General features: G+C 46.5%; 8 protein-coding genes and 2 pseudogenes across 29 annotated transcripts; 5 read left to right on the top strand and 5 right to left on the bottom strand.

The window, feature by feature from the left end:
- Window positions 1-43,563: 43,563 nt before the first annotated feature.
- Window positions 43,564-47,603, bottom strand: TNFSF14 (TNF superfamily member 14). 2 transcript variants are annotated; one of them, XM_004320519.4, is made up of 4 exons: window positions 47,288-47,603; window positions 45,784-45,820; window positions 45,497-45,538; window positions 43,564-44,891 (listed from the first exon to the last, which is right to left on the bottom strand). In XM_004320519.4, exons 1-4 carry the CDS (start codon window positions 47,504-47,506, stop codon window positions 44,464-44,466), a joined length of 726 nt encoding a protein of 241 aa, XP_004320567.1. In that variant the 5' UTR covers window positions 47,507-47,603; the 3' UTR covers window positions 43,564-44,463. The 2 variants fall into 2 exon arrangements, with proteins under 2 accessions (XP_004320567.1, XP_033710426.1); XM_033854535.2 differs by lacking the exon at window positions 45,497-45,538.
- Window positions 47,604-51,893: 4,290 nt separating this feature from the next.
- Window positions 51,894-53,409, top strand: LOC117311786 (C-terminal-binding protein 2-like; annotated as a pseudogene).
- Window positions 53,410-57,343: 3,934 nt separating this feature from the next.
- C3 (complement C3) lies at window positions 57,344-92,217 on the bottom strand. The gene is made up of 41 exons (XM_033854534.2): window positions 92,096-92,217; window positions 91,400-91,592; window positions 90,413-90,575; window positions 90,245-90,315; window positions 88,135-88,229; window positions 87,949-88,031; window positions 87,753-87,843; window positions 87,554-87,656; window positions 87,304-87,430; window positions 87,037-87,152; window positions 86,790-86,936; window positions 85,919-86,128; window positions 85,600-85,806; window positions 84,153-84,311; window positions 83,661-83,790; window positions 83,312-83,383; window positions 82,933-83,130; window positions 80,989-81,100; window positions 80,636-80,721; window positions 74,726-74,868; window positions 74,421-74,633; window positions 72,974-73,040; window positions 72,791-72,877; window positions 71,866-72,069; window positions 71,281-71,356; window positions 70,862-71,021; window positions 69,753-69,851; window positions 67,011-67,167; window positions 65,373-65,536; window positions 64,197-64,355; window positions 63,989-64,048; window positions 63,775-63,865; window positions 63,602-63,653; window positions 61,335-61,422; window positions 61,130-61,216; window positions 59,117-59,222; window positions 58,623-58,712; window positions 58,373-58,456; window positions 57,848-57,931; window positions 57,624-57,759; window positions 57,344-57,535 (listed from the first exon to the last, which is right to left on the bottom strand). Exons 1-41 carry the CDS (start codon window positions 92,164-92,166, stop codon window positions 57,394-57,396), a joined length of 4,983 nt encoding a protein of 1,660 aa, XP_033710425.1. The 5' UTR covers window positions 92,167-92,217; the 3' UTR covers window positions 57,344-57,393.
- Window positions 92,218-98,294: 6,077 nt separating this feature from the next.
- On the bottom strand, window positions 98,295-104,888 carry GPR108 (G protein-coupled receptor 108). 4 transcript variants are annotated; one of them, XM_033854532.2, is made up of 18 exons: window positions 104,730-104,888; window positions 103,904-104,023; window positions 103,045-103,095; window positions 102,733-102,815; window positions 101,785-101,909; window positions 101,607-101,668; window positions 101,452-101,520; window positions 101,251-101,355; window positions 100,907-101,040; window positions 100,723-100,798; window positions 100,155-100,228; window positions 99,950-100,067; window positions 99,733-99,863; window positions 99,604-99,647; window positions 99,303-99,352; window positions 99,038-99,121; window positions 98,802-98,935; window positions 98,295-98,617 (listed from the first exon to the last, which is right to left on the bottom strand). In XM_033854532.2, the coding sequence occupies exons 1-18, from the start codon at window positions 104,847-104,849 to the stop codon at window positions 98,545-98,547; spliced, it is 1,653 nt and encodes a 550-aa protein (XP_033710423.1). In that variant the 5' UTR covers window positions 104,850-104,888; the 3' UTR covers window positions 98,295-98,544. The 4 variants fall into 4 exon arrangements, 2 of the variants coding, with proteins under 2 accessions (XP_033710423.1, XP_033710424.1); XM_033854533.2 differs by having other exon boundaries at window positions 98,808-98,935; XR_012331112.1 differs by lacking the exon at window positions 99,604-99,647.
- Window positions 104,889-106,935: 2,047 nt separating this feature from the next.
- Window positions 106,936-115,559, top strand: TRIP10 (thyroid hormone receptor interactor 10). Of its 6 annotated transcripts, XM_073803340.1 has the most exons (17): window positions 106,984-107,069; window positions 107,220-107,280; window positions 108,242-108,357; window positions 108,442-108,498; window positions 108,615-108,787; window positions 109,364-109,511; window positions 109,588-109,650; window positions 109,854-109,958; window positions 110,045-110,173; window positions 110,786-110,932; window positions 111,052-111,246; window positions 112,294-112,461; window positions 112,725-112,834; window positions 114,344-114,476; window positions 114,692-114,834; window positions 114,914-115,035; window positions 115,146-115,559. In XM_073803340.1, the coding sequence occupies exons 5-17, from the start codon at window positions 108,774-108,776 to the stop codon at window positions 115,292-115,294; spliced, it is 1,626 nt and encodes a 541-aa protein (XP_073659441.1). In that variant the 5' UTR covers window positions 106,984-107,069; window positions 107,220-107,280; window positions 108,242-108,357; window positions 108,442-108,498; window positions 108,615-108,773; the 3' UTR covers window positions 115,295-115,559. The 6 variants fall into 6 exon arrangements, with proteins under 6 accessions (XP_033710420.1, XP_033710421.1, XP_073659441.1 ...); XM_073803338.1 differs by lacking the exon at window positions 108,615-108,787 and having other exon boundaries at window positions 107,031-107,069; window positions 107,230-107,280; XM_033854529.2 differs by lacking the exons at window positions 107,220-107,280; window positions 108,615-108,787 and having other exon boundaries at window positions 106,936-107,069.
- Window positions 115,560-116,199: 640 nt separating this feature from the next.
- On the bottom strand, window positions 116,200-126,579 carry SH2D3A (SH2 domain containing 3A). Of its 8 annotated transcripts, none has more exons than XM_033854527.2 (12): window positions 126,447-126,579; window positions 125,217-125,464; window positions 123,394-123,530; window positions 121,424-121,773; window positions 120,978-121,054; window positions 118,999-119,471; window positions 118,750-118,865; window positions 118,419-118,593; window positions 118,219-118,330; window positions 117,500-117,685; window positions 116,791-116,932; window positions 116,377-116,620 (listed from the first exon to the last, which is right to left on the bottom strand). In XM_033854527.2, the coding sequence occupies exons 3-12, from the start codon at window positions 123,460-123,462 to the stop codon at window positions 116,515-116,517; spliced, it is 1,806 nt and encodes a 601-aa protein (XP_033710418.1). In that variant the 5' UTR covers window positions 123,463-123,530; window positions 125,217-125,464; window positions 126,447-126,579; the 3' UTR covers window positions 116,377-116,514. The 8 variants fall into 8 exon arrangements, with proteins under 8 accessions (XP_033710413.1, XP_033710414.1, XP_033710415.1 ...); XM_033854526.2 differs by having other exon boundaries at window positions 116,430-116,675; XM_033854522.2 differs by lacking the exon at window positions 116,791-116,932 and having other exon boundaries at window positions 116,200-116,620.
- A 2,573-nt stretch (window positions 126,580-129,152) lies between these two features.
- VAV1 (vav guanine nucleotide exchange factor 1) lies at window positions 129,153-180,162 on the top strand. Of its 3 annotated transcripts, none has more exons than XM_033854520.2 (27): window positions 129,153-129,429; window positions 155,799-155,915; window positions 156,420-156,478; window positions 156,598-156,666; window positions 156,909-157,017; window positions 157,109-157,204; window positions 158,384-158,452; window positions 158,636-158,739; window positions 159,353-159,452; window positions 160,197-160,292; window positions 160,511-160,579; window positions 160,836-160,922; window positions 161,014-161,099; window positions 161,517-161,649; window positions 161,945-162,054; window positions 162,869-162,970; window positions 163,200-163,297; window positions 163,391-163,413; window positions 163,590-163,635; window positions 166,135-166,271; window positions 166,584-166,649; window positions 168,894-168,925; window positions 172,882-172,998; window positions 174,475-174,562; window positions 176,497-176,611; window positions 177,935-178,083; window positions 179,855-180,162. In XM_033854520.2, exons 1-27 carry the CDS (start codon window positions 129,226-129,228, stop codon window positions 179,906-179,908), a joined length of 2,535 nt encoding a protein of 844 aa, XP_033710411.1. In that variant the 5' UTR covers window positions 129,153-129,225; the 3' UTR covers window positions 179,909-180,162. The 3 variants fall into 3 exon arrangements, with proteins under 3 accessions (XP_033710411.1, XP_033710412.1, XP_033710410.1); XM_033854521.2 differs by having other exon boundaries at window positions 129,155-129,429; window positions 161,517-161,610; window positions 177,932-178,083; XM_033854519.2 differs by having other exon boundaries at window positions 129,156-129,429; window positions 177,932-178,083.
- An 18,803-nt stretch (window positions 180,163-198,965) lies between these two features.
- ADGRE1 (adhesion G protein-coupled receptor E1) lies at window positions 198,966-249,176 on the top strand. Of its 4 annotated transcripts, none has more exons than XM_033854517.2 (22): window positions 198,966-199,020; window positions 202,414-202,476; window positions 209,622-209,768; window positions 213,144-213,299; window positions 213,423-213,542; window positions 215,193-215,339; window positions 217,441-217,590; window positions 218,487-218,627; window positions 218,713-218,859; window positions 219,570-219,658; window positions 220,930-221,013; window positions 224,291-224,468; window positions 225,113-225,232; window positions 227,209-227,408; window positions 227,868-228,038; window positions 231,073-231,267; window positions 233,448-233,683; window positions 236,774-236,840; window positions 239,143-239,234; window positions 242,839-243,007; window positions 243,114-243,218; window positions 245,980-249,176. In XM_033854517.2, exons 1-22 carry the CDS (start codon window positions 198,990-198,992, stop codon window positions 245,983-245,985), a joined length of 2,814 nt encoding a protein of 937 aa, XP_033710408.1. In that variant the 5' UTR covers window positions 198,966-198,989; the 3' UTR covers window positions 245,986-249,176. The 4 variants fall into 4 exon arrangements, 3 of the variants coding, with proteins under 3 accessions (XP_033710408.1, XP_073659438.1, XP_033710409.1); XM_073803337.1 differs by lacking the exon at window positions 198,966-199,020 and adding an exon at window positions 201,853-201,928; XM_033854518.2 differs by lacking the exons at window positions 198,966-199,020; window positions 202,414-202,476 and adding an exon at window positions 202,504-202,708.
- A 2,377-nt stretch (window positions 249,177-251,553) lies between these two features.
- LOC117311902 (methyl-CpG-binding domain protein 3-like 2B) lies at window positions 251,554-254,895 on the bottom strand. The gene is made up of 2 exons (XM_033855113.1): window positions 254,851-254,895; window positions 251,554-252,138 (listed from the first exon to the last, which is right to left on the bottom strand). The coding sequence occupies exons 1-2, from the start codon at window positions 254,893-254,895 to the stop codon at window positions 251,554-251,556; spliced, it is 630 nt and encodes a 209-aa protein (XP_033711004.1).
- Window positions 254,896-268,858: 13,963 nt separating this feature from the next.
- Window positions 268,859-281,895, top strand: LOC101334688 (uncharacterized; annotated as a pseudogene).
- The last annotated feature ends 1,072 nt before the right edge of the window (window positions 281,896-282,967 follow it).

The raw sequence follows: 282,967 nt of genomic DNA, 5'->3' as shown, positions 1-282,967 counted from the left end.
CAAAGTTAGCTAGAGGTCAAAAGGAATTCAGTAGAATTTGATTTAGGAAGTTTTGTCAAAAAATATCAAAAGGGTCTCGAACAGTCAGATAGGGTCATAGGTCACTGTGAAACAATAGTTATTCACTTAGCCAGGGTAACAATAAAAGATTTCAAAGGCCAGGACATGAAAGCAACCTAAGTGTCCACAGACAGATGAATGGACAAAGAAGATGTGGCACATATGTACAATGGAATATTTCTCAGCCATAAAAAGAAATGAAATTGAGTTATTTGTAGTGAGGTGGATGGACCTAGAGACTGTCATACAGAGTGAAGTAAGTCAGAAAGAGGAAAATACCATATGCTAACACATATATATGGAATCTGAAAAAAAAAAAAAAAGGTTCTGAAGAGCCTAGGGGCAGGACAGAAATAAAGACCCAGATGTAGAGAATGGACTTGAGGACACAGGGAGGGGGAAAGGTAAGCTGGGACGAAGTGAGAGAGAGGCATGGACATATATACACTACCAAACGTAAAATAGATAGCTAGTGGGAAGCAGCCGCATAGCACAGGGAGATCAGCTAGGTGCTTTGTGTCCAACTAGAGGGGTGGGATAGGGAGCGTGGGAGGGAGACGCAAGAGGGAAGCGATATGGGAATATATGTATATGTATAGCTGATTCACTTTGTTATACAGCAGAAACTAACACACCATTGTAAAGAAATTATACTCCAACAAAGATGTTAAAAAAATGTATTGAACAAAAGTTGATTGCTTACTATAAAAGGTTAAGTGATAAAAGTATGATATAAAAGCATGCGTATATAGTATTATCTCAATATATGTTATATATATATATATATGCAAAGAAAAGTATGTAGGAAAAAGCAAAAATATTAATAGTTATGCTTATTTTTGAGTGGTGGAATTATGAGTGATATTATTTTCTTTAAATTCCCGTATTTTTCAATCTTCATTTGAGCTTGTGACTTTTACAATTCAAAAATAAATTTTCCTTAAAAAAAAGATTTCAAAGGCAAATACAGAACTGATCACTTAAAGGGTAAAGAAACTTAAAATCTGTTATGAAAGGCAGTTCAACTTCTTAAGAAAACTTGTCCTCTTAACAGAGAGAAAAGCCAAATTCAAGTTTTGCACCAACTTACTTTTAAAACGCATTTACTCAATTAAATTTATTCTAAACTTAGTCAATCCTGACTATCCACAAAACTCTTTTCTCAGGGTCACTTTCCACAAATCTTTCATCACTTTCTGTATCCATCACTTTAGTTTCCCATCCAGAAACAGCCAGCTCTAAGTCAGTCCTACTCCCTCTTCCGTTAATAAAATGCAATTCCATTCCTCATACCTTCTTTACTGAAAACACATATCCTACTTTCCTTCAGTAACCATGAACTGTCCTTTATATCATCATTCTGTAGATTGGAGAACATAAATCCAAATAATAATTTCTTGAAAAATGGGATTTCTTCTAGAAAATATCTCAGTGTGGCACCAAACATATTTATTAACAGTTCTAAACTTTTCCTTTCTCTGTAAAAGGAAGCCAGTATTCGGTACTTAACGTTTCACTACCTTATTTTATTCGGAAATGACCTATTCAATAAACTTCCATTATTTAACTTAATTTAGCACAACTCTAACTTTTAAGTTGTCAAATATCTGGAGGGATTATTCCTAAGTAGACAATCCAAAAAAGTAATTATTCCTAAAAATTTACCCAAAGCTCGTATCTCGTTTGCATTTCCTTAAAATTTCTTCACGTTGAGTTATTTTCCTTGCTGACAAATTTATAACAGATGCAACAAGATTTTATTTAGCTTATGTTAAACTGAGGCACAATGAAAGTATACTTAAAAGTTGATGACTCTAAAGACATGTCTATATTAATTAGATCAACAAACAAGCATTAATACCAGGTCTTAATTGAATACTGAATATGTTCCAGTTCATGTGAACCTGAAATTCATTTAGCTTAATTTCTCTTGTATTTAGAATTGTTCGATTTGTAAGTGCTTACTTTTCTTTAAGGCAATTAAATAGAGCTCATTTACAAATTAACCTCAGCAGTATTATCCAAAGACAAAGACACATACTGAGACACACATCTACCCAGACAGACACAACGAGAGATCTAGCTTCATTTTCTAAACTTAGTCATGAATCAGATATCACAATATAAAACTCACTAGTTAAGAAATAACAGTTGGAATAAGGGAAATTTTAAAAGACTTCTTCCCATTGTTTTTTTCTTCTCAGTCTCAGTAAATTAGAGATGGTCCAGATAAGATAACATATGCCTGACAGCCACGGTCTCAAGGCACAGGGAGAGAAAAGCAAGTTCTCCTAGAAGGACTTGTTCCTCAGGGTCAGAATTCTGGAAAAAAAAAAAAGTATTGTAACAAGCTACACGTGCCACTACTGAAGCCAGTGTACCTGGAGCCCGTGTTCCGCAACAAGAGAAGCCACCGCAAAGAGAAGCCCAATCACCGCAATGAACAGTATCTCCCGCTCACGGCAACTAGAGAAAAGCCCACGCACAGCAACAAAGAACCAATGCAGCCAAAAATAAATTTAAAAAAAGAAAGAAAGAAAACAGAACAGAAAAACAAGCTAGCTTTCTCTAACTGCACGTGCAAAAAGAACCGTTTTTGCAATTTCAAAAAAAGTTTTATCTTAACCAATTTTCTCCAGAGTCTAAAGAATATTGTGGCCACACTGTCAAAAATCATCTTTATTTTTCTGTAGTCATAGTTTCACAGCTAAAATTTAGACCAGATAGTGCTCAAATTGGCCCTGATAACAGGGGCAGACTGGCTGATAAAATGTTGTCCCAGCAGGGATTGTCCCTCCAGGGATGTGAGATCTTAGTTTGATCAGAAAAATCTGAAGGAGTAAGGGAACTTGCAGGAGTGGGGGAAGCTTCATTTCCCCCGAGAGTTGGGAGAAGTTAGACGGGGATCATTCAGAATGTCAGGAAAGTTTTCCTCAGTCCATTTTCCCATCCTATGGCAGTAAAGATCTAATTTGAAGAGACCCATTTTCAGGCTATTTTTCCATTCCTCAACTTAAATAAAGGCCAGGCAATATTACAGGAGGACCTAAGCTTTCCTTTTCTCAGCTCGTCTGGCTTAGCCGTGCTCCTAGAAATGAAGTCCGGTGTCCCGGAAACGTTACTAGGAGGTACCGGAAGGACATTCAGAGCATCCTCTGCATTTCCTTCGAATCCTGTGTTTGATGGGATTTTCGACGTTCTCTACTCTCCCGTCAATCCCTGACCAGACGTCTCTGGTTGACCTGGTCCCTCGTGAGAGGGGTCCCCGATAGGGGATGTTTGCATTCCCAGGGCTCTCCTTGAAGGGGAGCACCGTGGTCTGCTTGAAAGTGGCCCACCCAATAGGCTGTCCATTGCAGTGTATGGACTGCCAAGGCCTGGAGTGAAGGGGGAACTCCCGGAGGATTTGGAGTTGGCCGCAACGGCTGCTTCTCATTGCGGTGGCTTCTCTTGTCGGAGAACGGGCTCTAGGCACGCAGGCTTCAGTAGCTGCAGCGCGTGGGCTCAGTAGATGTGGCTCGCGGGCTCTAGAGCACGGGCTCAGTAGTTGTGGTGCATGGGCTTATTTGCTCCGCGGCATGTGGGATCTTCCTGGACCAGGGCTTGAACCCGTGTCCCCTGCATTGGCAGGCGGATTCTTAAACGCTGTGCCACCAGGGAAGTCCCATGGGTGCAGATTCTTTTCAGTCCTTAATACTACAGTACTGAAGTGAGATGGGTACCAGTCTGGGCATTTACACCCAGCCTCCTGTTTGCACTTTGAGATGGAAATAACAACAGAAACAGCGTAAATAGCCAGGCTTTGTCCCCTGAGGACACTTTAAGATAACAGTCAGGGCAGGAACAGAGAGGGGCTAAACCCTGCTTGAGGAAAAGATCAAGAGGTCACATGTGTCCCATCCTTGGGGCAAGGGAGACACTGCACCTGTGCAGAAAGACTCCTTAGGGGGTCAATAAAAAGGAGGGGGCACCACCCCATGATAGGTGATGCCAAGGCCCCCCATAGCCCTCTGGGCTGGAATCCATCTTGGAAAAAAAGTTGTGCACGCGTGTTGGGGAGGGTCCTAGGGCAGGTCAGGTGTGGAAAAAGAAACCAGATAGTTGGCCAGAGGTAAACAGAGACCCGGAAGAACTGCCCTATATAAATGATGGACCAGCCTCTTTACTGCACTTCTCCTCATTAGGGAGGACGCCCACACCCTTTTCTCTACAGGTGTGTATCTCTGCCTTGCTTCTGTCTTAACTAAAACTGTCTCTCTGTGTGCTCTCCCACTTGTGCTGTGCTGTGCCTCTAATAATAAACTTTGCACCTGTTTTTACAGTTTTTGCCTCCTTGAAACATTCTTGCTTCGAAATGGAGGCAAGAGCCAGGGAAAGTTTGCTTCTAGCTGCTAGCCCAGCAAGTGGCTAGGATTCCTGGTTTTCATCCAGGCTACCCAGGTTCAATTCCTAGGCAGGGAACTAAGATCTCGCTTCAAGCCACCGCTCACTGCTCCCTGTCTGGAATGAGTACAACATGGTCAGAAAGAGGTTGGTTGAATCTGCGGAGGTGGAATCTCGGTCATGGAGGAACCACCTGTAGTGAAGGCTGACTATAAGTTATATTCAGATTTTTGAATGGGTGGAGGGTCAGCGCCACTAACCTCCAGGTTGTTCCAAGGTCAACTGTATAGTAATTTCCTCAAAGAATAAGACACTGCTGACATGGTTTAGCTGAGCAATGAGCTCATCAGTCCTCTTTTTTTTCAATTTTTGCCACCATCAGTGTGAAGCTTTATTTTTAATTGAGCTATATTTTATAAATTAATACAATAAAATTCATTTTAATTGTACAGCATAATGAGTTCTATCAAATGTGTAAGGTCATATAACACCACCAAGATCACGTTCTAGAACATTTCTGTCGTCTAATCCATCCCTAGGCAACCGCTGATCCACCTTCTGCCCCCCGTAGTCTTGCCTGTCCTAGAATTTTGCATAAGTGGAATCACGCAGTACATAATCTTTCATGCTTGACACAGTGTTCTTAGCATAATGTTTCTGATTTGTCCATCATGTTATGTGTTCAGTATTCTGTGTCTTTATTGCTAGTATTCCAAAGTGTCCACGTGCCTCCCTTTTTGTGTGCGTTCATCAGCTGATGGGCATTTGTGTTGTTTCCAGTTTGGGGCTATTATGAATAATGATGCTATGAGCATGGTGTATAGGTCTTTATTTGTACATTTGTTATCATTTCTCTTGGGCAAATTCCTAGGAGTGGGATTGCAGGTCATATGGTAGGGGTATGTTTAACTTTGTAAGAAACTACCAACTGTTTCCCCAAGTGTCCATCCCATATTTCTTCTTTTCCTTTTTTTTTTTTTTTTTTTTTGCGGTACGCGGGCCTCTCACTGTTGTGGCCTCTCCCGTTGCGGAGCACAGGCTCCGGACGCGCAGGCTCAGCGGCCATAGCTCACGGGCCCAGCCGCTCCGCAGCATGTGGGATCTTCCCGGACCGGGTCACGAACCCGTGTCCCCTGCATCGGCAGGCGGACTCTCAACCACTGCGCCACCAGGGAAGCCCCTGTCCATCCCATATTTCAAGCAATCTTATCAATAGTGTATGAGAGTTCCAGTTCTTCCACATCCTCAGCGATCCTTGGTATGGTTTGTAACGTTAGTTTTAGTCATTCTTGTGGTAATTTATTGTATTGTAATTTGTAATTCCCTGATGACTAGCGATATTGAACGTCTTTTCATGTGTTCATTTACCATCTGTATATCTCTTTTTGGGACATATCTATCCAATTTTTGGACAGTTTTTTTCACTGAGGTTTTTGTCATCTAATTACTGAGTTGTAAGAATTTGTAAAATATATTCTAGGTACAAATCCATCTCTAGATGCATGACATAAAAATACATAAATATTTTCTCCCTCTCTATGATTGAGTTTTCATTTTCTAATTGTGTATTTAGAAGAGCAAACAATTTTAATTTTTGTGAAGTCCATTATATCACTCTTTTATGGTTCATGTTTTTAGTGTCCTGGTTAAGAAGTCTTTTTTTTTTTTTTTTTGGCCACACCATACAGCTTGTGGGATCTCAGTTCCCTGACCAGGGATTGAACCTGGGACTCGACAGTGAAAGTGCAGGAGTCCTAACCACTGGACCACCAGGGAATTCCCGTGGTTAAGAAGTCTTTACTTAATCCCTCTTTGTTTATCTCTTCTCAGGGATCATTGTCCTGTGACACCTGTTGTTCAATGTCTTAAAATAATCTTTTCATATATTTTGGATAGTGTTTTAGTTGTTTAAGGCAAGAGGGTAAATCGGATCCCTGTTACTCTATCATGGCCAGAAAGTTCCAACTTTTAGCCATCTAAACTAATCACACTCAGAAACAGAGAGTAGAATGGAAGTTGCCAGGGGCTGAGAGGTGGGGGAAATGAAAAGATATTGGTCAAATGAAACAAACATCCGGTTATGAGTAAGTGGTGGGGATCTCATGTACAGCGTGATGACAGTTGTTAACAAGACTGTGATTATATACTTGCAAGTTGCTCACTGAGTAGACCTTAAATATTCTTCACCACACAGACAAACATTGTAATTTTTTAGGTGATAGATGTGTTAACTAACCTTATTGCAATATATATGTGTATCAAATCGTCACCTTGTCCACCTTAAGCTTCTGCAGTGTTATATGCCAATTATATAAGATCATCAGCACCTCAGAAGATCCCTCATAACCCCTTCCCATTGCTTCCAAATCTTGGACAACTCACATGGACGCACAAATATAATTGCATGTCAGCTCTGTACTGATCTGTGAACGAGAAGCCACAGCTGTATCAAAATGTGTGGAATCTCAGTCTGCCAGAAGCCACAGCTACTGCTGAAGATTTGGAAAGTCTTGAGCTGTAAACTGTCATTTAGAAGAGAAAAGGGGGTTACCCTGTGGCGTTGCAGACAAACCAAGGAAAGAACACGACAGGGGAACAAGTAACGTCAGCCACGGTGAATTAGAATACCACTGGCCCAATCTGATGGTGAGACGCATAACCCTCTTCTTTTTTTCTCTTTTGGTCGCACTGTGCGGCTTGTGGGATCTTAGTTGCCCCACCAGGGATTGAACCCGGGCCCTTGGCAGTGAAACCATGGAATTCCCCACAACCATCCGTATATTGCTCATTATGATTCATCATTCTTCACCTTGTCTACCTCCTTCAAGAGTCTCTTAAATTGATGGTGACTATAATAGATTGAATTATGTCCCTTTAAAAGATATGTTCAAGTCCTAACTCCTGGTACTTGTGAATATGACTTTATTTGGAAATAGAGTCCTTGTAGATATAATAAAAATGTAAGATAAGGTCATTAGAATGGGCTCTCAATCCAACCAGGATGTTATTCTTATAAGAAAAGAAGAGAGGGCTTCCCTGGTGGCGCAGTGGTTGAGAGTCCCGCCTGCCGATGCTGGGGACACGGGTTCGTGCCCCGGTCCGGGAAGATCCCACATGCCGCGGAGCGGCTGGGCCTGTGAGCCATGGCTGCTGAGCCCGCGCGTCCGGAGCCTGTGCTCCGCAACGGGAGAGGCCACAACAGTGAGAGGCCCGCGTACCGCAAAAAAAAAAAAAAAGAAAAAAGAAAAGAAGAGAAACAGATTGTGATTCATAATAAAAATATATGTAATTTGGTTTTCATCCCTGTTCCTGGCACAAAACTCCTAAAATCCCTTGGAATTTCCTAAGTGAGGCGTGCGACATAGGTGTCTTTAGTTATTAATGAGGTGACTTTTGGAAAGCACCAAGTGAAGGGGGCGTGTTGCCAGGGAATCCAACTATGTAATCAGAATGTTGGAACTTTCAATCCCACCCCCTGATCTTTGGGAAGGAGAGAGGGACTGGAGGTTGCATCAGTCACCAATGGCCAGTGATTTAATCAATCTTGCTTATTTATTTATTTGGCTGTGTCGCGTCTCAGTCGTGGCATGTGGGATCTTTTGTTGCAGCACGTGGACTCTGTTGCGGTGCGTGGGCTTCTCTCTAGTTGTGGTGCGCAGGCTCTAGAGCACGCGGACTCAGTAGCTGCAGTGCGTGGGCTTAGTTGCCCTGCGGCATGTTGGATCTTAGTTCCCCGACCAGGGATAGAACCCATGTCCCCTGCGTTGAAAGGCAGATTCTTAACCACTGGACCATCAGGGAAGTCCCTAGTCAATCATGCTTGGTTAACGCAGCCCCCATAAAACCCCAAAGGCTGGAGTTCAAAGAGCTTCTGGGTTGGTGAACACGTGGAGATTTGGGGAGAGTGGTGTGCAGGGAGAGGGCTCCATGCTCTTTCCCCATACCTTGCCCTGTGCTTCCCTTCCTTCTGGCTCTTCCTGTTTATATCCCTTTATAATAAACCGATAATCTGGTAAGTAAAATATTCTTCCAAGTTCTGTGAGCCACTCTAGCAAATTAATCAAAAGCAAGGAGGAGGCTGTCGGAATGTCTGATCTATAGCCATGCAGTCAGCAGCACAAATGACAACCTGGACTTAAGACTGGCATCTGAAGTTGGGAGTGGGGTTCTTGTGGGCTGAGCCCTTAACCTGTGGGGTCTGACCCTATCTCTGGGTAGAGAGTGTCAGAATTGAGTTGAATTGTAGGACAGCCAGCTGGTGTCCGAGAATCTCTTGGTGTGGGGAAAACCCACACATCCGGCACCAGAAATGTCGTTGAGTGTGATAGTAGTGTGAGAGTACAGGGGGAGCACAGGAGGAAGGCTGAGTTTTCCCCAAATACACACACACACACACACACACACACACACACACACACGTAAAGAAGGCCAGAGATTGGAGTGATGCAGCTACAAGTGAAAGAATGCCAACCATGACCACCAGAAGCTAGAAGAAACTAGAAAACAACCTGTTCTACAGTCTTTACAGAGAACACGGCCCTGCTAACATGTTGATCTTGGACTTCTGGACTATAGAACTGTGAGAGGACAAATCTCTGTTGTTTTAAGCCACTGAGTTTGTGGTACTTTGTTACAACAGCCCCGGGAAACAATACAGTAACCAACGGTTGCAAAGGCATATTTACAGCCCAGTCAGTATGCAGCTATAATCGTATGAATTTCCGTAACAACAGGGTGGGTACAATGACATAATTAGTCTTTCCACAATCAATAAAATTGCATGGTACAAGTCTCAAAAGTTTCAAGAAACAGAGGTATCGTTAATATGTTACTCTGTTGATATAATTTCACGACCCGTCATTGCATCTTCATTGTCACATACCCCTTGGTTTTTCTGAGTGAACACTGAGCCTTCCCTTCTTGCCCCCCAAAATGTAAATTTCAATCCCTTTCAAATGTAATAGTCTTTTGAAGTTGACTTGTGAATATAAGGCTCTCCCCTCCCTGTGGGCCCCAAAGGAAATATGAAAAATAATTTTGAGGCGGAATATCGAGCCTCTAGCTTTCGGAATTAAAATACTGAGGTATGGGGTTCCCTCCTTTCTTCCTGTCGCTCTTTTATATTTTTTAACATTTATTTTATTGAAGTATAGTTGATTTATAATGTTGTGTTCCTGTGGCTCTTCTAAATGGCAACTTCTGGTTTCAAAGTTTGGAGCCTGTGGTCTTTTTCTTCCCCCCATCAGAGCAGCTAGAAAATCTGGACAATGTATATAAAAAGAATCTGTTTGGATACATTGGGAGAACTAGCAAGACTGGGAAGAGTTGCAGAATCGGGATGCGGCACGAGGTCCAGAGGTCTGCAGCTGCTTTTCACACAGGGGTCGATCCATAAGTTCTGCCAGGGATGACTCAGAGGTGGAGAAAGCAAGCCGGGCTTTCAACATTCTTATGAAGCTGGAGGGACGAAAAATGGAGCTGAGGTCCACCGAGGAGAAGGGGGCCTGGGGAACACCCGAGGCATTTGGTAGAATGAGCAAAACCCAGAAATAGACTAGTTCTCACAGAGTTTAACGCAGATCATCTCAATCCCAGGGGGAATTAAAGAGATCTGGAAGGGCGAGGGGCCCCAGCTTAGCTGCCTAAACAAAGGAGAATAGGATGCTCTCTGGAAATGGATGATTTCATCTCCCAGGACCTCACATTGCCTCTAATTTTTTATATGGGATCTCTGGCATTCAACCAGTTACAAGAAGGCAAGATGGTGCTTGAAAAGCACGAGCCATTCGGCAGTTCAGATGACCTGGAGGGAGCTGAGCTGCCAGGTGTCCAAGGAGCCCATTACGATGAGTTAAAATGAAAGTCACAGTTAAGGCTCTAATGACTGACTGTGATATGAGAAAGAAGCAGAAAGTACTGACCTTCCCCTGTTCTACGTTCCCCAGGAATGGCATGCTGGTGGAGAGTCAGCTGGAAGAGCACGGATGTGGGGGTCGTCTCACAACTATGGGAACCCTGAACAAGAGGTCTGTGCCTTTTATGGACCCAAGGTCTGCGGGAGGGAAAGAGGAAGAGACAGAAGTAGAAAAGTACAATTACTGAACCAGAGTAGAGACGTGTCTTCAAGATTTCCCCTGTCCCTTGATACATGGATGACTATGCTTATATCAGGAACCATTATCAGACGTCTTTACAAGGAATGTACCCGGGCTAGGAATGCAACCACGCAAAAGAGCACGTAGCAAGCACGGTGTGAGAAGGGCAACCTCAACCCCAATACTTTTGCTCAGCTTACGTTTCTCTGAAATCTGTCCACACTGGCGTGGGGAGCTATGATTCCTTCTTTTGCACGCTCTGTAGGTGTAGATTCCTTCATGTTCTTGATGTTTCCGTTTCCTTCCAAATTTCGTGTAAACCAAAAATAACCGAACCACTGCAGCTTGACTAAGACGCGTGCCCCCGCCCTGAATAGCTAGTGTTGACTTAAAAAGTATGGGCAACCTAAAAGTTGAGAGTGATGTTTTATTTGGAGGGAGGTTTTAGGACTTCAAGCCCAGGAGGCAGCATCTCAAGGAACCCTGGAGAACTGCTCCAAGGAGACGAGGGGAAGCGAGGGGGGAGTCAAGTTATATATAAGTTTTGCAACAAAGGGCAGGTAGTCTGAATGTCAAAAGATTATTGTTAATTAAAAGAAAACCGGATATTTCTAGTTAAGGAGTTTAGCGATTTTCTATGTATAGGAAGATGCAACAGGGCTCGCTGAAATCATTCCTCTGATATGCACCTCAGCTATCTGGGGCCAGCATCCCATGTCTCCACACCCTGAGTTTCCCCAGGGCTCGACATAGGGAGTGGCTGCAGTCTGATGGCTGCTAGCTGGCAGGTATTCTTTCCTTCCTGAGTTCCCTCAGGGTTCACCAGCTCACTTTAGGCTGTGGCCGCAATCTCTGATGACTGTGACGTCCTTTGTTCACTGGTATGGCAGGAAATATTCCATTCCTCAGATCCTCCTCTTGGTCAGGAATTCAACCAATATTTGGGAGACATTTCATGACTAACTTTTGTCCCATGGAGCTGGGAGGCTCTTCCCAGATCAGGCAGAAATTCTTGTGGCTATGCCGCTCCAGGGGCTAATTTCTGTTGATAATGAAAGATTCTCTGGGTCCTCTGTCTTTCTAGTCTATTATGATCCTGGAGATATTTTCCCCTATTGCTTCTTCCCATACCTAGAGTTGATCTTGGGTGGCCTCAGTCCTGCAGCAGCTTGAAGCAGGGTTTCAGTTCCCGGCCAGTGACTGAGGTGGGGTCTCGGCGGTGAGAGCACCAAATCCTAGCCACTGACCGCTGGTCAGTGACAAGACCCTGGCTCTTCAGCTTTGCAGAAAAAGAATTCCCCCAAAGACGAAAAATAGTGAAACAGTTAAAGTGTTTATTAGGAGGAAAAAAGAGTGCAGTATGTGTGGCTAGACACGTGGGCAGGCTCAGAGAGAGAGTCGCACCCTCGTGGTAGCTTGAATCACTTTTATGGGGCATTTCTTCCGGGTATCCTTTGGCCAATCACTTTGATTTGCCCGGTTCAGAGTCCGTATTTGGTATATCTCAGGATCCTCCCGTGTGTGCGTGTGCACCCCTTAGCCAATATAGATTCTAACGAAGAGGTAGAGGTAGAGGTAGTTGGCATCACTTACTATGGGGTGGCGCCCCCTCCCTTTTTGACCTCCAAGGAGCTTTTCTGTGTATGTGTAGTCATGGAGGTGCCCTGACTGTGAGAATGAGAGATAAGTGGTCTCTTATCTTCTATCTGGGCAGGGCCCAGCCTCCTCCCTCGATTGTCCTACTATTTTCTTTTCTTTTTTTTAATATTTATTTTTTAATATATATATTTTAATATTCATTTATTTGGCTGTGTCGGGTCTTTTTTGTGGTGCACGGGCTCAGTAGTTGCAGCGCGTGGGCTCAGTCACCCCACGGCATGTGGGATCTCAGTTCCCCAACCAGTGATCGAACCCGCGTCCCCTGCATTGGAAGGCAGATTCTTAACCACTGGACCACCAGGGAAGTCCCTGGCCTGCTATTTTCATCTTGGAGTATCAGTCCACAGAGAACAAACTCTAACTTTTTGCCCCAGGGGCCCATCTATCTCCTGCCTTAAATCCCCCTGAGAGACGTGAACCTCAAGAAATCTTTATTGGGAAGATGAAGGGCGAAGGTCTGTCTTCTGTAGCTCTTTCAGGCTGGCAAGGGGCTCTACCTAGTTGGGGTCACGAAGCTCTCGCCCTGTCTCATAAAGGGGCCCCAGGGTGACTTCTGTTGTTATTTCAGCAGGATCTGCTGTGGGGAGTGGCTAGAGTCCCTGCATCCCCATTGTCCTGTCATGCCCTAGAGAAAACAAACTAAATAATTCGATTAGAGAAGCGGGGACTAGAGATTAGTAAAAGACTATTAGAATCAGAGATTCAAGCAAGGATAGGAATCTGGTTATACAAGGTCGGCATATCTTTGTTAATCTCAGGCTTAAAATTTAGTACATTTGTCTGTTTCTAAAATGGAAGGTCTGAACCTGTTGGTCCCAGGCCTCCTAGTTGGACTGAAGGGTCTTAGTGGTTTGCAATAGATTTGCAATAGCATGGAAGACAACAGAACGCTAGGCGAAATGTAACATAAATCAGTATGGCTGAAATGAGGAAGGTTATAAGAAAATGGAAACCTCCCATCAGAAAGGTTTAAATACCTTGGGGGATCCAGGAGAACAAGTTAGAAAACCAGTTTTCAATTTTCCCACCCAAATTGAATAGTGAGGATTGGTGGTTAATTGTCTGCTGAAGCCAAGTGGCTTGCTGTAGACTTTTCTCAATGCCTGTCTCTACCTGCGAAGAGGTGTGAATGTACACGCCCAACAAGAAGTGTTGGCAGCTGCACGTACTCCTTCTTGTCCTGCCAACAGATAATCCAGGGCCAGTCGGTTGTCAAGTACCACCTTGGCCAGCGAATTGAGAGACTTCTGTAAATTTTTTATTTTAAAATTTTAAAAAATTTATTTATTTTTGGTTGCGTTGGGTCTTCGTTGTTGCGCGGGGGCTTTCTCTAGTTGCAGCGAACGGGGGCTACTCTTGGTTGTGGTGCACGGGCTTATCATTGCGGTGGCTTGTCTCGTTGCAGAGCACCTGCTCTAGGTGTGTAGGCTTCAGTAGTTGTGACTCGCGGGCTTTAGCAGTTGTGGCTCGTGGACTCTAGAATGCAGGTTCAGTCGTTGTGGCACACGGGCTTAGTTGCTCTGTGGCATGTGGGATCTTCCTGGACCAGGGATTGAACCCGTGTCCCCTGCACTGGCAGGTGGATTCTTAACCACTGTGCCACCAGGGAAGTCCCAAGACTTCTGTAAATTAGTGAGAGAGTTAGCGGTACTGTTAGCTATGGCAGTAAGAGTATGAGACAAGTTTCTAAGGACATGTTGGTGGCCAGCTACTCCCCACCATGGTTACAAGGTGTACCTAAAGAAATAGGTGTCTCCATCTGAGATGCCACCAGGTAAATCTTGAGTTAATTGAGCAAACAGTTTTAATGAACTAGCCCAGTGCTTGGATTCGTTTAAGAAGTGGATCGAGAAAGGAGTAATCAAGATTCCCAGCATACACTGTGTGGGCGTGGAGTTATCAGCATAGGCAATTAGTGGCCCACGGTTTCTTATCTACCTGGCAAACGAAAATGTATCCTGGTGGGGTACAGTAGACTAGCAGGCTTAAGGTTTTAAGGCCCAGCCATTCAATTCTATTGTTATGAAAATGTTCTCCAACCATATGCCCAACACTTTCCATCCACGTCCGTCCTGATACTTGTTCCTTTAATGTGGATCCTTCTTCCTTTGGGTAGCGAATTAGAGTTCGAGCACAGATAGCTAACTGGAATTCTGGCTTAGGAGGGTCCATTATAAAGCGCTGGGGTGCTTTATGCCAATTCTTCATCCTCCCAGTTTGACTTCATATTCTCCTTTTGTTGCTAAGGGGAGGGTTAAGCAAGAGACGTTAGAATTTTCTTCGGTAGGAACATGAACAATTCTGACTTTGTACATTACAGTTCTGAGCCTTGGGTCTCTGGTAGAAGACCATTTTCCATTAGGAACTTGGCTAAAATTCTTTCTGGGATGGACAAGGGGGTCGCTCTGGTCCGTGATGGACTTAGCTCGGGGTAAAAAAATCCAGCGTTCTGTCAACGGAGAGAAGGAAGCAAGAGTTTGTGCAATGCAAACCCGAGAGTTGTCTGTCCATCCTGTGGAGGCATAGAAAAGCTAAGGCAACTAGTAGCTTCATAGGAACACCAGTCAGGGTTATCTTTAAATCACCCAGCGTGGGCAGAGAAGTTCAGTGAATTCTGAAAGCAAGGGTGAGGAAGACAATAGTTATCAGAGCATATCAATTATTCTGCAAGGGGATTGGACTGCCGGAAGGGAAAAAGGAAGATAGGGACTCTGGATACTTAGCCTGGGGTCTAAGAAATCTTTTGTCCTTTTTGAATAAGAGCTTCCGCGAGTGGCTCACTCATCCCCCTGGAATTTTCAGGCTGTCCTGGGTCCTCTGAATCCTGTGGAGACTCGGAGGATGGGGTGGATTCACAGGGATGGTTGGAATGCGGATCTTCAGGTTCCTGTAACGTATCCGTGGAGACAAGTTTAATCCTGGACAGATGAACCCAGCTGGTGACCCCCTGGAGTTTAACTGCCGTAGGAATGCTCAGCAGGACTTGCATTTTGGGAGTCGTTGGTCACCAGGGGACTCATTTTTCCAGGTCTTTAAAAGTACCCAGTCTCCAGGGTTTACAACAGGGTGTCCGTGATTGTCATCTGGAAAGGGCTGTACTCTGTTACCGTGCTCTTGGGTAGCCTTCTGGACTTGGTCTAGGTTTATAATGTATCTAAGATGAGCCCGGGTTTCCGGGTTAGTTAGCACGTCCAGAGGAAGGAATAGCCTTCGTATGTCATTTCGAAAGGGCTTAACCTAGGGGTTGTTTTAGGCGTTGCTCTGACCCGTAAGAGGGCTACTTACAGAGTTTGCCCAAGGTTTTCTTTAGAGTATGATTAGCCTGTTCTACTTTTCCTGAGGACTGAGGTCTTCAGGATGAACGGAGGTGGTATTTACTTCCTAAATCCTGCGAAAGCGGTAGCGTGACCTTTGCTACAAATGAAGGTCCACTGTCACCCTGAAGGTGACGGAGCAACCCGAATCTAGGAATAATTTCCTTGAGGAGAGGTTTAGCCACTTTGCTTGCCTTCTCTGTTCTACGAAGGAAGGCCTCTATCCATCCAGTAAAAGTATCTATAACGACCAAGTAAGTACTGGAAGCCCTGGAAAGAGGGCATCGGAGTGAAATCTATTTGCCAGTCCTCTCCTGGGTAAGTTCCCCATCGCTGGACTAACGAGGGGGGGGGATGCTTGAGGCTGTCCCCTGGATTATGTACGGCACAAAGGGCACAGGCTCGAGTAACCCTTTTAATTGTCTCCAGGAGCCCTTTCCCTGTAAAAAGTCAGAAAACAGTTGTAGACATTGCATCTCTCCCCAGATGGAGGGAATCACGTAGCCCTTTAATAATTTTCCATTGGTCAGAGAGGTATGAGCCATTTCTGATCTATGTGTCACCCGGCTTCCGTTCTCTTAGTTCCCCCTCCGTCTCATGCCCAGCTCTCCTCGGAAGCTGAGTACATTCAAAGGGGTAAGGGATGGGATTAATGCCATTTCAGTTATGGGCATCAGGGCTGCTCTCCTTGCTTCCTGATCTGCCCTGTTGTTTCCTTGGGAAATTTGATAAGTTCCCTTTTGGTGCCCACGGCAGTGAAGGACTGCTGCCTGTTTTGGTTTTTGAACCACTTCTGTGAGATGTGAACTCCCAGCCCCATATTTTTTGGGGGAATTTCTTGCATTTAGAAGTCCTCTCTCTTTCTAGATAGCTGCGTGGGCATGTAGAACAAGGGAGGCGTATTTTGAGTCGTTGCATATATTTACCATCTTTCCTTCCCCTAGGGTTAAGGGTTGGGTTAGAGCTATCAGTTCAACCTTTTGGGCTGAGGTGTTAGGTGGCCAAGGTGTTGCTCCTGTGATGCTAGGAGCAGTCGTGATAGCATACCCTACCCTCCTGACTCCATCTTTAATGAAGCTAATGTCATCAGTAAACCACTCTTCCTCAGGGTTTTCTATGGCCTGGTCGGTCAGGTCAGACCTACAGGCATAGACGTGGTCAAGGGTTTTGAGGCAAGAATGTGAGCTCTGGGTTTTTGGTGGGCGTTAATGTAGCGGGGTTAAGAGTGTGACAGGTTTTGAGGGTTAGCTCTGGGAAGTCGAGGAACAAAGCCTGGACCTTAATGAGGCAGCCTCTAGTTAGCCAATGATGGCCTTTTAACTCTAGAATTCCCTGCACTTGATGAGGGGTCTGGACTTCCAGTGGCTGTCCAAAGGTGAGCTTGTTAGCTTCTTCTACTAATAATGCGGTGGCAATTACAGCCTAGAGACAGCCAGGCCAGCCTCGGGCCATAGAGTCTAGCTGCTTGGAAAAGTAGCCTATGGGCTGAGGAACGTCTCCTAGCTCATGTATAAGGGCCCCCAGTGATGTCCCCTGCTTTTCAGCCATGTACAAATGAATGGGTTTTTCAAACTGTGGAGACCCAGAGCAGGGGCTCTGGTGAGGGCTTGCCTGACGTCATGAAAAGCCTTTTTCTGTTCCAAAATCATGGTTCTGTGTCTGGGTCTTTACTGGCTTCATGTAGGGGCTTAGCCATTAGCCTGAATCCTGGAATCCAAATTCTTCAAAATCCTGCCATGCCCGAAAAGGTATGTTTCTTCATCTTTGGAGGGTCTAGGCCTAATATAGCTTGCTTTCTATCTGGAGATAACGCTCTACTTCTGGGGTTTATAATATATCCCAGATATTCAACTTGTTGCTTTGAGATTTGTGCCTTTGTCTGAGAGACCTGTAACCCAGGGCTCCAAGAAAATTAAGGACTTCAACAGTACTTTTTTTTTTTTGCGGTACGCAGGCCTCTCACTGTTGTGGCCTCTCCCGTTGCGGAGCACAGGCTCCGGACGCGCAGGCTCAGCGGCCATGGCTCACAGGCCCAGCCGCTCTGCAGCATGTGGGATCTTCCCGGACCGGGGCACGAACCCGCGTCCCTTGCATCGGCAGGCGGACTCTCAACCACTGCGCCACCAGGGAAGCCCTTCAACAGTATTTTGATCTGAGGCCTCCATGGTGGGACTACATATTAAAATATCATCTACGTACTGTAGGATGGCACCTTCTTTTAGGTGTATTTCCCTTAGTTCTCTTCCTAGGGCCTGGATGAACAAGTGTGGTCTTCCCCGAAACCCCTGAGGCAATACCGTCCAGGTATATTGTTGAATTTGGCCTGAGGCGGGGTTAAGTCCACCCGAAGGCAAACAGATATTGTGATGAGGAATAAACTGGGATGCAAAAAAAGGCATCATTGAGATCGAATACAGTAAACCATTTGGCGTCCTCAGGGATTAGGTCTAATATAGTATAAGGATTGGCCACGAGGGGATGTACAGGGAGCACTGCGTCTATTACGGCTCTAAGGTCTTGTACCATCCTGTATGCCCCATTTGGCTTACCAGCTGGTAGAACAGGAGTATTGCATGGAGACTGGCAGGGCGCCAAGAGGCCATGCCTTAAACATTTATCTCCGAGGGGTTGTAAACCCTTCTTCACTTCCAGCTTTATGGGATATTGTCTGTTAGGGTAGGCAGCTTCTGGCCTAAGGCTAATTCTTACAGATTGGGCTTTCATGGCCCTTCCAGGGATTCCTTCATCCCATACTGAAGGGTCCACTGCCTGTAGAATATGGCTGGGAAGAGGACCTCACTCTTCTGGCTGGTCCGTCTTAGTCAGAGTCAAGATAAGGGGCTGCTCGGGGCCTCCTAGCCGTAATATGGCCCCGAGGGAGTTCAGGAGGTCTCTCCCCAGTAGTGGGGCGGGACACTCAGGTACAACTAAAAAGCCAGGCGAGATCAACCGTCGCTCAAATTGGCAAGTGAGAGGCCCAGGAAAGCAATGGGTGCGAGGCTTTCCAGCAACACAGATCACAGTACAGCTTCCGGAGGAAAGAGGTCCAGCGTGAGAAATGAAGACAGAGTGAGTGGTTCCCGCATCAATGTAAAAATCGATCTTCTTACCTGCCAAGTCAAGGTCTACCCGGGGCTCCTCAGTGGACATAGACATCTCGCTGGGGGGAGCCGCCAGAATCCCCGGGCCGCCTCAGTCGTCCAGCATGGCCGTCGCGGGAGCAGGCGTCCCCCATTCGCCTTCGGGACCGAGGGCAGTCCCTCTCCCAATGACCTGTTTGTCTGCAGGCTGGGCGTGGCCCGGGAGGCCTTTTCTGGCAGTCTAGGGCCCAGTGGCCAGTTGACTTGCATGTGTAGCATTCCGCCTTGTTGGTCTTACCTCCAGATGGAGAGTTCGACTTTCTTAGCCCCCTTGGGCTGTCCTGAGGTCTCAAGGTATGGCTGACAGCAACGGCTATCAGTTTTTTTGTTTTTGTTTTTTTTCGGTACGCGGGCCTCTCACTGTTGTGGCCTCTCCCGTAGCGGAGCACTGGCTCCGGACGCGCAGGCTCAGCGGCCATGGCTCACGGGCCCAGCCGCTCCGCGGCACGTGGGATCCTCCCAGACCGGGGCACGAACCTGCGTCCCCTGCATCGGCAGGTGGACTCTCAACCACTGCGCCACCAGGGAAGCCCACGGCTATCAGTTTTGCATGAGCCCTTGCCTGTCTTTTCTCATGTTGGGTTATTTCTTCTTCCTCAGCTGATCTCGATTATTAAATACTCCAAAGGCCACATCTAGGAGTTGGGGCATGGGGGTTTGTGGGCCAAATTGTAATTTGGGGGTTTTCTGCTTACTCTCAGGGGTGAGCTGGCTGATGGAGTGCTGTCCCAGCAGATAATGACCTTCGGAAGTGGAGAGACCTATGTTGGTATACTTTCTAAAATCCTCCACAAGCTGCCCGTGAAAGAGGGCTGGGTTTTCTTTTTCTTCTTGGGTCACTCCTTTAACCTTTCCATAGTTAACTGACTTTTTGATACACTTTCTCATCCCTTCTAATACACATTGAATCATGTGCTTCCTGGCTTCTGTTCCTGCCTGGGAATTATAATTCCAAGAGGGTTCCTGATTTGGGACTGCATCTCCACCCGTAGCAAAATGTTTGGGTTGGTCTCTGGCCAGCTGGTCAGCATGCCCCCGGGCTGCTGTCCAGATTCTCTGTTTTTCCTCAGGGTTACAGCAGGTAGATAGAACTACTTGGACATCCTTCCAAGTTAAATCATAGATCAGAGTTAGGGCATGAAACACTTCAACAAACTTACTAGGGTCTTCAGAAAATCTGCCCAGTTTCTGTCTGCATTGGGTTAAGTTGGTTAAAGAGAAGGGCAACCCTAAGAGGACATAATTTCCCTTATCCTGGGTGATAGGAATCTCCACTGAGAGTTACCTCAGAGGGACTAGCCTCTCTTTCTTGGAGTAATGGAGGGTACGGAGGGACATAGGGAGGCAGAGTTTGGGGTCGGTCACAGGGACCAGAAGTGGGTGGCTCTGGAGATGTAGTGATACTGGCAGAAATTGGAGGAACTGGGTTTCCCTGCTGACAGATGGGAGAGCTGAGAAGGGGATCATCTAAAATGTCGGAAGAGTCTTCTTGTTCCCCAAGTTTTTTTTTGTTTTTTTTTTTGCGATACGCGGGCCTCTCACTGCTGTGGCCTCTCCCGCCGCGGAGCACAGGCTCCGGACACGCAGGCCCAGCGGCCATGGCTCACGGGCCCAGCCGCTCCGCGGCATGTGGGATCCTCCCGGATCGGGGCACGAACCCGCGTCCCCTGCATCGGCAGGCGGACTCTCAACCACTGCGCCACCAGGGAAGCCCGGTTCCCCAAGTTTTGAATTACAAGGGCCGTATAGGGCGTGATTTTCGTAAGGGACCATGAAAGCCTGAATATAGGGAACCTCACTCCACTTTCCCATCCTGCGGCAATAAAGGTCCAATTGCAGAATGGCATTGTAATTTAGAGACACGTTTTCCGGCCATTTTTCTCCATTCCCCAACTTATACAAAGGCCAGGCACCGCTACAGTAAAACTTGAGTTCTTTCTTCCTTAGCCCTTCTATTTAAAAAAAATGTCCAAAAAAAAATAATAAATAAATAAAAAATAAAAAAAATAAAAATAATTAAAAAAATGTCCAGTTCTTAAGGATAAACTCCAGAGGTGTCTCTTCTGGCTTGGAGGGGGACCCTCCCATGTTAAGTAACCCGTAACCGAGAATGAGGGAGCTCTCCTAGAATGGAAGCCAGTGTCCCAGAAACATTTACCAGGAGGCTTTAACTTGAAGGGGTTCAGGGCGTCCCCCAAATTCCCTTCAAACCTGATGGGGTTTCAAGCATCCTCTACTCTCCCATCGATTTCTGACCAGAGGCCTTTGGCTTTCCTTGGAAACTTGCGCAAGGTGTCTCCCCCAACACGGCCAGCGGACGACATTTGAACCAGTGCAGACCAGTTGCCAGGACTTTCCTTAGGAGGGACCACTTGTCTACAGAGCTTATGTCCTTTGATAAGTCTTCCTACGCTGGGGTGTATTCCTCACGACTGAGCACCTACAAAGTTCGTAATTTGAGCTTTTGAGTAGCGGCCAGCCTGATAGGCTGTTTGTAGCAGTGTGTGGGCTGCCAAGGTCAGGAGTGAAGGGGGTCCGATAGACATAAAGACAAATCCTTGGAGGAACTGGAGTCGGGCGCTATGGAAGATGGCATGGGGTTCAAGGCTCAAGGGCTGGGAGGCGGAGAAATTCGCAAAGTAAATCTCTGGGCATCGAGTGAGCTGGGAGACTAGACAACAGAAGAACCCCAAATCCTTTGCCCTATCTGTCTCACAGCTAAGATAGAATTAGGAATCATCTGATGATTTTGTCTGAAACAGGCAGCACCGGGTTTGGCAGTGGCGGGGATGCGGTTTAGGAATGATGTCCAGGAGATCCTTCCCTAAGGTGGGAAGGAAAGGCGTCGTGGAGGGTTCCATGTGGGGCAGTGAGAGAGCGAGCAAGAGCGAGAGACCCCCTGGGCTCCTGCACAGTCGGAAATCATGTTTTCACCATGTCGCAAAGGACGGCGTCAGCTGTCACCCAAACGTTATTTGAATATTCGTGGCCTGGGGAATTCCCCCTGCCACCCTCAGTGTTGTTGGCAGGAGCCATAATGCTGTGAGCAGACAGAGCTTATGCCCTGTGGGTCCTGAAAAGAAAGCAAAGCGAGAGAAAGCAAGCAAGAGGGAAAGTCAGGGACCTCAAGCTGCAGCTGGGTGAAGCCCGCGGTTTATCTCGACTTCCCGAATTCCTGGGTTTTGGCACCAAATATGATCTCGGTGGCCTTGGTCTTGCAGCAGCTTGAAGCAGGGTTTCAGCTCCCGGCCAGTGATTGAAGTGAGGTCTCGGCGGTGAGAGCACCAAATCCTAGCCACTGACCACTGGTCAGTGACAAGACCCTGGCTCTTCAGCTTTGCAGAAAAAGAATTCCCGCAAAGACGGAAAGTAGGAAAACAGGTAAGGTGTTTATTAGGAAGAAAAAAAGAGTACAGGACATGTGGATAGACACACGGGGCAGGCTCAGAGAGAGAGAGTTGTGCCCTCGTGGCAGTTTGAATCACTTATATGAGGTATTTCTTCCAGGTTTCCTTTGGCCAATCATTCTGACTTGCCTGGTTCAGAGTCCGTGTTTGGTGTATCTCAGGGTCCTCCCATGTGTGTGCATGCATCTCTGAGCCAAGATGGATTCTAACGAAGAGGCCTATGGGTAGTTAGCATAACTTACTATGGGGTGGCGCCCCCTCCCTTTTTGACCTCCAAGGAGCTTTCCTGTGCATGTTCAGTCATGGAGGGCTCCTGACTTCGAGAAAGAAATATGTGGTCTCTTATCTTCTAACTGGGCAGGGCCCAGCCTCCTCCCTCAATAGTCCTGCTGTGTTTGTCTTGGAGTATTGGTCTACAGAGAATGAAATCCAACTGTTTGCCCCAGGGACCCATCTATCTCCTGCCTCAGAATCACACTATTACAGTTATTCGATGGAGTCATAAATGTGATCTATTTTCTCCAGATGTTTAACCATCAATTTTGTTGGAGGCCTGGTTACACATTGAGTACTATAAGAGACAAAATCTTATAAAATAGAAGGGATATAAGTAATGTCACTAGTAATATTGATAAAGTCATAGTGCAGCAGGAAGACACAAATCATAAACAATTTGGAAACAAAGAACAAATTAAAACGATGATTAGCACTTCCCCGGTGGTGCAGTGGTTAAGAATCTGCCGGCCAGGGCTTCCCTGGTGGTGTAGTGGTTGGGAGTCCACCTGCCAGTGCAGGGGATGCAGGTTTGAGCCCTGGTCCAGGAAGATCCCACATGCCATGGGGCACCTGGGCCTGTGCACCACAACTACTGAGCTCGCATGCCACAAGTACTGGAGCCCATGCACCTAGAGCCCGTGCTCTGCAACAAGAGAAGCCACCACAATGAAAAGCCCGTGCACTGCACTGAAGAGTAGCCCCCTGCTCACTGCAATTAGAGAAAGCCCACACGCAGCAATGGAGACCCAAAGCAGCTAAAAATAAATAAATAAACAAACAAACAAATAAATTTATTAAAAAAAAAGAATCCACCTGCCAATACAGGGGACACGGGTTCAATCCCTGGTCCGGAAAGATCCCACATGCCGCAGAGCAACTAAGCCCGTGCGCCACAACTACTGAGCCTGTGCTCTAGAGCCCGCGAGCCACCACTCCTGGAGCCTTCACACCTAGAGCCTATGCTCCGCAACAAGATAAGCCACCGCAATGAGAAGCCTGTGCGCTGTAACGAAGAGTAGCCCCCGCTTACTGCAACTAGAGGAAGCCTGCGTGTAGCAAACAAGACACAATGCAGCCAAAAATAAATACATACATTTATAAAAAATAAATAAAACGTGATTAGTATAACTGCCACCGAGTCCAAGCTTGGTCTGCTCACTGAATGACAGGCCAATAAATTGGGAGGCCAGGTGTTGAGGCAAAGAATAGCAACTTTATTCAGAAACCCAGGTGTCCAAGAAGATGGCGGACTAGTGCCCTAGAGTACCATCTTATGGGCGTCTGGATGCTAATGTCCTTTATAGAACAGAGAAGGAGAAGAGGTGAGGAAGTAAAGTAAAAAGGCCATAAGTCTTGCAAAAATATCTCCTGGTTTGGCCAGCCTCAGAGAGGGGATGCGTTAATTTCTTTAAAAAGGCACTTTGGTTTAACATTCAGGCTGGTGGCAGTGCTCCCCGAGGGAGGCCATTATGTATTCTTATAGCTATAGACAGCATCCTTTTAGTGATCATAGTAACAAAAGAAACGGGAAGCAAAGGTTAAAGTAAAAGAAACAGATCCAACATAGAGTCAGATTTTGAGCTTCCCTGTTACATAACTAGTTGTAATCCAGTTGCAATAAACCCTAAAGTCTACAGGACAGCCAGCTGGAAAAGCCAAATTCTAGCAGGTTCAGGTAGAGATAAATGCTTCATCTTCGTTTACAAAGGGATGCTTTATCAACTTGTTGTAGGTCATAGCATGAGATAAGGTTGTTTTTTGGAAAACAAAGATTAAGGCTAGTATATTTCCCAAAGTCGTTATAAATCATATTCATCAGTTCATTGAGTCCCATGTAATTAATTCCTGTTGATCTGGATGAAGTCATCAGTTTCCACTAGAATTTTGTCATTTATTACCCAGTTCAGTAGTATTATCTGAAGGCTATCAGAAATTTATATTTGTTAAAAAAAAGTTATTTTTATGAGTCTTCTTGAAAATCTTCATTTTTTAAAAGCATCAGTGTAAGATAATGATTGTCTATAAAAGACAAAACTTAAAATAGCATGGTTAAAGATTCGGGTACAATGCAATTAGCAGGAAACTTGGATACTTCTGTGACATATAACATTTTAGGATAATAACTAGAATTATGACTGATAAGATTATATCAAAACATATCAGATGTTAAGGATTCCATATCAATTTTGGAATATCTATATTAATGACATTTATCCATACACTATAATTTAAAACTCATCTCCAATCACTTGACAATATTTCTGAAGTAATTTAACATACCAAATAAACTTAATTAGTTTAACATTCCTCTCTGAGATGTCTCAGAGATGTTCCTTCATAGCATCTCAGAGTCAGCTGGAGGCTAAAGGAGCTGTAATTAGATTTTGATATTTGGGAAGTTTGTTAAAAATATCAAAGCTTTAAAACACAGCAGGATTATAGGTCATTGTGAAACGATACTTATTCATTTAACCAAAGTCACAAAACGATGAAAAGAAAACAACAAATACAGATCACTTGAGGGCACAGAAACTCACAGTCTGTTATCAAAAAGGAGTACTCTAACAGAGAGAGAAATTGCAGTCTTGTATTAGCTTACTTAACAAAATCCATTTACTTAGTTAACTTCGATCTAAATTGAGTTAATCCTGACCATGCATAAAACATTTTTCTCAGGGTTCCTTTCCACAGCCTTTCATCATTTTTTGTATCCAGATCAGCCTGTCCCTTATTTATTCATCCAAGTAAAACCAACCAGCTCTAAGACATACTGTCTTTCTTTTTCCTCAATAAAATGTAATTTCATTCCTCTTACCTTCTTTATTGAAAACACACTGTACACTGAGATGCTTATTATTTCTATTAGCTTTAATTACATGTTTAAATTAGAATTCTCAACTCTTAAAAATCTTAATTTCTAGTGAAAACTAAGAAGTAAGCAATTATGAACTGTCTTTTTTTTTTTTTTTTCGGTACGCGAGCCTCTCACTGTTGTGGCCTCTCCCGTCGCGGAGCACAGGCTCCGGACGCGCAGGCTCAGCGGCCATGGCTCACGGGCCCAGCCACTCCGCGGCATGTGGGATCCTCCTGGACCGGGGCACGAACTCGTGTTCCCCGCATCGGCAGGCGGACTCTCAACCACTGCGCCACCAGGGAAGCCCTATGAACTGTCTTTTACATCAGCATTCTGTAAATTGATGAACATAAATATCAGTGATTATTTCTAAAAACATTTGTTTTCTTACAGAGAACATCTCAGTGTGGCACCAAACATTTTCATTAATAGTCCTAAATGCCTTTAGTTTCTCTATTTAGTAATTGATATCTCAGTATCTTTTTTTTGAAATTATCTATCTATTTAATAAGCTTCCATCACTTCAATTAGCACAACTCTAGAACTTTAAGTTACCAAATATCTGGAAAGATCATTATAAGTAGACATTTCTAAAATATATTTTTAAAGAGTTTACCCAAAAGCTCTTATCTCATTTACATTTAAAGTCTCATCATATCAAGTTATTTTCCTTGTAACAAATATTATAAGGTCTTATTTGACTTCTATTAAACCTAGGTATGATACAGTACTAGACTTGATGACTCTAAAGACATGTCCATATTAATTAGATCAACAAACTTTAATACCAGGTATCAACTAAATATTTAATATTTCCCAGTTCATGTGAACCTGAAAGTCATTTTGGCTGGTTTCTTTTATATTTAATTTGTAAGTGCTTACTTTTAAACTAAATAGACCTCTTTATAAATTTAACTTTGATAATACTTTCCAGAGGCAGAGATGTCTCATATGTATAATGTATAGACAGACATATAATATAAATGGGCAAAACTAGAGGTCTCACGGCTTCACTTAAAAAAACTTAGTCATGAATCAGGTATTACAACATGAACTCACTAGTTTACAAAAGCAGTTGGAATACATTAAAGTTGCTTGCTCAGATGACTAAAGCTTTACTATTTGTAAAGTTTTGCTGAAGGAGCATTCCCAGCGGTTGGAATTTTAAAACTGTCACTTTGTCTCTTTCTTTTTTCTTCGTTTCAGGTCTTGCCTGATATAGCTAATTAGGCTCAGTCCCAGGTCCTTGTGGCCTATATTTACATTTCTGGTTTGTAGAGATTTGCAAGAGAAAGACAGTTGCCTTCAGTTCCCCAAAGAACACATCTGTCACCTGAAGGATACTAAAAGATTGATTTGTCCAACTATATATCAGTGAGAAGATTTCTAACTAAACTGAAATTTATGAGTTCTATGTCCTAGAACTTTAGAGTTTAATTTATCATGACTTCAAAAGCTTGTATAAGGCATTAGCAAAGATCTTCATTCTGAGTTTGCAAGTTCAACCCAGAGCAAAACAACTATTTTTATTTTTATTAGCTCTTGAATGTTAGTTTCCAGTTTTTATTTATTTGTATGGCTCAGGTAACCCTATTGGTTTTCTTTATATGTTCAATTAATATTTCCTGAGGCACTGATTTATATGCCATGCAGGGGAAGCATTCCCCAGTGAAACATGCCTACCCCACAATATAATTAAACAGAAGAGATGTAACCACCTTATATAAAGCCCATTTAAATAGACCAATTTTATACACTTTCATCTCAATTCTGTCAACTTTTATACGTTTTAACTTTGGTTTTCATTAGGATCTAGGTGGGCTCAGAGAGAGAGTTGAGCCCTCGTGGTAGTTTGAATCACTTATGTGAAGCATTTCTTCCAGGCTTCCTTTGGCCAATCCTCTTGCTTTGCCTGGTTCTGAGTCTGAATTTGGTTTATCTCAGGGTCCTCCCATGTGTGTGTGCACATCTCTTAGCCAAGATGGATTCTACCGAAGAGGCCTATGGGTAGGTTGACATCACCTACTATGGGGTGACGCCCCCTCCCTTTTTGACCTTCAAGGAGCCTTTCTGTGCATGTGTAGTCGGAGAGGTCTCCTTGACTTTGGGAATGAGGAATATGTGGTCTTTTCTCTCTTATCTGGGCAGGGCTCAGCCTCCTCTCTCCTGCTATTGTGGAGTATCTGTCCATAGGGGAGAAACTTTTCAGCCTGGGGCCCATCTATCTCCTGTCTCACTTTTATCTATTTTTATATAAAAGACTCTGGGATCCCCAGAGGGGCATTGAGCCAGGGAACTCAGACCCTTTGGTCTAAGTCTTGCTCCAAATAATTGCTGGTCAGGTATCTCAGAGTAAATTTTTTTCTAGCTCCTTAGATATATTTTTCAAAACTGGGGTAAATGGAACAGAATTGTTTGGTTTTTAATGCCGGGGACCAGTAGGGGTCCCTTTTGGCCCATTTAACCTAAGGTAGTGTAGTAATATCGAAATTTGTGTTTTAATCACATAAATGTCCATTTTATTGATCCCATTTTAAATAATCATCTAAAGATTTCTTTATTCATTTGAGATAATTCCTTTAAAATTGTTTACCTTGTTGGAAATAGTATCTAGACTTTCCTTACAGGATTTTTCCTGTTAACATTAATTATTCTACTGCTTTTATTAGCATCTGAAAGACACATTGAGGGGAAGCCAAGACCGCAAATGAAGCTTCCCAAGCCAGGTTTTCTTTGTTTTAAACTAAAGAAGTTTTTAGGTTAATCTTTAGATATATTTCTTTCCACCTTTAATTTGATTTTTGTTTTTATAGGTACCAATAAAACAGCTGTTTATAATGAGAGTGCTCTAGATTTACCAATTCGTTAGTTTCTCCAATTTTAAAACGATCCATCATTTGGCCATGAATAAAATATCTATATTATAGTAACTCAGAGGTATTTTTATTTTTATTTTTTTGCGGTACGCGGGCCTCTCACTGTTGTGGCCTCTCCCGCTGCGGAGCACAGGCTCCGGACGCGCAGGCTCAGCGGCCATGGCTCACGGGCCCAGCCGCTCCGCGGCATGTGGGATCTTCCCGGACCGGGGCACGAACCCGTGTCCCCTGCATCGGCAGGCGGACTCTCAACCGCTGCGCCGCCAGGGAAGCCCAGTAATTCAAACCAATAAGATGCAAGAGGCTTCTCCATAAGAGAGTGGGGGAGGATGTCACCTAGGTAAAACCCGGAGAGTTTAGTCTCAAATATAGCATGGCAGAGGTCAAGTTCTCAAAACACGTACATACACCCTTTACACACAGATAAAGTCCTAGGGAAGATCAGGTAGAACATCTACATCTCAAAGACACAGGAAGAGAAATGCATGTGCCCCCTAGAAGGCCTTTGTTTAAAGTCAGAAATCTGAAAAGATATTTTTACCGAGCCAGATTTTTAAACTTAATTTAACTTAACTGCATACTCAATAAAAGAGCCCCCTCATTTTTAGGGCAAGATTTCCTTTGATTTCCAATTAAGTAAGTACTTTTGTGGCTGGGGTATTATTGGAGGCTGGCAATCTATTGTTCCTTTTTCTTTTGTTTTCAAAGCTTTATTTCCCATGCCGAGGTCAGTTTGTCGAAATAAAATTGTTAGTGAGGATCGTGAGGTGGGCCAATGTGCTACGTGAGAGCTTAACTCCTTTAAGTTTTGCCCCAGAGTTGTTTCAGCCCCCTCTAACGTGTCTTGGGTTCTCCCAGTGGCCCAGAAGACTACCACGTGTGCTCAGGTTGAGGCATGGCCAGTTCTTATTCACATCCCTGCTTGAGCAGCTGGTTAATTAAGTGAGTGGGTTTCCCTGTAGGGACAGCTGCACGGCACGAGGTCTTGCCTTCACCACTCCTGCAAGTTTCTCAGTCACCTGAGAAGGCCATTGCCGGCCAGGAGGAGAGTCCCTTCTTTGGAGCTCAGAAGTTCTCATACGATTTCATTTCTTTATTTCGACAAACTCTTTTTTCTTTTTTAACATCTTTGTTGGAGTATAATTTCTTTACAATGGTGTGTTAGTTTCTGCTTTATAACAAAGTGAATCAGTTATACATATACATATGTTCCCATATCTCTTCCCTCTTACATCTCCCTCCCTTCCACCCTCCCTAACCCACCCCTCTAGGTGGCCACAAAGCACTGAGCTGATCTCCCTGTGCTATGTGGCTGCTTCCCACTGGCTATCTCTTTTACATTTGGTAGTGTGTATATGTCCATGCCACTCTCTCACTTTGTCACAGCTTACCCTTCCCCCTCCCCACATCCTCAAGTCCATTCTCTAGTAGGTCTGTGTCTTTATTCCCATCTTACCCCTAAGTTCTTCATGACCTTTTTTTTTTCTCTTAGATTCCATATGACAAACTCTTTTAAGGTAGCCAATTCAAGGAAAAATTATAGGCTGGTCTTCCCCCTAATAACTCAGTCCCACCTTAGTGTTTAACTGAGAAAAGTCTTCCTGAGGCAGGAGATAGATGGGCCCCAGGCTGAACAGTTTCTCCCCTGTGGACAGAAACTCCATAATAGCAGAAACTCCATAAAAGCAGGATGATGGAGGAGGCTGGGCCCTGCCCATATAAGAGACAAGATATCACATATTCCTCATTCTCAAAGTCAAGGAGACCTCCCTGATTACACATGTGCAGAAAGGCTCCCTGAAGATTAAAAAGGAAGGGGGAGCCATCCCATAGTAAGTGATGTCTACTACCCGTAGGTCTCTTTGTTAAAATCCATATTGGCTAAGAGATGTGTGCTCACACAGGGGAGCACCCTGAGATATTCCAAATATGGACTCTGAACCAGGCAAATCGAAATGATTGGCCAAGGGAACCCAGAAGAAATGTCGAATAAAAGTGATTCAAACTCCCACGAGGGTGCGACTCTCTCTCTCTGAGCCCACCCATGTGTCTATCCACACATCTTGTACTCTTTTTCCTCCTAATAAACACTTTACTTGCTTCACTACTTTCCGTCTCTATGTGGAAATTCATTCCTACACAGCTGATGGGCCAGGGCCTTGTCACTGGCCACTTGTCCCTGGTGGTCTAGTTAGGTTTATAATTGTTATATCTTCTTGCTGCATTGAAACTCTACCAATATATAATATCCTTCTTTGTGCCTTGTAATTTTTTAAAATTTAAAGTCTATTTTGTCTGACAATTATATAGCCTCCTAGTTCTCCTCTGGTACTATTTAGATGAAATGTCTTTTTCCATCCTTTTACTTTCAACCTCTGTGTGTCTTTGTAGCTAAAGTGAGTCTTCTGTGGACAGATGAACCATGTTTTTTGTATCCAATATCCCAACCTCTGCCTTTTCAGAAAGTTTAATTCATTTACTTTTAAAGCAATTACAGTAAGTCCCCTACATTTGAATGAGTTCCGAGAGCCTGTTCTTAAGTCCAATTTGTTCATAAGTCCAACAAACTTAGCCTAGGTACCCAACTCACAAAATCGGCTATAGAGTACTGTACTGTAATAGGTTTATAATACTTTTGACACAAATAATACATAACAAACAAACACAAAAAATAAGGAAAACATTTTTAATCTTACAGTACAGTACCTTGAAAAGTACAGTAGCACAGTACAATAGCTGGCAGAGAGGGACTGGTGAACATCAGGTGAACAGGCAAGAAGAGTTACTGGCTGGAGGAGAGACAGGAGGTGGGACATGGTAGAGCTGAAGGATCGTCAGCAGTAGGAGACGGAGGGCAAGCTGCAATTTCGCTCACGCCTGACGATGACGGAATGCACGTTCGCGTCTTCTAAAGTTTGCAACTTGAAGGTTCTCATGTAGGGGACTTACTGTATCGATATGGAAGGACTTCCTTCTGCAGTTTGGCTATTTTCTGTATATGTTTTGTTCCTCATTTCCTCCATTACTGCCTTTTTTTGGTATTTAATGGACTTTTTGTAGTGTACCATTTTGGTTGCCCTTCTTTTTCCTCTTTCATTTCTCTTCAAAAATTATTCTCTTAGTCGTTGTCTTGGGGATTACAACCCAACCCCTTAGCAACCTTATGACAACTTAGTTTTAATAATACTAACATATTTTCAATAGTATACAAACACTTTGCTCCTATACATCCCTGTCCCTCCCCCCTTTTTTTGTTAATATGGAAAGATGTATATTATTATTAAGTGAAAGCAATATACAAAATTACATTTTTGTATAAAATATATATATATACACCTGTATATATTTTAAAACATAATGGATGCTAATACACCCAAACGGTAACAGTGGATAGATACCTCTGAGTGATTTTTACCATTTTTTTCTTATTCTGGATTTCCTTTTCTAAATTTTCGACAATGAACCTGCCTTTCTTTTGTGAAAAATATAGTAATATATCTTATAAGTTTTACATTATTTTATACTGTTATTAAAGTATAATAAATAAAAACTGTAATAAAAGAAAGGGCGATTTTACTGGCTGTCCCTGTCCCTCTTTCCAACCTTATCTCTCGTCTCAATTCTTGATGACTCCCAATAAACATGGGCTCAGCATTGCTACTATTCATTTCAGTATTTGCAAGTATTTACTAGCTTCAGAGAACCGTACTAGGTAAAGCGACGTAAAGATGAACACTTACGTTCCCCAGTTTGTTTGCGCGCACACCAGAATTTGAGGTGCGTGGAAACAGGGAGTTCTTTACCTCCCTCTTTCATTTATTTTTTTCTCTTTTAATTCATCCATTCATTCCTAGCTTGGGGTCGTTTATTTACTTGACATACGCATGCGCACTCCTGGGGGATTCCCCTCTTTGTCCGTCGGCCCCACCTCCTGAAGCCAACCATCTGCCGGGTCCAGCAGCTTGCCCTTGATTGGTGGCCACGGACAGGGCCTCACCGTCCATCAACGTTGGCAGGAAAGTGGCCGCGGGGCAAAAGAATATACTGTGATCATGGATTGGAAGACAATATTGTGAAAACATTAATTCTACATCAACATCTATTGATCTATAGATTCAGTGCAATCCCAATCAATATCTTAGTAGAGTGTGTGTGTGTGTGTGTGTGTGTGTGTGTGTGTGTGTGTGCGCGTGTGCGTGTGTGTTGGTGGGAATACAGAATGGTGGAGCCCCTATGGAAAACAGTATGGAAACTCCTCAGATAGAACTACCTTACCGTCTAGCAATCCTACTTCTGGATATAAACTCAAAATAGTTGGAGTCAGGATCTCAAAGAGATACCTGCACTTTTATGTTCATTGAAGTGTTATTTACAATAGCAAAGGTATAGAAACAACCTAAGTGATCACCAGTGAATAAATGGACAAAGGAAATATGATATATACATACAATAGAATATTTTTCAGCCTTAAGAAAGAAGGAAATTCTGCCATTTGCTACAACATGGATGAACTTGGATGTCCTCACGGTACTTGAAATAAGCCAGACACAAAAGGATACTGTATGATTCCACTCATATGAGGGACTTGCAGCAAACTTACAGAGAAAGGATATAGAATGGTGGGTGCCAGGGGCTCGAGGAGGGGGAATGGGGACTTACTGTTTAACAGGTACAGAGTTTCAGTTATGGAAGATGAATAAGTCCTAAGATCTACTATACAGCATAATGCATATAGTTAAAAATACTGTATTGTACGCTTCAAAAATTTTGAAGTGGGCAGATCTTATGTTAAATGTTCTTATCACAAAAAAATAGAAAAGAAGCTTTTAGAGGTGATGTTTAAGTTTATAGCATTGTTGATGGTGATGGTTTTAAGGGTGTTTATCTTCAAGCTCATAGAGATATGTACATTAAATATGTACAGCTTTTTTGTATGTCAGTCATGTCTCAATTAAAAAGTAAATGTAAGTTGTTTATGTTTTTTTAAAACTTTTAATTTTATATTGGAATATAGTTGATTAACAATGTTGTGTTAGTTTCTGGTGTACAGCAAAATGATTCAGTTATACATATATGTGCATCTATTCTTTTTCAAATTCCTTTCTGAATTAGGTTGTTACAGAATACTGAGCAGAGTTCCCTGTGCTATACAGTAGGTCCTTGTTGGTTATTCATTTTAAGTATAGCAGTGAGTACATGTCAATCCCAAACTCCCAGTCTATCCCTCCCTCCCACCCTCCCCCTGGTAACCATAAGTTCCTTCTCCAAGTCTGTGAGTCTGTTTCTGTTTTGTAAATAAATTCATTTGTATCACTTTTTTTCAGATTCTGCATATAAGCGATATCATATGATATTTGTCTTTCTCTGTCTGACTTACTTCACTCAGTATGACAATCTCTAGGTCCATCCATGTTGCTGCAGATGGCATTATTTCATTCTTTTGAATGGCTGAGTGATATTCCATTGTATATGTACCCCATCTTCTTTATCCATTCTTCTGTTGATGGACATTTGTTTAATTTTCAACGACTTTTTAAAAAGTTTAAACAACTTTTTAAAAAAGTGAATTTACAATCCTTGGTTACTCTCTGCTTCTCTGTGATACTTGAGTTGGCTGTTGTTCCTTTTGATTAGTAATTTTCATTTTTTAAATAGTATAAGAAGATTTTTTTATCCTAAAATGTTTTTGGATATCAAAAACATTTGATAAAGACATCAAACAGATGTCTTTATGTGAGATGATGCACATAAAAAGAAAAAAAGTTTACCAAAAATCTCACTTTAACCGCTGTATGGAGAATGGCCTGTAGGGGGTGAAAGTGGATACAGGCAGACCATCTCGGAGGCTTTTGGAGATGAAAAAGACTGAATAACGCTAGATTTGGATAGATTACATTTATAAATGAAAGTATCTGAAGAAGCTAACACAACATTGTAAATCAACTGTACTCCAATACAAGATTATTTAAAAATTAAAAAAAATAAAACGTCTAAGGAAATGTCCAAAATAGGAATAGGACGTGTAATTTCTGAACTGAGTGTAAGAAAAAATTGGAATGAGAAAAATCCCAAGCAAGGCAAGGAAGGAGAGAAAAAAAAAATATCTGAAAGCACGTAATAAATCCAGACATATTAGTAATTGCAATTCATGTAGATGGTCTAAGTCAGCACTAGTCCATACAGTGGCCACAAGCCATATATCACAACGGAACGTTTGAAATGTGGGTGGTCTGAATTGAGGTGTGCTGTTAGTGTGAAATGTACCCCAGAACTTGGAGACCTGGAATTAAAAAAAGGTAAGATATTACTAACTTTATATTGATTCCTTTTGAGGCAATAATATTTTGGTTATGTTGTTAAAATAAAACATATTATTAAAGTGAATTTCACCATTTTGTTCACCTTTTGACTGTGACTGCTAGAAAAATTTAAATGACAGAGATGGCTCACATTACATTGCTGTTGGACAGCATCAGTACGATACTCGAAGTAAAAGACAAATATTGTCAGACTGGATAAGAAAACTTAAAATCCAGTAACATGTCGTTTGCATTTAAACTTAAAAGGTATAATAAGTTGCCAGTTAAAGGATGTAAAGAGCCAGAAAGAAAGTTGATTTAACCCTGTAATTATTGGACAACATAGACTTTAATGTAGGAAGCCTTACTAGATATAACTAGCTCTCTGTCATGAAAATATAACAATTCTAAGCGTGTATGTGCTTAGTAACATAGTCTCACAATAAATAAAGCGAGGATCGACGGAACTCCTCAAACATGTGGATGATACGAACTGAGATGTGCTATTGACGTAAAAATGCTCTGCAGAATTTGAAGACCTGAAGTGGGGGTGGGGGAAGGATCTAAATGACGTTACATTAGGTAACTACACCACTAAAGTGGGAGATTTTTAAAGCATCTCTCTTAGCAATCCATAGCTCAAGCAGACAAAAAATAAGGATATACCAGACAAGGCGAAAACTAATTCGAAAAGACACATGCACCCCTATGTTCATAGCAGCACTATTTACAGTAGCCAAGACATGGAAGCAACCTAAGTGTCCATCAGCAGAGGAATGGATAAAGAAGATGTGGTACCTATATACAATGGAAAGTTACTCAGCCATAAAAAAGAATGAAATTATCCCATTTGCAGCAACATGGATGGACCTAGAGATTATCATACTAAGGGAAAAGTCAGACAAAGACAAATATCACTTATATGTGGAATCTAAAAAAATGATACAAATGAACTTATTTACAGAAGAGAAATAGACTTACAGACATAGAAAACATAGTTACCAAAGGGGAAAGGGGAGGGAGGGATAAATTAGGAGTTTGGGATTAACAGATACACACCACTATACATAAAATAGATAAACAACAAGGTCCTACTGTATAGCACAGGGAACTATATTCAATATCTTGCAATAACTTATAATGGAAAAGAATCTGAAAAAGAATATATATATATATATATATACACATACATGTATGTATGTATGTATAACTGAATCACTGCTGTATACCTGAAACATTGTAAATAAACTGTACTTCAATTTTTAAAAAGTAAGGACATAGATTTGAACAATACACGAACAACCTTGATCTCGTGGCCACATGTATGAAACATGCACAGAGCCCCCGAAAAATACACAACAAATATTTGGGGAGCTGGTTGGAATGTAAAATGGTGCAGCCACGATAGAAAAACAGTATGGTGATTCCTCAAAAAATTAAAAAGGCCAAGATTTAGTTTTTTTGAAAAGAAGAAAAACGATAAACTTCTGGTGACATTGATCAAGGAAAAACAAAGAAAAAGTGAAAATTAGAAATATTATCGGGACTTCCCTGGTGGTCCAGGGGGTAAGACTCCGTGCTCCCAGTGCAGGGGGCCCCGGGTTCGATCCCTGGTTGGGGAACTAGATCCCGCATGCATGCCGCAACTAAGATGTCCGCATGCCGCAATTAAAAATCCTGCGTGCTGCAGCTAACACCTGGCACAGCCAAAACAAACACATAAATAAATAGTTTGAAAAGTTGGGGAAAGTAAAAAACATAATATTAAAAAAAAGAAGTATTATTGATAAGAAAGGGGACATAATTACAGAGGCTGCAGAGGTTGAAGAAACATTAAAAAGACATGGAGAATGATTTTATTCACCAATATGGCATCTATTCACCCATGATTGGGAAAATGTAGATAAAATACCCACATTTCTAGAAAAATATAACTTCAAGAACTCGGAATCAAGGAAAAACACAAAGTCTAAAGAGCTTAAAACTCATTAAAGAAATTGAAGAATAACTTTAAAATCTTGCCATACACACACTCACACACAAACCTTCCCCACAAATAAGGCACCAGATCCAGATGTTTTTACACGAGAGTTCGACTACATATCTGTGTAGCTAATAATGCTAACAGCACACAAACTAGTTCAGAATACAGACACACACACACACACACACACACACACACACACACACACACACACACACACACACACACACACAGAGTTTCTTTTATGAGGCCAGAATTGCCTTAATACCAAACCCTGACAAGGATAGTATGAGTCAGAAAAACCACAGACTATCTCCCTTCTAAACACAGATGCAAAAATCCTCTATAAAATACCACTCAATTGACTCCAGTAATGTATTAAAAAGATATCATGACCAAATTGGATTTATTCCAGGAATAAAAGTTTGGATTAATGTTAGAACACTGATGAACATAATTCACCACATTGTCAGTCTAAAGGGGAAAAACCATGTGATACTTTAAGAGAGGTAGAGAAAACATTTAATAAAATTCGACATTTATTCATGATTTAAAAAATCTCTTAGCAAATTAGGAATAGAGGGGACCTTCCTTAGTCTGATAAAGGCCACCTAAAAAACCCTACAGCAGATTCATCATTAATGATAAACCGTGAAAAGCATTCACTTAAAGATCAGAATCTAGACAAGGACGTCCATTTTAGGGACTTTTTTTTCAGTGTTATTGTGATGACTGCAAACGTCTATTACATTGTAGATACCGGCAACAAATGTTAGAAAATATCATTTAAAAAAGAGATGACGTTGATTACAGCAGCAAAAATGTAAAGCACCTAGAAATAAACCTAAAAATGGTACAAAATATTTATGGAGAATGTTATGAATCATTATTCAGAAACATTAAAGAAGACCTAAATAAAAGGAGAGTTATACCATGTTTGTTAACTGGATGAGTCAGCGTTATAAAGATATCTGTACTCTCCAGTTTGATCTACAGATTCGAGGCAGTTCCAGTAAAAATCTCAACTGGGTTTTCCATGGAACTTGACAGAGTAAAGGACCATACATAACCAAGATAATCCTGAAGATGTAGAATAAGAAGGGCTTTGTCCTCCCAGATAGCAGGACTTATTGTATTCATTATATTAGTGGAAGCAGTGTTGGTACAGTATTGGTACTAGTCTTGGTACAAGCACATCGGCCAAAGGAGTAGACTTTATCATCTGCCTGGCTTCCTTTTGGGACATAAAAGATGCTCTCAGAGGACTTTCTTGCTATCAGGACAATGTACCCGTGATAACCTATTGCTTCCTCTAAGCTATATATAAATCTGGCATATATATTAGCCCTGTTTTTTTTTTTGGTTTTTTTTGCCTTAGTTCCACAGATTTTACTCTAAGATTGGGGTACATCCTACAATGGATGCCTACATGATATGAATTAGTGGGGTGTTTTTTTGCCAAAATAGGCTGTTACTAAGGTTAGAGTTTGATTTAGAATCTATGTGTGTATCCATTCATTCAACATCCATTTATTCATTCTTTGTTTGTACATCCATCGGTCCATCCATCCAATCCACCCACCCATCTATCCACCGCCCATCCACACATCTATCCACCCACCCATCCATCCACCCATCCATCCATCCATCCATCCATTCATCCATCCACCCACCCACCCATACTTTCACTCATTTACCCATTCATTCATCCATCCCCTTACTTATCTATCCACCCATCGAAACACCCATCTATTTATCCATCTATTTGTCTCCCTGTCTGTCTGCCTGCCTATCTATCTGTATGGTTATAGAAAAGGGCTTGCACAGTCTATTAGTTACCTACTGATGCATAACAAGTCACCCCAAACTTAGTGGTGTAAAACAACAAGTGTTTAATTTGCTCATAATTCTGTGAGTTGGCCCGGCAGGGCTTGGGGAGGATGTTAGTTTCAGCTCTATGGATTGGGGCAGCTTATCTGAGGCTGGTGGAACTATACGGATTGCCTCTCACATCATTTCATCCTCCAGGGCTCTCCGTCCACCCATCCTCTCTCACCGGATAGCTGTACTTCTTCACATGGCCCCTCGGGGCTCTGAGAAGACAAACGTTGGAAGCTACTTGGCCTCCTGAGGACCAGAGTCTAGAATTCCTGGGATTTCCATAACATTCTGTTGGTCAAGGTCAGTCACAGTCAGTTTATTCAACCGCAATCATCTGAGAACCTATTGTGTTCCGGTTATGAGATGGAAAAAACAAGACACATTCCCTGACCGCAAGGAGCTTGTCTTATGCTTCCTGCACTTTCTGTAGAGACTCAAAATGCGCTCACACGTGAAGCAGGTCTGAGGTCTCCATCCTTTGTGGGTGACTCTTCTCCCTGCCCATAACAGGTAGACTTTTTCTAGACCCCCTCAATCAGAATGGACTACTTTTCCAAGCTTCAGGTTCTGGGCAGGGGCCCCAGTTCCCTTTCCTTGGTGTCCTATAGATCTGAGCCACATCGCTGACCCTAAGGGTTACCACATCCCCATTTCTTTGTCCCCGAGAGTCTACTTTTGGGACCAATCCCCACCCCCACCCTGATCCATTGACCAACAGCCTCTCCCCCCCGCCCCATTGTCACTCTGGCTTTAATTTCTCTCTTCCAAAAGCATCTAGGGATGTTTCTTTCTTCAAGTTCATCTATATGTTGTAGTATTTTATTATACTTTATTCAGCATGTCTATGAGTTTGTAGTAGGAGCAGGGTCTGTCTGTGTCAGCTGAGGCCGCTCTCAAAAGATTGTGTTTCCGCAAAACAGGCTCTGCAAGGGAGATTTGCATGGTGGAGGTTAGTTGCCAAGTGCTGTCAGGTTCAGCGTGTGTGAGGGTGTGAGCGCAGCAGGACGCGGCAGAGGGAAGTGCTGGGCTCTGACAGCAGGGGCTTCAGTGGGTCTCATGGGGAGCTCTGAAGCCAGGGTGGCTCTTCAGAATTATCCCTACGTATCCCCCCCCAATTCTGGCCAAACCCTAAACCTCTCCATTACTTTATGCTTTTGGAGATCAATGCCAGGCGGAGATTCTTAGATTATTCCTGCTTTCCACCATCTCTTTTTTGAAGAAATGAACATACAAAGCCAACTTCTGCCCAAATGGGGAAAGGGATGGGAGAAATGAATAATGATAATGTCAACAACGATGGCCAATGTTTACTGAGCACCTAGTATGTGCCAGGAACTGCTCTATTAAGCACTTGGCATATCTTAACTATGCCTAGGTAGTGGGGTGGGGCAGGAGGGTGGTTAGGGTGATATATTAGTTCACTGGAGCTGCCATAACAAAGGAGCACAGACTGAGTGACTTAAACAACAGAAATTTGTTTTCTCACAATTCTGGAGGCTGGAAATCCAAGATCAAAGGGTTGCAGGGTTGGTTCCTTCGGAAGCCTCTCTCCTTGGTTTGTATAGATGGCCACCTTCTCCCTGTGTCCTCACATGGTCTTCCCTCTGTGTGCATCTGTGTCCTAATCTCTTCTTATAAGGACGCCAGTCATACTGGATTAGGGCCCACTTGAATCACCTTAATTTTCTCTCTTAAGGTGCTATCTCCAAGTATAGTCACATTTTGAGATACTGGGTGTTAGAGCTTCAACATATGAATTCTGGGGAAGACACAGTTCAACAGCCATGACAGGGCAGGAAGTTCCTGTGCTCTGCTTTTTGGAAAAAAACAACCTTGGAAACATGGAAGGTTCCCCCAGAGAAGTTCTAGGGGGACTGAAAACTAGAAGAGGCTTGAGTACTGCTCTCTGTTGCAGAGAGGCTGCAGGTCCCCAAAAAGGAAATGACTCAGTGGTGTCTCTGGGCAGCTGAAGCCACAGAAAGCCTCAAAGAGTTTCCTGTACCTAAACCTGGCTTAAAAGTCAGCTTCACGAACAAGCTTCAGGAGTAGCAGAGAAAGTACCACTTCTGATAGGTCACAAGGAGGAAAATAGAGGGTAGGCGGATCAGAAGAGACGGGGCACCAGTGTGCATGTGTAGCTAGAGAATTAGACAGATCCCTCCCTCATCCTTAATGCCTTGGCATTTCCTAAGCTCCCTGGAATTTCGGCAGTCTTGGAACAGGAGCATGTGGGGAGCTATGGTTCCCAACTGACTAATATCAAGGTCTCAGCATGCCAGTGCAAAAGGATCTTTGCATAAATTAAGTTGCGTTATGAATAAAAGGAAGCTGAATTATTTTTCACTCCTTGTGAGCTGAGATTCATGTTTGCTACACACATGTCTTAGTTTGGGCTCCCAAAGAGGCAGAGCCTGAGAAAAGGGCTTGGGGACAAATCTTTCCTCCAGAAGGAATGCGGCCCCCTGATACCTTGATCTGAGTCCCATGAGACTCAATTCTGACTTCTGACTTCCAGAACTGTAAGATAACAAATTAGTATTGTATTAAGCACCAATAGGAAACTAATACAACTAGGAACTCTCATTTCTCTTGAAACTCATGGTCCTCTAGGCTGTCATATATTTTCCCACCTTTGATAGAAAAATGACTTAACCTCTCTGCGCTTAGATCTCCCCATCATAAAATGGGTATTATAACAGTACCCGCCCCCACCATTGAGAATTCAATGAGTTACTGCGAGTTAATGCACTTGGCACAGTGCCTGTCATGCAGTGGGTACATGAGAAGTATGACCTGTAATTAAAGGTCATTATTATTTTAAGAAAAACAATCATGCAAACATGATGAAGAAAGGCAACTGACATTCAGCCTTCAAGTGGGAAACCGCAGGGAGGGGTGGAGACCGTTGTGAGCTGGTGAGCTCTTGCCCTGTCCAAAGGGGACAATCGCTACCCAGCCTGAGTTGTAATAACCTCCAACTTGCCATGAAATCTGGATTTGTCCACGTGGAAAGTTTTGTAATGTTTAAACACTGGCTATGAATTCCCATTTGAAAAACACTCTCAGTGACTTAGACGTAGTCTATGGATGTAAGGTCACCTTATGTAATAACTGAAAAGAACCCGACATTTAAATGCGCACGTGGTTACAACTATGCTCACAAAAAAAAATCTGCTAAGGACTAAAGAGGCCAAGGATGGATCCCGAAATCACCCAGCTGGGAAATGGCAGAGCAGAGATCTAAACCCAGGTGGTCTGGCTCTGGCGTGAGACCCATTCTGTTTCTCCGAGATGATGCATCTCAGTGTTTGTATGCAGTGAGATGTAGTGGGGAAGGGCATCGTGTCATCATAGGAAATTAAGAAACAATGTAATCACCATTATTTTGCCTTCTATTACCTCTGGATCCTGGCAAGAGATGGACAGAAGCAGGAGAGTTTCCTGCCCCTGGGCTGGGAAGGAGTCTGAGGATAGCAGACTTTGGGTCTTGAGAGAGTTGGTGGGGCGGGAGGGTGAAATCTGAAAAGACACCAGAGGTGAAAGCGGAAATCAAGTAGATAGACTCTAAGAAGCTGTAAAGTAGGTCACTGGCTTGGGCTGGGGCCTTGCTGCTCCTGCACTTTATCTGAAATCAAGGCCCCTCCCAGGAATGATCTTCAGAGGCTAAACTTAGAGGTTCCATCCCCAGGCAGACGCTGGTGGCTGCTGGTGGCTTCGATAAGTTCCCCACGCCTTGGTCTCCTCATTAAAGCCACAGAAACAGAAAGACCATGATGAGAGCAAAGGAAACTCCAGCATGGGTGGGGTCTGGGCATCTGGGGCTGTCTCATCTCCCACCAGCCCAACACAGGCAGAGAGGCACGAAGCTGTGTGCCTTTGGTGCAGGCAGAGTGGGGGACGCATCCCTGCCTCAGTCTCTGCATCTGGAACATGGGGGCGACAACAGCTCCTGCCCAGGGATCTAGATAAAGGTGTGACTTGCACGAGATGCCTGGCGTAGGCGACGTGCCTGACAAATGCTCTCCTTAACGTTTGTAAATCACTTAGGGCACTCACACACGTATGACTCTCTTACTGTGTACCAGGCACCATACCAAATGGCTTTTTCCTCATCAGATTTAATCTTTACAATAAACCTAGGAGGTAAGGACTCTTGTTACCTAAGAGGTACTGAGAAGTGATGGGATTTGCTCCAGGTCACGCTGCCAGGAAGTGGTAGAGTAGACTTGGAACCCAGGACCATCTGATCACCAAGCCCCCTTCACCCCTGTACCAGGCAACGATGTCAACAACAATGTCAACAATAACAAGAATGATTCATTCGCCTCTGAGGTCTGAGTCTTCATCCTAGGCTCCAGGGAAGTCTTACTTCCTGGGTCCATGCTCATTTGCATAAACCATTTGATTTGTATGCATATCATTATCTGCCCCGCCCCACACTCTTTCATGCCCCCAGTTACTCCAAGCTTCCGACTGGCTGGGTAGACTGCCAATCTGTGCTGGAGGTCTGCAGTTAGGGTACTTGGAAGTGTGTAGCCTCTACTTTCTCAGGAATTGTAGATTTGAGGCTAAGGCAGACCTGGGCATCAGGTCTCTGGTTTCCCTGCTAAGCTTCCTGCATGGAGTTGAGCCAGCTGGGTTCGTATTTCTCAGCTGTAAAAGTGACCTTTGTGGGTCATTCCATCTATCCCTATGCCTTCATGAGCCGTCCTTCCCCTAAGAACTAGACAGATCCAGGTGCAAAGTTCACCATTTATTTCCAAGACCAGTGGTCAAGGGGACCAGGGCTACAGACTAAGTCTGGTCCTCACCTCAGTATGTATATGTCTTGGCTAGGAGGAACTTGAGGCTGTGTGTGTGCCATTGTGATGCTCTGTGTGTGATGGGTGTGACTGTGAGACAGCATGTGGAAGTCTGATGTGAGAAGCGTTGTATCCTGTGTGTCACACGTGGTGTGACTGTATGGCTTGTGTGGGTGACTGAGGCTCTGATGATGACTTGTGTGTGACTGTGTCCTATGTGGTTGTAATGCAGTGTTTGTGATTGAGGGCTTGTGATGCTATGACTTGTGTGAGGTTGTATGAGAATCTGATGCTTTGTGTGTATGTGTCTGTGGTTGTGAAGGAGTGACTGATCTTGTGGGGCTGTGATTCTCTGTGATGCTGTAGCTGTGATGGTAGCTTCTTTCTTTTCTCCCTTTCTTTCTTTCTTCCTTTCCTTTTTCCTTCCTTCCTTCCTTCCTTCCTTCCTTCCTTCCTTCCTTTCTTTCTTTCTTTCTTTCTTTCTTTCTTTCTTTCTTTCTTTCTTTCCTCCCTCCCTCCCTCCCTCCCTCCCTCCTTCTCTTCCTCCCTCCTTCCGTCCCTTCCTTCTCTCACTCTCTCTTTCTTTGTGTTTTTTTCTGCAAACATTTTCCAAGTGGCTCTGTGCCAGGCTCTGGCTTGGGTGCTGAAACAGTTTTGCTGTCCTGATGGAATGTGAGCTCTTAGCAGAGCTGGGATACAGCCAACTGGTTGATGATTTATATGGGAGACAGAGACCAGCCACAGTGGGAATATTTACACCATGGAAATCGACAGATACTACAAAGCCTCTCCCCTCCCAGAAAACCTGGTTGTCAAACATCTACCAGCACATCCCTATGCCTGCATCTCTGAGTGTAACTTCATGGCCAGGCTGTGGTGTGGCCACAAGCCCGTAGGTGGGACTTGGGTAGGTGACTAAGACCATGGGTGGGGCTGGGCGGGGCTCTCCACTGGTGGGTGAGTCCTGGTGATAAATCTGCCCTCCCCCACTCTGCCCACACTTGTGAGAATGGAGAGGGTGATAAGACGTTTCCTGTTCTCAGTCAACTCCCCGGACCCCCAAGTCCCACTTAGTTCTGAATCAGAAGTATAAATACCCACCCCTCACCCCTTTTTCCTGAATATCAGGCAGATCAGCTTTACCCCTGCTTGGGGCTAACAGACCCCCAAGTCTCCAGGTCTGTGTCTTCAGTGTTGTCCATGGCAGGGTCTGCAGTCTCCTCTGGTTCTTCAGAGGTGCCTGCTGGGTCTTTCACCTTGTGGGATAACTGGGTTCTTGGTCCCGGTGGTCCCCAATTAGCTCTCCACCTGTCGAGTTTGGGGTTCTTCTGGGCACACTCCAAAATCTCTGCTTGTTGGTTTTCCTGTCTCCCGAGGCACCCTCTGAGGTCTCTGTCTGTCGGACTCCGTTCAGTCTACCCTGGCTCCTTCCTTCACACCATGAACGCCCCGAAGTAGGACCGCGTACCATCGCGGACTCGCACCAGGCTCTCATCAGGCACGCGCACCACCACCTCCTCTCCGGCATCCAGGTGGACCACTCCGCCCAGGAAGCTGCTGTCCCACCAGACCCGGGGGCTGCCTGCTCGCCCACAGGGTGACCGCCGGCTGACCAGCAGCTCCAGCTCCTCGGGGTAGCGGGCCGTGCGCTTGTAGAGGCCGTGGGTGATGGGCAGGCCGCCGGTCAGCCTCTGGGGGCAGCCCACGCCGCCCAGCTGCACCTTGGAGTAGATGTAATAGTAGCCGGCCTGGGCGATGACCAGGGCACCGTCCCGGTAGGTGAGGCCCCTCAGGAAGGCCAGGCCCAGTTTCGTCTCCCACAGCAGCGGGCCCCCACTGCCTGTCAGGCTGGAGTTGGCCCCTGCGGAGGGAGACAGAGGGGGAGCTGGTAGGCACGGGTCCCACGCTTGCTGTGTGACCCCAGGCCAGTCGCCACCCCTCTCTGAGTGCCACCCCCTCTGTGCTAGACTGTTCCCACTTTATCCTCACTTTACAGGTGGGGAAACGGAGGCCCAGGAGGTGACAAAATAACGTGCTTATCACACATCTTAACTCGTTTCATCCCCTTCTTGCAGGCGGGGAAACTGAGGCACAGAGCCATTGATTTGCCCAAACTGTCAGAAGTTGTAAGTGGCAGAACACATCCTGGCCCAGTAGGCTTATAACCTCTGAGTTCTTCAGTCTCCCTCTCTGTAAAATGGAGCTCTGAATAGTATCGGCTAAGGATTTAATGAATTAATAGGTGGAAAGGACGTCACGGTGCGTGCCACAGAGTGAGCACTGGTACGAGGGTTTATTCAATAAATAAAATTAGGAAATTCACAGACCTAGGCAGTGCCTGTGCTCTGGGCAGCTCTGTGAATAATTAATGAATGAAGGAATACGCTGCCATGTTGGGGTGTCTGTCTGGTCTCCCCAGGACACGCTGAACCCCTAGCCCCTGCCAGGACTTGGGGGCCCCCTCACCTGTGAGGTGTGCTGTCGGGTTGGCCCGCTGGGGCCTCCGATCTGGGGAGAGAGGGTTAGAAGTCAGAGGGGTAAGGGGCAGCCTCCAGAGGGGTCATTCAGTCCGCCTCCTGGTGTCAACCCCACCCTTTCCGGAATGACCCAAACTTCTGCTTCTCCAGCTTGGGGGACGGGCATCTGTGGGGCTTAGGCCAGTTGTGCAAATCACCTTGGGCAATGGGCTGAAGGGGTGGGGGCAGCGTGGGAACCATTCCATCCCTTCTCCTGGGACCAGGACCCTGACTCACCTTGCACCAGCTGATCCCAGGATCCTGCACCTCTGTCCTAAAAGTGCAGAGCAGCCCATGGTGAGGATCTGCGGGGCCCACGCCCTGGCATCACTCAGACCCGTGGCCGAGAGACACATGCAGACCACGGGCACAGACATCACCCTCAGACATATCCAAGGCCACGTGCACACCCCACCTCACACCCCGCCGCCCAGCGGGCTCTTAACCATCCAGTTCCTCAGTTTTCCCCTCTGTAAATGGACACGTGAAAAGTGCCTGCTTCAGATTCAGCGAATTCTCATGTGAAAAGCATATTATAGTGCCCGGCAGAGAGCAGGTACTATAAGGGTTTAGTAAAAAAGTGCTGTCAAAGACACATGGCCACCTGGATGGCTGGACACTTGGACATAAATGCTAACGTGTGGATATGGACACATGGGCACAGACCTGGACACTTGTGTGACACACTGACAAGTCACACGTGGATGCCGGTACGTGGGTTGCATGGTTTATGGAGCCACGTGGGTCTGGGCACACGGAGATGCAGAAACAAAGACACATGATGTCAACACATGGGCTGTAGACAGGTGAGCACATGGCCGTGCAGGACAGCAGCACAGTTCCCGCCATGAGGAGAAAGGACCTGGAAGCAAAAAGGCTGAGACCACATGGGCGTGGCTTGGGACACACAGACCCACAGGTGTGGCAGACAGACCGACGGAGACATCCAAGGCCAATGGGAAATGGATGCAGAGAGAGATTTTCACAGACTCGGACGCAGTGGATTAGTGACAGTCCCAAAAATGGTGATCTGGTTACGGCTGATGACAGCTAGCCATGTCAGGGACTTCCCCTGTGGTCCAGTGGTTAAGACTCTGTGCTTCCAGTGCGGGGTGTGCGGGTTCCATCCCTGGTCTTGGAACTAAGATCCCGCGTGCTGCGCGGCACGGCCAAAAAATTAAAAATAAAAATAAAAGTGGCTAAATGGAAGAGTCCGATAAATATTAAAAAATAATAATAACTAGCCATGTCAGAATGTCGATTTCAGGGGTTACAGACAACACAACTGTGTTATAAACGTTAAACTTCTTAAAGGCTTAGATTTTGTTAGTTCCCACCACTAGAAGAAATGATAATTATGTGATACCAGAGAGGCATTAGCTAACACTACAATAGCAACCCTATTGCAATATCTATGTAACAAATTAATATGTTGTACACTTAAACTTACACAATGTCCTATGTCAATTATAACTCAATTAAAAAAAAAATGTCAGTTCCCATCGGTTCAATGCTTGCTGTGGGCCAGCTGGGCACCACACACACAATGTCATATTTTATTCCCTAGGAAGATGCTTATTATCACGCCCATTTTACAGATGAGGAAACTGAGGTTCCAAGAGGTGAATTAACTTGCCTTGGGCTGCTCTCAGTCTGTCCTCCATTCTGCACATACACACACACACAGATGCTCAGTGACACTGGCTTCGAGCCCCCCCACCCCCACCCCAGCACCACTTACCTGCAGGGGAGCGGCCATCACCTCCAGGCGCCAGTGTAGCTGCAGCAGGAACCAGCCCTGGACAGCCACTCCGGTCGTCAACAGCAGCAGCAGGAGGCCCAGGCCCAGCCGGGCTGCACTGCAGGGCTGTCTCCTGCGTCTGTGCCCCAGCCTTGTGAAAGGGATGTCCGTCTGTCCATCCACCATGAACACCGAGGGCCTCACCACTGTCTCCTCCATGCCTGAGCGGATGAGGCCCCAAGACGCCCGGGGCTGGGCTGGCACGGCGGGTCCTGCGGGCTGGGAGGAAACCACGATTGCCCAACACTCCTGGGCTTTTCACGCTGCTGACAGGCGCCTGTGGGTCCCGGGCTGCCCCTCCCCCTTCCCCACTCATCCTCCTCTTCTTCCTGTCCCCCCACCCCTGGCCCGGCCCCATCTCTCTCTCACTCAGAGTCTCTCCAGAAGCATCTGAAGATGTGACTCAGGTGGGGATGGGAGAGGGAAAGCCCCAGTTTTCCCTTCTGGCCGTGTCATTCACATGGTTGTCAAATACTGACTGAGCACCTCCTGTGTGCCAGGCACTGTTCTAGGTTTGGGGGCACAGCCATGAACAAGGGAGACAAAAGTCCTTGGTCTTATGGAGCTCCTATTCTAGCGGGCTGAGAAAAACTAATAAGAAACCCCCAAAAGAAAACACTATTTAGTGTTTGAGATGGTGATAAGAGCAGTGGAAAATACGAGTGGTTTGTGTGTGTGCGCATGTGTGGGTGTGTATATGCGTGTGTGTGCATGTGTGTCTGTGTGTATGCATGTGTGTGCTGTGTGTGCACGCATGCATGCGTGTTCATGCATGGATGTGCAGGTGCAGGTGCATGCTTGAGTGTGCTTGCATGTCTGCATGAACACGTGTGTGCATGCATGCAGGTTTTAATTGAAATTCACAGTCAGAGGGTAGAGCCACTGTCTACTCAGCTAACTAAACTCAAGGCCTGGGAGTCGTCCTGGACCCCTGCTTCCGTCCTGTCACGACATCCTACCCTCAGCAGGCCCTGTTGATTCAACCTCTAAACCAGATCTCAAATGCGCCCACCTGTTTCCATTTCCACTGCGACCACCCTAAGTGCTATGAACTGGATGTTTACGTGCCCTCCAAATTGGTGTTGGTACCCTAACCCCCAATGGGATGGTATTTGGAGGTGGAACCTTTAGGAGGTGCTAGGGCATGAGGGTGGAGCCCTCCTGAATGGGATTAGTGTCCTTATAAGATGAGATATAAGATACATGCTCTCTTTCCCTCTCTGCCATGTGAGGATACAGAGAGGAGGAGGCCAGATACAAGCCACGAAGAGGGCCAGGAGAAGGGCTCTCACTGGAACTCAACCACTTAGGCACCCTGATCTCAGACTTCCATCCTCTAGAACTGTGAGAAGTAAATATCTGTTGTTTAAGCCACTCACTCTAGGGTATCTTGTTATAGCAGCCCGGATGCACTAAGACACTCAATTCTTCTGGGTGTATACCTAGGGTTGGAACTGCTGGCATCATGTCTTGCTTGGACACTTGCAGTAGCTTCCCAAATGGATGTACTACTCTACCTCTTGCCACCTTATAATTCATTCTCTACCCTGGAGCTGGCATGGCCTCGCTTATTTACTTCGTTATTTATTTGAGGTAAATTCACACCACAGAAAACAAACCATTTTAAAGCAAGCAACTCAGTGTCATTTAGTACATTTACAATGTTGTGCAACACTACCTACTTCCAAAGCATTTCCAAAGTAAACCTTATAACCATGAAGCAGTCGCTCCCCAACTCTCCCACCCACAGACCCTGGCAACCACGAGTCTGCTGTCCTGCTCTATGGATCTACCTGTGTTGAACATTTCAAAAAAAATGGAAATATACACTACGTGGTCTTCTGCGTCTGGCTTCTTTCACAGAGGATGTTTTCAAGGTTCATCCACATCGTAGCGAGTGTCAGTGCTTCACTCCTCTTTAAGGCTGAGTAATATTCCAGTGTACGACGAACCACATTTTGCTTATCCATTACCCCGTTAATGGACATTTAAGTCATTTCCCCCTTTTGGTTATTCTGAAAAGTGTTGCTACAAGCGTGTGTGTGCATGTATTTGTCTGGGTTCCAGCTCTCTATTCTTTTGGGTGTGTACCTAGGATTGGAACTGCTGGCATCAGCTTTTAAACACGTAAGTCAGGTCTCACCTCTTCCATGTTTAAAATCTTCCAATGACCTTCCATTGAGCTTGTGGGAGTTGGCAAATTATGGCTCATGGGCTGAATCAGGCCAGGCTCATGTTTCTGTACAGCCACGGGAGCTGCTCTTGGGGGCTGACACTTCAGTGGGTGGTAGGGTCTCAGATGGGGCATCCTCCTCCGGCCCCTCTTCCCCATTTTGCTTCCAGTGCCGGCCTCCTTGGCCAGCAGCCAACGCTCACCCCTGTCCACCCTCTGTAGCTGGTCACACTGGCTGCCACCTACAGGTTGGCCTGTCCTCTGTCATCAACTGCTGGGTGTTGAGTGGACGAATCTCATTCCGGGAGTTGGTGACTCAGCATGTTGTCTCCACTCTGGCCAGCTAATCCACATGAGACAGCTGGAATTTGGGAGAGAGAGGTTGCCTGGGATCTGGTTGTCACCGGAGCAGAGAGAAACTGGCCTCAGTGGTCATCCCACACCCTCTCCACTCACCTGGATCTCCAAGTCTTGGGCCCATCATTCTTCATCCAGAGAATGTTTCCAGTAGCAGAGCACAAATCACATCCTCCACCCTGGGTGGCCCATCCCAAGCTAATGGAGCCTATGGCAGGCTGGAATCTTCCTCTCATTTTATAAGTACCTTTAGAATATCCTCTATTTTATCTCTCGGTCCTGAAAGGCTAAAATATTTACTATACAGCCCTTTATAGAAGAAGGGCTGTTTGCTGACGTAAGAATAGACATTAAGAGGAACTCCCTGGCAGCCCAGTGGTTAGGACCCTGCGCTTTCACTGCCGAGGGCACGGGCTCAGTCCCTGGTCAGGGAACTAAGATTCTGCAAGCCAAGTGGTGGGGCAAAAGAAAAATTGTAAGCCAACTATACTTCAATAAAATAATTTAAAAAAAGAGAATAGACACTGAGCGGTCTTCATTATCTTGAAGCCCTTGCACCCGGGCATCTGGGGCTTTTTGTACTTGCTGTTCCCTCTGCATGGAGCAGTCTTTTCCAGATCCCCCATGACTGGCTCCTCCTTGTCATCTATGTCCTGACTCAAGAACCCCCTCCTCACAGAAGCCTTCCCTGACCACCCATATTAGGCAGGGTTAGTCAGATAAATAGAACCAATAATGTACCTCTGTATCTAATATCTATCATCTATCTATCAATCAAGAGAGAGATTGATTGATTGATTGTAAGGACTTGGTTCATGTGATTTTGTAGCTTGGTAAATCCGAAATCCGTAGGACAAGCCAGCAGACTGGAGATTCAGTTAAGAGTTGATGCTGTGGTCTTGAGTCTGACGGCAAGAATCTGCACACTGCCAGCTGGAATTCTTTCCTCCTCAGGAAACCCACTTTTTCTCCTCAGCCCTTCAATTGATTGGAAGAGGCCCACCCACATTATCAAGGGTAATCTGCTTTAAGTTAATTTAATTCATTAATTTATTTGGCCACACCACACTGCATGTGGGATCTTAGTTCCCCAGCCAGGCATCAAACCCGTGCCCCTGCAATGGAAGCGCAGGGTCTCCACTGCTGGACTGCCGGGGAAGTCCCATGGGTAATCTGCTTTTAAAGTCAACTGGCCATAGGTGTGAATCACATCTTTAAAAATACCTATAGGGGAGAGTTAGCTGCTGGAAGTCCCGTCCAACCCCAGAGCCCCTCCTGTCCATAAATAAGGAAAGCTGGCATCTCCTGCCCCCTGAGAAGAAACTCCAGGAGAAGCAGAATCTTCCTGCTTTGGGTTTCATCACCTGAAACGTTTTAAATCAATGAAGTTGGAATCTCTTAAAAGGATGGGGGCTTCCCTCGTGGCGCAGGGGTTAAGAATCCTTCTGCCAATGCAGGGGACACGGGTTTGAGCCCTGGTCTGGGAAGGTCCAGCATGCCACAGAGCAACTAAGCCTGTGCACCACAACTATTGAGCCCGCGTGCCACAACTACTGAGCCCGTGTGCCTAGAGCCGGTGCTCCACAAGAGAAGCCACCGCAATGAGAAGCCCGCGCACCACAACGAAGAGCAGCCCCCGCTCGCTGCAGCTAGAGAAAGCCTGCGCGAAGCAACGAAGACCCAATGCAGCCAAAAATAAACAAATAAAATAAATTAATTTAAAAAAAGAAAAGAAAAGAAAAGACGGACAGCCCATGACGTGAACTACAGAGTTTGTGGACAAATTTATATTGGGTGCTTAGTGGCGTAATGCCCGCAGACTCCTGAGAGGGTCCCAAAGTTCTTAGAGGACCACTTGGGCTTTTGAATGAGAGAGGTGCAAAGTTCGATAAATAATGGCCCTTGTACGGTCCAGTGGTTAGGACTCCACACTTCCACTGCAGGAGGCACAGGTTCGCTCCCTGGTCGGGAACGAAGATCCAGAATGGTGCGTGCCCCGCGACCAAAAAAAAAAGAATGGCCCTTGTGGATATGCACAAAGTCAAGCGACAGCGATTGGACAGAATCTGTGAAGGTATCCTCCCCTAGATCATGAACGGGCCTCTTGCACGCCCCCACCCCCCGGTGGCGCTGCTCCATGGGCGAGACCGCACGGTGGAGATGCCCATCCTGAAGGACCTGGCCACCGTGGCCTTCTGTGACGCACAGTCCACTCAGGAGATGCACGAGAAGGTTTTAAACGAGGCTGTCTGTGCCACGATGTACCACATCATCACCCTCACCGGGGAGGACCTGAAGGAGCTCGAGGCCCCGAGGGTGATGGTGCGGATAGGCAGCAGCTTCGACCACGTGGACGGCAAGGCTGCGGGCGAGCTCGGGATCGCCTCGTGCTAACATCCCATGGCGGCCGTGGAAGAGACAGACGACTCCACCATCTGCCACAACCTCCATCTGTCCCAGGGGAACCCACGGCTGTACCAGGCACTGCGGAACGCCCGTGGGTACAGAGCGTCGAGCTGATCCGGGAGGTTGCCTCAGGGGCAGCCTGCATCCGTGGGGAGATGCTGGGTCTCACGTGCTTCTGTCGCACGGGGCAGAATGTTTGGATTCAGCATCATATTTTATTTTATTTTTTTCCAGTTGTTCCAGCACTATTTATTGAAATGATATTCCTTTCCCCATTGAATAGCTCTAGTGTCTTTTTTTTTTTTAACATCTTTATTGGAGTATAATTGCTTGACAATGGTGTGTTAGTTTCTGCTTTATAACAAAGTGAATCAGTTATATACATACACATGTTCCCATATCTCTTCCCTCTTGCATCTCCCTCCCTCCCTCAGCATCATATTTTATGACCCCTACTTGCAGGATGGGATCGAGCCGTCCCTGGGTGTGCAGAGGATCTATACCCTACAGGACTTACTGTATCAGAGAGACTGCATCTCCTTGCACTGTAGTCTCAACGGATATAACCACCACCTCATCATTGATTTTACTATAAAGCGGATGAGACAAGGGGCATTCCTAGTGAATGCCACCCGCGGAGGACTGGTGGATGAGAAAGTCTTAGCCTGAGCCCTCAAGGAAGGCAGGATACGAGGGGGTGGCCTTCCAGGTGCACCAATCGGAGCCTTTCGGCTTTGCTCAGGGTCCCTTGACAGATGCACCACATCTCATTTGTACACCTCACAAGGCCTGGTATAGTGAGCAGAGACCAGCTAGACAATCACATGTGGCATGCCAGAAAGCTTAAGAAACTGTGTGAACTAGGAATTCTTGGTCATAACAGCACCCTGGTCCGTAATAGATCAGCGAGCAATTCATCCAGAGTTTGACGGTGTCACCTACAGATGCCCGCCAGGCATCATGGGCGTGGCTCCGGGAGGACTTCCTGCAGCCTTGGAAGGGATCATGCCCCGGGGCATCCTGGGGACCCACAACCTCCCCACGGTGGCACACCCTTCCCAAGCTCCCTCTCCCAACCAGCCCACGAAAACATGGGGACAGCCCAGAACACCCCAACAAGCAATAGCAGAGAGTGAGGAAAGGTAATCATTTGGATACAACTGGCACCAAGAGACAGTGAAAAATAGATGAACCAAGAGAAAAGGAATTTGACAGTCTTTTAAGCTGATTCTGGACATTTGCATCATGGTCGGTGTTAAAACCACAAAAGAGCTAGCGACAGGGGCAAACTGAAGATGTCATCTGCTTACAGAAGCACGGAAAAAGACTGGACGTGATTTAGTAACGACCAACTTCTGTTATCGTGAGTTAAGGTTTTCATCTGTGCATCCAATCACAAAGAGTAAATAGATCTTGGGACTTCCCTGGTGGTCCAGTGGTTAAGATTCCACACTCCCAATGCAGGGGGCCCAGGTTCGATCCCTGGGCAGGGAACTCGATCCCACATGCCGAAACTAAGACCTGGCACAGCCAAATACATTTTAAAAAATACTTGAAAAAATTACATTGCCAATTTCTTTAAAAAAAAAAAAAAGAATAAATAGATCTTTTTCCTTTATCCGTCTCTTGGGCACAGCAGGTCCTGAACCCCTTGCTCTAGAATGTTGCATCAAACATCTTAACATTGTAAATCAACTATACTTCAATTGAAAACAAAGAAAAAATTAAAAAAAAATTAAAAATCCAAAAACCGGGCTGCCGTGGTGGCTCAGTGGTCAAGAATCTTGCTATCAATGCAGGGGACATGGATTCCCCTGTCCCCCGCCCCCCCCCCACCCCGGGAAGATCCCACATGCCGCGGAGCAACTAAGCCCCTGCGCCACAACTACTGAGCCTGCTCTCTAGAGCCCGAGAACCACAACTACTGAGGTCCCTTCGCCTAGAGCCTGTGCTCCTCAACAAAGAGAAGCCGTCGCATTGAGCAGCCCACGCACCGCAACAAAGAGTAGCCCCCTCTCGCGGCAACTAGAGAAAGTCTACGCTCAGCAACAAAGACCCAACGTACCAAAAAAAAAAAAAAAAAAAGTTTAAAAATAAAAAAAAACCCAAAACCCAACAACAAAAAAAGAGTTCCAAACATCAAAATAAAAAATAGTAAGAGGAAATCACCATCCTGACTCTAGTTCCTTCAGTCCATGGGGGCTGACTACCTTTTTTGCTAATAGGAAGGTTAAACTACTACAAAATGGGGAGAAAACTGTGTTAGACAACCACAAGCATAGGATTAAAGACAGTACAGGCTTCTGTACAGAGAAGCCTCACCCATCTGAACTGCATACAGAGCGGGTATGTTGGTTGTGAGTTCAGTAATGCCCTCTGATGATGCAAAAAAAAAAAAAGTATTAAGTTTCACAAGCTCTTTATAATCAAAAATATTTTCTCAGTTTCATATCCTCAGCTATTTTATTGAGTGGCAAGTCTTGAACTGAAAGTGTTCAAGAAGAATAATGTTGCATTATATCTCAGGAAATATTTTATGGTAACTTGTCAGATTGTCTATGAACAAATGCACTTTTTTAGACATTGATAAAGTCTTCTTTTCTTCATGAGATATTTTATATAAGAATACTTCAGGTGTGTTATTAGATGTGACTGATTTTAACAAATTCTATTAGATTTATATCAGCTAGTTACATGTTGTATTCATAGCCTTTTGTGAATCACCGCCTTTTTGGTTAAAAGATGGCCTATTTTGAGCCTTTGGATAGGGACATTCCGGTTTTTTTTTCAAGTTTTAAAAAAAATAAATTTATTCATTTAACTTATTTTTGGCTGTGCTGGGTCTTCCTTGCTGTGCGTGGGCTTTCTCTAAGTTGCGGCGAGCAGGGTCTACTCTGTTGCAGTGCGCAGGCTTCTCATTGCGGTGGCTTCTCTTGTTGCGGAACACGGGCTCTAGGCACGTGGGCTTCAGTAGTTGTGGCTCGCGGGCTCTAGAGCGCAGGCTCAGTAGTTGTGGCGCACGGGCTTAGTTGCTCTGCGCGGCATGTGGGATCTTCCTGGACTGGGGCTCGAAACCATGTCCCCTGCTGTGGCAGGTGGATTCTTAACCACTGCGCCACCAGGGAAGTCCTGACATTCCTGTTTTGTGACTAAAAAACCTTCAAAACTGTCCCAAACAGAAAAATAATGGCTATCGGAAATATGTTTTATTTTAGTGTGTTACCATGACTGTATTTGTTTATTGTAAAGGTGGACATTTAGTGTTCAGTGCAGTTTTCAATAAAAAGTAAAAATATTTCAAAAAAAAAAAACCTTCTGAGAAACATTTAGCCTGATATTTGATCAAACAACTGGTCACCATAGCCTAACAAAATTGACACATAAACTGAACCATCCTTCAATCTAAGTGACTTCACTGGCTGGCCCCGTTGCAGGCAGGCTTCCCAGGTCACCCTGATCTCCTTTCCTTTTTGGATACCCTCACTGTCTGAAATCAACTCCATGCTGTCTTTAGAATGTAAGGTCCTGTCTGTGCTGTTCACAGCCTAGAAACATAGATGCTAAAAAAAAAAGTAAAAAACAAAAACATCCCACACATTAAAGAAACAAAGCAAGAAAAGAAACGAAAAATTGCACATAAAGGAGGGCGGGGGGCCTGGCAGATGTCAGCTGTGACACCTAGTGAGTAATGAGGATCTCTGTGTCTCCCCTTGACGGGGGTGTCCGGCAACTAGAGGTTGGAGGGAGTTGTGGTAGACTGTGAGTCAATTTCCCCAACATTCCTGAAGTTGGGAGGTGGGGTTTCCAGGACCCAGGGTCTTAGGGGAAGGGGGCTATGCAGGCGTGACTTCCAGGTTCAGGGGGGTTTTCCTTTGATGACCTTACCGAGTCGGAGCCTGGATTCCACCCTCAACAGTCCTCAAGGGACCACAGGTGGAGTTAGAAGAGGCACTTGGGGCCCCTTGACAGCCTCACTCAACTGTGGCTGCTGCCCCACCATGTGTTTCTGGTGAGGCTGTGACCACAACAGCCCCTGCACTCCTTCTTCAACCGCTGAGATACGAGTCACATCTCTGGCTTGGTCCCTCAGGGCTCCAGCTGGAAACATCACCCTGCCTGACCTTTACCGCCCCCTCCAGGCCCAGCCGCCTCACACAATCTTACCAGTCTGTTCAGGCCCATCTACAAAGTGGTGACCTGGAGGGTGGGGTGAGTCTAGACGATGCAAATGGGATGCGTGAGACGGGAAATGGAGTGAAAGTGAGCTGCAGATGAGAGCAAATGGGATGAAGACGAGAACAGGTGAGGATGGCAGGTAAGGATGCAGGTGAGCATGAAGGTGAGAAGGCAGAGGAGGACTGGAGAGTTCTGATGCTGGTGAAGTTCTGATGCTGGTGAAGTTCTGATAGGTAAAGACGTAGGGGAAGGTGCAAGTGAGAAGGCAGGTAAATACGCAGGTGAGGATGCAGATAAGGACGCTGGTAAGAATACAGGAAGACATCCAGAGAAGAATGTAGGTAAACATGCAGGTCCTCACACTGATGAAGATGCAGAGAAAATACAGGTGAAGATGCAAGTGGAAAGACAGGTGAGAGTATAGGTAAGCATGTTTGTAAAGATACAGGTAAGTTTACAGGTAAAGATGTAGGTGGGGGAAGCAGGTGAAGATGCAGAAAATACAGGCGAGTGTACAGGTTGAGTGTGCAGGTGAGAGAGCAGGTAAAGATTCAGATGAGATCCTGGTAAGAGTTCAGGTGACAGTGCAATAAAGAGGCAGGTAAGGAAGGTGGTGAGAACTCAGGTGAAGGAGCGGTGAGCTGCTGGTGAGGATGCAAATGAAAATTCAGGTACGGATGGAGCTGAGGTGCAGCTGAGATTCAGGGGAAGATGCAGGTGCAGGTGAGGTGCAAGTGAGGCAGGCACGTGCGCCGTAGGTGAGGAAGCCTGCGAACTTGCAGGTGAACTACAGGAAGTTCCTGTAGGATGGAGCTGAGCTGCAAGTGAGGCAGCGGGGGATCACAGCTGCCTCTCCCCCTCTCAAAGAGCTCCAGACTTTGGGAGACTTGTGAAATAGAACTGGAGCTTTATTTGGTGGACAATCGTGGTGGGATCAGTTGGGGCAGCCAAAGACCACCATGTTTTCGGTGAAGTTGGCCAGGTCCTGGCACAGTTTCTGGTTCTCCTCGTCTTGGCATTCATCCGCTTCAGGCCACAGCTCCACCCAGGTGTCCTTCCCGATGATGTAGCTGATGCTGGGGGAAGAGAGACAGGTCAGGAGGGGGAGGGGAAGGGCGGGGGGGGGGGGAGGCGGGCACGCGCAGGTGCAGGGCGGGCACTCACTTGGGTTTCTCTCCCCACAGGTCAGAGGAGATGCCCCACACGAGGTAGTGGGCCCCCTCCTTCAGTTTGAGGGCTTGTCTGCACTTGATGTGACTGATGAACCTACGCTCCTGTTTAACTTGCACCTCATCGGAGCCTGAAGGGGAGGGAGAGGGAAGCTGAGCTGGGGGGAGGGACGGACACGGGGGAGGAGGAGGCAGAAAGACAGCAGACGCAGGGCTAACCTGATTTGATGATCTGCTCGATGACCATGATGTAATCGTCAAAGTCATCCGACAGCTCCTTCCTGAGAAGTCTGGTCTTGTACACTGTGGGCGGGGGAAAGAAGACAGTGTGGGTCCTGGGCAGGGTTGTCTGTGGGGCGCCGTCACCCAGCTCCTCCCAATCCGATACGGGCAGGACCACAGCCAGGCAGGCTCAAGCCCCCTGCCCGCCCCCCACCGCAGTAACATACCCAGCCACACTCACAGCCATGCACACAATCACAGCCGTCCACAACGACAGTCACAGGCACAACGACAGCTGCTCCTGTCCACGGACAAACTCCTCTCTCACACACGCCCACATACCATCCCCCTCATGACCACGGTTCCCCGTGCAATCAGAGCCCCTCACAACACATCACACACACAACCACAGCCACACGTAGCAATGACCACACGCGCCGTCACACCTCCGCTCACACACAACCACGCATGCGCGCGCCGCCCGCGCACCCCCCCCCCCAGCCCCGCCCCCGCCAGACTCACCATAGTCCACGCCCGGCTCGCAGGCCTTGTCCAGCCGGTCCTCCAGGGTGACCTCGTCCTCCGTGTGCTGCATGAAGCAGTTCTCTGTGGGGTGGGTGGGTGGGTGGGCGGGGGACACGGTCTAAGTCCCGCTTCTCGTTCAGGGCCTACCACCCACGAGTATGCCCAGCCCTCCCGGGTCACCGCCCCCACCCCGTGGAATCAGGGGTCCAGTGGGCGTGGCCACCCCTCCTGGCGCCTGCGCACCCACCCTCAGCACAGCGGCATGTATCTTTGTGGCAGAGTTTGTCCAGCATCCCGTCCTCCTTCTCCGGGTGGTAGAACCGGGTGCAAACTTCATCTGTGGGCAGACGAGATGGCGAGGGCTAGGGCCTCCACCCCAGAGACCACAGCTGGGGGGTCTCAGTTTCCCAACTCCAGTCCATCAGACCTGCTGAGGCCAGGTCCCCAACCCTGGGACCCTCAGACCCCTAAGTCCCATATCCCCAGGACCACCAGACTCCTAACTCCTGGATTCCCGGGACCCGCCAGACTCCTAGCTCCTAGATTCTTGGGACCCCCAGACTCCTAGCTCCTGGATTCCCGGGACCCTCCCAGACTCTTAACTCCTAGATCCCTGGGAACCCCAGACTCCTAACCCCTGGATTCCCGGGACCCCCAGACTCTTAACTCCTGCATTCCTGGGACCCCTAGACTCCTAATTCCCAGATCCCTGGGACCCCAGGCCCTAGGACAGCTGCTCACCCAGGTTGTAATAAGAGTACACCTTGACTGCCCCAGGCTGTATGAGCCCCACGTTGAAGTACTGGTGAACTTTGAAGGATAGACAGTCCTCCAGGCTGTGTGAGACCTGGAAAGGAGGAGGAGGTTGGTCAAGGGGGTGACATGGGAGGAAGTCCAGCATGGGGTCTGGAGGTTGGAGCAGTGGTGGAGAAACTGAGGGCTCAAGGAAGGATATGGGTGGGCAAGATGGGGGGGAGCAGGAATCTTTGCCAAAAATTAATGAGCAGTTCATCAAATCCATTTCTTTTTCTCCACGGCGCATGGCTAGTTTACACGTCTCAGCATGTTTTGAGTTCCGTGCGGCCATGTGATTGAGTTCTGGCCAAGGATTGCTATCTATATCCTTAAACACATTCCATGGTTAACAAGACTGCAATAGACATTTGAAAGTTGCTAAAAGATTAGATCTTAAAAGTTCTTAACACACACATACACACACACACACACACACACACTTTATAACTATGTGAGGGGATGGATGTAACTAACCTTATTGTGGTAATTATTTCCCAATATATACACATATCAAATCATTACGTTGTACATCTTAAACCTACGCAGTGTTATATGTCAATTAAATCTCAATAAAGTTGCAATAAATAGAAAGGAAGAAAGAAAAAAGAAAGGGAAGAAGGGAGAGATGAAGGAAGGAAACAGATATACATATATATGTACATATACATAGGCATCATGTATATTTGGAGGAAAATGCTAACCATTAGTGAATTGGGGTAAAGGTTATATGGAACTTCTTCATTGTGCTGTGAAATTTGTCTGTAAGGTTGAAATTATATAAAAATTTTAAGGTAGAAAAATTAAAATACAAAAAAGAAAACCATTAAAAAACCCATCTCAAAAAAAAAAAGAAAGAAAGAAAAAACCCATCTCATGCACAACCCCGTTTTCTTCTAGAAAGGATGGATCCAGCAGAGGAGTCCAGAATCCCAGGGATTACAGAACCCCAAGATGGAAGGTACGTGGATCCCTGCGTGACCACATGGAGCAGAAGTCCCCTTCCTTACCTCCTGTACCAGCTGGACTTTACACAAGTGGGACATACAAGTCTCTTGTGTTGAGACCCCCATATTCTTAGGGGTTTTATTATAGTAGCTAGTGTTGCTTATGCTGACTAACATGGGGTGAGGGTACAGGGAGTTAGCAGGGAAGATATGCGGATACAAGAAGGGGAAGAAATAAGCAGGAAAGAGAAGGAATTATGTTCAAGATAAAGACAGCAAGAGAAGGCTAGATGGAGAGAAAATAAGAGAAGAGAGAAATGCTAGGGGGTGGGAGCAAGGGAAGTCCTTTTTCTCCACCGAGCACTTTTTGTTTTAAACCAAGGTGGTTTTTTTCAATGGTTATTCAAGACTCTGATGAGAAGAGGCTGGAGGGAGCAAGTGAAAAATGAGGTTGGAACATGAGTGGTCAGAAGGTGAGTTGCAGGCTTCCCTAGTGGCGCAGTGGTTAGGAATCCGCCTGCCAACGCAGAGGACACAGGTTTGATCCCTGGTCTGGGAAGATCTCACATGCCGCCGAGCAACTAAGCCCGTGTGCCACAACTGCTGAGCCTGCTCTCTAGAGCCCACGAGCCACAACTACTGAGCCCGTGCACCACAACCACTGAAGCCCGTGCGCCTAGAGCCCATGCTCCGCAACGAGAGAAGCCACCACGATGAGAAGCCCGCGCACCAAAACGAAGAGTAGCCCCTGCTCACCGCAACGAGAGAAAGCCCGCGTGCAGCAATGAAGACCCAACGCAGTCAAAAATAAATAAATAAGATAAATACATTTTTTAAAAAAAAAGGTGAGATGCTTCTAGAAGGTGGGTTGACCTTGTTTTACATGCCCTTTCCTCCCACACCAGCATCCCAGACCCTGTCTCCCCTAGGCTGGGGCTGGCCTGACCTGGAGACAAGGCCAATGGAGAAGCAAAGGCCAGCCAGGTAGGGGTCAAGATGCCAGTGGAAGCCTTACCTTGTCCAGGTAGATGATGAGGGTGTTCTTTGTGGAGTCTTTGTTCAGCTCATACTTAGAGATGTATCTGTCGACACCAGTGCTCAGCTGGGGAAGGGTGAGGCTTGTGAAAATCCCTCCTGCATCCCCTTCCCTCCCTCCAGCTCCTTCCAGACCCTGGGCTCCTTCCCATGGATCCCAGCCCCCGAGCCCAAGACCTTCATACCAGTTTGAGGTCGTCAATATCAGGAGAGAAGCCCGTCATCATGGATATATCCAGGATTGACATAGTGGCATCCTGGTGTCCCAGGTACCTGGATGGGGCAGGGGGAGAGGGGTTGGGCCCTAAGGTGGGGTCACTGCCTGAACAAGGGGGTCATATCAGGGACTGAGGCCTCTAGTTCCCACAGAGCAGCATAGAGTGAGGTTCGATTTTAGGAAACATTCCCCCAAGGGGAATACAGGAAATGTAGCATAATGACCAAGGTGATTAATTGCTCAGGTTCTGAAGCCCAACTGCCTGGGTACAAATCCCAGCTCTTTGTAACATTTGATGAGTTACTTAACCTCTCTCCCTGCCTTAGTTCTAGAGAATGAAGATATAAGAATATGGGCATGTTCTCACTTTGCATGATTCCGTTACCATGGTCTAGTTCAATAGCATCAGTCCCTCAGCACCATGGTTCAGATTTCAGTACCACGGTATATTCATCGTGAGTAATGACATAAAGGACAAATCTTGTTGCTAGCTCTTCACTCCACCAATCACTTCATAAATAACAGATGCACCTCACAACCAGTGACCAATCACATCCCTTCTTTCAGAGTCTGTTGGGTCACTGAGCATCCATTCTTCAGTTCACACACAGACAGCAAGGAGTGAGTTGTGTCACTCCTTTCTCTCACAGTGGAAAAAACCTGTGTGACATTTTACAAAAATGGATCATTGAAAGAGGGAATTGGCCAACAAAGATGAAAGCACAGCCATGAAATGAAGAGTGATAACACTGGAAGTAAACTTTGAGTAAAACATAAATGGAGTTAGAGAAAAAATAGAAGACCACGGAGAGGTTGACTCTGCTGCCATTTGCAAGACGAGCTACGTGGTCAGAGGAACTTAGTGAGGCAAACTGATCAACACAAGTGAGGAAAGTGGTTGTGACAAAAAGGATGTGGATGTCCCAGAGGAAGGGACGCCAGCAAAAACCATCATCACATTAAAGGGTCTCTTGGATATCTGATGACATTGAAAGCTCAAAGAATGAAATATTGGAAGTTGACCCAAACTTAGAAGAGAACGTGACAATTCACTATGGCACGAAAAGATGCTTGCTTTATCTCACAAGTTAGACAAAGAGAAAAAAGGAGACACTGTCCCAACCACAGTGCTTTGGAGAAGTATCTTACAAAGGGGGGAAAAAGGAACCCAACCAATTGTTGTCTCGGTGTTCTGATGTTTTAAATTACAGTGTACTCAACAAATACTCATCTTACTATACTTTCGTTTCTCCAGACCTTTAAAACTGGCAGTGTGAGAGTTTTTGATGTTGTGACTAAAATTTTTAAAGGTCATGGAAAACCATAATTCAAAAAGCGTCATGTACCAAAATGTTCATTGCAGCTCTATTTACAATAGCCAGGACATGGAAGCAACCTAAGTGTCCATCAACAGATGAATGGATAAAGAAGATGTGGCACATATATATAATGGAATATTACTCAGCCATAAAAAGAAACGAAATTGAGTTATTTCTAGTGAGGTGGATGGACCTAGAGTCTGTCATACAGAGTGAAGTAAGTCAGAAAGAGAAAAACAAATACCATATGCTAACACATATATATGGAATCTAAAAAAAAAAAAAGGTCATGAAGAACCTAGGGGCAAGACGGGAATAAAGACACAGACCTACTAGAGAATGGACTTGAGGATATGGGGAGGGGGAAGGGTAAGCTGGGACAGAGTGAGAGAGTGGAATGGACATATGTACACTACCAAACGTAAAATAGATAGCTAGTGGGAAGCAGCCGCATAGCACAGGGAGATCAGCTCGGTGCTTTGTGACCACCTGGAGGGGTGGGATAGGGAGGGTGGGAGGGAGGGAGACGCAAGAGGGAAGAGATATGGGGACATATGTTTACGTATAACTGATTCACTTTGTTAAAAAGCAGAAAGTACAGAAACTAACACACCACTGTAAAGCAATTATACTCCAATAAAGATGTTTAAAAAAAAATAAAATAAAGGTCATGGAACAGTTGTAATTTCATGGATGATTAAGATGACTTTGTACAGACTCAGCTTACATTGTCATTGCCAGTCTCACACTGTCATGCAAAGTGAGGACTGCTTGCTGTCTCCTTGTGGGTATTTAGCACAGGACTAGATGCACAATACACTCTCAGAAAGCATTAAGCATCACAGTTATTATTTGTGAGAAGTCTTGCTAGAGACAGAGGGATGGCCAAGATGAACCCCAGTGACCCATCTCTTACCTTGTACAGATGTCAAGGATCATGGAGCTTTTGGCATCCTGAGGCTTCTTGACTAGAAACACAGAAGACAGAAGGATGGCGTAGGGGGTTTCCTGGGTTCTGATCCAAGAGGGAGGGAGACATTAGCATGGGGGTGGTGGAAGGGTGACAGATAGGGTCTGGACTCCTTTTACCTCGTTGGGGGGCTGGATGTAAGGAAACCCGGAGGTCAAACTTCTTGCAGGTGACTTTGCTTTTGAGTTTGGCGTGGTACACGGTCACCACCTGGCGAGATGAGAGGGGAGACAAGGTGTCAGCCCACTTGACTTGGGAAGGAGAGGGTGCCTCTGGGGCAGAGGAACCTAGAGAAAGTGGTGGGCCAAGAAGGTGTGGGTTCCCGTTCCTTACCGACAAGGTACCCTGTCCTTTCCCTTGAGCTGTTAATGTGAAATCCTCATTTTCCTTGGTCTGTGGGGAGTGGGGAGAGAGAAGAGAGAGCATTGGGAACCAAGCCTTCCCCTGGCTGTGATGGGCATCTGCCCTCCCTCCCGCCTCCTAGCAAACTCTGACTGGCATGGAGGATGAAAGTGATGAGGGTTTGGCCAGGTGGCTATACCTCTTCTGAGCGCAGGAGGCTAGCAGATTCCCAGATGATACGATGTCTGATCTGAGAGCTGCGGCTGGGTAGTTGGATGGACACATCCAGGTTCAGCTCCTTGTGATCAGGGACATCCTTCTGGTACTGGGCCAAGGCTTGGAACACCATAAAAGTGGCCTGTTGCCCATGACAGAGAAAGAGGGTGAATCTAGAATCTACTGAAGGATGAAGAGACTCAGATCAGACTTGGGGCCCTGAGGCTGTGACCTAGAACCCACCAGAGAGGGTGAGAATACGACTGGGGGTTGCTGGATACCGAGGACATGTCCTAGAACTCTCTGAGTGAGAGAGGTTCAGACCAGAACTTGGAGACACTGGGAACATGTCTAGAACCCACCAGAAAGTATAAACATAACACTGAAAGTCTAGCCACACTGAGAAGGTGGTCTAGACCCATCCAGAGGAGAGAGTCTGAGACAAGAGTTTAGAGGCACTGAGAATGTGTCTAGAACCCACTCATGAAAAAAAGAATAAAATTGGAATCTGGGAACACTAAGCATCTGATCTAGAACCCAAAATTGGAATGTGACGCCGAGAATGTGATTGAGAGCCCACCAGAAAGAAAAAGGGTTAAACTGGAATCTGAGGTTGCTGGAGTTTGAGGTTACTGAACCCATGATCTAGAACCCATTAGAGACTAGAATAACTGAGAACCTGGTCTAAAACTCACAGTAAGATGCGGTAACACTGAGAGCTTGATGGAACTGAGAACATGGCCTAGAGCCCACCAGTGGGAGAGAAAGGCTTGGATAATGGCCTAGAATCATTAAGAACCTGGTCTAGAACCCACCAGTGAGACAGGATAAGATGGGAACGTGGTAGAAATGGGAACATGGTCTAGAACCTACAGGAGGAGAGAGAGGCTCACACCTGAACCTGGGCCCTGAGAACATGATCTAGACACCAGGATGGAAAAGGAGGCTCAGAACACAGCTTGAGGCATCCAGAATGTAGTCTAGAATCCATAGATGGGTTTGCAATTAAAAAAAAAGAAGATTTCTCAACTTCATTCCAATCATCCTGCCTCATGGGACAGAAGCACTGCCTCTCTTGGTCTCGGTGTCTTCTCCAGAAAGCTAATGGGAGGCCATAGGAGGTTGGGATGCAGGTGCCTGGGGGTGTGGGGCTACTTGCCTGCGTGGAGCCGTAACCACCTCCGTAGTATCTCTGCTCATTGAGCCAGCGCACAACAGGAGGCACAGAGTCAAAGTCTTTGAGCATCAGCAGAGCCAAGAGGGCGTAGGATGTGGCTTCCACGTTGTAGAGCTTCTGGCCAGGCTCCTCCCAGCGGTTCCTTTCTGCAGGGAGAACCCCCACCCCATAATGCTCACTGCTCTGTCTAGCCTGTAAATAGCTCAGAGAAAGCTCAGAAAAAGACTCATACTAGACCTGTTGGTGTTCAGGTGTCCTGGCCCACATTCAAGGTCCTCAATCTGCTGGCTCCTGCCTCATTCTCTTCCCTCATTAACCTTCACTTCTCCATTTGAATTCTGAACTGCAGCCCCACTGCAGGAGATTCCCTAAACTTGCCATGCTAATTCTTACCTCTGAGCCTTTGCATATTCTGTTCCCTTGACTTGGAGCACCTTTTCTCCATCTACTCCTGGTTGGTTCTTACCCACCCTATACAATTCAGCTTCAATGGCACCCCAAGATTGGGTGAGGCCCTTCTTCCTGCTGTCTCTCAAAGTATCCTGTGCTTCTCCCATCCCAGCACTATGATGCTCTACAGTAACCTATTAACTCATTTCTTTCTTCAACTGGAGTGTGAGGCCATAATGGCAGGAGCTGTGCTGTATTCACTGTGGTGTCCCAAGTGCCTAAGAAAGTAACAATGGCAGAGACTGTCACTAAGAACCATACCCTCCTCTTCCTGGGTACACAGTTGGACTACATCTCCCAGATGCCTTTGCAGGTAGGTATGGCCACATGACTGAGCTCTGGCCAATGGAATGTGCACGGCAATGATGGGGACCCTTCCATGTCTGGTCCACCTCCATTGCACAGTCTTCCTACTTCCCCTTCAGCTTGGATGGGATGTGTTCTGAGGCCCCAGAGTGGCAGAGCCTGGAAAAGATAGAGGCCTGGATCCCTGCATTACTGTACGGAGGAGAGCTGTTCACCAACAACAAACTTTTGTTGTGTTAAGCCACTTTAGTATATGTTACATTATGTTACTTGAGATATCTTATTATCAGTGAGTGCAAACATGATACAGTGTCATCACTGTGCTGAATTCCCTATGGCATTATCTTATCGGATCTTAATTACCCTTGAGATAATGATATTATTAACAATATTAAAGGCAACGATGCTATCAGTGATAGAGCTCTTACAGTATGCTAGACCCTTTTCTACTTGCATTATTCATTTAATCTTTACAACCACCCTATGACATAGGTATCATTTTAAGATGAGGAAGCTAAGGTCCAGAGAGGCTAAGCAACTTGTACAAGGTCAGACAGTGAGAAAGTGGCAGAGTGGGATTTCAATTTATATCTGTCTGATGTCAGAGCCCATGTTCTTAATGACACCTCACTGCCGTGTCATAGCAAGTGCTCAACACACAACATTCAACATTGTTGAATAAACTGTGCAATGAACCTTCTTGTGTGGCTTACATTGAGAACTTTTCACACCATAGTCATCCATCCCAGCTCAGCTTGGAGCTGTCCATCCCAGTGCAGCTTAAAGCCATGCATCCCAGCTCGAGAGGGCCACCCTCACACCCCAGCCATGCATCCCTCTTTACCCCTCCAGGCTGCCCCTCACCTGTGGCTGTGTTCAGAAATTTGTTGACGAGGGCATCGTCCAGCTTGCCCAACAGAGCCAGGGCGTAGCCAGCAATGGCCACAGTATATGGTCTTTGCAACTCTATGTAGTGGTCTTCAAGGAAGTCTCCTGCCTTAGTGATGCTGCCCCCCAGGCTCTATGAGAAAGAGGATTGGGTGCTCTGGTCAGGTGGGCGTTGCTGCCACAGAGAACTGGTAAGGATCACATAAGCATCACTTCTTGGGCACCAGGTGGTTTCTGTCCTTGGGACCTATCTGCCTTGCATCTGTCTATTTTCAAGGGTTTCCCATTGTGAGCTGCTTTGTTGCTGAGGACCTAGTCTGTGCTGGGGTGGGGGGGGGGCAGGGGAGTCTATATAACCTGTGTTGTGCTAGTAAATGTTTAAACAACATTGTTAACAACCAGCTCTCCAGTGGAGGCACGGGATTGGGGGGTGGGTGGGTGGAGGGGTTGCTACTGCCAATTACTGTGGTGTAAAAACTTCCACGATGGTCAATTTCAAGCTACTAATGTGATGTCCCTGAACATGCAGTGGGGAAGAGATGTCCCCAAAAGGCACTCGTGAGCTAGTATGAGGCAGATTCAGCACACCAAGGGAACACCTCTTATCCAATCATTATCATCATCACAGCTAGCTCTTACTATGTCCCAGTCATATATCCGCTCATTTAATCTCATAAAATCCTATGAGACAGGTATTATTTTCATCATTATCCTACTGCACAGATAAAAATACTGTGACCCAGAAAGATGGGGATTGGGAGAAGACATGATTTGAAGTGTTTGCTGATTTCCCTGGTGTCAATACTATCATGGCTGATTTCAACCTAGCAATGTGGCATCACTGAATGTAGATTTGGGAAGAGATGGGCAGTAACACAACATCATATAATGTTTCCACCATACAGATACAACAGACAAAAGTAACCTCAAGAGAATATGATAAAAGGTAGCAAAATATTTAGGAAGTGATACATTTTAAGTGTTTATTACCTGTGTTTTTAGTGTTTAATGTTTGCAGTTTAACTGTAAGTTGATATAATTTAATTTTTAACAATGATTGTCTTTAACAACCAGCTTGCAAAGTCCTGGAAATTTAACAACTGGCTTCCACAAGCTGGGCAGCATCCTGTTGATTTAAATGCCAGCAGTCTGGTTCCACAGCCTATGCCATACTTCATTGCTGTGTTGTAGAAGAAACAATCCTTTTGCCTGCCCAGCTATCCCTCCTACATCTGTCATTGACTGTTGTAAGAATACCTCCTCCCTTCCATTCACATGGCCACAGTGGAAGCAGCCATATTTGCCCACTAAGACCTACTTCCTGGCCTCAGCTGATTGGTCCAGGGGTGAATCCTGACCCAAGCTGAGCCAATCAGAATCCTTCACTGGGAATCTGAGCTCTAGCCTTGGTCTGACTATTTCGCCAAGGAAGATGGCCATGTTGTGCCAGTCAGGCTGGATGGCAGGGAAAAGTTGAATTATTGGGCGAGAAGGGAATGAAAGACATGTGAGAACATGAAGAACAAAGCATCCTGGCAGAGTCCCTGAGGCTATTTTCATTTTTTTTTTTTTGACTTCACAGGCATGTGGGATCTTAGTTCCCCAACCAGGGATCGGACCTTAACCACTGGACTACCAAGGAAGTCCCTACTTTCATCTTTGAATTCGATAAATTCTTAGATCCCTAAAATAAAATTCCCATCTATTTTTGTACAATCTAGGTCACATGTATGATAACTAGGACACATGTGTGACATCTAGGACAACTCAGAGAGTCCTAAAAAAAAGCAAAGATTATTATACCCATTTTACAGATGCACACACTGAGGCCCAGCAAGGGGAAGTGCCTGAGAGTCAGGATTTGAGGTCAGTTCTGTCTGACCCCACAGTTCTAGTGCTCTTTTCTGCTATAATTTCTCTCAAATCTTCAAGGTTGGAACCAGGAAGGCCTGGGTCCCTCTTGGGCATAAAAGGTAACAGCCCCCTCCCCTCCACCTCTTTTCTGGGGTTCTGAGGAGGGAGAAGCAGCTGGCTGAAGAGGAGGTCCTAGAGGTTCCCCACTAGGGCAACTAAAATTCAAACAACCCACTCTCAAAACCCCAGGGCAAAGCAGAGGGAGTGATTACAGATTCTCAGGAGCCTGTCTTTCTAAGCTTCTCTGCTTCAGAACCAAAACTAGAGGAAAAGGGGATAGCAATGAGCCAACATTTTTAATGCTTTTCCTTTTGGGGTCATGGACCCCTTTAAAAATCTCCTGAAAGATCCCTCAGACTAAGGTAATAATCTTGAGGATTCCGCCCCCACTCCCCTTTTAGCTCTGTGTCCTGAGTTTTCTTTAGGGAAGCAGCAAGGATACAGATGTAGGAGTGTTGTGGAAAGCAAGCTGAAGGGACTTTTGTTGAAAGTGGCTACAAGTCTCTGACAATGGTAAAGCGGGCAGAAAGGACCTGATCTTTGATTTCTCTGTGCCTCAGTTTTCTCTTCTGTAAACTGGGGATAATAAGAGTAGCCTACCTCTTGGGCTGTTACAAGGATTACAGGACTTAAACATGTCACACTCTTAGATGAGTTATCTTAGTTAGATACTCTTATGGCTGCTGTGGTGGTTGTTACCGCACTGGGAGGACTGGAAATGGCCCGAAAGCAACACCTCACCTTCCCAGGTGGATGTATCCTACGTGGGGGAGAGGAAGAAGGGAGAGAGCGGGGGACACTTACGTTGACCTGTGCCTCGCAAATGTCTCTAGCCTCCTGCAGCGCGATGAGAACAAACGCCGTGAGGGACACGTCTTTCTCCTCGGGATTCTTGAAGCCACCCTAGAGGAGAAGCAGGAAACAAGGATAGGGTCACCAGTGTGTTCCCACACGCCAACCAACCCCCCTGTAGGATCAGCCGGTTAAGGCAGCGCTGGGTCTCTTCCCAGTTTCTCCCCAGGAGGGTCAAGCTCTTTGGTATTCATTCATTCATTCTGCAAATGTTGCTGATGGTGTGGTTGAGATGTTGGATGAAAACCAGACTCCGGCCCCAGCCCTCATGGAACTCCCCATCTGGTAGGGGAGACAGATAGGAACCAACCAGCTCATCAACAAATATATAATTACAAACTGATGAGTGCTACACAGGAGAAGTGGATGTGGCATTGAGAAAGGACAGTGGGAGTGTGACTCAGTCACGGAAAAGTGTCCCTGAGGGATGATAGCTGGAACCACGATCTGAACAGTGAGTAGGAGTAAACTCTCAAAGAGGGCAGGGGTTAGCATGCCAGGCAGCAGGAACAGCATGTGCAAAGGCCCTGTGTCTGTATAGAGCAAGGCTCCCAGCAGTACAGGTGGAGTGTGGAAAGAAGGAGGTAAGGCTATGAGGCTGGAAGCCTGAAAGGTCAGGCTAAGGCATCAATTCTCCAACTTAAGCACACCTGGTGGGGGTGGTGGGGGGGAGGGTGTTAAAACTTAGATTCCTAGGCGTTGCCCCTAAATTTTCTGGTTCAGTGCATCTGGAGTCCAGCCTGAGAATTTCTGACATTTTGCATTTCTAACAAGTTTGCAGATAGTACTGATGCTGCTGGCCTGGGGAGCACACTTTTGGGACCACAGCTCTGAGTTCTGTGTTTAAGAGCGATGCAGAGCCAGGGGAATTTCGTTTTGCACCAGATCCTGTAGGTCTCTGGTTTTTGCAAGGGAGGAATGACACTTTCAGTTCCCTCATTTCCCTATTCCCACACACAGTGAATTGGGGCAGTGGGTGGATGACGGAATCTTCCTCCAGTCCATCCTGTGATGCTCAGGTGCCCTCCTCTCCCAGCCTGCTCCGAATCTCTGCCTCTTACAATCATTTCTTGGTGTATCACGGGCCCATCCTCCTGGAAGACTCCATCAGGCTTCTGCTTCTCTAGGATCAGCCATTTGACGGCCCCACAGAGGACCTGGGAGTCGATGGCGATGAGGTTGGAGGCCAGTGAGAAGACCTTGACCACGAAGGCTGTCAGCCTGGTGGGTGGGTACAGAGCATGAGCCAATTGTCTCTGGGATCCGGAGACTGGCATCCCAGACAACCAATGAGCAGAGAGAGGCAGGGCCTAGCCTGGTCGGCCCAGGTTCCCTTCCCAAACCTCAGGGCCCAGCGTTGCCTGCAGGTTACACAGCGGGCTGGTACCTTGACTCTGGGTGGCGACCCGCCTAGACCACCCCAGGCCCCGCTCAGGGAGGTGCAAGGCTGAGGATGAGCAAGCTGATCGTGTAGACTCACCAGGTGCTGGCTGGCCGGTTCAGGAAGGCGGCGTAAGCCGAGTTGGGTTGTCTGTAGGCCAGCTGCTGGGTGTACCCTGCAGGGAGGAGAGAAGTGTCACTAGAGGCTGCGTGGAGGGGGTGGCTGGGGTGGGTAGGCCAGGTAGGGGAGGGGCTTAGAAAGAGGATAAAGATTCTGTGAGGGGCGGGACAGGGGTCCAGAGAGGAAAGGTGGGGCTCTGGGCAGGGGGCGGGCGTATAGGAGGGAGGGGAGCTTAAAGCGGAGAGGGACTCAGGGTGGGAGGATCAGAGAGAAGAAGGGGAAGGAGTTCTCGGAGGAGAGGGGATTCAGAGAGAGGAGGGTTCTCAAAATGGGTTCTCAGGGGCAAGCGGGCCTCAGCGGGGGAGGGAGCTCCGAGAGGGGCTCAGAGAGGGGTGAGGGAGTGCTCTCAGAGGAGGCGCGGGGCCTCGAGATGGGCGGGGTCTCAGGAGTGGAGGGGGCTCAGAGGGGCAGGGTCCAGGGGTGGAGGGGTTTCATAGGAGCGGGTCTCAGAGAGGTGGGGTCTCAGGGCCGGAGGGGGCTCAGAGGGGCGGGTGGGGCGCACACCCTTCTTGATGAGCTCCAAGGACTCCTGCCGCTTCTCCAGGCCGAACTTCTCCCACTGTTCTGTGTTGTCCAGGTAGTGCACCGCGATGACCGTGGGCGTCATGCTGATCATGTTCTGCTCCCCACAGCCCGAGGGGGTTTGGATGAGGTGCTTCAGGCGCTCCCCGTTGATGGCGTCCTCTGTCAACTGGGCCACTGGGGTCCCTGCAGCCGGGCGTGAGGATGGCACTCAAGTCTGGGGCTGCCCCCAGCATTTCCAGGCTCTGACCAGCCAGGGCCCAAGGGGTCAGGGACAGCTGGGAGCATGTCAGTGATGGAAGTGACGCACGGCTGAGTGGCTAGAGGGGGCTCTGCATTTGTGGGCGGTGGGAGTGGGCTTCTGCTTCACAGGGGAACTCCGGTCCCTGGGTCCTCTGGTTACACCAGTGGTAAAATAATTCCAGGGACAACAACCATGAATACTTTTATCATGCTTAATGCTATTGGCTAGGCTCTGTTCTAACACCATACAGTATCTCATTTAATCCTCCCAACAACCCTTAGATATCCATACTATTATTCACCCCTATCACAGATGAGGAAACCAAGGGTCTCCTCCCAAAACCTTACAGCTCTCAAGTTGCAAGGTGCCTTTCCAGCTCCGTCTTGCCCCTTCCTGCCCCAGTTCTCCATCCGAGGCGATTAAATCCAGAACTTCTTCTCTTGAACTCTACTGCTTCTTTATCAGCAAAAGCTATTTGCTGAACTAAGTACTGCCTGGAGCCTTCTATAAAGCAGATTAAGGAGGGGTTCTAGCTGAAGAGGAGGCGGGAAACACAGTGGTTAAATACTCCTGGGATTAGATGGAACTGGGCTCCCTGCTTAGGAGTCATGGCCCCCCAACACCATTCTGGGTCCCCTGGGATTGGGGCCAAGGGCATCTCACCTTGCAGGAGGATCTTGGTCTCTGACTCCGTGCCTGGGACTTGGTCACTGAGATCGGCAGCTTTGATTTCCTCTCGCTGCACTCCCTCTGCCGGGTGAATGGGAGACACCGATGGCACCAGCCCCCTCCCACCCCACCCTGCATCACCACCCAGGCCTCACCCCCTCTGCCTCGCTGACTCACTTTGGCCCAGATGTTCTGGATCCAGTGTGCGGACGGCCACAGTTTTGTTGACTCTCATTCCTTCTGGCTGGACAGTGTTAGGGGTAGGGGGAGTCGTGTGAATAAAAGGGCAGACAGACAGTCAGCAGGGCACTGTTCTTGGGATTACTGTAGCATAAGGCATGATGGCCTCCACCTGACCTTAGCTGTATGACTGGAAGTCAGTTACTTAACTTGTCTGTGCCTCGCTTCCTTCCTTATAAGGAGGTAATATAAACATCTACCTCGGGCTTCCCTGGTGGTGCAGTGGTTGAGAGTCTGCCTGCCAATACAGGGGACACGGGTTCGTGCCCCGGTCCGGGAAGATCCCTCATGCCGCGGAGCGGCTGGGCCCATGAGCCATGGCCGCTGAGCCTGCGCGTCCGGAGCCTGTGCTCCGCAACGGGAGCGGCCACAACAGTGAGAGGCCCGCGTACCGCAAAAAACAAAAACAAAAACATCTACCTCATACCCACTGTTGTGCAAATTAATAATAAAATTATAAATTAATAAAGAAATAACAAGACCTTTAGAAATCTTCCTATGTGCCTAGAAGATTGCTTTCCTGGGGTTAATTCATGTAATCTTCACAACAACCCACTGGCGTGGGTACTGCTATTATCAATGCCATTTTAAAGATGGGGTAACTGGGATACAGACAGGTGAAGTAACTTGCCCAAGGTCACACAGTGAGTAGAACAGAATTTGGGCTTGAACCTGGTACTCTGCTCCAGAGTCTGTTTTTAAACCAAATGCCTCTCAATGGGCTAAATAAAATAAAAATCTAAAAATAAAACAAATAATATAAAAGTAAAACAAAAATTTTAAATAAATAAATAAGAATAAAGAAAAAGAAAAAATAAATGAAAGAATGTACATAAGTACTAACACAGTGGCTGACACATAAGTGCTCAATTAAAAGAGGGGCTATCTTAATTAGAATCAAAGGCCCAATGTGAGCCGTCATGTGTCTACAGATAAACATTTTTATTTTATTTATTTATTTATTTGGCTGCACCATGCGGCTTACGAGATCTTAGTTCCCTAACCAGGGATCGAACCCGGGGCCACAGCAGTGAAAGCGCTGAGTCCCAATCACTGGACTGCCAGGGAATTCCCACCAAGATTTTTAAAGTCAAAAGAAAACTCCTATGCTGAAAGGTGTTACAAAATGTCATATTTGATATTAAAATATATTTTAATGAAAAAAATATTATTGATCTTTGTTTGAGCTTTTGGGTGCACCCTAAAATTGTGTGCCCAAGGAGAATACCTCACTTGCCTCACCCTAATCCCGGCCCTGCTTCCAAACCTCCAGGACTCCTGAATTTCCTAAGGTTGGCCTGGGTCTCTAACCTGGGTTGACAGCACAGGGAGAACAGGAGCCTTTCCTGAAGGACGAGCGGCAGCAGGTACCCCAAGGACTCACCACGACCTTCAGGGTCTTCTTGACGCCATCACTGATGAAGTGGTTGTAGACAGCAGCCTTGACCTCCACCTCATGGAGGCCGACCTTCAGGGGCACAATGACATAAGGCACGGGCACCGAGGACTTGGGTGGGATGATCAGAGTCTGCTGGTGGCGCTTCTTGGCCGTTGCCAGGCTACAGAAGGCTGGATTGTAGAGCAATTCCACCCTCACCTGCCGGGGAGAGAGAGTATCAAGTCAGGGGAATGTACCACAGACCCTCTTCTCCAAGCCCCCATCATGCTTCCATTGCACCAGGGGCCCACCTTGAGCTCCTCCGCCTCCCGGTAGTTGTAGAGGACGGCTCGGATCTCCACCTGCTCATTGCGCACAACAGAGTAGGGTAGACGCAGGTCAATGAAGAAATCCTGCATCACCGTGACCTCATAGGGGTCAGCCACACAGATCCCTGCCCGGGTGGAAACAGAACATGAAGTGTCAGGGGTGGGGCAGGGGGTGGGCCAGGTGGACTGGATCCAAGTTCAGGTCCAACTTCTTGCCCCTACCAATGTCTCAGTGCTTACCTCTGACCACTGGAGCTGTCCCAAGGTCAGCCTGTCTTTGCAGAAGCCCATAGACGAACCATCATTAATGGTGATAACTTACAGATGGTGGTGGTGGCGGGGAGTTGCCATGATTTAATGGTTCCCATTTTCTCTGTAATTTTACTCATAGATAGATATGTAGGAGGGAAGAAGGCAAGCATAAATGAAGGGTCTATATGTACGATCTCCAAAATGGTAGCCCCAAGTGGTCACTGGGCACTTGAAATGTGGCTAGCTCGAGTGAGAACTGGATTCCTACTTTTATTTCCTTTTAATTAACTTAGATTTAAACTTAAAAAACCAATGCTCATTGTGAATGTAATAAAAACCACTGAATTGTACATTTTCAAATGGTGACTTTCATGTTATGTGAATTACATCTCAATTTTAAAAAGGATGCTTGATTCAGTGATTGGAAAACTTTTAAAGTTTTTAGTTTAAGTATGTTTAGAACAACTTGGATAGGCCAATCTACCTTTTCAACTGTAAATTTTATGGATCCCAAAATACAGATCAGAGTATTTTCAATGAAAAGCTAGCATCCTAATTTAGATGCACTGTCAGTATAAAATACATGGCAGATTTCAAAGGCTCAGTACAAACAAAAATAAAATACATGGGCCTTCCCTGGTGGCACAGCGGTTGAGGGTCTGCCTGCCGATGCAGGGGACACGGGTTCGTGCCCCGGTCCGGGAAGATCCCACATGCCGTGGAGCGGCTGGGCCCGTGAGCCATGGCCGCTGAGCCTGCGCGTCCGGAGCCTGTGCTCCGCAACGGGAGAGGTCACAACAGTGAGAGGCCCGCGTACCGCAAAAAAAAAAAACGAAAAAAAACTTGATTAATAAATTTGAGATATTAATCGGTTATTCTTAAATATTAATAGATTTGCTATTGTAACATGATTACTGTGGTAGTGGTTTTGCAAATTTTTACAAAATGTTGAAATAATAATATTTTGGATATATTTGGATTAAATAAAGTGTATTATTAAAATTGATTTAATCTACTCCTTTTTTGTGGGGCTACCAGAAAATTTTAGATGACATACACAGCTTGCATTATATTTCTAATGGACAGTGCTGATCTACATTGTAAAAATTAATGAAAGGACACCTCAACTAAAATTGGAGAAGGGAAGGCCTGTAGAGGGAGCTCTGATGCCCTACCACTGACTTCAGTTATCCCAAACAGGAAGATGTTATCCCAAACAGGAAGATGTCAACAGATCCCAACAGGAAGAAGCTTCAATTACAGACCCCAACTGGAAAAGATGTTTGCACTCCCAAACAGAAAGTGCAATTAACTTAACTACAGTAGGAGGAAGGAAGATTTTCTTCCTGCCCAGCAACAAGCCCAGCCAATGAAAACACTGCAGCTCAGCCAATGAGAAACTGTCTTACCTGAATTGTTACTTTCTTCCAATGAGGACATTTTTCTCTTGCTGATGACTTGTTTGCCCTACCCTTCATTCTATAAAAACCTTTAATTTTGTACAACTCCTCTGAGTATCTCTCCTTGCCAGATAAGATGCTGCCCAGCTCATGAATTGTTTAACAAACCCAATTAGATCTTCAAATTTACTCAGTTGAATTTTGTTAACAACTGAGCAAAACGATGCTCAAAAACAGTGGTTACTTGTGATACAACAGTTACCAGATTAAATGTAAGCAAAGTGTTGATGCAAGTGAAATTTGTGAAAACATTATCACATTAATCATAATGTTACACCAAGAAATCTATTAAGATTGGAGGGAATTCCCTGGCGGTCCAGTGGTTAGGACTCCCTGCTCTCACTGCTGAGGGCCAATCCCTGACTGGACCAGGGTTCAATCCCTGGTTGGGGAACTAAGATTCCATAAGCCACGCACCACCGCCAAAAAAGAAAAAAAAAAGATCTGATAATTTTCCGTATTCTTCAATGGCAGAAAAAATAATAATCAGAGGCTTGAACAAAATCCTTATTTCCCAATCGACAGTCATTTACTCATCACCCTCGGGGGGTCTGCTAGAGTCACTGGTTTAATTTACCATTTCTTACTTACTATTCACATTTTTAAACTCAAATTTAATTTACTACAGTGCATGAGAACCCAGGTTCTTGTGCTATAAACAGGTTACCTCAAGGAAAACAAAATGATTTTGTTAAATACTAGTTGGCTTGTGTTGCCCGCAGAAAGCTAGACCACTCTCTCTTCGTTTAAAAAAGGAGTTAAACAAGAAGTAGAGACAAGGTAAACATCCTTGCACTAGACTTAGCTTTTCTCCTTGAATGAGACGGAAGGAAGAATGGAAAGAGAACCAAAAAAGGAATGACTTATGATACACATTTCCTGTCACTTCAAGGCAGTGAAACAATTATTCTGTGTGATACTGTGACAGTGGCTACAAGTCATGATGTATTTATCCAAACCCATAGAATGTACAACACCAAGAGTGAATCCTAATGTCAACTATGGACTTCAGTTCATAATAATGTATCAGTATTGGCCCATCCACTATAACAAACGTACCACACTAATGCAAGATGTTAACAATAGGGGAATCTGGGGGAGAGAGGGGTACGTGGCACCTCTCTATACTTTTTGCTCAATTGTTTCTGAAAACCTAATACATTTTTAAAAAATCTCTTTGTTAAAAAGAAATGAGGGACTTCGCTGGTGGTCCAGTGGTTAAGAATCCGCCCTCCAATGCAGGGGACGTGAGTTCAATCCCTGGTCTGGGAACTAAGATCCCCCATGCCACAGGGCAACTAAGCCCGTGACCCACAACTACTGAGCATGCAAGCCACAACTAGAGAGCCCACGTGCTCTGGAGCCAGTACAACACAACTAGAGAGAAGCCCTCACGCCAAAACGAAGAGCCCGCGCTGCAACTAAGACCCCACGCAGCCAAAAAGTAAATAAATAAATAAATATTTTTTTAAAAAGACATGGCTACGCCAGAAACTAACACAACACTGTAAATCAACTATACTTCAATTAAAAAAGAGAAAGAAAGAAAGAAATGACTTCTGATGCCTGCTTTGTGTCATTTAAGAGAGCGTCTATGCATCTCCGAAAGGCATTTACCCTTTGATCCCTAAAGTACGTTCGACTCCAATAATAAAAATAATAGCTCACACTCATTGAACATTTACAATGTGTCAGGTACTATTATCACTATTATAAAATCCCAACACTTTGAATAGGTACTATTTCTATTGTGCCTATTTTACGGATGAGCACAGAGAGGCTGGGTAACTTGACGAAGGCCACACAGCTGCCCCGAGGAGGACCTGCGATTTGGACACAGGCACTTGGGCTTGGGAAGCTCCTTGCTTTTAACCTTACTGACTCTTTAATTCCTAACAGCTCACAAGTCTAAAAATTTCAAGTTCTATTGGTTATCATGCTTCAGTCTTTATTCTGAAGTTTGGATTCCTGAAAGTTTCATTCACTTGTGATCCTGGGCAAGTCACCTTCTTTCCCTGGCTTCAGTGTTCTCAGTTGTAGGAGAATCATAGTACCAACCTTATAGGGTAGTTGTGAGCATTAAATGAGGTAATATGTAGAGGGTTAATGATGTTGAAAAGACATCACAGGCAAGATCTAAAAACCACAGGGATTCTGCCCCCCCCCCCCTCCGGGGACATTTGGTAATATCTGGGGACATTTTGGATGTCACAACCAGGGAGATGGGTTGCTACTGGAATCTAGCAGGTAGAAGCCATGAAGATACCCAACATCTTACATTGCACAGGACAGTCCCCTGCCACAAAGAATGACCCAGCCCAGAATGACATCAGTGATGAGATTGAGAAATGCTGGTGCAGGGAAGAACTCTTCCAACATTCATGTCCATACAAATCTCCTGGGGATCAGGAGATGTTTCCAGTGATAAAATGCACATTCTGACTGAGCAGGTTAGGAGTGACTAAGATTCTGAATGTCTAACAAACTCCCTGGTAAACCTACTTTACCAGATTGCAGCTGGCCCAGGGAATAGGCTTTGAGGGGCAAGGATCTAACTGTGGTTTTCAACTTTTTTTTTTTTTCAAGCTGCAGGAACTTTTTTTTAGGTAAAGGGAACCTCACACACAATCTCGATATATGGAAATGTACAACAGGCAAATATGAAGATGCTCTGATTTGAAACAGGGATGGGGGCCCCAAACTAGAACAGTGCTGAGTGGCTTTGGAGTCTCAGGCAGAAGGAAAACTATGTGCTCTGTGCATATGATTTCATCTGCCATCATCACTTGTTCAAGAGAAATTAGCAGAAAATTGCAATACCTTGCATTAGTAGCAAGATAGACAAAGAAGCAGATTTTGAAAATCTTGAAGCCAGGAAAGTAAAATGACAATAAAGTAAAATTTATGATAAATTACAACCAAACAAACTTATACTAGAGTATATTAAGTTCTGAGTTTGCTATAAATAAAATACACTTAATGTTGTGAGTTTTAATACACCTAGTTTTAAAATGTTTTAGTGTTTTCAATAGTTTTTCAACCTCTTTAATGCTCTGGAAAAAATTAACCTTTAGAATATACATAAAACATGCACATGGGACACATCTTTCCTTTTACCTCAAACCCCATTATGGCTGGTTTATATTTAAAATCTGGATATTTTGTACAACATGTTTTTTTTGCATTCATTTTGATTTTTTTCCAAAAAACCTATTGCATGAAAATATGATTTATCTTGATGACTGAGTGTTTTGGCACCCACTTAATTTTGCATTCAAAGTCAGTGCCTCACTCTCCTTGTGAGACCTGCTGTAAGTCATCCGTATTTGGCTAGGGTGTGTCAGGGTCTCACACCCAGCCCTTGGTGGCGGTGGGGCGGGAGGGCAGGGGGTGTACACATACACCTTTTTTTGTCGTGTTTCACAATCTAACCACCAATGTTTCAATCACTCATTTCATCCCGCTTCCTCTTTTAGTTTTTCTTTGTTGACCTGTTTTTTTTTTTTTTTTTTGCGGTACACGGGCCTCTCACTGTTGCAGCCTCTCCCGCTGCGGAGCACAGGCTCCGGACGGCATGTGGGATCTTCCCGGACCGGGGCACGAACCCACGTTCCCTGCATCGGCAGGCGGACTCTCAACCACTGCGCCACCAGGGAAGCCCTATTTTTTCTTCACTGCTTTACCCAGTATCATGGCAACATCACCCCTGCAAAGTTTTTGTTGCTATAAATCATTCTGTATGATACTATGATGGTGAATACATGTCATTATACATTTGTCCAAACCCATAGAACGTACGAAACCAAGAGTGAACCCTGACCTCAGCTAAGAACTTGCAGTGATCATGACGTATCCATGCATCCTTCGATTGTTACAAATGCACCATGCTGGTGGGGGATGTTGATGGTGAGGGAGACTGTGTCTGTGGTGGGGAAAGGGGTATATGGGAAATCTCTGCACCATCCTCTCAATTTTGCTCTGAACCAAAACTGCACTAAAACTAAAATCTATTTACAAAAAGCACCATGTCACTCACATTCTACACTCTATTGCCTCTCCAGGAACCAGAGGAAAGTGTCAGCCACCAGGAAACAAAGGATCTGTCAGGATTGAATGAGAAAATGCCCGGGGCGGTCTGGGGTCCCGGCCTCCTGAGGACCAGACCACCATCCTCTCTCACCTTTCTTGTCTGACAAGCTCACAGCTAGAATCTCCCAAGTGGTGATGGAGTCTTTCAAAAACACGTTCATGAGCTTCGTGGAGATTCTGGATGGGGGAGGGGAGGCATTAGAAGATACCTAGCATGGTGGAGGGGGAGAGGTGGTAGGGAGGGGCCCCAAGGGACAGGGTTGGAGTGGGGCTGGCAGGTGGGCACGTGTAGGTAGCCCCAACTCTTCTAGGCTAGGTTGTGTGATTCCACAATGATTCCAGAAAAGAGGGGGCATTGAGGTGCGTGCAGACTCAATGTCCAGTCTGGGGTGATGATAGGGGCTGGCCTGGGGGTGGGTGGAAGTGGGAGCATCCCAGCCTTACCCATTTTTGTCTGCGACTTTAAGGTCCTCAACAATGGTCCACAGCCAGCTCTCTGGGAACTGGCTTCGGGAAATGATGTCCTCCTCCGGGATTATTTCATCATCCAGGTCACCTGCGGGGGGTGGGAGTTAAAACAGACCCACTTTCCCCACTGTCCCCTTTTAGATATTTATCTCTATAATACCCTGGAGGGATTCCTCGCAGCGACACACCCAGGGTCACGTGATCACTTCCGGGGACCCTAGGCACATTTGCCTCTGGGGGTTCCTTTCTCCATAAAAAAAATTAAAAATCATATTTTACAATTCTGTTGGTAGAAAGGTGAAAATAAGCCAGGCTGAACTGCATTGATTTTTTTTCCTGTCTTTGATTTCCAAGGGAATGAAAACATTTGCATGAATCAGCCTCTAAAAGCATCATTGGCCCCCAAGCACCGTGCCTGCTGTGTCTGATGGTTACGTCCATCCTGAAAGCAACGGGGTGAGCTGAGAGATTTCCCCAGACTTGGTGGAGATTGTTGAAGAGATGGTGGCCTTTAAATGCCAGCTTGACCCCATCTGCACGTAAACGAAGCCGGGCTGGAATAGAGTTCAACCCTGGCTGGGCTTTCCTCAAAAAACGCTGAACAGATTTTAATTTGGTTCTGGGTCTGCCTAACGACAAAGTAGGTGGAATTCCAGAGATGCCCAAATCCACCCATCAAAGTGCCCTTGGGGTACTAACTTTTAATCAACCCTCTGTCTCACCCCAATTGGCTACAGAAATGACACAATGCTGGAAAAAAAACACAAAACATCCGTGTGCGTAAATTATACCCCAGTAAATCAGAAGTTTTGTCCAAATTTCCTCTTTGCGAAAGAAAAGTCTTGGGTCACTGGAGCAGACAGCACCATGTCTAGTTATCGCAATTTGCAAAGAGACTGAAGGTAGAAGTCTTTGTTCATGCGTGTTGGGAATCTTGGTGTCTTTGGAGCGGGGGAGGGGTGGAGGAGTTGCTAGCTTTCCAGATAAAGGGATTTAGACCTACTTGACCACTTTGGCAATGGCGGCCACTGAGAGGTGTCTGCAAACATTCAGTTTTGACAAAGCGCATCCTGGCAGAAAAGTCCTTCTCTTAGTCGAGACATATTAAAAGATGTTTAAAAAAAGGAGGGATCAGTTCACACCGGGGTCCTCTGCCTCTCAGCAGACGGCAGTGGGGACTCTTGTTAGTTCTGTAAATACCACTTTGTGGTGGAGACCATTCTGGTTTTGCTTGAAATGGGCTTCTAAGAGAATTTTCTTTTGGCTTTGCTTAAGACTGACTTGGCCTGAGATATAAAGTTTCAAGTGTGTACATCCAGAACTGAATGAATGAATGAATGAACGAACATCGATTAGGCGTAAGTTAGGCACCTCTCTTTGGAAGGCAACATGAATTAGTTTTCTTTGGTGAAGGCAAGTCTAGAACCCATCTTAGTCTTCCCATTGGCAACTAGTGTGACAAGCCCTATCATCTAGAACGTGCCCTCAGACCACAGATGTCCTGGGCACTGCTAAGGTCAAACTTCAGAGTGACAGGGCCAGGGCCAGGATGACCCTCCCAGGCAGGAAGTTCCTTTGCCTCAGGATGAGCCTTCCAGGCAAGGGAAGAAGGACCTAGTCCCCCATTGGACTGGGTCCTTCTTCCCTCAGACCTGAATCACCTAGCTCCTCATCTGAAGGCTTCTTTTTTCCTCCAACAGGCGCCTCCTCTCTCCTCGGATAAGCACCTCCCTCCTTGGACAGGCACCTCCCCCCTTGGACAGGCACCTCCTCCCCCCTTGGACAGGCACCATCCCCCTTGGATAGGCACCTCCCCCCCCTTGGACAGGCACCTCCTCCCCCCTTGGACAGGCACCTCCCCCTTGGACAGTCACCTCCTCCTCCCTTGGACAGGGGCCTCCTCCCTGCCACCCGACTCACTCCTGGCCAGCTCCAGGGTCCCGTCGCGGCTGTGCTGCAGCCGCAGCTGGGCGATGTATTCACAGCAGTCCAGGAAGGCCTTCACGCATGCGTCGCCTTGCAGGATGAACTGGGCCCGGCGCTGGCACGGGAACTTCATGGGGTTGTCCCGCATGCCGTCCTCACAGCACTTGCGCAGCTCCTTGTTGTACTGACCGGCTGTGGGAGCACAGATCCCCCGCCCCGCGCGCCCTCAGCCTCGAAGCAGGAGGCACTCAGGACAGACCCCAGGGAGAACTTCCCCACGGCCAGGCCCTCCCCCTCCCTCTCCGTCTGGGATCCCGTAGGGGCTGGATCTCGGGTGGGAAGCGGTGGGCGAGCGCCGACGGAGGGCTCCCACCTTTATCCATCCTCTTTTCCATGAGCTGCACCGAGCGGCGTCGGCGGGGGGCTGGTTTCGGGCACTCAGGATCTATGGGCAGGTGGACCGGGAACCAGAAGGATTAGGCATCTACTGTGTGTCCTTGGTTTCCTCCCCACAGTGGCCCCCCGTGAGGTCGGGGTGTTATTGCTCCCATGTGACAGATGTAAAGACTGAGGTTCCGAAAGAAATAATACGCCAGATGGTGGCGGAGGCGGGACTTCAATACCCCCACCCCCATCCCAGAGCGCTGCCCTTAACCTGTTCTCAGTCTCTGGGAGGTGGAAGCCCTGCCCCTCCCTAGCCCTGCTGCTGGCTGCATCCTCACCTGTCCTCTGGTTGGTCTGTAGGCCTTTGCTGGTCTTGAGGGCCAGCCCTGCATCCGTGAAGACGCCGGCATAGTCACTTCCACTGCCTGGGGTACAGCCAATGTCTGCCTTCTCCACTACGTCCCAGATCTGCAGTGGGGAGTGGAGGCCGAGAGTGTGGCGAGATCGGGTCAGCCGTGCCTCCACCGATTGGCCAACACGTCCATCCAACCCCACCCCATCCATCCTCATCCTGGTCCCCAGGCTGGCCGGCCATGGTGGACCATCTGGAGTTAGACCTGGAGCTGTGTCCATCCCCGGGACCATCCCCAGCTTGGACCCTTGTCCATCCACATTCTCATCGTCAACTTGACTTCAACCCATCCCCGTATCTGCGTCCATTCGGACCTCTACACTTAACCCCCACTCAGACCCATTTGTTCCCCCCAGCACCATTCCCCGCCTCAACCCAACGCCGTCTCTAAACCAACCTCAGTGACGCGGGGGCATACCTTACTCTGCGTCAATTTGTTCTTCTTATTCAGCACAAACACGCCCTTGTCCACGGCCACCAGCCCCACTCGGGACCCCTGGTCAGCCTCGATCTTCAGGGTTATCTGTTGCCCAGGCCTATGGTGCTTCTCTTCCTTCCCGCCATTTTTCACCACCAGCTATGGTCAGGGGTGGGGTTGGGTGGGGGGACGTTTGGAGGGGAGGGAGGGAGAAGTCAGCCCTGCAAGGCCCTGGTCTCTGGAAGCCAAAGACAAAGGAGGTCCTGGGCTGGACTGAAAGGAGAGAGAGAGGAAGGGAGGCAGGCAGAACCGGCCTCAGGCAGAAAGTCAAGAAAAGAGAGAAAGCCAGCAGCAAGAGAGATACTGAGTACAAGCTTCCAGTTACAAAATAAATGAGTCTTGGGGATGAAAGTCAATAACCACGTAGTATCTCTGTATGGTGACACACGGTCACTCACTAGACTCATCGTGGTGAACACTTTGAAACGTAGAGAAATATCGAATCACTATGTTGTAGACCAGGAACTAACATAGTGATGTAGGTCAATGGTACTTCACGACAAACAAACAGACTCAGAAAAAGAGATCGGATTTGTGGTTACCAGAGGTAAGGGGAGGGGGAATTGAATTACAACTTCCAGTTGTAAGATGAATAAGTACCAGGGGTGTAATGTACAAGATGCAAATATATAATTAACGCTGCTGTACGTTATATATGAAAGTCATTAGAGGAAACCCTGAGTTCTCAGCACAAGGGAAAAGATTATTTTTTCTATTTCTTTAATTCTGTACCTCTGTGAGATGATGGATGTTCACTCAACGTACTGTGATCATTTCACGATGTACGTAAGTCAATTCATTATGCTCTACACTTTAAAGTTAGTGCTGTGTGTCAATTACATCTCAATAAAACTGGAAGAAAAAAAGGATACTGAGACTGAAACATAAAGGGAAGAAAAGAAGAAGAGAGAGGCAGGAACCCTGCAAATGGAGGAGAGGAACAGATTCAGAAGGTTGGAGAGAGGTCTTCCCTGGTGGCGCAGTGGTTGAGAATCCGCTTGCCAATGCAGGGGACACTGGTTCGAACCCTGGTCCGGGAAGATCCCACATGCCGCGGAGCAACTAAGCCCATGTGCCACAACTACTGAGCCCATGTGCCACAACTACTGAAGCCCACGCGCCTAAAGCCCATGCTCTGCAACAAGAGAAGCCACTGCAATGAGAAGCCCGCGCACCGCAGCGAAGAGTAGCCCCCGCTTGCAACTAGAGAAAAGCCCGAGTGCAGCAACGAAGACCCAACACAGCCAAAATAAATAAATAAATAAAATAAATTTTCAAATTTTAAAAAGGAGTTGGAGAGAGACAGAGCCAGAGGGCCCAAGATGGGGAGAGTGACAGCCAGGTGGAGAGTCCCCAGATGGGCACAGAGAGATGCCACAAAGCTTACCGTGCCCACACATGAGTCCTTGACATCCACCCACACGGAGTCGGCCACCACCTCCCACTGGTTGTTGCTGGTGATCAGCGTGTAATAGGCCACCAGGCGGAAGGAAGGGATGAAGTCCGGTGTGATGGTCATGGGCAACACCACCAGGTCCTGGCCGGGCTCTCGCACCTGCCGCCCCACCTTCAACAGCTTCCCCTTGTTCATGACCTGGGGAGAACAGGTCAGTATAAGTATCGGAAAGGTAAGAGGGAGGATGGCGGGGGCAGCCGGGATGGTGGAGGGCTCCCGGGGGTGCTGGGTGTTCTAGGAAGCCACAGACCAAGTAAGTGTAGTAGTGGATCTTGGCTTGGTGCCTGGGGTCCGTGCGCAGGTGGAAGTTGACATTGAGAGTCTCCCCAGGCCTGAGCTCCACTCGGGGCACAGAGAGGTGCAGGTAGTTGTTGGAGTTGCCCTGGGTGTTGTAGGGTAGGGCCTGCATGGTCCTAGTCGCCTGTCGCGCCTCTGGGATATTCTCCTTCCGCGTGCGTACCTGGGCGAGGAAAGATGGATGCATGCTGGCCCCCCAGAGATGTCCACACCCATATCCCTGGGACCAGGGAACATGGTATTTTATGTGGCAAGAGAGACTTTGCAGATGAGATTAGGTTAAGGATCTTGAGGAAATGGGGAAGAGATGGGATTATCCAGGTGGGCGCAATGCCATTGCAAGGGTCCTTATAAGACGTCTAGGCAGAAGGTAGGACCCTGCTGTGCAGATGAGAACCCTTCTATGCATGCAAACTACCATATATATGTAGGATGGATAAACACCAAGGTCCTACTGTATAGCACAGGGAACTAGATACAGTATCCTGTGATAAACCATAATGGAAAAGAATATGAAAAAGAAGGTATATACAAATATATATATATTCAGTCATATATATATATATAACTGAGTCACTTTGCCGTGCAGCAGAAATTAACACAACATTGTAAATCAACTATGCTTCAATAAAATAAAGTAAAAAAAGAGCCCTTCTATGTAAATGAAAACATCTCTCTGTGGATGGTACATCCCTTTAGGCAAATGAAAGGACCCCCCCTGTATGCCCAGGACAGGATCCCTTTGTGCAAACGTCAGGACCCTGCTCTATAAAATCAAGCCCCCTGTCTCCTGGTGTGGGGTCGCGAGGCCGGCCTGGACTCACGGTGATGGTCAGGGGCTGCCGGTCGTTGCGTGTGTTGATGCTCAGCTTGGCCACACCGTCCTCCTGGGTCAAGGACTGCACGTTGGTGCCCTGGGTCACCACCGGGATGTGGCGGGCAGGGGAGCCGTCGGGGTTCGTCACGAACACCTGTGGGTGCAGGCCAGGTGGAGGGGGTTCAGGCAGACCTAGAGGCATGGTCAAGCTCAGGAGCGGTGGAGGGGGTTTGCAGCCCTGCCCTGGGTCTCACCATGAGGTCGAAGGGCATGGCGGGTTTGAAGAACTTGGGGGTCTTGGTGAAGTGAATCTGGTAGGGGGAGGTCACGATGGGGATCCCGGTACGCTCTGCCTCCACCATGTCGCTGCCTGAGGGGGGCCAATCGTGAGGGTGGGCTCCTGGGCCACTCCTCAGGACCAGGCCTCCCCCCTCAGATTGGACTCTGCCTTCATACTGGGCCTCCCATCTCAGACTGGACCGTACAGTGGTGCTGGGCCCCTGCCCTCAGCCTGGCCTCACCTGAGCGCAGGATGACGGTGACAGACACGTATAAGGACTTGCCCACCAGGGCGTCGGCTTGGGAGGGCTGTACCCCGTTCAGCAAGACCTGTCGTTGCAGTTTGGCCTCCCCAGTACCGTCAGTGATCTGGGGGAGACAGTGAAGGCTCAGCGGAGGCGGGGGTTGGGGTGGGGAGGGGGGCTCAGGTGCGGGAGGGGCGCTGATGGGGACAAGAGTGGAAGAGACGTAGAGGGGGCCTCTGTCAGGTACCGGAACACGGGTGAGGGAGTGGGCCAATGAAATCCTCCGGTCGTTGTCCTGGACTCCAAAGATGACGAAAGCCGTCCCGTCCACATTCTCCCCGTACAGGAACCTGTGAGGCGGGAGAGCCTCAGATTCTCCCCCCTCCAAACTCCTGTGGGCTGTGGCTGAGCCCCTCCCCCCAGCTGGTCCCTCCCCTATCCCTCACCTGGCAATGATGTTGACTTTCAGGCCGTTTGGGTCATCGATGTAGTAGAATTTCTCTTCAGGCTCCACTTGGACCTCAAAACTGGGCAGCACTGGGGGAACAGGTCGTGGTGGGTAGTGAGCCAGCACTGGGCCCAGAATTATGTGCTCCCCCCTCCTTCCCCACGCTCCCACCCGCGGCTCCCTGCTCCCCTTACCGTATTCCTTCACCTCAAACTCGGCAGAGAAGACCTGCTGCGGAGAATCTTCGTAGTGGGCTTTGATCTTCCACTGCCCCATGCTGTGGCGAAAGCAGGCTAGTGATCTGACCAGACCTAGCAGCCCCCCACTCCCTCTTCTGGGGTAGGGGAGCCCTGAACCCCCTCCTGGAGAGCGTGACATACTTGACCAGCTCTGGGATGTTCCAAGACAAGGGCAAGATGCCAAACTGGTTGTGAGAAGACAGGGAGTCCCGCTTGATGGGAATGCCATCGGGGGTCTGTGGGGAGACAGGGAGAGAAATGGCTCTTCAGAGACCAGGCTTAGCCCTTTGGCTCTCCCCTCCCTCTCTGTGTCTGGACACTGTGTCGTGTCTACAGGGGCAGTGGTTAAGAACATGCACCTGAGCCAGTCAGCCTGGGTTCAAATCCCCACTGTGCCACTTACAAGCTGTGTGACGTGGGCAAGTTACTTAACCTCTCTGTGCTCAGGGTGCACATCTAGAAAACGGAGATAATTATAGCTCCTATGTCACTGGTTTGGTATGGTGATCAGTGTCTCTCTGAAGACTAATAAAAACTAGCGTTTATCACCTACTTTTGTGCAGGACCCTGCACTAAGCGTTTGATTTGTATAAATCACACATAATTGCCCACATTTGCCTTTTTTGACCTAAAGCATAGCAATGTCGCATGGCTTGACCTAACACACATATCATTTCATTCGTTGCCAACAGTTAAACAACAAGAGGACATCACATAGGAATCTGGTGTTCCGGCTTCTCTTGGAAATTGGGGTAATTGTGGATAACGTGCTCCTGTCGGCACAAGGTGACATTTCATGGGAGCCGGGCAGCTCTGTGCCTTTAGAGGAGGTGTGTGTTGTGTTCTCTGTTCCCCGCGTATCCCACAGTCCCTAAAGCCAGCTCACAGCCTTCAGAACCTGGTCCCTGTTAGGTCTGTGTGATCTCAGTACATACTCACGAAGACCCCGTGAGGAGCACATACTCCATTCCTTCCCTTCCTTCTCTCTCCGTTCCTCCTACACTTGTTTTTCCCTGCCCATCGCTCCCCGCTTCTTTCTCCCCTCTCCTTCCCTCTCTCCCTTCTTCCAGTAAGTTTTTATTTACCCTACTACCTGGCAAGCATGGCGTCAACAGATAATTCCTTTCCGTTTGGAATTTAAGTTCAAAGGATGTTGGGAGAAGGTGCGATTAACAAATGAATAAATCCAATTTAGAAGATGCTAAAGGGAGATGGCCCGGAAGGAAAATAAGAGTGGAGGAAGGGAAGATGAGAGTGGAGTGCCTGTGTGTGTGTGGGGGGGGGGGGGTTGGGGGGGACGGATGAGAGAGGGGGTGTTGCAATTTTTTTTTTTTTTTTTGCGGTACGCGGGCCTCTCACTGCTGTGGCCTCTCCCGTTGCGGAGCACAGGCTCCGGATGCGCAGGCTCAGTGGCCGTGGCTCACGGGCCCAGCCGCTCCGCGGCATGTGGGATCTTCCCAGACCGGGACACGAACCCGCGTCCTCTGCATCGGCAGGCGGACTCTCAACCACTGCGCCACCAGGGAAGCCCTGGGTGTTGCAATTTTATGGGGCGCTCAGAGAGGTCTCACTGTAAAACTGGGACACTGGTGATATTTGAGCAAAGACTTGAAGGAGGTGATGGAGCAAGCTGTGTGGAAATTTGGAGGAAGAGGGTTTTTTGGGTAGAGGGAATAGCCTGTGCAAAGGTCCTGGGGCAGACTGTGCCTGGGCTGTTGGAGGAACAGTGAGGAGGCCGGTGTGGCTGGAGCAGAGTGAGCGAGGGGGAGACAGGGAGGAGGTGAGGGCTTGGAGGGGACGGGGTAGGTAGGGCCAGGCCTAGTGGGCAGCGGGGAGGACTTGGGCTTTTACCTCGAGGGAGGTGGGAGCCCTGGAGCGCCGCGGGCAGAGGAGGGGTGCTCACAAGCGCCCTCTGGCTGCACTAGCCGGAACAGACTACATAGAATTAGCGTCTGTCATTATCCCAATCTTCAGATGAGGAAAAGGAGACTTGGAAAGGTGAAGTGACCTGCCCAGAGTCAAACAGTGACCAGGGGTTTATCGGGACCCAGAATCCACGGGCGCAAGCATCTCTCTACGTAGTCTCCCTGGGCCCCCGCCCCCTCTCCCCATCTGTGTGCCTCTACATATTTCTTTGCCTTTAGGTCTCTGCTGCTGGGCCTTTGCCGGTGTCTTCTTTCTCTGTCTCTATCTCTTTGTCTCTCCCCGAGTCTCTGCCCCGGGTAGGTCTGGGGCCCCGGTTGGCTGGTACCTCAATGCTGACGATAACTGTCTGGCCCACGGGCAGCAGCTTGTGGTCAACGGTAAAGATCCGATAGAGGACTGAGACGAGGCGGGAGAGAAAGGGAGAGCTGGGTGAGGCCCTGCCCCTCCCCCCAGCCCTGCCCCCGGCCCTCTCCAGCCACCCCCAGACCCTTACCCGTGGAGCCTGGGGTGTAGATGGTCTTGTCCGTCTGGATGAAGAGGTACCCACTCTGAAGGCTTATCAGCACCACCTTCTCCACCAGGACGTTCCCGAAGGCCGCCTGGACAGTCACGAATTTGTGCCCCTTCTCTGATTTTAACTCCTTGCTGGCCGGGATCTGGGCATGAACAGGGGATTATTAGGCTCTAGGGCCCCTTGTCTTTGGCTGGATCCACACCTGCCCCTCTTCACAACAGAGCCTGCCCATCACTCCTGGTCTCCCTTGTTTGCCAAGGTTTGGGGGGAAAAAGGGTACTTGGAGAGAGGGCAAGGGCAAGAGAGGGGGTGGGAGTCAGAGGGAAGGATGGGAAGGGGGAATCAGACAGTGGGCTCAGAGGAGGGAGGGCTCAGAACGGGAAGGGGACTCCGAAAGAGGAGGAGACTCAGAGAGGGGAGGGGCTCTGAAGGGAGAGAGGGCTTAGAGGGGGAGGGGCTTGGAGAGGAGGGGCTCAGAAATGGGGGGGGGGCTCCGAGATGGTCCTGCTTGGAAGGGGGTGGAGTTGAGAGAGATAAGGGGGCTATGTATAGCACAGGGAACTCTGGTCAATATTATGTAACAACCTAAATGGGAAAAGAACTTGAAAAAGAATATATACAGGTATATGTATCACTGAATCACTTTGCTGTACACCTGAAATTATCACAGCATTGTTAATCAACTCTACCCCAATATAAAATAAATAAAAAGTTTAACAAAAAAGGTGGAGGCACCTCAGAGAAAGCACTGGAAGAAGCAGCGTGAGGGGCTCAGCAAAGGGAGGGACTCAAAAGGGGCGGAGATTCAGAGAGGGGAGGGGCTCAGAATGGGGAGGAGACTCAGACAGAAGGGGCCGGGCTCAGATAGAGTGGGTGGGGCTCAGAGAGGGAGGAGGGGCTCAGCAGCCGGAGCGCTCAAAGAGGGGGTGGGGTGTCAGCGGGGCTGGGCTCCCCGTGCGTGCCCACCTTTATGGTGACGGTGCCCAGGTAGCCATTGGCACTGTTCAGCTCGGTGTTTTCGCTGGACAGCACTTGTTTCTTGGACGGGAAGTCGTGGACAGTGACGGCGACTGGTATATTCCCTTCCCCTTCGTGGGCCTCCAGCACCACCGTCTCCTCGCTCTCCAGACGCAGGATGTTGGGGGTGATCATGGAATACCTGCCAGAGGGGAGCACAGGGCATGGAGCTGTCATGCCTGGAGCCCGAGATGCCAGCCCTATCCGGTTAGCGCTCTGCCCCAGCCCCTGTTCCCACAGGGGATCTGGTGACCGGCAGACAGCTCAGGGGCTTCAAATCCCATCAACTCCTGAACCTTCAAATCAAAACCACCAACTCTGGGAGCCCTGACCCCTAAATCTTTAAACACCCCAAGTCTGTAAACACCCAACCCTGGAACACCCTAAACTTCTCCCTAAACCTCTAGCACCCCAGACCTATAAATACAGCCAACTCCACCTCCTCATTCACATACACCCATACGAAATCCCTAAACCCTTAAATCCTGAAACTACAAACTCCCAGATCCTATGAAGTCCAAACTTCCCGTCCACAGAATCACCCAACACCGCGCATGCGCCCTAAACTTGCAGGGACCTGTACCCACAAATGCCCACTCCCATCTCAGAAGCAGCCTTGTTTGGGGTCGGGCTGTGACTACTCACATGGGGTCCCCCAGGGCCAGGGGGAGACTGGCCAGCAGCAGCAGCAGACTGGGACCCGAGGTAGGATGCATGGTGCCAGGACAGTGAAGGGACAGAGGGACGGAGGGACAGAGAGACAGAGGGGCAGGGGGAGGAGTGAGCAGAGCTTGCTGGAGGCTGCCTTTTATCTAGCTCCCGCCTTTCTCCCTCCTCAGCCCAGCCCTCCACTCCCCATGGGCTCCCCACTCCCTGGTACTGCCCCAGATTTCTCAATAGTATTTACTAAGTTTTTCAGTCTGTGGGGCAGCATGAACTTGGGGTAAGTAACCCGAGGGCATGTCCTCCTGCAATAGGAACACAACAGCCTCCTGCCCTGGGCTCCCTCAGGGTCAAGGCCAGCTGGTGAACAGGGATCTTTCCCTGTCACACCCACTTGGTAGTAGAGGAAAATTGAGGACAGAGGGGCCCCCCCACCCCAGATATGTGGGCCTGATCCTCAGTCCACTTTTGGCTGTGCATTTATTCACCAAACCCTCCCTGTGAGTCCATCTCTATGCTGGCAGCTGGAGTCCCACTTCTAGAATCTTCCATGCTGGGGTGGGAGTGGGGGACAGAGTCCAGCACCAAAGCTCGTAGCCCCATGGAGTGCCTTCCCCAGTGGAGAAGAACTCAGCTTCTTGGGGGGTCAGGGAAGGCTTCTTGGAGGAGGGGACATTTCAGCTGGGCTTTGAAGTATGTGTAGGAGCTCACCATCCAGGTAAGAATGTTTTCTAGGGCAAGGAGAGCCTGGAGCTCCCTTCACCTCCTCTCATCAAGAAACCTGAGTAGTGGAACTTCCCTGGCGGTCCAGTGGGTAAGACCCTGCACTTCCACTGCAGGGGTCACGGGTTCAAGCCCTGGTCGGGGAACTGAGATTCCCCCATGCCTCAAGCTGTGGCCAAAAAAAAAAAAAAAAAGAGGCCTGAGTGGCTGTGATGGTTTATAAAAGTCATAATTGAGGAAAGTCCCATGGCTAGCTTTTGTGTTACATCAGCAACCTCTTAGCATATTATTATTATTATTAAAAAATGTATTTAACTTTTTGCATACTCCTATGGTTCCGCATCTAAAAATAACCTTCCTCCTGCTCCTATCGCTAGCCGTCAGGGTCTCAGACATGACCAGGTAACCAAATCTTGTGTTTCTTTCCAGAGGTATCTTATGTGTTTACAAATGTTCACACGTTTTAAAAGCAAACATCAGCAAAGCTCTACACACTCTTTCTTCTGGTCTCCCTGGGTTACACCTTTTGCTGTTTCATAAACAATTTACCTTAGACATTGTTTAATATCAGTGCTCAGAGAGCTTCCTTGTTCTTACAGGCAACTGCCTAGTATTACATTGTGTGGAAGTAACCAGACTGGTGGACAGACAGACTTCCTATTGTTACAAAACCACACTCCCTCCAGGGAGTAATCTGGAGCTTGCATTATTTCCGGCTCTCACAATTATTAAGTGGTAAACTTTGGGCAACTTACTGATAACCACCTGAGCCTCAGTTTCCTCCTGTAAAGTAGGATTATAACAGCAGCAACTTCAAAGGGTTCTTACCGCAACGAGAAGAGATAATTCTGGATCAAAGCCTGCGTGCAACGGTAATCTTGCTAGATACCCCTAAATTCTCCTCCATAATTATATTGATTTGCATACTTGCCGGCCCTGCACAGAATCGCCAATTTCCTCATGGCCTCCCCTTGAGGGCATATTGGCAAAACTTTGTATTTTTGCCTCGGTGTCATTTTAATTTGATTTTAAGTTGGGCATCTGGCGGAAGGGGGGATGTGAAGTCAGGTGTCGGAGGGGGATGGTGTGTTGATGGGGGATCCAGACCCCTGGAGGGCTGTTTTCCAAAGCTTCCTTGAAGGGGTTAACGGGGACCTCACTCTGATTTCCTGTAAACCGTGCCATTTTCCTGGTCATGCCCCCGTGCGCCAAGTAGGGGGTGGCGTGGAGCAGTAGAACAAACCTGGCTTGTGTCTGCTTTGATTGCGACACCCTTTCTTTGGAAGAGGAGGCGGGTGAGGCAAACACCTGCTTACTTTCCAGATATGGGGTTCCACTTCTGAAACTGGGAAGGGGCCACCTGCTAGGATTCCCCCAAACCCCAATATTTATCTTCCTCCCCTTTCCCCCCACCAAAATACCCACCCAGTCTCCTGGTTTCATTATATCCTTAAAGCATTCAGGGTTGTGATTTAACAACCTTGAGAAGGAATTCCTGCTGGCCTCGGTCTCCCTGCAAGCCTGGCTGCTCCTACCCCAGAGCCTCTGTTAGTACATCTGAGCAATGGGACTGATGGTAGTTCCTGCTGTTTTGACAATTAAGGGAACACAGATGGCTTGGAGCCCTGGGCTTGGAGAGAAGGCTCATGGCCATGGTGGTGGAGGTCTGGGAAGGGTCCTGCCCATGACCTCCAAGAATTGACCAGAGGGATGGAGGTGAAAACGGACCAAGGTCTCCTGGAAGGGAAGGAAACCAGAGGAATTCTTCCAGGCTTTTTCCTGGGGAATGGACATTTGCACCCAGAAGTTTGGGAGGGGGATGGCGGGCAAGATAAGCCAGCAGGGGAGAGAGAGAAGGAGGGAGAGTGAGGCTGCTGGGCAGCTTCTAAGTGGGATATCTAGGAGACTCTTTTTTCTTTGGCTGTGCCACTCCGCTTGCGGGATCTTAGTTCCCCGACCAGGGATCAAACCCAGGCCCCCTGCCCTGGAAACGCGGAGTCCTAACCACTGGACCGCCAGGGAATTCCCTCTAGGAAACTCATACCGACAAACTATTTGTTATTTACCTGAAATTCAAATTTAACTGGGCATCCTGTATTTTGTCTGGCAACCCTAGCTGGGGTGCAAAGAGAGAATAAAGGGAAAAATGGGCATGATTTCTAGGTGGGGGGAGCCCAGGTACCCCCTTCCCCTCCCCTGCACCTGCCTCAGTGCCGTTATCTCCCGGATGTACCCCATCCCCACCCTTTCCCCATACAGGCGCCGCCACGCCAGGGAGCAGCAGAGACCCCCCCCCCCCCACGACCCCCGCCGGTTCCAGGATGGGTGCTATACTGCTTTCTCGGAATCTTCCTCCAGGACCCAGAGCCAGGCCCTGCTTCCAACCACCCCCGCCATCCAGCTCCCTGCCCCACCAGCAGCCTGGACTTCCCCTTCCCAACTCATTACTCATTAACTTGTGGTTAACCTTGACCTGATTAAACCCAACCACTTGCCCTCTGGCTCCTTCCCTCCACCACCTCACACAGCATAGCAGAGGCCTGGGCACCAGGGACCCTTTTTTTTTTTTGGGCTGCGCAGCAGGGCTTGTGGGATCTTAGTTCCCCGACCAGGGATCGAACCCAGGACACCGCAGTGAGAATGCAGAGTCCTATCCACTGGACCACCAGGGAATTCCGGGCCAGAGGTTTTGACTGCAGCTCTGCCTTCTCCCGGCCTCGATTCCTCATCTGTAAATTAGACATTCACAACCATGGAACCTCCCTCTGAGTCTTGGGGTGACAGCACGTGGCATCAGGCAAGCTGAGTCCAGTGCCCAGCACATGGCCAGCGCACAATGTACTTGAATTTTATTTTTACTAACACCTGCTCCTCTTCTCTCTTGTCTTATTTCGGTGACAGTCCCTCCGTGCCTCCAAGCCAGAGTTCTCCCCCCCACCCCCCGCTTCCTCCCTCTCCCTCATCCATCCCCTGTGAGCAGCCCTGTGACCCCTAGGCTGTCTCTCCCAACCCATCCTTTCTCTCCATCCCTAAGGCCCCAGCCTCCTTGCTGTAAACTCACCTCTTCCAGGTCATCTAGTCCACAGCAACTGGGCATTTATTTTCTAAAACACACCTTTGCATTGTTTCTATAAAATTACGATGCATGATACAGGAATATGCGCTAATGACTGTGAACATCTCAGCGACAGCATCTTAACGATTTTATGCATCTAACTTGTTTATTCCAGATGCCTTAGGTGCTATTACTATCCCCGTTTTACAGATAAAGAAACTAAGGGCTTTGGCCACTTGCCCAAGATCCTCTAGCTGGTAAGAACTGAGATTTGAACCCGGCAGCTGGGCTCCAGAGTTTGTGTTCCTAAACCGTATGAGTTTCTGACTGCTGCTATAACAGATGATCACAGCCCTGGTGGCTTAAAACAAGACATTTATTGGGCTTCCCTGGTGGCGCAGTGATTGAGAGTTCGCCTGCCGAGGCAGGGGACATGGGTTCGTGCCCTGGTCCACATGCCGCGGAGCGGCTGGGCCCGTGATCCATGGCCGCTGAGCCAAAAAAAACAAAACCAAACAAACAAACAAAAACACTGGAAAACAATACATTTATTATGCTGCAGTTCTGCAGGGCAGAAGTCTGAAACTGAGCTGTCAGTAGGGCTGATGTTTCTTCTGGAGGCTCTAGGGGAGAATCCGTTCCTGGGTTTTTCCAGCTTCTAGGGGCTAGTGGCTAGTGGCTAGTGGCCCCTTCTTCCATCTTCAAAGCACATCACACTAGCCTGTTTACAGCATCACATCTCATTCTCTGATCCTGACCCTCCCATCTCCCTCTTTTTTTTTTTTTTTTTTGCTGTACGCGGGCCTCTCACTGTTGTGGCCTCTCCCGTTGCGGAGCACAGGCTCTGTGGCATGTGGGATCTTCCCAGACTGGGGCACGAACCCGTGTCCCCTGCATCGGCAGACGGCCTCTCAACCACTGCGCCACCAGGGAAGCCCCCGCCTCCCTCTTAAAAGGACCCTTGTAATGACAACGCACCCACTCGAATAATCCAGAATCATCCCTCATTCTAAGATCCTTAATTGAATCACACCTGCCAAGTGCCTCTTGTCATGTAAGGGAACATAGTCACAAGCTCTGGGGATTAGGGCGGGGACAACTTGGGAGAGCCATTACTGCCCACCCCAGCATGCACGTGGTGTAAAACGCCATCCCTGTACTACCACGTCCCGCCCTGCTCTAAACTCTTCCTTGGCTCCCGTGGGCCCCAGAATCAAGTCCAAGTGTGTCTGCCTGCTTTTAGGCTTCTGCCAGCTGCTCTTGCCCTCCCACTGGCCAAGCCAGACCAGCAGTGGAGGTTGCAAGCTATTCTGGGCATTGCCTTGCTGCATAATTTCCTCAGTCTGCAATGCCTTCCCACTTCCTTCTTTGTCTGGCTGGGCTATATATTCATCTAGGCCCTAGTTAGACACATTTCCACTTGCAGGAAGCCTTGACCCCAGCCTGATTCCCTCCCCCTGGCCCATGCCTGTGGTCCCCACCAAGGAGTATTTTTCAGAGCTCCAAAATAGGTTCAGAGCATTCTAGTTAAAGAGTGAAGTGGGGCGGGGGAAGAAATGCATCGTGGTGGTCTGCCCACAGGTGTGCGTGCAGGTGTGTGACCAGGTGCATCTCTAATCTGAACTCCTCAAGGTTCAGAGAAATCCATGAAAGGTCAGCTGTGTTGCAGGGCACTGTGCTGAGCCAGACTCCCATTATCATGTGTGATGCTCAACTCTATGGGGTCTCCATTTTACATGCAAGGAAACAGAGAGGTTAAACCACTTAACAGTCACACAGCAAATGGGGGCAAGGTCAAGAGGCTTGGTGGCAGGGAGGCTAGGTGCAGAGGGGCAGCGCACGCAGCTCTGGAACCAGACTGCTGGTGTTTTTGAGTCCTGAGCCTTCTAACAACTTGTTTGCTGTGTTACCTTGGGCAAGTTACATAGGCTTTCTGTGCCTCATAAGCTTTTCAAGAGTTAAAGACCCTGGAAGCCTTAGAATAGAAGCCTTAGAATACAGCACTCAGCCTGAGCCACTTAGGAGTCACCCAATCACCATTTTTTTTCTCCCCTCCAGTCTTTGCACACGCTGTCCCCTCATCTGGGCCTGCGTCTTTCCCCACTCTCTCTGCTCACCTCTGATTCCCCAGGCTGGGTCAGGGCCCTGTGATGGAACCGTCTGGTGACACCTTGAGTGTTGGGCCCTGCCCACCCGCCCCTCCATGCCCGCACGGCCAAGCAGCCGATCACTGCTCTGTCTTCAGGACCCGGCACAGGGCCCGGCACGCAGTGGTCGCTCAATTAACATTTATTGAATGTGCAAAGCAATGGATACTGCAACCTCTCCCCGCCCCGTGCCCCCAAAGGATCTCTCAATTTCAAACCCCTGCATTAGCTCTCAACCCCCAGAAAGGCAAGAAACTGGAGTAGCAAAACAGATCGGTCATTATTGTACAGTTGCAAGTGGGGACAGGGTGCTCAACATCTGTGAGGGAGGGGGGCTGTCTGTCTTCTTCTGAATGGGCTCCAGGAACTCAGGTCCCAGGGAGCTGGATGCCTTGTGAGCACTGGCCCCCTCCTCCCCACACGCTCTTTGGGAGAAGCCGGAGCAGGGAATGTGTGAAGAGATGGGGATGAAGGGGGATGAAGGAGTGTCCGAGGCAGGGACATGATCACAACAGCTCTCGCCTGCTGGTCGTTTTGTTGACTTTGGACAGGCCTTCCCGGAACCCAGAATCGGTCATTCTGCAGGCAGACAGTTAGGGAGATAATCCGTGAGCCGAGGGGAGCCAGGCCCCGCCCATTCAGCCCACCACACCTACCCCAGAGCCTCTTGGTCCCGCCCCAGGCTCCACCCACCTGCCCCCACAGCCCCGCCCTCCAGGCCCCTTGCTGCCCAAGCCCCACCCACCCCAGCCCGAGGGCTCACACTTGCTTCATCTGCACATCCTCCTCGTCCTCCTCGTCCTCCTGGGGCAGCTGCAGGTACGGGTTATCCCTTGTGGGCTGGAACTTGTAGCCCGTGAGCACGAAGAAGGCGAGAGTGGAGCCCTCCACCAAGAGCTGGGGGCCAAGGGGGCAGAGTGGGAGTGTCAGGTACAGGCCCCCACCTCCACCTCCACTGTCTGGGCCACCCTCCGCCCCACCTGGGGCCTCAGTGCTCACCTGGTACAGCCACTGCCACTGGAAAGGCACGGCCACCCGCAGCAGGATGGCGATGATCCGTGTGAAGTAGATGTAGCAGATGACCTGCAGGGACACGGGTGGGCACAGGGCTGAGGGACCACTGGGGATGCCTGGGGAGGGGGGCCGGGGATTATGGGCAGAGGGCGGGGCTCCGGGGGACTGCAGATGGAGGGGTTAGGGTGGGTGTGCCAGTGGGCTGGTTGTTTCCCCTCCCAAACTTCCCGAGTGAGCACAGGGCTCCTACCATGACGTAGTAATGCCGGAAAAGCTTCAGCTTGGCCAGGTTCACTGCCACTGAGGGGTAGGCACAGAGAGTGGGGGTCAAGGGAAGGAGGCGGGGGGCAGGACGAAGGGGACAGGGTGGAGAAGGGCTGTGGACAGGAGGACATTGGGGTGAGTGTCTCAGGGGCAGAGCGTGGAGGGGGATGTCCCAGGATGGTGAGGGGGTGGAAAGGCAGGAAGAGGCAGTCAGAGGGGATGGAAGGGGCATCCAGGGGTCAGCAAGAGGGACCAGGAGCAGGCCGAGGGCCGAGGGCACAGCTCACCCTTCCCATCAGTGCCAGACGTGTCCTGGAGATGCCGGATGGACCTGGGAACGAGTGGGTGATGTGGGGGGCAGTCAGCACTGCCTCCACCCGTGCCTGCAGGGGAGGGGGTCGGGTGGGGGTCCTCACCAGACCACGGGGAAGAGGATGGCGCCGCAGCAGATGAGGTCCACCAGAAAGAGGATCTCCTTCCAGACGCCGTAGTCGCTGGTGCCCTCCTCACGGGACTCGATGACAATGTAGGCCACGTTGGCCAGGACCTGCGGGGCGGGGGTGGGGTGGGTGGGGTGGGTGGGCCCAGCCTGCACTCGTGTCCACCTGCCCACCCTGGGGCCTCCATGTGCACCTGCAGCGAGATCACGATCCCGAACACCTTCTTCTCCTTGTCGGACAGGATGTACTTGATGAAGGCCCAGCCGGAGCCGATCAAGGCGATGGTGATGAAGAGGAGGGCGCCCTTCAGCCTGGCGGAGGCGGGCAGGGGCTGTGGTGAGACTCGGGGGCCCGCCTCCCCTGCCCGCCGCCTGCCCCCGGCAGAGAAGGGCACTCACAGATGCGTGATGTAGTGCATGACAGCGAGGCCCTCGATGGGGTGGCCCTGGCTGTTGATGAAGTAGTAGTTGATCTGGAGGTGGATGGACGGATGGACAGTCAGACGGATGGACGGGGGGATGGAGATGGTGGTGGTTTGGGAACACCGACAGTCACTGTCGGATGGGTGGCCAGGAAGTGGACTGAACAGAAGGTCACGATCAGGATGGTGAGTGGACTGAGAAAGGGACAGTCACAGCCAGAACGGCGGCCGCACAGATGGCTGGACAGTCACAGCCTTGACAATGGAGGGAAGGTCACAGTCGGGTGGATGGACAGTTAGACAATCAGCCCGGTGGACACTCATAGCTGGACCCACAGACAGTCAGACTGAAAGGTGGGCGGTCACAGCTGGACAGGACTGGATGCACAGCCGGCCACGGTGATAAAATGGATGGACAAATGTATGGACAAATGGAACTCCCAAGCCCAGGGTCTGCAGAGATTTGAGGAGTGGCTTGTAGGGGCTTTTTCCTGGCCCCTGACACCCCAGCCCACCCCATCCTGCTCCCGGCCCAAGGCTCTCACACTGTGGAAGAGGAGAGAGACGCTCTTGGTGAAAGCCAGGGCTGCCATGAGCCAGTGGATCTTGAAGACGTTGTACCTGGCAGCGGGGTCGGGGACAGGAGAGAGTGGGAGGGCATCGGTCAGGGGTAGGAGTGGGAAGGTGTGATGAGGGGAGGTGGGGAACCCTCAGGGGCAAAGGCATTACGTGTTCTTGCAGAGGATGGACACCCAGAAGATGCCGGAGGCCAGGAAGCAGGCGGACATGACCATGTACAGCTTGAAGAGGGGGATTTCCGCCGCCGACAGGAAGCCCTCGGGGTTCTTCTCCCGGATCATTACCTGGGGAGGGGACAGCGGTGGGCAGGGGGATCGCGCGCTAGCTCCAGACTTGCGGGGCCCTGAGTGTGAGTCTGCGGCTCTCCCGCTCTCTCCCTGGCCGACTCCCTGTTTCTGAGCCTCAGTCTTCCCGTCTCCCAAATGGGCACGGAGTACCTGGCCTGCAGTGAGCGCTCCGCGAACCTGCTGCCCACCCTCCTCACCCCTGCTCACCGTGATGTCGAACGGCTGCTCCCGGCCCGGCACCGAGTTGTAGCAGTTGTGGAAGTTGAGGTTGTACTGGCCTTCCTCGGCCCTCGAGCCGATCACCACGTGGAACTGGGCGGTGGGGCAGACAGAGGGGAGAGGAGGCCTCAGCATGGGTGGTCCCCGCTCTGTGGAGGGGAGGGGCTGCAGGCACCCCCGGACACTCACACTGAAATTGTAGGAGTTGTTGAGATGGCCCAGGCCCAACACCAGGTCCTGGTCCTTTCCACCAATGCCCTGAGGGGACAGAGGACCTCCATGGAGCATCAGCTGGCCCCGCCTGGGGGCGGGGCTTCCTCCCTCCTGCCCTGGCTTCCCCATACCTGCTGGTCGGCTTGTGACCCTGTGGGTTTCAACTTGGCCTTGTTGGGTGCAGTAGTGGTCCCTGCCAGGGGCAAGCAGGTGACTTTAGAGATAGACAGACAGCAGAATGATGGGCGGGACGTGTGGAGCGGCCCTGCCCACCCGCCCCTCCATGCCTGCACGGCCACCCTGACTCACCGCCATCCACCTTGGGGTTGACCCTGTGCTCTGACTTCGGGAGCTCTGGTTCGGAGGGCGCTTCGGGGAGGAGCCCGGGAGAGATGAACAGCTTCTTCTGTTCCCCATACTTTCGTACCTGGACCCTGTGGGATGAGGCTGGGAGGCTGAAGGCTGGGGTCAGGCACACCTGCTCTGCTGAGGGACTCAAGGGCCCCTCGGGCCCTCTGGGGCTCAGCGTCGGGCTCCATCAGTGGTCCCCAAGTTGCAGCATTTGGCCACCACCCATCAAGATGGCTGCTGCATCCCTGAGCTGCCTGTACCGAGGACTAGTTGTCACTTCCTGTGACATTAAGTCACTCATTCTACTGAAGTACACACTATTTAAAAAGCAAATGCTGTACATACAGAGAGGCAACAGAGTATCTTTGGACCCTGGGTTCAAATCCCAGTTTTCAGCCTCAGTTTTTTCATCTTTAGAATGGGGATAACAACAGTCTGAGCAGTCAATGAGTTAACACCTGTAGAGATCCCAGGATGCTGCCTGGCGCACAGGGTGCATCCTACACGCACAAATGACTTGTATTAATTCTCACAACACTCCTCTGTGTTGGGTCTTCTGCCTTGAGACCCTAATACTGCCTGGGCACTCCTCCCCTCTCTCCCTCCCATAATCAGAAGGCTTGAAGGCAAAATTAAAAAGCGAGTGACAGGAATTCCCTGGTGGCCCAGTGGTTATGATTCGGTGCTTTCACTGCCGAGGGCCCGGGTTCAATCCCTGGTCTGGGAACCAAGATCCCACAAGCCACGTGGTGCGGCCAAAAAAAAAAAAAAGCGAGTGGCTTTCTCCAAAGGAGTCAAGGTTCTTTCTGGCTGGTTCTGATTCCACCTGATCAGCTCATGTGGGTAGCACAACCAGGGAAACCCCAATGACGGCTCTCTAGGGGAGCCGCCAGCCCTCCAACTCACTGCAGATCCTTGGTGTTGATGAGGAAGACAGCCAGAAGGTTGCTACTGTTTTTCCGGAGAGGACAGTCGTGAGGGTCCCGGCTCTGGAGAGTGGGCAGCAGGGAGCCTTCGTCACCCCCTCCCACTGGTCCAGCCTCACTCTGCCTTCCTCCCCATCCACCCGGGCAAGGGAGGGTCTCTCCCTGCTCCCCCCTCTGGGAAAGGACAGGGATCTTTGGGTTCCAGATGCTGACAGACCATCCTGCCCTTCCACCACCCCTGCCCCTCCACACTCCCCCCCTCCCCCCCTCCACCTCTGCCCCCTCCACTCACTGAATAGGAAGGAACACTGCCAGATCGAATACGGGTCAGACTGAACCCCACCTGGCAAGAAAAAGAGATGATGTGAGGGACACCAGCAGGGACCTCCAAGCCACCTCTATCAGTGGCAATAGTAACGTAACCTCGAATTTCCTCAAAGCCTACTAAGCGTGAGATTCCGTGTTCACTCACTTCACTGACTTTTCCCATCTGCCCCCAGCCCCCCAACCCTCTTCCTTTAACTCCTAACCATCCTTGCCCCTTGACTGGGATGTCACTTCCTCAGGGAGACCTTCGCTGGTCCTCGACCTACCCACCCTGTTTCCCCCCATTTAAAATGTTGATGTAAAAAATAAATTAAATAGAATGTTCATGGCTCCCTGCCTTGGGCTCTGGAAGCCAACACACTTGGATATACATCCAGGCTCTTGGACTCTGAGTAAGCCACATGCCCCTGAGTCTGTGTAAACACCTGTAAAATTGGCTTTACAGGTGTAATATTTTCACAGCATCCCTGAGAGGTGGCTATGACAGAACAGACTCATGGAAATAGATTTGCATGGTACCTGGTACCCAGCGGGCGTTCAATAAACACTAACTTCTCATTTCGACTGCAGGAACTGGGGCTGTCTTGTTCACTGGTAGGCTCCCCTCCCCCCAGCTCAGTGCCTGGCACGTACTGCATGAGAAATTATTATTCCCAAGTTACACATGAGGAAACAGGCTCAGAGAGATCAAGGGACTTGCCCAAGATCATATGGGTGAGAGGCAGAGCTAGGATGTGAATCCAGAATTGGGGCGGGGGGAGGGGGCGGAGCTCAGAAACTTGTGCACCTCTCCCTCCTCCAGCAAACTCCTCAAAGCCCCTCACCAATGGGGCTTTCTCATCTGTCTCCTGGAGGCCCAGCCGCAGGAGGCTCAGGTCCACCTCCAGAGAGCCGTTGGTGTAGAAGCCAAAGCTGTTCAGATGGATGTCTGCTCGCTTCTCCCCCTGCCAGAGACCAAGAAGGCAGAGGCACCTCAGACTTCCCACCAGCCCAGCCCCAGGGCTCTAGCATGAGGTTCCCCCAAGGGCTTCGGGCCCCTCTGGGTATCTCTATATTTAGGACAGGTCCAAATGGTGACGGGAGAGGTTGAGAGGGCCAGCTCTGGAGGCCATAACCTTAATCCCAGGCAGGGACAGGCTGGCTCCGGATCCTCTGGCCACTGTTCGGAGAGTCTAGGATTCGAAAGTCTGGGATACCTGGAAGTCTCCCTATTGGGTAAGCATCACCCGGAGAGCAGAGTTACGCATCTTGGGGTGCCTGGCCCTCACCTCCCGGAAAATGTTTAGATTCCAACTGAGCCCCCAAGATCCCAGTGAGTACCCAGAGGACCCTATTCTAGAACCCCCAGGGACTTCCCTGGGTGGCGTCAAGGGTCCCTAGCGTCCCCAAAGCAATCCCAAGAATTTAGAGGACTCAAAGTCCGCCGTCTCCGGAGATGAACCCCCCCCCCGGTGGGCGGGGCACGACTACAGCGCGGCGGGCCAGGCAACTCCAACAGGAGGACCGAGGGGGCTCCTCGGACGAGACCACTCCGGACCTGGAAGCGGGGGGCGCCGGACCGCTCCATCCGGACGAAACCACTCCAAGCCAGGGGCTTTTCCGGGCCGAAGCTGCGACCCACACCCCAGACCGCCGCGCGGCGGGACTCACCGTCAGCGTCAGCCGGTGGATGCGCCCAGAGCAACCGCCTAACAGCAGCAGCAGAAGTAGCCGCTTCCCCCACTCCGCGGGGCTCCCGCGGGCGAGCCCCCTCCTCTCGCTCACGGCCATCTCTGAAGCCAACGCCTCCCCCGACACCGCCTCTGACGCCCTCAAGCCCGCCAATCGCCGCACGGTGGGGGCCGACCCTTCAGCTTTTTTCAGCCCACTCAACCAATCAGTAATCGCCTCCTCTCGAGCCCGCACCCTGTACGACACCAAATGGACAGCCCGAGCCCCGAATGGAAGTGCTGATATCGCTTAACCCCGCCTCCACGCTCACCAATCACTAGAAAGATTGTCCCCGGATGTACTCTGATAAACAGTCCATCCAACCAATTGTGATGGATCTGATATCCGGCCCCTAAAGGGGAATTCCTCCATCCACTCTTAACTGACAGACCCGTTCAGAACTACATTACCCAGAAACAGCTCAAGGGGACGTTCAATAAACTACACTTCCCAGTATCCCTAAGGACGGACGTCCCCTTTCTTACCCCGGGGATGTGGCTCCCAGCCAAAGCTCAGGCTTTTGGTAAACACATGCATTTGCTAAAGCCTGTCCTGTTCTCCTAATCTTCCTGATCCACAGAGAGGCCAAAACCTGGCCCCAAGCTAAATCTTGACCCTACGATGACCCATGATCCCAGGCTGAGTCACCAGCCTTAGGTGGACCCTTCTGTCCTGGAGTGAGGCAACTGGAGGCCCATCCCCAGATCCCAGGCTGGTCTTGAGTCAGGCTGAATCCCGGCCCCAGCCTGAGCCCCCTACCTGCAGCTGAGCCCTGACCTCCGCCGAAACTTAGACTCCCCGACCCCCTACTACCCTCAGCCTATACTGAGCCTTAATCTCTGGCTGAGCTTCCACCTGGACTGACCTCAGATTAGGACTGACCTGTGGACCTTAGTTTGAGTCCCAGGCCTTCGACTGGGTGGCTGACCCCTCTGCTAAGCCTCCTATCCCAGTCAGACTCCATCCCAACTGTGGTGCCAACCTGGGATGAATCCCAGCTTCATTTAGAGGCTGAGACCCTACTCCCAGGCTGAGCCACTGAGTTCCAGACCCCAGGCTGAATTCCTGATTCGATCTGATCCTCTAACCTCCGGAGCACGTCTACTTTGTAATTTGAAGTTTTCTAACTCAGAAGCCACCAGCAGGTGGGGCCAGGTCCTCGCAGAGCCATCTGTCCCAGTGTGGGCTCCTGGAGCGATCCTCCTGGGCTCCTCGGTTTTGTGTACTGGGAGCCTGCGGGCTCAGAGCCTAACTTGTCCCCGGGGGCCCGGAGCCCCCAGCCCCAGCAGGGCGACTGTCACCTCTGTAGCCAAAGAGAAAGCACCAGAAGAGGGAGAGGATGAAGGAGGTTGCTACTAGGATCTCTCCCCTTTCATCCCAGTGCCTCAAAGGGATTAACAACGTGTGAACAGACTTTTATGACAGGGACGACAGACTTCCAAGCCCCAGGGTTCTAGGGGCGTCGGGGGTGGAGTCGGAATCCCAGGGTCGGTGCAGACAATTAAAACTGATTGTGCCTTAATGGATGCAACTGGAAAATGGGCAGGTGCAGGCTCGAACTGGACGGGAGCCGGGGAAAGGCCTGGGCCCGGCGCCCCAAGGACAGCTCGTCCTTAGTTTCCAGGCGCAGATTTGGGGAAGGAGGCAGGATGCGGTGGGGGCGCTAATGGACCAGGCCTTGGTGGAGGCGCGTCCTGGACAGGATCGAAGTCCTCCCATCCGCCCTGTGGCCGGAGGGACCAGACCATTAGTGGGACGAACGTAGACGTCTGGAGCCGGGCCGGCCCGCAAGAGCGAGGTGACCTCAGCTTCTCCCTGCGATGGGGTGGGGGAAGAACCTCTTGGGTTGGGGTTTTAGTGTCTTGGCCCTTTAATGAATGGTTGAAAGGAAAAAGGAAAGGAAAAACAATCCAGGGCGGGTTAGGTGTGGGGAGGACAAGAGGGTCCTAAGGGATTTGGAAAATGGGTGGGGGTCCTTTAAGGAGTCTGTCCAGTGGCTTCGGGCGGCAACGTTCCTTTAAGAGGGGGCGGGGCGTCTGTGGGGCCCCGCCTCCTGGGGTGTGCCTCACCTTTAGGGGGCTGCGCCGGAGCTCCGCGCGGGCGGGGGCGTGGCAGAGCCTATGGGGCGTGACAGAGCCTGGAGTGGGCGGGGCATTAACGGGGCGGGGCCGGGCTCAGCGCCCTGGCTGAGTCTCCCGGCGGCGGGCGGTGGGGACCGGGTGCGGCGGCGGCGGCGTTGGCATCGGCGGGAGCAGCATGGATTGGGGCACCGAACTGTGGGTGAGTCCGATCCGCCCGGCTCCAAGTTCCTCCCTTCCTGGGGTCCAGACCCCCGCTTTGCCCCTGCAGTACCCTAGAGGGGTCTCTGCGCTTTCCCTTCCACCGACCCCTTGGAATCCCCGCTTTCCGCCCTCATTCGGAGTTTCCTAGGGCGTTTCAGGACGCCCGGGAGCGGAGGGCGACCCTGCCGGAGCGGCGTAGGGAAACTGAGGTACGGGGTTTATAGTGAGGAGGGCAAAAGAAGTCCTGGGACCAGGCCGGAGCGGCCGGGAGAGGTCACCTATTTTGAGCGCCCTGACTGGGCCGGCGGCTTATCTTACGGCCCCTGGGCCCCTGCCCGCCCTCCGCCTGTCCGACTGGGGCGGGGGAGGGGACCCTCTGGCCACTATCAACCCCACGTGGGACCTGGAAGTACAGACCGCCCTCACGTTGCCTATAATCAACAACCAGGGGCTTGGGACCCTGTAGGGGGAAGGGGGCTGCGAGGTTCGGCCTCAGCCCCCTCCCCCAGCCCGCCCTAGGCACTGGGAGGGGCCGCCACCTGACCGCCTCGAACCTGTGCCCTGGAAGTCCCAGAAATTTTCCCCTTTCCTAGCCGGGACCTCTGACCCCTCCTCTTTCTGGGGACGGTGGCACTCCTCGGTTCCTGGGTGTCCCAGGGTAACTAGATCGCCCCCCACACCAATGCTGGGATTTCTTTTGGAGGCGCAGTGGAATCAGTGAGGGAAACTGAGTCACCCTTCGGGGCACCCGGGGAAGCATGGCAACCGGGGGAACCTGGTGCCCACCCTCTGGCCATTCAGAGGCCCCCCAGGCTGCAGGGAACCCTGCGCCTCTGGCCCTGACTCACGCCGGGCCGGCCGGATTTTCTGGAATCTGGGGGGGATTAGGGGAGCTGGGGCAGGGGGAGTGGCCGTGTCCCATTCCACACCTCTCTTGGACGTCGGGAGAGGGGACCCTGTAGTCCAGCTGGGGCCCCGCCCCTGTTCCCTGGCCCTTCCCGGGAAGGGGAGGGGGTTCCCGCGGGTTTCCTGCCTCCCCCCGCGCCGCTCAGGGGCGCGGCCGGGAAACCACGCCTTCTCGGAGCTTGGAGCCTGGAGGCTCCCCTGCCGCTTGGTCGGAGGCTGTGGGGTCCCAAGGTCTTGACCCCAGTCCTCCCAATGCCCCGCTAGGATCAGTTTGAGGTGCTCGAGCGGCACACGCAGTGGGGTCTGGACCTGTTGGACAGATACGTGAAGTTCGTGAAAGAGCGGACGGAGGTGGAGCAGGCTTATGCAAAGCAGCTGCGGTGAGACCCTAGGGTGGCCTCGCCCTGGGGTTAGGGGGAGCGGTTGGAGGGCTGGGGGCTCAGCCTTCCTGCCTCTCTCCGTAGGAGCCTGGTGAAAAAATATATGCCTAAAAGACCTGGCAAAGATGACCCAGAATCCAAGTAAGAATGAAGAGGGGATTGATGCAGGGCTAGATTTGGGAGGGCAGGGGGTAAGGGAGCCACTTCTTCTCCCTCAAGCTGGGCCACCCAAACAGACCCCTCACTTCTCACCCCAGTTCCACCTAGAGGTATGAGCTTGGATGCAGAAACCGTATTACCTGTGTTGGAATTCTAAATCCACTACTTTCCAGCCAAACTGCTTCCGCCAGTTGACTCAAGTTCTCCGCCTCTATTTTCCTCGCCTGTTAAATGGGAGAGGCTCCAACAGTTACTAAATGAATGACTCTGGGCAAGTGACTTAAGTTTTATGCCTCTGTTTTCCTCTCCTGTGAATTGGGGATGATGATGATGTCCTTGTAGGGGCTCATGTGAAGATTAAGATAACGTGTTTAAACAATGCCCAGACCATTTCACTTTATTCCAGGTCCCCAGGTCCAGAATCCAAAAAGCTCTAGAAATCAAAAGTTCTTTTGGTCACTTGTTTGGAGGCAACCTCCGACCTGAACTGACTTGATGTTTATTACGTTCATTGCGGTCTTGGTTTTTATCCCACTTAGCGTGGACATTAATATTTCTCCTTGCAAAAACATTTATAGTATTTGGTTACAGGATGCTGCCGCTGACACCACTAGGGTGATGCAAAAAGGTGGCGTAAGCATCATATCCCGTTTCTAAAACCCCCCAAATTCTGAGAATTGTGAGTCCTTTGTCCCCCCCAAGGGTTGGGGATGCAGACCAGAATACATCATTGCTTCTGGGGTGAATGTCTTGGGGCTCACATTTTCTCATACAGAGGTGGGTCCTGGGGCATGTGGCTCCTGGGGACCCTGACCCTCAGCCCCTGTCCCCCTCCACCGCATCCCAGGTTCAGCCAGCAACAGTCATTTGTGCAGATTCTCCAGGAGGTGAATGATTTTGCGGGCCAGCGGGAGCTGGTGGCCGAGAACCTCAGTGTCCACGTGTGTCTCGAGCTGGCCAAGTACTCACAGGAGATGAAACAGGAGAGAAAGATGGTGGGTGATCCCCTCTCTGGGATTTCCCAGGGGCCCCTGAAACCAGGGTGAGCCTTATCACCCCTTCTTTCCATAGCACTTCCAAGAAGGCCGTCGGGCCCAGCAGCAGCTGGAAAGTGGCTTCAAGCAGCTAGAGAATGTGAGTTTGTGGGTGTGGAGAAGCGTGGCTCTGGCCCCGAGCAGCTGGGTGAGGGTTGCCAATCCCCAGAGGTATCCTGTTTGGCCAGGACGCCACCTCTGCTGTGGGTTTCCAGCCCCGACCCCCATTTGCTGGGTGACTTCCCACCAGTCCGTGAAACTTTGGTTGGTGGCTCCTTCATTCTGGTTCTGTCCCCAACACAGAGTAAGCGTAAGTTTGAGCGGGACTGCCGGGAGGCTGAGAAGGCAGCTCAGACGGCCGAGCGGCTGGACCAGGATATCAATGCCACCAAGGCTGATGTGGAGAAGGTGCCTGTGGGGTCTGAGACACGCTTGGGGGTCAGGGTTGGGCAAGGCTGGAACTGGGCCATGACCCCCACCTCGATATTCCTCAGGCCAAGCAACAGGCCCACCTTCGGAGTCACATGGCAGAAGAAAGCAAAAATGAATATGCAGCCCAACTACAGCGCTTCAACCGAGACCAGGCTCACTTCTATTTTTCCCAGATGCCCCAGATCTTTAATGTAAGTGCTCCACACCCCCAGCCCCACCTTGCCCCTGAAACCTCAGAGTTAACCAACTCCTACACATTTGTCAAAACCCTGGCTGTAATGCCCTAATCTCTAAATTGAGAAGGAATTAGAAACAAATAGTCAAAGTGTGCTCCGCTTTTACTCAAGCTGTTCTTTCTGCCAGATTTGTCTTTCTTTCCTTTTGCAACTCCTGCTTATTCTTCCAAGCCCCAACTCTAACAACACCTCTGAAAGATCTCGAATTTCCCCTCTTCTGTTTCACCCTTGTACTCTGCTCTCTGTCCCAGCCCTGGGACTGGCAGTATTGGTGCTGGGTCTGCTTTTTCTTGAAATCCCTGGCTTCACCTCCTTTGAGAAGCCTTTCCTGACTCCCTAGGCAAGGGGAGGGGAGGTCCTCAAATTCTCCTCTGAAATCTCCCTGGCCTCCTGTTTCTTCCCTGACCACACTGAGCTGGAAGTCTCTGTGTTCGATTCTGTGTTTCCCTGCCAGACTGGGCTTGGGGCTGGGGCCAGTGTGGGTCTCCATCATGCTCGTGTAGTGAATCACTCTGCCACCGGCCCTTCCATCAGCACCCCTGAGACCCCACACCCCTGTCCCCGCAGAAGCTGCAGGACATGGACGAGCGGCGGGCCACCCACCTGGGGGCTGGGTACAGGCTCCTGTCCGAGGCTGAGCTGCAGGTGGTACCCATCATCGCCAAGTGTTTGGAGGGCATGAAGGTGGCCGCGGATGCTGTGGATGCCAAGAACGTGGGTGCCTGGTCCCAGTGGACCACAGGGGCGGGGGGGTGGGAGAGGGCAGGAGGAGAAGCCCAAAGGCTAGGCACCCAGTCTTTCCCCTGACTGCCCCTCACCATCCCCTCCCCCAGGACTCCCAGGTCCTAATCGAGCTGCACAAGTCAGGCTTTGCCCGCCCGGGCGACGTGGAATTTGAAGACTTCAGCCAGCCCATGAACCGCGTGCCCTCGGACAGCAGCCTGGGCACCCCCTCAGATGGACGGCCTGAGCTCCGAGGCCCCGGCCGCAGCCGAGCTAAGCGCTGGCCCTTCAGCAAGAGGAACAAGGTGGGGGCCGGGGCCCTTGGGGTGGAGGGGATGGGTGTGAGTGGAGACAGCAGGGGCCCCCACTGAGTCAGCCCCAGCCGCCGGAACGCTGAGTCCTGGGCAGGAATTTTTCTCTTGGCTGCTGGCCCGGGCTGGAGGGAAGGAAGGCGGCCGGGCAATTGGCCTGGGAGTCCCCTGAGGCTGGGGAGTGGGGGGCAAGGAGGGGGGCCTGTGGCGTCTGTCTGCTGCTTCTCAGGATGCTGGGAGAAGAACTGCTTTGGGTATTCAGGGCTGGGTGAGGGATTGGGACTCCAGCCCTAGGGACTCCCCCCTGGGTCTCTCCAATCCTCCGGTGCATCTCTGGGCGCCCCACCCTTAGGCTGGTTTTTCTCGGGATCTTTAGCTTTCAGTGTCAGGCACATACCTGGACACCCTTGGCTTCTTACACCTTTGACAATCCCCATGTCCCTAGTTTATACCTTTTGACTCCTGTTTTATACTTCGGATCCCTCTTGGTGTATACTTTGATACCCTTCTTCAGTTTATACGTACCGTCCCCCAGCTTAAACCCCAGCTGTAACCCTTTTGGTATTTCATGCCTTTGACCCTTCTCTCAGTTTGCCCTTGACGTCTATGGCCCCATATTTGTCTGAGACCTTGATTCCTGCATGCTTCTCCCTCCATCTTCTAGACTGTGAGCCCAGAAAGCTGGGGAGGGGGACAAGAAACATGGGCTTCCCTGTACCCCCAGTCTCCATTCTAGAAACTGGACATAGGATGCGAGGGAGGTGGAGGGTGGGGGAGGGGTCTGGCCTTCTGGCTCACAATCTAATTAATGCCCTCCTGCCACCTCCCAGATTTTTGTGTTGCTCTCTGCATGCATTTTCTGTGTGTGTGATTGTGCATCTTGAGTTGTGGTTTTCTTACTTTTTTTTTTCTTTTCTTTTCTCCATTTGGTTTTTTTCCCCTTTTTCTTTATTGCATCCATTGTCCTTCCGTTCATCCGTCCTTGTTCTCTACGTCCTCCTGCCCCTCCTGACCCGTGTCCTCCCTGGCCCCTGCTGGTAGCCGTGCCCTCCACCCCTCTCCCCCCTGGGGGGCCCCCTGCCCTCGGCATTACCTAACGGACCCCCGTCCCCCCGCTCCGGCCTCGACCCCTTGGCCATACTGAGTGAGATCAGTAAGTCAGTCAAACCGCGGCTAGCATCCTTCCGCAGCCTTCGAGGCAGCCGTGGGGTAAGTGAGGCCTCCGGGGGAGGAGGAGTGGGCGGCCCCAGCCTGCCCAGCGGCCGGGTGGCGGGACCCTGGGCTCGCTTCCTGCCGCCGGCTGGGCCCCCTCCTTCCACGGCCCCACCTGGACCTGCTTTGCTCTGTGCATGGCCTTGCCCCCCAAGAACCTTGGGTGGGGAGGAAGGTGGACTTGGTGTGTCTTAGTCATGTCTTAGACCCTGGAAGCTCAGACTCTGTGTTCCCGAGCTCAGCCTTCTTCCACCTTGCAGACAGTGGTGACCGAGGATTTCAGCCACTTGCCCCCGGAGCAGCAGAGAAAGCGGCTTCAGCAGCAGCTGGAAGAACGGAACCGTGAACTACAGAAGGAGATCGACCAGAGGTAAGGTGAGGGGGTGGGCAGGTAAGGAACAAGGTGAAATAATAAATGAATTACATTGAAATGATACTCGAAGATCTCCTCCCCGACAAATTCCAGGCCCTGGTGGGTTTCTAGGTGATTCCTACCACACTTAAAAGAAATGGTGACTTCCCATCTTACAGAAGTCATTCCAACAAACAGAAGAAGAGCGAAAGCTGCCAGCTCATTTAGGAGGCTGGTGGAATCTCAGTTCCAAAATTGGGTTAGCAAGAATTCAAGAAGGTAAAATTATGGACTTATTTAATTAACTTATGATCTTAGATTGCAAAATCCTCGCCAAGCAAGTCCAATGGCGTATTAAAAAAAAAAAAAAATCACGCGGTGGTGGTGATCGCTCAGCCACATGAATGAATTTAATGCCACTGAACCATACACTTAAAAACAGCTCAAATGGGAAATTTTATATTATGTATATTTTACTGCAGTTAAAAAAAAAAAAGACCACAAAAAAATCATGATCACTCGGGTGTTATCCCAGTAATGCAAAGATGGTTCAATATCAAAACATCTATCCGTCTCACTTACTTCATTAATTGGCTAAAAGAAAAAGAAGCATATGGTTATTCATTTAATAACTCAAAGCACTTAACGTATTAACGATAAAGAAACCTGCCAGATGAAAAAAAGAAAATCTTTACTCATTCTTTCCAAGCAACAAGATTCTCTTCCCAGTCCTCTTACATAATAAGAATGACGTTTGCCACTTGTGGACAGACAGCCAAATGATGTTTTGCCGTTTGCACAGAACTTCTTGTACAAAAGCGGCTTTTATTGGTGTAAAGTTCCATTCGAGAACTCTGTCATTCCTGAGTTTTTATCATGGGGGGATTATGGGTGCATGCTCTGGAGTCCAGGCGGACTGGCCTTGAATTCTAGTTGTTCCCAGTTTCCTCATCTGTCATGTGCATCAGGTACTAGGACTGGAAAGAAGTTGAACCCAGGTTTGACATAGTCCAGAGGACCATGCTTGTAACCATTTCATGGAGGAAGTAGGGACAGGGGACTAATGATAGTAATACTTAGCATTTAGAGAGTGTTGCTGTATGCCAGGCACCATTCTAAACCCCTTACGTGCATCATTAGAATTCCCGTTTTCCTGAGAGATTGTGAGTAGAGGTAGGACCCTGACTGTCCTGTTTAGTGCTATATCTCTAATGCCTAGGACAGGTTCCTGGTATGTAGTATGCACTCAATATATATCTGAATACATAAAGGCACTGTTCTCATCTTCACAACAACTCCCAGGAGATATATAGACATAGCTATATAGATCCCATTATTCTCTTTTTCAGACAAGCACACTGAGACACAGTTTCAGTAACTTAACCCAAACTCACATAACTAAGAAATGCCCACCCTGGGATTTGAACCCAAGCTATGAAGCACTGGCTGAGCTCCCTGAAGCAAAGCCCACATTTTTTGTTTGTTAAATCACATGGGATTCTTTCTCCTCCGTCTGTCTCACCCTAGGGAGGCCTTGAAGAAAATGAAGGATGTATATGAGAAGACACCGCAGATGGGGGACCCGGCCAGCTTGGAACCCCGGATCACAGAAACCCTGAACAACATCGAACGTCTGAAATTGGAAGTACAGAAGTATGAGGTCAGGGAAGACCCTGGGGAGGGGCGGGGCCGGCAGGCCTGGCTGAGTCACTTCTTGGGGGAGGGAGGGGGACAGGGAGGTATTGGGGGGGCTGCTTCAGCTGTTTCTCATCACTGCCTTGGGTGTGCATGGGTGATCTCAGGAAACCTCCAGGCCAGAGTGGGCTGACCCCAGAGCCTGGCCCTGGAGCTGACTGTGCGGTCCCCTCCTCTCAGGCTTGGCTGGCAGAAGCCGAGAGCCGGGTCCTAAGCAACCGGGGGGACACCCTGGGCCGGCACACTCGGCCTCCAGACCCCCCAGCCAGCGCCCCACCAGACAGCAGCAGCAACAGCAACAACGGATCACAGGATAAGGAGAGGTGAGCAGGGAGGCCGGTGTGGGTCTGTCCCCGGACCCCGGGTGAACCTGTCTTCACCTGCTTTGCCTTCTCCAACCAGCTCTGAAGAGCCCCCACCCGAGGAGGGTCAGGATGCTCCCATCTACACGGAGTTCGATGAAGATTTTGAGGAGGAGCCTGCATCCCCCATAGGTCACTGTGTGGCCATCTACCATTTTGAAGGTAAGGACAGCCTGGGTGGCGCATCGGTGGCTTTGGGGGCGGTCTTTGGGGCTGGGTTCTGTTGAGATCCGCCTCCAGCAGACCTGAGCCCACTGCCGCCCCCGTGACAGGGTCCAGCGAGGGCACCATCTCCATGGCCGAGGGCGAGGACCTCAGTCTCATGGAAGAAGATAAAGGCGACGGCTGGACCCGGGTCAGGCGGAAACAGGGAGGTGAGGGCTACGTGCCCACCTCCTACCTCCGTGTCACACTCAACTGAACCCTGCCAGAGGCGGGAAGAGGGGGGCTGTTGGCTGCTGCTTCTGGGCCACGGGGGGTGCCCCAGGACCTACGCACTTTATTTCTTCCCCCGTGGCTTCAGCTGAGACCTGTGTAACCTGCTGCCCCCAGCCCCACCCCCCAACTCCTCACTCCACATGGACCCGCTGTGCCTTCTACCATCGATGTACATACTCATGTTTCGAATCTTTTCTTCCTGCCGCTCGGCTGGGGCCGTTTTGTTTTATATAAAAAAATGATGGAAAGCTCCTGTAGTCTGTGCCTTATTAGGAGACTTGGATATCAAATACCACCCTCCTTAAGGGCCACACAGGGAACGAGGAAGGGGAAGCGAACTTGGGGACACCATAGACAAACCCTGCCCCTTCTTAGGAGTTGGGTGCTTGTCTCTGACTCTAGTAGGGAAGAGGGTGCCAGACATCACCCCTTTGGGGTTCACTGCAGGTCACCAAGGACAGGTAGCACCTGTTGAGCGCCTACTGTGTGCCAGGCATTCTTCACCTATGAACTCATTCAAACGTTGAGCTTTCATCCCCACCATAACCCCTAGAAAGTACACGGCCCCACTTTTACGTTGAAGGCCAGCACAGAGAAGTCAAGTGATCTAGTAGAAGTCACACAGCTTTTTTTTTTTTTTTTTTTTTTTTTTTTTTTCCGGTATGTGGGCCTCTCACTGTTGTGGCCTCTCCCGCTGTGGAGCACAGGCTCCAGATGTGCAGGCTCAACGGCCATGGCTCACGGGCCCTGCCGCTCCGCGGCATGTGGGATCCTCCCGGACTGGGGTACAAACCCGTGTCCCCTGCATCGGCAGGCGGACTCTCAACCACTGCGCCACCAGGGAAGCCCAGTCACACAGCTTTTAAAACATATTTGAACTCAGGCCTCTTACAGATCTGCAAGTTCTCTTTAACATTAAAAGCCACACGTTCACCCTTTGTGGGATATGCGAGGGGGCATGTGGGAGAGGGCGTCCAGAGCCTCCAGACATCTGGGTCTTCTAGTGTGGGGAGGAGGCTGCCCTCCGCCAGGATCAGTGTGCCTTTTTAGGGCACAGGGTGGGTTCTTGCAAACCAGGTCCCCTCCTGTGAGGCAGGGTGCAGGTCCCCACTGCATTTGGCTGTGTGAGGAAGCTTGGGCGGCTTCCTTGGTCTCCATGGAAGCCTTGGTATCCCAGCGTGAAGATGGGGGCGGTCAGTGCTCTCAATGGTCAGGCTCCAGGCGCTGCGACAGGACGGTGAGGACGCGCTGGAACTTCTCAAGACGTGTGGCCCACGGCGCCCCAGCTCCTTGGCTCCCCCAGAGCAGCCTCCTCAAGAAACCAGTGGTCAGGGCCTCTCTCAGCTCCGGGTGGGGCCGGAATCCTGGGGGCGGGGCCAGGTGGGGCTGGGGGCAGGGCCCAGGCAACCGCCTTGCCCCTCCCACAACTGCCTTGTTCCCTCGGGACTTTGACCCCGGAGGGACTCAGCCTGAGATTACCTGGACATCTGGGTAGGGTTAGCCGGGAGGGGGCTCCTGAGTCTGCAGCAGTGGGGGTGGGGTGGCTGAGGGGCTCGGTGGGTGTACCGGGGCAGTCTGTTCCTGGGGCGAGATCCTGGGGGACCCACTTGAGGGGTTGTGCCTGGAGATGGAGCCACGCCCGAGGGTGGGATTTGGGGTCCGGGCCGTCCTTCGCGACAAACTTGGGGGGGAGGAGGTTGGCCCATGTTGGAGGGACAGGGGGGCTAAGGTCACCAGTGAAGGCAGGGACGACCCAGGTCGGGGATCCTGGAGGCTGGTCTGCCCCAGGGCAGGAGACGGGTGTGGCTCTGAGCTCTGCGGGGGCGCCGTTCTATTCTACCAGGTTGAAGGTCTGAGTCATTTAGGAGGGAGCTGGGCATTCTTGGTGGCGGATCGAGATCCTCTAGGCGCAGGGCCTTGCCAGGTGGAAGAGTGGGAGTTGGGCCCTGTGGGCGTGGCTCTGGGGGGCTGGGCCGCCCTTTGGGGGCAGTGTTTCCGTCTACACTGCAGGTTGCGGCGCGTGTTAGGGTGAGAACCCCGTGGGGCCGGGCCGTCCCAGTTTGGGTGGGGCTCTGGGAGGCGTGGTGGGAGGCTCTAGTCCCTGGCCCGGTGGGTTTGGGGGCACCGAGTTGGAGCATGAGGGGTGTTCCGGGACCCTCTGGCAACCCGGCGCAGAGGAGGCGCTCACCTCGCAGGCGCCGAGCCGCCGCCTCGCGGAATCTGGGCGCGTCCCGGGCCAGCAGACGCGCCCGGTGCAGGGTGCGCAGCAGCCGCTCGCAGCTCTCGTCCAGGGGCCCGGGGAGTTCCTCGCCCTCCAGCAGGCGCACCGCGGGCGCCACGTGCGGCAACGCCACCTCCCCCGGGTCGCAGGGTCCTGTTGGGGGAAGGGTCTGGGCTGGGCTACGGGCAGAGGGCGGGTCCTAGGGTGAAGGGGTGCGACATACATTGGGCCGAGGCACCCTAGGACAAAGCAATGGTTGGGGTCTGGGTCAGAAACAGAGGCTTGAGCCTGGCCCAGAGCAGGACCGGGGAGTGGCCTAGGGCAGGGGCGGAGCCTGGGACAGAGTGAGGGCGGGGCCTAGGGATTAGTTCCCGACCGAGACTCGCACAGAGGGCGGGGGTTAGGGCGAGGAGGGCGGAGCCTTGCTTAAGGGGCGGAGCCTAGGACCGAAACAACGGGCGGAATGTAAGGCCAAGGTGGAGCCTAAGACAGAAGGAAGGGGCGGGGTTTGGCACGAGACCCAGAGGCCAGAGCCTAGCATAGAGCTGGATGTGAATCAGGGGCCGGGCCTAGGGCAGGGGGCGTGGCTTAGGAGAGAAGCAGGGGCGGGGACCTAAGACCCGGGCGGGGCTTAGGACCGGATTGGGATTCCGCTTAGTTACCACTCATCGAAAGATGCTACTCACCGGCGCCCTCATCCAGCGCCCGCATCAGTGGCTTCAGCTCCTGCTCGAAGGCCAGCGCAGCCTCGGTGTGGCTCCTTCGCAGCTGGCGCCACGTGCGTTCCAACCGCGACACCTGGAGGAAGAGAGCTGAGCCCGCCTCCTCTCCACTTTTTCCCATCACTTGCTCTCTGGCCTCCTCCCCATCCCCGCTTCCTACGCACCTGGGGCATGAGCAAGGCGCCCATGACCGCGGCCAGTCCGGGCAGGTCTCCCGCCGCCCCTGGCCGCAGCGCCAGGGCCAGCTCCACCAGGCCCCTCAGGGCGGCCGCGCGCTCCTCCAGCGGCCCTGCGCAGCCCAGCACTGCCAGCGCCCCCGCCAGTGCCAGCGTCTCGAGCCTGTGGAGGCGGAAGGCAAGGGTCTGGGGGCAGTGGGGAGGTTTGCAATGCGGGGGTGAGGAGGGACAGTCGGTGGCATTGCCCATGCCCCACCTCCCTAGGGGACCGTGAATGGGGAGATTTGGAGACCCTAGGGATTCCAGGTGGCTGGCTCACCTCTCCAGCAGTTCCAACCTCAAGCGATGCCCATGGGGAAGTGTGAGCAGTTCCAGACCAGAGGCGACCCCCATGGCGCCCCGCTGAGCCTTGGTCACTCCCAGGAGGCCAGTCGCCTGGCGATGGGGGGCCAGGGTAAGAGTAGAGAAGTCAAGGGAGCAGGGTGAGTATACAGATGTGAGGTGGGGTTGGCCCTTGTCCTGGCTTCAGCCCCTGCCTGGGGAGGAAAAACCTCTGTAGGTGACCCACCTGGCAATCCACCAATAGCAGGTGGAGAGCGGTGCTCCCAGGATGGTGCTCCAGGAACAGGCCATGGAGAGTATGCAGGACTTCAGTTTCCAGAGGCCGATTCTGGGAGCCCAGCAGGCAGAAGGGGTTGTCAGGTGGGCAGAAAGAGACCTCTGCCTGCGGTCTTGCAAAACATCCGTCCTCCTCCTCAGCCTCCCACCATGGTGCCTCTGGCTCTGGGCAGCTGTGGCCAGCAGGTGTTCCCTGGACCCTGGGCACTCGGGGCACCAGCTCACAGTACGTTGGGGGGCATCCAGAGGCATCAGGCAACATCAGTGAGGATGTTCGAGGTGGCTTGGTTGGTGCCTTGGCATGAAGCTGCCCATCAGAGGCCCTGAGGCTGTCAGCAATGGACCCCAGGGGAACGGGCACCTTTAGCAACACGGAGTCACTACCTGTCCGAGGCAGGGCAGATGCAGGCATAGTGGAAGCTCCTGGGTGTCATACAAGAGGGGGTGAAAGAGGTACACAGAGAAGATAGCTGGGAGGGGTCAGCGGCTTCATGGGCTACTAACCTCCTGGTTCATCCACTCATTCAGCCAATAACCAGGTATCCCAGCCTATCTTGGTGCGGCTTTGAAATTGAACAACTTCACCAACATCGATGCTACACACTTACCAATGGTTTGAAAATGAAATTTCTCTGACACGTATGTAGTTTTGCAATTTTTGAATACTACATTGCAAGTTTGAATTCTTTGTTTTTGCCCCTCTGATTGAAGATGGTAAGCCCTGACTGTATGAAATTAAAATGAAAAATGTCATTCAAAATTCACAAAGCTACATAAGCATCAAAGAAACTGAATTTATCAAAATTTCAAATGATGTCTTCTGTTAAGTTTGTGGCATATTTACTTCTGAGGTTATTGGAACTTAAAACTGCACCCAGACTTTTGGGAGACTCTGTATTTACTAAGCATTTAAGTCGACCCTGTTATAGGGGCTCAAAACCTCCCCACGGTTCCCAGCTCGCTCTGAATAAGGGCCAAAGTCCTCATATTAGTCCAAGAAGCCCTCACAGTTTGAGCCCAATCTCTCGTGACTTCCCCCTCACTCCCAGTGTTTCTGCTACACTCACCTCCTTTTGGTTCAGTGAACAGTTCAAACTCTTGTTCTGGCCCCAGGACCTTTGCAATGGCTGTTCCCTCTGCCTGGGTCATTCTCATCCAATTATCCACATCGTTCCCTCCTTCATCTCCTTCAAATCTTTCTCCATGGGACCTCTCCTAACTACTACTTAAAATTGTAATACTCATTACCATTCGCATACTCCTTACTGTGTCCTGCTTTTAATTTTTAACCCAAAGCATACGTAATTGACTCATTTTTGTTGTTCATGGCCCTTCTTCCTCTAGAAGGATGTTGGCTCCACTTGAGCAGGGATCTTTGTCTTTCTTGTTCATTGACATATCTCAGCACTTAGCAGAGTGTCTGGCACACAACGAGAGCTCATGTTGAATTGGGGGGGGGTGTGGACAGGGCAGTCAGGGTATAAGGAAGACTCCTCCTTTATGTAGGATGGTCAGGATCAGCTGCTTTGAAGAACTCACATTAGATGAGAAGGAGTCAGCCAGGTAAAGATTAGGGAATGGGCTCTCCAATGGTGAGAAGCAAATGCAAAGGCCCCGAGGCAGGAACAAATTTGGAAGGTTCCAGCAACTGAAAGGAAGACTATGTGGCCAGAGTGAGTACGGGATGTGAGAGGAATTATTAGAGAGGTCAGCCGTGGTTAGAGAACAGAGGGCTTCTTGGAATCATCATAAACCCACATTTTTAAGCACCTACAAAGTTCCTTAGTCCTGTGTTTTTTCGTCACCATGACAACATTGAGAGCATCACCATCTCTTTTTTCCAGGAGATTAAGTCACCTGCCAAAGTTCACTTGGGTAGTGAGTGGCAGAGCAATCTCTGAGCTATGTATTGTCCTGGAAGACCCTTACCTGAACCAGGGTGGTCTTCTGTTGGCTGCCCCATATGCTCCAAGCCTGCGGGCTGACTGTCACTCCGCTTCCTAGCCCTGGGGACAGAGATGGGGGAGATGTGTTGTCCTACTCTGCGCAGAGCAGCCCCCATCAACACCTGTAAAACCTTACATCCCATCATTCGGAACCAGTGGATCCCAACCAGGGTGCCTGATACCCCCAGGGGACACTTGGCCATGTCAGGAGACATTTTTGGTCGTCACAACTAGGGGAATGACGTACAGAGGATTCTACTGGCATCTAGTAGATAGAGGCCAGGGACGCTGCTGAACATCCTACAATGCACAGAACGGCCCCCCACAGCCAAGAATAATCTGGCCGCCAATGTCACTAGTGGACAGTGCCGAGGTGGAGGACCCTGGGGGGTGTTGGGTGTCGTCAGGGAGGTTGGGAGCCTGTGGTACCTGAGTGGCTCTGTCCAAGCCGGGCCGTCTGGGAGGGTGTCTTCACTAAAGCTGCGTCGAATAGGTCCTTGCCGCGTCACTGGCCTGGATGCCACAGCTCCCGTGGCCTGGGACAGTGTACGCTGGCCGGTCACATAGCTGCGAACCAGGGCAGGCAGGCTTGGGAAACGCTCATCCTCCAGCTGAAAGAGGGCTGTGGGCCGGCCTGGCCGGGGGCGCAGGGCCACACGGAACACCTCGAAGTGTAGGACTGAGCCCCGCCAACGGCAGGAGATCACAGGGTGGCCCCCACGGGACTTAGATGCACGAACTAAGAAGTCACCATCTTGCTGGAGGAGGGCCTCAGCCTTCTGGGGATGGAGGACAGGGGCAAGGGGTTTAGGCATAAGCCTGTATCAGTAGTTAATGATGACTCCCCACCCACTCAAAAAAACCCAGAGACTGGATACCATTGTGTCAGACCATTTCTTCTTTTTTCATAGGCATACCTCTGGACTACATTTCCCAGGCTCCCTTGCAGTTAGCTGTCATGTGACAAGATCTGGCCAATGGTATGAGGGCAGAAGGGCTGTGGGGAATGTCCCGACCTGACCAATAAAATTCTCCTGTACAATCCTACAGGTTCTGTCCTGTCAGTTGATGTCTCCAAAGCCCTAGGGGATGGCGAAGACACAGGATAGAAAGGGCTTGGGTCTGACTCATTTTGGAGCTCTGCATCCCCTCAGGTTGTGACATGAACTAGCCCTTAAATTTTTTTTTTCTAATATTTATTTAGGCTGCACCGCGTCTTAGTTGCGGCATGCGGGATCTTTAGCTGTGGTATGTGACTCTTAGTTGCAGCACGTGGACCCTTAGTTGCAGCATGCGTGTGGGATCTAGTTCCTCGACCAGGGGATCAGACCTGGGTCCCCTGCATTGGGAGTGTGGAGTCTTGCCCACTGGGAGTGCAGAGTCTTCCCTGGACCACCAGGGACCACCAGGGAAGTCACACCCTTAAATGTTGATCAAGTCTGGCTGGTGACATCTTGGGAATGTTTTTTACAGCCACTAGCCAGCACTGACTTATGCAACTTCCAACCCAAGGACATGCCCTGAGCTTGCTATGCAAATGTGGCTTCCAGAAAAGCCATTCACTGGGTCCTTCCAAACAGACTGTGGCCTTTAAATCAACCTTTAAAATAATGGTCAAGCAGTCTTATGCCAGCCATGGTGGCTGGTGTGAAAACAGGGGCTGAGGGCCACAACATTGCAGAGGGGAAAAGTGGAGCTGGTGATGGGGGCTGGGGACTGGACAGTATGCACAATGGGCACATGTATAGCCCTTGCTATTTGCCAGGCACTGTTTTAGTTGTAAAATGTATGAACTCACTTCATCCTTTACCAAGGTCAAGAGGTAGGTACTATTATGCCCATTTTACAGATGGGGAAACTGAGGCCCAGAGATATCGAATATCTTGCCCTAGTTCACACCCAATGTGAGTTGTAGGGATGGGACTTGAACCCAGGCTGTCTGGTGCTAAAGTGTGGTGTTTTAACCACTAAGCTACACTGCCTCTCATGATTTGATTGGATACCCCAGGTCCTGGAGCTCCTGAAGGTGACCCCTAAGTTGGAGATGAGGGTGAGGAACTTTGGATTGAGAGGGAGATGGGCCCCTGGCGGCCACGGGTGGCCTGGGATCCAGAGAGAGAAAGCAGAGCCAAGGGGTGGTTTGAGGGGTCATTAGGACCCTCTTCAATCCCCAACACCATCCTCAACACCTTCCCAAAGGAAGTGATAATTTAAATATAAGAAGTGACATGCCACACCAACGAAGCTTCAAGACAGTCCCCAGCCCTTGAGCCACTCTTTCCGATAGACCTTGACCCTAAGCCCCTCATCTGGGATCCAGGAGTACCCAGTAAGTCAAAGGTCAAAGGGGTGAGACTCCCCATCAGATGGTCCTGAGGTCCTGCAGGAGGCAGCGGTACCTGGCGGGACAGTGGGCCGTGGTACCAGGGTTGGCCAGCAAAGTCCTCTCCATCCTGTGGCACCTGCATGGAGCTCTCAGGGGTAGAGGCTGCAGGGGCTGTGCTTTGTACTTCCAAAAGGCCCCAGTCTTCCTCATCTGTAAAATGGGAATAGTTACTCCTGAATCCTGAGCATCCGGCTCAGCCCTTCCATGTTCCTCATGGTTCTGAAGACAGCAGCCCATATCTTATTGAACCTTAAAATGCAACTCTCTCTGTATATGCATATATAAAAATATATATTGTATTTTAATATAAAGTATATCCTTACATAAATTATATATAATATATTAAAATATTTAATGTATACTATATAATATTTTAATATAGAATATTTATATTTAAAATATATAAATATAATTATATATAAATATTTATATTTAAAATATATAAACATTTTTGTATAACTATTTATATATTTATACTTTAAGTTAAAGATGTTACCCATAGTCCGATTATATATCTTAATTATAAATTATATCTGAATTATATTTGAGATATATATATATATATATATCAGATTAAAATCTGGCTATGAGTAACTTTAATTTAGAATAGGCTGTGATTTCATGGAAAGAGTCATGCCTTCACTGGGATTCTTGCAAAGGGAAAAGACCTCTGCATTGCTTTCAAATGTAATGCAGTTTTTTAATGCAGATGACATACTGCTACGTTTTGGCGAAATTTAATTAACAAATTCACTCAAACCAACATTCATGGGGCACCCACTGTGTGCCAGATGCCCCTTCTCGGCACTAGAGACCTAGCAGTGAACAAAACAGACCAGAATTCCTGTCCTTAGGGATGTTCTAGTAGGGAAGACAGGGATTGGAAAAAGAAGTAACTAGATGAGGAAGTATAGGATAGATCCGAGAGACCTAAACAAGAAACTGAAACCAGGGATGGGGTATGAAGATTCAAGGGGTGGAGTTAAGATTTTTCCATAGGGTGGCCCGGGAAGGTCTCTGTTGGTGAACACTGGGAGGATTTTGAGGGAGCAAGCCAGGTGGTTCTTGGGGTGAAAGAAATTGTAGGCTGGGGAGAATTTAATTTACTAAAGTCCATAGCATCTCAGCCACCTATATGCATACTCAAAGATTCTTAGATTGTACAGAAATCTAACCCATAGGTGCCTTTCCAATGTAAGGCCACTTTTTCTTTTTTTTTTTTGCGGTACACGGGCCTCTCACTGTTGTGGCCTCTCCCGTTGCGGAGCACAGGCTCCGGATGCACAGGCTCAGCGGCCATGGCTCACGGGCCCAGCCGCTCCACGGCATGTGGAATCTTCCCAGACCGGGGCATGAACCCGCGTCCCCTGCATTGGCAGGCGGACTCGCAACCACTGCGCCACCAGGGAAGCCCCATGTAATGCCATTTTTAAGGACATGAAAGGGTCATATTTTTGTAGACTTGTCAGCAAATAAGCATTTGCAGATTTTCATATTTTGGAGCAGATCCATTTCCTTATTACTGCAGTCAAATTTAGGTCTCAGATGCTTTAGGACATGTTAATCATGGCGCAGGCCTCAGGCCCCGGTGTGTCTCAAGTGTCTGGTGGAAAAAACTGCCCTGGATGGGAGGGAAGCAAGCGGTTTGCTTTTTGCTTCCCCTGCCCCCAAGATCTTCTGGGCCTGGCGGGGTCTGCAGGGAAATAGCACCCGGATTCTTATGACCTGAGTCAGCTGGGCTGAGGGCCTGAAAGGGTCAGGAAGTTCCCAGACTGGCCCTAGGTGGCTTAAGGGGCGGGGGAGCTGAGCAGAGTGCTGTCTCCCGGTGCCACATACCTGAAAGCCAGGTGTGTCTCCTGGATGCCTGAGCACTTCCTGTTTGTCACCTGGGCCAGGCCCAGCCTTGGTCTTAAGAGTCCCCGGACTCCAGCTTCCTCTGTCTTAAGTGCCCCTTAGTGGGTGTGGTGGTGCGTTGCTGACAAGGCTCTGATTAGTTCAGGGGGAGCTCAGAGGGGGCACAGGTCAGCCACAGGCCAATTAAGTCATCCACCTGCCCTGCGTCCTTTGGAATAATTTCTGGATATCTGGGCAGAAGAGAGAGGAACAGGGCAGAGTCAGGAGAGGGGGTGGGTGAGAGGCAAGCTTGGCGAAAGGAGGAAGGGGATTATTCATGCTCTGTTGGCCACATACACATACACACATGTGCAGGAGGGCAGCCACCTGCACAGAGACACAGGGACACAGGTGGACGCGGAGCCTCAAACTTGAGCAAACATTGACTGGTTGAATGCTTACTGCGTGCCAGGCTCTGTTCTAGACCCTGGAGAAACAGTGATGAATGAGACCAAGGCCCTTCCGGTGGGCAAGACACAAAACAAATAAGCGCAGGATGAATGAAGAAGGTAATATCTAAGGGTGAACAATGAAGGTGATAAAACAGGGAAATGTCAAGGAGGCTGGCTGGGGCAGGCCACCTTAAACAGGTAGTCAGGAGGCTCTCTCCCACCAGGTGACGTAGGAGCTGAGACCTCAGTAGAGGGGAGACAGTGATGCAAAGATGTGGAGAAAGAGCAGTCCAGGTGGGGATACGGCAAGTGCAAAGGCCTGGAGCTTGCTTTTTACATCTTACATCATCAGGGAGGCTGGTGGGGCTGCATGCTGTGAGCCAGGAGTGAAGTGGAGAGCAGTAAGATAGGCAGAGACGATGCAGGAACTGGTGGACCTCGAATTTTCATCTCAGTGGGGTGGAAGGGCAGCTTCGGGACGGGACGGGTTTGAAGTGAGGGAGGGGCACGATCTGGTCTGTGGTTTAAAAACACCGTTCAGGCAAAAGTGGAAGCAGGGAGGCTTTCCGTGTTGCACAGAAAACACGCTTGGAGGAGGACGCCCAGGTACACGGACACGCGTGATACACAGCGTCCCAGTCAGGCGACCCCTTTTACGTTCGCGGACGCACGTGGACAGACACCCAGATCCTCCCTGAGAGCTGGTGGCCCTACCTGGAAAAGAGAACTCCCTGCCCCAGTAATCTCCCGGTCCTGGATCTGCCTGGGGCCCCTCACTCACCTGGGCCGGGACCCGCGGAGCTCCCAAGAACCTGGGGCCTGGCGGAAGCCTGAGGCTCTGCGGCTCCCGACCCCTCCCTCCCCGTCCCAGCCAAGTCCAGCCTTCACCCGCCACGCCCGAGGGGAACCGAGCCCCAACACCTGGTCCCCCCCATTTAAACCCCGCCCCTCCAGGCCCCGCCCCTTCTCCAACCGTAACCTCCGGGCTCTCACCCCGCCCCCTTGTTCTCGCCCCGCCCCCTTAGAAACTTTCTTTTCGCTAACCACGCCCCCTTCAGATAAAACCTTCTTCCCGTAGACCACGCCCCCTTGGGAAACTCCGTTCCTACTAGTGGACCCCGCCCCCTTAAATTTGCCCCCGCCCTTCTCGGGCTGACCACGCCCACTCATCTCCTCACTCCTCTTTTAGTTCCGCCCCTTAGAGCCAGGCCCCTCGATTCCGCTTAGGGCTTCCGGCTGGTCCTAAGCATCCCTGGCCCCTTGGGAAGGGGCAAGGCGGTGTCTCCTAAGCCCCTCAGTGTTCCGGGCAGGGGCGGGGCGGTCCCTACGGGCTCTCTCGCCTGGCAGGGAGTGGTGGCGGCTGTGACGTGACCGGGTGAGCTTCCTCCAGACCACCCCCCTCGGTTTCCGGGAAGGAACCCCATTGGGTGTCGGGTTTTGTGGAGAGAGATGCGGGAAAACACGACAGCCTCTCCTAGTAACAGAACGTTGGAGCTGATCTAGACTCTGGCAGGACTGGGGGGTAAACTTTCAGGTGGTTTCCTAAGTGGAGGGAAGGAGGGGAGGGGGGCTTCCATCCTGTCGCCCGGAGACAAGGGTGAAAAAGGTGGGGGAGGGAAGGATCTGGAACCAGACAGAGGACGCTCTGGCCAAATTTATTGAGAGCGCATAATAATAACAACAGAATTGAAAGCAGTAGCTGCAGCTAACATTCATTAAGCGCTTACTGTATGCCAGGACTGTTCTCTTTGCTTGCCCAGCTTCAACACATTGCATTTTTACGTAGACCTCTCAATGAGATGGGTACTGTTTTCATCACCCCATTTTCTAGATGCAGAAACTGAGGCATGGGACAGCTCAGCCCAAGTTTGCCCAAGTTTGACACGGCTTGTGATTGGTCAAGGTGGGATTCAAGCCCGGAGCCCTGGAGCGCTATCCTGTCTTCCTTCCTCTGATCTTTGCAGCCCCACCATCTCTGACCCCTACCGTAATTCTAAACGGTGAAGGTTACTGTCACTCACTTTACAGATGAGAAAATTGGCGCATAGAGAGCCACGGATGGTTGGGGAAGAAAGTTTTGGTGCCTGTAGGATCGTAAATCTGGGAATTTCCAGGCTGGGCTTCCCCATTTGCCAATGTGGAAGAGACTCCAGTCTCAGGACAGGCTGAGGGGTATCCCTTCCTTGACCCACCCCCCGCCTGGTTTTGATACAGTCAGAGGGTAGGGGGTATGTCCAGTGAAAGGAGTCTAGCGCCCCTTAGTGGTTACAATAATTAAAAAGGAAAATCCGGGGGGTGGCTCGGGTGGCGGGTGGGGTGGGTGGGTGCTTGTGAGACGGAGGGGGGAGACTACTCACAATCTAGTGGGGTGGAGGTGGGTAGAGAGACCTCGTCGAGCGCATGATTTCAGATAATGATAAGGGCTACAAAGACAGTAAATATTTGCTAAACCAATGAACGACACTATCAAAGTCCAAAGAAAGAGATGATGGTGGCCAGGGCCATGGAAATAAACGAACGGATTTGGGATAAATGTCAGAGGTAGAGCCATAGAGCTTTCAATTATTCATTCATTCTTCATTCAACAAATATTTATGGAGCATGTATATGTGCCAGGTGCTGGGGGGAGTGGTTCCAACACCAGACACAAATTTCTCAATACACAATAAAGAAATAAGTATAATAAAATAACAGGTGGGGAAGTGGGATAGGGTGTGATGGGGTGGGAAAAAAGGCTGTGATCTGAAATGGAGAGGTTTGGGAAAACTTCATGAGAAGATGATCTAGAGCTAAGATTTGCAGGAAGTGAGGGAGCTGGCTGTGAAATTGCCTAAGGCAGAGGACTAGCATGTGCAAAGGCCTTGTGGCAGGATGCTAGGGCAAACTTCTGGGGCTACCTAGTATGTTGGAAGAACACTGAGGAGGCCCGTTTGGCTGGAACAGCGCAAAGTGGGGGAGAGTGGGAGAAGTAGGGCAGGGAGGTGATGAGTGCTCATGCAGGCCCTTGTGGGCTGCAGGGATGACTTTTATCCCAGACGAGGGGGGCTGTGGGGGCATCCTGACTTGACTTAGGTGTTCATAGGTGCCCTCTGATGTGGGGAGTACAGATTGTGGGGGGGGTGAGGACAGGAGCCTGGCCATGGGGCAGAGGACACTGTGCTGCTGGTCCAGGCTGCCAAGGTTGGGGGCTGGATGAGGGTGGAGGCGGAGGAGGGAGGGGTGCGAACAGGGTGGATTTTGAGTATGTTTCCGAGGTTGTACGCTCTTGGGTTGGACACAGAGGAAGGCGGCAGGCCTCCTTGTTACCCTGAACCCACTCCCAGATGCCCCAGTGCTAGTTGGTGGGGGAAGGAGAGGCCAGGTCCTGCTTGAAAGGGGCTGGGCTGGGGCTGGGCTGCAGGTGCCCCCCCACACACACTCCCACGGCTCCCCCTCCGCCCCGTCTCAGGGCGACAGTTACAGGCAAAGAAGAGGAAGTGGTAGCTAGCTAGCGGAGGCAAGCGGGCGGGCGGCGAAGGAGGCCGCGAGGGTGCACAGGCCGGCCCGGGAAGCTAGCAGCCATGGAGCTGTGGCGCCAGTGCACCCACTGGCTGATCCAGTGCCGGGTGCTGCCGCCCAGCCACCGCGTGACCTGGGATGGGGCCCAGGTGTGCGAACTGGCGCAGGCCCTCCGGGATGGCGTCCTTCTGTGCCAGTTGCTCAACAACCTGCTGCCCCAAGCCATCAACCTGCGGGAGGTCAACCTGCGTCCCCAGATGTCCCAGGTGAGACGGCCACTGACGGACCTGCCCCAGGGTGGGTGGTGGGAGGCATCCCAGGCTGGTACCCAGGGGCTTGGTGCTCTGCACCTCTGGGCCAGCCGTGTAGAGAGGAGGATGCCCCCCCGCCGCGGGTTCTGGCAGAGGGTACGGGGGATGTGGGGGTTGTAACACTCGGGGATACAGGGGTGGCCCACCCAAGGTTAACGGGAATGGGCTCATAGGCTCACAGTTAACCCACATCTAGGCTGAGAACTGGCAAACTTGGGGTTAAAGCTCCCAAAGCCCCAGGCTGGCTCCAGTGTGGATCAAGCCCCAAAAAGGGATTCTGTGGGGGTCTTGAGGGGGGCTAGGAACCCCCTGGGTGGCCAATAGGGTGCCTGAGGTTTTCAACTCCTTTGACCCCCCCACCCCCCAAGATTCTGGCTATGGGGGAGGGGCCTCCTCCGATTCCTTCCCCCACATGTGTCTCCTCCTCCCAGGCGCTGGGCCCCTTCCTTCCCCTCACATCTTCCCCTTGGCTTCCTGCCTGGGCCTGGGGCAGCATGGGGCGGGTGGGGTGCTATGGGCCTGGGGCTCTGGTCTTCCTAACTCCATCCATCCCAGGGGGCACATTGAGGCAGGACCTGGTCCAGAACCCTGAGAGTGGGTCCTGGGGTTTTGGGAACCTAGAAATAGCTGCTTTTTCTCTGTAGGGATTTCTGCAAGGGCCCCGGGGTCCAGGCGGAGGAGGATTTGACTGTGACCGCCCCCAGCTCAGGAAATCTATTCAAATCCCTATTTGAATGCGGTGGGGTGGGGGAGGTAACTGGACTGGATTCTCTTTCAGTTGTACCTTCTCTGGTTCCCTCTGGCCTCCTGAGTTCTGGGTGGAAAGTGATGGCTGGTGGTTGGGGGTGCCCTGCCTGCCCTGCAGGCCTGACATTTGCTATCCAGCCCTCAGGCCCTACCCTGGGAGGAAAGGCTTGTCTGGACGCGCTGTGGGCTAGAGGGGGACCTCTCTGGGGACGGATGGTGGGCAGGCTGGGGCATTGCCTCCTCTCTGACCTGAGATGCCCTGTGCGGATGGGGGGAGGGGCAGTCAGTGATCAGGGAGTGGGCCTATGGGGGTCCCTGGGGGTGTTTCCTGAGGATAGGGCCACACGTGGAAGAGGCCCACCCTCCCCTAGCCCAGGCAGGCTTCCTGAAAGAATGGCGGTGGGGGAACCCTAGAGAGTCCCCTGCCACCCCCAGCCACCTGCTCTGGCCACAGGCCATCCCAAATTTACCTCCATTTCCTTGCCTCCTGGCTTCCACACAGAAGGAAGTAGCTGTCAGACCAGTCAGGGCCCAGACTTGCGAGCAGTCGAGATCCAGTGAGGCTTCAACAGCAGCTAACGGGAAAGTGGTTAGACTTAAGGATGAACTTCTATCCTTCCCTGCATCTTCCCTGTAGCTGGTTTTCTGATAAAAGGCAAGGGGTTGTGGCATTATTCTCTAGGAGGGCAGCTGCAGGGACTAATGTGTCCTGATTTTCTGTGCTGGGCAACACCGAGGACCCAGGCCTGGGTCTGGCCCTCAAGGTGCTCCCAGACTGGGAGAGACAGACATCCCCCAGCCCTGTGTTGTCAGGACCAGGGCAGAGGAAGAAATCTCTCGGCTGGGGGCCCTGGAGCAAAGGCAAGACATTGCCTGGGAGAGTTGGGCTTGATGCAAGAGGGGACATTTGTGCTGGGTTTTGAAGGGTGAGTAGGAGTTTTCTAATTGCTCTGGGTTCCGGTGCCTAGCTGTGTCAGGCCCTGCACTGGGCAGGGGTGTTCCTTGATCCTCCCCATCTGGGAGCTCTGTGCCATCCTGCCCTGTGCATTTTGTCTCCCTTTGAAGCTCAGCCCTGTGCCCCATTCACAGTGGGGCCATGAGCAGGAAGCTAAAAGGTGGTCACATTAAGTCGGAGGGAGGTATCACAAGAACAGCCTCTCTAAGTTTTCAAGTCCCTGTCCATCCACAGATTTAAGCCCGGGCCATGAACTACCAGTGGGATATGGAAGGGCAGAGAGAGAAAAGGGAGGGCTCCTGATGGGGGTGGAATGGGGTGGGGGACACACAATGGCATAAAGATGTGGGGGAATTAGGATGCTTCCTAGTTTCTCTCATTTCCTCCTCAGAGTTCCTCGGCTTTCGCTCCACTGTTCCCTGGGTAGAGAGTGGGAAGAGCATATTAATTAATTAATTCATTCATTCATTCGTTCATTCATCAACAATTATCATGTATGCTGGGCCTCTTCTTGGTGCTGAGACAGTGGGAAAAAGACACACACAAACCCTTGTTGTCGAAGAGCCCACATTCTAGTGGGAGGCACTGACAGTGGGCAAATAAGGAAACATATACATTGTCAGAGGTGGTACATGGCCTGGAGAAGGGGGCTTGGGAATGTGGGGTTGCACTTTTGCGTAGGAGGTCTGGGAGGCCTCACTGAGGAGGCAACATTTGAGCAAAGACCTGGGCAAAGTGAGGGAACGAGTCATGTGAGTCTGAGGAAACAACACTCCTGGCTGGAGGCACTGCCAGTGCAAAGGCTCTGAGGTGGGAGCAGGTCGGTTCCCACGTAGTTGTGCTGCAGGGCAGTGAGTGGGCTGGCTGGTGGGCATGATTCATGGGCGAGGTCAGATTGAAGCGAGTCTCCAAGCTGAGATCTGAGACCCAGAAAGACGATGACACCATCATAGGCGGCCACAGTGATGACCAGACACTCTGACTCTCTCTGGGAGCCCAAATTCCGGGTGGCAGAGATGAAACTTTAAAGCTGAGGAAGTGGAGAGGAAGAGACAAATGTGACAGTCATTGTGGGAAGGATCCACCAGGACGGGGGAGCTGATTAGACTCAGGATGGGAGGGGTCACTGGAGCCAAGATGATGAATCTTTTTTCAGTTCCCCCACTGTGTGACCTTGGGCATGTTACTTAACCTCTCTGTGCTTCGGTCCCCAGCCTGTAAATGCTGGTGCTGTTGGCAGAGGCAGGGAAGGGAGAGGGTAGGAGAGTTAGAATAGGAGGTGTGGGCTCGGGTGGGGGTTGATGGTGGTGGCTTGGAGGAGACAGACCTGGGAGCCAGTCCTGACAGCATCACTTGCTGGCTTCACCTCCCTGAGCCTCAGTTTCCCCATCTGTGAACTGTGGCTAAAAATGGCACCTTTTGGGGGGAAGACTGTTGTAGTATTTCAATACTTCTCAGCACTGTGTTGACACCTGATAAACCCTCTATAAAAAGTCTTTTTAGGGAAAATGAGGGATATAGGGAAGGTTGGCAGCATAGCGCAGCCTGGAGGAGTTTGGGTTAGGGCAGTGGTTCTCAACTGGGGTGGTTTCGCCCCCAGGGGATCCTTGGCTATGTCCTGGGACAGTTGGGGTTGTCACGTCTGGGAGCTGATACTGGCATCTAGTGGATAGAGCCTGGGGATCCTGCTCAACGTCCGACAATGTCGCACACAACAGAGAATTATCCGGCCCCAATGTCTACAGTGCTGAGGTTGGGACACCCTGTGCTGGGGGACAGACAGCCTGGTAGAATCTTTAAAATATTTGACTCTTTGGTTAAATAATAGATGTGTATCATTCAAAGATCAAAACACATAAAAAGGTGCACAGGGAAAAAAATGTAACCTCTAGCCATCTTCTTCAGATACCCAGGTGCTACCTTCCTCCATAAGTGACTCCTTTTTTCTTTGACTATATAGCCTTCTAGAATTTCCTTATGCAAATAAGAATGCAGGTTTTTATTAACTACCCTCGTCTCTTACTACAAAAGTTGGCACATACCACCCACTGCTTTATACCCTGCTTTTCTCACTTTAATCATCATCTTCAGAATCTTTCCAAATCAATACATAGAGATTGTTCTCATTCTTCTTTAAAAAATGACTGCATGATATTCTAGATTGTCCATTTACTCAACAAACCACTTATACTGGGCTAACTGTGTGCCAGGCATTCATCTAAACTGGGGGCTGGCAAACTACAATGGGAGGGCCAAATCTGAACCACAAGTGTGTTTTATAAATAAAGTTTTATTGGCATACAGCCACGTCCATTTGTTTATGTATTATCTATGGCTGATTTCCAGTTACAACTCTACAGTTGAGTAATTGATGAAGAGAGTGTCTGGCCTGTTGAGGTGAAGGTATTTACTATCCAGATGTTTGTAGAAAAAGTTTGCTGATCCCTGGTCGAAACACTTTCTATACACTGACTTGTTTAATCTCCATAACAATTTACGAGGTAGATATTATCATTATCCTCATATTGCACATGGGAAAACCGAGGCACAGAGAAGTTAAGTCACTTGCCTCAGGGCACCCAGCTTGAAAGTGACAGTCAGAAATTCAAACCCAGGCAGCCTGGTACCAGGATCCCTACTCTGTTTCTTTTTTGGCCACCCCGCAGGCATGTGGCCAGGGACAGTTTCTCTAAACTGTATTCCATTACACGGTTTGGGGATCACTTAATTTACCATCACCCCTATTGATGGGCACTTGGATTGCACCAGGCTTTTGTTCTGACAAACTAACTGTGATGAATAACCTTGTCCATGAACTGTTTTTTGGCTCCTCTACTGTGTGACCTTGGGCATGTTACTTAACCTCTCTGTGCTTCCGTTTCCTCATCTGTAAAATGGAGGTAATAAATACCCATCTGGAAGCATTGTTCTGAAGGATAAATGAGTTACTATCAAGAACCTAGAAAAGTATCTAGCTACATATAAATGTTATTATTGCAGCCAGATACATGAGCAAGTATATCCATGGGATAAATTCTCAGAAGGGTTTGCTGGCTCAAAGCGGGTGAGTCTGTGTTTTCAGTAGATCCTGCCAAATTGTTCTCTGTATGGGATTGTTCCCATATGCATTGTTCCAATTACATTACCTCTAGCAATGAGAATGCTGGTTTCTCCACTGCCTTGCCAACAGTTGTTAAGCTTTTGGAGTTTTGCCAACTTGGGTGATAAATGAAGCTCATTATGACTCAATATACATTTCTCTTATTCTGAGTGAGGTAGAGCCTCTGTTCTTATGTTTAAGAACTATTTATATTTTCTCTCTGCAAAATAATATTTGTTCATATCATTTGCCCATTATTTTTTTCCTTCTAGGACTGCTGGCATTTTTTTCTTATTGATTTTTAGGAACTCTTTATATATTGGGCTGCTTTGAATTTCAAGTCAGGTACTTACTAGCCTTGTGATCTTGGAGAAAAAAAATTACTTAACCTATTTCTGCCCAGGTTGTCTTATCTACAGAATGGGTGTGTGGACAGCACCTTTATCTCAGGGTTATGTGAGGGTTCAACATGATAAGGTAAGTTAAGTTCTTATAATGGTGATTGACGTACAATTAATGTATAGCAAGTGCTAAATTAATGGGAGTCATTCTTTTTTGCTAATTTGATTTCAGTGGATCTGAGCTTGCCTGTAGGATGTGGTATAGGTCCGGGTGCAAAATGTTAGCTGCTGTAATGAAATGCATTGCTTCAGTGAATTTAAAGAGTTTACTTCTAGCTTATATCACAATCCAGTTTGGGTCAACTGGGGGATTGAGAGGATAGCCCTTCTTTACAAAGTCCCTACAGGACTTGGGCTCTTTCCATCTCATGGCCCCATCCTCCCTGAAGCCCTTGGAGTTCTCTATTCAGCCAGAGGACAAGGAGGGAGTTATGAGGAGGGAAACCCTGAGAGGTTTTCATGGGGCCAGGCCCAGAAGTGGCACCATCACCTCCATTCTTGTTCCACTGGTCACATGGTCCCATCCAACCGCAAGACAGGAATGGGAATGTAGCTTAGCTGGGTGCCAGGGAGGACGAGGAAATGGGTTGGGTGGATATAGAGAAGGCAGTGCCAGAGGACCTCAGGGTGATGCCTAGCTGGCTTCAGAGTTGCAGGTCTGGAGGGGGCTAGTTTAGAGGAAACCTCTGTGGGATGAGGAGTGAGGAAGACCTGGACCAGAGCCATGGGGGAAGGCTGCAGCTGGGGACTCGGGGTGGGGCTTGGGGCAAGCAAATCTCAGCCAGGTGGGTTGGGTTGAGTTGGGTGGAAGATCGCATCTAAACACGTCCACTGGGGCTGACCGGGACAGAAGCCTGGGTGGGGGTGTCAGCATTTGCGCTGTGCGTTCTTTCCCATTCCATTCTGTTCTGTTCACTGACTTCCTCTCTGGGCCCAATACTGGGAAATGTCACCCTTCAGGACTCTCATAGCGAATGCTGGAAACCCCTGTCCCTCCCCTTGCTCCCAGCCCTCCCACGCATGGCTCCCCTTGGAGTAAAAGTGAAAGTTCTCATCATGACCCAGAAGAACCTATGCATTTGGCCTCTGCCCACCTCTCAGCCCTCATCTCCTCCCTCTCTCCCCCTCCCTCACTCGACTCCAGCCATGTGGGCCTGCCCTCACTGTTCCTAGAACCCACCAGGTGCAATTCAGCTCCAGGGCCTTTGCACGTGCTGTTTTTTCTCTACAAATCCCTCTTCCCCCAGATATACACCCTGGTTGTTCTCTTATCTCCTGAAGGTTTCTTATCAGAGAGATTTCCCCTGGTTTCCATATGTAAAAATCACACCCCCTGCCCCTGCCTACGCACCCCCCCCACCATTCTCTTCCTTCTTTTATTTTCCTCCACAGTACTTATTTATTTGTTTGTTTGTTTGTTTTTGGCTGCATTGGGTCTTCGTTGCTGTGTGGTCTTTCTCCAGTTGCAGCGAGCGGGAGCTACTCTTTGTTGCGGTTGCACAGGCTTCTCGATGCGGTGGCTTCTCTTGTTGTGGAGCATGAGCTCTAGGTGTGCGGGCTCAGTAGTTGTGGCTCGAAGGCTCTAAAGCGCAGGCTCAGTAGTTGTGGAGCACGTGTTTAGTTGCTACGCAGCATGTGGGATCTTCCCGGACCAGGGCTCGAACCCGTGTCCCCTGCATCGGCAGGCGGATTCTTAACCACTGCGCCACGAGGGAAGCCCTCCTCCACAGTACTTAGCCCTCTCTGACTTACCATAGTTTTTAACTTATTTGCTTATTATCTGCTTACCCCACTGGAGTGTCAGGGCAAAGCTTTTCGTCTGTTTGGTTCACAACTGTGTCCCCAGTTCCTAGAACAGCACTTGGCATATAGTAGGTGCTCAATAAATGTTGATCAAATATTCACTTCCTTTTTTCATTCATTTAATACAGGGGTCAGCACACTATAACCCATGGGCTGGCTGCCTCTTTTTGTAAACAAAGTTTAATTGATACAAGGTCTTGCCTACTTGTTGACACATTGTTTGTGGCTGCTTTCTCTCTGCAAAGCCAAAAAAATTTAAAAATTACTGTTTACCTCTTTACAGAGTTTGCTGATCCCTCCCTGATTTAGGAGGTATTTGTTGAGTGCTTACTTACTACTGGTTAGTGGTAGTTGGTTAGCGATGATTGAGGATGGATTGGCTGAGATTATCCTGCCTTTACTAGTTCCGAGTTATGTGGCTTCTCACCTTTTGTTTTCTCATCTGTAAAATGAGGCAAATGAAGACGGTGATAACAGCAATAATAACAACAATAGTAATGATGATACTACCACCCACCTCAGAGACATTTCTGAGACATTCTGTTGGAGAATCCCACAATGAATGAGACGCAGACCATCATGAAACTCATGGAAACAGACGAGGAAATAGGCAGTTACAACACAGATTAACACACTCAGTGATGGGTGAGTGAAGCCCAGGGTATTGTGAGAGCAGAGAGAAGAGAACCCCCAGAAACAATCAGGGTAGGCTTCCTGGAGGAGGTGACACGTCAATTTGCATGTGGGAGTTTGGGGAATATTTGAGGGACCGAAAGACAAAGTTCTGTTTGTCTCCCTTGCTAACATTAATGGTGCCAGGAAGTGGGCAGGACCAGAGGGTGTGTTGGATGGGCATAGCTGGATTTTAAAGATCTCACTACATTGACAGATGGACTGTCCCCTTTGATCTCAGGGATGGTGTTCTGAGACCTGGGCTTTAAGAGGAACATGAGAGTCAGGTCCCTTGGGGAATAGTGGAAGAAATAAGGGATGTTCAGTTGGAGAAGTTTAAGGTCTGAGGAAATTCTGAACTTAGTCTGCAGAAGTTTCAAGCTGGAGTCCTAGATCTTGTGACAGAAAACCCAACCGAAACTGGCTTAGTCAAAAATAATATTACCTCATATAACTGACAAGCTTGGGAGGAAATGCCTTCAGGTCTGGCTGGATCCAGGGGCTCAGGAGATATCTCAGGAACCCTCTCCTCTCTCCCCGTTGCACTCTATCTCTTAACTCTGCTTTCTTTGTGGTGTTTCCCTCCATTTTCAGTCATCCTTTCCCCTCATGGAGGCAAAAGAGAGTGCCCAGATATACCAAATTTTTATTCCCACAATTGTGTGTCCAATGGAAAATGGGAGGGTCGCTTTAATGGCCTCTAAACCCCAGATCTCTCTTTCATTGGACATGAATGTTTGCTGGGGGGGGTGTAACATGTTCAGTTCTGAATCAATTGCTGTGCCTGGGAGAATGTATGGTCTGATTGGTTAGGCCAGGTCACATGCCTATTTCTGGAGTTGGGGGCGGGGTCGACTCTACCCAAAGGAGGTAGGCTCGGGCAGGGGCTGTTTCACCTGGGAAACTGAGGGACTGTTACCAGAAGAACGGGGAAGAGATGTAAGGAGGCAATCGATCAATCGATGTTTATATTGGCATCAAGTACTATCAATAAATTGAGTCCAGAGTTTCTCTGCATCAGCAGTGCTGAAATTGGGGCTTCATTCTCTGTCTTGGGGGCTGCCCTGTGCATTGTAGGAAGTTGGGCAGCATCCCTGAACTTCACCCACTCTCCCCCCACCCCAGTAGTGACCACAAAATGTCCCCAGGCATTGCCAAATGTCCCCTGGGGGGCAGAATTGCCCCTGAGAGAACCACTGTTTTGGAGGGAGTGAGTTTCCTGTGTCCAGGGAGGTGGGGGATGGGTAGGGGAGTGGGGAGGTGGGTGGGCGGGGTTGGGGGGATGGGGTGGAATCCAAAGAGAAGTGAACAATTACTGGCTGGGGTGAAGGTGAGATTGAGAGCTTCTTCAAGTGAGGCATTCATTTATTTTATCATCGGCACAGGCGCTGTGCAGATGGCTGGGGTGATGGGAAAGAACACCACAGATTTCCTCTTTGCTCTCCTGAGTTCATGGCCTTGTGGGAGAGAAGGCTGCCTGTGTTTTGTTTCCTGTGGCCGCTGTAACAAAGTCTCAAAAACTAAGTGGCTTGAAACAACAGCTACATTGTCTCACTGTTCTGGAGGGCAGAGGTTTGAAAACAAGGTGTCGGCAGCATCTTGCTCCATCTCCAGGCTATAGGAGGGAATCCGATCTTTGCTTCTTCCGGCTTCTGCCGGCTCCAGGCGTTCCTTGGCTTGTGGCTGCGTTATTCCAACTTCTGCCTCCATCTTCACGTGGCTGTTTCCTCTGTGTCTGTCTGTCTCATAATCCAGAAAGATCTCCACACCTTGACGTCCTTAATGCTGTCTTGCAAAGTCCTTTTTTTTTTTCTTCAAATAACATCACACTCACCAAGGTGCCAGGGATCAGATGTGGATGTATCTATTTGGGGTCTGCCATTTAACCCGTTACAGACAGTAAACAGGCAAATCAACGCTGCAGACAGAATAAGCCAGGGGTCAGGATGGAGAAGAACAAAGGGGGCAGGCTTCTGGAGGATGGTCAAGGAAAGCTGAGAGCTGAAGGATGAGGAACCAGCTCTGGGAAGCATGGGGGCAGGGAGGACAAAGGCTGTGCAAAGCCTGTGGCAGGAGGATGAGAATGAAGGATCTGCTGGCAGAAGGTGAGCAAGAGAAGGGAGAGCAGAGGGAAGTGATTAGACACCAGGGATGCTGCTACGTGTTGTCTTATGCCCAGGACAGCTGCCCGATTATCAGTGGTGCTGAGACTGAGAAACCCTGTTTGAGGGCCGTGGACTCCGGTTGCCTGGGGGTCCGGGTGCCGATCCTGACTTGGGGATCTTGGGTGAGTTGCTGAACCTCTCCGTGACTTGGTTTCCCCCTCTTTGAAAAGGGGGTAAGGATAGTCCCTAACTTATAGGGCTGTAGTGTCAAGTGGCCAAAAGGGCATAGTGTCAAGGGACCCAAAGAGCAAAACGTATCCACATCCAGGTCTTGGTACTTTGAAAAGAATAGTTTTTTTAAAAATTTATTTATTTATTTATTTTAATTTTTATTGGGGTATAGTTGATTTTCAATGTTGTGTTAGTTTCGGGTGTACAGCAAAGTGAATCTGTTATACATATACATATATCCACCTTTTTTTTTTAAGATGAAAAGAACAGTTTTAATGAAGTGGATGAGAATAGGTTCAGAAAGTATAATGAATAACAACAGAAACAGTTCCCATTTACTGAGCACTTACTACGTGCAAGTGTTGTTCTACTTACTTACAACTTATGCACTCATTTGATTTTCACAGCAAACTCATGGAGAAAGTACCTCTGTGCTTCAGTTATCTGGTACTGTGAAACAAACCAACCCAAACTAAGATGTATGTCAATAACTATGTTATCCTTCTCACAGATTCAGTGAGTCCGGAATTCAGATGGGGCATGGTGATGATGGTTTGTCAGCTCTGTGATGAGAAACCTTGAATGTCTGGGGGCAGGAATCATCTGGAGGATTCTTCGCTCCCCTGTGGAGTGCCTGGGCTGGGATGACTTGAAGCTCTGCTCAGCTGGGGCTGTTGCCTGGAAACCTGGTCTCTCCATGTGGCTTGGGCTTCCTCACAACATGGCGATTGGGGTTTTGCGAAGGAGCGTGGAGAGAGAGCAAGTGTTTCTCAAGGAACCAAGGCAGAGGCTGGAGGGTTTCTTCTAACCTACTTAGGAATCATACGGGGCACTTGGCTGCATTCTCAGTGACAGGCAAGTCGCTAAGACCAGCCTAGATTCAACGGGAGGTGAATCAAACTCCACCTCTTGAGGGGGGTGTGGCAAGTCACAGTGCAGAAGAGCACACTGGATGGGTGATATTTTTGTGACCATCTTTGGAAAGCACAATTGGTTACCTGTTATTATCATAATTTCACAGATGAGGAAACAGAACTGTGGGAAGTTTAAGTAAGTTGCTCAGGTGAATAAGTAGCGATGCTTGGATTTGAATGCAAGTGGCCAGGCCCCCAAACCTGTGACCACAAGCACTATAAGAATACTGCCTCTTTTGGGGGGAGCATACGAGCCTTTCAAGTGGTTACGGAGATAGCCTCAGATTCAGATTTCTGGTTCTCCTGGTCAGGATTCAGCCAGGAAAGCAGAAGTCATCTCAGGTCTTTCAAACAGAGAGGATTTAATTCAGGGAATGGGCTAATGGGCGATGGGATTGCTGAGAAGAGACGGGTGATACTAAGGTAACCCAGAGAGTAGCCACTAGACTGGAGAAAAAATAGAAGGAGGTAGTGTGACCAGGGGCCAGGGGCCAGAACCATTTAACAAGAGCTAGAACTTTGGGCAAGAGCTGTCTTCAGGGAGCTGAGACCACGAAGGTGTGTATTTGCCGCTAGAGAGGCAGAATAAGAGAGGGAGAGATACCCTGGCTTCTCTCTTCCTCCCACCTTGTGGTCTCCAGCCTGGGCCTCCCATTGGCTGAAACTACCTAGAAGCCAGGGTGCAAAGGAACCTGGGAAATGTAGTTCCCTTCGATACAGAGCAAAGCAAAGGAAGGGCAGGTAGGATCTGAGAGCAAGCAGGCCTTGAGGAAGTGACTGCCTCTTTGAGCTCAGTGTATTATCTCAGTTAAAGAAAGCTGCTGTTCCTACTATTTGCCTGAGAATCAATGATAAGCAATGGTTTTACTTCCTGTGGCAGAGTCCTCCTAAGCTTTAACGGCTCTGCTTGTCCTGGAGTTTAGCTCAGTCTTAGATCAAACCCAGATCTCCTTTCTTAGGACTGTCCTGTCACAGGCCCCAAGCACACAGCTAATTGCCTTTCCTCCGGACAGCCCATCAGAGACCTGCCTCCCATGAGTCCATCCTCAGCTTCCCCCAAGTTCCCTCTGGTCCAGAAAGAACACCACAGTGACTTCATGACTCCTCAAAGGACGGGGTTTCCAGAACTACACCTTGGGGTGGCTGTCTTGTGCTTGTTTGCCTGGGGGACCCAGAATGACCCCAAGATGGGTGCAGCATCTGAGCACCCCAAGAAATGTGGGGCTGTTGCCTTCCGTCTGATCTGTGATTGAGTGGGGGAGTTGAAGAAAAACCTTCCAAAGGCATCAATCATTTGTGCTTCCCTCTCTGGGACTCCGGGAGATGTGGCAGGATGGTGGGATGCTCCCATGACAACCCTTGCCCCATTTTGATCACATGGCCCTGGTTTTGGTAAATCAGCATCTGATACCACTTTCGGTTCACTCCCTCCTACTCCCCCTTTCTCACTCTGCTCCAGCCACACTGGTCTCTAACCTCTTCCTCCAAAGCACCAGGCAGGGTCCAGCCTCAGGGCCTTTGCACTGGCTGTTCCCTCTGTCTGGAATGCTTTTCCTCCAGACACCCACCCAGATCATTCCCTCCTTCAAGTCTTTACTCAAATGTCACTCTCTCCATGAGCCTTCCCTGGCCCTCTCATTTAGAATCGCACCCCTTCCTGGCATGCCCCATCCCCTTATCTTATTTTTCTCGCTTAATATTTACCACCTTCTATCCTGCCAGAATGTCAGCCTCACACGGGCAGGGATGTGAATCTCTTTTGTTTACAGCTGTATTCCCAGCGCTTAAACCAGTACCTGGAGTATAATAGATGCTCAATAAATATTTGCCAAATCAATGAAGGGGCGGCTAAATGAGCAGATACCCCTTGTATGCTATTCTCTTCGCCTGGGACACTTTCTCCCCACCTCACACTCTAAAGTAAGATTTATTTGGACAGAAAAAGCATATATTTGTGTCTCACTTATTTTGTTTTATCAAGGGTAGGGACAAAAAATGGGACAGGGGAGTGTGTTTTGCATTATTGACCAATGGTGGCTTCCCATCCTCTCATCCCTGAAAAGCTCCTCTAAAGTTCCTAGTTTTAGGGAAACACACAGCAGGAATCTGGTCTCCTGCTGGCTTTTTAAAAACAGCCATATGAACATACAATCAGTGACGTATTTAAAATACACAAGTTGATAAATGTTGACATACTGGACCTGTGAAACCAGCCCCACAATCAAGAGAGTGAACATATCTGTCACCTCAAAATTTCCTCCTGCCCTTTTGTAATCCCTCCTACCTAACCCCCACCTGCCGTTCCCAAGCAATCCCAGATCTGCTTTTGGTCACTATAGATTAGTTTGTATCTGTTACCGAGTCCAAACTCGATTGCTGCATGACAGGCCAATAAATCGAGAGATGGGTGGTTTGGGCAAGGAATAGAGGCTTTATTCAGAAAACCAGCAGACTGAGAAGATGGACTTGTGTCCCAAAGAACCATCTTCCCTGAACTAGAACTTAAGCTTCTTTTTTTTTTTTTTTTTTTTCTGCGGTACGCGGGCCTCTCACTGTTGTGGCCTCTCCTGTTGCGGAGCACAGGCTCCGGTCGCGCAGGCTCAGCAGCCATGGCTCACGGGCCCAGCCGCTTCGCGGCATGTGGGATCTTCCTGGACCGGGGCACGAACCCATGTCCCCTGCATCATCGGCAGGCGGACTCTCAACCACTGCGCCACCAGGGAAGCCCGAGGCTTCTTTTATACTAAAAGGGGAGAGGGTGTGGTTGGTTGCTGCAAACTTCTTGGTGCCAGAATCCTTTGTTTTTGCAGCTGTCCACGTAGGTTAGGTCACAATGTTCCTATAAACCTCCAACAAGATTAACATTATTCTCTGAACGACTTTTATCTCCATATGAATGGAAAAGTGTCATACCTTTAAAGGTCAGAGCCTTGAGATGGGGCTATCTTGTATATTTCAGGCTACAGACTACATTCTTAACTTGTAGCAAAGGCAGTTATACAAGGGCTAGAGTAAAAGAAACAGATCCAATATGTAGTTAGCTTTGTTCTTCCCTATTACACATCTTCTAGAGTTTTATATCAAGGGGAGCATAGATATGTACTCTTGGAGGCTGACCCTTTCACTCAGCGTAACTCTCTTGCCATTCACTGAACTGTCGCGTGTCTTAGTTCTTTATTCCTTATTGGCTGTGTAGTATTCCGTTGCACGGACTTACTAAGTTTGCTTATCTGTTCTCCCGTCCATGGGCGTTTGGGTTGCCTCCACTTTTTGGCAAGTAAAACTTCTCTGAACATTTGTATCAACACTTGCTTTCATTTCTCTCGGGTAAACGCCTGGGGATGGAATAGGTCATATAGGAGGTGCACACCTAGCTTGTTAACTGCCAAACCACTTTTACAAAGTGGTCGCACCATTTGACATTTCCCCACTGGCTGTGCGCAAGGCTCTCCTGGACTGCTTCTTCTCTTTGCTTCGTCTCTGAGTTTTGGCTTTACCAGACTCATCTCCCCCTTAACCAGATCCCACAGGGCTCCGTGCTTTTTCACATGCAGGCTTACCACAGTGGTGATCAACCAGTGATTCATGTGCCTCTCTGCTCAGCGTCTGTCTTGCCCCTAGACTGTAAGCTCTGTGGGGACAGGGTTCTGTCTGGCTGCCGACAGGTCCCAGGGCTTGGTATTCAGTAGGCACTCGATACATGCTTGTTGAATGAATGTATGACCCTGAATGGTAGGCCGGGGGCTAGAGTGGAGATTCAGTGAGTATTTTTATTCCCATGGTGATGATGAGGAAACAGAGGCACCAGGAGGTACAGTGACCCATCCAAGGTCCCTCAGCTTGCAGTGGCTGGGCTCGGAGTCAAACTCTGTACGTCTGACCCCCTGGACTGGCAGTGAGATGTTGAGCGTGTGCTGGGGTGGGAGGGGAGGGGAGAGGAGAGAGACGGCGGGAGCAGGATGGGTTTTGAAGGCCAGGAAGAGGCGTTTATACTCTGCACCTCTGTTTGCAGGCTTCGAAAAGGGTGCACAGCACACCCACCCTCTCTGGTCTGCAGAATGAAGTTTTGCAACCTCGAGATTAAGGGGCTGCAAGGGCTGAACACAGAGGGCCCCTCTTTCTCGACTCCCCTGAGCAAACCCTGGTAACAGGCATTTCCTGTTTCCGGTAGGCTCCCTGGGGCTGGGGTGGGTGTGGGGAAGCTGGCTCCTGCACTCATGGGCTCAGCTCTGGGTTCCCTCTCCTGCTCCATGCCCCCCATCTCCTGTCCCTCCATCTCCACCACCCAGAGGGGCGTCTGTCCCTGCACACTGGTTCCCTGAAAGAGGGTGGTGAACTGGCCAAACTTTCCAGCTCTTTCTTTGTCTGGGACAGGGGCTGTGATGTTGGGGGAACTGCAGGCAAAGCGGAAGTGTCTGGGTGCTGATTTGCATATGGGCAAGATGCCAGCCCGACTCTGAGGTTCTGAGCCAACTGAGGGGGTTGCCCCCTCTCCCAACAGGGAGCAAATAGTCTCCCATGCCCCTCGTACATTTGTCCTTTGCCAACTTCACCCACACTTCAGGCTACCACTAGACCTTCTAGTGGTCTAACCTCTGTCATTCCTGCTGTCGGAGGGAGCCCCTTGCTTTAGCTGGCCCTACTCCAGCCAGGGGGCTGATGAGTCATACCCCCTTTCCCCCTTTGAGGTGTCACATGACTGGGGGGAAGCAGTCTTAAGTCTCAGCTGATCTTCCTGAGGTCAACGGGGAACTTCCTCCCTAGGCCAGACAGGGCCATCTGTTCTGTTGTCCCTGGTGAACCTGGAGTCAGCCCATGACCTTGCAAAGGCTGCTGGGCTGGAGAGTGGTACATATGGTTCCTGTTATGTGCTGAACCCCCCCAAATGCCACCTGCGACGTGGCACCATGAGGTAGCCTGGCGTGGTCTGAAGAGGTCGGGTGAGGAGTGTGACCTCTGGACGCAGAGAGCTGGTATCTGGCTCCCCATTTCTACTTGTGCATCCTTGGGAAGGGGACATCTCCTTTCTGAGCCTCAGTTGCCCCATCTGTCAAATGGGGTTTCATTCCTTCACCAACTTCTTTTGAGCACTTACTGTGTGCCAGGCATTGTACTAGGTGTTGAGGCTACAGCAGTGAACCAGCTACACAGAGAATCCTGCCCTCGTGGAGCTGATGTCCTAGTGTGTGGGGGAGGGGTGGGGTGGGGGGATACAGACAGACAATAACAAAATAAATAAGCGAAATACACGTGCGTTACAATTTTATTTTATTTTATTTTTTTGGCTGCGCCACATGGCTTGCAAGATCTTAGTTCCCGGACCAGGGATTGAACCTGGGCCCACAGCAGTGAAAGCGCTGAGTCCTAACCACTGGACCGCCAGGGAATTCCCTACGATTTTAAATAGAGCGGTTGGGAAGTTCTCCCTGAGGAGTGACCTTTCATCAAAAGCCCAAAAGAGACAAGGAAGGGAGGCACCAGGTTAATGGGGGGATGGACATTCTAAGAAGAAGAGAATAGTCCGTGCAAAGGTCCTGGGGCTGAATCGTGTCTGACGTGTTCGAGGAATAGTGACGATAGGGAGGAGGTGAGGGCAGGGAGGTGACAGGGAAAGGTTGTGCAGGTCTTGTGAGCTGCAGAGTGGACTTGGGTTTGTATCTGGGTGGGCTGTCTTGGGAGGGTTCTGACAATAGTACTCTGGCTGTTGGGTTGAAAATAAATTACAGGGGCCCAGGAGCAGAAGAAAGGAGTCCTGGACTTCTCTGGTGGTCCAGTAGTTAAGACTCCGCTTCCACTGCATGGGGCGCGGGTTCGATCCCTGGTTGGGGAACTAAGATCCCGCGTGCTGCGCGGCCAAAAAAATTTTTTAAAAAAGAGGAAGAAGCAAGGAGTCCACTGGGGAGGCCATCACAGTTATCCAGGGGAGTGATGATGGTGGCTTGGACCAGTAGAGGTGGACAGAAGTGGGTGGGACTCTGGGTATATTTTGAATATATACGGATAGGATTTTGGAATGGATTGAAAGTGGAGTAAGAGAGAAATAGAGAAATATACCAATGGAACCAGTACGATTTTGCTAATGGATTGGCAGTGGAGTAAGAGAGAAATAGTCAAGGCCACTCCAGTGTTTTGGGTTTGGATAACTGGAAGGGCAGATGTTATTAGAGCCTGCAACTAATAACATTATTCGTTATTAGATCTCAGTACCAACTGTTATTAGATCACAGTAGCAACTTTGTTGAGAGAATTAAACAAAACTGTGCATGTCGGGGACTTCCCTGGAGGTACAATGGTTAAGAATCCAGGGCTTCCCTGGTGGCGCAGTGGTTGAGAGTCGGCCTGCCAATGCAGGGGACACGGGTTCGTGCCCCGGTCTGGGAGGATCCCACATGCCGTGGAGTGGCTGGGCCCGTGAGCCATGGCCGCTGAGCCTGCACGTCTGGAGCCTGTGCTCCGCAACGGGAGAGGCTACAACAGCGAGAGGCCCGCGTACCGCAAAAAAAAAAAAAAAAGAAGAATCCACTTCTACTGCAGGGGACGTGGGTTCAATCCCTGGTCGAAGAACTAAGATCCTGCATGCCACGCGGCCAACAAACAAACGAAACCTGTGCATGTCAGACTCTTAGTGTAAGATTTGGAAAAGGCTCAGTTCTCAATAAATGGTTCCTCCTACGAATGGCTGGAGCCTCCGGAGGGCAGGGGTTGGCCCCTGCAGGCAGTTTTGATTCACCTAGCTACTATTCAGAGACAACTTTGGGAAATGAGGCTGTAGAGAGGCAGGGAGAGGGCAGGGCAGAAAGGCAAGGGGCATGGAACAGAACAGAACCACGCCATATATTGTTTGTGGACACATGCATGCATAGTAAAAGAACGCGGACACCGATGGGAACAACGCACACCCATTTCTGGATAGGAGTTACCAGTGGGGAGGGAAAGAAGGGCATGCGATTAGGGACTATTGCACGTGGGTTTGAAATGTAATGATAATGTTTAATTCAAAAGAAAACATGTTTACTCAAAGGAGTTGAAAATTTATGTCCCATACAGAACACGGATGTTTATAGCAACTTTATTCATAATTGCCAAAACTTGGGAGCCGACAAGATGCCCTTCAGTAGGTGAACGGATAGACTTTGGTACATTCAGACAATGGAATGTTATTTGGCGCTAAAAGAAATGAACTGTCAAGCCGTGAAAAGACATGGAGGACCCTTAAACGTATATTACTAAGTGGAAGAAGCCAATGTGCAAGGCTATGTACGGTATGATTCCAACTTTATGACATTCTGGAAAAGGCAGAACTATGGAGACAGTGAAAAGATCAGGAGTTGCCAGGGGTTAAAGTGAGGGAAGGATGAATGCAGAGCACAGAGGGTTTTTAGGGCAGTGAAAATATTCTGTATGATACTGTAATGGGGGACACATGTCATTATTCATTTGTCCACATCCATAGAACGTACAACACCGAGAGTGAACCCTAATGTCGACTTCGGATTCTGGGTGATGATGCGTCCATGTAGGTTCATCGGTTGTAACAAATGTACCCTCTCTGGTGAGGGACGTGGGTAATGGGGGAGGCTACACACGCATTGGGGTAGAGGGGTGTATGAGAAGTCTCTCTACCTTCCATTCAGTTTTTCTGTGAGGCTAAAACTGCTCTCAAAAATAAAGTCTATTAGCACAAAAATAAAGGAAAAGAGAAAGGAAGGGAGAGACCACTAGAGTCCCCCGACTGGACGGATGGAGGTGCCACGGACCCCAAAGGGAGCTGACCAGGTGTTTTCCTGCCTCCTTGCAGCCTCCAAAAGACTGCTGGTCTCTGCTCCACCTTGCCACTCATCCTCCAGTAGGTTAACCTGAGCTCTTTCATTTGGCAACAGCGTTTCAAGAAGGAGAGAGCAGAGGTTGCCATGCGGTCTGGTTGCCTAAGCTCAAAGCTCACACAATGTGAGTTCCGCTGCTTTCTATTGGCCAAAGTCAGTCACGAGACCAGCCCAGACACAGAAGATGGGGAAATAGACTCCACTTCTAGATGGTAGGAGCTGAAATCTATATGTAAGAGATCACAAGGGGCATTCAGGCAGAGGGAACAAGGCATAAGGCAAGAAAACATAAAATATGTTGCATTTGGGGTGGGGAAACCATCTTTGCCAAGTTGGAGCCGAGGTAGGGGAGGTAGCATGAGAAAAAAGAGAGTTCTTGCAGAATTCTTGCAGGCCACGGTGAGGTTGAACTTTATTTTGAGGTCGATGGGTGACCATGGCAAGGTTTCATGGTCAGATTTGCTGTGTGGAGGTGGGCTGGGAGGGGTGAAACATGAATTAGGGAGACCACTGAAGAGGCTAATACCATCACAAAGGTGAGAGATGGTGGTGTCTGCCCTAGGATTTGACAATGGAAATGGTGAGAAGGGCTTGGATTGAGAGGTAGTTTGGATGGTGAATCTGAAGTACCTCTTGATTGACTTGAAGGGGAGGATAAAATGAATTAAAAATTTTTTATATTGGAGTACAGTTGATTTACAATGTTGTGCTAGTTTCAGGTGTACAGCAAAGTGATTCAGATTCTTTTCCCATATAGGTTATTACGAAGTATTGAGTAGAGTTCCCTGTGCTACACAGTAGGATCTTGTTGATTATTTTATATATAGTAGTGTGTGTCTGTTAATCTGAAACTCCTAATTTATCCCTCTCCCCACCTTTCCCCTTTGGTAGCCATAAATTTGTTTTCTAAGCCTGTGAGTCCGTTTCTGTTTTGGAAATAAGTTCATTTGTATCCTTTTCTTAGATTCCACATAAAAGGGATATCATATGGTATTTGTCTTTCTCTGTCCGATTTACTTCACTTTGTATGATAATCTCTAGGTCCATCCATGTTGCTGCAAATGGCATTATTTCATTCTTTTTTATGGTGGAGTAATATTCCGTTGTATATATGTACCACATCTTCTTTATCCATTCATCTGTTGATGGACATTTAAGTTGCTTCCATGTCTTGGCTATTGTAAATAGTGCTGCTGTGAACATTGGGTGCATGTAACTTTTCGAACGGATTAAATGAACTGATACTTGCAAAACACTTAGATGCATTCCTGGTTTGGAGAAAATAATCCATAAACATAATCTAACTTGATTATGTTGCTTGGGGAGTGTTAAGAATCATCCTGGGTTCCTCAGCTGAGTCTCTGTGTGGAGATGGAGAGCCTGGGGTAGGAGTGGGTTTAAAGTAGCCACGATGTCCGCCTTGAACCTATTCAGTTTGAAGTGCCCACTGATGGATGAAGGAACCTGTTTCCACAGCTGTAAATGAAGAAGTTGATGGTAATGAAAGGGCGGTGCGTTGTTCTGAAAACCTGACCCCGGGTGGGAAAAGAAGTCCAGACTCTCCTCTACTTATCCCCATGTTGTTTATTTATTCAATAAACACTAATTGGGCATTACTACATGCCACCACATCCAGGCTCCAGAGATGCCTCAACTCTGGGCCCTGCTTTCTTCTGGTGGAGGGAACAGAGCAGGTCACAGACCTTGTGGTCAGGCCTGGGGTGGGGAGAGACATTATACGAAGGGATCCTGGGGTAGGGCAATGAGGCTGAGGATCCCACTTGGGTGGAGAAATGGGGGAAGAGATATTGGAGATGGGCCTTGAAGGATGAGTAGGAGTTCACCAGGCAGATATGAGAGGAGTCTTTAGCCCAGATTACAGCCATTTATTTATTTCCATGTGTGTAATTAGTGAAACAATTACAAGAAGAACTGGATTGGGCAGTCATGGGGCCTCTGAGGATCCAACAGACCACAGCTGACTCTGGCCCTTAAGGCTACTGTATTAGGATAACACTAGCTGCTGTAACACATAAGCCTTTTCAGTGACTTAATGTAATAGAAATGAATTTCTTGTTCACATAGTAGTCCAATGTTCCTCCTGGTACCAGGTGGGAGGCTTTTCTCTCATGGGGTGATTCAGAGACTATTTTCATTTGTGACTTTACTATCCCTTAGAGTCTCAGCATCATTTCTGTCTGCCTGCAGACAACAGGGGAAAATAGAGTATGAAGAAGGCAATCCCACTTCTTAAATTTAATACATTGCCCTGACAATGATGCACATGGTGAATACTCACATTCCGTTAGCTAGAACCAACCATATGGCCACACCCATTTGCAAGGGGGGATGGAAAATGTAGTCCTTGGCTGTGTGGACAACTTTACAGCCACAATTCCATATCGTGGAAGAAAAAGCATGAATTCTGGTGGATTGCCAGTGACCTCTGCCACAGGTAGGCAGCAGGAATAGAACTAAGACCTGGGAGGGGCTACGAGATACCCAGTTTGCCTTGTGACCTTGAATAAGTCCTTCTTCTTCCTCTCTGGGCTTTTTCCTCTCTCTGGCTGATGAACATTGGAGACTAGTTGATATCTGGGGTCTTTTCCAGTTCTGAAAATTGATGGGTCAGTGAATGCTCTTGGGCTTTCCAGCTGGAGCTAAGATGATGATGGTGATTACAACGATAGTGATGAGGACAGTGGTGATGATGATGGTGACGATGATGATTGTGATAGTGATGGTGGTGGTGATGGTGACTATGATGGTAATATTGATGATGATGGTGGTGGTGGTGATGATGATGGTGACATTGATGGTGACGATGATTGCGATAGTGATGGTGGTGGTGATGGTGATTATGATGGTAATATTGATGATGATGGTGGTGGTGGTGATGATGATGGTGACATTGATGATGATGATGGTGATGGTAATGATGGTGAAGATGATGATGGTAATGATGATGGTGGTGGTAGTGGTGATTATGATGTTGATGATGATGAAGATGATGGTGATGATGATCATGGTGGTGATAACAGTGATGATGTGATAATCATGATGGTAATAATGGTGATAGAAATGGGTATGATTGTGGTGATAATGGTGATCTTGATGATAGTGAGGATGATAATGATCATTTCCAGATACTGAGGGCTCACACCCTTCCAAGCCCTTTACATGCATTATTCTATCATATTACAACAACATGACACAGTAGGCATTATGATGGTCCATTATTTAGGAACTTTCATAACAGGTTCAGAGAGGGGAGGTGATTTGCCCAAAGACACACAGCAAGTAGGATCTTCTCGTATCATTTTTTTTTTTTTTTGGCTGCGCTGCTGGGGCTTGAGGCATCTTAGCTCTCCGACCAGGGATTGAACCCAGGCTCTCTGCAGTGAGAGCGTGGAGTCCTAACCACTGGACCACCAGGGAATTCCCTTCTTGTATGCTTTGGGAATTTATTCTCCATCCTGTTCCCTACTTTACCATCCCAGGATATTCCTACTGGCTCCAGGGATTGAAGGTAGTAGGTTTGAGAGAAAGCCCTGGAGTTCAGTGATGGTCACATGAAAGATGTTCAATGAAAAACCATTCTGGGCTTTTAATAGAAATTGCCTTGAATCTATAGCTCCATTTTGGAGAAGGCTGAAATTTAAAAAATACTGAGTCTTTCTAGATAAGAATTAGTATATATTTCACTCTATTTATTTAGATCTTCCTTCATATCTTTCCGTAAAATTTTATAATTTATTCCATATAGGATTTGTACTTCTTTTGTTAGATATGTTAGATATTAATCAGCTTTTTTGTTCAATTGTTTGTTTTACATGTTTTAGGCGATGGGAAATGCTATCCATTTAAAGTTGAAGTCCAATTTTCATACACAAAAATACTCAGTTCTTCAAGTTACCATCCAATCAGTTCTAGCAAGCGTGTGCCCTTGTGCAACCCGTACCCTTATCAAGATACAGAACTTTTCTATCACTTGTGGCCTTTCTGAGTCAATCTCTACCACCCTCCCCACCCAGAACAACCACTGATTTGATTTCTATCACCATAGGTTCGTTCTGCTTATTCTAAAATTTTGCAAATGTAATCTTGAAAAAAAGACACATTTTCCGATTGATTGTTGCTGATGTACCAACATGCAGTAAACCTTGTGTGTTGATTTTGTGTTCAGTAACATTGCTATTTTATTAATTCCAGTTATTTATGTGTATATTCTTTCGGGCTTATCTATGTTGGCAATCGTAGTGTCTGCAAAAATGAGCATTGTACTGATATTTCTTTCTTTTCTGTCTTTCCTTTTATTTCTTTGTCTTGTCTTACAACGCAGGCTAAGATCTTTAGTATAGTTAACAGGAATGGTCAGCGGGCACCCTTGCCTTTGTTCTTATTTCAAAAAAAATCTTTGCAGCATTTTGCTCTGAAGTATAATGTTTTGCTTTTGACTTAAGGCAAAGGTTGAAGGTTTTTTCAAGATGCTCTTTATCAGGTTACAGAAGTTCCTTTCCATTCCTACTTTGCCAAGAGTTCTTTTTCCTCTCTTTCTTTGAACATAAATGGATGTTGAATTGCTACTGTGTCTTTTATGCATCTGTCATAGTTGCTAATCTCTTTTTGACAGAACAGGCCTTGGGCAAGCAACAGGATCCAGCTAATAAATATGATGTATAATACTGTTTACATCATATTTATTTTACACTGGCTTCTGCTTATAGCACTCAATCTGGTTTCCTTTGAGAGTAAGATGTTCTCTCCTTAAATACATTAATTTATGTTAAAGTTAATTTAAAGTCCATGCTCCACATAGAATGGCTTAGGTAGGCTGTGGATGTGGCAGTAATTGAGAAGAAGATACAATCTGAAGATGAAAGTGTGAGATTCACAGATACAAAGAACAGTGTGTATTGAATTGATTCATAAATGCAGCTGCCTGAGTTTGCACCCCAGCTGCCTGTCCCTGCCTCAGTTTCATATCTGTAAAACAAGGATAATGATCATAATTATTTTGCAGGATTGTTGCAAGGATTCCATGATACCTCTCATATAAATATGATATATATATATATATTTTTAAATTTAAAAATAAATTCCCTTTATTCATCATTTTAATCATTTCTGACCTGACTTAAATGTGGCCACATGCGTGCAAGCGTCCACAAATATTGAGGCAGAAGAGCCTCCAAGAATCTATAATTTTTAGATACAAAGGAATTAATGACACTGAGTAAAATTATAACCAGGGTCTTACACTTACATTTTAGAGCCCATAGATAGCATGTGACTCATTTCTACCTTTTTCAAATGCAGAGAAAAATTTAGAGTCATTCGGAAAGAATCAAAGGCTTATGTTGCGGATTCGATTAATATAACTCACTACATTAATAGAATCAAGAACAAAATACACATGATCGTCCTGTACAGATCTTTAAAATCACTTAATGAAAGTCAATATCCATTCCTGATTCAATAAAATGAGCAAATACAAAAACTTTTCAAGAAGCTAGGAATACAAAGAAACATTTAAATTAATAAAAACATTTCTATAAGTTAGGAGTTTGGGACTAACATATACACCCTGCTGTATATAAAATAGATACCTGGGACTTCCTTGGTGGCTCAGTGGTTAAGGATCCACCTGCCAATGCAGGGGACATGGGTTCGAGCCCTGGTCCGGGAAGATCCCACATGCTACAGAGCAACTAAGCCTGTGCGCCACAACTACTGAGCCTGTGCTCTAGAGCCCGTGAGCCGCAACTACTGAGCCCGTGAGCCACAATTACTGAAGCCCACATGCCTAAGCCCGTGCTCCGCAACAGGAGGAGCCACCGCAATGAGAAGCCCGCGCACCGCAACGAAGAGTAGCCCCCGCTCGCCACAACTACAGAAAGCCCGCGCAGCAACGAAGACCCATACAGCCAAAATAAATAAATAAATAAAAATAAATAGATAACCAACAAGGACTTACTGTATAGCACAGGAAACTATATTCAATATCTTGTAATAACCTATAATGGAAAAGAATCTGACAAAAAATATGTATCTGAATCACACACACCATAGAAGTCCTGTTTAGTTTTTAAATTAATTTTGGTGAGCTGATCTCTCTATATAGAAAGAGTAAAACTCATAGAAGCAGAGAGTAGAAGGACAGGTACCAGGGGCTGGGGTAGGGGTAGGGAAATGAATGGGCAGACGTTGGTTAAAGGGTATAAAGTTGAAGTTACATAGGATGAGTCAGTCTAGAGGTCTAGGGTACAGGCGTGGTGACTGTACCTAGTAACACCGTAAATATGCTAAGAGAGTAGATTTCAACAGCATTCATCACACACAAAAACATGGCGACTATGGCAAGAGTTGATATGTTTATTAGCTTGACTGTAGTAATAAGTTCACTATGAATAAGCATGTCAAATCGTTCTGTTGCACACCTTAAATATACACAATTTTTATTTAAAAATACATAAATTTAAAACAATATATAGACAGTGCTGGGAATGGAGCACGTGGCGGGAGTTCATGCTGGTTTCCACTGCATGCAAGGCAAAGCATTGAAGCTATAGTCAAGAAAACTGACTCCAGATTCACACCATTCTGGAGTTAAATTTCAGCTCTTCTATGGTCTTACTCATTTTGTTTTTTTTTTTATTTATCTATCTATCTATTTGGATTTTTAAAAATTGAAGTATAGTCGATTTACAATGTTGTATTAGTTTCAAGTGTACAGCAAGGTGATTCAGTTATACATACATACATACAATGTATGTATAACACAACATTGTAAATCAACTATACTCCAGTAAAAATTAATTAAAAAAATAAATAAAAGGGTTAATGGTTAACCTTTTTTATTGTGGTAAACTAGACATAATTTTTATCATTATATATATAAGTAAAATGATATAAATATATTTTATAATTATCAATAAAATTTTATATAAAGATATATGACTGATATATGTAACTAAAATGATAATATTTGTCATTTTAACCATTTGTGAGTGTACAATTCAGTGGCGTTTAATACATTCACAATGTCGTGTAACTGTCACCACTATGTCCAAAATTTTTTCATCTTCCCCAACAGAAACCCTGTCCCCATTAAACACGAACTCCCTATTCGTCTCCCTCAGCCCCTGTTACCCACCACCATACTTTCTGTCTCTACGGATGTGCCTATTCTAGGGGCCTCATGTAGGTGGTGTCATACAATATTCATCTTTCTGTGTCTGGCTCATTTCACTTAGCATAGTTTTCAAGGTTTATCTGTGTTGTAGTAGACATCAAAATTTCATTCCTTTTTAATGGCTGAGTAACACTCCAAAGGTATGTATACACCACATTTTGTTATCTGTTAATGGTTAACTTTATATCTTATGAATTTTACCTCAATAAAAAAAAGGATTCAGGGGTGTACTGGCTTCAGGTACAGCTTCATCTTTACTCGGTGGGGGGCCTGTGCTTTCTTTCTCTTCTTCTGCGCCAGTCCGCAAGCCAGATGGCCAAGGGTCAGCTTCTCCCCGGTTCCATTATGTTTTGTCCATTCTCATTTATCTCTCGACAGTTCCTGTGTCTCAAGAATATTCGCACCTTCTTGTCTACCTGCTATGAGAAGTTTGGCCTCAAGCGGAGTGAGCTCTTTGAGGCCTTTGACCTCTTTGATGTGCAGGATTTCGGGAAGGTGAGCTGGGACGGAGCTGCCTGTGAGCTGGACACTGAGAACCCAAAGATTGGGTTTCAGTTCATTTCCATGAACGTCTACACCGGGCAAGCCAAAGCCTACTGGGGAAGGACTGGTGGGCCAGACCAAACCGTACACCAGGTGCAAAGAGCCTGGCTTAGGACATGTGGAACTGAGTTTGAGTCTTTGCTCCACCGATTGCTGTGTGACCTCAGATATGTGGCCATGCCTCTCTGAGCCTTAAGTCCCTTGTCTAACTTGAAAGTAATATCACTCCATCCTCTCTGAGTGATTATGAGGATTGAATAGAGCAAGGGGTTCAAGTGGTGGGTGCTCAGTTAAAGGAACACTGACATGCTGACGTCGGGGAATGGGAAGGTGGGAAAATCCCAAATTAGGCTCCCAGGGGCATGGGATCTAACCTCAAGGTCAGGTGCTTGGAGGCTGTGTTCTGGCATGTGGGTGGGCAACGGGCTTGCTGAGCAGCCTCGGCCCTTGTCACAGGTCATCTACACTCTGTCCGCTCTGTCCTGGACTCCAATTGCCCAGAACAAGGGGATCATGTGAGTAACTGTCTGAGCCAACAGCTCTGGACCCATTTGGCCCCAATACTCCTCCTCCTGGAAGCTCCCGCCCCACCTGGCCCTCTGGCCTCTGGCTCACACCATCCTGGCTCCCCCAGGCCTTTCCCCACTGAGGAGGAGAGCGTGGGTGACGAGGACATCTACAGTGGCCTGTCCGACCAGATCGAGTGAGTGTCTGGGACCACGACCCTGCCCCGGGGGGTCTGAGGGAACAGGACCTTGCCCTGGGGGATCTGAGGGGACCAAGACCCTGCCCTGGGGTATGAGGGGATCAGCATCCTGCTCTGAGTGTCTGAGGGGACATGGCTCTGCCCCAGGGGGTCTGAGGGGACGGCACCTTGCCCCAGGGGATCAGAAGGGTCCCTGGTCTGGGGGAAGCCACTGGCCCTGCCTGACTCCGCCTCCACAGCGACACGGTGGAGGACGATGAGGACCTGTACGACTGCGTGGAGAACGAGGAGGCGGAGGGCGACGAGGTGTACGAGGACCTCATGCGCACAGAGCCGGTGCCCATGCCGGTGTGTTGGAGAGCAGGGCCTGGCGGGGCAGGTGCATGGGTGGGGCGCGGCCCCGGACACCCCAACACCGGCCTCTCCTCTCCGCTCTCAGCCCAAGATGACAGAGTATGACAAGCGGTGCTGCTGTCTGCGGGAGATCCAGCAGACGGAAGAGAAGTACACGGACACGCTGGGCTCCATCCAACAGGTGTGATGCTCAGTCCCCGCCCCTGCCATGCGCATGCGCGGAGCGGAGAGGCGTCATCCGTCCCATGCGGGCCTGGGGCTCTTACCTGTCCCCACTGCTTTGTATTTCTCTGTCTCTCCTCGTCTCTGGTCCTTCTGTGTCTCTCCCTACTTCTTCCTCTGTTTATCTCTCTCTCCTTCTGTGTCTGTTTATCCCTGTCTCTATCTTTTCCTGTATCCTCATCTCTGTCCGTCCATCTCTGTTACTGTCTCTCACTCTCTAGTTCCTCTTTGTCCTTTGGCCATCTCTTTTTTTTAACCGTTTTATTGAGATTTAATCAATATACCATACATTTCACCCATTTAACATCTATAATTTAATGTTTTTTGGTATATTCACAAGGGTGTGAAACCATCACCACAGTTTATTTTAACATTTTTATTGAAGTACAGTTGATTTACAACGTTGTGTACCACTGCTTAATTTTAGAACAGTTTTTTCTTTCTTTTTTTTTTTTTGGTGGGGAGTGGGCGGGGGCCTGCACTGCGCGGCTTGTGGGACTTTAGTTCCCAGACCAGGGATTGAACCCAGGCCCTCGGCAGTGAGAGTGCGGAGTCCTAACCACTGGACCGCCAGGGAATTCCCAAATTGAGAACATTTTCAGCATCCCCCAAAGAAAACCCATATCCCTTAGCCATCACCCCTTAAACCCCCATTCTCCCCAGCCCCTGGCCACCACTAATCTACTTTCTGTCTCTGTGGATTTACTTATTCTAGACATTTCATTTAAATGGACTCATACACCGTGTGGTGTGTTGTGTCTCGCTTCTCTCACTGAACAACATGTTTTCAGGGTTCATCCACATTGTAGCGTGTGTCAGTGCTTCACTCCTTTTCATGGATGGACCACATTTTGTTATTCATTCATCCCTTGACAGACATCTGGGTTGTGTCCACCTTGGGGCTCTGATGACTAATTCTGCTCTGAACCATCTGGTACAGGTTTTCGTGTGGACTTTTTTCCCATCTCCCTTTTCTCTCCTTTTCTGTTTCCTTGCCTCTGTCTCTTTCTCTCTACACATTTCTCTCTCGCGCTCAGTCTCTGTGTTTCTGTTCGTCCCTTTCTGTCTCTGTCTCCTCCTCCCCGTCTCTCTGGGACTCCTTCATCCTTCATCCTTGTCTCCCCCAACCCCCCCACAGCATTTTATGAAGCCCTTGCAGCGGTTCCTTAAACCCCAAGACGTTGAGATCATCTTCATCAACATTGAGGTGAACTGACCAATGCCCGCCCTCCCAGACTTCTGTCCAGTGGGGATGGTCTGCTGGCTTCACCTGTCCCTGGAGTGTGGGGTGTGGAAGATGAATGACATAGGGTGGGTGGATGACCCTTCTCCCACCCGGCAGCCCGAGCCCCAGGCTCCCGCCCCAGCCCTTACCCCTCTCTCCGAGTAGGACCTGCTTCGCGTGCACACCCACTTCCTAAAGGAGCTGAAGGAAGCCCTGGCCAACCCCAGTGCACCCACCCTCTACCAGGTCTTCATCAAATACAAGGAGAGGTGAGACCCAGCTGGCCAGCCCAGACCTCTGGAAGTCACCCTGCCCTGAGTGGGCATTTGGGAGGCCCTACCCTCATAGGCCACTGGACAGAGAGGGCTTTTCCTTCTTTGCTCATGGGCAAGGGGCTCTGGTTAAATTCCCAGCTCTTCCTCTTGAGAGCTGTGTGGCATTGGAAAGTCACTTAACCTCTCTGTGCTTCCGCTTCCACATCTATAAAATCAGTGTGATCCAGGAACGTATCTCCTGGGGTTGTGGTGAGGATGGAGTAAATTAATGCTTAAAGTGCTTAACGTGGGGCTCGGCACACAGTAGGTGATCAATAAATGCTTATTAAATAAGTGAACGTTGAGCAGAGACGATACACCAGGTGCTCTGATAAGAGCTTCTTGTGCTTTATCTCATTTGATGCTATAATAACCCCACGTGTGTGTGTGTGTGTGTGTGTGTGTGTGTGTGTGTGTGTGGCGTGCCATTGTTATGACCATTTTACAGACAGGGAGACTGAGGCTCAGCGTCATGCAGCTGGGAAGAGGTGGGGCTGGGACTGACACCCAGATCTGCCTGACCTTGGTGCCAGCTGCCATTCCGCGGCCACATGTCCTCTTCCCGCAGGTTCCTCATCTATGGCCGCTACTGCAGCCAGGTGGAGTCGGCCAGCAAGCACCTGGACCGTGTGGCTACAGCCCGGGAGGATGTGCAGATGAAGCTGGAGGTGGGGGGATGGGCTACATCTTTCTGTGTGTGTGTGTGTGTGTCTCCCACTCCTTCCCAGGCTCCAGGGGCAGTAGAGAGGAAACTGAGCTGGAGATGGCATCCCTTTCTGTTGCAGCCCAGCCAGAAGTTGGCCCGCTGAAGGTCTGGGGAGGGTGGTACTGACTAGCCAGCTGGGAGAAATGGACCAGGAGGAGATGGACCAGAATGCTGAGCCCTAACCCCAGCTAAACCCTGACTCTGGGCTGAGCCCTGATGCCAGGCTGAGGTCCTGACCCTGATCTGAACTCTGAGGGCACACTGAACCCCAGCCAGAGCTCCAACCCTGGCTGTGCCCCAAGTCTGGGCTGAACCCCAACTTCACACAGAACCCCGATCCCAGCCAAGTCCTGATCCTGGGCTGAGCACTGATCCTGGACTGAACCCCACCCTGGACCCGTGTGTCTAGTGGGAGCACAGACAGGGCAGGGATGCTGAGGAATGGCTTGTGTGTGCCGTCCATCAGCTTCTTTGGTCTCCACGGTGGGGACCCTCCAGACCTGTCGATCTCCCCCTCTGCAGCCCCCCTCAGCTGAGGAATCCTGGACCTCTTCCCCAGGCAGCCTTCCAGCTGGGTCTTAAACCACCCCTCACCCCGTGGCATTCTTCCTTATTTCCTTGGGGGAGAGAGATGAAGCTTCAGGTTCTATAAAAATCCCCACCTGCCTCTACCTCTTCTCACTCACCTCTTTCTCCAATCTCCCAGGAATGTTCTCAGCGAGCGAACAACGGGAGGTTCACCTTACGGGACTTGCTGATGGTGCCCATGCAGCGGGTCCTCAAATATCACCTCCTTCTCCAGGTGCCCAAGGGGGCGCCCAGGCGTGGGTTTGGCACATCGACCTCCCTGCAAGGGCTCCTGGGGGCTGGGCTCCCCTCTCTGGGTGGGGTCATTGGGGCCATGCCTCTACGGACAGCAGAAGGAGGAGGAAGGAGCTGGTGGGCCAGGCTTGTTTGGAAGGCTCCCCAGGATGAGACGGCAGAGGCCCGGGGTGATATACATCTCTGTGGGTCACGCAGGAGCTGGTGAAACACACGCAGGACGCAACGGAGAAGGAGAACTTGCGGCTGGCCCTGGATGCCATGAGGGTGAGTGGTCACACACAGGGGTGACGGGGACACACAGACACATACGCATTCAAGTCAGTGAGTACCATCCAGGCACGGTCATACCCACGGGCCACCCCTGCCTCCACCGCACGGGGACACACCTCTCCGCCGAGTGAGTTATTCGCAGCGTCGCCCTTGGGGACAGTGACATCCTTCTGCCAGCCGCTGCTGGGGGCTGACCCCCTGTCTCCGGCCAGATGGGGGGTGCCCAGGCTCACCCCTCTCCCACCCCCAGGACCTGGCACAGTGCGTGAACGAGGTCAAGCGTGACAACGAGACGCTGAGGCAGATCACCAACTTCCAACTGTCCATCGAGAACCTGGTGAGGCGGGCATGGCCAGGGCCGTGGCCACGTGGAGAGGGGGTTTGGTCTCCTGCGTGGCCCCTTACCAGACACGCTGTTTGCTGTGTAGGACCAGTCTCTGGCCCACTATGGCCGACCCAAGATCGATGGCGAGCTCAAGATCACTTCTGTGGAGCGGCGCTCCAAGATGGACAGGTGGGCGGAGCCAGCACGTATCTGGGGTGGAGCCTGGACAGGGGCGGGGCCAGGCTACTAGTTAGGCAGGTGGACAGAGCCAACACGGATCTGGAGTGGAGTCTGGGCAGGGGCTTGGCCCTATTTCTAGATAGACAGGTGGGTGAGGCCACACAGACCAGTGGGTGGAGCCTAGATGGAGAGGCGGGGCAGAGCCAGCATGGATGCGTGGGAGGAGCCAAGAACGACAGGTGGCAGGACCTGTAAGGATCACGTGGGTGAGGTAGGCAAGGCCAAGTTGGCCACAGAGGACGAAAAGGGCAGGAATCCTAGATGGACAGCAGGGCGGGGGCCCAGAAGGTGGGAGGGGATCAGGCAGAGAGCTGGTGGGGACTTAAGGAGGAGCCCGACAGGGGCACCTGACCCAGCTGCTTCCAGGTACGCCTTCCTGCTCGACAAAGCTCTGCTCATCTGTAAGCGCCGAGGGGACACCTACGACCTCAAGGACTTTGTGAACCTGCACAGCTTCCAGGTTAGAGATGACTCCTCCGGAGAGCGGGACAACAAGAAGGTGAGGCTTGGAGGCTGTAACTGGGGAACCTCAGTGCTGGGGAGCCTCAATGCAGCTGGAGCTCTCCACTTGGCCTTTGGAACGCCAGTGCGTGTGTTGTGTGATTTTAGATTTGTGAACGTGTATTGCTTCTCCTGGGCAGCCCTTTGCATGGTAACCCATGCATGGCTCTCCTGGGAGCAGACAGGCTGTAGTTGGCTTGACCCTTTTCTCCCCACAGTGGTAGGGTCAATGGGCGTGTGGTCCCACCCTCTTCCGAGCAGGTGCCTTCATTTTCAACCCTGCTTCCCTGCAGTGGACTCACATGTTCCTCCTGATTGAGGACCAAGGTGCCCAGGGCTATGAGCTGTTCTTCAAGACACGAGAACTGAAGAAGAAATGGTTGGAGCAGTTCGAGATGGCCATGTAAGACACCCTCCTCCTCCATCTTTCTATCCTCAGAGGACTGTAGCATTTGGGTGCAGGATCTGGGAGGCAATTCTGTGCTGTCGTCTCATCTCTGCCATGGGACCACTCTGAATCTCAGTTTCCTCATCTGGGAAATGAGAGGGACAGTCTTTTAAGGCTGTATGCATCACCAGAATGCCAAGTCTTTGTAAGCTTCAGTCACCAGCCTGAAAATCCTTCCTCTTCCTTCTTTTTCTTGAGGTGAAATTAACATAACAAAAACTTAGATTTTTTTTTTTTTTTTTTGGCTGTGCTGCGCGGCTTGTGGGATCTTAGTTCCCCCACAGGGATCGAACCCAGGCCCTTGGCAGTGAAAGCACGGACTCCTAACCACTGGACCAGCAGAGAGTTCCCCAAACATAGCCATTTTAAAGTGTACATTTCAATGGCATTTAGTACATTCACAATGTGCGACCATCACCTCTATCCAGTTCCAGAACATTTTCATCCACCCCAAAGGAGACCCTGCAACCATTAAGTGATCACTCCCCATTTCCCTTGCTCCCAGCCCCTGGCAACCACTAATCCGCTTTCTGTCTTCACCCATGTTCATTGCAACACTATTCACAACAGCCAAAAGGTGGCAACAATGCAAACGTCCATCAGTGGATGGATGGACAAACACAACAGGGCATATCCATGCAATGGAATAGTATTCGGCCATGAAAAAGAATGAGGTCTTCATCCATCCGCACTGCAGCGTGTGTTGGTACTCCATTCCCTTTTATGGCTGAATCCTGTTCCATTGCATGGAATTATCTTCCCTCACCAGCTCCAACATCTACCCCGAGAACGCCACTGCCAACGGGCATGACTTCCAGATGTTTTCCTTTGAGGACACCACGTCCTGCAAGGCTTGCCAGATGCTGCTGAGGTGGGAGTCTGGGAGGATGGACCTGGGTCCTGGGCTGGGTTGGCTCTTCCTCTTTGACTGTCATGGCCCTGAGTTGGGAGGGGGGAGGCCCTCCTTTGACCTTTAGTTTCTCCATCTCTGTCCTGCTCTAAAGAGAACACAAAGGGGCCCTTTATGTTGTTGGTAAAACGATTGGCTGTGTTCATTCAACATCACTGACTCTCTTCTTTATCTTCTCCCTGCATCCCAGAGGCACTTTCTATCAGGGCTACCGTTGCCAGCGGTGCCGTGCACCTGCACACAAGGAGTGTCTGGGGAGGGTCCCTCCATGTGGTCGACACGGGCAAGGTACCAGGAGACTGAAGTTGGGAGGTGGGCTTGCTTCTGCATGGAGGGTGGGGGGTTCCCATTCTAACTAGTATTTCCTTTACCCTCTCATAGATTTTGCAGGAACTATGAAGAAGGTAAGACCCCCATGCTCCTTTCTGTGCGTGGAAAATCAGGGGGGCGGGTAGGGAAGGCAGGACCCGGGAGCCCTTGGCAGTGGGCATGGCTCTTTGCTGGGTGCTCAGATAAGGGCTGAGGAGCCCTCAGGCTGGGCACAGGTAGCGATACTTGCTTTCTTGGTCTCTCCCTCCAGGATAAGCCACATCGGCGGGCTCAAGACAAAAAGAGGAATGAGCTAGGTGAGTCAGAAGGGGGCGCTGTGTGCGGCAGAAATAAATCTAGTCCGCCTCAGTGATGCTGGTCCAGGGGCAGATCTCAACAATTATATTAATGACCACATAATGCCCTGCTTATAAAGCATTTGTTCCAGTCCTAGAAACCCCAAAGGAATTTATAAATAACGAACTCAAATTCTTTACTAGCTTTGCTCAAACACTGTGAAGGGGATGCACAGAACATAGAAATCCTTGTTAAGATGCTCTTTCTCTCCCATTCACATTTTTATGTATATACGTACTTTTAAAACTGAAGTATAGTTGATTTACAATGATTCAGGTGTACAGCAAAGTGATTCAGTTATATATATATCTATATATATATCTATATATATCTATAGATATTCAGATTCTTTTCCATTATAGTTTATTACTATATTGATCCAGTAATATAAGGTATTGAATATAGGTCCCTGTGCTATACAGTAGGTTCTTGTTGTTTATTTTATATATAGTAGTGTGTATCCATTAACCCCAAATTCCCAATTTATCCCTCCACCCCCTCCCATTCACTTTTATTATTCACTGCCCCCCCGCCCCCCCTTTTTTTTTTCTCGCTGACAAACTCCATCTGTAGTCTTAGCTGGCTGGGCATACCTCATCCCTTCTCGTACTGATTCTGTATCACAAAATCTTATCATAATGGAGTAGTTTCAGCAAAGTGTAGTCCAACTGGATGGTTGCAGGAGATGCAGGGTTTGGCCAAGCCAGAATTCTTTTTAGCCAATGGCAGTGGGGAAAGGCTGGATTTTGGTGTATATTAATGATGTTTGTGGGATCATAGTCGTGATGCGTGATTTTTATTCAGCAACTACTGTATATATTGTCTGGGGCAAATGGTGACTGAAAACAGTGTGCTTCCTGTCCTTGCAAAGCTCCCAGGCTGGTAGCAGGAGACAGACTTTGGCTAAGTCATTGCAGTTGAGGTGGGCGAAGTAGAGGGTTTTCCAGAGCATTCAACCGGGGGACCTGATGAATCTGAGCCTTCAGGGAAGGCTTCTCAGAGGAGGTGGCATTAAAGTGGACACTTGAGGGTAAGGAGTAGTCAGACAGATGAGGAGGCAGGAGTGTTCCAGGCAGAGGGAACAGCATGTACGAAGGCTAGGAAGCAGGACGGCAAGGCATTATTAAAGAACTTGGTGTGGCCAAGAAAAATAAACTCTTTGCTCACAGTCATACAGAATCAGTGTAAAGATTCAGTTTCAGGTCGATCTATCTATCATCTATCTATCTATCTATTCGGATACATAGATATCTAGCTGTAGTTCTATATCTACAGCTAGATATAGATACATCAGTCTTATTTGTAATAGTCAAAAGTTAGCAACAACTCAAATGTCCTCAATAGTAGGAACATATATATATATATATAATATAGTAATACATATGTATAAAATCAGCTTTATACAAAAATGCATATATCAGCTTTATTGGTCAAAAACCAGACAACCCAAATGTCCTCAATAGGAGGAAATATATATGAGTGTATGTGAGTCTATATATATATATATAGTTAAACATAGCCAATGCATATATGTTCGTATATATGTACACATATATACACTTGCTCATATCCATTGTATATATAAATATATAATTTTCTATTGAGATAGAAATATTTCTGTGTTTTGTTTTTTTGAAATATTTCTATTGAGATAGAAAATACATACCATAAGGTGTATAAAATGAATAAATCTTAAATGTATGGCTCACTGAATTTCCACCCATGTACCCGCCATTCAGATTAATGTATAGAACATTTCCATCATCGCAGAAAGTTTTACTGGATGGTGTTGGTCATACTCACTGCTATAGTCCATCCCGCCTCCCAGAGGGAACCACTGTCTGACCTCTATCATCATAGATTAGTTTTGTCTGCCCTTGAACTTCATCCACATGAACTTGTACAGCAGGGACTCAGTTACTGCATATGAGTGCGGCTGCCTGAAGCAGTCATTTGTTCTTTTTCGTTGCTTATTGTATTTTGTGCTGTGTGTATCCATCTCCTTGAGGACATTGGGTTTGTTGCCCATTTTTCTGGCTCTTGTGAAGACAGCTGCTGTAAACATTCTTGTCTATGACTCTCTGGGACCTATGTTTTCATTTCTCTTGGTGATCTATCAGGAGTGGAATTAGCTTTAGTGGATACAGCCAAATAGTTTTCCAAAGTGGATTCCTACGGCCATGTAGGAATGGGCTACGGGGTGGTGGCCACCCTCCCTGTTTTTGCCAAAAAAATTATTTAAAGTATTTTCATATGAAAAACTTCTTCAAGGAAAAACAAAAAAGTAGAATCCAGAAATCCGGGTGACTCCCAGTTGCTCCGTCCACATCCTCGCCCCCACTTGGTGTTGCCGTATTGTCTGTCTTTTTAATTTTCGTCATCTTGGTGAGCGGTGAGACTCAGGTTTGAAAGTCCCGGACTACCAGCCGTACTGTATCACCACCTCCCCTCCCCTCCAGGCCTGCCCAAGATGGAGGTGTGCCAGGAGTACTATGGGCTGCCTCCACCCCCTGGAGCCATCGGACCTTTTCTACGCCTCAGCCCTGGAGACATTGTGGAACTCACCAAGGCGGAAGCCGAACAGAACTGGTGGGAGGTACAGGCTGGGGCTGTGGGAGTGACGGAGAAGGACCTGAGCTTGGGGTCAGGGTGTAGGTGACCTTGGGAATGGGATCATGGCACAACTGGACATGGCTGCTCTGGGGAGAGTGACGTCTATGGGGATTTCTGGGGCTGGCCTGGCCCTTCTGAGCTGGTGGTCTTCCCAGGAAGTTGATACTGATTGACACCTCTCTGGGCATCCAGGCCATGGAGAGATAGATGGCCAAGCAGAGTGGCCATTGGGTGAAAGACACACATGTTGGATGCCTGTAACTTCTCTGTCCATCTTTCCCTCCCATCTTCTTAGGGCAGGAATACGTCTACCAATGAAGTTGGCTGGTTTCCCTGTAACAGGGTCAAGCCCTACGTGCATGTGAGTGTCTCAAGTCTGGTTGGAGAGAGGGCAGGGGAGTTCAGAGAGGGTCCCGCGACCCTCTGCAGCGTTGGGGAGACGCTCCTGAGATCAGGAGGGGGCCGTCCATCATGGCAGGTCACTCCCTACCTCAATGACTGAGCCCAGAGTGGGGGCCACTCTGGGAAAGATGACCAGTCCTTTTCTCTTTGTTTTTTCTTGTATGAAGATCCTCTCCATCATCAGGAGAAGAAGCAGGGGTCTAGAAGGTTGGCCAACCCCTGCCTGCCTTCTGGGGCACTGAACAGAGTCCTCTACAGGGTCACTCCCCACCCCGTGCCTCCTTGCCCAGCTTTTGGGAACAGACCTGTCCACAACTCTGCCCGGCCCCTGTCCTTCTTCACCTGCTCCCCGCTCCCCTGATTCCCTCATCTTTTTTTAAAAAAATTTATTTATTTATTATTTATTTTTGGCTGCGTTGGGTCTTCATTGCTGCCCGCAGGCTTTCTCTAGTTGCAGCGAGCGGGGGCTACTCTTCGTTGCGGTGCGCGGGCTTCTCATTGCGGTGGCTTCTCTTGTTGCGGAGCACGGTCTCTAGGCGCACGGGCTTCAGTAGTTGTGGCACGAGGGCTCTAGAAGCGCAGGTTCAGTAGTTGTGGCTCACAGGCTTAGTTGCTCTGCCGCATGTGGGATCTTCCCGGATCAGGGCTCGAACCCGTGTCCCTGCCTTGGCAGGCAGGTTCTTAACCACTGTGCCACCAGGGGAGCCCCTGATTCCCTCTTCCTGATGATGACTTAAGATCTTCCCCACTCTTCCCAAACCTTATCCTCCCTCATGACCCTGCTGCCTGCTTCACAGACCTCATAGGAGCCTGCAGAGGGAAAGTCCCGTTTTTGTCCCTTTCATTTTATGTTAATTTCAGACTTCCAGAAAAGTCCTGAGAATAATGCAAAGAACTTCCATACATCCTTTACTCAGATTCACTACCTGTTAACATTTTGTCCCATTTGCTCTATCATCTTTCTCTGCACAATTTATTTATTTCAAAATGTCTATTATTTATTTTTCCTGAGATACTTCAAAGTAAGTTTACAGACGTATTTCTCCTTCATCTCTGAATATCTCCCAAGAACAGGAACCTTCTCTTGTATAATCATAGCATGATTTTTAAAGACATGAAATTCAACAAGGACATTATACTATTATATAAATTAGTATATTTAATATAAATCATTATATATTATGTAATCCAGAGTACATGTTTATACTTTTCCCAAAAATATCTTTGACTTTTTTTTTTTTTTGGCTTGGGTCATTTCTCCACTGTGGAGTTACATTATGAATTTCCAACTCCATCCTTTCCTGCGAAGTTATTAGCAGATATTCTATTGTAAAGAAGAACTGTCTCTTCTAATCTATATATCTAGGTATTCTATATGTATGCATCTATGTATCTATCAATCATCTTTGTATCTATGTATCTGTCAATCATCTGTGTACCTATGTATCTGTGTATCTATCAATCATCTATGTATCTATCTAATAATCATTTATGTATTTATCTGTGTATCTGTGTATCAGTCAATCATCTTTGTATCTATCAATCATCTGTGTATCTATGTATCTGTGTATCTATCAATCATCTGTCTATGTTATGTATCCATCTGTGTATCTATCAATCATCTATGTATCTATCTAATAATCATCTTTGTATTTATCTGTGTATCTATGTATCTATCAATCAATATTCTATGTGTCTATCTATGTATCTGTGTGTTATCTATCTCAGGAAATGTTCCTGGATTTTTATTTTAAAATTGTCCCACCCTTGACCAATGGGAGCCCCTCCAGGCTGGCTCTTCTGTCCTTTCGACATGTCCCCATCATTCTTTGAGCCCTTCCTTACTTTCTAGCACGATAGCAGACTTCTCTTGTACTTTTTCTGCCCCAATCTTGGAATCAACCATTTTCCCAAGGAGCCTGGGTCCTTTCATTGGAACGTGGCTTTCGGAAGCCAAGATCTGAACGTCTCTCCAATTTCTGCCTACAAACGTAGCTGCCTCTTTAAAGCTGATTCATTTGAGGGTGGACCGATTTCTCCCCCTGGATTCTGGGACTGTATTTCCACTGAAACGCACAGTGCCTGGCACAACAGGCCCCCAATAAATGATAGTGGAAAAAATGAATGAATGAATGAATGTAGTGCCCTGAAGCCTGTTGCGTGCTGGACCCTTTGCCCTGAGTCTTGGTCTTTGTGTCCCCAGGGTCCCCCTCAGGACCTGTCTGTTCATCTCTGGTAAGTAGAACCACTTTTTAAATTTTCAACTTGGGGTGCTTTGGGGTGGATGCCTGGGCTGGGCATTGGGGTGGGGATGGGGGCTACCAACCCATCAGTTATTCATTCTTCAAACCTTGGGCATTAACTGCTGGCTCCAGCCCTATGCTGGGGGCTGCTGAGGAGAGAACAAACAAAAGAAGGTCCCTGACTTTGGGACATTATGTTCTCACCGGAAGGAAAATGATGGTGATGATACGATGGCAGTTCCCTCTCCCCACCCCCACGCCCCCTTTCTTTAAGCACCTACTACTGATAGAGCAGTGAGGGATGGAGGTTTTCAGTGTTGCTTTGGAGCCCACTGACCTGGGTTCAAATCCTGACTCCAATATTATCCAGTTCTGTGACCTTTGGCCAGTTACTCAACTTCTCTGTGCTTCCGCTTTCCTCTCTGGAAAACAGATGAATAATATCTGCTTCATAAGGCTGTTAGGCGGTTTCCATGAGCCTAGAAAGTGCTTAGCTCTGTTCCTGGCACACAAAAAGCACTTTATTATCTGTTATTATTAGCACCCGTTGTTACGACTGCATTTCATGCATTCTAAAATACACATTTTTCTCCCCCACGTTTTAACATCTCTGGCATTGGAATGGCTCTTACAATGAGTGGTGTCTGAGTCTTCTGCTTAATTTTATGGGTAGTTAATTTTTATTTCGTAATTGCCCACGAAACCACAGTGAATTTTACAATCATTGGCATCTTAGATTCGGACATGCTATGGTATTGTTTTTATGACCGTGTGTCAGCACTTCAAGGACACATTCAATTCCGGTAGTAACACTTTGAAGTACGTGTTATTCTTACTCTCTTTCTGCAAAGGAGGAAACCGAGGCTCAGAGAGGACAAGTGATTTGTTCAGTATCACCAAGTGAGGAAGTGAAGGAGGTCGGATTCGAACCCAAGCTTGGCTGACTCCAAAGCCTGACCTTATTACCCAAAGGGCATAATAACACACCCGTGTCGTGAATGCCTACCATGTATGAGGTGCACCAACTGCATTATTGCCGTTTGTCAAAAATGTCCCTCTGTGATGGGCAGTTTTATCTCCTCTTTTCAGAAAAGGAAATTGGGGCTCAAAGTAGCAAACTCAGTTCCCGAGGTCACAGAGCAACTAGGTGGCAGAGCCAGGATTTAAACCGTGGTCACCTGAGGCTGTGCCCGCTCTGCCCCTGCCCTGCCAGATGTTGTCACCAGGTCACGAGGGCCAGAACTGGATTGAGGAGAGTGAGACCCTGACTTTGGGTGCAACATTTAAGGGGGTGCCAAAACGCTCAGGCATCGAGATCCATACTATTTTAATGCAATATTTTAAAAAATCGAAAGCAAGGCAAAAAAAATGTGTGATGAGCAAAATACCGAAACTGTAAATAAAGACACAGGATATGATAGGGCTGGGAGTAGGGAAAGGTGAATTGTGGTGAATCAGGCAACTGCAGAGTCAGATCTTGTCCTTATTTAAAATTTTGACATTTTGCTCATCACAGATTTTTTTTGAACTTATTTTTAAAATTGAGGTGAAATTTACATGACCTAAGATTAACCAAAGTGGCATTTATGTTAATATTTAAGTTTATATTACATATTCACATTTATGGATCATATAATTATGTATTATATAAAATTAATGCATATTATGCTATATATTTATAGCATATATTTGTATTCATATTTATATATTATCTATAGTATATATTGTGTATAATTAACATACATTATTTATGTTATATTCACCTTATAAATATAGTCCTATCCACATTTACATGTTATCTGTAATTATATAATTAATATATATTGTTATATATTTACATTTATAGCATAAACATATTTGTATTTGTATATAATAAATAATTCATATTTTATATGATAAATGTATTGTCTATAGTTCATATATATTATTTATGTTATATATTTAAATTTATGGCACAAATGTATGCATAGTCCCACATATATTATCTATAATTATATAGTATATGATTAATATATATGTTATGTATTTACATTTATAGCATAAACACATTCATATTTATATATTATTTATAATTGTGTTATCTATAGTTATATTTTTTATGCTTATATTTATGCCATAAATATATTCATGTCCACACTGATACATCACATATAATTATATATTATCTATAATTAATATATGTTATTTATGTTATATATTTACATTTACAGCATAAAATATTCCTAGTCACACCTCTATTTATTTTTCACATCTCTTGGGCTGGCCAAAAAATTCGTTCAGGTTGCCCCGGACGGAAAGCCCCGAACGAACTTTTTGGCCAGCCCGATATATTTAATGGCATCGAGTACATTCACTATGGTGCGCAAACAGCACCTCTATCTAGCTCCAAAACATTCTCATCACCCCCCCCAAAAGAAACCCCGTCACCTTAACCATCACCCCCATCCCCTTCCCCCAGCCCTTGACCATCCCTAATGTACGTTCTGTCTCTATGGGTTTGCCTGTTCTCGATGTTTCATGTACGTGGAATCATACAGTACGTGCCCTTACGTGACTGGCTTCTCTCAGCATCACGTTTCCAAGGTTCATCCACGTTGTAGAATGTATCAGTACTTCATTCCTTTTACGGATGTTTTTGCACTTTAAAAATACTGCATTAAAATACTACTTATTTTACTTGTTATTATTTATCTTGATGTCTGAGTTTTGGGGCTTTTGCCCTTTAAATTTTGTACCTGAGGCTATCTTTCACTCTCCTCACCCTATTTCCGTCCTGGTGACCACAGAGATGGACAGACAGTGGACACTCAGTAAATACCTGTCCAGGCATGCCAAATTCCAAGTAAAAGAAAGAAAACCCAACAACTGTTTTTCTATACTCACAGTCTCAGCAATTCTAAAACCAAAATGTGTGGGATTTTCTTCCTACATCAAACGATTCTCCAGTTCTCCAGACACCAGCTTGGGTGTCCTACAATTCAATTCAATTCTGACACTGTTTGTCTGGAGTTAGCATCAGATCCCACAGATGAAGGGCTCAGTCCCACGAGACAATCCCCCACTTCAGATGCCAATCACAAGCTCAGGCCACCCCTACTTCTGACCCATCGGCTATAAATGGGGGGTTCCCACAACCCCCTCCTTGGGTTTGGTAATTTGCTAACACAAGCTCACAGAACTTGGAGAAACAGTTTCCATGCTAGATTACCAGTTTATTATAAAAGGATTCAACTCAGGAACAGTCAGATGGAAGAGATGCACAGGGCAGGGTATGGGGAAAGGGGACGGAGCTTCCACGCCCTCTCTGGGCTTGCACCCTCCCCGTACCTCCCTGTGTTCACCAACCTGGAGTCTCTCCAAAACCGTTCGGTTGGGGTTTGGTTGAGGCATCATTACGTAGGCAAGATTGGTTAAATCACTGGCCATTAGTGAACTCAACCTCCAGCCCCTCTTCTCTCCCCATATGTAGGGGTGGGGTGAGGCTGAAAGTTCCAACCCTCTAACCACGTGGTTGTTTCTTCCGGCCACCAGCCCCCATCCTGAGGCTATCGAAGAGCCCCCAGTCATCTCATTAGCACAGAAAAAGACACTTATCACGTCGGAGATTCCGAAACTTTTAGGAGTTGCGTGCCAGGAAAGGGTGGGGGGCACAGAAACCAAATATATATTCCTTATTGTGTCACACGGAAACACAGTCACACCCAAAGGACCGAGTTGTCTCCTGCAATCCAGGGGTGAAACCTTGGGTGTGACTTACAGATATCTAATGGCCACTGCCACTTCGGGACTCTGGCCAATGCCTCCCCCAAGGTTTATAGTGTCTAAGGGCGCTGCTAGACCCAGGCTGTCATTCACTTAAAAAGAAATCACAGGGGTTGGGGGGAAAAGCAGCCTCAATAGGGCAACATAGGGGCTGTGTGGACCTTTCTCCTTGGTGTATCTCGACAGGTACGCGGGCCCCATGGAGCGAGCCGCGGCGGAAGGCATCCTCACCAACCGCTCGGACGGGACGTTTTTGGTGCGACAGAGGGTGAAAGATGCTGCAGAATTTGCCATCAGCATTAAGTAATTCCTCCTTTCCTGACCTATCTCCCCTTGTGACCTGGGCACTGCAGGTGCTTAGGAAGAAGAAAGATGTACAGTCACGATAGTTATCTTTTATTGAGCTCCTGCAGGGTCCTAGGTGTTTTTAATCTTTCTGATTTCTTTTACTCGACTGGCAACCCACAGGAAAGAGATATGCTTCTTAAGCGAGGCTCCAGGAGGCATTTAGCATACTCTAGGAAGAGGCAGAAATGCAATCTGGACCCAAGTCTTGCAAACCCCGGCTTTCCTGCCTTGCTGTTTCTTGGGTTCAGCTTCTTGCTTGTGGTGACTTATTTCCTTGTTGGTTTTGTCACTGGGTCTTGTGATTTTAAGCGGGGCTTTCCCTGTGGGTATCTTTGCTGCCTGGGTCCCCAGAGATTTTGCATTTGCTTCTGTTGGGAATCACCAACAAGTTCATTTCTTTTTCAGGTTAAAATATTTTGGGTTAATTCCTTAGTTTCCCAGACTCCACAGGTGGTTTAAGAATAAATACTAAACCCATAAGAGGGTAGGACTGAGGTTATGAATTCTCAAGGGTGACTTTTCTGTTTTGGGTCTGAGACAAGCTTTCACATGGTCCCTGCTGTGCTCATGGGTGGGCTTTTCTAGACCACCTCTTTTCCTGAGGATGTAGCTTTTTGACAGTCTACCCTTATGGGTGTGGGTGGGTCTCAGTGCCAACTCTCTACCCAACAGGGATCCAGTAACTCATCTCATATTTCTATGTGATTAAGACATATGCTCCTCGGGAATTTCTTGGCGGTCCAGTGGTTAGGACTCTGTGCTTCTCTTGCTGGGGGCTGGGGCTCGATCCCTGGTTGGGGAACTAAGATTCCCCAAGCTGTGTAGCGTGGCGAAAAAAACAAAACAAAAAAAAGAGTAAAAAGACATATACTTTTAAGTTTCATCCTCATTTTTGGCCTCTGGGGATTTCCCTTACATTTTTGAGAGCTCAGCATTTTTTTCACGGCATTTCTAGGGGTTTTTTGAGTAGGAGATTTTTTTGGTTATCTAGTTCTTCATATTGGCAGAACCACTTCTGCTAATTCATGCCTCTTCCTTACTAGTCTGTGGTCCGCCATATTGGTGGAAATGGATCCCTTCTCGCACATCCTTTAGATTCTATGGTCATTCATATGAGTGGAAGTGGAGATTTCATTCTATGTACTCTACAGCAGTGCTTTCTTTATAAGGTATTTTTGACTTCTCAACAACTCCGTGGGTCAAGGAAGATGATTCCTGTTATATGGAGCAAGAAATTAAGGTTTAGAGCAGCAAAGGCTCCAGGGAAGGGATCCTGTCGGGCTCCAGTGGTCGCCCCCTCCCTGAAGTAGCCAAGAACGCTTCTTCCATGGTTGGGGGTGTGTAGCATGGGGCTGAGACTCGACAGGAGATGGGACTGAATTCCCAGACTCAGGACCCAGTGACCGTCTCGCTCTCTTTCCCTGCTTCCAGGTATAATGTTGAGGTCAAGCATATTAAAATCATGACAGCAGAAGGACTGTACCGGATTACAGAGAAGAAGGCTTTCCGGGGGCTTATGGTAAGGGCCAATGTATCCCTAAACCCAGCCTTCTAGAATCTAGGTAGGACCCTCTCTGAAGCTCCACCTTGGGACCCCCTTTCCTACATTCAGAACAGCCCCTCCAAGAGGCACTATGGAGCAACTGGCTTTAAACTCATGTTCCTAATCATCAACACGGAGAAGAAGAATAACAACAAAAACAACAGTAGCATCAGTGAACATGTACAAAGCACTGACCGAGTGCCAAACATATCATAGATAGGACTGCACGTCATCCGCTCAACTCACTCTCTGAGTTCCCGTTTCACACATGCGGGAAACTGAGATTTAGTCCTCATCTGGTATCACCGAATAGCAGAGCCCCTATTTTTGTCAGATGTCAAGATTTAGCTCTGCCTAATCTGCTTAATGACCATTTCACAGAGAATCCAAATGCCTTTCCAGTGTTTTTGCTTCTATTTGGTGCCCTATAATTTGGGACTGTCTTTTAGACATCTTAAGCCCATTGGTTTAAGGCACACGGATCCTAGCCATGGTCTGTGGATGCTTGAGGATTCTGGGAATCCTCTGAAAGAAAACCCATAAATTTGCATATATTTGCATTTTGGGGGGAGGAAGGTATCTCAAATTTCACTTGAGCCTCCAATGGATCTTTGACTGCCCAAAAGATGAGGGACTGTTCACTCATTCCACAAATCTATTTTGCCCCCAAACTTTTTACTCTGAAAGTTTTGCCTGCCCCCATTTTTTATTTCTGAAACATTACTGAAATGTTGCTGGAATAGTGTCATGAATATTTGTGGACCTTTCACCTGGATTTACTGATGGCTAATATTCTTCCTCTTTGGCTTTCTCTGTCTCCCTCTCTCTCTCTGCGCACACACTCACACATTTATTCTGCACTATTTAGGAGTAATTTGCGGGCATCGTGACCCTTCCTATAAGTACTTTAGCATGACTATCAAAGACATTCTCTTGCCTCACTACTGTATCATTATCACAGTCAGGAAGTTGAACATTGATACAAAATTATTATAATAATACACAGCCCATTTTCCAAGCTCCCTGATTGCCTGAATTATGTCTTTTATAACCTTTCCCCCCTAGGATATGATTAGGGGAATCACACATTCCTTTCATCTCCTTAGTGTCTCTTTTAATTTGCGATAGTTCCCCAGTCTTTTATTTATTTCTTTGGTCTTTCATGACTTTGCAACTTTTGAAGTCTAGAACTCCAAAACATAAGACATTTTGTTTTGCAGAATGTTAATGTTGACTTGACTGTTTCCCCACTGTTAGAATCAGGTTGAGCGTTTGTGGAAGAAGTATTCTTAAACGCAACACATCTGGGACTTGAATTCAGATCAATTTATTATAGAGGCCAGCTCTTAGCTGCTACACTCTATTGCCTGTCCTGGGACTGAATTCTGGATCTGTCCTTTTCCGGCTGTGGGACCCTGCACGAGCCTTCTCTGTGACTCAGTTTCTCCATTTATAAACTAGGGGACTCATCAATGTTTTCACCTCCCATGATTATTAGGAGATTTTGATGATGTGTGGTTGCACACTGACTGGCACACAGTAGGTACTTAGTAAACAGCATTTATTATTATTACAATTATTTGTAAAAATAGTGCTCTTGACACCCAGGGAGGGTTGGTTTTGGTGAGCTGGTCATCAGGCAAGTTGATTATTTGGTAAATTTATCATGAAATGAACTGGCTGTTAGGAGAACTGTCTTGAGACAATGTGATTTCTTCACCATAAAATGGTCCTGGCTGACCAGGAAGAGAGTGAGCTCCCCATCGTGGGGAGCATTCAAGGTGTCTTTTGCCAGAGAGGCCAGAAGGAGGACCTGTTTCACATGAGGAGTTGGATGTGGCTCCTTCAGCTGTGTCCCCATTGTGGGCTGGCCCTCTGGGAGAGCATCTGTCCTGCTGTTTTCTTTGCAGGAGCTCGTAGAATTCTACCAACAAAATTCTCTGAAGGATTGCTTCAAGTCACTGGACACCACCCTGCAGTTCCCATTCAAGGAGCCTGAGAGGAGAGCCATCAGCAAACCACCAGGTAGGCTGTCTCCAGCTGGGGGCCTGCTGTGCCAGCTCCTTCCCATTGTGGAGGGAAAGTTTGGGGATGCCGTGGACATTCCTTCCTCTGGGCATAGAAAAGTCCTATCTGTGAAACAGCTTGAGCTAATTCCCACCTCCAGTTTGTCCCTTTGCTCTTGAGAGATTTGCATATCCATTTACTTGGACGAAAGAGTTTACTTTCATATTTGGGAAGATGAGGACACTAGGAACCAGAAGGGTTCTCACCTATACATTTTAAGCCTTTATTTTTGTATCAATATCAGGCATGAATTAGTATCAATAACCTCCCACAGAAAGGCAAGACCTTTAGTACGCTCTTTCTTTCCTTTTCCTTTGTATCTCTTACTCACCTGGTTTGTTGAAGTTATTTGGAATGTAGGCTACGGTTTGCTATGAATGAAAACAATCACACCTTATATTTTAGGAATTTTTCCTTCACCATTGCATTTCACTTTGCAAATTCAATATCAAGAATTATCTAGACAGTCTATATTTCTTGTTTTCTGTGTTTTCCTTTATTTTTAAAATTTCTTATTCTGATTCAGATTTTATTTTTCTGGAGTGCATTTTGGAGTACGTTTTGCAGAAAAGTTGCCTGGGTGGTGGAGTTTCTGAATTCTTACATACATGTCCAAAAAAATTTTTAAGAGGGATTTTAAAATTAATTATTGTTAAAATGTTTACCAATAAAATAACAATTCACCACTTCAAAAGTTATATTTTTGAAAAAGCAACACCAGCATAACATTAGGACACTGAGACCAAAATTATCCCTATTCTCATCACCCAATCAAATAAATGTTTCTATCTGTCTGCAAGTTACTTATTCATCCCAGTGAATATGTGGATGTTCAATCTTAGCCTATTTGCAGAAATACTACAAATTAACTTTATAGTCTACAATACCACTTAATATTGTACTTTGGAAAGTTTTCCCCTTTCTTATCTTTCTCCCTCTCTTTTTTCAACCCTTGGACTTCTTTAGTATAATTAATATTATCTAGAATGAGAACTTCCACATCTTTCTTCTGTTTCTTTCACTATGAATATATGTAACATTTAAAAGATCATAACTGGTATTACTTTCTAAGTTTGGATGCTGGTTGGGCTAGAAGGATGATTCTGGGAAGACAGCTATGTACACTCAGAACACAGGCCACCCAACACTCAGTGGAAGGAAGCAGTGAGGAGCCCTTCTTCATCCTGGTCTATTAGAGCATTGTCCTCCCACTGCCCCCAGACGGTAGGTGTGTGTCTGCTCCAGGGCCCTTTCCCACTTCTGCTCTCTCCCACACAGCAGGGAGCACCAAGTATTTTGGCACAGCCAAAGCCCGCTATGACTTCTGCGCCCGGGACCGATCAGAGCTGTCCCTCAAAGAGGGTGACATCATCAAGATCCTTAACAAGAAGGGGCAGCAGGGCTGGTGGCGAGGGGAGATCTATGGCCGGGTGAGTTGGGGCAGAGTTTGGCAGCCCCAGGGAAAGGGTGTGGGGTGAGCTGGCTCTCGTGAAGCTCTACGGGATGATGGAGTGGAGTGAGTGGGCAGGGGCTCGTGTGAAGGGCTTCCCTGGTAGGAAGGGATGAAGGGACAGATTTCATTTATGCGCCTTGCATTTATTTATTGAGCACCTACTATGGGTCGGGCATTTACCTGGGTGCCGAGGAGACAAAAATGAGCACAGTACAATCACTGCCCTCCTGAAACTCATAGTTTGGTGAGAAGCACAGACCTGTAACCATGCAGTTACAACAGTGAGTGGTTGAGATTGAGATGGGGAATCATAAGGCACCTTGGGAGCCCCCAAGGAACCCCCAGCTCATCCTGGGAGCAGGTCAGGGCGCCTTCTGAGAGACCAAGCTGATCACTGAGGGATGAGTTAGGTCATGGGTGGTGGGAGGTGTGGGAAAGTATTCCAGAGGAACCAGCACGTGCAAAGGCCCTGGGATGAGAGAGTGATTGGCATGTTTGGGGAACACGAGGGGAGGGATTTTTCTATCTTGTTCACTGCAGTATCACCAGTGCCTGGAACACTGATTGTCACATAGTATGTCAATCAATATTTATTGAATGCATGAAAAGGCAGAACTGAGACCAACCGCTTTTGCCTTTTGTGAACTTTTGTCTGCCTGAATTTGGACTTTCAGGAGGGACCTTAAATTTTCTCAAAAAAGTTTCTGTCTGGTTCTTATTTTTGTCTCATAAGGCAGAAAGTATTCTTTATTTCATCTGCTGATGAATTCCTAGCCTCTAGAATACTGCCTTGCTTGTATTGGTTTCTCAAAAAATATTTGTTGAATGAAGATAAAGACACTGGTTAGAAGCTTCAATTCTACCAGAGGGAAACATGTGAAAAGTGACCTAAATAATTGCTTAGGTGAACAGTTTTAGGAACCTTGGAGGGTAAATTTAGTGTGTGGTAGAGAAGAGTTAGGGCTTGAGGGGGGATTTTGGGATGTTTAGGAAGGTTTGAGCTGTAAAGAATTCATCCATCCATCCATCTATCTATCCATCCATTCATCCTTTATTTCATCCATCCATCCTTTATTCCATCCATCCATCATTCCATCCATCATCCATCATTTCATCCATCCATCTATCCATCCATCCATCCATCATTCCATCCATCTTTTTTTTTAACATCTTTATTGGAGTATAATTGCTTTACAATGGTGTGTTAGTTTCTGCTTTATAACAAAGTGAATCAGTTATACATATACATATATCCCCATATCTCCTCCCTCTTACGTCATCCATCCATATTTTCAACAAATATTTATTAAGTATCTACTGTGTGCCAGGAACTATTCTAGGCTTTTGGAACTCAGTGATGAATAAGACAGACAAAAATCCCTGGCCTGTTGTAGTGAAGGGAGGGGAAACAGACAAGAAGCCCATAAATAAGTAACATATATAATCAATTAGATGGTGAAAAGTGTTATGGAAAAGCAGGAAGTGGGGATAAGGACTGTTGGGGTGGATGGGGTTTGCAATTTTAAATAGGATGGTTAGGAAGCCCTTACTGATAAGGTGACATGTAAGTAAAGGACTGTAGGAGGTGGGAGTGGTCAGCCGAGGGTGTATCTAGGGGAGGTACGTTCTGGGGTAGAAGGTATGGCAGGTGCAAAGGCCCTGAGGTAGGAGGGAACCTTCCTGGTGTGTCGAGGAACAGTGGGAGAACGTGCAGAGGCTGCCCTGACCACTTCCCTGTCTCTTTCCAGGTTGGCTGGTTCCCCTCCAACTATGTGGAAGAGGATTATTCTGAGTACTGCTGAGCTTTGGCACATTGCCAGAGCGATGAGACACTCTAGACTCTGAGCCTGGGATGAGCAGGCAGCGGGCCTCCGGGCTGTGAAAGGTCCTGGCGGGCTGAGAGTCCGGGATGGACTGTGGAGGGCTAGCGCCCAGCTGGCAGGCCTCCTGGGATGATGCCCTGCCTTGGTTAATTTATAATACACTGATTTCCTCTTGGGTCCCCTCGAGAAGGCAGGGCTCAAGTCAACCGCTTTTAATAAAATGATGAATGGATGGACTTGTGTCAGACCTGGGAAGGGAAAGATGGGCAAGGGCATTGGGACACAGACAAAAGCCCCCCTCACTAATTCCTGCTTTCCGGCTCCATCACCTTTCTCTGCCATTTAAAAGAAAACCTGAAATAGGAAATGGGACCCCCACGTGGCAGGAAAGAATTTTATGCTCACAGATTCCAGATCACAAACATGGAACTCTCATTTTTTTTTCTGTAATAGGACACAATTACTATTTGGAGCCTCTCCAGTTCTGCTAAGTGGTAAAAACCTTCATCTCAGTTGAATCTGGGTCTCCTGAGTCAATTCTCTCCAAGGTCATGTCTCAACTCCAGGGGCTTTGGCGCTGGAGTGTTGCAAAGACTGCTGGTTCTTGGTGGTTATCTTCCATCACTGCCTCCTGCTGAGACGTAATTGCTTCTGTTTCATCTTCGGTGCCTCTGCATTTTCCACATCCCTCTTGGCTCACGCAGCGCATCTGGCTTTTTCCCCTTAACTGCTGAGTGGAATGACTCTACATCCTGGTTTCCCCAGGACAGTCCTGGCTATTGCCCTAGTGTAGTTATTAACCACGATCCTTTTCATTCTCCAAAGTGTCCTGGTTTGGATGATAAATTATACAGTCACTGTCTTAGGTTGAGCTGCTCCAGAAGCAGAGCCTGAGACAAGGATTTGAGGGTGCAAAATCTATCTGGGAGGTGATCCGAGGAAGCAGCTGGGATGGAGCAGGGAAGAGAGATGGGAAGGGGAGGGAGACACAGGGAGCGTGGATGAGGTCACAGCTTTGGGCAATGGGGGTTCCTCTTTATTCAGGACCTCTGGAAGTCAGTATAGAACAAGCCTTGGAGTTGACAGGCAAGGGAGCTGGGGTATTTATCCACCAACTTCCATTTGTCACGGCTTGAGAGCTGCTCTTATATAGGCAGTACATTCTCTGGTGGCCAGAGAACCACAGGCATATTTGGAAGCACTGACCTGTAGGGACCTTGTCAGTACTGGGGCACTATGGGTGGGATGCTGACAGGGTCTGCACAGTCCTTGGCAGCCATGCCCACTCAGTGGATGCTGCCACATGCAGGGTGTGGGGAAACTCCGTAGAGCCTTGGGGTCCGGGGGGCTCCAGGGAAACTTTAGTCCTCATCTGGTATCACAGAACGGCAGAGCCCCTATTTTTGTCAGACTTCAAGACTTAGCTCTGCTTAATCTGATTAATGACCATTCCATGGAGAATCCAAATGCCTTTCCAGTGTTTTTGCTTCTGTTTGGTGCCCTGTAATTTGGGGCTATCTTTTAGACATCTTGAACCCATTGGTCAAAGGCACATGGGTCCTACCAGTGGTCTGTGGATCCCTGAGGAGCTTTGAATCCTCTGAAAGAAAATCCAGGATTTGCATATATCTGCATATTTTTGGGAGGACGATGTCTCAGATTTCACTTGATTCTGAAGCTGTTTAGACTGGCGTTGGGCTAATAGGATATAGGGATGCATCTCTGGACCTGTCTCTGAGTTTAACTGTCTTTCCCATCCAACTCCTCCCGTCCACACTGGGAAACCATGATCTATTTTGTTGCAGGAAAAATGGACTCAGCCTGAATGCTTTTCTGCATCTATAGCCAGACTTTCTTTTTACTTAATAGAATTTATTATTTTAAAAAATGGTGGCAGAACACACGTAACATCGAATTTACCATCCTAACCTGTTTTACCTGTACAGTTCAGCAGTGGGATGAATATTATACTGTTGTGCAATCAATCTCCAGAAATTGTCATCTTGCAAAAGGGAAACCGTCCCTATGGAGCGATCAGTTCCCTTTTCCCTCTCCCACTGTCCCCTGGCAACCACTTTGGCCAGACTTTTATCTAGAGCCCTTGAGGGCTTAGATGGTGGGGGCTCAAAACCCAAGAATAAGCATCTTTAATTAGGCTTTTGAAGTTCGAAAGCCAGGATGGTGCTTTTTTGGTAAATCTCCTGCAGGAATAACTGTTAGGAGGAAAAAAATGATGGTGGCCAAGGCTGAGGAGGGCCCATGGGCAATATATTAATTTGATGGAAAATAGTTAATACTTGTGAATATTACTCCACTCCCCTAATGATGGAGGCAGCCCTCATGTTGAACATTCAACGATGCCTGGTACCACGATAGTAAGCTCTTCACAGACGTTATCTAATATAATCTCACAACCAGCTTCTTGGAGAGTTGAGCGTCTTGGCCAAGGTTCCAGGAGGATTCGAAGGTCAGCTCTGCTCTTACAAAGTTAGCTGTCACATGTTGGAAAAGTGACTTCACCTTTCTGAACCAGAGAAAGCTAAATCACCTGTTTGAGAGCATAGTTAGTTTGTGTCTAAGTGTAAAGCCGCCTTCTTCACCTTCTTAACCATTGTTCCAGTAGCTGGTGGGGACCTAATCATTTCCTTGGTTCTCTCCCCAACCCCAGGTAAGCCAGTGCTCAGACAGCACCTGTGTACACTGGGCCAGGTGCAGGATCCAGAGTCTGGTGTGACGTGTGCTCCGTGTTTGAAGGGCTGTGAAACTGGAAACAGGGTATTGGAGAGGGAATGGAGTTCCAAGGGTCAGGGATTATGGGGAGGGGCTTCTGCCCTCCCCCGCAACTTCCTCCTGAGCCATGCCATGAATTTACCTAAGGTGGCTACCTGGGTTGTCTAATTCAATGGTGTCAATGGGGCTGAGGTCATGGACTTATTCTTGGAGGTCTTGAATCACTGTCCTCCAGCCCCAGGCTGAACTTTGAGCTTGAGTTCTAACCCTGGTCTTGGGGGGTCTTCGGTTGGGCCTTTAAGCCCCAGCACAACACGACCTGTATCAGTCACCTTGAGCTGAGTATTGCTGCTGTAACAAATGACTCCCCATCCCAACATCTCACAAACAGCTCCTTCACACATTGGCCTCAACTCTGCTGAAGAAGAAGTTTCTGGAAAGAGAAGGTGCTGCAGGAATCACACTGTTGGAGACCTCCAGCCTTGGGATGTGTCAGGCTTGTGGCAGAAGGAAAAGAGAGATGGCAGGACCACTCAGTTGTTCCTAATGTTTCTTCTTGGAGATGACAAGAAGACATTTCATTGGCCAGAGCAAGTCGTATGGCCCAGAGTAGCATCAGTAGGGCAGAAAGGTTTACTCCTCTTCCAGGGAGAGGCAGTGAATACTTGGAACAAAACCAGAACCTGCCAGAGAGCCCGTTCTATCATTCATTCATTCATTCATTTACTCACTTCATTTATTTATTTGGCTGTGTCGGGTCTTAGTTGCACCACACGGGGTCTTTGTTGCGGAATGCGGGATATTTTGTTGTGGTGCGTGAACTTCTCTCCAGTTGTGGCACGCGGCTTAGTTGCTCCATGGCATGTGGAATCTTAGTTCCCCAACTAAGGATCAAACTCACGTCCCCTGCATTGGAAGGGGGATTCTTAACCACTGGACCACCAGGGAAGTCCCCTCACTCACTTTTGTGACACTGGCAGTTATGGGTTGACTGTGTCCCCACAAATTTGTATGTTGAAGTCCTAACCTTCCCAGGACCTCAGAATGTGACTGTATTTGGAGATGGGTTCTTTTATTTTTGCATTACGCGGGCCTCTCCCTGCTGTGGCCTTTCCCGTTGCGGAGCACAGGCTCCAGACGCGCAGACCCAGTGGCCATGGCTCACGGGCCCAGCCACTCTGTGGCATGTGGGATCTTCCCGGACCGGGGCACGAACCCGCATCCCCTGCATCGGCAGGCGGACTCTCAACCACAGCGCCACCAGGGAAGCCCTGGAGTTGGGTTCTTTAAAGAGGTAATTGAGTTAAAATGAGGTCGAGGTCATTAGGATGGACCCTAATCAAATGTGACTGGTGTCCTTCTAAGAATTGGGATGCACCATCAACAGATGAATGGATAAAGAAGATGTGTGTGTGTGTATATGGATGGACCTAGAGATTATCATACTAAGTGAAGTAAGTCAGAAAAAGGCATATACTGTATGATATCACTTATATGTGGAATCTAAAAAATTATACAGATGAATTTCTTCACAAAACAGAAACAGACTCACAGACATAGACGACAAACTTATGGTTGCCAAAGGGGAAAGCATGGGGGGCGGGGACGATTTGGGAGTATGGGATTAACAGATACAAACTACTTTATATAAAATAGATAATCAATGAAGTCCTGCTGTACAGCACAGGGAACTATATTCGATATCCTGTAATAAACCATAATGGAAAAGTATATATACGTATAACTGAATCACTTTGCTGTACACCTGAAACTAACAATATTGTAAATCAGCTATACTTCAATTTAAAAAGAAAGAAAAATGGGAGGAATTTCGGGGAATGTGCAAATGAGCATTAACTCTGCTTAGAGGGGGAGGGAGAGAGTGAGGGTCTGGAGAAGTGGTTGGACCTGCTTCCTTATGTGCCCCCAGAGGGACCAGGCAGACCTCTGCTGGAGGAGGCCACCTCTTGCTGGCTGGTGGAGGAGGGGCCTCAGGTGTGCCCTGGAGTGGCCCGCTGATGGTTGGAGACGTTGGATCCGGGGAACAGCTGTCACCCGAACATACCGGCAGAGAAAGGTTCAAAAGAACACAGGGCAACCCCATGATGCCCTAACTCGGAAGTTCTCTGGTGCTGGCCGTGAGTTACATCCGGCTGTCACACGCACACACACACACACACACACACACACACACACACACTGTATTAGCTCGCTCAGTCTGCTGTAACAAAGTACCACAAACTGAGTGGCTTAATTAAACAATAGAAATGTATTGTCTCACAGCTCTGGAGACTGGAAGTCCAAGATCAATGTGTTTTCAGTGGGGCAGCGCTCCCTCTGAAGACGCCAGAAAGAAATCTGTTTCAGGCATCTCTGTCTCTTACCTCCTGGGAGTTTTCTTAGCCTGTGGTAGCAAAACTCCAGTGTTTACATGGTGTCCTCCCTGTATGCGTTTGTCTGTGCCCAAATTTCTCCTTCCTAGGGAATTCCCTGGCAGTCCATGGGTTAGGACTCCATGCGTTCAGGGCCGAGGGCTGCGAAGCCACAACAAAACAAAACAAATTTTTCCCTCCTATAAGGACACCAGTCATACCAGATGAAGGGTCCACCTTACTCCAGCATGGCCTCAAATGAACTCGTCACATCTGCCAAGACCCTATTTCTAAGAAAGGTCACATTCTGAGGTTCTGGGGGTTAGGACTCCAACATGTGAGTTTGTTTTTTTGTGGGGGGAGTGCAATTTAACCCATAACACACATGATGGATGCAAAGCCCCTTGTGAAGATACACCCACAAAATAGGCCAAGCACATGCACAGACTGTCATGAAGAAACACAGCCCCCCAGATACACACAGACGGGCAAATACGGCAAAGAGAGACCGGCAAGAAGACTCACAGGTGGTCATAGACAGACAGACAGACAAAAAGGATCTACCCACATCCACAGCAGATGCACGACACAGAAATACTCCCCCGCACTGCGACAGGCCGACAGACCCCAGACCCAAATACTCCCCTCCCCAAACACCAAAACGGACTGAAATATCAACAGAAACACATACACGGATGTAAAAATACTGACACCTCCTTTCAACCTGCAATTCACAGGTGCACGTATAAAGCGATAGATACGGAGACATATGTCTACTCAGCCGGGCACGGAAACACACCCCAAACACATAACAGACGGTACCTGAAATAGGAAGACAGACTGACAGATAACACACCTCAAACGTATTCACTCATACACCCAGACCTGGGACCTTACTAACTCCAATGAAGGCGTCCACAGGTGAAATCGGACAGATACCCATTGGATCAAACATTTGTAAACATCACAAAGACACACACACACACACACACACACACACACACACACACACACACACACACACACACACACACACACACACACACGAGGGCATCACAAAGGCAGATAGCTACAAAGTTAAGCCAAGCTTGCCCCCTGGTGGACACTAGCAGTAGTGCCCCAACCTCTTTGGCTGACACCTGGATCCCTGCTTAGGGCAGGGAGGAGAGACCAGAGAAAGGTAGGGGTGTGTGTGTGTGTGTGTGTGTGTGTGTGTGTGTGTGTGTGTGTGTGTGTGTGTGGTGTGTGCTTGTTCACAAACCTGTCTATATGGGCCTAGGTTTGGGCACCAGAAAGGGCCCCTGATGCTCTTGGCTTTGCAGCATCATCACACTGCCCAGGGGTACGCTCCCCCCACCCCCGATTCATTCACCCAAAAGCACAGGGAAGGGATCCATAGAGGTCTCATTTCAGAGTCTTGTTGGATACAAACACTCACAGCCTCCTGTGGGTGGGGCAAGAGGGAGAAACACAGAGTCGGAGGAGCCTAGAGGGATGAATTTCTTAGAAGGAGAGGTTGGATCTGGGTCTTTGAAGGATAAGCATGTGTTTATACTGTTGAGGAGGCACCTATTGTAGGTGCAGCGGGCTCTACCCAGAGCCTTTTACTGTGGTCCAAAGGCTCTGCCTCTTTAATCCCTTCCAGGGCTCAGTTAGTACCCTGTATCTCCTGGAAGATAAAGTTAAGCCAAAGAAATGACTCTCTAATGGTGGAATGCCAATGAAATCAGGCACAGGGCAAATTTTCTTTCTTTCTTTTAAAACCCAGTTTACTGAGGTATGATTGACATGAAAAATGATACACGTTGAGTGTATACATCACGATGAGTTTGGGGATACGTATCCACCTGCGAAACCGTCACCACCATCAAGGCCATCAACATATCCATCACCCCCCAAGGTTTACTCCTGCGGTGGATTTTCATGTTGGGGCCCCATTACATTTCATGGGGACTGTTGACGAAATCCTATCCTCGGGGACCCAGCACGCTGTTTGAGATGCGGCAGGAGGGGATCAGGTCCCGTGAATCCTTCCCCACTGTGTCCTCACTTCACCAGTTTGAAGCTGTGTGCTGCCCCCTTGTTGCCTTCTCCGACTTTAAGCTTTCTGCTTAGACTGTTCCCCGACCAGGCTGGAAGAGCAGACTCCAGGCCAGGCTTACAAGTTTGAGATTTAAACTGCAGGAGGTAGGGAGCCATGGAGTAAGGGGATTTAATCAGTGGATGTTGGCGTGGCATTTTACACCTGCTGTGGCTGATTTAAAGTCATTTAAAGTATCATCACTTTCTTTGTCTCCAGTAATATCTCCCCAATTTCCAATCCATTCTGCAAAAGCACAACCAATATCATAGAGTCCAGGCACCAGGCTGAACCCTTAGGATGACCCACAGGGCCCTATATAATTTGCATCTCCCTTCTTTCCCTGGACACACTGACCTCTGGAAGCAGGAAGGGGCAGGAGAAAAAGCTGAGCAAAGATGCGGCCTCATCTTGAGTTTACTTAGAGATTAGCTTCATGGAGAAAAAGGATGTAGAGTAGCAGGGTAGAGAGTATCTTGATGGTGGTGGGTGGTTATTATTGATCAGGCAGCCACGGAAGCATCTCTGACATTTGAACTGAGACCCTGAGTGAATGGAGAGAGTGCACCATGGAAAGCGGGAAGGAAAAACTTGTGTCTCAAGCAGAGGAAATGGCACGTGAAAAGGCTCTGAGGAGGCTGTTGAATCAGTACCCAGTATTTTCTGGATGAGAAATGCTTTTAGCCAAAGGAATGACTCTCTAATAGTGGAATTTCAGGCAATGAAGTCAGACATGGGACAGATTTCCTTCTTCTTCTCCTTTTTTTTTAAACCGCTTTATGGAGGTATGAGGAATGAGCTTGGTGAAATCAAGAACTAGTAATAAGGTCAAAGTGATCTGAAATAGAGAAAAGAGAGAAGTAAGAGGTTGACAGGGACAAACCATGGTGAAAACTTGGGATTTTTTCTAACCTTAATGGGAAGCCAGTGTTTCTGTATATACTTGCATCCGGTAGAAAAGTGCTTGGTTAGGGGAATAAGGGGATACTGAAACTCATCCTGAGTTAAGCTGCAGGTGTCAAAGGGGGGCATTGTTCTCTAATTCTCACAAAGACTTCTTGCAGAACTTCAGTGGTTACCATAGGAAGCTATTGAAGGTTTATAAAAATTTATAATTTTTTTATTGTGGTAAATATTCATAATATACTCACACCATAGCTTGGACCCAAGTTTGGTTGGGTAACAGATAGATATAGCATATTTTGTATGTCCACTCATCTGTTGACAGACATTTGGGCTGTTTCCACCTTTTGGCTATTGGGAATAGTGCTTCTACGAGTGTTTTTTACCACTCGTAAATGGTTGAAGAGGGAATTTCCTGGCGGTCCAGTGGTTAGGCTTTTACTGCAGGGGGTGCGGTTTTGATCCCTGGTAGGTGGTAAGATCCTGCAAGCCGCGTGGTACGGCCAAAAGGAAAAAAAAATGGTTGAAGAAAATCAAAAGAAAAACAATATTTCATGACAAGTGAAAAGTATATGGAATTTGAATTTCAGAATCCACAGGGCAAGTTTTATTGGCGCACAGCCACACTCATTTACATGCCATCTAAGGCTGCTTTCACAGTAAGACGACAAAGTGGCAACAGAGACCCAAAGGCTTCCAAAGTAGAAAATATTTGCTACTTGGACCTTTACAGAAAAAGGTGCTGACCCTTGAGCTAAGGGACCGCAAGCCTGGCTTTTAGCCATCTATTTCGCCAGCTCTGCTTGGATGATATAATAAAACTCTTTTATTGCATTTTATTGTTATGTTCTCCCACGTTTGGGAACTGCAGCCTGACCAAGAGAGAGCCCCACCATCATATCCTGTAATGATAATATACATGTACCTGGATGTGTATGTATGTAGTGTGTTGTACTAGTGATAATATAGTTGATGTTTGTTGACTGTGTACTTGTTACTCTAAATGCTTTTGATGTGTTACTTCATTTAGTCCCTGTGATAACTTTTGAAGTAGACATATATCTTTTTTAAATTAATTAATTTTTAATTGAAGTATAGTTGATTTATAATGTTTCAGGTGTACAGCGAAGTGATTCAGTTATCTATCTCTACATCTGCATTCATTTTCAGATTCTTTTCCATTATAGGTTATTACAAGATATTGAATATAGTTTCCTGAGCTCTACAGTAAGACCTTGCTGTTTATCTATTTTATGTATAGTAGTGTGCATCTGTTAATCCCAAACTCCTAATTTATCTCTCCCTCCCCTTTCCTCTATGGTAACCATAAGTTTGTTTTCTATGTCTGAGTCTATTTCTGTTTTGTAAATAAGTTCATTTGTATCAATTTTTTTAGAGTCCCCATATAAGTGATATCATATGGTATTTGTCTTTCTCTTTCTGACTTACTTTGCTTAGTATAATCTCTAGGTCCATCCATGTTGCTGCAAATGGCATGATTTCATTCTTTTTTATGGCTGAGTAATATTCCATTGTATATATGTACCACATCTTCTTTATCCACTCCTCTGTCGATGGACATTTAGGTTGCTTCCAGAAGTAGACATATTTTTTTAGTAGATAAGAAAAGGGAGGGTCAAAGAGGCTATCACGTTTTAAGGTCACATGCTGAGTGGTTGGAGCTGGAATGTGAGTGTGATGGGTTGAACTGTGTCCCCCCACAAAGTGTATATGTTGAAGTCCTCACGCCCAGGACCTCAGAATGTGACTGTACTTGGAGATGAGGGTCTTTACAGGGGTGATTACATTAAATGAATTCATTAGGATGGACCCTGATCCAATAGGACTGTGTCCTTAAGAGAAGAGGAGATTAGGACGCAGACACACACAGAGGGATGACCACGTGAGGACACAGGGAGAAGACGGTTGTCTACAAGCCAACGAGAGAGGCCTCAGAGGAAACCAGCCCTGCCAACACCTTGACTGTGGACTTCCAGCCTCTATACCATGAGAGAATATATATTTGTTGTGTAAGCCCACAACACCTAGACTGTGGTATTTTGTTAGGGTAGCCCTAGCAAACGAATACACTGAAACTAGTTCTATCTGCCAGCATGTTCTAAGCTCATGGACTATGAGCTTAGAATATTTCTTGTTTGGGCTGTCTCCTGAAGTTCCTTTCCTTCCAGCATCTTCCTTCCTTTCAGAGGCTCAGACCTCGAGGGCCACTTTCTTCTTACATTGTTGGAGAGCTGCTTCCTCAAATACTGGTTCCTACTTGCTTGCACTTTGGGGTGGGGGGGGGCCCTAGGTTTAGGGAGCAAATATGATGATGTATTATTTTTCTCTCATAGCTCTGTCTATCCACATCTTCTTCTGGTTCTACTTCTGGTTCTGTCCAAACGAGGTCTAGTTACAGTTCCTCTAGCTGTGAGATGGAATGATAACTAGAAAACCATTCAGGGAACTGAGTTTCTGCAGATATTTTGCAGAGGGAGAGTAGGTGTACAGCAATGCTTGCAAACACCGGCGATGCACCCACAGGGAAATGGAAATGCAAATTATTACACATTCACTATGTAGGTTCAAGAGTGTACCCAGGCTCTAACTACTGATGTGGAAGGATTTCCTAGAAACATTTCTTATCTGTCAGGGTGCAGTTAGGAAACATGAACTGCACTAGTTTTTGTTGTTTCCTTTAAGTTTTAAAGGAAGTATAGATTTAGATCGTTCCTCAACTTGCTAAGGTCATGTGTATTTATCATTGTGAAATAACATGAGAAAGAGACCACACTTCACTGGAGAAACTCTAAACGCATGTCTTCTGATCCCTTCACATAACATAAAATAGTTTGGTCCCTTTAGACATAGTATGCGCAATGTAACAATTGGGTCCCTTCACGTGGCACGCACAGTAAAATGATTTGGCGGAATGCTGGGTCTGGGTCCTCTTTCCTTTGGAGCCCATCTTACCAAATTTATTGAGGGGGTGATATATGTACAACAAACTGCTTCCTTTCACAAGTGTAAAATTGGATGCATTTTGATAACTTCTGCCACAGTCAAGATACAGAATGTTTCCATCACATCCCTAAGTTTTCCTGAGCCCTTTTGTAATCCTTCCCTCCCTCCACTCCTGGCCCTAGGCAACTCTGGAAACTGGCACCTAATTTCCTCTGGACCTCAACCCTTTCCTCTTGTTGATTTTCTTTGTATCTCACTGTGACGATGGCTATAGGCTGAGTTCTGTAAGTCGTCCTAGGGAGTCATTGAACCGGGTGTGGTTCTCGGGGACTGTCAACAAACCACCCCTGCTGGGCAGGGGTCTGAGGAGCCCGGATAACTAGGAATCCTTCTAAGGAAGCTGTGGCTCTGTCCTTCATCAACTGCATCCCTCCTAGGACTCCTGTTCCTTTTGTCCAGCTCCCACGCCCTCAAATCTCTGGTCATCTTTCTGGGACCAGGGGAGGGTCAGGCGATTCAGCAGCTCCTCTTTCTTTCTTCCTTCTCATTTGTTTCTTAATTTTCTAGGATACAACAGCCAACGGAATTCCTTCCCTACCCCAGGGGATGCTCCCAGCCTTTGGAGAGAAACAGACATTCAAAGAAGCATAGATCATACTGAGTGTTGGGATTCGGGGAGCACAGAGGAGGCCTGTGCTAATCCTGAAGTGGAGGGCAGGGAGGGCTTTCTGGAGGAGGTGAAATTTACATGGGAAGGCTCCCTGGAGGAGGTGGTATTTACCCTGGAAACCTTCCTGGAGGAGGTGATATTTATATTGGAAAGGTCCCTCCCCCACTCCCCACGGGAGGAGATGATACTTACATGGGAAAGATGCATAGGATATGGGGTGAGTACCCACGTCAGACCTGGGGTCAGGAGACAGCTTAGAGGTTAATGGCTGGGAGGGATTCTTAGGCCCTCCTGGAAGCTGACTCTGCCATGAGGATTCTTGTTTCAGGGTTGATTGAGGGAGGGCATTTAGCAGAGGACAAGTGAGGGGAACAGGGTAGGATAGAAGAAAGAGTTGAGCACGGAGGTAGTCCTAGCTGGAGCCCAGCCTCTGCCTGACCCCATGGGCATCCCTGGAGCCTGAATAACACCACCCAGCTGACCTCACTTTGTTTTTTTTTTGTTTTTTGCGGTACGCGGGCCTCTCACCGCTGTGGCCTCTCCCGTTGCGGAGCACAGGCTCCGGACGCGCAGGCTCAGCGGCCATGGCTCACGGGCCCAGCCGCTCCACGGCATGTGGGATCTTCCCGGAACGGGGCACGAACCCGTGTCCCCTGCATCAGCAGGCGGACTCTCAACCACTGCGCCACCAGGGAAGCCCTTGACCTCACTTTGGAGTGAGGTTTTGACCTCCATGACCATCGGTTATTGGCCGTGGGCTGGTTCTGAGGGTTTGTGCAGGCATTGAACTGGAGAGCAGTTCTCTGGAGGACAGGGAGTTGTGAGCCGTTAGCAGGCAACACCCACAGCAGCTGGCGGATGGGTGTCCAGCTTCAAGGGTGGCTGGACATGCCATCGACAGTGTCCACTACAGGAGACTTTGGTTAGTTTAGGATGACTGAGGCTTTGGAGGGAGAAGGAAACAATGAAGTCAGAGGGGTACCAATATAAGACTAGGCAGAGTATTTTTGTTTTTGTATCTGCATTGTGGTTTTTATTTTATTTTTTAAAAATGTTTATTGGAGTATAGTGGATTTACAACATTGTGTTAGTTTCTACTGTACAGCAAAGTGAATCAGCTATAAGTATACATATATATGCTCTTTTTAAAATCCTTCTCCCATATGGGTCACTACAGAGTATCGAGTAGAGTTCCCTGTGCTCTACAGTAAGTCCTAATTAGTTATCTATTTTATATATAGTGGTGTGTATATGTCAATCCCAATCTCCCAATTTATCCCTCCCTCACTTTACCCCCCCAGTAATGATAAGTTTGTTTTCCACCTCTGTGTCTCTATTTCTGTTTTGTAAGTTCATTTGTACCATTTTTTTCTAGATTCCACATATAAGCAATATCATATGATAGTTTTCTTTCTCTGCCTGACTTATTTCACTCAGGATGACAATCTGAGTGATAGGCCCATCCATGTTGCTGCAAATGACATTATTTCATCCTTTTCTATGGCTGAGTAGTATTCCATTCCTCTGTCGATGGACATTTAAGCTGTTTCCATGTCCTGTCGATTGTAAATAGTGCTGCTATGAACATTGGGATGCATGTTTCTTTTTGAATTATGGTATATTAGGCAGGGTCTTGAGTGCTGTATCAATGAGCCTGCACTTCATCCTGAGGGTACTAGGGAGCCATGGGGGGTTTTAGAGTACAGGAGGAACACGTCAAGTTGGGTAGGGCTGCCCTGGGGCCACCCTCCCTCCGACACCCTCATTAAGAGTGAAGATGAGTATTGGATAAAGAAGATGTGGTACATATATATAATGAAATACTACTCAGCCATAAAAAGGAACGAAATAGTGCTGCCAGTTTCAGAGATGTGGATGGACCTAGAGACTGTCATACAGAGTGACGTAAGTCAGAAGGAGAAAAGCAAATATTGTATAATATCGCTTATATATGGAATCTTGAAAAATGGCACAGATGAACTTCTCTGCAAAGCAGAAATAGAGTCACAGATGTAGAGAACAAACTTATGGTTACCAAGGGGGGAAGGGGGGTGGGATGAACTGGAAGATTGGGATTGACATACATACACTACTATGTATAACATAGATAACTAATGAGAACCTACTGTAGAGCACAGGGAACTCTACTCAATGCTCTGTGGTGACCGAAATGGGAAGGAAATCTGAAAAAGAGAGGATATATGTACACGTATGACTGATTCACTTTGCTGTACAGCAGAAACGAACACAACATCGTAAAGCAACTACACTCCAATAAAGAAAGAAGAAGTACAGATGAGTGACGTCTCTGGGGCTCCTCCAGACTGACTTCTGTCGTCTTGAGTGTCCCTCAATTTCCCCTTTGCCAGGAAAGTCACAATAGTTGGTCTTCCACAAGCCACTTTACTAGAATTGTGCATTTCCTTCCCTTTCTTCGCCCCCTACACCGGCCCTCATCCCCGGAGGATCTCTGCCGTCCAGATTTCATAGCCTCGGTCACTTCTTTAGCGTTTGAAGGGTGACTGGCAGCTTGCATCCCCAATCACTCACCAGGATCCCAGACCCCATCTGCGGTCAGTAGAATAATGAGGCTCCCCCCAACCCCCGCCAGGCTGGCCACATCCTAGTCCCTGGAGGCTGTGAATATAGGACCTTCTACTGCAAAAGGGACTTTGCGGGTGTGATGAAGTTAAGGGTCTTGAGACAGGAGAATATTCTGGGTGATCTGAGTAGGTCTAATGTAATCACAAAATCCTTTTAAAGGGGGGTGGAAGGAGGGTCAGAGAGAGAAGGAGACGGAGAGAGAGAGGGAGAGAGACTGCAGACAGAGGGAATGAGACAAATCTATCATCTATCTATCATCTATCTATCTATCTATCTATCCATCTATCCATCTGTCTATCTATCCATCCATCCATGGAGTGAATGTGTGTGTGAGAGAGAGAGAGAGAGGGAGAGAGAAAGAGAGAGAGGGATTTAGGAGATACTGCGTTGCTGGCTTTGAAGATGGAGGAAGGGGCTTTGAGCCCAGGGATGTCGGCTGTCTCCAGAAGCTGGAAAAGACAAGGAATAGAGTCTCCCTTAGAGCCTCCAGAAGGATCGCAACCCTGCTGACATCTTGATTTCAGCCCCGCTAAGACTCATTTGGGACGCTGACCTCCAGACCTGTAATGTAATAAATTTGTGTTGTTTCAAGCCACTATGTTTGTGGCGATTTGTTTTGGGAGCATCAGGAAACTCATCCACAACCTCGTCTCGCCCCCAGGCCCCCTGAGGAATCTGGGCTTGGTTGAAAAACCTCACCTCCAAAGGTCAATTCCTCCTTCGGTCCCAGACTCCCCACCTACATCCAGACATCCCCCCATTCTGCTGTTCCTGCCTCCTAAATTCCTCTTCGTCTCCACAGCCCTTGCCCTCCTCCAGGTCATCACACCTTTCTTCTCTCCATCTCCCCACCCATGACCACATCCTGTCTGACACCCATACTACACAACACAAGTGTTGTAAAATACCAATGCAACCGTTACTTCCTTGCTAAAATCTCTTTTATTGTCCTGCGGAGACGGTCTAAACTCTTCCATGTTCAATGGAAGGTCCTGCCTGAAACGGACTTGCTGACTCTTCTAACTGAGTCACTGCTGGCACCATGCCTCCGATCAGTAGCTGTGACCACTTATTATTGACACAATGTCAATAACAACTGATAATATTGAGTATTATTTTTGCCAGGCAGGATCTTATGACTTTATCACATTAAACCTCAAACCCTATGATGTTATGATGATCCTTTTTTTTTTTTTTAACTGACAGGGACAATTGCTTCTAAGTGTATCAGTTATCTCCTGCTGCGTAACAAATCACTCTCCAAATGTAACAGCTTAAAACAACACATTTTTAATTTTCTTACAGTTTCTGAGGGTCGGGAATCTGGGGGTGGCTTAGCTGGGTGGAGCTCGATCAGGGTCTTCTCAGGAGGTCACAGTCAAGCTGTTGGCTGGAATCTGAGTTCCCCCTCATGTGGGCTTCTCCGTGGCACTGCTTGAGTGTCCTCACAACATGGTAACTGACGTCCCTTCAGTGAATGATCCTGGAAAGAAAGAGGGAGGGGAAAACCACCATGATGCTTACAACCTCAGATGTCTCAGATCCCACACAAGGTCACATCTTCCTTTCTCTGTTCCTTAGAAACAAGTCACTAAGTCCAGCTCATATTCAAGGAGAGAAGAATTAGGTTTCCCCCTCTTGAAGGGAGGACTATCAAAGAATTTGAGTAATAGCCAAGCCTTGGAGATTTTCCTGTGTGTCAGGACCTGTTACATACAGCCATTCCTCTGATGCTCGCCTCAACCCCTGAAATATGTCCTGCTTATCAAGCCCATTTTACAGATGGCATGTTGAGGCATAGAGAAATTAATTGCTGAAGAAGGTGTGGAGAAAAGGGAACCTTCCTATACTGTTGGTGGGAATATAAATTGGTGCAGTCACTATGGAGAACTGTACGGAGGTTCCTTAAAAAACTAAAAATAGAGTTACCACATGATCTAGCAATCCTACTCCTGGGCGTATATCCAGAGAAAAACATAATTTGAAAAGATACATGCATCCCCAATGTTCACAACAGCACTGTTTACAATAACCAAGACATGGAAGCAACCTAAATGTTCATCAACAGGTGAATGGCTAAAGAAGATGTGATATATTTATACAATGGAATATTACTCAGCCATAAAAAGAAGGAAATAATGCCATTTGCAGCAACATGGATGGACTTAGAGATTATCATACTAAGTGAAGTAAGCCAGACAGAGAAAGGCGAATATCATATGATATCACTTATATGTGGAATCTAAATAAGTGATACAAATGAACTTATTGACAAAACAGAAATTGACTCACAGACATAGAAAACAAACTTATAGTTACCAAAGGGGAAAGGGAGGGGAGGGATAAATTAGGAGTTTGGGGTTAACAGATACACATTACTATATATAAACTAGATAAACAACAAGGACCTACTGTATAGTACAGGGAACTATACTCAATATCTTGCAATAACCTATAATGGAACAGAATGTAAAAAAATGAATATATATATATGTATATATATATATATCTGAATCACTTTGCTGTACACCTGAAAATAGCACAACATTGTAAATCAATTATATTTCAATAAAAAATAAAAAAAGAGTAGGTCTGTGTCTTTATTCCCATCTTGCCCCTAGGTTCTTCATGACTTTTTTTTTTCTTAGATTCCATATATATGTGTTAGCATACGGTATTTGTTTTTCTCTCTCTGACTTTCTTCACTCTGTATGACAGACTCTAGGTCCATCCACCTCACTACAAATAACTCAATTTCGTTTCTTTTTATGGCTGAGTAATATTCCATTGTATATATGTGCCACATCTTCTTTATCCTACTAGAGAATGGACTTGAGGATATGGGAAGGGGGAGGGGTAAGCTGTGACAAAGTGAGAGAGTGGCATGGACGTATATACACTACCAAACGTAAAACAGATAGCTAGTGGGAAGCAGCCGCATAGCACAGGGAGATCAGCTCGGTGCTTTGTGACCACCCAGAGGGGTGGGATAGGGAGGGTGGGAGGGAGGGAGATGCGAGAGGGAAGAGATATGGGAACATATGTATATGTATAACTGATTCACTTTGTTATAAAGCAGAAACTAACACACGATTATAAAGCAATTATACTCCAATAAAGATGTTAAAAAAATTTAAAAAAGAACTTGCCCAGGACCACACGTAACTAGCAAGCGGTGGAGACAAGATTTGGACCCCTGGCGACCTGGTGCTAGAGTGTTTTTATCCTCCGGAGCTTCTCTTAACATTGCTCCATTTATCTCCCTTCTTGGTGAACTTTACTGTATTTCTGTGCTGCCTCTTAATTGCAGCCTCACTGGGTAGGGTCTCCTGATGAACAGAAGGAACCACTGATGAATCTGCTTCAGCAATCATAACTCCAAGGTGTATATTTTGCCTTGCACAGAGCAATAAAGGAGAACATAAAAACAAGTGGGGCTCTTCTTCCCAAGAACGTGGGGCTGGTCTTTGCACCTAAGTTTTGGCTTGGAGCAGGTGTTCTTGGTGCCCGTCCACACCTATGACCTTCAACCCTTAAGGCACACTAGACTGACATGTGCCGGCCACTGCATTTTGTTATCAACAGGGTTATGAACTGGAGCCCATTCTATCTGCTTGGAGGCCAGGTCTTGGGTTGACACAAGCCTCAATCAGTGACTGACAGTAGCTGGTGGATAAATACCCCAACTCCCTCCCCTGACAGTTGGGATAACTCTGAAGAGCGTGCTCTAGGTTACCTTCCAGAGGTCCCCAGCCACATTAAGTTTCAGTTTCTTATTGGGTAACTTGCCTGATAAAATTCACTGCAGGCTCTTTCCCTTCCCTCTCTCACTTCCCCCATCCCCAGCTGGAGTTTTTTGGGGTCACCTCCCTGAAGAACTACCTTCACGAGAATCCTTGTCTGAGCATCTGCAACTGGGGGACCCTAACTAAGACATTCCTAGATGAGATGGCACGTGTGTGTATGTGTGTGTGTGTGTGTGTGTGTGTGTGTGTGTGTGTGTGTGTTGGGTTGGTTTGGGGGCAGTGCTGGGAATGGGGTGTGTCACTGTCCAGTGATCAGTTCTTGTGCGGAGCTAAAGGCAAATGAAATGGTGAAAGCTCTAGACTTCGGAGTCAGAGGGTTCCGGATTCAAAGCTCGGGTCCGGGGAATCTTGGACAAGTTGCATCTCCTCTCTCAACCTTGGTTTCCATTTTAATTGTATTTTTTTGGTGAAATAGGTGGGGGTAGGAATCCCTAGTATATGATGTTGACATGACGGTGAAATCAACTTTTATTGGAAACGTGTTTAGCACAGTGCCTGGTAGCTGAGGGCTCTGATGATGGTTTGTATGGGGGCAGGCTGGGAGGAGACCGTTGAGTTTGGGGCTTGCTCATTGGGTGGTGGAAGCTTATTTATTATTGGGTGCAATAAAATAAGGTGCTGAGAGACAGGAGATAGATGTTGCTGGGGGAAGAAAAAAGTGAGCAGGAAGGAAGGAGCGAGACAGAGGGAGATAGACCCCCACAGGGACCCATCAGCCAGACAAACTTCTCTTCACTGTGGAGAAAGGAGAGGATTAGAGGTTTGTCAGACTCTCCTTTATGAGTGGAGGCAACTCAGCAAAAAGGGCCATGATGCCTTGGGTGCATTGAGCAATGCTGGCTCTGCCCTTCCCCTCTCCCCACACCCTCTGTTACTGAAAACCCTGGGAACAGCGAGAAAGTACTCTTCATTCAATGACAGAACCTGCACGATGTGGAGCTTCAGTTTTCTCCTCTTTTGGGGTGAGTACGAGCCTGAATAGGGGGTCTGGGGAGAGCCTGCACTGGAACTAGACTGTAAGGAAAAGGGAGGGCCTCGACTGTCCAGACAAGAGATCATAATTCTAGGCTGGACACTGCAAACATCTTCACTGGGGAACCTTTGACCAAAATCAGTCGGTTCAGGGAATTCATCTGTCAAGGAAGAGTTTCGTTATAGTCATTCAGTTGACATGTATTTCCTGAGCACCTACTGTATGCTGGGTGCTGTTTTAGGCACTGAGAATAGAGCAGTGAACAAACAGACAAGGTTTCTGCCCTTGTGAGGCTGACATACCGGTGGGAGGAGATAGGAAGAAAGAAAGCCACTAACGGTAATAGCAACCTCCGAAGTAGCACCGTTCTAAGTTCCTCAAATAGAGAATGTATTCAATCTTCACTAAATGCCTCTGATATTGGGTCAATAATAGTCCCATTTTCTCAGGGTAGCGGGATTGCTGGGTCATATGGTAGTTCCATTTTTAGTTTTTTAAGGAACCTCCATACTGTTCTCCATAGTGGCTGTACCCACTTACATTCCCACCAACAGTGCAAGAGGGTTCCCTTTCCTCCACACCCTCTCCAGTATTTATTGTTTGTAGATTTTTTGACGATGGCCATTCTGACCGGTGTGAGGTGATACCTCACTGTAGTTTTGATTTGCATTTCTCTAATAATTAGTGATGTTGAGCATCTTTTCATGTGCCTGTTGGCCATCTGTATGTCTTCTTTGGAGAAATGTCTATTTAGGTCTTCCACCCATGTTTTGATTGGGTTGTTTGCTTTTTTGATATTGAGCTGTATGAGCTGTTTGTATATTTTGGAGATTAATCCCTTGTCAGCTTCTTCATTTGCAAATATTTTCTCTGATTCTGAGGGTTGTCTTTTGGTCTTGTTTATGGTGTCCTTTGCTGTGCAAAAGCTTTTAAGTTTCATTAGGTCCCATTTGTTTATTTTTGTTTTTATTTTCAAAATTGGGTCATTTGTAGAGACGTGGATGGACCTAGAGACTGTCCTACAGAGTGAAGTAAGTCAGAAAGAGAAAAACAAATATTGTATATTAGCGCATGTATGTGGAATCTAGAAAAGTGGTACAGATGAACCTATTCGCAAAGCAGAAATAGAGACGCAGATGTAGAGAACAAACGTATGGACACCAAGGGGCGGAAAGGGCGGGGATGGGATGAATACTGAGATTGGGATTGACAGATATACACTACTATGTATAAAATAGATAACTAATGAGAACCCTCTGCATAGCACAGGGAACTCTACTCAATGCTCTGTGGCGCCCTAAATGGGAAGGAAATCCAAAAGAGAGGGGGTCTATGTATACACATAGCTGATTCACTTCGCTGAACAGCAGAAACTAACACAACATTGTAAAGCAGCTATACCCCGATTCCAATAAAATAGTCCCATTTTACAAAGGAGAAAAATGAGGCCAAAGAGATTAAATAACTTGCCCAAGACCATTTAGTTAGTGAGGGGTAGAGCTAGGATTTAGAAACAGGCATCCTGGATCCAGAGTCTGTACGTCTCTAAGCTATGCCACTCCAAAGAACAAATAAAGCATTTCAGGGAGCGACAAGCGCTCTGAAAGAAATTGTCATAGAGCGTGACTGGGGCTTACGTAGAAGAGGGAAGTCAGGGGAAGGTATTTCTGCAGAAGTGATGTTTGTGCTGAGGCCTGAACAATGAGATGGAGCTGGTGTTTTTTCTTCAGCTGTCAGTTTTTCTGGGTCTTGCTTATCTTTCATGTCATGGTTTCCTTCACGGGTCTTGTGAGTTTTGGTCTCTGGTTCAAATCTAAGAATGGGAGACCTTATCTAAGCAACAAGTGTGGGTTTTCTCTGTGTTGTACATTGGATCCGTTTCCCTTATTTCACTGAGGAGAAAATTTGGTCACAAAGAGATTAGGTAACTTTCCCAAGGCCACGTAGTCTGTAATTGGTGAAGCCAGAGTTTTAAGCCCAAGCATTTTGACCCTAGCGCTGGTATGCTTAAACATGATGTTCTGTTGCCTTTAAAATAAGTAAAGAGCAAGAGAATTTCAGTTAGTGAAAATAAGAAAGTTGGGAGTTTGGGTCTGTGGGACTTGTCGACTGGCAGGTTTCATTAGAAGGAGCAGGTAATTTGTGGACCTCAAATGCTAAGATGCAGACTTGTTTCTTTGGGGTGTCAGCACTGGTGTTGGCCCTTAGCACTCTATTCTGCCCTTAATAAGCAAAGAGTGGTGATGTTGACATTGATGATGGTGGTGATGGTGTTGGTGATGCTGAAGATGATGATAATGATGATGATGGTGATGATGATATGATGTGATGATGGAGAGGAGCTAAATGTTGGGGGGCTGCACTGCCTTTTAGATGTTAAAAAAATTGTCTTACCCTCCCATTAAAATTTAATACTACAGATATACTATATACTTATTTATATATTATATGTATATCTGTATGTGTCTTATACATGAAGAGTAAGATTTTTTTGTTTCTCCCCAAGAACCAAGTTTTGCTCTTGGGGGCAGATATCATTTCTTTTGAGAATGCATGTTTCAATGTATGGGGATTTTTTTTCTTCTAATTTTTATTGGGGTAGAGTTGATTTACAATGTAGTGTTAATTTCAGGTGTACAGCAAAGTGAATCTGTTATACATATACATATATCCACTCGTTTTTAGATTCTTTTCCAATATAGGTCATTACAAAATATTGAGTAGAGTTCCCTGGGCTATACAGTAGGTTCTTATTAGTTTTTTTTTTTTTTTTTTTTCTTTTTGGACGTGCTGCACGGCTTGTGGGATCTTAGCTCCCCAATGAGGGATCGAACCCATGTTACCTGCAGTGGAAGTGCGGAGTCCTAACCACCGGACCTCCAGGGAATTTCTTCAATGTATGTTTTTGAAAATCATCTGGAACTCTTTGTAAATGAAAAAAAAATGAAGATAATACAAACAAAATGAAAATGAAGTGCAGAAAAGCAGGAATGGTGGCTGTGAATGTTATATAAAATAATGTATGCTTGTCATTCACTTGGGGCTTTCGTCTAAGCTCATCAAACCCATTTCTCTGAGGCTACACCAAGAGTAGTTTTTCAGGTTGAGTCCAAAGAGCTTCTTTTTTTTTTTTTTTTTTTTTTTGCGGTACGCGGGCCTCTCACCGCTGTGGCCTCTCCCGTTGCGGAGCACAGGCTCCGGACGCACAGGCTCAGCGGCCATGGCTCACGGGCCCAGCCGCTCCACGGCATGTGGGATCTTCCCGGACCGGGGCACGAACCCGTGTCCCCTGCATCGGCAGGCGGACTCTCAACCCCTGCGCCACCAGGGAAGCCCAAAGAGCTTCTTGATGGGTCATGGTGTTTTTCTTTTTTTTTCACAGGGTGTTGTGGTATATACACCTGGGGAATGTTCACATTACCCTCACTGGAATCAATGGCAAGACGTAAGTTGGGGAATCTATATGCCCAGTGTGGCGGGGAGGAGAATCTTCTGACCCAGGAGGCTGAGACACAGCTGGACACTTGCCACAAGCTAGTCCGTGGCTGAGAAGGGATAACATCCAGGTCTCCCGGTTCCCACCCAAGCTTTTTCTCTTGTGCCTTAAACTTGCTGTGTGACCTCAGGCCGGTCACTCGACCTCTTTGATCTTCAGTTTCCTCAGCTGCGAGACACAGGTAACGAGGGTTCTTGTGTCACAGGGATGTTGTGAAGCTTAAAACCAAAGAGGTAATGTTGTATACTACCTGGCATGTGTGAGAAGAGCTTCATGAATGATGGGGCAGTGGGGATGGGGATGGGATTTATTTAAACTACAACTCAACGTGGGGAAAAAAAGTGCATTTTTAGGTGTTTTGTTCAGTATTCTGATCTTCCACACAAGCTCCTGCTGGATCCAGGAGGAGAAACATGGCCAGTTCTGTGTTCTCAGTGTCTCAGTTTCCTGGCCCCGCCTTATTTGGGAAACTCAGCCTTTATGGTACGAAGAGTTAATCTTTCAAATCTCCTCACCCTCCTCTCGTTCCTCCCGAGATGGTGTGTGGGTGTTGGCACAGGGATAGCTTATGGCATCTTGCAGCAGTGAAGTGTGGACTCTGAATGGGGTGTTTTGTCCGCTGGGGAAAAAAACATGGTAACAACTTGGAATAAACTAAATGTATGCTTACACCAGGGGACTGGCTGGATAAATCGTTGCATTTGTGAGACCAGCTCAAGCTACTGTAACAAATAAACTCCAAACTGTCAGTGGCTTAAGAAGAAGAAATTTCATTCTTGTTTGTTTAAGAGTCCAATGAGGATATTTCTGGCTGGTGGGTGGTTTTCCTACATGTAGTGATTCGGGGACCCAGCTGCTTTCTGTTTTGTGGCTCAGCCATCCTAGTATCTCAGAGACTCTGCAGACAGTGGCGAAGCCACATTATCAAAACTCAGGCTCTGCAGTGACACACGTCAACGGCCGTTCATGGTCACGTGACCATACCTGGGTGCAAGGTGAGCTGGGAAATGTAGTCCATGGCAGGGTAGTTGCCTCCTACTGTCAATTCTACACCACGGAAAGGAGAGTGTGAAGTTTTTGTTTGATCTTGGGCTATCTAGCTATCTCTGGCACAGTTAGAGCCCATGGATATAATGGAATGCTGTACAGCTGATAAAAAGCTTAAGTTTGGTCATGGGAACTGACTTGGAAAATTGCCCCAAACATTATTTTCTTAATTTTTTTAACTATAGAAATATTTAAACGTTCAAAGGTAGGAAAAATAGTATAACAAACTCCCATGTACCCATTGCTCAACTTCAACACTTGGCAAATTTTGCTGCTCTTGGTTACATGAAAAAGAAAGGAATAGTAGAATAGAGCTGTCCAAAAGAACTTTCTATGACAATGAACATGTTCTAGATCTACAGTAGTCACCAGTCAATGGAGCTACTGAGAACTTAAATGAGGCTGGTGCAACTGAAGAATCAATGCTTCATTTTATTTAATTTTAATAGATTTCAGTGTAAACAGCCATATATGATTAGTAGCTACGTGTTGGACAGCACAGTGGACTGTATGTTGAGTGATACCATTTGTGTTCAAAAAATTGTGTGAATTTATAAATTCAATCATATTTAATGTTATATTTACATGACTGAGCTTGTGAATAGGACCTAGCCTTAAAGGATGCACTCTAAGCTTTTGACAGTGGTGACCCCTGAGAATAACGATGGGGCACAGGGAAATCTTCACTTTTAATTTTATATACTTCGGCATTGTTTGAATTTTCTTACTATAAGTAATTATTACCTTCTTTTTTTTTTTTTTTTTTTTTTTTGCGGTATGCGGGCCTCTCACTGTTGTGGCCTCTCTCTTGAGGAGCACAGGCTCCGGACGCGCAGGCTCAGCGGCCATGGCTCACGGGCCCAGCTGCTCCGAGGCATGTGGGATCTTCCCGGACCGGGGCACGAACCCGCGTCCCCTGCATCGGCAGGCGGACTCTCAACCACTGCGCCACCAGGGAAGCCCAATTATTACCTTCTTAAAAAAAGATAAAGACAAATGAAACAACAGATACACAGCACTGTATATAAAATAGATAAGCAACAAGGTCCTACTGTATAGCATGGGGAACTGTATTCAATATCTTGGAATAACCTATAATGGAAAAGAATCTGAAAAAGAATATATATATATATATGTATATGAACTGAAAGAATATATATATATATAAAAGAATATATATATATATATGTATATGAACTGAATCACTTTGCTGTACACCCGAAACTAATACAACGTTGTAAATCAACTATACCTCAATAAAAAATTTTTTTTAAAAACCCAAAGAAACAAAAATAAGGATCACCACCTGCTTTTGGTTAATTTCTATAGAAGCAGAGTCTGAGGTGAGGATTCTTGTGTGAGTAATTTATTAAGGAAGGGCTCTCAGGAGACACTTGTAGGGGAGGGAGGGAAGCAGGATTGGATAGGGGAAGAACTAGCCACTCAGAAAGTGTTTCAGGAGCGTTTCAGCCACAGCCTGATCCCAGGAGGAGCTCTGGAGTGTGAATTACATCACAGAGGTTCACCTGCTCAGAGACCGTTACACTCCTGCATCTGTCAGGCAATACTTCTAGGCCAGCGAGACAGTGGCGGGGATGCAATGCCAATCAGGTAAATTGGATGGGGGTAGGGCCGAGAGCCGCTGCTATCTCCCCACCCATATTTTTAAAACTTTTTTTTTTTTTGACCTCACCGCGCAGCATGTGGGATCTTAATTCCCCCACCAGGGATTAAACCCATGCCCCCTGCAGTGGAAGCACAGAGTCCTAACCACTGGACTGCCAGAGAATTCCCCCCACCTCCTTTTTTTAAACTGTTTTTAAAAATTGAAGTATAGTTAATATTCAATGTTGTGTTAGTTTCAGGTGTCCAGCAAAGTGATTCATTTTTATACACACACACACACACACACACACACATACACACACACGTGTATATATATTCTTTTTCAGATTCTTTTCCATTATAGGTTATTACAAGAAATTGAACGTAGTTCCCTGTGCTATACAGTAGGTCCTCGTTTACCTGTTTTATATATAGTAGTGTGTATCTGTTAATCCCAAACTCCTAATGTACCTCTCCCCACCGCCCGCTATCCCCTTTGGTAACCATAAGTCTGTTTTCTATGTCTGTGAATCTATTTCTGTTTTGTAAGTAAGTTCATTTGTATCATTTTTTAAAAATTCCACATATAAGTGCTTACTTCACTTAATATGATAATCTCTAGGTCCATCCATGTTGCTGCAAATGACATTATTTCATTCTTTTTTATAACTGAGAAATATTCCATTGTATGTGTATGTGTGTATATATATATCTCATATCTTCTTTATCCATTCATCTGTCCGTGGACATTAGGTTGCTTCCATGTCTTGGCTCTTATAAAAAGTGCTTCCATGAACATTGGAATCCCATCCTTTCTTACTTGGCAAGGTGTGAAGGACTCGTGAGCTGATGGTGGTAAATCCCCAGGAAGAGGCTGGGTTTTCCTCTTCACATCCTCACTCCCTCTTAACACCCGTCCACTCTGCTTGGCTCTTCTCTTGCATCCTGACTCGTGGTGTGACCTGGGAACGGTTTTACAAACTCTCTTGGGCCTCCCTTTCCACATCTGTAGAAAGGAGTCCTAACATTTACCTTGAAGTAGGGTGACCCACTATCCTGGCTTGACCCAGACTGGAGGGAAGGGGTGTTTCCCAGGATGCTGGACTTTGAGTGCTAACACCGGGAAAGTCCTGGGAAAACCAGGATGGCTTGGTCATCTCTCCTCAAAGCATTATCGTGAGGACTGCAGAACATCTAAGGAAGGGGCTGGGCAGGTGGAAGACACCTAGGAAATGGTAGTTCTAGTTATATTTTTAAAAGTCTCTTTGCCTCCTTGAGTCTCATTTTCTATGTTCGTCAATTAAGTGACCATCTATTAAGTTGTTGTGCTCACGGTTGAGGATCATGTGCATGTCTCGGTTGGATTGTTGAAGTGGCTTCTGCCTCGGTCTCCTGTTTCCTTGCCCTTCTAAGAATGTCCAGAGGGCGCCTGTGAGCCCCTGAGTCAGGTCCTGCCCCACCTCTGCCCACAGCCCTCCAGGGTTCCCTCCTCCCTCAGGGCAAAAGTCTGAGTCCTCCCTGCTGCCCACAAAGTCCTGCACGACCTGCCCTGTCTCCTCCCTGCCCTCCCTTCCTCCCTCTCTCTCCCCCTCGCTCACTCTGCTCCAGCCACCTGGGTTTCTTTGCTCTTCCTGTAACACACCAGGCACTGTCCTGCCCCAGGGTCTTTGCATGTGCTGTTCCTTCTGCCCGGAATCTTTTGCTCCCTATATATACATGGCTCCCTCCCTCACCTTCTGTATGCTTCAGCTCATGAGTTATCTTCTCAGTGACTACCCTAGTTTTGACATTGTATGCCTCATCAGATTATCATCTCCGTGAAGGTGGGGAATTTTGTATGTCTTGTTCCTCTGCTGAATCCACAGGGCTTAGAATATTGCCTGGCATATAGTAGGTGTTTGTATTTGTCAGGGTTATCCAGCGAAACAGAATCAATAGAATGGATAGCTACATATAAGTATATGTTAATATTTATTGTAAGGAATTGGCTCACATGATTCTGGCACGTCTCAAGATCTGCAGGCCAGAAAGAATTTGGAGAACTGAGCAGAGGTGAGTGTGGGTGGTGGGACCAGGTAGAAGATGAGCCAGAGAAGCTAGCAGGTGGCCGGTCACACAGGACCGTGTTGCTATTCTGGTTTGGGGTGGATTTGAGTCCTGAGAGATTGGGCTAGAGGAAGAAAGGAAGTAATGGGAAACTCAGAGTTGAGAGATCACAAGTGGTAATACACAGTAAATCTGCAAAAAGAAATGTTGCCTTTGCAGATGAAAGAGGAAGCTGGAAATGAGAAGAGAGATAAAACCGGAGGCATAGTGCAGGGAAGGGAAATAAACAAGGCAGTGTGCAGGCAGCAAAGAGTCTGGCTTTCAAGACCTTAGTAATGAAAATCTGTCCCTTTTGTTTTTGCAGCACTTTATAAATCTGACTAATTGTTGGGGTCACTTCTGTTGACTTCTCTCTTTCTATTACATCCCACATCCAATCCATCGGCAAATCCCATTAGCATTACCTTCTGAATAAACCCAGAATCTTATGTGCGCCCCTGTTCCCACCCGGGCTGTATCCACCATCATCGCTCACCTGGACAAGTGCAGTTGCCTCCTACCTGGTCATCCTACCTCTGCTCCGCTACAGTTCATCCTCCAACCAGTGGCCAGAAGGATCATGTGAAAACCCAAGTGATGCTGTATTCCTCCTCTGCTCAAACTCTCCCATGGCTCCCATCCGTCTCTGATAAAAAGCTGAAACCTTACAATGGTCCAGCAGATCCTACGTGATTTTGTCATATCACCTCCTCCCATGGACCTGTCATCCACTCTGCTCCAACCACACCCATCTTGTAATTCCATGACATCACTAGGCATGGTCCTGCCACAGGACCTTTGCACTTGCTGTTTCCTCTGCCTTAAATAGTTTCATAGCTCACTCACTCAGCTCCCTTAGGTCTTTGCTCAAATGTTACCTTCTCAGTGAGGTCTTCATGACCGAGCACCCACTATGCACTCGGGACACAGCAGTAAATGAGACAGACACAACCCCCTGCCTTCTGGGAGCTTACAGTCCATCAAGACAAAAGACTTGAAACAACCAATTGAAAAAGTTTTTGCATAGAATTGTCTTAGAAATTGCCTGAAGATTTATTCCATTTCCAGCCAGACCCACCTCTTCTTGCCTAGCAGTAGTGAAAACCACGCACTTTGGATTTTGACAGGCCTGCTGCCGCCTCTCACCAGCTGTGTGTCCTCGGGCAAGTCACTGAACGTCTCTGACCCTCAGTTTTCCACAGCTGTATAATGGGATCTGGATTCGTTTTCTGTGGGTGCTGTAACAAATTCCCATAGACTTGGTGGATTAAAATAACAAAAACCTTATCTTATGGCTCTGGAGGTCAGAAGTCCGAAATGGGTCCTACTGGGCTAAAATCAAGATGTCAGCAGGTGGGCTTCCCTGGTGGCGCAGGGGTTGAGAGTCCGCCTGCCGATGCAAGGGACACGGGTTCGTGCCCCGGTCCAGGAAGATCCCACATGCCATGGAGCGGCTGGGCCCGTGAGCCATGGCCGCTGAGTCTGAGTGTCCGAAGCTTGTGCTCTGCAGCAGGAGAGGCCACGACAGTCAGAGGCCCGTGTACCGCAAAAAAAAAAAAAGATGTCAGCAGGGGCTGTAATAAAATCAGTTGCAGGGCTGTAATGTTCGCTCATAACTCTTCTGTCTAGAGCTCTGATGCTCTTTCAGGGACTTGTTAACAATGCAGAATCTTAGGTCCATCCCGAGACCCGAATCAGCATCTGATTTCCCAAGATCTCTTGGGGATCCCAGATGAGGCAGATGCTACTGGTCTGTGGACCACACTTGGAGCAGCAAGGGTCTGGGGTCTATAAGGTCCTTCACTGAGCTCCCTTGGTGGCTGTATCAGTTTCCCAGGGCTGCTGAAATTACCACAAACCAGGTGGCTCAAAACAACAGAAATGTATCCTCGCACAGTTCTGGAGACCAGAAGTCTGAAATCGAGGTGCTTTCTCTCAAGGCTGTAGGGGGGAATCTATTCCAAGCTCTCCTAGCTTCTGGCATTGCTGGTCATGCTTGGTGGTCCTTAGCTTGTAGATGTGCCCTTCTGATCTCTGCCTCCATCATCACGTGCTGTTCTCCCTGTCTCTGTGCCTCGCCTCTTGTTCTTAGAAGGACACCAATCATATCAGGTTAAAGGACCACCCTGCTCCAGTATAATCTCATCTTAATTTAGGTCTTAATTACATTTACAAAGACTCTATTTCCAAATAAGGTCACATTCTCAGGGACCAGCGTTTAGGACTTCAATAACTTCAACATTTGGGGGAGGGGGGACCCAATTCAACTCATAACAGTCACCTTCCTTCTCTTGCGCTGGCTTCCCTTGCAGCCCACTCGGTGCTCTAACCCAAATCCTTTCTTCTCCATTGCCTAGATATGAATGGGTGTACAGACACCACCATGTGTCCGGCGTACGCAACCTGCACCAACACTTCAACAAGTTACTACTGTACTTGCAAAAAAGGCTTCCTGTCCAGCAATGGACAGACGAAGTTCAGGGACCCACAAGTGGAATGCAAAGGTGAGTTCATGCCCCCTCAAAATCCGCTAGCATTCAGTTGAAAAATCAGGTGGAAGCTGGTTGGGCCGCAGATGTAGGTACTTTTTCTTTTTTCCCAAGCGTTATTTCCTCCCTCCTTCCCTCCCTGTCTCTCCCTTTCTTCCTTCCTTCCTTCCTTCCTTCCTTCCTTCCTTCCTTTCTTTCTTTCTTTCTTTCTTTTCTTTCTTTCTTTCTTTCTTTCTTTCTTTCTCTTTCTTTATTTCTTAATCCCTTCCTTCCTTCCTTCCTCCCTCCCTCGCTCCCTCTCCCTCTCTCTCTCCCCCCTCTCTTTCTCTCTTTCCTTCCTCCCTCCCTCCCTCCCCCTCACCCCCTCTTTCTTTCTTTCTGTTCCTGGTCACAAAAACCTCCAATGATTAGAGACAAGTGTTAGAATAAAAAGAAACAAAATTATGCTGTTTGTCAATATCTGGAAATAACCACTGATTTCCTTCTGGTCGCCTCTCTATGCAAATCACAAGATTTTCCGCATGTATTGAGAGCCAGGCCCTGTGTGAGGGGCTTTACGTGCATTTTCACATTACGTCAAGGGTAGTCGTTGTGATGATCTCCACCGTACAGATGAGAAGACCAAGGCTTGGAGAACTGAAACGACTTCTTTAGGATCAGTCAAACTGGAATTCAAACCCAGGTCTTTTTGAGTGTAACAGCGATCTCTCAACCACTTACCTATTTGCCACAGTCCAGTTGTGAAGCGTTGGGAAATTGTATTTAATCTCTCTCAGCCTCACTATTTCCATCTGTAGAATGGGAGTATAAGAGTACCTACATTAAAGGATATTTGAGATTATATGCAGTAGTGTATGCAGTGTGTTAGACACATGTACCGTCCCAAGAGCTACTATCAACATAAATAATAGAAACTAAAATAATTCCCAGAATAAGCTAAGTTTTTGGTTTGTAGCCCTTATATTTAGACCCAAACTCTCCTCTTGACTGTAAAGGTCCGACTATGCCTCTGACGTAGTTTGCAGGGGTCTGCAAACTTTTTCTGTAAGGGGCCGGATAGTAAATATTTTGGAGGTTGCTGGCTGAATGATCTCTCTTGACTACTTAGTACTCCAGGGGTAGTGCAAAAGCAGCCACAGATGATACAGAAATAAATGAGTGGGGCTGTGTTCTAATAAAACTTTATTTACACAAACAGGGAGCAGGCTGGATTTGACTTATGGGCTGTAAATCACTTGCTGAGCTCTGAACAAGATAACTGATTTGTATTATTATAGTTCCCAGGGAACCCCAAACATACTTTCTTAAAACATTATTTTTTATTGAAGTATAGTTGATTTACAATGTTGTGTTAATTTCTGCTATACAGCAAAATGATTCAGCTATATATATATACGTATATGTGTGTCTGTGTATGTGTGTGTGTGTGTATATATTTTTTTTTTTCAGATTCTTTTCCATTATGGTTTATTACAGGATATTGAATATAGTTCCCTGTGCTGTACAGTAGGACCTTGTTGTTTATCCATTCTAAATGTAATACTTTGCATCTGCTAACCCCAAACTCACATTCCATCCTCCCCTCCACTCCCTTGGCAATGACAAGTCTGTTCTCTATGTCTGGGAGTCTATTTCTGGCTTGCAAATAAATTCATTTGTGTCATATTTTAGATTCCACATACAGGTGGTATCATACGGTATTTGTCTTTCTCTGTCTGACTTCACATAGTATGATAATCTCTAGGTACATCCACATTGCTGCAAATGGCATTATTTCATTCATTGTCATGACTGAGTAATATTCCATTGTACATATGGACCACATCTTCTTTATCCATTCAACTGTTTATGGACATTTTGGTTGCCTCCATGTCTTGGCTATTGTAAATAGTGCTGCTATGAATATTGTGGTGCATGTATCTTTTCAAATTATGGTTTTGTCCGGATATATGCCCAGGAGTGGGATTGCAGGATCATATGGTAGCTCTATTTTTAGTTGTTTAAGGAACCTCCATACTGTTCTCCATGGTGACTGCACCAATTTACATTCCCACCAACGGTGTTAGGAGGGTTCCCTTTTCTCCACACCCTCTCCAGCCTTTGTTATTTGTAGACTTTTTAATGATGGCCACTCTGACTGGTGTGAGGTGATACCTCATTGTAGTTTTGGTTTGCATTTCTCAAATAATTAGTGATCTTTTCATTGGTCATCTGTACAAACATACTTTTTAAAATCTTTAGGCTACAGTTCGTGGGTTATTCAGTAAGCACAGTAGTCTTGTTGGTCCCTTGTTTTTAAATAATGGGTGAGGGCAACATTCCCCATCTACAAAATGGTCTACAGCAAGGATCTTGTCCACTCTATGTCTTTGACCTGTGGTACCTAACACATTGTGAATATTTGATAGATATTTGTCCAATGAAGGACTATGCTACCTTATTCTTTATGTCAACTCCAGACCTAATCACCCTGCAATTGATGGACACTAGGTCTTTCTAATGTTTCATGACTTAAAGCTGGAATGAACATTCCTGTGATCTTATCTTGATATATAGTGGCAGGTACAGATTTCTCTCTAGGAGAGGCACAGTTTGCTGGGAGGGAGCTGTAGGGTACTTGCCTTTAAGTTCTATTTGCACGACAAGTGCATCGTAAGTGTTTATTCAGGGTGACTTGACAGAGTAGGGCTGAAGGAGATTAGGGGAGGACCACCCCATGGTACCATGACTGCACAATTCTATGGGTGCTTCAATGAGTAAATTCCTAGAGGTGGGTTTGGAAACTGTTCTGGTTATCTATTGCTGGGGAGCAGCCAACTTTGTGTATTAAAACACCAGCAATCATTTATTTTGCTCATGAATGAATCTTCCATTTGGACTGAGTATGCTGAGGATGACTTGACTTTGTTCTACACATTGTTAGTTGAGTCGGCTTAGCTTGGGGCTGGAGGATCCAGTTTGCAGGGGGCTCACTCAGAAGGCTGGCAAGCTGGTGCTGGCTGTTGGCTGGCTGCTCTGCCAGGGCTGTGGGCTGGAGGTCTTAGTTCTTCTCCACGTGGGCTGCTTTCTCATGGCTGGTTGAGCTTCCTCACAGTGTGGCGGCTGAGTCAAGCACCAGCTTCTCAAGAGAGCAAGGTGGAAGTGTGTGACATTTTTATGACTTGCATGGTATATTTAGGACCTAGTGTCACCACCACCATAGTCACAAGCATGGTCAGATTCAAGGGGAGGAAATGTAGACCCCAGGGCTCGATGGAAGGAATACCAATGAAAGGGCGTTGAATTAAGGGCATATGGGATGGAAGACATTGTTTCAACCAACTTTGGAAAATGCAAACTGTTTCACAAGATGAAGAAAATTTGTAACACTCTGACTCTTTTTCTCTCCAGATATAGATGAATGTTCTCAAAGCCACCCACCATGTGGTCCTAACTCAATCTGCAGAAACCTGCCAGGGAGGTATAAGTGCAATTGTTTGCCTGGTTTCTCTTCTCCCACTGGAAATAACTGGAACCCAGGAAAGCCAGGTCATTTCACCTGTACAGGTAATGCGCTCAGGCTCTCAGGCATGGGTCTTCGGTGGACAGCTCCTACTGAGTTGGGTACCTGTGTTTCTAACCATAGACACCTAATCTTTTGTCTTCCCGATGTCCTCCACTGCTCCTCAGACATTAATGAATGCCTCGACAGTGGGATCTGCCCAGAGCACTCTGAGTGTACCAACTCTTTGGGAAGCTACAGGTGCAGCTGTCAAGTTGGGTACACCTCTAAAAACTCGAGCTGTGAAGGTATAGAGAACCTGATCTTCTTTACCTACTCGATTAATTAAGAACTTCATATAGTGATCCTATGTGGTAGGGATTATGATCCTCATTTTAGAAATAATCCAGTCGAGGCTCAGAGAGGTAAAGTCATTTGTTTAAGAATACACAGCTATTAAGTAGAAGAACCTGAATGTGAACTCCCGTTGAGGGTCTACTATGAGTTAAGCAGTGGGTCAGGCAGTACTTGAGAGTAACGGTGGGGGGGAGCTCGATCCTTAGAGTGATTCATTGACCACCCTGTGGGGGGGGGGAGATATTGACAATGTCTGGAGACATTTTTGGTTGTCACAACTGGTGGCGGAGGCGGGTGGTTTGTGTTACTGTCAACTGGTGGGTAGAGACCAGAGACCCTGCTAAACATCCTCCAATGCACAGAACAGTCTCCCCACAGCCAAGAATGATCTGGTCTGAAGTGTCAGTAGCACTGAGATAAACTCTGTCCTGGGGAGAGCTCAGACCCAAACTTCAAAACTTTTCCCTGAAAGGTGTTTGAATGAAGACCTGAGAGTTATTCTTGATCCTCCCTCCCCTTCCATATTAAATCAGCCATCATGTCATTGGGCAAAATGCCTGCTAAATATGTCTTGAATCTCTTCACTCTTTTCCATCCTTGGTTTAGATTTCATCAGTATTGCAACAGCCTCCTCACTAGTCTTTCCCTTTTTCTAGTGTTGATCCCTTGAATCTATCCTCTGCACTGCAGCCAGAATATTCTCACCAAGAGACAAGGGCTCCATCTTCCTGAGTCTGCTGCAGCACTATTATTTATTTAAAGGGAGGGTGACTCTATCAAGCAAGGCATGGAGTGATCAAGCCCTCAACATACCCCCTTGACTTGGATTTAGAGATATTTGAAGTCATCTCTGACTTTTCTGATCTATTTGTAGCAGTTAGCTATTGCTGAGTAACAAATCACCCCAGAAGTTGGTGGTTAAAACAACCACCATTTGTCTAGTTCTGGATTCCACATGTTGGCAGTTTAGGTTGGGCTCTGCTGGTCATTTCTTTGGGTCTCCACTGGGCTTGTTCATGTGTTTGTGGACAGCTGTGGGTCTCACATATCTGGGGCTCATCTGGGATGATCCAACTCTCTTGCACTTTGTCTTTTTTTTTTAAATTAACCTGGGGTTTGTTCATATGGCAGAGGCAAGGGGTCCAAAGTGTGAGTAGAAGCAAGTAAGTTTCTTGAGGTCTAAGTTTGGAACTGGCGCCACATTGCTTCTGCCATATTTATTGACCAACGCAAGTCATAGAGCCAGCTACAGTCAAGGGCTGGGGAAACAAACTCATCTTAAAGAGAGGAGTGGCAATGTCGCATGGTACGGCACAAACCTCATCCCAAGTTGTGGACACAGGGAGGAGTAAAGGATGACAGCCATTTCTGCAATCTATGATCATTGTGACTTGAAACTATTTGCCACCCTTTTGCTTGCATACGGTTGGCCAGCATTATTCTCAAGACCATGCTTAGATGCAAGGACGTTAGAGAGAAGGGGAAAGTCTGGGCATTGGGGAGCATCAGGTGGAGAACAGGTGGAGTGAATCTCCTGATTGCAGTCTCCTGTCCTCACTGCTTCCTCTGCCTTGACCGGGGTTTCCATTTCCACTCACCAGATGTGGATGAATGTGCTGATCCCAGAACTTGCCCAAAGCATTCAACTTGCCACAATAGTCTTGGAAGCTACTCTTGTGCCTGCAACCCAGGATTTGAATCCAGCAGGGGAAAGATGAGTTTCCAGGGCCTGGGAGAGACTTGTGAAGGTAGGTTCATGGGTCTCTTGGGGAATCAAGTCCAATCTGTTTGCAAAGACAGCGGTGGTGGGGGAGGGTTTGAGGTGGGTCTCAGCTGAATTCAAAGCCCTCATCTGCAAAGCTGAAGCCAATAATCATTCATGCATTCATTCAACAAACACTTCCTGAACACCTACTACATGCCAAGCACTATTCTAGGGATGGAGGATACGGCAGTGTGTAATGCAGGCAAAAATACTTGTTGTCATGGAACTTATCATCCAGTGTGGGGAGAGATAGGGAACAAACAAAATACGTTCAGGGACATATTGTGTGTCAGGGATAGTTAAAGGAGATGAAGACAAAGAAGGCAGGACAGGTGGGTAGGGAATACTCAAGGGTGAAGTTGTAGTTTTAATAGCGTGGTAGGGAAAGGCCATGCTGAGAAGTTGATAATTGAGAAAAGACCTGAAGGGAGTGAGATACGGGTTATCTGGGGAAGGGTGTTCCAGGAGGGGGAAACAGCAGGTACACAGTGCTAAAGGCAGGATCCCAGCCAAGGCACTAAGCTCTTCCATATATGTGCTCATTCAGTCGTCCCAACAACCTGATGCTATTAGTGGTACTTTATACCCATATTATAGATGAGGAAACTGAGCCTCCATTGTGGTGGAATCACCTCTTCCAAGGTCAAGTAGAAAGGAAATAAGAGAGTCATGGTAGAACTATGCCTAGCGTGACTTCATACCTCAACCACCATGATCTGCTGCCTCTGAATGAGGCTACACCTGCTGGTAACTCAGGGTGGGCTTGTGCAGGACAGATATCAATTTAATCACCAAATTTCCAGTCTCTGAGACTCAAGACAGCCTGGAAAGCTGTCATGTAAAAATTCGAGAGCCAGACAGAACTTGAATTTAAATCCCGGTTGTGCCTTTCACAAGCTATGTGACTTTGCACAATTTTGAAGCCTCAGTTTCCTCCTCTGAAAAATGGAAATATTAGTTTGCACCTCACAGGGCTGCTGGGAGCGTTTGTTGAGTGGATGCATGTAAAGGATCTTCCTCATTGCCTGCCACAAAGAAAGCTCAACACGTCTGCCATTAACTTTTTATTTTAGTAAACGAATACTTAACCTAGTACTTGCTCTGTCCCAGGTTCTGTTCTGAGTGTTTAAAGATAATGTATCACCTTACGTAATCCTCTGAACAACACTATGGGGTGGGTTCTATGATTACTTCCATTTCACAGATGAGGAAAAGGAGACACATGGAGATGAATTCTCTTGTCCAGTGTATTAGTCAGCTCAGGCTGCCATAACAAAGTACCGGAGACTGGGGGGGCTTTAACAACAGAGATTTATTATCTCACAGTTTTGGAGGCTGGAAGTCCAAGATCAAGGTGTCAGCATGGTAGGGTTCTGGAAACATCTCTCTTCCTGGCTTGTACACAGCTGTCTTCTTGCTGTGTTCTCCCATGGCAGAGAGAGCTCTTGTGTTTCTTCTCCTTCTCCCTCATGAGGATCCCACCTTCATGACCTCATCTAAACCTAATTATTTTCCACATCCAAATACCATCCCACTGAGGGGTAGGGCTTCAACATATGAATTTGGGGGGAGGTGACGTAATTCACTCCGTAGCACCCAGTAACACCCAGATTATAAGGGGGCAGAGCCAGGTTTTGAACTCAAGATGTCCATGCTCTTTACCCCTCCACTCTGATATAGTGATTTCTTGGAGAGGAATTGAGATTCATCAACGGGTTTGAGGCTGAGGGAACACAGGTGAGAGACAATGAGCCTTTGTGCACCTACAGGTAATCGATGAATCCAGGTCATGAATTATGAAGGGATTAGAAGGAAAGGATGAGCTCAGCTGGGAACAGACTCTTAGGGTCTTATATGTTCTAATGAGGAGTATGGATTCTATCCTGAGCTGTGGGGAGCCTCATCAGAAGATTTGCATGGGTCATACACACGCCTCTAAATGTTTCCTTTTCATAGTGATGCAAATGTGTTTAAGAAGGTGAGCCCGGAGGAGCTGGGGACACCCATTGGCTTTAGGTCAGTGGTAGGGCTATGAACTGCTGCTGTAGCCTCAGCCTCCTTCATCCTTTTGATTTTCTGCTTAGATGTGGATGAATGTTCCAGGAACTCCACACTTTGTGGTCCCAGTTCCGTCTGCACCAACATCCTGGGAAAATACAGTTGCTCCTGCCTGCCAGGGTTCTTTTCACCTGGTTTGTGGAGCCCTGAGAAACCTGAGGCTTTCAAGTGTACAGGTAACTCTTCCAGCCATTTTGGGGACTTCTCAGCGGAGGTCAAACTACCCTGAAAGGTAGTGGCTTATATCAACAATCAATTGTTCTTGCCCGTGATTCTGTGGGTTGACCATATGGTGTTTCTGGGGCAGTAGGATGGTTAGCAGGTGCAAAGTGACCTTGCTTACATGGCTGGTAGTTGGTACTGGTCTCTGACTGGAAGCTCAGTTGGCCCTTCAGTTTTCCTTATGAACTTTTCCTCATGGCTGCTTGGGCTTCCTCAGAGCATGGCAGCTGGTTCAGAAACCCTCTGAGGGAGATTAGTTGGGTCAGGGTTCCTCAACGTTGGTACTATTGACTTTTGGAGCTGGATAGCTCTTTGTTCTGGGGGACAGTCCTGCGCATTATAGGATCTTTTGCCTCAATCCATTGGATCCCAGCGACCAACAAAAATGTCTCCAGACATTGCCCAAGGTCCCCAGACGGGCAAATCTCCCTCAGTTGAGAACCACTAGTTCAACATAATAGAAATTTCTTACTCTCAAATGAATCCAATATGGATATACTTGGCCAAAGGGCAGCTTCCCTCCACAAGGTGATATAGGTGTCCAGTCTCCTTGTATCTCTTGGTTCTTCTATCCCTTAGGGCATTAGAATTCCTGGTTCCAGTCAGGGGTGGGGAAAGAGAGAAAAGGCACACCCACTTCTTAACCACCTTGGCCCAGAAGTGACATATGTCATGTTCCCATAAGTGAAAGCTAGTCACATGATCCCATCTAGATGCAGAGGGTTCTGGGAAATGTAGTTCCTGTTTGGGATGCCATGTTTTAGCGACCACTCTCTGCTTTGGAAGGCGAAGCATGATTTTTGTTGGCTTGGTGGCCCACTCTGCCTCATGCCCATTCTCTACTCCACAGATATTGATGAGTGCCTTGATAAGTGCCTTTTCAACGCGACATGCACCAACACCCCCGGGAGCTACTTTTGTACCTGCCACCTTGGCTTTGCACCAAGCAATGGACAGCTCAACTCCATAGACCCAAAAGGGGACTGCATAGGTGAGTGGAGGGTTTGCTGGACGTCCCTGGAAAGAAGTATCTTCTTACTCCTCTGCATTGTTTGATATTCTTGAGTTCTTCGCAGATATTGACGAATGCCTCCAGGATCCATCACCCTGTGGCCCAAATTCTGTCTGCACCAATACCCTGGGCTCCTACAGCTGTGGCTGCATGGTGGGCTTTCATCCCAATCCAGAAGTCTCCTGGAAATATGGCAACTTCAGCTGCAAAAGTAATAATCTCCTTGCATGTCTTGGCAATGGAATCTGTGTCTTGCTTTGGTTGTAGAATCCTCACTTTTCCCAACCTCTGTACCCTCTTCTTTTTGTACCTCGTCCACCTATTCTCTCTTTTTCTGTTCATTTACTCATTCATTAATCACTCATTTGATAAAGTATTTTTGAAGCATCAATCCATGGAGAAGTTTGAAAGGTTTACATTTTTTTAAATTATGGATTATTTGATATATGAAAAGTATAGATAACTTATATGGAGGCAATGAAGTATAATAATAAAATGAGTATATCTGAGGCCCTTGGCAACATAAGAACGAGAAGATCATCAATGCCACTGAGTTTCCTACATGCGTCTTCCCTACTCCGTACCCCTGACTCCTCCCCAGAGGGAACCACATGGAACTTTTTAATTCCCCTACTTAAAATATTCCCCCTCTAAACATTCCTTCCTTAGTTTGGTTTGCTTTGGAACTTTATAACGATGGTATCATATTATGTATAGTCTTTTCTGATTTGCTTTTTTCACCTACCGTCATGCTTCTCAGAGTTGCTGACGTAGCATGTAGCTGTAGCTTGTTCATTTCCACTGTTGTATAATATGACCATGGATGGATTTCAAGCAGGGGGTGAAGAAATCAGACTTGCCTTTTAATCATATCTTGCTGTGCTTAAGTTTGATTTGGTTGTTTTTGTTTATTCTTCTCAGGGGTTCTCTTCAAGTGTAAAGAAGATGTGATACCCAACAATGAGTGGGCCCAGTTATGCCAAGTGGGAGCAGCAGTGGAGCCTGGATATGTAAGTTTTTTTGAAGGTTCCTAGTTCTTGAAGTTTTCCCAGAAGGCACTTAGGTAGAATGTTGCTGTGCAGCTTTAACAAAGTCAAAAAATACGGTGGCCTAGACCAGATATAAATTTATTTCTCTCTTTGGAACAGTCTGAGTATAAGCTGCTGAGAGCTGACATGATGGCTTCATAATACTCTGCCATCAGCCACACGAGTCTCCCTCATTTTAGTCCAAAATGGCTGCTCCAGCTCCTGACATCAAGTCTGCATTCCAGCTGGTGGGCAGAAGAGAAGGGGAAGTGAAAGGCACAGTCCTTCCCTTTAAGAGTATGACCCAGTATCACTTTGCTTACACATAGCTTCAAGGACAGCTGGAAGGGAAGGACATTTGTCTATCTAAAACTTGGGGATTCAGTTACTAAAAGAAGAAATGGTATTGGAGTCTCACTATTAGTGAAGGTGTATGTGCTGCATCTGTGTGATATGAGATGGGTGATAACGCAGCCTCCAGGCCAGGCAGAGAAATTTGGATGTCTTGATTCTCTAATGAAGTCGTTCTAGTAAGTAAAGACTCCAGAAGCATCTTCAGGTATTGATGTCACTATATGAAATATGAGTTTGTAAATTAGCTTTGGAATTCCCATGCACTTTGGTTCACTGTTGTTTTTTTTTTAATTGTGAAACGCACATAAAATTCACCATTTAAAGTGTACAATTCAGAGACATTTAGTACACTCACCATGGTGTGCAACCACCACCTCTGTCTCCAAAACATTGTCATCACCCCCAGAAGACGTCCTATGTACCCATTGACCGTTACTCTGTATTCCCCCCTGGCATCAGCCCCCGATAAACAGTAATCTAATCTCTATCTCCAATGATTTACCTATTCCGGATATTTCCTATAAATGGAATCACACACTATGTATCGTTCCGTGTCTGGCTTCTCTCACTGAGCATCATGCTTTCCAGGTCCGTCAGTGTTGTAGCTGTGTCAGTGCTTCAGTCCTTTTCATGGCTGAATTATATTCCACTTGGACCACTGGTCTTTTCCACCCCACTCAATAGTTTTGTTGATTGATGTTTTCTTTTCTTATTTATGGAAGAGAAAGATGCTATGATTCCAATTCTGATCACAAGGTGAGTTTTCATCTCCCTGAGAATTCTAGAGACTTGTGACACCTCAGGAATCCAGGACCATCCCACGTGGTGGGCTCAATGGCCCAGTTTGTACACTGCACACTTGATCGACGCTCACAAATGCTCTTCCCTCTGGGATGCAGGTTTCCTTCTGTGCACTGATGAACGCCACCTTCGGCATTCTGGATGGCGTCTGTAAAAACAAAACCACCGTCGTCTCTCTGAAGGTAACAGTGAAGTCTTCATAATCACGTTTCGAGTTTCAAACATATTGGGGGCACACTTCGGGTGCACGAAATCCCCTTTATCATGAATGGGTTGTGAGTTAACGTTTAATCTACTCCAGTTGTCAGGTCTGAAAAATTAACATGCAGGAATATTGCCTTTTCTGTACAGTTTTGTGAGTTTTATTACCCGAGTAGGTTTGTGTAACTATCACCACAGTCGGACAACAGAACAGTTCCATCCCTCTCCCCTGACCCTCCTCTCCTCCCCCCACCCCCACCAACTCCACTGGGCTTCCTCTTCTTTTTTTAACTTAATTTTTTTTTAACTTTTTGGCTGTGTAGCGGGGCATGCGGGATCTTATTTCCTTGACCAGGGATCAAACCCATGCCCCCTGCAGTGGAAGTACAGAGTCTTAACCACTGGACTGCCAGGGAAGTCCTGGACTTCCTCTTTATAGTCAGATATTCACTCCCTCTACCATTAGCTCCTGTGAATCCCTGATCTGTTCTCTGTCGTTACAGTTTTGTCTTTTCAAGAGTGTTTTGTAAATGGAATCACACAATAAGTGGCCCTTTGAGTCTAGCTTCTTTCACTGAGCACCATGTTTTCAAGTTTCATCCACATTGTAGCCTGTGTCAGTGCTTCACTCCTTTTTATGGCTGAGTAGTGTCCCATTTTCTGGATGGACCACAGTTTGTTTATCCACTCATCTTTGAAGGATATTGGAGTTGTTTCCACTTGACCGAGATCTCTTCATTCCTCCATCCCCACCCCAGCTTTTTTTTTTTTTTTTTGCGGTACGCGGGCCTCTCACTGTCGTGGCCTCTCCCGTTGCGGAGCACAGGCTCCGGACGCACAGGCTCAGCGGCCATGGCTCACGGGCCCAGCCGCTCCGCGGCACGTGGGATCCCCCCAGACCGGGGCACGAACCCGTGTCCCCTGCATCGGCAGGCGGACTCTCAACCACTGCGCCACCAGGGAAGCCCCCCACCCCAGCTTTTGGCGATTATAAATAGACCTACTATAAACATTTATCTGTGTGTGTGTGTGTGTGTGTGTGTGTGTGTGTGTACTTGAATTTTCATTTTTCTAGGGTAAATACCTAGGAGTGGGTCATTACAATTGCAGATTTAAAAAAATAGTTTCTCTTCAGACTTTAAGTTACAACTTACGGATGTTGCTATGTCATTTATAAATCTGTATGAAAATAAGAAGAACACTTTCATTTGTATTCTGGTGAATTTGAAATTAATTTATTAGTATAATGTATTTATTCATGAAGTGTACACTTATTCATAGGGTTTTCAGATGAAATTTGTATAAACAATGAACCCTTTCAACAAATTTATTTAAATTCCCTCCAACATTTTCTACCATGTTTACAAATATTCTCATTTCTCCCCAGATTTTAAGTACTTAATGAGGAAGATTTACAAACCTAAAAGGCAAGGTCACTATGCCCTTAAGGGATTCATAAATCCAGTCAGTCACATGCGTAAATATAATAATTCAGAGTTTTTAAAAAATGCGTAATACGGTGTATCAACAGCCGTGTTCTCTTAAATTGTTCATATTAAAATCACGTCTAATAGCTTTTTGCCATGAAATCATGTGGTTAATTGGTCTCCTTTAATGTGTCGAAGTTTTCCAGCCCTTTAAACAATAGATTTCCAAATTATGCCAAAGATTACAAAACCTTGTAAAATTAACACAAAAGTATTACTACTATGGAGTTTTAGCTTGCTTGCTATTTTTTTTTCTTTCCTGAGGATATAAAATAAACTTCCTAGCTAAACAGAAGAGATTTAATGTCAAAGGGGATTTTGATGAGATTTCATCAGCCACAGAATTGAGAACCACAGTTTTTCAGGATGATTCTAGCTGAGATTTTTTGCTCTGTCGGTGGGGAGGGACCCCAAACTCATGCCTTTCATTTGGGATATGGTTACAAAACTCAGTGCATCCTGTTTTTCCCAGACAAACATCTCTCAAGTTTCACTCTGATCCAGTTTTTATTGAAATTCTTTTCATCTTCTTATCATCAAATTTGGATACATAGAAATTGGTTTCCCTGCTAAGATTTTAGTTAATTTCCTTCACCATTGGATTGGATTCAACTAATTTCTTCCTTTCATTTATTAGGTTGTGAGCTTGTGAATTCTCTTCATATATTTTTGTTGGGATTACATTTTTATAGTCAGTTTATTAGCAATAATCAAGGGCACAGTATCAGCATTAATATCAATATTATTATTGCTAGTCTTTCCTCAACTCTATTCCGTAGGCATAACCAATGTTAACATTTAGATGCATAGTTTTCCATATCTTTTTTTACTTTGTGAATGCTTGTATAACACACACACACACACACACACACACACACACACACACACACACACGTTGAAGCACACGTTGAGAACCTACTATGAGTGGTTTAGAGCAGTGATTCAGGATTCCACCTCTGATACCAGACTGCCAAAGTTCAAATCTTGCTTCTGCTACCTACTAGATATGCATCTTTGTTTTCTCATCCAAAATGGAAATAATAATAGCTTCTATCTCATAAGTATCTTCATAAAATTAAATAAATTAGTATATATAAGGCACTTAATACTTGGCTCATAATAAGTATTAATTATATTTATTTTAAAATCTCCATTAGTGACAGAAACATAAATTTTAAATTAAAGTACTTGTTCTTTTTAAACGAAAGGAGGTAATGTAACATGTGATTCTGTAATTTGCTTTACTTGATCGTAGCTCATGGACCTTTCTGCTTGTTCATATACATAGATATAAAGTCATTCTTTTGTTAACAGCGGTATACTATCCCATGATTTGACTTATCATCTTTTATTTAACCAATCATTTGGACATTCAGGCTTTCCGAATTCTTGCTATCACAAACCACACTGAAATGCACATCATTAGCCAAGATCCTTGCACAATTTTTAAGTATTTCTTGCAGGAGGGATTCCTGGAAGGGAAATCGCTGAGTCAAAGGGGTATGTGCAATCTATGCTGTGACAAGTGCTGACTTACTGCACGCCACGAAGGCTACATCAATTTGCATTCCCAGTGGGGCTTCTCGAATCAGGAAAAGGAGGCTGAGTGAATGTCCTTTTACATTCTTCATTATCCTAGACTGTCAACCCATTCTCTTGATGAGAGAGGGGACAGCTGCTGTTTCACTGATAAGAGAAAGCGAGAGAGAGAGAGAGAGAGAGAGAGAGAGAGAGAGAGAGCGAGAGAGAGCAAACACACCTTTCCTTGCAGAGTACGGCTGAGAGCTTTGCCTCTGTGATTGAACAAACATCCGTGTGGTCCAACTTCACCAAAGAGAAGACATCTACCCTGGCCACAGTCTTACTGGAGAGCATGGAAAGCACCACTTTAGCAGCTCTTCTGAAACCCTCAGCGAATGTCAGTCAGACGATTCAGACGGACCACTTAGGTAGGACATAGCCTTCGTGTCAAGGTCACACCTGGGGGCTGATTTAGACGGGTGACTTTGGCCATGTGATTCTGCATGACTCTCCCATATACCAGTTCCCCAGCTGTTTCAAACCTCTGAACGTACAGCAAAGCAAGTCCAATGATCGTAACAACGTCTCCCATTTATCGAGTGCCTGGCATTGTGTTAAGTCACTGGTCAAGTTTACACAGCTGGTGAGTGGCGGAGCCAGGCCTCCCAGTTAGTGACTGTGGAACCTGAACCCTTCTTGTCTACTCTGCTGGGCATGCTCCAGACTCTTTCAATTTCCTTTGGCTTTGGAAAACCTGTCTAAATTTGGAGCAGTCAGAGGGCCATGACTCTGCTGCTCTCCATCATTGTTGACTTCAAGCCCATGTTTCCCTGACTCATCCCCTGAGGATGTGAGCGCTCACTCCTAGAGTTCCAATTGGGTTTCTCATTTATTTGGCGCTGCCATCCTCCTGCCATTCATTGAGGGCCTCAGGATCTTTCCCGTGATCAATCGTTCTGTCTGTCCTTTCCTTCTCTTGCAACCAGGGATGCGTCCCTTTCTTGGCCAGAAACCAAATTCAAGACCCACTTTCTGGGTGACCTCCTGTAAATTCTTCCTTTCCCCCTTTTAGACATTGAGAGCAAAATTATCAACAAAGGATGCACTGAAGAGAATGAGGTCTTTAGTTTGAAAGCGAAAGGGGATGAGATGAAGATTTGGTGCTCCACGATCGAAGAATCTGAATCCACAGGTACAGACCCACTCCTGAGAATCAGAGAGGGTGGTTATTGGGCATTCAAGCAGCAAATATTTATTTATTACCTTTTAAAACTTTTTTAAATTAAAAAATTTTTTTTCTAGCAGTCCCTCGTTGGTTATCTATTCTAAATATAGCAGTGTGTTCATGTCAATCCCAAACTCCCAATCTATCCCTCTCCACCCTTCCCCCTACCCCGGTAACCATAAATTCATTCTCTAAGTCTGTGAGTCTGTTTCTGTTTTGTAAATAAGTTCATTTGTATCATTGTTTTTTAGATTCTGCCTATAAGGCGTATCATATGATATTTGTCTTTCACTGTCTGACTTACTTCACTTAGTATGATAATCTCCAGGTCCATCCATGTTTCTGCAAATGGCATTATTTCATTCTTTTTTATGGCTGAGTAATATTCCATCATATATGTGCACCACATCTTCTTTATCCATTCATCTGTCGATGGACATTTAGGTTGCTTCCATGTCTTGGCTATTGGAGACAGTGCTGCAATGAACACTGGGGTGCATGTATTTATTTTGTTTTTAACTTTAATTTCTTTAGCAAATATTTACTGATCACCTCCTAGGTGCCAAGACCTGTGCCAAGAAGTGAGGGAATCGATGACGGTAGAGGGGGACTTCCCTGACGGTCCAGTGGTTAAGACTCCACACTCCCAATGCAGGGGGCATGGGTTCAATCCCTGGTCGGGGAACTAAGATCCCACATGCCGCAAGGCGTGGCCAAAAAAAAAAAAGTGATGGGAGAGGCAGAAATGGCCCATGCCCTCAGGGAGTTTTCCATCTGCTAGGGAAGTCAGACATTAACTAAATTATCTCTGGGAATGGAGTCTAGAAGAGAGTGGATCTGTGTATATGTATGTTTGGTTCACTTTGCTGTACAGCAGAAATGAACACAATATTGTAAATCCACTATACTCCAATAAAATATTAATTAAAAAAAATAATCTCACAGTACAGGAGTGTCAAGCCATTTCCTGTCCAATCAAGCAGCCATTGGTCATGTTTTATTACTGAGCACTTCAAGTGTGGTTAGGCTGTGAAGGTGACATACGTACTGGATTTCAAAGTCTTGGTGCCAAAGATGAAGGATGTAAACTATCTTATTAATATTTTTTATATTGACTACATGTTGAAATGGTAATATTTTGTAGGTATTGATTTAATATATAATTAAAATGACCTTTTTTTTTTTTTACTGTTCTGAAATGTGGCTACTGGAAAATGTAAAATTGCATATGTGGTTTATGCGATATTTCTGGCAGACAGTGCTAATCTGTACGAGGGATTGGCAAACCTTTCCCGTAGAGCATGGTTTGTAAATATTTTAGGCTTTGAGGACAATACAATCTGTCGCAATGATTCAGCTCTACCGTCATAGTGCAAAGGCATTCATAAGCAATATGTAAATGAATGGGTGAGGCTGTGTGGCGATGAAACTTTTATTTACAAAAAACAGGCAATGGCCAGATTAGCTTGTAGGTCATTGTTCATCACTCCCTGATCTATATGCTCTCTGGAGGGCACAAGGAACAGGCTAGGACACATCCCTGGAGACCACCAACATTGAAAGCGGAAGCCCACCAAAGAGACTGAACAAGAATAACCATAAATGTGGGAGGGGAACTTATTTCCCACTGCTGAGTTGAATTGTTCCTTAAAAACACAAATTCAAATTTACTTTTAAATGTAGCCAAGATGTTTTCCAGGTGATAGCACCTCGAGATTTTTTTTTTTTTAAAGGTTATGATACCTTTGGTACCAGAGCCTCTGGTAGGTGAGGCTCACCTACCTGGAAGTGCACTGGTGTTTCAATTCTCAGAGCGAGCCAGCGGTGCAGAGATGCATGGGATATGAAAGTGTGGATGTGTGTGGATGGGCTGGGTCATCTATAATAACTACTGAGCAAATGAATCCCCCCCCCTTTTTTTTTGCTTTTGGGGGAAATTGCAGGGGTCAGCGGGGTGGCTTTTTTCTCCTTTGCGGGTATGGAGTCCGTTTTGGATGAGCGCTTCTTCCAAGACCCTCAGACCCACTTGGCCAACTCCAAGAGGAAGTTGAAGTTGAATTCTCGCATTGCTGGGGGCATCATAACAGGAGAGAAGAAAGACGGGTTCTCTAAACCAGTCACCTACACCCTGGAGAACATTGAGGTTTGTGAAGAGGTTTCCATTGGACCCCCATCTGCATTCTGAGAATTCCCCATTCTCAAGTGAGCTTACCTCTCATTTTTGATGGGGACCCATTAAAGCAGCAAGCGTCCACAATTCCTGATAACTCAAGCCACTTCCCAAAAGCCACCACGAGAAAAATGAGCTCTCTTATTTCTATGTGGCATTTCCTCATTCATCAATGGGCAAGGTTTAGGTTAGATTAAGTCATGCTGATGCAGGAACATTTACACGGATATTTACATTAGCTATGACCAAGTTAGTGGTAGAGACAGGTCTGGCACCCGAGACATTTCTTTTCATTACTGCAATTGAAATGTCAGCATTTTTCTCCCTTCCCTACAGAACATACCCATGTCTTCGTGAGGTTGATCAAGTTGAATCCTGAATGGATTCTTGAATAGAGGGATTCTCAGGTAACCAAAGCCTTTGAATTTTCAGCCAAAGCGGAATTTTGAGAGTCCCATCTGCGTTTCCTGGAGCACAGATGTTGAAGGAGGTAGATGGACACCGTCTGGCTGTGCAGTCCTTGAAGTTTCTGAGACGCACACTGGCTGCAGCTGTAATCGAATGGTGAACTTGGCCATCATCATGGCTGCTGGGGAGCTCACGGTCAGTACTGATGCTCTGTACTCTAGCTCCCCAGATCCAGTGGGAAAACATTGACTAAACATCCGTGGTATGCCTCTCATGGCATTGGGTGTTGTGGGAAGGGGTTATGGGGGATAGAAGGGGTGTACTTCTGCCCTTAGAGAATTCATGGTCTGGTTGGGAAGCCATGACACTCGTATATAAAACGATAAATGACCCTAAACAGGTGCAGGCACGATGACAACCACGGACCCCACTTACTGAGCACCTCCTATGGGCTGGACCCTTTATTTATTTTTTATTTTTTTATATTTTTAAATTTTTATTTATTTATTTTTGGCTGCGTTGGATCTTCGTTGCTGCATGCGGGCTTCCTCTAGTTGCGGCGAGCGGGGACTACTCTTCGTTGTGGCGCGCGGGCTTCTCATTGTGGTGGCTTCTCTTGTGGCGGAGCACGGGCTCTAGGCGCGCGGGCTCAGTAGTGGTGGTACACGGGCTTAGTTGCTCTGCAGCCTGTGGGACCTTCCCGGACCAGGGCTCAAACCCGTGTCCCCTGCATTGGCAGGCGGATTCTTAATCACTGTACCACCAGGGAAGCCCTGGACCCTTTGTTTTAAGTGTTTTTAGACCCATTTTGCAGGATGGGAGACTGGAGCTCAGCAGCCAGTCTAGTCATGAAGCCAGTAATTAGTGGAATTGTGATTTGAACCCAGGATGGTCTGAGTCCAGAAGTCTCTTTCTACAGAATCATCTACAGGCATACCTCGTTTTATTGCACTTTGCAGATACTTGTTTTTTTTTTTTTTTTTTTAACAAACTGAAGGTTTTGGGTAACCCTGTGTGCATTGAGCAAGTCTATTGGCACCATTTTTCCAGCAGCATTTGCTCACTTCACGCTCTGCATCATATTTTGGTAATTCTCACAATATTTCAAACCTTCCACCAGCAAAAAGATTGCGACTCACCGAAGGCTCATACGATGGTAGCATTTTTTAGCAGTAAAATATTTTTTAATTAAGGTATGTACATTTTTTTGACATATGCTATTGTACACTTAGTAGAATATGGTGTAGTGTAAACATAACTTTTATAAGCACTGGGTATAATAATTCGTGTGACTCGCTTTATTGCCAATATTTGCTTTATTGTGGTGGTCTGGAATTGAACCTCCAATATCTCTGAGGTCTGCCTGTAAATGGTGTAAGAATTTGTGCTGTAGGAACTGAGTGTTGTGTCAGTGAGAACTGGGGATAGATCAGGGAGGAGATGGAACCTGAACTAAGCCTTGGTGAGGGGTTAGATTCGATAGAGAGAATAGACATTAGTGCTGTGGTGAGTATCCTTGTCTATATTACCAGGTGGGAGGTTCTATTCCTTGTCAGGGAGGTCCTAAATGCTATTGAGAGGAATGTAAGGCTTAGAACTTAAGAGTATTTGATCCAGAGCAAGACTAGTCTAGTTTCAAGCCCCATCTCTGTCACGTCCTAGCTGTGTTTCCATGGACAAGTCACTCAACCTCTCTGAGCTGAGCCCAGTTCTTTCACCTTAAAACTGAGAACAAGAAGGACTTCCCTGGTGCCGGAGTGGTTAAGAATCTGCCTGCCAATGTAGGTGACACTGGTTTAAGCCCTGGTCCAGGAAGATCCCACATGCCACGGAGCAACTAAGCCCGTGTGCCACAACTACTGAGCCTGCGCTCTAGAGCCCGTGTGCCATAACTACTGAAACCCGCGTGCCTGGAGCCCATGCTCTGCAACAAGAGAAGCCACCGCAATGAGAAGCCTGCGCACTGCAACGAAGAGTAGCCCCCGCTCACTGCAACTAGAGAAAGCCCACGTGCAGCAACAAAGACCCAATGCAGCCTAAATAAATAAATAAATGAGAACAAGTGAAAAATCATGATGTGAGAGCTCCCAGGCAGTCCACTGGTTAGGACTTGGCATTTTCACTACCACGGCCCAGGTTCAATGTCTGGTCAGGGAACTAAGATCCCACAAGATGCAGCCAAAAACCAAAACTAAAAAGCATCAACATTTCATTAAAAAAAAAGAAAAAAGAATGATGAAAATTAACACTTATATCATACATGTTTCCTGCACTGTTGTGAGTACTTTAAGTATTTTCACTGAATCCTCCTAGAACAATTCCATAAGGTAGTTACTGTTAGTATCCTCTTTTTAACAGATGAGGAAACTGAGACACAGAGCAGTTAAGTATCTTGCCCAAGCTCAAACAGCTAAAACTGTAGTCAGTTCTCTTAACTGCTACATCACAATATCATAGAGAAGAGCTCATGAGATGGTGCCTGGCATATCTTTAACACACAGAAAGTACCCAAATAAACTTAAAATTAATTACAAATTATGGCATAGAGAAGGACTCAACTTGTCATTTCTACTCCCGGAAGCTGGGGCATCTCTGGACACCTATTATCAGTCCTGGTTCAGAGCAGGAAACAGGAACCACTCAAGGTATTTCAAGCAGAAAAGTATTTAATACAGGGACTTGGATGCTCACAGAATCACAGGAAGGGATGGAGGACTTGAAATCAGGGGGCTGCCATTTGGATTTTTGGCTTCAAGATCACCCCTCTGCAGCCATAACGCAGAGGTCAAAAACTGCAGCTGTCATTTCACCCCACATCCAGGAAATTAAAGATTAAAGATCGGATAGTCGGAAAGTGGAGTCCAGCCACAGCTCACTCCTGTCTGCAGAAGGCTGGTGTCTGCCTCCATCCTGCCTTTGAAAACCTTCATGCATACATCTCACTGGAGAACCTAAATGACGTTCAGGATCTTAACCCCCAAGAGATCATGGGAAATGTCATTTGTAAACGTCCTGCCCTCGCAGAACAGGGCATAGGACAGGAGTGAGAATGGGTGCTGATGGATGCCAAAGGGTGATGATGAACAATATCTAGTTCACGCTGAGTGTCAGAGGGAGAAAAGGCCTCCAAGCTCTATATATCCAAGCCAGGAGACTGGATAATTCATTTTCCTGCCTGGGGGGTATGTTGATCCTTCTCTGAGACCAACAGTTATCTCTTTCCTGACAGATGGAGTTCACTTTGTACATCATTAGCCACGTGGGCATGATCATCTCTTTGGTGTGTCTCACCGTGGCCATCATCACCTTCCTGCTGTGTCGTACCATCCAAAACCACAACACCTACCTCCACCTGCACCTCTGCGTGTGCCTCTTCTTGGCCAAGATTCTCTTCCTCACCGGTGTAGACAAGACCGACAATCAGGTCTCATATCCTTCAGACTGTGTCCCCATCCAGCCCCATCATCTCCGAATCTGCCTCTGCTCATCCTTACCCAACTCCCTCTATGCTACTTCCCACCTCAGGACCTTTGCATGTGCTGTGCCCTCTTTCAATACTCGTTCCCCAGCTTCTCACCTAGTTGACTCCATCTTGTGATAGGTCTCAGTTTAAAATCATTTCCCTGATCATGTTATATATTGTAGTGGTCCCTCCTACTACTCCTTAAGCCATTAGTGCTCACCTGGGATGATTCCATCCTCACTCAGGGGACACTTGGCAATATCTGGAGACGTTGTTAGTTGTCACCCCTGGGAGGGGATGCTGCTGGCAGCTAATGGGTGGAGGCCAGGGATGCTGCTAAACACCTTACAATGCACAGGACATCCGCCCCCCTTCCCCCAGCAGAAAATAATCTGGCAGTAGTTTTACAAATATCATTAATGCTACAGTGGAGAAATTCTTTTTTTTTATTGAAATATAGTTGATTTACAATGTTGTGCCCATCTCTGCTGTACTGCAAAGTGACTCAGTTATACACATATATACATTCTTTTTTATAGTCTTTTCCATTATGGTTTATCACAGGATATTCAATATAGTTCCCTATGCTATACAGTAGGACCTTGTTGTTTATCCATTCTATCTTTAATAGTTTGTATCTACCACCCCCGAACTCCCAGTTCATCCCTCTCCCTCCCCTCTTCCCCCTTGGCAACCACCAGTCTGTTCTCTATGTCTGTGATTCTGTTTCTGTTCTGTAGATAGGTTCATTTGTGTCATATTTTAGATTCCACATATAAGTGGTATCATATGTTATTTGCCTTTCTCTTTCTGACTTACTTCACTCAGTATGATAATCTCTAGTTGCATCCACAGCTGAGAAATTCTACTCCTTATCACTCTATTTTGCTTCCTTTCTCAGCACCTATTTGAAACCATATTGATATTTTGGGTTATTTTACTGATTGTGTATCTACCTCCCCCACGAGACCGTGTGCCCCGTGAGAACAAGAACTTTAGCCAATTTACCCCCAGTAACTGTGCCAGAAACAGTAGGCTCTCAGGGTTTTTCCAAAGGGAGCGCTACTGACATTTCAGGTGGGGTGATCATTCTTTTTTTTTTTTTTTTTTTTTGCGTTACGCGAGCCTCTCGCTGTTGTGGCCTCTCCCGTTGCGGAGCACAGGCTCCGGACGCGCAGGCTCAGCGGCCATGGCTCACGGGCCCAGCCGCTCCGCGGCATGTGGGATCTTCCCGGACCAGGGCACGAACCCGCGTCCCCTGCATCGGCAGGCGGACTCTCAACCACTGCGCCACCAGGGAAGCCCGGGGGTGATCATTCTTGATGCAGAACTACCCCTCTCACTGCGGGATGTTTCGCTTTCCAGACCCCTTGAGAACTAAAGACTAGTAATGCGCTTCACTCTCATCACGTGACCAGGGGTGGGCAAACTTTTCCTGTAAAGAGGCAGATATAAATATCTTTGGCTTTGCAGCTACTATGGTCTCTGCTGTGACTATTCAACTCTGCTGTTTTAGTGTGAAAACAGCCATAGAGAATACATAAATGGGGGTGGCTGTATGTCAATGAAACTTTCTTTACAAAACAGGCAGCCGACCCATGGCTGTAGTTTGTGGACCCCTTCCCCTCCCCCATATCTTCAACCATCCCCTAAAGAAGGGTGATCGGGCTTCCCTGGTGGCGCAGTGGTTGAGAGTCCGCCTGCCGATGCAGGGGACATGGGTTCGTGCCCCGGTCCGGGAAGATCCCACATGCCGCGGAGCAGCTGGGCCCGTGAGCCATGGCCGCTGAGCCTGCGCGTCCGGAGCCTGTGCTCCGCGACGGGAGAGGCCACAACAGTGAGAGGCCCGCGTACCGCAAAAAAAAAAAAAAAAAGAAGGGTGATCATATATCTGTTTCCCCCCAAACTCTCCCAGTTTTAGCACTGAGAGTTATACGTCCTGAGAAAACCAGGCAAAGCTGGATGATCGGTTACCCTACCAAAAGGATGGAGCCATCCTTGGTGAAGAATAAGTACTTGTGGAATGAATGAAGGGGCCGTGTTTGGGGATCTCCAATCAAAGTAGCTTCTCCTTTGCCCTCTTCCTCTGAACCTGCTCTCTGGAGTAGGGGATCCTGAACGTGCCCGATTCTTCCCTGCAGATGGGCTGCGCCATCATCGCGGGCTTTCTGCACTACCTTTTCCTCGCTTGCTTCTTCTGGATGCTGGTGGAGGCTGTGATGCTCTTCCTTATGGCCAGGAACCTGAAAGTGGTGAATTACTTCAGCTCTCGAAACATCAAGATGAGGTATCTCTGTGCCTTTGGCTACGGGCTCCCGGCGCTGGTGGTGGCTGTCTCTGCCGTCATACAACCACAAGGTTATGGGATGTACAATCGGTAAGTGACATCCTTCTCTCTCCCTGAAAATCATTAACTTTATGTACTGTTGGTCTCAGGGCTGCCATATACAGTAGCACAGGTTGTGCACTGCACAAATCCAGGAGCCATTGTTTGCACTATAGTATCAGGGATGGTGGTGATGTAAACAATGAACTTGATGGCACAAGGTTTCAATTCGTGGACTCTGGAGCCAACCTGCTTGGGTCTGAATCCTGGCTCCACCACCGTGTTACCTTGGGCAAGTTACTTAAACTCTGTATGCTTTCATTTCACTATCTATTAAATGCAAGCTAATGACAATGCCTGTATCATAGTGTTGTTGTCAGTGTTAAGTGAGTTATTATCTGCAAAACATTTAGACCGTGCTGGGCACAGTGTAAAGCATTATATATGTTATTTTTACCACCATCATTATTGCCATGGACTGTTTTAAACATGATTCCATTGTATAGACATGATTCCATTGATTCAACTTTTTACTTAAAAAGTTGAGTCAATTTTGAGGGAAAAATTAGGTAAGTGACAGGACAAGTAGTATGTGGATAGGGTAGAGACTGTAATTCAGTGAGTTACTTCATTTCATCCTAGGATGGACCCTTGTTATTGTAATTTACAGATGAGGAAAGTGAGCCTCAGAAGGGTGAAAAGACTTTCTCACTATCACACAGTGAAAAAGTGGCAGGGTGAGGACTTGAATCTGGGTCTTTCCAATCCCAGGGCCCCTGTTTATCACCCTGGTGCTATAGGCACTTTGCTGAGCTGTGTTTGGGGGATTAAATATCTAGGTTTCCTCCCTGCCTGCTGATGGCTTATACTTCAGGTGAGGTCATGAGATAAAGGCTGAGGGAATGGAATTCATGTTAAAGGAGTGCCCTTCATAATCTAAACCCTGTAAGCTTTACAAATATATATTATCTCTGGTATTTCTCAACAAAATTCCTATGTTTCCACTGCGTACAGCAACACCATTCAATGACACTACAGTCTTAATACTGCCCTCTAGATTTGTGCGGTGCACAACCTGTGCTACGGTACATGGCGGCCCCAAGACCAACAGTGACTAAAGTAACCGCTTAATAAATGGTAGCTACAGAGGAAACTGAGGCTCAGCACAGTTGCAGGGTTTGCCTAGGGTCACATACCTAGTAAGTGTCCAAGTTGAGTTCAGGTCTGACTGCCTTTTAAAAAAATATTCATTTATTTTTTTTGAAGTATAATTGATTTACAATGATTCAGGTGTACAGCAAAGTGATTCAGTTATACATAAGAATATATACATATATTCTTTTTCAGATTCTTTTCATTATAGGTTATTACAAGATATTGAATATAGTTCCCTGTGCTATGCAGTAGGTCCTTGTTGTTTACCTATTTTATATATAGTAGATAAATTCCAAATTTATCCCTCCCCCCTTTTCCCCTTTGGAAACCATAAGTTTGTTTTTTATGTCTGTGAGGTCTACCTTGTCAGGAGATAGTGGTGACAATGCAAGGCCACCACGATGAAGTGCCTGGTGTTGGTGTGGGTGGTATAAGCCCTGACACAGACCAGAGAGGGATGAGGGCATATGGGAGCTGGAAAGTTCACGGAAGCCTTCCTGGAGGAGGTGGATTTTGAATGAGCCTTGAAAGCTCTACTGAAATGTACACCTAAGTGAGGGCAAATCTTGCCTAAGGGAGAGCTCAAGCTGTATTTGGAGAATAGATGGATTGGATTGGAAGAAGAGGAAATTGCAGGGGGGCATGGAATTTGGTGAATACCTTCTAGGTAGTAGGAACTACAGAAAGTTTTGGAAGAGAGGAGTAGCATTGGCAAGGATTTGAAATGATCTCAGGAGGCACTAGGGAGTGGGGAAGTGAAACAGGGAAGAGAAGGAGGAAATACAGGGTGCATTCCTGAGCAGGTCCTGCTGTAGGTAACTGGGGCTCAATCCCATTAGGTACCTCTGGGGGACTGTGTAAGGCACATACCACAGTTATCCCACCCACGAAGTGAGGGAGCTGGCTATTTATCCAGCTACCTCCCATCAGCCATTGGTTGAGGGCTGCTCCCTGGGGGAACAAATTTTCTAAAGCTTTTAGTCTGATGCCCTCAGGCAGAGATGCAGATGCTAATGAGGAAATTGGCCCGTATTTACTGAAGTAGTTATCCTTGAAAGGATATGGGCAGCATTTTCTCATGGCGTAAACATGTTCTTGGCTTTTGATCACTCTACTACTGGTGACTTACATTCCAGGGAGAGAACATCTGGTTGGCCAAACTTGATTATTTTCCTTCTCTTTCTGGGGAAGGCACACTTCTGCTAAAGGAATATTGGGGTGCTGTTACGAAACATGGCAGAATAGTTGTCAGGTTGTGAAAACAGCCAATATCTACTAGAGGCATGTTGGGAAAAGGCAATTAATTCTCCCTCCCTCCTTCCTTTCCCTTCCTCCCTCCCTTCCTTCCTTCCTTCCTTCCTTCCTTCCCTCCCTCCCTCCCTTCTTCCTTTCTTCCTTCTTTTTCTCCCTTCCCTCCTTCCCTCCCTCCCTTTATTGCTTCATTCCTATTGACAAATAATTATGGAATGCCTCTTCCATGCCAGGATTTGCACTGAGTGCTGGGTATTCAGAGATGAATAAAACGTTCAAAGTCCAAATTCTCATGCAGCTCATAGTCTAGTAGGGGAAGATGGACAATTTACAATATATAAACAACTGAACAAGATAATTTATGATAGGTGCTATAAAAAAAAAGCAGCGAGTTCTGTTAGGAAAGGACCAGGGTAGTGGCTTTTCAGAGGAGGTGACGTTCGAGCTGAGACTTGAATGACAAGGTATACTAGTGGAGAGGTCTGGATAAAGGGGTTACAGAGGTTATGGATTGAGAAATGAGCTCTACACAAGGCATTAAGTGAATATTTCAGGAACATTCACCCAGGAAGAAGGTCTGAAAGAGGAAAACTGCAATGTGACCTGGTCCATCATGAAAATTTTCACGTCGGTCTCATCTGCCAATATTCTCTCCCATTAGCATGTCTGGCGGGGTGTGAGTAATTTTAGGGTCAGGACTCTGAGACAATCACTGACTCCTGTTTTTCTCCATAGCTGCTGGCTGAATACAGAGACAGGGTTTATCTGGAGTTTCCTGGGGCCAGTGTGCACAATTATAGTGGTAAGCTGATTGCTTGTTGCAGTGTGTTTTGGAGGAGGATCAAGGAGACCCAAGGGATCAAGCAGTGCCAGTGGATGTTGCAAAGCTCTGGTCACTTATTCCTCAAAAGCGTGCACCATTCTGACCCTTGATTTCTGAGATTTCCAAGTTAGAGTGTCATTCCTTTGATTTGTAATATATTTTTTTAATGCCAGCGTGCAAATCCCCTGGAAGGGACCACAATCTTATCAATCCTTTGTGTTTCAGTAAGAATGGGTCTATTGCTCTCATCTGAGTACAGATGTTGAATAAGAGAAAAGGTAGGAAGAAATTAAGAGCAATTGGTTGGTGGCGGGGGGAGGGTTGGAGAGGGAAATGGTGGGAAAGAGGCAAAGGGAAATCTGGAGGGTTTTTTTTTGTTTGGTTGGTTGGTTTTTTGCTGTGTTGGGTCTTTGTTGCTGCACGCAGGCTTTCTTTAGTTGTGGCGAGCGGGGGCTACTCTTCGTTGCGGTGCACGGGCTTCTCATTGCGGTGGCTTCTCATGTTGCAGAGCACGGGCTCTAGGCACACCGGCTTCAGTAGTTGTGGCACGCGGGCTCAGTAGTTGTGGCTCGTGGGCTCTAGAGCACAGGCTCTGTAGTTGTGGAGCATGGGCTTAGTTGCTCCGCGGCATGTGGGATTTTCCCGGACCAGGGCTCCTGTGTCCCCTGCAGACGGATTCTTAACCACTGCACCACCAGGGAAGCCCCATGGAGATTTAAAAAAAGTTTTATGGAGGTTTAATCGACAAAAACTATATATATTTAAGGTGTACAACTTGATGTTTTGACGTAGGTATACACTGTGAAATGATCACCGCAATCAACCTAATTAACAAATCCATCACCTCACATACTTACCATTTTTCCCCTTTTCTTTCTTTGTTGTGAGAACCCTTAAGAGCTACCCTTCTAGCAAATTTCAAGTATATACTACAGTATTGTAACAGAAGTCACCATGTTGTACATTACATCTCTAGAACTTACCTTGCATAACTGAAACTTTGTACCCTTAGACCAACACCTTCCCATCCCCTGGGAGCCACCCTTCTACTCTCTGGGAAGCCTGGGGAGGTTGAGTACCATCTCCTTGCTTCCTTGCCTCCAATCTAGATTCTACAGTCCTGCAAGATGAGAGTCTTCTGACTCTCACTCATGGTGGCTTGTTTCCTTGAGTCATTTGTAATTGTTAACTGTGAGTTCATATTTGACTGAGCTAAATCTTGGGAATTCTTGAGGTTTTATTCCTCCAGAGGGGTTTTGCTTACTTCTATCAGGTTTTGGGGGTCCATGTGTGAGTTTCCTAGGGCTGCCATAACAAAGTATCACAAACTGGGTAGCTTAGAACAACAGAATTTTATTGACTCCCAGTTCTGGAGGCTAGAAGTCTGAAATCAAGGAGTCAGCAGGCCATGCTCCATCTGAATCTGTTTCTCCATCTGAATCTGATTCTTCTATAGGGAAGAATCTGTTCCCGTCTACTCTCCAAATTCTGGTAGCCTCAGGCATTCCTTGGCTCGTAGATGTCAGTCTTCTCCCTGTATCTCTTCACATTGTCTTCCCTCTGTGCATGTCTGTCTCTATGTCCAAATTTCCCCTTTTTATAAGGGCACCAGTCATATTGGATTAGGGCCCACCCTAACGACTTCATTTTAATTTGATCATCTCTGTAAAGACCCTATATCCAGATAAGGTAGCATTCTGAGGTCTTGGGGGTTAGGGCTTCAACATATCTTATTTTTTGTGGTGGGGGGACATAATTCAACCCATGATGGGGCACTGGTCTTGATACTAACTTCCCAGATGCATCCAGTGGAAATAAACCCAGGTCTTCCAAGAGCAAGCAAAGGCTGTTTATTAGGAGATTGCTATGGTAAGGGAGTCAACCACTTGCATTGTCAAAGCGCTTGCATTGGTCAGAGACTAAAAAACAGGCAGATGAGTGGGAAAGCTTTATAGAGGAAAAAAGGGAAGGTTTCATGTGTGCCCTGCTTGGAGGCTGTAGGCATGGGGACCCTATGGGTAGGCTAACTGAAAGCAAGGCATTCTATGTGCTTGGTTAGGGTTACGTACTGGCTTTCTCCTTTTGGCCCTAAATTGGAAGCAGGGGCAGAAATGAGGGAGGCTGTCAGTTATTAGTCAACTTGGTCATTTGGGGTCAGTTATTGTGTGGCTTCCTGCAGTGGTTACTGTAGACTGTGGGTCAGAGCTCTATTTTTATAGATGGTCTGGCCATTATCCTTTTGTATATCCAATCTCTCCATCCCTTCTGCTTGACTCTATAGATCAATTCCATCCTCCTGACTGGGACACTGTGGATCCTGAGGCAGCAGATTTCTAGCGTCAGTACTGAAGTCTCCAAGCTCAAAGACACCAGGTACCATCCATCCTTCCTTTCCCCTCCTCTTCTAGGCTCCTTTCCTTCTTTCTCCAAATGTTCACTGAGTACCTTTTGTAAGCCTGGTCCTGTGCCCCAAATGGAATAGCACGGTGTCTAGATCAGGCTGTCTCAAACCTCAGCACTGCCACTTAAAAGCTGTGTGACCTTAGGCAAGTTACATAACCTCTCTGAAACTCAGTTTCCTCATCTGTAGAACAGAGATGCTAACACTGCCCATTTCATGTGGCTTACGAAGCATTTAGTACAGTTCCTAGGAGGAGTGAGTGTTTCCTGTATTAGAACTATTAATATATTCTCTAATTCTTCTACTGTGCATACTTATATGTACATATTTACAAAACCAGAATCATACTATTTTATTTTTATAACCATTTTTCTCTTAACAACATGTAATGAATATTTTTCTATTTTATTAGAAATTGGTGACAATATCTTTTTTTTATATATAGTGTTTCAGTGTAAAGACCTAGCACAATTTATTTAAATCGTCCCTTATTTATGGACATTTAAGTTGTTTCTTTTTTTTTCTTTCTTTCTTTTTTTTACTATTATAAACCATCCTATCTTGAAATACCCTTGTAGGCAAATCTTCTTACACATCTGTTGTTATTAAATACAATAATAGTATGGAGAACAGTATGGAGGTCCCTTAAAAAACTAAGAATAGAAGTACCATATGACCCAGCAATCCCACTACTGGGCATATACCCAGAGAAGACCATAATTCAAAAAGACACATGCACCCCAATGTTCATTGCAGCACTATATACAATAGCCAGGTCACAGAAGCAACCTAAATGTCCATCGACAGATGAATGGATAAAGAAGATGTGGTACATATATACAACGGAATATTACTCAGCCATAAAAAGGAATGAAACTGGGTAATTTGTAGAGATGTGGATGGACCTAGAGACTGTCAGAGTGAAGTAAGACAGAAAGAGAAAAACAAATATCGTATATTAACGCATATATGTGGAATCTAGAAAAATGGTACAGATGAACCAGTTTGCAAGGCAGAAATAGAGACACAGATGTAGAGAACAAACATATGGACACCAAGGGTGGAAAGTGGGAGGGGGGATGCTGGTGGGATGAATTGGGAGATTGGGATTGACATGTATACACTGATGTGTATAAAATAGATAACTAATAAGAATCTGCTGTATAAAAATATAAATTAAATAAAATTCAAAAAAAATACAATAATAGGCATGAAATTGCCTGAGTCAGAGTAGGTTGGATTGTAACACTGTTAGTATATATTGCAAATCGTTTTCCAGAAAATGTTTCCATTTACAATAGTGCTTGTTTACCTGCAGCTTTGCCAACACTAGTGTTTATCATTTTTATTGTTTTCCTGAATTAATATATGAAATTTACAATCTCATTATTTTAGTTTCATATATATATATTTTATCTTACAGATGTGGGACTTTTTCATATTCTTATAGGCCATTCGTTTTCTTAACTTCATCATTCAACTAAAGTTCATTTTAAGAACCTACTCAAACCAAACATTGTCTAGCTTTTATCAACAGTAAACTGATGACGTCCTTTACATATTTTCCTGTCAGTGTCCAATCCCTCACTCCTCTTGAATATTTTTTTAAAGTTATTTTTTAAAAGTTAGTGCAAAAAGTTAAAACAAAGTTAATACATACAATGGTAAGAAAAATTAAGTAGTGAAAAAGGGAACACATACAAAGTCATTCTCTATCTCTCCCCTGACCCCCTGGGTCCCCAGATCCCTCCTACCCTAAGCAGCCATTATTACTTAAGTTGACCTTCCTTCCAGAACATTCTATACTTATATATCCATTACATAAATGGTAGGATACTGTACATATTATTCTGCACTTTGTGTTTTCCACATATTATGTAGCTTACATCATATCAATACTTAAGGTTAAAAACAACTAACAAGGGGCTTCACTGGTAGCGCAGTGGTTGAGAGTCCACCTGCTGATGCAGGGGACACGGGTTCGTGCCCCGGTCCAGGAAGATCCCACGTGCCGCGGAGCGGCTGGGCCCGTGAGCCATGGCCGCTGAGCCTGCGCATCCGGAGCCTGTGCTCCGCGACGGGAGAGGCCACAGCAGTGAGAGGCCCGCGTACCGCAAAAAAAAAAAAAAAAAAAAAAGTTTTTATAATCTACTCTTTATCTCTGTAGATTTGTCTATTCTGGACATTTCTTATCAATTGAATCATACCCTATGTGGCCTTTTGTGTCTGGCTTCTCTCACTGAGCAGCATGTTTTCAACGTTCATCCACGTTGTAGCGAGCGTCAGTGCTTCATTACTTTTTATGACTGAATAATATTCCAGTATACGGATGGACCACATTGTGTGCATCCGTTCATCTGTTGGTGGACATTTGGGTTGTTTTAGTTGGGGGATAAGTAAATAGGGAATGGCTGCTTGATAGGTACATGGTTTATTTTTGGGGTGATAAAAATGTCTTGGAACTGGATGGTGATGATGTTTGTACGTTGTGAATGTGCTCAATGCCACTGAGTTGCACACTTTCAGTGGCCAAAATGGTTAATCTTATGGTATGTGAGTTTTGCCTCCAATAAAAAGGAAGGCTTCATAGTATTTCATATGATGGCTTCACGGTTCACTTAATGTGTCCCAAATTCTTGGACAGGTAGGTCCTTCTAGCCTTTAAAATTTTTTTTATTGATGTATGGTTGATTTACAATGTTGTGTTAATTTCTGCTGTACAGCAAAGTGACTTAATTTTATATATAGATAGATATATATATTCTTTTTTCATATTCTTTTACATTGTGGTTTATCACAGGATATTGAATATAGTTCCCTGTGCTATACAGTAGGACCTCGCTGTTTATCCATTCTATATATAATAGTTTGCATCTGCTAATCCCAAACCCCAAATCCATCCCTCCCCCTCCCCCCACTTTGGCAACCACATGTCTGTTCTCTATGTCTGTGACTCTGTTTCTGTTTTGTAGATAAGTTCATCTGTGTCGTATTTTAGATTCCACATGTAAATGATATCATATGGTATTTGTCTTTCTCTTTCTGACTTACATACTTTATCATACTTAGTATGATAAAAATGGCATTATTTCATTCTTTTTAATGGTTGAGTAAATATTCCATTGTGTGTGTGTGTGTGTGTGTGTGTATATACATAGAAATGTACACATATATACACACATATATACATATATTTACAACATATATGTGAGAGAGATATATATATATATACACAAACCACATCTTCTTTATCTGTTGATGGACATTTAGGTTGTTTCCATGTCTCGTCTATTGTAAATAGTGCCTTCTAGCCTTTTATTACTACAGACAATATTGCATTAAATACGTGTGTCCACACATCTTTGTGTCCATGTGTATCTGTAGGCCAATTGCCTTTTCAACGTCTGTAGGATTTGATTTTCCTACCTCTAGGCTTGGAGCCTCTGTTCCACGTTTATTCTCACCCAGGTGATGGGTCACATGGTGGTAGCCTCAGGCTAAACCTGGGAGAGTGGTGGCCCATGAGGACAACAGCCACCTCCTAGAACCTTATCCTCTGCAAATCTTTCCCTCCAGGTTACTGACATTCAAAGCCTTTGCTCAGATCTTCATCTTGGGGTGTTCCTGGGTGTTGGGCATTTTCCAGTTTGGACCCATGGCCAATATCATGGCTTACTTGTTCACCATCATCAACAGCCTGCAAGGAGCCTTCATCTTCCTCATTCATTGTCTGCTCAACCGCCAGGTAGGTAGCTGCCGCCTTCCCAGTCCCCTTCCTTCCAGGGCTCATGCCTCTGCCCACACATGCCCCTGCAGTGATTCAACTCTCCGTGATGTGTCTCCACTTTCAGGTACGGGAAGAATACAGAAGGTGCATGACCAGGAAGACCAAACCCAGCTCCCGGTCCGAGACCTCAGGGATCGTACTGTCATCCGTTCCCTCCACTTCCAAAACGGTGAGAGTCTGCAGGTTCTAGACAGCACTGTATGTTGAGTACCTACTGTGAGCTAAACACGTACACGGGTATTAACTTATTTGATAAAGTTTGGGCTTTAAGGGTGGGGGTTTGGGAGCCAGACTGCCTGGGTTTAAATGCCAGCTCTGCCCCTCAGTAGCTATGCAAACTAAAAGAGACAAAATCATGACTCACAGATATAAAATAAGCATCTGTCAAGGATTTTATTCTGCTCATTAATCAGTGAGGGAAGCAGCAGGTGTTATAACTGGTTCACAAGAGAACGCAAAGAACAGACGTGTATGTGTAGTACATCTTACATATAATGTGTACAATGTACATAATGTACACATAATACATAGCACACATATAATGTACACAGTGTTCACAATGTATACATAACACATAATATCACTACTTTATATATGTGTATGTTCTTTGTGTTCTCTTTTGAACCAATTATAACATCTGCCTGGTTTCCTCATTGATAATTATATGTAATATATAGAACATATAATTATATATTATATAATTATACATATAATTGTAAATATACAGACATTATATATAATTATTCACATTATAATATGTAAATTTTATATTATATAAATATATAATATATAAAAATTTCATATATAATATCTATAAATTATACATAATTGTATTTTATACATAATTATAAATATAAAGCTATTATATATAATTATTAATATATAATATAATCATACATATAATTATAATTATACAGACATATATAATTATTAGTATTATATAATATATTTAAAATTCATAGATGTGTATTACTTATGTATTAATATATGTGAATTAAATACATATATAATCTCAATAATATTGAAATGAGAGTGCAAGTAAAGGGAAAACAGATTTTTCCATGAAATTATTTTCCATCACTGTCAGTTATTTAAAATTTACAGAATTGTAAAATAGCTCCACCATAGATCAGATAATACCCAAAGGGGTATCCTCTAACAATGCATCATTTTTGTTCGAAGCGCAGATTTTCCTCTACACAATGGATCTCATTCAATCTCATGGCTACAAACACCATCTATTAGCAATGACCCCCAAATTATAAATAATGTGCAGTTTAGCCCCCTCTCCTGAATTCTAGACTCATATAACCTGCCACCTTCCAAATGCCCCCACTTAGATGTCTGATAGATGTCGCAGATGTAACACGTTCCAAATGAGCTTCTGATTCCCCTACCTCTCATTTCCACATAGGATCCTCTATTTTTCTATTGCTCGGGAGTGAAGGTGTGAAGTTAACCTTGACTCTGCTTTTCTTCTCACTCTCTTCCATCTCTGATTCATCAGCAAATCCTGATGACTTTTTCTCAAAATGGATCCAGAGTCTGATCGCTTCTCTTTCCCTTCATTCCTTCCACTGTGGTCCAAGTCCAAGTCTCTAGCCAGGATGATGGAAATAGCCTCAAAAGAGTTCTTCCTGCTGCCTCTCTTGCCTTTTCCCTGCCCTACCTTTGGTCTATTCTCCATACAGCAGCCGGAGGGCACTCGTGAACCCCTGAGTCAGGTCACATTCCTTCTCTGCCTACAACGCTCCATGGCTCCCACCTTAGAGTAAAAGCCAAAGTCCTCCTGGTGGCCCACAAGGCCTTGTTTGATCTGACTCTCTTTTCCTTTTTGACCTTGTCTTCTATTAATTGACCTCTCACTTCACTCTGCTCCACCCTCACTGGCCTGCTCAAGATTCTTCAAACATGGCAGGCTCATTTCCTCCTTCGGAACCTTGAACTGAATGCTCTTGAATGACTTGAATGTTTTTGTCCTGATACCTGCATGGACAACTCCCTCACTTCCCTCAACGTCCTTCAAATCTTTGTTCCAAGCATTTCTTATCAATGAAATTTCCTCTGACAACTGTATTTTGTGCAGCCTCCTATTCCCCTACCCTGGTGTTCATGCTTCCTCCACGCACCTTGTCTTGATTTTCTTTTCCATGCTTTCCACTTTCTAACACTATAATTTCCTTATTCATCTCATTTAATTTTTATGGTCTTCCATCCCCCACTAGAAGGTCTTATTTTTTTTCACTGATGTATTCCAAGCACAAGTAACTAAGATCCAGTGGCTTAAATAAATATGAAATTCTTTTTCTTGCAAGAATAGAAGTCCAGAGTTAGGTGTTGCTGGTATTGGTTCTGTTGCTTAGTGGTGTTGTTAAGGATCTAAGCTCTCCCTAGATTTCCTTTCCACTGACAGCATGTTGACTTTTCATCAATTATTTTCATGGTTGCAAGATGGCTGCCATAGTTCCAGACATTGTGACCACGTTCCAGACATTGTGACCACGTTCAAGGCAGGAAGGAGAGGGATGGGGCAGAGTGGTAAACTCTCCTTTCAACCTTCTCCCTTTAATAGGAAATAATAGCTTTTCCAGAAGCCCCTTAGCAGATTTCCCTTTCACCTAATTGGTCAGAACTGCATCACATGACTACTCATAATTACAAAGGAATTTGAAAAAACAAGTATTCTGCTTTCTAGCTTCTAGAATGGGAATATCAATAGTAAAGAGGTTGAGAATAGCTTTTGGGTCTGCCAACAGTGCCTGCCACACTAGGCGTAATCACTGTTAACATTTAAATGTTTATCCTTCTAGTTTTTATTGCCATATTTACCTCTGTCTGTATTTATAAGACCCATGCCCACATAGATCTGATCCCTGGACCCACATTTGTACTAATCCTGCCACTGTTTCTGATTCTAATTTCTCTCACAGGGTTAAAGTCCTTTCTTGCTTTCAAATACACTATGAAACAACATTTCAGGAAAGCAGGTGCCTGCAGGAGCCTTCTCTGAAACCTTTTCTTCTCGGCTTAATATGGAAATGCAGGATCCTGCCAGCCCCAGAGCTCTCTGGGAAATTCGGATCATGGACGGATATGTGGGATGGTCTCCCCATGGCTTCATGCCCTGCTGAGAAACAAGAGTTCCTGTTCCAGCTTACCGTTTTATCTTCTGTGTTCTGCAACTCTTTGACTTTCCAGAGTTTTGCGGAGATAACAGATTGCAGTGCAATGGCGGGACCAAGAACTTCTGGCTACCATTTTGTTTTGTCCTAAGTCCATGGATGTGTGGCTTCAAGAGTGCCTCTCCAGCATCTATCACATGCTTGACACAGAGAGTAGCCCTCAATAAATGATGTGTCTTCTGACTGACTGCCTTACCTTTCAACAAAGAACGCTCCTGCTTTTATAGAAATGGTCAGTAAAATTGTAAGGAGAGCCTCAGGGGATACATAAAGCACACACACGTATAGGCAGAAACACTTAAAAGAGTTATGTTGGTAAGTAGGAGCAGTCAAAGGGAATTAAGAGGTACAAACTTCTAGGTGTAAAATAAATAAGTGACAAAAATGTAAGGTTCAGCAGAGTGAATATAGTCAATATTTTATGATAACTTTATATGGAGTATAATCTATAAAAATATCAAATTACCATGCTGTACACCTGAAAGTAACATAATACTGTAAGTCAACTATACTTCAATTGAAAAAAAAAGAAGGAAGTGAAAATTCAACAGGTAGATCTCCCCTCTGTGGCCACTTTAATAGCTCCCTAATCAAAGTGTAGTCTGTGGACCAGAAGAATCAGCCTCACCTTGTTAGAAAAGTAGGACATCAGGTGCCACCCCAGATCTGCTGAACCAGAGCCTGCATTTTTTTTTTTACTTTTTGTTTTGTTTTATTTATGTACTTTTTGGCTGCGTTGGGTCTTCGTTGCTGTGCACGGCCTTTCTCTTGTTGCAGTGAACGGGGGCTACTTTTCATTGTGGTGCACAGGCTTCTCTTTGCGGTGGCTTCTCTTGTTGTGGAGCATGGGCTCTGGGCATGCGGGCTTCAGTAGTTGCAGCACATGGACTCAGTAGTTGCAGCACGTGGGCTCTAGGGCACGTGGGCTTCAGTAGTTGTGGCGTGTGGGCTCAGTAGTTGTGGCTCACGGGCTTTAGAGCACAGAGAGCCTGCATTATAATGAGATCCCCAGGGGATTTGTGTTGTACTCATGAATGTTCTAGAATATTCTAGAATATTCTTCTGTTTTCCATGCTGATAGCTCAGCTTGTCTTTAAAGCCAGAAGGGAAACATTTATTTTGGGACTTTACACCTGCCATTCCCTCTTCCTATGACATTTTTCCTCAAAATCTGATTCATTGTTATCCTCTCTTTGAGTCTCAGCTTAGTCATCACTTCCACTAGGAAATATTCTTTGAATCTCTCTTTTTTAAAAAAGTGAAGTATAGTTGATTTACTATATTATATTATTCTTTGAATCTCTTGAAGTAGGATTAGATATCATCTCTGTGTGTCTCCTAAGGCTTTGTTGAGCTGAAACAAATAGACTGTCAGATATTTCTCCAGCAAAAATGGGTTTATTTGGTATCAGTGGAGAATTGCAATTCAGGGTCTGCAATATGCAACGTGTGGTGAGCCACATGCAAGTTCCTGTACAGCAAGGGAAAGAGAACTTTTTTAAAGAGAGGAAAAGGAAGTTAAGAGGGCTATAGTAAACAAAGAGTCCAAGGCTTTTATTGGCTGAGTCCTTGCCAGGAAAGAAGAGAAGTCTTTCTTTTTCTTGGGCTCTGCTATCAACACAGGACTTGAGAACTCCCTTTTTTAACCTCCCAAATCTATTTACTTTAGCACTCTGTTTATTAATTCTTTTTGTACAACTTCATGCTTTCTAGTCCTGTACTATAATTTCCCTTTTTTTGGGGGGGTGTCTCCAACAAACTCTGAACTCCATCTGTACAGAGAATTGTATTTAGTAGGTTCTCCATAAATACGTTGAATGAATGAGGGAATGAATGAATTCTCTCCTTTTTAAGCTGAGACCCAGAGAGCTTAAGTACCTTTCTCAGCATTACACAGCTGTAGGTGGCTGAGCTGGGCTTTGAGCTCTTGATAACAGAGCTCCTCTTCCAGACCCCTGGCCCCTTGCCTTCTCTTCCTTTGACCTCAGGAATTCTTGGGGACACAGAGAAGAGACTAAATATTTACTTTGAATCAACTTACCACTTAGGATTCAATTGGCTCAGTAATAATCATGTGTTGGACAATTTGATAGCAACATTAAACTTGGTTGTCAGAGGCTTGGTTTTTGTCATTTGTGGCAGCCACAACTTGGGAGGGGGTTGATACATGTTTACAAACAAGGGTTCATTTATGATAGGTGGGTCTTCAATGCTTGGCTTATCCAGAGTGTTCAGTACAGCGGTGACAGTTCTAAGGGATATTGAAATGAGATTGCACAGCTCTTACATTTAGCCAATATAGGTAGATTGATTGCATCAGTGGCCTCAAGACGTGTCTCCATGTCTCCACACCCCTTCCCCTGCAACTTTGTAACTCCTTCCCACTCTGACTCAGACTTGGCTTTGAGACTCGCTTTGGCCAAAGGAATATTAGCAAGTGTGACTCAGAGGTTTCAAAAGTGAGTGTGCCATTCTTTTTTCCCTTTACATGGTTAATCTTGCTTGATTTTGCATACCTGCCTCTGCCATGAGAATATGCCCAGGATAAACTGCTGGACATATGTGAGAAACATATGGAAGACAGTTTAGTAATCCTATTATACCAGCTGAGGTTTTCCATAATCAGCCACCTAGCCAACTTGTAGCTGACTGTGGTCATATGAGTGAGCCCAGCCAAGATCAGCACACTGCCCCAGCCAACCCACAGACTCAGCAGCAACAATCAAGCCTCATTTTTTTCAGACACTTAGTTTCATGAGTGGTTTGCTATGAAACATTACTTGTGGCAATTGCCCCATCTGACACAGTAGCCAATGGGTTGTCAACATTTTGTATTTGATTGCAACAACTTGAAATAGACAAAGAGAAAGGTTGGATCTCCATTTCCTCGTAGTTATTAGGACCTATAAATCTATAATGGTTGAATTAAAGTTCTTTCTGAAGAAGATCTGTGCAAGGCTTTATCTGTTTCTGCAACAGTGTTACATGTTGGTCTAAAATACAGTCACCTTCAGGAATCCTATATTTCTAAAGTAAGTGGGTAAAGTTGTGATCTCCACAATAGGATTTTTTCTTACTATAAACATCAAGCTTGGTGTATTTATTCACCCCCATGTCTCATATGCCTCCACTAGAGAGAGAAAAGAGACTTAGGATAAAACCTGCATAGTTTTTAAATCCCATAAAGTGCAATAACATTGTCCTCTTACAATCCAAATAATTTATGGCGTCCTCCCACTGCAAAATACAAATCCATCCAGTCAAGTAATATTTATTGACCACTGACAATGTGCCTTCCCATCCCAGATCATTAAAGTAGTTGAAAAAAATTGAAAAGTTGAAATGTAAGGATATTAGGATGTAAAATATTATTTTAAATTTAAATATTTTATTTATAACAACCAGAATTTATGAAAATTTTACTTTCTTTGTTTTACTAGAAGCAAACTCATCAATAATATTTTCAAAATCAAGTTCTAGGGAAAAAAATGAACCTTTAAAAAGTACATTTAAAAAGAGTATGTAAAAATGTTTGCAAATGAAGCAACTGACAAAGGATTAATCTCCAAAATTTACAAGCAGCTCATGCAGCTTAATATCAAAAAACCAAACAATCCAATCTAAAATGGGCAGAAGACCTAAATAGACATTTTTCCAAAGAATATATACAGGTTGCCAACAAACACATGAAAGAATGCTCAACATCATTAATCATTAGAGAAATGCAAATCAAAACTGCAATGAGATATCATCTCACGCTGGTCAGAATGGCCATAATCAAAAACTCTACAAACAATAAATGCTGGAGAGGGTGTGGAGAAAAGGGAACCCTTTGCACTGCTGGTGGGAATGTGAATTGATACAGCCACTATGGAGAATAGTATGGAGGTTCCTTAAAAAACTAAAAATAGAGCTACCATACGACCCAGCAATCCCACTACTGGCCATATACCCTGAGAAAACCATAATTCAAAAAGCGTCATGGGGCTTCCCTGGTGGTGCAGTGGTTGAGAGTCCGCCTGCCAATGCAGGGGACACGGGTTCGTGCCCCGGTCCGGGAGGATCCCACATGCCACGGAGCGGCTGGGCCCGTGAGCCATGGCCGCTGAGCCTGCGCATCCGGAGCCTGTGCTCCGCAACGGGAGAGGCCACAACAGTGAGAGGCCCGCATACCGGAAAAAAAAAAAAAAAGGCATCATGTACCAAAATGTTCATTGCAGCTCAATTTACAATAGCCAGGACATGGAAGCAACCTAAGTGTCCATCGACAGATGAATGGATAAAGAAGATGTGGCACATATATACAATGGAATATTACTCAGCCATAAAAAGAAACGAAATTAAGTTATTTGTAGTGAGGTGGATGGACCTAGAGACTGTCATACAGAGTGAAGTAAGTCAGAAAGAGAAAGACAAATACCGTATGCTAACACATATATATAGAATCTAAAACAAACAAACCAACCAAAAATTGTTCATGAAGAACCTAGGGGCAAGACGTGAATAAAGACACAGACCTACTAGAGAATGGACTTGAGGATATGGGGAAGGGGAAGGGGAAGCTGGGACAAAGTGAGAGAGTGGCATTGACATATATACACTACCAAACGTAAAATAGATAGCCAGTGGGAAGCAGCCGCATAGCACAGGGAGATCAGCTCGGTGCTTTGTGTCCACCTAGAGGGGTGGGATAGGGAGGGTAGGAGGGAGATGCAAGAGGAAGGGGATATGGGGATATATGTATGTGTATGGCTGATTCACTTTATTGTACAGCAGAAACTAACACACCATTGTAAAGCAATTATACTCCAATAAAGATGTTAAAAAAAAAAGTCATGTCTGATTTAGCATTTGACACAATGACAAAAAAAAGATGTTAAATGAGAAGTAAAAAGCAAGCTTAATAAAATTTTATAGCATTAATATTAAAAAATAATCTCTAGAGTAGGTATCATTTCTTGCCTAAGTGTAAGCAATGTAAGAAAATATTATAACCAAAAACATTAAATAATCCCCCCAGACTACATTACCTCTGTAGAATTCAATAGAGAAATCCTGACAGAGATTGAAGTGTACAAAGATAAGGAAAAATCATTTTTCTTGTCACATGAAACCCAATCTCTCACTCACAAAAACGTTTACTCTTGTCGTTTTTGTCTACCAAGAGTTTAATAGAGTACAATGTTAATCTAACAAAACATCTCAGTCCAGAAACATGGTTGACACTTAGAGGCAAGTAGAACGGAGGGCTGTCCTGCAGTGAACCACTTCCCAGGGGCCGCAGCACTCGGCTTCTTCAGGACAGTCTCGTCCATTTTTCACCTAGTTCTCAGGGCTCCTGGCTCTCTCTGTCTCCCTGGCAAGCCTGTCTGCCCTCAAGGCCATACCCAGTCTCTCCCTTGCTCTTTTCACTTTCCGAGCCTGTCGGCGAATATCTGCATATGTTACTCGTTGCCTGTAGAGGGTCTGTGGGAGGAAAAGACCCAATCCTGGGATCATCTCTGCCCCGTCTGAACACTGGGTAGTGATGGCTTCAGGGCTGGTGTGCAGAGACCCGGCACCAGCACGGCCCAGGGATTCACCAGCACCACGCAGGGCAATTACTCCGAAAATAATTGCGCTGTCCAACGTGCTGAAAGGTTCTCCTTCAGGGCTGTAGACCTGGAGCCCCTGCAGTCTCCTGAAGGCACAGGCTTGCTGGGGCTTCTCCAAGGTCCCCTCGCATCGACGGCGCCTGACTGCATTGTCAGGATGAGAAGTTATCTTCATGACTTGCCTCTTGAAAATGCAGCTGGTCAGCCTCATAGGAAGTGCAGTTCCTTCACGATGTCTCTGCTTGGCCTTGGCTAAATGATCTTGTCTTTTCTTCTCCAACGTCTCAGGCATCATATTTCTTTTGAGCTTCCCCTGTGAAAACAAAACGAAATGTACCATTTGAATAAAGTGGGGGATGAAACCACTGCCGGTCGTGGAGGATGTCCTCAGCTCGTTTGGATAACCACTCTCCTGTCTCCCTAGAGAAATGAATCTCAATTTACTCTGCGTCACAGTCTTTCAGAGGGTTGTTAGAACTCAGATTTCCGGATCTCAATGCAAGTCAATCTGGGGTGGGGACAAGAAATTGCGTTTCTAGGTGATTCCAACTGACGCTGATGCTGCTAGTACCGGCACCACACATTGAGAACTGAAGCCTGGGACATCAAACAGATAGGAGTCAGGGACAGGAAGCTCCAGGTCATTGCCCAGTACCAATTCCAGACTTTCCCCTCCACCATCCTCCTTTGAGGATGTTTTCCTCTTACCACCCCTGTCACTGTCAACTCCGCACATGCTGGTACCCCCTAATCCAACACTATCTGGACAAAGAGATCACAGGGTTCTTTGAATACCAAGACATTAAACTTTTTTATATCTCTTTTTTACTTTGCTTTAAGACATGCAATCACCTCGTTTTCATAGTTCTTTAGTGCTTCATCTTCAGTGAGATCATGTACCTCTCAACACTCCAATACTTTTCTTTCAAACCCAAGTCCCATCTTCACTCAAATATCCTCCTGCTCATAACGTAACTTAGAAAGGCCACATTCTCATTATAAAGTTCCTTTTTTCCACTGTAAATAACTTTTTTTTTTTTTTTTTTTTTTTTTTTTGGCGGTACGCGGGCCTCTCACTGTTGTGGCCTCTCCCGTTGCGGAGCACAGGCTCCGGACGTGCAAGCTCAGCGGCCATGGCTCACGGGCCCAGCCGCTCCGCGGCATGTGGGATCTTCCCGGACCGGGGCACGAACCCGTGTCCCCTGCATCGGCAGGCGGACTCTCCTCCACTGCGCCACCAGAGAAGCCCTGTAAATAACAATGTTTACTCCCTGACTCCCATCCTCCCCTCCTCCTACTCCTCTCTCTACTATCTCAACACAACAATTGATGCTTCTTAGAAGTCGGTCCTGCTCTCACATCTGTTCTACAACCAAACCTTCTTCTAGGCAATCCCATCCGTTCCCCTGCCTTCAAATACCATTAATGAACTAGAAATGCTCACAGATTCACCGATCTGGCTTCAACTCTAAGACCCAAATATCCATCTGCCTACCCACCAGATCAGTGATAATATCCATGACCCAACTCACTGTGACCAGGTCCCAAGTTGAACCAGCCAATTCCCCAAATAGTTCATCCTTATCTCAATGTCTCCACAAACTCACTTGTTGGAAGTAATATCGCATTTGCCCCTGAATGGCATTCTGGATGCCCTACCACCCCACATTCTCATACCAATTAGCCATCCATTTGCCCTCCTGAATCCACCTGAAGATTCCCAACTTTTGAATAATTCTTGAGCACCTTTCATTTGACCTACAAAATGCCACAGAATTACCTTTCCTGTTCCCATATCAAAATTAATCTTACATTTTCTCTGTGTAAATTTTTTTAATTTTATGTGGCATATTATGTACTTATTTGAGATTGCTTTTCTCACTAAGTTGGGTACTCAATGAAGAGAGGATAATAAGAATTTTAATGTTTCCACTGATACAGTCATTTAGTGCTTTGGCTTTCCAAGGTGCTCAGATATCTTTTTTTAAGAGAAGTTATGCAAACTCCAAAAACTACTTTCCAAATTTTTCTAATAAATGCACACAACTACAATGATAAAATGAGTTAGTCTGTTTTGGGGTGGACTGCAATCAAAGATTTCAATCCTTTCTCTCTGTGATCCATTCTAAGTCTCCTCACAATAATCTGTTTAAACTGTGAACCTAATCAGTGCACCTTTCCTTTTAAATCTCACACTTCTGTCTTCGAAGATATTTTTTTAAAGGGAAAACATAAAACTCACTTTATTCCTGTTGTCCTGACATTATAATTAATACTACCCCTTTCATTACTCAAAATGTAATGAAATGTTTGATAGAGAAATGTTTGATAGAAAAATGTTTGATAGAAAAATGATCTGCCTATTTATAGAGCAGCTGTTATATGCCAAGTTGTGTACTAAAACACACTACTCGGAATTTAACTTAACAAAGTCATTGCCCTAGATTATTTTAATCTTGGTGAGAGAAAAGGGTTATAGACTAAGGAATGTCTAGTAATAGCGTTAGGTATAATTAGGTGCTATGATCTATAGCAAGGCCAACACAAAGACAGAGAGGGAAGGAGCGGAATAGGGAGGAATAGAAGTAAGAAGGGAGAGTAGGAAAAAGAAATTAACTACAATGATGGATGACAAAGAAACTGGAGAGCCCTATTTGAAGCAGAGAACAGAATTTTTTTAAAAAGAAGAAAAAAAGACCAAACACATTGTGGGCAAATAATTGTCCATAGAGGAGAACAATTTAAACACTCTAGGGCCAAATACTACTTCCACTACCTAGTGATTTTGGTTAAAACACACACACACACACACACGCACCACACATGTCATGTATTAACCAAAAAAACTTCATATACAAAAATATACACTATCTTGACTATTTCTTAAGAAACATTAACACCTGGGAAATAACTTTCAATGAGATACCTTCTTGCTTTTGGAGCTAAATTCTGCTAAATTAGATTTTACAGAAGAAAACAGCATCCTAATGTACACTCTTGCCATCGGTATGGATTCCACACTCACCAGAAGAGGCTGGCTTGGAAAACTGGTCCATTCAGGTTCCCCCATCTTCTGAGAGCTGTCCTTGGGCCCACCCTTGAGATGCAGACAGCCTGTGTCTTGCTGGAAAGTGCAGTGATTCTGCCTCTGATTCCCCCTTTTATAGGGGAAGAGGGTGGACAACCCAATCAGGAGACAACCCAATTGAGAGGACACACTCTATCTCAGATCAGAGGCATTGGAGAGATTCCCAAATCTCTCCACACAAACACAAGAATTTGGGGCTATTGACAATATTAGCCACTATTGAATAATATGAAATACTATATGAAAAATTTAATACATTTGTGAATGGGGGTGCTGTTTGTACTTTCTATCAAAAATTTAATGTTTCCTTTTTCACTCAGTATGGATACCTTCTACAAAAAAAGTTATGGACGTTCCTACATGCTAAAATTTCCACACAACTTATGTTTTCATAAAAAAAACTACAGATTGTATAAATGTTTATCAATAAAAGAATGTCCAAAATATTTGGTCACAAGTCTATGAAGTCTGTATCACAGAATCATTGAAAAGAACTCAATATTTTGTACATTTACATTTCACCTAATTACTGGTAAATTCGAGATTATTTCAACCATCTTACTCCTTCCCTACCCTCTGACATAAACAGTCTCTTTACTGTCTTTATTTCACTATAATTTAATTCTTTTATTTTTACATTTTCTCTCTATAAACTTGCTAGTTGCAGTCACATACAGAACTTGTGAAGTTACTTTAGTGATAAAATTCTGACTCCTTTAACTAATATAGACTAATCCAGTTAATTGCTCTTACCACATCTCCCAAATGCTAATACCTTAGAACACTTTTAATTCCATTCAACTTTCCTGACTTTTCTGTTACTGTTGTCATGCATCTTAATTCTTACATGTATTTTAATCTCCATGAGAGAGTTCCAGAATTGCTTTATGAAACAAACTTCACTTATATTTATTTCTAAATTATTCTTTTCTTTTCTTTTCATTTCCTCCTGCATTCCTGGCTTTTGATCTGAGATATTTTCCTTTGGACTTCATAACTCATTCTAGTATTTTGTCCAATTCAAGACTACTAACAATGAAATGCTTTACTTTAAGTTTTCAAAGAATCTTAATTTGGGGCAATATCGATGCTGGGTATAGAATTCTGATTTGATATGACTTTTGACCACTTTAAAAATGGTGCTCTGGGCTTCCCTGGTGGCGCAGTGGTTGAGAGTCCGCCTGCCGATGCAGGGGACACGGATTCGTGCCCCGTTCCGGGAAGATCCCACATGCCGCGGAGCGGCTGGTCCCGTGAGCCATGGCCGCTGAGCCTGTGCATCCGGAGCCTGTGCTCCGCAACAGGAGAGGCCACAACAGTGAGAGACCCGCGTACCGCAAAAAAAAAAAAAAAAAGAAAAAAAAGAAAAAAAGAAAAAAATGGTGCTCTGTTGATCTATATCTTATTTATGTTTAGACATCCCCAATTAGCATTTTCTTGCTTATTTGGCCTTTGCATTTTCTAAAATCTTTGATATTCACTCTGATTTTTAGACCATAGTGTAGCTCATTATTGTTTCCCATGTATTTTCTTTGCTTAAAGAATGTTGAGTTAATTACATGTGTGGGTTGACGTCTTTCATCCGTTTGGAACATGCTTGTGTATATTTTCATTGTGATATCAATTCCTCATCAAATTCCCTCTGCTCCCCCTTTTAATCACATCCCACTTCTCTTTTAACTCTGTCCTGAGTTTTTCAATATTGTTCACACTGTGCTTTTGTTGGGATATTTACTCTTGAACTGTCTTGCAGTTTTAATCCAGTCTTTTGCTGGAATCAACACCTTCATAATCACTTAAATGCTTAATTTCACTCTAACAAAAACAAAATATATAGCTTTTTTTTTTTTTTTTTTATTGCGGTACCCGGGCCTCTCACTGTTGTGGCCTCTCCCGTTGCGGAGCACAGGCTCCGGACGCGCAGGCTCAGCGGTCATGGCTCACGGGCCCAGCCACTCCGCGGCATGTGGGATCTTCCCGGACCGGGGCACGAACCCGTGTCCCCTGCATTGGCAGGCGGACTCTCAACCACTGCGCCACCAGGGAAGCCCTATAGCTTTATTTTTAAAGAAAAGAGAGAGCAGTTTTACAATGAGGGCGGAAATTATTCCTTTTGATACAATTAAACGCAAATAGATTTTAAAAAATTGTAACTTCCATCACGTTAAGCTATATTCGGAGTCAAAGTTCACCAAAATTCACTAGGAAGACAGAAGGGATGGAAACTATGAGTGGAAAAAAATTTTGAGTTATATACATCTGGAGAGTCACATTCTATTTTTTTTTGGCCGCACTGTACGGCATGTGGTATCTTAGTTCCCCAGCCAGGGACTGATCCCATGCCCCCTTCAGTGGAAGGCAGAGTCTTAAGCACTGGACCGCCAGGAAAGTCTCTGGGTTACCCTCATCTGGTAAAGTACATCAAGACATTATATAAATATAGTAATTCTGTCATGAAACAATGCTAAAACTGGTCTAGAAAAATGAGTCAAACTCTAGAATAGACATCCATAAAAGAGGATTAAAAAATACTTTGTGGGCTTCCCTGGTGGCACAGTGGTTGGGAGTCCGCCTGCCGATGCAGGGGACACGGGTTCGTGCCCCAGTCCGGGAAGATCCCACATGCCGTGGAGCGGCTGGGCCCGTGAGCCATGGCTGCTGGGCCTGCGCGTCCGGAGCCTGTGCGCCGCAGCGGGAAAGGCCACAACAGTGAGAGGCCCACGTACCACAAAAAAAAAAAAAAAAAAAAAAAAAAACTTTGTGTGAATCTTTCTTACTACTGGAAATCTTATAAAATTTAGATACAGATCAAATTTAACTTTTGAACTAGATGGGCTGTAATGTTAAAATACTATTTCAAGGCTCAGAAACAAGAAAAGGATATAACATATCTTGCACTTCATTCTGATGGGGCTACATTTTGAAATGATAATATTAAATTTCTTCGGTTAAATAAAAGGGTTAAAAAACAGTTTCCTCTATTCGTGTTTACTTTCCTTAATGTGTGTTCCACCAAATTTAAAATTATGTAGGCCACGTTGTTCTAATTCTATTGCTGTTGGCTGGATAAAACCTTGCGGTTCATCACAGAAGTTATTTCTATATAGCGTGTTATAAATTCTGCACGCTCTTTATAACTCTTTCCTCTCAGTAAGGTTAACTTCAACAGGGGCAGTGAGTCTCTTTAGTTTATTTCTGGATCACAGATTTTACCCCAGAGTTTGCACATAATGTGTGTGCTCTATAAAAGGGGAGATCAAATAATTGTCCCTCTCTACTGGGATATATTGGGGAATGAAAAGGGCAATGTTAATAATTATGATAGGAAAACAGGGTAAATATCTGCTGAAGACATAAATGAAAGATTAAAAGTACCCTGCTATATTTAAAATGAATAACCAAAAAGGACTTACTGTATAGCACAGGGAACTCTGCTCAAATATTAGGTAACAACCTAAATGGGAAAAGAATTTGAAAAAGAATAGAAACATGTATATGTATAACTGAATCACTTTGCTGAAAGTGACTGAAACTAACACATCATTGAAACTAACTAACACATCATTGTTAATCAACTATACTGAAACTAACTAACCTGAAACTAACACATCATTGTTAATCAACTATACTCCAATGTATAGCTAAAAGTTTTTTAAAAAGATATTTAAGACTTTTTAAAAATAAGGTAACTGATCAGGTTTGCATTTTAGATTGATGATGGTGTCTAGAATCTCATGATTGGATTACGGAGGGAAAGTTTGGAATCTTAAGCTATAATTGCTCATTTATCGCAGTGTATCACTTAAAAGATGATACCTTGGAGACCCTCAAGATGGCGGAGGAGTAAGACACGGAGATCACCTTCCTCCCCACAGATACATCAGAAATACATCTACATGTGGAACAACTCCTATAGAACACCCACTGAACGCTGGCAGGAGACCTCAGACCTCCCAAAAGGCAAGAAACTCCCCACGTACCTGGGTAGGGCAAAAGAAAAAAGAAAAAACAGAGACAAAAGGATAGGGACAGGACCTGCACCAGTGGGAGGGAGCTGTGAAGGAGGAAAGGTTTTCACACACTAGGAAGCCCCTTGGCGGGCGGAGACGGGGAGTGGCGGAGGCGGGGGAGCTTCGAAGCCGCGGAGGAGAGCGCAGCAACAGGGGTGCGGAAGGCAAAGCGGAGAGATTCCCGCACAGAGGATCGGTGCCGACCGGCACTCACCAGGCCGAGAGGCTTGTCTGCTCCCCCGCCGGGGCGGGCGGGGCTGGGAGCTGAGGCTCGGGCTTCCATCGGAGCGCAGGGAGAGGACTGGGGTTGGCGGCGTGAACACAGCCTGAAGGGGGTTAGTGCGCCACGGCTAGCCGGGAGGGAGTCCGGGGGAAAGTCTGGACCTGCCAAAGAGGCAAGAGACCATTGTTTCGAGGTGCGCAAGGAGAGGGGATTCAGAGCACCGCCTAAACGAGCTCCAGAGATGGGCGCGAGCCGCGGCTAACAGCGCGGACCCCAGAGACGGGCATGAGACGCTAAGGCTGCTGCTGCCGCCACCAAGAAGCCTGTGTGCGAGCACAGGTCACTATCCACACCTCCCTTCCGGAGAGCCTGTGCAGCCCGCCACTGCCAGGGTCCTGGGATCCAGGGACAACTTCCCCGGGAGAACGCACGGCGCGCCTCAGGCTGCAACGTCACGCGGGCCTCTGCCGCCGCAGGCTCGCCCCGCACTCCGTGCCCCCCCCGCCCCCCCCCCCCCCGGCCTGAGTGAGCCAGAGCCCCCGAATCAGCCGCTACTTTAACCCCGTCCTGTCTGAGCAAAGAACAGATGCCCTCAGGCGACCTACACGCAGAGGCGGGGCCAAATCCAAAGCTGAACCCCAGGAGCTGTGCGAACAAAGAAGAGGAAGGGAAATCTCTCCCAGCAGCCTCAGAAGCAGCGGATTAAAGCTCCACAGTCAACTTGATGTACCTGCATCTGTGGAAAACCTGCATAGACAACGAATCATCCCAAAATTGAGGCAGTGGACTTTGGGAACAAGGATATATATATATTTTTTCCTTTTGCTCTTTCTGTGAGTGTGTATGTATATGCTTCTGTATGTAATTTTGTCTGTATAGCTTTGCTTTTACCATTTGTCTTAGGGTTCTGTCTGTCCTTTGTTTTTTTTAGTATAGTTTTTATTGCTTCTTATCATTGGTGGATTTGTTTTTTGTTTTGGTTGCTCTCTTCTTTTTTTTAATTACTTCTTAATTTTTTAATAACTATTTTTTATTTTAATAAGTTTATTTTATTTCTTTTTTGCTCTTTCTTTCTTTCTTTTTTTTCTCCATTTTCTTCTGAGCTGTGTGGCTGACAGGATCTTGGTGCTCTGACCAGGTGTCAGGCCTGTGCCTCTGAGGTGGGAGAGCCAAGTTCAGGACATTGGTCCACCAGAGACCTCCTGGCCCCACGAAATATCAAATGGTGAAAGCTTTCCCAAGCTCTCCATCTCAACGCTAGGACCCAGCTCCACTCAACGACCAGCAAGCTCCAGTGCTGGACACCCCATGCCAAACAACTAACAAGACAGGAACACAACCCCCACCCATTAGCAGAGAGGCTGCTTAAAATCATAAGGTCACAGACACCCCAAAACACACCACCAGATGCAGTCCTGCCCACCAGAAAGACAAGATCCAGCCTCATCCACCAGAACACAGGCACTAGTCCCCTCCACCAGGAAGCCTACACAAGCCACTGAACCAACCTTAGCCACTGGGGTCAGACACCAAAAACACTGGGAACTATAAACCTGCAGCCTGCAAAAAGGAGACCCCAAACACAGTAAGTTAAGCAAAATGAGAAGACAGAGAAACACAAAGGAGATGAAGGGGCAAGGTAAAAACGCACCAGACCAAACAAATGAAGAGGAAATAGGTAGCCTACCTAAAAAAGAATTCCGAGTAATGACAGTAAAGATGATCCAAAATCTTGGAAATAGAATGGAGAAAATACAAGGGACGTTTTAACAAGGACTTAGAAGAACAGTAAACAAACAATGATGAACACACAATAAATGAAATTAAAAATTCTCTAGAAGGAATCAATAGCAGAATAACTGAGGCAGAAGAATGGAAAAGTGACCTGGAAGATAAAATAGTGGAAATAACTACTGCAGAGCAGAATAAAGAAAAAAGAATGAAAAGAATTGAGGACAATCTCAGAGACCTCTGGGACAACATTAAACACACCAACATTTGAATTATAGGGGTCCCAGACGATGAAGAGAAAAAGTAAGGGACTCAGAAAATATTTGAAAAGATTATAATCAAAAACTTCCCTAATATGGGAAAGGAAATAGGTAATAAGTCCAGGAAGCACAGAGAGTCCCATGCAGGATAAATGCAAGGAAAAACATGTCAAGACACATATTAATCAAACTATCAAAAATTAAATAAAAAGAAAAAATATTAAAAGCAGCAAGGGAAGAACAACAAATAACATATAGGGGAATCCCCATACGGTTAACAGCTGACCTTTCAGCAGAAACTCTACAAGCCAGAAGGGAGTGGCAGGACATGTTTAAAGTGATGAAAGGGAAAAACCTACAACCAAGATTACTCTATCTAGCAAGGATCTCATTCAGATTCGATGGAGAAATTAAAACCTTTAAGGACAAGCAAAAGCTAAGGGAGTTCAGCACCACCAAACCAGCTAAAGGAACTTCTCTAGGCAGGAAACATAAGAGAAGGAAAAGACCTACAAAAACAAACCCAAAACAATTAAGAAAATGGTAATAGGAACATACATATTGATAATTACCTTAAATGTAAATGGATTAAATGCTCCAACCAAAATACATAGACTGGTTGAATGCATACAAAAACAAGACCCATATATGCTGCCTACAAGAGCCCACCTCAGACCTAGGGACACATACAGACTGAAAGTAAGGGGATGGAAAAAGATATTCCATGCAAATGGAAACCAAAAGAAAGCTGGAGTAGCAATTCTCATATCAGACAAAATAAACTTTAAAATAAAGACTATTACAAGAGACAAAGAAGGACACTACATAATGATCAAGGGATCAATCCAAGAAGAAGATATAACAATTATAAATATTTATGCACCCAATATAGGAGCACCTCAATACATAAGGACAATGCTAACAGCCATAAAAGGGGAAATCGACAGTAACACAATCATAGTGGGGGACTTTTAACACCCCACTTTCACCAATGGACAGATATCCAAAATGAAAATAAGGAAACACAAGCTTTAAAAGATACATTAAACAAAATGGATTTAATTGATATTTATAGGACATTCCATCCAAAAACAACAGAATACACTTTCTTCTCACGTGCTTATGGAACATTCTCCAGGATAGATCACATCTTGGGTCACAAATCAGGCCTTGATAAATTTAAGAAAATTGAAATCGTATCAAGTATCTTTTCCGACCACAATGCTATGAGACTAAACATCAATTACAGGAAAAAAAATCTGTAAAAAATACAAACATATGGAAGCTAAACAATACACTACTTAATAACCAATACTGAAGAAATCAAAGAGGAAATCGAAAAATACCTAGAAACAAATGACAATGAAAACACGATGCCCCAATACCTATGGGATGCAGCAAAAGCAGTTCTAAGAGGGAAGTTTATACCAATACAATCCTACCTCAAGAAACAAGAAACCACTCAAATAAACAACCTAACCTTACACCTGAAGCAATTAGAGAAAGAAGAACAAAAAAACACCAAAGTTAGCAGAAGGAAAGAAATCATAAATATCAGATCAGAAATAAATGAAAAATAAATGAAGGAAACTATAGCAAAGATCAATAAAACTAAAAGCTGGTTCTTTGAGAAGATAAACAAGATTGATAAACCATTAGCCAGACTCATCAAGAAAAAAAGGGAGAAGATTCAAATAAATAGAATTAGAAATGAAAAAGGAGAAGTAACAACTGACCCTGTAGAAATACAAAGGACCATGAGAGATTGCTACAAACACCTATATGCCCATAAAATGGACAGCCTGGAAGATATGGACAAATTCTTAGAAAAGTAAAACCTTCCGAGACTGAACCAGGAAGAAACAGAAACTATAACCAGATCAACACAAGCACTGAAATCGAAACTGTGATTTTAAATCTTCCAACAAACAAAAGGTCAGGACAACATGCTTGACAGGCAAATTCTATCAAACATTTAGAGAAGAGCTAACACCTATCCTTCTCAAACTCTTCCAAAATATAGCAGAGGGAGGAACACTCCCAAACTCATTCTACGAGGCCACCATCACCCTGATACCAAAACAAGACAAGGATGTCACAAAGAAAGAAAACTACAGGCCAATATCACTGACGAACATAGATGCAAAAATCCTCAACAAAATACTAGCAAACAGAATCCAACAGCACATTAAAAGGATCCTACACCATGATCAAATGGGGTTTATCCCAGGAATGCAAGGATTCTTCAGTATACACAAATCAATCAATGTGACACACTATATTCACAAATTGAACAATAAAAACCATATGATCATCTCCATAGATGCAGAAAAATCTTTCGACAAAATTCAACACCCATTCATGATAAAAAAAACCCTCCAGAAAGTAGGTCGAGGGAACTTATCTCAACATAAAAAAGGCCATATATGACAAACCCACAGCCAACATCATTCTCAATGGTGAAAAACTGAAACCATTTCCACTAAGATCAGGAGCAAGACAAGGTTGCCCACTCTCACCACTATTATTCAACATAGTTTTGGAAGTTTTAGCCACAGCAATCAGAGAAGAAAAGGAAATAAAAGGAATCCAAATAGGAAAAGAAGAAGTAAATCTGTCACTGTTTGCAGATGACATGATACCATACATAGAGAATCCTAAAGATGCTACCAGAAAACTACTAGAGCTAATCAATGAATTTGGTAAAGTTGCAGGATACAAAATTAATGCACAGAAATCTCTGGCATTCCTATACACTAATGATGAAAACTCTGAAAGTGAAATCAAGAAAACATTCTCATTTACCATTGCAACAAAAATAATAAAATATCTAGGAATAAACCTACCTAAGGAGACAGAAGACCTGTATGCAGAAAATTATAAGACACTGATGAAAGAAATTAAAGATGATACAAATAGATGGAGAGATATACCATGTTCTTGGATTGGAAGAATCAACATTGTGAAAATGACTCTACTACCCAAAGCAATCTACAGATTCAATGCAATCCCTATCAAACTGCCACTGGCATTTTTCACAGAACTAGAACAAAAAATCTCACCATTTGTATGGAAACACAAAAGATCCCGAATAGCTAAAGCAATCTTGAGAATAAAAAACGGTGCTGGAGGAATCAGACTCCCTGACTTCAGACTATACTACAAAGCTACAGTAATCAAGACAGTATGGTACTGGCACAAAAACAGAAAGATAGATCAATGGAACAGGATAGAAAGCCCAGAGATAAACCCACGCACATATGGTCACCTTATCTTTGATAAAGGAGGCAGGAATGTACAGTGGAGAAAGGACAGCCTCTTCAATAAGTGGTGCTGGGAAAACTGGACAGCTGCATGTAAAAGTATGAGATTAGATCACTCCCTAACACCATACACAAAATAAGCTCAAAATGGATTAAAGACCTAAATGTAAGGCCAGAAACTATCAAACTCTTAGAGGAAAACATAGGCAGAACACTCTATGACATAAATCACAGCAAGATCCTTTTTGACCCACCTCCTAGAGAAATGGAAATAAAAATTTAAAAATGGGACCTAATGAAACTTCAAAGCTTTTGCACAGCAAAGGAAACCATAAACAAGACGAAAAGACAACCTCAGAATGGGAGAAAATATTTGCAAATGAGGCAACTGACAAAGGATTAATTTCCAAACTTTACAAGCAGCTCATGCAGCTCAATAACAAAAAACCAAACAACCCAATCCAAAAATGGGCAAAAGACCTAAATAGACATTTCTCCAAAGAAGATATACAGACTGCCAACAAACACATGAAAGAATGCTCAACATAATTAATCATTAGAGAAAGGCAAATCAAAACTACAATGAGATATCATCTCACACCAGTCAGAATGGCCATCATCAAAAATTCTAGAAACAATAAATGCTGGAGAGGGTGTGGAGAAAAGGGAACACTCTTGCACTGCTGGTGGGAATGTGAATTGGTACAGCCACTATGGAGAACAGTATGGAGGTTCCTGAAAAAACTACAAATAGAACTACCATATGACCCAGCAATCCCACTACTGGGCATATACCCTGAGAAAACCATAATTCAAAAAGAGTCATGTACCAAAATGTTCATTGCAACTCTATTTACAATAGCCCGGAGATGGAAACAACCTAAGTGCCCATCATCGGATGAACGGATAAAGAAGATGTGGTACATATATACAATGGAATATTACTCAGCCATAAAAAGAAACGAAATTGAGCTATTTGTAATGAGGTGGATAGACCTAGAGTCTGTCATACAGAGTGAAGTAAGTCAGAAGGAGAAAGACAAATACTGTATGCTAACACGTATATATGGAATTTAAGAAAAAATGTCATGAAGAACCTAGGGTAAGACAGGAATAAAGACACAGACCTACTAGAGAACGGACTTGAGGATATGGGGAGGGGGAAGGGTGAGCTGTGACAAAGCGAGAGAGAGGCATGGACATATATACACTACCAAACGTAAGGTAAGATAGCTAGTGGGAAGCAGCCGCATAGCACAGGGAGATCAGCTTGGTGCTTTGTGACCGCCTGGAGGGGTGGGATAGGGAGGGTGGAGGGAGGGAGACGCAAGAGGGAAGAGATATGGGAACATATGTATATGTATAACTGATTCATTTTGTTATAAAGCAGAAACTAACACACCATTGTAAAGCAATTATACCCCAATAAAGATGTTTTAAAAAATAAATTAATAAAAATTTTTAAAATAAAATTAATTAATAAAAATAACCACTGCGCCAGGGAAGCCCCCATAGTGATTTTTAAGTACAGACGCCTTATTATGTTGTTTAGTTGTTATTTGTTTATTTATAGGTTTCTCTCAATCCAGTGTATTTCTAATGCCACATACCTTGAGTCTCATAATTTAATGCAATAATAGAACAATAATGATGATAATAATAATAAACACTTCCCTGGACTCATCCTCCTTGGGACCCCCTGCCAAAAAATAAAAAATAAAATAAAATCTGTCTTTCCTAAACCCAAAGTCTTTCTCCATAGCTGTTTCCCCATTTCTCTGCTAATCTTCAAGGCAAACATTTGCAAGGATTGTTACTGTCTAAATATTCCTCTCTCCCACGCCCCATTCTTTTCTCAACCCACTGAAATCAGGTCTGTTCCAACTACACCACCCAATCCGTGCTGTCAAGGATGTCGACAATTTCTATTAAGCCAAATTCAACAGTTTTTCTTTTTAATCCTCATTTTACTTCACTGTGCAGTGTTTACTTCACTGTCCAGCTGACAGCTGTGCCTTTAAGACTCTACTTTCTGAGTGTTTTTATTTCTCGAATTTCTCTGTATTATTCCTATCTCACGTACGTCTCTCTGGAACTCCTATATTGTAGCCTCTTTATTTTATGAACCTTTAAATGTTTGGTACTTCTGGGAAATTGGAAACTCTGACCATGGCAAGACTGAGCCCGCCGTAGGCCAGGCCTGCAGAGACAGGCAAAACTGTGTCTCTCTCTCTTTTTTTAAATTTTATTCAATTTAAGTTGATTTACAATGTTGTGTTAATTTCTGCTGTACAGCAAAATGATTCAGTTATGCATACAGTATATATATTCTTTTTCATAGTCTTTTCCATTACAGTTTATCACAGGATATTGAATATAGTTCCCTGTGCTGTACAGTAGGACCTTATTGTTTATCCATCTTATATATAATAGTTTGTGTCTGCTAATCCCAAACTCCCAGTCCTTCCCTTCCCCAACCCCCTTTCGCCCAATCAAAACAGCAGACAGAAAGCTAAATTTTTTTTAAATGAAAGCAATATAAGAGAACTATGGGTAATATAAAGCATGCCTATCTACACATAATAGGGATCCCAGAAGGAGAAGAAAGCTGGGTCTCTTGATGTTTCTAATCCAGCCACCGCCAGGGAGGTTTCCACCAAACCTGTTAAGATTGTGAGTTACAGTTAGTCTTTGCCTTTTAATTTATTAAATTAAAAATATTGTGGAAAAAATAAAATAAATGTTTGGTACTTTTCTTTCATGGTTAGTTCTTTTGATTTCCTGTCAAAAAAATTTTTTTTAATATTTTGCCTCCCACAATGGAGATATTGGCCATCTTCTAAGGTTTTGTGTTTTACGTTCTACCTTTAGATCTTAAATCCACCGCAAATTGATTTTTTATGCATATTGTGAAATAGGAGTTATGCTTCTTTTTTTAATATAAATATCCAGTTATGGAGCACCACTGACTAAAAGACTGTCCTCTGTCTACTTCTCTGCAGTGGCATCTTTGACATAAGCCAGAGTTCCATTTATCAGCATGTGTATTTGCAGACTCTATATTCTGTTCCATCTTTTTTATCTTTGCACACAAGCCACACACTCTAAACTATTGTAGTTTTATGCTAAGTCGATATCTGGCAGTATACATTCTCCATGTTACTTCTTCTTTAAGAACACCTTGGATATTCGTGATCCTTTTCATGTCCATATAAATTGTATTTGTTTTCGAGGTCATTGATTTTTGTTCTTTGGCTTACTTTGTGCTTATAGTGCTCTTTTCCTTTTTCTAATTTCTTGAGGTGGGAGTTTTGATTACTGATTTGAGACATTTCTTGTTTTCTAATATACATATTTAGTATTGTAAATTTTCTCTTGTCACTGTTTTAGCTGCATCTCAACAATTTTGACATGTATCTTCATTTTCACTTGGTTCTATTTATTTTTATTTCCTTTGAGAGTTCCTATCTGAACCATGGATTATTTACAAATGTGTACATTTCCAATTGTTTGGTGATTTTCCAGACAAAATTAATTTGAGATACGGTCAGAGAACATACTCTGTATGATTTCAATTCTTCTAAATTTATTGAAGTTTATTTCATGACCCAGAATATGATCTATCTTAGTGAATACTCCATGGGTGCTTGAATAGAATGTGTGATGTTGGGTGACGTGTCCTACAAACGTCAACTGAGTGGCTTACAAAAGTCAATTGAGGGACTTCGCTGGCAGTCCAGTGATTAAGACTTTGCCTTCCAGTGCAGGGGGTGTGGGTTCTATCCCTGGTGGGGGAGCTAAGATCCCACATGCCTCGCAGCCAAAAAACCAAAACATAAAACAGAAGCAACATTGTAATAAATTCAGTAAAGACTTAAAAAATGGTCCACATCGACAACAAAAAAAAGTCAATTGATACTGTTGTGTGATGGCATTGTTCGGTACTCGTCTATTCTTGTTTCTCTAATAATACTATCAGTTGTGGAGGGAGATGTTGAGAGAGGGTGTGGAAGTTCCCAACTGTAATTTTGGATTTGTCTATTTCTCCTTTCAGTAATATTAGTTTTTAATACATGTATACTGACGTTCTGTTGCAATTACCGTCTTCTTGATGGGTTGACCCTTTTTTCACGGTACATCATCCCTCTTAGTCACTAGTCATTTGCTTTGATCGGTAAACCATTTTATTTGACATTAGTATAGACACTTGGCTTTTTTTTAATCAGTGTTTGCACGGTGTAAGTTTCCCTCCTTCTACTTTCCATGTAGAAAAGAGCCCCATCCCATCCCACACTCCACCCTAGCCTTATCCTTGCCACACATTCGTCTCGGAAACCTGCCACCCGCTCCCAGCTCCGCCCCTGGAGAGCCACGCCCATCGGGCCGGGGGCCACCCACAGCCTGGTCCCCGCCCACGGCGTCCCTCTTCAGCACAGTCACTCCCAGGTGGACCCCACCCCACAGCTGACCCAGCCCACAGCCCAACCTTGTACAAACTAAGCAAACTAAAAGGCCTCGTCCAGAGGCTGGGATGCGCAGGAGCCGCCCCCGCCAGCACACTCAGCAAGAGCCGAGACCGGAAGCGGAAGTGCGGTGGCGTCGGGGTAGGGGCCAGGGGCTGGGCCGGCGCGGGGGTGGCAGCTTGGAGTCTCGACAAGGGCAGCTGGTCTCCTGGTGTCGGGATGTCCTAGCCAAAGCCCGAATGGCGGGCAGGACTCCGTGAGCGGCGGGCGGCCGGGCAGAGGGCTCTGATAGGAGTTCGGGGAGGGGGCATGGGCCGCACGCAGCCCCCGGTCACCGGCTCCGGAGCCCCCATACCTCCCCTGGGGCCTCAGGTCATTCCCTCAGGCTGGAGAAGCTGTTGTTTTCAACCAGCTCAGGACGCGCTGCCACCTCTTCAGAGAGTCTCCCGCATCACCCTCACCTATGGGCCATTCTGCGCCCCATCCCTACCCCAGGGTACTTTGGGCCATGTCTGGAGGCCAAAGTACCAAACTGGGAAGGAGAGAGGGCGTGGTGGCCAGGGATGATGTTCAACCTCCCACAGTGCACAGGACGGCCCCCACGACAAGGAATTTTCCAGCCCCAATTGTCAGCAGCGCCCAGGTTGGGAAACCCAGCTCAAGAGCCTTAAATGCACCAAAGTCCTGAATGAACTGTGGAAATTGTTTGCAATTCAGCTGAGTCACGTATAGGGTCCCAGAGTGACAAGCTATGTTTAAAGTGTCCGGAGTCGCCATAAAATCTCTGTGCAGCCAAATGAGTTGAGCAAGTCAAATGCACACAATGTGACGCTGTCTTCTCCACTTGGGGAGCAGATGGCTGGCTAGGATTCAGGAAAACCCAGCCATGGTCAACAGTTAAATCAGTACATACACACACAAAAGGTGAATGGGGGGAGGGGGTCTTTCTATCCAATAACTGTATTACTCGCTATGAAAAGCCTCAAAAGCAATATTTGTACTTTTTTTTTCCCCCAGACAAGAAACTCATCTCTGGAGCTCAAGCTTGTTTTGAAAATAGCCTCAAGTTCTACCTGTGCTCGCTGCTCTGTGGTTTTCTATGTGACCAGGTGAGTATTATGTGCAACTTATAACGACAGGTTCTGTTGCCGACCAGGGCCCTTGGACTCTTTAATCAATAGAAATCGATAAGAGGTCAGACGAGGAATTGAGGCAAGGCTTTTTTGGGACTCAAGGGAGAGAAAACAAGTAATCAGTTCGCTTGCTCGCTCCCAGAGCGGGATGGAGGGCGTGCAAGCTGGTCCCTTAAATGGGGTGAGGGTGGGGCAGATGGAGTATCATTGCTTCTAGGACCTCTCCACTGGATATAGCTAGGAAATATATATATGTGTATATATATATATATATATATTTTTTTTTTTTTTTTTTTTTTTTTTGCGGTACGTGGGCCTCTCACTGCTGTGGCCTCTCCCGTTGCGGAGCACAGGCTCCGGACACGCAGGCTCAGCGGCCATGGCTCATGGGTCCACGGCATGTGGGATCTTCCCAGACCGGGGCATGAACCCGTGTCCCCTGCATCGGCAGGCGGACTCTCAACCACTGCGCCACCAGGGAAGCCCTATATATATTTTTAATCATGAATTTAAGATGATATTTCTAATTGAAATTTAACTTCACAGTGGTTTTTTTCTTCTTTGATTTTATATTAATCCCTTATATGTTATATTAAAAATATCAGTTCCTAATAACATTAATTTATTTAGTTAATGATATTTTCCCTCAGTATATATAACAAATTACACTCAGAAATTTTGCTGTTCTTACCTGGCAGTCTCACTTCTGGAAAGATACTCTGAACATAGACCTCCCAAAGTACAAAACAACATATACACACGAGTTTATTCATGGGAGTATTACTTGCAGCAGCAAAAGAAGAGAAACAACTCACACGTCCATCAGTAGGAAACTGGCTGAATTAGCAATGTGCTTTGTTTGAAAGTCAGGTGAAAGCATTCTTTTTCAAACTGTGTTGTAATCCTGTTTCCAAGTTGATGTGCAATTAGGCTCATTTAGTTATTTGTTTTCAGTTTTGAGGATTACAGTTGTATTTTTAAAACATAGTTCCAAAGTCAAAAACATATTAAAAAAACGTGTTCAGGGAAGTCTAGATTCAATTCCTGTCTCCTCAGTTATTCTTCTTCCCTTATTGGTTACCATTTACATACGTTTGTTTTATCCTCTCAGCATGTCTTTTGCATATACCTGTATAAGCAGGTAGGGGTGTGTGTGAGAGAGAGATATCTCCTGGCCTTTCCCTTCTTATAAAAAGGAAACATTCCATACAGTGTTTTGTACCTTGATTTTCCCCCCTTATATTTACTGGGGAAAATTATCTCTATGAATACCTAGAGATATGCTTATATTTTAATGGTCACATGATTCTTTATTATGTGGCTATCCCATAGTTTATTCCATCAGTTCCCTATTGATGGTCATTTGTATCATTTCTAGTCATTTGCTGTTATAAATAATGCCACATTAAATAGTCTTACACGTGTCTTTTACTATCTCTGTGTCTTTGAGATAAAGTCCTAGAAGTGGTATTGATGGAGAAAAAAGTAAAAGGTTTTGCAGTTTTTCTTGATGGTGACAAATTCCCTTCTGTAGGAGTTGTACCCCAGCTGGGTATGAGCGTGCCTTTCCAGACAGACTTTTCAATAAAGGATTTTTCTTGATCTGATAGATAAGAAATAGTATCAGTATAGTTGCAGTCTGCATCTGTGTTACTAGAATAATATCACCAGGGAGTCTACCAAGGACATTGTCATTGGATTGTTGTTGGTAGAAACCAGAAAACCAGAATGTACTGTGTTGAGTGAGCAATAGGGGAGAAAATGAGATAAAGTGAAAAAAACTTTGGCTGATGAGGGAGAGAGACTGGGTGGTAACTGGAAAGAAAACTGCTCTTAGGATAGATTTATTTCACTACGAAAAATACTTCATTGAGGGACTTCCGTGGTGGCACAGTCGTTAAGAACCCACCTGCCAATGCAGGGGACACAGGTTCAAGCCCTGGTTTGAGATGCAGGATCATCTACTAAAAGTGAGGCTGTATTCATTATCTATTGCTGCATGAAAAATTATCCCAAACCTTAGTCACTCAAAACAAACACATGAGGGAGTGTAGCTGGGAGTGTGTTTGTGACAACCACGTAGATGGGAAGAATGTGCCCTGAGACACAGCACAGGCGAGGTTTTAAGGTGGATGGAGAAGTAGCCACCATTGTGGGCAGAGGCAGACGCGTTTTGCCATCACGTGATCCTGAGCTCATCACCTGCTAAGCAAAATAAAGACCCAGTATTAAAATATAGTACAGTTTGAAGGAGGACATGACAGACAGGCTAAGAAAGATTCATCCTCAGTAAACTGGAGAGGAAGAGAGGCTGTGAAGACTTCATATTTTCCCGTTTATTCCAGAGCCCTGTCTTGAGTGCAGTGGGGATAAGAGGAGGATCGTCCTTGTTCTGCTCCCTGTTGTTCAGGAAAACGTACCGTCTGAATCACAGGATGGCGACCATGGTTGTATCCCCCACTTGTGGTGAGTTGTGGGATCCTCACAGCCCAGGCGTTTAAGGCCCCTGTACCACAGAGCACATGCAGGGCAGGGGGCTGAGCAGGTGAGGTAGGAGTGGAGACGCAGGAGCCCTGAGGTTTCTGGTACCTGATTATGTGGTTCAGGGCTTTGGGACTTTGTGGTGATTTGAGTGTCTGTGGAGATGTCACCTTGGTGGTGAATGTGCAGAAGCTTTTGAATTGTACCTCTGATTCTTTCTATAAACTTGATAAAATAACAATGATATCCCTCGAACTTCAGTTTCTTCATCTGTGAAATGGGAATGATAATCTCTTCCTTGAGTGCATTAAGACGCTTGGCCCTCTCTTCTGGCTGTGGGTGAGGCAGGGCTGTGCTCTGGTTTCTTATGAAAGCTCTGTGTGTGTGTGTGTGTGTGTGTGTTGGGGATACAGTCAATCACAAGTAGGTGGGGGAGCCTCCAGATTTGTGAGTGTGAGAACAGGGGGCAAGCCTGGATTCTTGGGACATTTCTTCTTCTCCAGCTCAGTCTTCCCTATACCCAGCCTCTCACCAGAAAGGATGCACAGAGGAGGAAGGGTTGGCTAATGGCTTCCTGACAAACTGGTTACAGGTGAGTCAGGTATTCCTGTTTCCAAATCATTATTCCTTTGACCAGAAGTTGGACTTGTTATCCTTCAATGACCTGCAGGATCAGAGCCAAATCAGGTCTTCAGGCATCTGATGGAGGGTTTGGGGCAACCCAAACAGTGTTAGCATATGTCAGCATTTACTGCATTGTAGAGCTTCCTCCAGGGTCACTGTCTACACCATGTTCTGCTGAGAGTTTTGAAGCAAAGACTTGACTGTGTCCTAAACTCAAGAAATTGATGATGACCATTGAGAAATCATTCATTCATTTACCAAGTGTTTCTCTGATTTTGACAGTATCCCAGGCCTATGCTCAAACTTGAAGATTGAGGGAAATAAGATTGCAGGAGCTCACACATTTTTTTTCTCAAAGGAAATGAAAATCACCTGCATGTTAGAGATGCATTGAACCTCGGGAGTGGGCACAAGTAGACAGGAGGTGAGCGTTGAGGGCTGAGCTGAGAAGCAAATGAGAGCAGAGCTTAGAACCCAGTCTACACAACTTGTGCTTTGGGTTTCTCATCCCTAGTTCTGTCATCCTCGGCCCTTTTCCTCTCAACTTTGGTGAAGGTGGTCCTTGGCTAGCCATGATGTTAGTGATGGTTTAGCACTTTGTGACCTTCAAGGATGTGGCCAGACAGTTTACCCAGGAAGAGTGGGCACTGTTGGACCCTTCTCACAGAACACTGTATAAAGATGTGGTGCTGGAGAACTGCAGGAACCTGGCATCACTCGGTAAGCCTAACATCATTCCTGCATTTATTTAATGACTCAGGTAACAAGACTTTAAAAAAAATTCATATAACATTAACAGATCAGAAAAATTCACCATTTTACTATTTTTAAATGTACAATTCAATGACTTTTAGTAATGTCACAGTGTTGGGCAACCATCACTACTATCTAATTCCAGAACATTTTTATCACACCAGAAATAAACCCCATGATCATCGTGTCTAGCCCCAGCCACTGGCCACCATTTATTTACTCTCTGTCCCTATGGATTTTCCTTTTCTAGTCATTGCATCTAAATGGAATCATATAATACATGGCCTTTGTGTGTGGCTTCTTTTGCTTAGCATAATGTTTTCAAGGTTCAGCCATCCTGTAGCATGGATTCATTCTTTGTTTTATGGTTGAATGTTATTCTGTTGTATATATAAACCACTTTTTGAGTATCCACTTATCAGCTGATGGACATCTGAGTTGTCTCTACCTTTTGGCTATTGTGAATAGGGCTGCTGCAAACATTCACGTATAAATTTTTGCTTGAACACTTGTTTTCAGTTCTCTTGAGCGTATACCTAGGAATGGAATTGCTGAATCATATGGTCATTCTGTTAACTTTTTGAGGACCCTCCAAACTGTTCTCCATAGTAGCTGCACCATTTACATTCCCACAACAATATATGAAAGTTTCAGTTCTCCACATCCTCACCAACACTTGTTTATTTTTCTTTTCTCTTCTTTCTTTCTTTTTTTTTTATTACTATAGTCATCCTTGTATGTGCAAAGTAGTATCTATCTCATTGTTGGTTTTATTTTCATTTCTTTAGAGAACAATGAGATCAATCATCTTTTCATATACTTGTTTGTCATTTGTATATCTTCTTTGGAGAAATATTTATTCAAGTCCTTTGCCCATTTTGGGAGGGATGGACTGATTTGTCTTTTTGTTGCTGAGTTGTAAGAGTTCTTTATATATTCTGAATACTGGACCCTTGTCAAATATATGGTCCACAAATATTTTTTCAGTTCTATGGATTGTCTTTTCATTTTCTTGAAGGATAGTTTTGCCAGAGATAGAGTTCTTGTGTGACAGGTTTTTTTGTTTTGCTGAAAAAACAAAGTACTTTGAATATGTCGCTCCACTGCCTTATGGCCTTCATGATTTCTGATGAGAAATCAGCTGTTAATCTTATTGATTATCCCTTATACATGAAGAGTTTCTTCTCTCTAGCTGCTTTCAGGATACTCTTTTTGTCTTTGGCTTTCAACAGTTTGATTATTATATGTCTCAGTGTGGATCTCTTTGAGTTTATCCTGTTTGGAGTTTCTTAAGTTTCTTAGATATGTAGATTCATGACTTTCATCAATTGGGGAATTTTGGGGGCCGTTATTTTTTTCAAATACTGTTTCTTCCCCTTTCTCTGTCTCTTCTGTCTCTCCTGCATAAAAGGAATCCCATTATGCATATATTGGATGTCTGATGGTATCCCAAAGGTTTCTTATGATCTGTTGTTTTTTCTTTTTTCTTTTTTTTTTTTTTTGTCATCTTCAGATTTGGCAGTATCAATTAATCTATCTTCAGGTTCATTGATTCTTTCTCCTGCCAGATCAAGTCTGCTAATGAACTACTCTACTGAATTTTCATTTCAGTTGTTGTACTTGTCAACTCCCAAATTTCTATTTGGCTCCTTTTTATAAATTTCTCTCTCTTTGTGATGGTGTATATTTGGTGAGAATTCAGTTTCCTTTAGTTCTTTGAATGTGGTTTCCTTTAACTCTTTGAGCATACTAGAAATAGCTGATCTGAAGTCTTTGTCTACTAAGTTCCTTCCTAGGGGACAGTTTCTATTAATTTTCTTTTCCTGTAATGGGCCATGCTTTTTTTGTTTCTTTGCATGCCTCATAATTATTTTATTGAAAACTGTACATTTGGAATATTATAATATGGCAATTCCATAAATCAAAGATTCCCCCATCCCCAAGGCTTGTTGTTACTTGTTGCTGTTGGTGTTGTTTGGTGACATTTCTGAACTAATTTTGTAATGTCTGTGTTTGTTGTGTGTGGCCACTGAAATCTCTATTCTGTTAGCTTAATGGTCAGCTAGTGATTTGTCATAGATTCCCTTAAACACCTGGAATCCCCAAACTCTCAGTCTTTTTAGATGGTCTCTGTGTGTATGTAGGACCATGCCTTCAAAACAGGCAGTTTACAACTCTGCTTTAGCCTTTACTTCTTGCTTGTGCAGAGCCTGAAGGTCAATCAGAGGTGAGGTCTTAGTGCCTTCTCAGGTCTTTCCTGAACATGTACCCAACTGTACCCAGCTGTGGCTATGTGCATGGCCTTCTATATTCCTAGGAATATGTGAGAGCTTTTCAAAGCCCTTTTTCCCCAAAGCATCTAATTCCCTACTTTTGCTCCCAGACCTTTTGGTTAGTCTTACATTTGCTTCAATGATTTTCCCTTGCCCCAGGCAGCAGTGGCTGATATATTTAAATGTGTTCAGCCCATGCTCTGGTCCTCCATTCCCTGTTGCCACCTCAGCCCTGGGAGAGTTTGAAGTCAGACAAAATAAAAGCAAACCCTTTGAGCCAATCCTTCAGGAGCCACCAGATAGGTCAAAACAAACAACCACAATTCTTTGAGCACAAGATCCATTCTGCTCCCACCAATACTAGGAACGCAGACTGTTGATTTCAGTGTGGCTGCCAAAGTGAGGAGCAGGTGATGAGGCCAGGGTTAGTGAAAATGTCACAAAGCTCTCTTACCAGATTCACCTTTTGGTCTTGATTAAGTATTTTCCTGATTGCTGTAAACTTACGATAACTTCCAAGACTTTCAATAAAGTTGATGCTGACAGTTTTTGCCAGTTTATTTGCTGTTTTTCTGTGGTGTATTGGACTCTGGGGGTTCCCTGCTCCACCATTTTTACTGACATCACTTCTCACAAGTCTTTTTTTATTGAAGTATAGCTGATTTACAATGTTATGTTAATTACTGCTGTTGAGCAAAGTGATTCAATTATACACATATATACGTTCTTTATATATATATATCCTTTTCCATTATGATTTATCATAGGATATTGAATATAGTTCTCTCTGCTGTACAGTAGGACCTTGTTGTTTATCCATTCTATATATAAAAGCTTACATCTGCTAACCCCAACCTCCCACTCCATTCCTCCCCCATTCCCATCCCCCTTGGCAGCCACCAGTCTGTTCTCTATGTCCATGATTCTGTTTCTGTTTCATAGATAGGTTCATTTCACAAGTCTTTTCTTAAGCACCTCTGTGTACATAGGTCTGTGCTAGGAATTAGGAATACAGTGGAGAATGAGACACATATGGTCCCTACCCGCATGGGTAATCTAATCTCTTCCCTATGAACTGAAGATCTATTCCATGCCCTGACTATGGATAAAAGTTTTGGGGCTTTTAAGTCTGCATTTGAATTTGTGCATGAGCTTCTGGAACCAGTTATCCCCAAATCACCCTAGATATATTGACTGAGGACACTTACATTTTTTTTATGAAAGATAAGTGGTTACTATATTATTCAAATTTAGGGATAAATATTCCATTGCTCCTGCCTGCTCATCTTCAGAAGTGTTGGCTTCAGTTTCACTGTTTTCCCCTGCATAGTCTCCCTATATCATGTATGCTTTCTCCATATATTGGTAATCAAATTGATAAACCCAGTCAGATCTCCAAATTGGAGCAAGAAGATAAAGTGATGACAGAGGAGAGAGGAATTACCCCAGACACCTGTCCAGGTGAGTACAAGGTAGATATGACTCCTTGTGAGGAATATCTCCCGTGGCTTGGGAGTTTAGTATTACATTAGGAAATGTCCTGGGAAACACTGTAAAATGCCCTTTTTTTCTGACAAGTCCAAGACCATTTGGTATGAGCTTCCTTGTGTACTTTCTTTTCCTTTCTCTTTAACTTTCTGTTCATCATCTCACACCTAATTTTGGCTTCAGATGAATACCTAAAACTTCATACCCATGTCCCTCTTATTGCAAACCTCCTAAAAAACCCTAATCCCTTAGTGAAGGGTCTGCCTTCACTAATAGATGCTTTATACCTTTTCTTTTCTCATCAACTTAAATTTATTTTCAATTTTTTTCAGATTTGGAGGTTCTACTTAAAGCCAAAGGGTTAACTTCTAAGCAGCATGTTTTTAGAAAAGAGCACTCTAAAGGTATCACAATAGTAAGAGTTCTGATTTTCCACAGTGGAAAGATGCCATAAATTAGAAAAGCCACAAAGTTACCAAGAGAGTCATTTTCCCAAGAGAAAATGTTACCTCTGGAGAGATACCATGAAACTGTTGTGAATTTGGAGTAAAGTATAAGTTATCTCCAAAATTATTTTTTCTTTGAGCATTCCTACAAGTAATTGTTTGCATAAATGTGACTCAGATATTGAGTGTTTCAAACATAAATCAGTCTTAAACTTATCAGAAAATGCTCTGTGAATAGGATAAAGGCTTTGATGTGGCAAAACATCTATCTTTTTTAGCTTCTAAGAACTCAGACTAGCAGAAACCATATACAAGCACTCAGTGTAGCAAACACACAAATTATAATAATTTTATATATAACAGAGTCCCTGGGAGGGAGAATTCCTATGATAGCATTGAATATTAAAAGTACTGTAAATTATAGTTGTCATTCATCTCATAATCAACAGGAGAAACGTCTTCTTGGAGTGAAGCTCAAGGAATGTAATCAGTGTTTTAAAGTCTTCAGCATAAAATTAAACCTTACTCAGCAGAAGACAATTCATACTGGAGAAGAACCCTATCATTGTAATCAATGTGGCAAATCCTTCAGCAGCAGATCCTACCTCACTGTTCATAAGAGAATACATAATGGGGAAAAACCCTATGGATGCAACAACTGTGGGAAAACCTTCAATAATCCCTCAGACTGCATGTGAGAACTCACACTGGAGAAACCCCTATTCATGTAACCAGTGTTTTCATGTTTTCCGCACCAGATGTATCCTCAAAAGGCACAGGAGAATTCATACAAGGGAGAATCATTATGAATGTAATCAGTGTGGAAAGCCTTCAGCATGAGGTCCTTCCTTACTGGGTACAATAGAATCCATATGGGGGAGAAATTTATGAATGCAGTGATTGTGGGAAAACCTTTAGGAAGAGCTCACATCTGATGCAGCATGTGAGAACTCATACTGGAGAAAAACCCTGTGAATTTAATGATTGTGGAAAATCCTGCAGCAGTAGCTTTTCTCTTACAGTGCACAAGAGAACACATAATAGAGAGAAACCCTATAAATGTAGTGACTGTGGGAAAGCCTTTAATAATCTCTCATCTGTTAAGAAACACATGAGAACTCGCACTGGAGAAAAACCCTATGGATGTAATCATTGTGGGAAATCTTTCAGTAGTAACTCCTACCTTTCTGTGCACAAGAGAATCCATAATAGGTAGATATGAATGCAGTGGCTCTGGGAAAGCGTTTGCTGACCTCTCATCCCTCAGACATCTTGGGAACACTCGCTGGATGTGTAAATTATCTGTTGTGTAACAAATGAGCCCCAAAACTTATTGGTTTAAAACAACAGACATAATCTCACAATTTATGTAGACCAGAAGTTCAGAAACAGATGAGCTATGTAGTTCTAGCTCAGGCTCCCTCATGAAGTTGCAGTCAAGATGCAGCCAGGGGACTTCCCTGGTGGCACAGTGGTTAAGAATCCTCCTGCCAATGCAGGGGACGTGGGTTTGATCCCTGGTCCGGGACAATCCCACATGCTGCGGAGCAACTAAGCCTGCGCGCCACAACTACTGAAGCCCACGCGCCTCGAGCCTGTGCTCCACAACAAGAGAAGCCACCACAATGAGAAGCCCGCACACCACAACAAAGAGTAGTCTCTGCTCGCCACAACTAGAGAAAGCCCGCACGTATCAATGAAGACCCAACACAGCCATAAATAAACAAACAAAAAGATACAGCCAGAACTAGAGAAAGCCCGCATGCATCAATGAAGACCCAACACAGCCATAAATAAATAAATAAAACAAATAAAAAGATGCAGCCAGATGGAGGTCAGCAGGAAGCATAAAACATGAGTAAATATTGACCATATAAAACACCCTGTGTGGTTTTATAACTTCTTTGGAAATCTAAAATTTTTTAAAAGAATGTTCTAAAATCTCATTGAACCGACCCCCCAAAACTAGGGGTGTTGGAGGAGACACAGCAAGTGACCCCCCAGCTCACCCTCTAAGACTAGAGCTTATAGGAAGCCCACAAGGTGATGCTCAAAGTCTGCATCCAACTCTGGAGCTTACAGAAGCCCTATGAAGTGACCACCCGTCCCCTCCCAACACTAGAGGCAACAGGATCTCAGGTAGCAATCCCCCAGTCACCCCAAGCACAAAAGACAGGGTCCTAACAAGCAACACCTCTATTCCTTCAAAATGAGAGATGTTGGGAATTCCAACAAGCACCCCATAGTCACTTCAAATTCTAGAAATGACAGCAGCCCCAGAAGGGACTCCTTCAGCTTCCCTGCATCACTAGAGAATGGGCAACTCACTCCAGTAACCCACCCAACCTATACCAAAAATACAGACAAGGGGAGTCCCAGAGAGTGACTCTTTCAGCCCCCCAACCAGAGATAAGTGGAGCCCCATCTAATGCCCCCAAACTTGTCCCCAAACTAGAGACAAGAGAATCTCCAGCCAGTAACTGTGTCAAGTCCACCCAACACTAGAAAAGATAAGAGCGCCAAGCAATAACCACCCCCCCCCAGATCTCCAGACCAGAAATGGCAGGAGCCTCAGCCTATGACACCCCACCCCCACTTATCCCAACATTAGAGACAGAAGAACTTCATCAAACGATCCATATGCATCCAACGTAAATGATGATGGAAACCCCCGAAAGGAACAACCAATCCCCTACACTCCAAAGAAGAAAGGACACCCAGGAAACACCACACCATCCTCACCCAAACCACACCCCAGCCTGCTTCTCTTGTCTTCCCAAGACAAGATGTGAGTATCCCCAGCGATGATCAGAATCTCAACAAGTGTTCAAGAGGCAACCCACTAGGTTCTCCAACCTAAGTGACAAACAGAGTCCCAGAATACTTCCTCTCTTTGTCCCAAAATAAGAATTGGTAGAAACACCAGCAACCAACACCCTCAACCAAACAAGAAGCCACAAGTTAAAAAGTAATAAATTTGTGTCCATTAAAACAAACAAACCAAAAAGACCCCACATGGCAAAGACAAAAGACAGAGGGAAATGCAACTCATCACAAAGGCTAATTTATTAAAATTAAAGAACTCCTACCAAGCAATAAGAAAAAGACCAAGAATCCATGAGAGAAAAGGGCGAATTTTAAGAACACACCGTTCACCAAAAAATTCAAATGGCTCTCATAAAAAGAAAACTATAAAGTGAAACACCAAAATTCCTTTCATCATTTATCAATGAGAATTTTTTTTTAAGTTTAATAAGATCATGTAATGGCCAAGATGTGGGGAAAATGGCAATCACATACCATAATAAGGGGGAAGTGAATTAATCCAGTTCCCCTCCACATGGACCTTTCCCTGGGGCTGCTTGAGTATCTTCATGGCATGGTGGATGGCTTCTAGAAAGGCAGCAACTTAGACCAAAGAGTAAGCTTCAGTGTTGTAATAGGGAAGAACCTTTGTATTCTATTACAAAGGGATGTTGCCTATAAGCTTAAATTATACATAATGGCCCATCTCTGGGAACCCTGCTTCCCAGGTGAAGAGCACGAAGCTAAACTATTATACCTCTTTTTTTAGCTCACAGGAAACCTCCTGACCAGCCCACCTGTGAATGGCTGCAGGAAGGAAGAAATTAACACATCCCCTCAAGAATCTGGCCAGAACCAAGAAATATTGATATTTGCAACAACTTACTGCCTTTTTTACTTTACCTCCTCACCTCCCACTCTTTGTTCTATAAAAGAAACTAGCATCCAAACCTGGGCAAGATGGTTCTTTGGGACCTAGCCCACCATCTTCTCGGTCTGCTGGCTTTCTGAATAAAGTCGCTATTCCTTGACCCAACAACTCATCTCTCGATATTTTGGCCTGCCATGCAGCGAGCAGTACGAGCTTGGACTCGGTAACACAAGAAATCAGCCAGGGGAATAACTACCCCGCCCTCCCTCTCCCCACTCTCCACCCTTCCAGGTCTCCACCTTGACAATGAAGAGCAACGTTACTGTCAGAACCCACTGAAGCCAGAGGGCAAGGGTGCCTGTTGCAGTCCACATAGGTCGGCCTTTGTGGGCAGAGAACATGGTGAAATAGCATGGAGAGTGGTCCTGGGGAGGGACAAACAGAAGCCATCAGCTTAGCATTTGATCCAAATCCAAACTCCCTTCCTGATAAACAAACAGTGAATAAAATAGGAATTTGCACTACTTCCCCAATGTGATAGAAAAGCATATAAATTCACACTTCAATCACCAGGCATTGTGCTAAGGGCTTTCAGGTATTAACTCATTTAACCCTCTCACCATCCCTATAAGGAAGATATCATTATCCCTTTTTTCAGCCGTCATGCGCTGCTCAGATCTCCCTTTTTGAGAACTTGTCATGGGGATACAATAAATTGACCACCTCCAGCTGCTGCACCTTCAGACCTGCTTCAGGGTTCACACCAAAGCCACGTTGTCCCTGGGCTGCTCCCAACTAATACCTGAGCCTGATGGATGGGAGGACCAGAGCCAGGTCATTTCTGCCCAATGCAGGACCCCTCTGACAGGCACTCTTTGCCCTGGGGCACCCCATTGGCCTTACAGAGACTTTCTCAGCACTGCGCTGAGAGCTCCTTTTCCCATTTATCCACACATCTGAGTCTGTTTTGGTGTCTGCTTTTCAGAGAACCTGAGTTACGATGCGATTTTTCAGATGAGGAAACCGAGACAGGGAGGCACAGAGGGATTAAATGACTTGCCCAAGGTCACGCAGCTCCTAAGAGATTAAAAATCTGACAATCTCACTCCAGAATCAGTACTCTTAAGCATTCTGCTAGAGAGACAGAGAGAGAAAGAGAAAGAGAGAGAGAGAAACAGAAGAGAAGCAAAACATCTGAAAGGATCCTTATCATCATGATTTTGTAATCTC

The sequence above is a fragment of the Tursiops truncatus genome, chromosome 3 (assembly GCF_011762595.2).
Source record: "Tursiops truncatus isolate mTurTru1 chromosome 3, mTurTru1.mat.Y, whole genome shotgun sequence".
Classification (NCBI taxonomy): Eukaryota; Metazoa; Chordata; class Mammalia; order Artiodactyla; family Delphinidae; genus Tursiops; species Tursiops truncatus.
The sequence above is the reverse complement of the archived record's forward strand: the minus strand, read 5'-3'. Positions and strand labels throughout refer to the sequence as shown.

What these genes read in the sequence shown, in the direction of transcription:
- TNFSF14 (XM_004320519.4), bottom strand. Translation starts at nt 47,506, where the DNA reads ATGGAGGAGACAGTGGTGAGGCCCTCGGTGTTCATGGTGGATGGACAG. An exon ending in TGATGGCCGCTCCCCTGCAG is followed by an intron (nt 45,821 to 47,287) that starts GTAAGTGGTGCT and finishes CTGCACTTTTAG; the next exon opens with GACAGAGGTGCAGGATCCTG. An exon ending in CCCGACAGCACACCTCACAG is followed by an intron (nt 44,892 to 45,496) that starts GTGAGGGGGCCC and finishes CTCCCTCCGCAG; the next exon opens with GGGCCAACTCCAGCCTGACA.
- C3 (XM_033854534.2), bottom strand. Translation starts at nt 92,166, where the DNA reads ATGCATCCTACCTCGGGTCCCAGTCTGCTGCTGCTGCTGGCCAGTCTC. An exon ending in GACCAAGATCCTCCTGCAAG is followed by an intron (nt 72,070 to 72,790) that starts GTGAGATGCCCT and finishes GCCCGGCTGCAG; the next exon opens with GGACCCCAGTGGCCCAGTTG. An exon ending in ATCCTTGACATCTGTACAAG is followed by an intron (nt 61,423 to 63,601) that starts GTAAGAGATGGG and finishes TGCCCCATCCAG; the next exon opens with GTACCTGGGACACCAGGATG.
- GPR108 (XM_033854532.2), bottom strand. Translation starts at nt 104,849, where the DNA reads ATGGCCGTGAGCGAGAGGAGGGGGCTCGCCCGCGGGAGCCCCGCGGAG. An exon ending in CAGATGAGAAAGCCCCATTG is followed by an intron (nt 103,096 to 103,903) that starts GTGAGGGGCTTT and finishes TTTTCTTGCCAG; the next exon opens with GTGGGGTTCAGTCTGACCCG. An exon ending in GGATCGTGATCTCGCTGCAG is followed by an intron (nt 99,864 to 99,949) that starts GTGCACATGGAG and finishes CCCGCCCCGCAG; the next exon opens with GTCCTGGCCAACGTGGCCTA.
- TRIP10 (XM_073803338.1), top strand. Translation starts at nt 107,046, where the DNA reads ATGGATTGGGGCACCGAACTGTGG. An exon ending in GCTTATGCAAAGCAGCTGCG is followed by an intron (nt 108,358 to 108,441) that starts GTGAGACCCTAG and finishes CTCTCTCCGTAG; the next exon opens with GAGCCTGGTGAAAAAATATA. An exon ending in CCTTCAGCAAGAGGAACAAG is followed by an intron (nt 111,247 to 112,293) that starts GTGGGGGCCGGG and finishes CCCTGCTGGTAG; the next exon opens with CCGTGCCCTCCACCCCTCTC.
- SH2D3A (XM_033854522.2), bottom strand. Translation starts at nt 123,462, where the DNA reads ATGCAGGTGCCACAGGATGGAGAGGACTTTGCTGGCCAACCCTGGTAC. An exon ending in ACGGCCCACTGTCCCGCCAG is followed by an intron (nt 121,774 to 123,393) that starts GTACCGCTGCCT and finishes CTCCATCCCCAG; the next exon opens with AAGGCTGAGGCCCTCCTCCA. An exon ending in GGCGCTGGATGAGGGCGCCG is followed by an intron (nt 117,686 to 118,218) that starts GTGAGTAGCATC and finishes TTCCCCCAACAG; the next exon opens with GACCCTGCGACCCGGGGGAG.
- VAV1 (XM_033854519.2), top strand. Translation starts at nt 129,226, where the DNA reads ATGGAGCTGTGGCGCCAGTGCACCCACTGGCTGATCCAGTGCCGGGTG. An exon ending in GAGCAGTTCGAGATGGCCAT is followed by an intron (nt 162,055 to 162,868) that starts GTAAGACACCCT and finishes TTCCCTCACCAG; the next exon opens with CTCCAACATCTACCCCGAGA. An exon ending in ATGTGGTCGACACGGGCAAG is followed by an intron (nt 163,298 to 163,390) that starts GTACCAGGAGAC and finishes ACCCTCTCATAG; the next exon opens with ATTTTGCAGGAACTATGAAG.
- ADGRE1 (XM_073803337.1), top strand. Translation starts at nt 201,868, where the DNA reads ATGTTACCTGCAGTGGAAGTGCGGAGTCCTAACCACCGGACCTCCAGG. An exon ending in CCCACAAGTGGAATGCAAAG is followed by an intron (nt 209,769 to 213,143) that starts GTGAGTTCATGC and finishes TTTTCTCTCCAG; the next exon opens with ATATAGATGAATGTTCTCAA. An exon ending in TGAGGCTTTCAAGTGTACAG is followed by an intron (nt 217,591 to 218,486) that starts GTAACTCTTCCA and finishes TCTACTCCACAG; the next exon opens with ATATTGATGAGTGCCTTGAT.
- LOC117311902 (XM_033855113.1), bottom strand. Translation starts at nt 254,895, where the DNA reads ATGGGGGAACCTGAATGGACCAGTTTTCCAAGCCAGCCTCTTCTG. An exon ending in TTCCAAGCCAGCCTCTTCTG is followed by an intron (nt 252,139 to 254,850) that starts GTGAGTGTGGAA and finishes TTGTTTTCACAG; the next exon opens with GGGAAGCTCAAAAGAAATAT.